We start from the raw sequence: 288,358 nt of genomic DNA on the forward strand, positions 1-288,358 counted from the left end.
TCATCAGCAGGTGCCTGAGAGGCTTGCCATACTCCTTCCTTCTCTTCTGGGAGGAGAGTGGAGCAAAGGATGATGGGAATATCATGCCAGGTTAAGTGGTAAGACTTGGTAAGATATTTGAATTCTTTTAGATAATTATCGGGGTCTGAAGAGAAGGAGTCAAGAGGCTTTTCGATTGGGGGTAGATAGGTGAAGGAGAATGAGACATGAACCCAAACAATGCCTTCTGCTCCAGCTGCTTCCCTTAAAGGGAGGAGTGGAGCAGGGGAAGGAGGGGGGACCTGCTGGGAAGTTCCCTGCTTTAAAGAGGGGATCTAGGGAGGTCGGGCTAGAGGCTAGGGCTGCGCCTCCAGAAAAGGCAGGGGCGGGGGGCTGGGAGCCGAGGGCGGCCTTTGCTTGAGAAGGAGGGAGGGAGGAGGGGGCATAAGGTGGAGGTTGTGGAACTGGATCCGGAGCGGCTGCAAGGGGATTGGGAGTGATAGGGGGTGGGCTGTGGTCAGAGGGGTCGAAGAAAGAAGAAAAGTCTGAACAGGGATCAGGAGACATCATATTAGGAGGATGTGGCCCAGAGTGGCCTATGAGTATTTGAGAAGTAGAGCAGGACTTGCAAGAGGAAGCACATTGATTGAAACCGTCCACCCTGGCCAGGCACCATAGTAACCATCTGCATGAGTTGTTTTACGACAGGAGGTCCTGGTAAGGAACACAGAACTAACAAGGCACCACCAACTGGAAGAGTTCGGGAAAGGTCAAAAGGAGACACCACAGGACCGACCACCTCCCAGAATCCTTCTCGCTGGCATCCATCTTGGCTGAACAAGGCGTGCACCCCCAGGAAGGACTCTGAGTCAGGATGATTGGCTAAGGACGACCCGGAAACTAATCCCATCACCATAAAACCCAAGACTGCAAGCCACTTGGCAGAGCAGTTCTCCTGGGTTTCCTTACCCTACTGCTCTCCACCCGGGTGCCCTTTCCCAATAAAATCTCTTGCTTTGTCAGCATGTGTGTCTCCTCAGACTCTTCATTTCTGAGTGTTAGACAAGAGCCCAGTTTCGGGCCCTGGAAGGGGTCCCCCTTCCTGCAACAGATTCACAGAGGAAGGGTTGAGAGAGCAGAGAGCAGAGAAAGCCTGGACATGCCACTGAACAGGAATGGTAGACAAGGGCGAGGGAAAGCGAGGACAGAGGTCTGAAAGACTTTCTCAGAGAGTAATAATAGTCTGCTTTGAAATGGGCGTCCCCTATTTCAAAGTCAGACAGGGCACAAGGCCGAGGGCCGTGGGGAGCCTCCTGCCAATGCTGGGACTTGGAAACCAGGCGAGAGAGAGCGGATCCGAGAGGATGGGATATCACTCGCCCTTGTAACTATGGATGAAATGTGGGCCAGTGTGTGGATGTCAGTCCAGGAAGACAAGTGGAGAGCTCTGTGTCAGCTTCTTGGCAAGGTCCAGAGGAAGGGACCACTGGAGGGGAGTCTCGTGATGAAGAGGAAAAGTTAAAATTTTACCGCCTCCTCCTTCTGCCTCCGTAACTCATCTTGCTCCTTGCAAAGTCTGGATCATGTAGGTCTCAGAAAGTGGGGACTCTCAATACTAGGAACTGGAGCTTATCTCACTCACCATTGTCCTGTTCTTTGCAATCGCCCATCCCCTGCAAACCCGCAAACCCGCTTAATCATGCCTGTCCATGTATAAAAACTCCGTAATCCCTTTGTTTGGGGCTCAGAGCTTGGAGTGTTAACTCCTCTGGGCCCGCAGGCGTAATAAACCTGAGTTCTCCAGCTCTCCAAGTGTGGTGCTTGGTTTCTGCAACAGTGAGAGGGGCCCACCCCGTTGCGGTGGATCTTCCCTCCTGGGTTTCAGGTCTCGGCACCTGAATGTAAGGCGAGCACAGAGAAAAGAGAATGAGCGAGCCGGGCATCCAGGCAAGAAAAGGAGATTTATTAGAGGGAAATGAGAGGGAGACTGGTCCTTTAGGTGAACCAGTGTCCCTTTCTGACGGGGTCTTTCTTATACTCCGCCAATGAAACACTCTCTGAAGGGATGGTTAATTTTTAGCCTGTAGTTGGGTCCTATGGTCATGTAGCCGGAGGACTGGAATCCGGTGGTCACACAATCTTGAGAAGTTAGGCGCCCATGGGAAAACAGAATCTCATTTGGGCAATTTGGTCAGTCTTAAGGGTCACTGTGATTTTATTCTTTGTTTGCAGGGTCAACGTCATGAGCCATTTCTACCATGAGCCCCCATGTAGGTCCGATCAGCTCGCAGGGGCACAATTTCCTCATTAGCGTTGTTTTGACATGACCGAGTGAGAGTCCATCACACACACGCAGAGCATCTTGCTGAAGCTTTGATCTGTCACTGAGGATTTTGTGTTTATGGGTGTTGCCTCTTGTAGGTGGTGCTGCAGTGCTCGTTCGGTGCATGTGTCTTTTGAATGATGGATTTCTTGGGATCTAAGACCAGATAGGGGAATGTTAGATCCTAGGCTTAGCCCCTCTCGATAGTTTATTTTCAGGCATTCAGAGACTGTCAGTTACCCTCCGTGTTGCCCGTCTATCTTCCCACCGATTGTGTAGGGGGTTCTTTTTACTCAAGGCTCTCTCCCACATTTATTATTTGTAGATTCGTGAGGATGCCCAACCTGAAGGGTGAGGTTTGATTTCTGGTTGTCATTTTTGATTGGCATTCCTGCAGTAATTAGGGATACAAAGCATTTGGACTGTGGTGGAGATTTGGGTTTTGTATTGCTTTGTTTATACCTTAAAGGGTGTGTGAAAATATTTCCCTTTACTGTTGGCTTCCTGAAAGCCCATTGTGCTTGGAATTTCTGCAAGGCCCACACCAGTAAATGCCCTGAGGGTAGCTGTCATTAACAACCCCCCAGGATATGTGAATGTTGGCTTAAAACTCAGCATTCAAAAAACAAGATCATGGAATCTGGTCCCACCACTTCCTGGTTAATAGATAGGGAAATAATGGAAACAGTGACAGACTTTATTTTCTTGGGCTCCAAAATCACTGTAGATGGTGACTACAGCCATGAAATTAAAAGACACTTGCTCCTTGGAAGAAAACCTATGATCAACCTAAAGTGAAGTTGCTTAGTCGTGTCTGACTCTTTGCAACCCCATGGACTGTAGCCTACCAGGCTTCTCTGCCCATGGGATTTTCCAGGCAAGAATACTGGAGTGGGTTGCCATTTCCTTCTCCAGGGGATCTTCCTTCCCCAGGATTGAACCCAGATCTCCCACGTTGCAGGCAGACACTACCCTCTGAGCCACCAGGGAAGCCCAGCGTACTAAAAAGCAGAGACACTGCTTTACTGACAAAGGCCTGTCTAGTCAAAGCTATGGTTTTTCCAGTAGTCATGTATGGATATGAGAGTTGGACCATAAAGAAGGCTGAGTCTCAAAGAATGTTCAGAATGTTCAAAACATTCTTTAGGAACATATTTTGATGTTTTTGAACTGTCGTGTTGAAGACCCTTGAGAGTCCCTTGGACTGCAAGGAGACCAAACTGTTAGGGGAAACGCTGACTGAAACCGCCCACCCTGGCCAGGCTCTCTAGCATGCATTCTCATGAGTTGTTTTACCACAGGAGGTCCTGGTAGGGAATACGGAACTAATAAGCGACCACCAACCGGAAGAGTTCGGGAAAGATCAAAAGGAGACACCGTGTGTCCATCCACATCTGCCAGGAGCCGGCATATTGCATATTGAGTGCATATTGCATATTGAGTGCAGCACTTTCCACAGCATCATCTGTCAGGATCTGGAATAGCTCAACTGGAATTCTATCACTGCCAGGAGCCAGCGTGAGGAGCTCCACTCATGACAAAGGTCATGAGGAAGGAGGCTCGGCATACGCAAAGGCGGGATCGAGCCTCAGGAGTCCCCGTGGAAATTCTCGAGCATTTACACCCAAAACCAGAGTCTGCCTACTTTCTGCTTTGTGCTTTCACCTACACCTCTGACTTTACGGGGGCTGTCCCCCACTACCTCTCTGAAAAAGAGTTAGCTTACAGCTCCAGTTAATAATTCCTGGATGTGACAGTGTTTCAACCTACAAACTCCTTTGGAAATCCTCTAGCCTGCCTGAATAGGTTTTTCTGGCCACATGAGATTGTTCAGAGCCTCCCAACTGTGAGAGGCAGGAGATGATCTAAACTGTCTAAACACAGATTCTTTTGAGTAGTTAAAAGATTGATTAGAAATTGTATTGGTGAAGGGATTTTCATCTTGTTGGGCCAATGTTTGCTGCTAAGTTTCCATATCCCTTACCTGCTGTGTCCCTGGCAGTGTATTGATTAATATAATTGGTGTAAGTAGTAGCTTTAATGTTTGTAACCTGGGACCCTTGAGTTAATTCTTTTTCTTGTTATAGCCCACCACACCTTTGCTCTGTAGGAATGCAACTTTATCTAATGCTTTTTGGAGGCTGGCGCCTGACTTTAGAATAATCACCTTTAGAGAAAAATAAGTTTCTTAAAATGTTAACAGGCCTCCGGGCCAGAAGATGATGCAAATCACCTAAGCTTTTGCATATGATAAGTGTGCAGGAAGAAAGCCTGGCTTACTGCATGACTCTACCCCTTCCCCCATTATCCTCTATGCATAACTTAAGGTATAAAAACTACTTTGGAAAATAAAGTGTGGGCCTTGTTCACTGAAACTTGGTCTCACCATGTCGTTCTTTCTCTTACCTTCCGCCTGAATTATTCAGCCTCTTTTCTCCACTGAATTTCCTCACTGAGCTATCCTTATTCTATTACTCTTTATATCCTTAATTAAAGTTTAATTAAGCAATTGTTTCCTGATCCTCGCCGACGCCGTCCCCGCTTCGAATTCCCTGGATCCACCGGGGCTGGACCCTGGCACACATCCCAGAATCCCTCTTGCTGGCATCCATATTGGCTGAGCGATGCGTGCACCCCCAGGAAGGACTCTGAGTCAGAATGATTGGCCCAAGACCACCCGGAAACTAATCCCATCACTATAAAACCCGAGACTGCGAGCCATGTGGCAGAGCAGTTTTCCTGGGTTCCCTTACCCTGGGGCACTCCACCTGGGTGCCCTTTCCCAATAAAGTCTCTTGTTTTGTCAGCACGTGTCTCTTCAGACAATTCTTTTCTGAGTGTCAGACAAAAGCCCTGGAGGAGGGCCCCCCCTTACTACAACAAAACCAGTTAATCCTAATGGAAAGTAGTCCTGAATATCCATTGGAAGGACTGATGCTGAAGCTGAAACTCCAATACTTTGGCCACCTGGTGTGAAGAGCTGACTCATCAGAAAAGACCCTGATGCTGGGAAAGATCGAAGGCAGGAGGAGAAGGGGATGACAAAGGAGAGATGGTTGGATGGCAACACTGACTCAATGGACATGAGTTTGAGCAAGCTCCGGGAGATGGTGAAGGACAGGGAAGCCTGGCGTGCTGCAGCCCGTGGGGTTGCAAAGAGTCCGCTGCGATTGAGCGACTGAATGAGGCCTTTTGAAGTAGAAGTGCCAGTAAGCACAGTTGATGCGGCTGTCATTACAGGACGTCTCCACAAGGAGGCAGCACTTTCCCCTGCCTGCCTCTCCTCAGACAACCAGAGAGCCTCAGGGAAAGTGGGCTTCCTGGGCTGCGGACTGGAGCGGAATGCGCCACGGCAAAATGCCTGCAGCCTTGTGTCTCACTTCTTCCCCCTAAAGCTTCACACACCCGACCCCCAGACTAATCCCAACAGGGGCCACAGCACCCAGCCGAAGGTCCGAGGGTGCTAGGAGGCTGCACTCTCAGGAAGCAGGCTTGAGCTGGCAACCACAGCCCCAAGAGACGCTCAGGCTAGGTGACTATTGCCTCCACGACCCTCCAGGCTTTGATCCCACTCGGAACTCTGGTCCCACCCGAGACAAGCTGACCGTCGTGATTTTCAAAGGGGCTCAGAAATAATAATAATAACTAAAAAGGGGCTCAATGGAGGGCACCATGCTAGGCTGTCTGGACCCCACCCCAGTCCAGCCTTGGGGCTCCTGCCTACTCAGGCTCCTGGGATGCCATAGAGGCCCAAATGAGGGAGGTTGGAAGGAGTAAAACTGGCATTGATTTTCTCCCCTTTCCTTTGACTTCATGCCGACGCTGTGTAGGAATGTAGTCGATCTGGCGCCCTGTGCTTGTCAGTGTAGAGCTGGCTGATTCAGGTATGACGTATCCATGGAGTATATCTAGGATTTTTTTTTTTTTTTTTTGGTTCTTTTGCCATAGAGTTTATTGCAGAAGGTCAAGCAACGTGCTGAGCATCTGGTCCTTGTGGTTATCTATCTCACATACAGTGTTCTGTGTATACGAGGAAGGAAGGAAGGAAATAGCCTATGTGGAGTATCTCAGAGATGCACATTTGTGTAGGTGAGAAAGAGATTCTGTATGCATGTGGAAGGGAGGAAGGAAGGAAGCTGATAATCCTAGTGGATTATTGTTACTGATACAGATTTCTGTGTCTATATTAGTTCCAACCTCCTAACTCATCCCAGGCCCTTCATTTTTTCTTGAACTCTTGGTTTGAATTTGAATTCTCAGTCTGTCTTCAGGTTGTAAATTCTTTCTTTTGTTTCAGTTTTTTTATTCTACCTAGAAGGGACATCTTGTGTTATATTGCCTTCCTTTGTCTGGCTGAATTCCTTTAGGGTATGATCCTTCTAGATCTATCCCTGTGGCTACCAGTGGCATAATTTCCTTACTTCAGTTTTGGTTTTTATGGCTAATAGTCCATCCTATATATGTAGCCCATCTTGTTTAAGTTGAATCTGCTGGTGAAGACTTTGTGAGTAATGCTGCAGTGCTAGCTGGGGTGCATGTGCCTTTCTGAACGATGGATTTCTCGGGACCTAGGAATGTCAGATCCTAGACTCAGGCTCTCTTGATGATGTATTTTCAGGCATCCAGAGACTGTCCACTCACTGGGTGTTGTTGCCTTCCCACCTACTGTGTAGGGGCGTTCCCTGTCCTCGGGCTCTCCTGCCTTTAGTGTTTGTAGCCGCCTGAGGATGCTCTGATGGGACTGATGGGACTTGATTTCTTGTTTTCAATTTGATTGATACTCCTGCAGTAATTAGGGATGCTGAGCTTCTTGTCCTGTGGTGGAGGTTTGGGTCTTTGTCTTTTCCCAGAACGGTGTGAGGAAAATTTACCTGTGGCAGTTGGCTTCCTGAAAGCCGGTTGCGTTTGGAATTTATTTCTGCAATTCCTGCCCCAGGACATGTCCTGAGGACAGCTGTCATAATCAGACCCCAACGCTTGAGAAATAGAGGTGCCAGTAAGCATCGAAGGTGCAGTTGTAGTTACAGAAAGTGTCCACAAGTCGGCAGCACTTTCCCCTGACCACCTCTAGTTCCTTAGGCCACCAGAGCCTCAGGGCAACTTGGCTTCCTGGGCTGTGAACTGGAGTGGAAGGTACCTGAGCAACAGCTTAGGGGGTTGTGTCTCACTTCTTCCCCCTAAAGCTTCACCTCTCCCCTCCAGACTCATTCCAGCCAGGGCCACAGCACCCTTCTGAGGGGCCTAAGAGGCTGCACTCCCAAGAAGGAAGCTTGAGCTGGGGACCCCAGCACCAGAGGTCCTGGGGGCTAGGGAACATTTCCAAGGTCCTGGAAGATAGCGGGTCGGGTCCCCATCCTTTGGGAGCACTAGGACTCTGGTCTCAGTCAGGAAACTGGACAGAAGAGGTTTAAGAGGGATCTCAATTAAGCGCTGGTTGCTCGGCTGTCTCGACCCCACCCCAAGCCAGTGATGGGACCCGAGCCTGCTCAGGCTGCAGGGATGGCACAGCAGCGCAAGTCAGGAAGGTTGGAGGGAATAAACGAGGCAACGCTTTATTTTCTTTCATTTCATGCCTGCTATGTCGGACTATATGGATTTTGCGGCTTTCTGTTTGGGGTCAGTGTGCAGCTGCCTGAGTCATTTATGACACATACACACAGCAGGTCTGCTCTATTTGCTTTCTTTTGCCGTAGAGGTTTTTTCAGAAGGTCAGCATAGTTCCTGTGCTGACCATCAGGTCCTTGTGGAGTATCTAGTAGAGACACAAGTTTCTGTATGTGTTATTCCCAACCTCCTAATTAATTCCTTGGCCTCTCCTTTTTTATTTTTATTTTTTTATATTCTTGTGTTTGAATTCTCAGAGTCAATTTTTGTGTTGTAACTTAGTTCCTATCTATCTCTTTTTAAATTTTGCCCAGAAGGGACATCATATGCTCTTGTCTTCCTCTGTCTGGCTGATTTCACTTAGTATGTGATGCTCCAGCGTCCATTTCTATGGCTACAAGTGGGTAGCCATACAACTTCATAATTTCAGGGTCAGTTTTTCATTGCTGGATGACAGTCCATTGTCTATAAGTACCAGGTCTTTTCTAAGCTTTAATCTAAATATATAAACAAATCTGATCTTGAAAGAAAAGACATGAAGATGTGTGCCCAACAGCCTGTTTGCATCTACACCTGTATGAATATTAAAAATATATAAACAAATCTAAGCTTTAATCTCTCAGTGGACATTTTGCTGGGTCTCTGTCTTGGCTCTTGGAAGTAGTGCTGAAGTGAATGTTGGGGTGCGTGTGACTTTTTGAATGGTGGTTTTCTCAGGATATAGACCGAGATGTGGGGATGTCAGATCCTAGGGTTAGCTCTGTTGATTTTTTTTTTTTTTTTTTTTGTCTGCCATGCAGAGACTGTCAGTTCCAGTGTCTGTTGGCAGCGTTCCTTCCGCTGACCGTGTGAGGGGTTCCCCATTCCTCCCCGCTCTCTCCCACATATACCGTTGGTAGACTTGTGAGAATGGCCATTCTGATGGGTAGGATTTCATTTCTTGGCGTTTTGATTAGCACTCCTTCTGCAATAATTAGGAATGCTGAGCATCTTGTGGGGGATAGGGTATTTTTTTTCTTTTAGGCATGTGTGGAAAACTTATGTTTGGATTAGCATCTTGCAAGTTGGGTGTGCTTGTAATTTATTTCTCTAATATTTACCCAGGACCTTTCTTGAGGCAAGCTGTCACTGACAGCACATCCCGTCCCCTTGTGAATTGGAGGCTCCAGTAAACTCCTTTGGTCAAGTTGTAGTTACAGAAAATGTCCACAGGGTGGCAGCACGTTTTGATGACCACCTCTGGTTCCTGGGGCAAACAGCGCATTAAGGAAAGTCAGCTTCCAGGGTTGTGAATTAGAGTAGAATGGACCTGAGCGAACATTTAAGGACTTGTGTCTCACTACTTATTCCCCCTGAAGTATCACACACCCATACACACACGGCTTCCAGACTAACCGCAACGGCAGCACCTTGTTGTCTGGGCTTCAGTGCCCAGGAGTCTGCACTCTCAGGAAGGAGGCTTGAGCTGGAAACCGCAACACCAGGAGCTGGTGGCGGTTAGGTGACTATTGCCCCCAAGGTCTTTGAGGACTTGATCCCACTCGGGTCTTTGGTCCCAACCAGAGCACAGCGGACTGTATAGGCTTAAAAGGGGCTCAACGAACAGCCTGCCAGGCAGCAGTCTGGCCTGGAGACCCAAGTCTGCACAGGCTCCAGGATGGATCGCGCCCCAAGTCAGGGCGGTCAGAGGGAATAAAGCAGGCATCACTTTTCTTCCTTTTCCTTAACATCGTGCCGATGTTATGTTGGAGAAGGCAATGGCAACCCACGCCAGTATGTTGGAGTGCAGTCGGTTTGCGGTGTTGAGCTTGTCCTCAGTGTACAGCCGCCAGATTTAGCTATAACATGTATAGCTAAATAGCGGTGTATCTCTATTGCATTTTTGAACTTTTTACCGTAGAAGGTTGAGGAGAGTGCCGAGCATCGGGTCCTTGTGAATTATATATCTCCAGATACACTTTTCTGTGTACATAAAAAGGGAAGTTAGGAGATCATTTTTGTGGATTATCTCTTAGAGATACAGATTTATGTCTTTAGAGATACAGAATGCTGTCTATATATGGAAGGTAGAAAGAAAGGAAGGGGATAATCTCTGTAGATTATCTGTTACAATACAAATTTCTTGTGTATGTAGGCACAGACATCCCACTCCATTCCTGGGCGTCACTTACGTCCCTCGGGAACGCTTCGTTTGACTCTCAGACTCTCTTTTTGGTTCTAAGTCTGTTGCCTTCTGTGGCTACTTTTATTTTGCCTGGAAGGTTCCTCGTATACCACGGTCTTCCTCTGCCTGACGGACTTCCCTTGGTGTTTGATCCTTCAAGGACCATCCCGTGGCTACTACTGTCAGAATTACCTAATTTCAGTGATGGTTTTTTAATGAGTGATAAATAGTCTACTGTATGTATGTACCACACCTTATTTCAGCTTTAATCCCTCGTTGGAGATTTTGCTGGTACTGTGTCTCGGCTATCGGAAGCAGTGCTAAAGCTTTGTTGGGGTGTCCGTGCCTTTTGATCAATGGTTTTCTCAGGATATGGGCCAAGGTGTGGAATGTCAGATCCTAGTTTTAATCTCTCTGAGAGTTTTTTTTTCCAGGCATTCAGAAAATGTCCATCACGCTGACTGTTGCCAGCATATATTCCCAGAGACAGTTTGCTGCTGCTGCTGCTAAGTCACTTCCCCATAGACGGCAGCCCACCAGGCTCCTCCGTCCCTGGGATTCTCCAGGCAAGAACACTGGAGTGGGTTGCCATTTCCTTCTCCAATGCAGGAAAGTGAAACGTGAAAGTGAAGTCGCTCAATCGTATCTGACTCTATAGCGACGCCATGGACTGCAGCCCACCAGGCTCCTCCATCCATGGGATTTTCCAGGCAAGAGTACTGGAGTGGGGTGCCATTCATTGCCTTCTCCGAGAGACAGTTTAGGGGGATTCTGTTTCCTCTAGGCTCTCTCCCACATTTATTGGTTGTAGATTGGTGACGATGACCACTGTGAATGGTGGGATTTGACTTTCCATTGTCCTTTTGAATGGCACTCCTCCAGCAATTAGGGATCCTTAGTATCTTGTCCCGGAGAAGGCAATGGCACCCCACTCCAGTACTCTTGCCTGGAAAATCCCATGGATGGAGAAGCCTGGTAGGCTGCAGTCCATGGGGTCGCTAAGAGTCAGACACGACTGAGTGACTTCACTTTCACTTTTCACTTTCCTGCATTGGAGAAGGAAATGGCAACCCACTCCAGTGTTCTTGCCTGGAGAATCCCAGGGACGGGGAGCCTGGTGGCTGCCGTCTATGGGGTCACACAGAGTCAGACACGACTGAAGTGACTTAGCAGCAGCAGCAGCAGTATCTTGTCCTGTTGTGGAGGTTTGATTTTGTTTTGGCTTTTTTTTTTTTTCCCCCAAAAGGTTGTCAGGAGAATTTGCCTTTGACAATTGGGTGACTTTAAGTCAGCTGTGTTTGGAACTTATTTCTCCATTACCGGCCCCAGGACATTTCCTGAGGCGCGTGTTGTTAATTTCTGTCATTAACAGAAATCCAGCCCTTGGGATTTGAGTTGCCAGAGAACACCAGAGAAAATGTTGTAGTTATAGAAAATGTCCACAAGGCGGCAGCACTATTCAAGTGTACCTTTGGTTCCTGGGGTAACCAAAACCTTGGGGAAAGTTAGCTTCTTGGGCAGTGAAATAGGGAGGAGTGCGCCTGAGCTAACCCGAAAGGGCTTGAGTTTCGGCAATCTTTCCGCCTAATGCATCACACAAACAGCCCGCCCTGGCTAATCTTTCCAGGACCACAGTACTCTGCTGAGGGTGCTTAGGAGCTAGTGCTAAGAGGCTGCACTCCCAGGAACGAGGCTTGAGCTGGGACCCCCAGCACCAGGAGAGGGCGAGGCTAGCTGAACCCTGCCTTCAAATCCCTTGAGGCCTTGATGCCACACGCGACTCTGGTCCCAGCCAGAACATAGGAGACAGTAGACCTTTAAACGGAGAAGGCAATGGCACCCCACTCCAGTACCCTTGCCTGGAAATCCCATGGACGGAGGAGCCTGGAAGGCTGCAGTCCATGGGGTCGCTGAGGGTCGGACACGACTGAGTGACTTCACTTTCACTTTTCACTTTCATGCATTGGAGAAGAAAATGGCAACTCACTCCAGTGTTCTTGCCTGGAGAATCCCAGGGACGGGGAGCCTGTTGGGCTGCTGTGTATGGGGTTGCACAGAGTCACACACAACTGAAGCGACTTAGCAGCAGCAGCAGCAACAAACCTTTAAAAGGATCAACCGAGAGCACCCTGCCAGGCTGTGTCAACCACCCCCAGTTCAGCAGTGGGACCCAAGCCTGTCCAGGCTTCAGGGACGTGATGGCATCCCAAGTCAGGGAGGGCGGAGATAAGAGAGTAGGCACCGCTCTTCTCTCCTTCTCTTACCATCCTGTCGATGCTGCGGTGCAGTGTACAGCCTCCTGACTCAGGCACACGTATTTATAGGCTGGGGTATCTCTCTCTCTCTCTCTTTTTTTTTTTTTTTGCCATAGAAGGATGAGAAGTGTGCTGAACACCAGGTCCTTCTGAATTATCTGTCTCAGTTATACTTTTCTGTGCATACATAGAAAAAGCTTAGGAGATAATTATTGTGGATTCTCTCTTAGAGTTACAGATTTCTGTGTATCTGTGCAAGAAAGGAAAGGTGGAGGAGAGAAAACAATATTCCTTGCGGATTATCTATTACAGATTCACAGTTCTTGTCTGTGAGGGTGAGGACTTCCTAACTCATTCAAGGCCATTCACATATTTTTTTCTGGAATCCTTTGTTTGTCTTTGAATTCTCCAGATTGTAATTTTTTGCCTTGTATGTCTATTTTCATTCTGCTGGGAAGGTACCTCCTATACCATAGTCTTCCTCTGCCTGCCTGACTTCCCTTTGCCTGTGGTCCTTCAAGGTCCGTCCTTGTGGCTAACAGTGTCTTAATTCCCTGATTTCACTAGCTGTTTTTTGTCCCACTAGCTGTTTTTAACGGGTGAGAAATAGTCTACTGTGTATACGTACCACACCTTGTTTCAGCTTTAACCTCTCGTTGGAGATTTTTCTGGTTGTGTGTCTTTGCTCTTCGAAGTGTAACCCAGAAGGGTTAATTTTGAATTTACACTGGATCTGCTTCTGTGACTGTAACCCTTTTTGTTACTGTAAACATACAAAATGGCCTGCAACCTGCGCCGGCCTGCACCTCCCACCTGTGGAGGACGACAGGAAGTGAAACTAACACCCTTCCCTGCCCGAGCTTGCCATTCTAGGGGACATTTGCAAGGACTGAACAGTCTTTTTTCTTTATTACCTCACCTCCCCGCCATCTCTGATCCATAAAAGGACCTGCCAAGCAGGCCCTGACAGGATGGTTATTTTGGGGTGCTAGCCTGCCTTCTTCTCAGTCAGCTGGCTCCCCCATTAAAGTCTCTTCCTTGCCTCAACACCTCATCTCTCAACGAATTCGTTGGCCTGTAGTGCGGCGATTGGAGCAAGCCTGGACTAGGTAAAAATTTGGCATCGCCTGCCAGAAGCTTTGCTACTTATGACTAGCCAGCCCCAATCACGGAATACTGGGGCAAAACCCTAGAAGCTGCTGGGACCATTTGTTGTCCTGAGGCTCTATTCCTTCAAGATTACCTGAAGCGGCGTCAGCTGCCCCCAGAGCTTGGCAGTTAAGACAAGGAATGGACAAACTTCTAGAGTCAGACTCTGTAAGGTAAGTCTACCCAATTCCAGAGCCAGTTCAGCCGGTTCGTTTGTTTTGGGTCCTTCTGTGTTAAGAGCCTGTGGGCTTGATTCTGGAAGGTAAGTTGCTCTGGTGTGCACACCAGGAACATTTTTTTCTTCTCAGTCTGGGCTTTTCCTTTTCAGGACAAGCCAATTTGGTTGGGGTACCCATTTGCATCTTCTCTGGTGGCTCAGAGGTTAAAGTGTCTGCCTCCAATACGGGAGACCCGGGTTTGATCCCTGGGTTGGGAAGATCCCCTGGAGGAGGAAATGGCAACCCACTCCAGTATTCTTGCCTGGAGAATCCCATGGATGGAGAAGCCTGGTAGGCTGCAGTCCATGGGGTTGCGAAGAGTCAGACACAACTAAGCAACTTCACTTCACTTTTTCACCCATTTGCAGAGAGGAGGTGTGGTTGGGCTCTACCCTGAACTGGTTCATTGGGAATGAGTTCTCATGGAGCCAGCCCACCCTGAGTTCAGTTCAGTTCAGCTGCTCATTTGTGTCCGACTCTTTGCAACCCCCTGGACTGCAGCACACCAGGCTTCCCTTTCCATCACCAACTTCTGGAGGTTCCTCAAATTTACGTACATCTAGTCAGTGATGGCCATCCAACCATCTCATCCTCTATCATCTCCTTCTTCTGCCTTCAACCTTTCCCACCATCAGGGTCTTTTCAAATGAGTCAGTTATTTGCATCAGGTGGCCAAAGTATTGGAGCTTCAGCTTCAGCATCAGTCCTTCCAATGAGTATTCAGGACTGATTTCCTTTAGGATTGACTGGTTGGATCTCCTTGCAGTCCAAAGGACTCTCAAGAGTCTTCTTCGACACCACACACAGTTCAAAAGCAGCAATTCTTCAGCACTCAGCTCTCTTTATGGTCCAACTCTCACATTCATACATGACCACTGGAAAAACCATAGCTTTGACGGGATGGGCCTTTGTCGGCAAAGTAACGTCTTTACTTTATAATATACTGTCTAGGTTGGTCATATACCTTTTCTTCCAGGAAGTAAGCGTCTTTTAATTTCATGGCTGCAGTTACCATCTGCAGTGATTTTGGAGCCCAAAAAAATAAAGTTTCTCACTGTTTCCATTGTTTCCCCATCTATTTGCCATGAAGTGATGGGACCAGAAGCTGTGATCTTCATTTTTTGAATGTTGAGTTTTAAGCCAACTTTTTCACTCTCCTCTTTCATTTTCTTGAAGAGGCTCTTCACTTCCTCTTTGCTTTCTGCCATAAGGGTGGTGTCATCTGCATATCTATGGTTATTGATATTTCTCCTGGCAATCTTGATTCCAGCTAATGCGTCATCTGGCCTGGTATTTTGCATGATGTACTCTGCATATAAGTTAAATAAGCAGGGTGACAATATACAACCTTAACGTACTCCTTTCCCAATTTGGAACCAGTCCATTTTTCCATGTCCAGTTATAACTGTTGCTTCTTGACCTGCATATATGTTCTCAGGAGTCAGGTAATGTGACATTTCAGACTCTTTTGTTGCCTATGAGAGCCACTCAATTTCTTCTAAGGGATTCTTGCCCACAGTAGTAGATATAATCATCTTGTGAATTAAATTCACCCATTCTGGACCCTTTTAGTTCATTGATTCCTAAAATATCAATGTTCACTCTGCCATCTCCTGTTTGACCACTTCCAGTTGTAGACTAAAAAAGATATGCAACTTGAAAGTTGCGAGTTAAGTTTTATTTGGGGCAAAATGAGGACTGCCGCCCAGGAGGCAGCATCGCAGATAGCTCTGAGAGACTGGGGCAAAGTTGCAGTGGGGGAAGGTCAACACATAAGATTTTGGTGGAGGGGGAGTTCAATACCATGGAGACCTCATTTTACAAAAGATTTCTTGTTAGTCATGAGGCTCTGAAGTCACCATGAAGGGATTTAGTGCTTCTCTAGATATGAGGAGATGCAAGGATGGAGAGCATAAAATCTGTTCCTAAAAACATCCAGCTATCTAAAGGCCTGTCCCGCCAGGTTCCCTGGAGCAGAGTGCCTCACTCCACCCTGAACTCCCTCCGGAGTTGCTGAAAGTCAACAGTTACAGCAGCATGGAGTTCAGTCTCCATAGAGGCAGATGGAAATGCCCCTGTTGTTCCGTCATCGGCAGTGCTCTTGGTAAGTGCCTATTTGTAGTTGCCGCAGTTTACCTAGACTCATGGACCTAACATTCCAGGTTCCTATGCAATATTGTTCTTTATATCATCGGACTTTACGTCACCACCAGACACATGGGCCTCACCAAATGGCCAGTACCCAAATCAAATTGATTACATCCTTTGTAGCCGAAGACAAAGAAACTGTACACAGTCAGGAAAAACAAGACGTGGAGCTGACTGTGACTCATCATCAGCGTCTCAGAAAAATTCAGGCTTAAACTAAAGAAAGTGGGGAAAACCACTAGGCCAGTCAGGTATAACTTAAATCAAATCCCCTACGAATATGCAGGAGGGCTACAAAATAGATTCAAGACCTTAGATCTCGTTAACAGTGTGCCCAAAGAACTATGGACGGAGGTCCATAATATTGTACAGGAGGCCGTGAACAAGGCCATCCAACAGAAAAAGAAAAGCAGGAAGGCAAAGTGGTCCTCTGAGGAGGCCTTACAAATAGCTAAAGATGGAAGAGAAGTGAAAAGCAAGGGAGAAAGGAAAAGGTATATCCAACTAAACACAGATTTCCAAAGACCAGCACAGAGAGACGAGAAGGCCTTTTTCAATGCATAGTGTATAAAACTAGAAGAAAACAGAAGTGGAAAGACCAGATATCTCTTCCGGAAAATTGGAGATATAAAAGGAATATTTTGCCCAAAGATGGGCACAATAAAGGACATAAATGTAGAGACCTAGTAGATGCAAAAGAGATCAAGAATAGATGGAAAGAATACACAGAGGAACTGTATAAAAAAGATCCAAATGAACCACATGGTGTGGTCCACCACACAGAGCCAGACATTCAGGAGAGTGAAGTCAAGCGGGCCTTAGGAAGCCCTGCTGCTATTAAAGCTAGTGCATGTACTGGAATTCTACTAGAACTGTGCAAAACCCAAAAGAAGGGTGCCATCAAGGTGTTATACTCAATATGTCAGCAAATCTGGAACACCCAGCAATGGCCATAGGACTGGAAAAGGTCAAATCCTCATCGCAATTCCCAAGAAGGGTAGTTCTAAAGAATGTGCTAACCATCAGATAATTGCACTCACCTCCCGTGCTAGTATGGTCATGCTTAAAATCTTACATGCCAGGCTTCAGCATTATGCGAACCAAGAACCAGAAATCCAAACTGGATTTAGAAAAAGAAGAGGAACCAGAGATCACATTGTCAACATTCACTGGATTATAGACCAAGCTAGGGAACTGAGAAAATCATTTACCTCTGGTTCATTGACTACACCAAAGCCTTTGACTGTGTAGACCATAATAAGCTGTGGAAAGTTCTTAAAGAGATGGGAATAGCAGACCATCTTACCTGTCTGCTGAGAAACGTGTATACAGGTCAAGAAGCAATAGTTAGATCCGTGTATGGAACAACTCACCGGTTCAAGATTGAGAAAGGCTGTCTGCCGTCACGCTGTTTGTTTAATCTATATGCTGAGCACATCGTGAGAAATGCTGGGCTGGATGAGCTACAAGCTGGAATCAAGACAGGCAGGAGATACATCAACAACCTCAGATATGTGGATGCACCACTCTAATGGCAGAAAGTGAAGAGGAAACTAAAGAGCCTCTTGATGAGGGTGAAGGAGACAGAAAGAACTGGCTTAAAACTAATTATTAAAAAAACTAAGATCATGGTGAAAACAATGGCCAGTTGAGGATGTGACTGGTGATGGAAGTAAAGTCCTATGCTATAAAGAGCAATATTGCATAGGAACCCGGAATGTTAGGTCCATGAATCAAGGTAAATTAGAAGTGGTCACACAGGAGATGGCAAGAGTGAACATCGACATTCTAGCAATCAGCGAACTAAAATGGACTGGAATGGGTGAATTTAACTCAGATGACCATTATATCCACTACTGTGAGCAAGAATCCCTTAGAAGGAATGGAATAGCCCTCATAGTCAACAAAAGAGTCCTAAATGCAGTACTTGGATGTAATCTCAAAAATGACAGAATCATTTCTGTTCGTTTTCAAGGCAAACCATTCAATATCACAGTAATCCAAGTCTATTCCCCAATCACGAATGCCAAAGAAGCTGAAGTTCAACAGTTCTATGATGACCTACAAGACATTCTAGAACTAACACCAAAAAATGATGCCCTTTTCATCATAGGGCATAAGAATGCAAAAGTAGGAAGTCAAGAAATACCTGGAGTAACAAGCAAGTTTCACCTTGCTGTACAAAATGAAGCAGGGAAAAGGCTAACAGAGTTTTTGCCTAGAGAACACACTGGTCATAGCAAACATCTTCTTCCAAAAACACAAGAGAAGACTCTACACATGGACATCACCAGATGATCAACACCGAAATCAGATTGGTTATATTCTTTGTAGCCAAAGGTGGAGAAGCTCTGTGCAGTCAGCATAAACAAGACTGGGAGCTTACTGTAGCTCAGATCATGAATTCCTTATTGCCAAATTCAGACTTAAATTGAAGAAAGTAGGGAAAACAACTAGACCATTCATTTATGACCTAAATCAAATCCCTTATGATTATACACTAGAAGTGACAAACAGATTCAAGGGATTAGATCTGATAGACAGAGTGCCTGAAGAACTATGGATAGAGGTTCGTGACATTGTACAGGAGGCACTGATCAAGACCATCCCCAAGAAAAAGAAATGCAAAAATGCAAAAGGGTTGTGTGAGAAGGTCTTACAAATAGTTGAGAAAAGAAGAGAAGCTAAAGGCAAAGGAGAAAAGTAAAGATATACCCATCTGAATGCAGAGTTCCAAAGAATAACAAGGAGAGATAAGAAAGTCTTCCTCAGTGATCAATGCAAAGAAATAGAGGAAAACAACAGAATGGGAAGGACTAGAGATTTCTTCAAGAAAATTAGAGATACCAAGGGGACATTTCATGCAGAGACGAGCACAATAAAGGACAAAAATCATATGAACCTAACAGAAGCAGAAGCAGAAGATATTAAGAAGAGGTGGCAAGATACACAGAACTATACGAAAAAGATTATAATGACCCAGATACCCATGATGGTGTGATCACCATCCGTCCATGGGATGTCACCTAGAGCCAGACATCCTGGAGTCTGAAGTCAAGTGGACCTTAGGAAGCATCACTACGAACAAAGCTAGTGGAGGTGATGGAATTCCAGTTAAGCTATTTGAAGTCCTAAAGATGATGCTGTTAAGATGCTGCATACAATCTGCCAGCAAATTTGGAAAACTCAGCAGTGGCCATGGGACTGGAAAAGGTCAGTTTTCATTCCAATCTCAAAGAAAGGCAATGTCAAAGAATGTTCCTAAAGGAAATCAGTCCTGAATATTCATTGGAAGGACTGGTGCTGAAGCTCAAACTCCAATACTTTGGCCACCTGATGCAAAGAACTGACTCACTGAAAATGACCCTGATGCTGGGAAAGATTGAAGGCAGGACAAGAAGGGGATGACAGAGGATGAAGTGGTTGGATGGCATCACTGACTCGACGGACACGAGTTTGAGCAGGCTCTGGGACTTGGTGATGGGCAGGGAGGCCTGGTATGCTGCAGTCCATGGGGTTGCAAAGAGTCGGACACGACTGAGTGACTGAACTAAACTGAAGTGAGCTAAGATCCTGGCCTCAGCTGCATTGCTGCTAAGTCACTTCAGTCGTGTCCGACTCTGTGCGACGCCATAGACAGCAGCCCACCAGGCTCCCCGTCCCTGGGATTCTCCAGGCAAGAATACTGGAGTGGGTTGCCATTTCCTTCTCCAGTGCATGAAAGTGAAAAGGGAAAGTGAAGTCACTCAGTTGTGTCCGACTCTTAGCAACCCCATGGACTGTAGCCCACCAGGCTCTTCCAACCATGGGATTTTCTAGGCAAGAGTACTGGAGTGGGGTGCCATAATTGGTGGCAAATAGAGGGTGATAAGGTGGAAGTAGTGACAGATTCCACTTCTTGTCTGTAAAATCACTGTGAATGGTGACTGCAGCCATGAAATCAAAAGACATTTACTTATTGGCAGGAAAGTTATGACAAACTTAGACAGTGTATAGGCAATGGCACCCCACTCCAGTACTCTTGCCTGGAAAATCCCATGGACGGAGGAGCCTGGTAGGCTGCAGTCCATGGGATCGCTGAGGGTCGGACATGACTGAGAGACTTCACTTTCACTTTTCACTTTTCACTTTCCTGCATTGGAGAAGGAAATGGCAACCCACTCCAGTGTTCTTGCCTAGAGAATCCCAGGGGCGGGGAGCCTGGTGGGCTGCCGTCTATGGGGTCGCACAGAGTCAGACACGACTGAAGTGACTTAGCAGCAGACAGCGTGTTGAAAAGCAGAGACATTCCTCTGTCAACAAATGTCCATATAGTCAAGGCTATGGTTTTCCCAGTGGTCATGTACGGTTGTGAGAGCTGAATCATAAAGAAGGCAGAGCACCCAAGAATTGATGCCTTCAAACTGTGGTGGTGGAGTAGACTCCTGAGAGTCCCTTGGACTGCAAGGAGATCCAACCAGTCCATCCTAAAGGAAAGCAGTCCTGAATGTACATTGGAAGGACTGATGCTGAAGCTGAAATGCCAGTCTTTTGGTCACCTGATGTGAAGAGCCAACTCTTTGGTATAGTCTCTGATGCGGGAAAGGTTGAAGGCAGGAGGAGAAGGGGATGACAGAGGATGAGATGGTTGGATGGCATCATCAACTTGATGGACATGAGTTTGAGCAAGCTCTGGGAGTTGATGGTGGACAGAGAAGCTGGGCATGCTGTGGACCATGAGGTCGAAGAGTCGGACACGACTGAGCGTCTGAATGGAACTGAACAACAGAAGGATTCGATATTTTTACCGAATCCACTTTATTGAAATATCACCACATTGTGAGCTTTTTGTTGGTTTTGGAGATGACTTGCTTGTGGGTATTTTGGTTTGCAAATATTTCTTTGCATTCTGGGTTGCCGTCATTCCTGAAGGTTTCCTTTTTTGGACACCTGCTTTGAAGCTGAAGTAGGTCGTGTTTCCCTGGTTTTGGTTTATTCCCCTTTGCTCTAGGAGATGGATTCCAAAAGACCTTGCAAGGAAGTCATCCAAACCCAGAAAGACCTTGTAGTTTATATTCTCACATGTTCTACCTATGTTTTCCTCAAGACTTTCATAGGATCCCTCCTGACCTTTAGATATTTATGATTTGAAGTTCATTTCGTGTATGGTGTTAGAGAGTACTCTTACCTCATTCTCATTTTCTTTGTTTTAATAAGCCTCCTACCATCCTTCATAGTGTCTCTTACCAGTGTCTATTGCCAGCATCAGGGGAGGAATATTCCCTACTCTCCACACCTTCTCCATCAGTTAGTGCTGGTCACGTTTCTGACAATGGCCATTCTGAGTGCTGGGAGGAGATTCCTTCCTATGGTTTTGATTTGCATTTCTCATATTTAGCAAAACTGACCTCTTCTCATGTGGTTCCTTTTCAAGGGTGAGTTCATGTTACCTCTCGATGCAGCTTCCTGTAACTCGCCCTGTTTTAAATTCTTTTCTGATGACCACCCCTAGGACGTTTGTTGAGATCAGCTGTTTTTGACTTCAGACCCTTTGGTCCTGAGAATACTCAATGCCCTTCTGCACAGCTTTTCAAGCTGTTGTTCCAGAAAATGGCCACAAGGCCAGAGCATTACACACATACACACACACACACACACTTCCCCTCACCCCACCCTGTCATTTCAGTGTGCTTTTATATTGGAATAGAAGTGATTTCTGATTTTACGTGTGTTTCAGTCCTACAGAAACGTGATACATTCATGGATGAACATTTATCTGTTCTCTTTCAAGTTCTTGTTCCCATCTAGGTGATTACAGTATGTTCAGTAAACTTCCACCTGGTAGGTCGTTTTGGATCATCTATTGCATACACATATGAGAGTCTATTCAAATTTCCTCCTTTACTTCACGGAAGATTGAGGGCTCCTGCAGAGGGCAAGAGTCACTCCAGGAACGTTGTGGGGGCACACTGCCTGCCTGCCACATCCTCCCAGGACCCTGAGCTCCCAAACAGTCCAGCCTGGGACTCAAACCTGCCCAGTCTCCAGAGATATGATTCCAGCCAAGATAACCATGGGATGAGGGGAATAGAGTCAGCATATGTTTCTATATTTATTGTGTTTATCCAGTTACTTGAACTTGAGTATATAGGTGAATTACAAGTCAGTGGGTGGGTTTTTTTGTTTGTTTGTTTAATTCATAGTCACCTGATTCACTCACGCATTGCTGCATTTCAGGGACTGGTCCTGCATAGATTATGACAGAAAGAGGAGTATCATTCCTAGCATTACCCAGTAGGTCCTTGGGGCTTATTTTCTAAATAGTAGTGTGCACATGTTAGACAAGTAGCTTATTTCTGTGTGCCCAACACCTTTCTTCTCTGCTAACAGTAAGAGAGATGATTTTTTTCTAAGTCTGGGAACTGTTTATCTTGGCTCAAAGAGCTCCTACGTATCCATTTTTAGATTCCACCTACGAGTGACCTCATATTCTATTTGTCGCTCCCTCTCTGTCTTACTTCACTTGCTGTGATCATCTCTACCTTCTTGCCTGTGCTTGGACACGGCACTGTTCCATTCTTCCTGACGGCTGGCTCGCGTCCCATTGAGTATACAGAACCCATTTTATTTATTCATCTCTCTGTCCTTGTCCACTTGGGTTGCGGCAGTGTCCTTCATATGGAAATTGGTCCGGCAAGGATGGCATGGGTACCCTTGTCTTCGAAAATGCTTCTTTTCCCTGACTGTTTCCCCAGGCACCTCCACGCTTCATTTTCTGAAGATCCTCCTTGTTGTGCTTTCTAGAGGATGAACCAATGGAAGTTTTTAGTAATCCCATCCAAACTAATTTCTTGATGGGAGTTGCTATTCCTAAGCTTTCCCCATTTTTATCTTGTGAACCTTCATTCTTGATTATTTCATGGGTTTGTAGCCATCCATCCACTTTTTCTTTTTCATTTGAGAGACATTACTCTGTATGCTTTGGGTTACAACAGAGTGATTCAATATTTTCATGGAATATATACCATTTAAGATATTGCAAAATCATGTCTATGCTTCTGTCTGCTGCATACAATATCCTATTGTTTTTCTTAAATTATACAGTGATTTTTATTTCTTAATTTTTACTTCAGTCTGGCAACACCCACAACCAAATCCCCACAGGAATCCGTTAGTTTCTGGATTTGTGAGTTTCTTTCTCTTTCACAGATAAGACCATTTGTGTCTTATTTTAGATGGAAATTAGATGTGATTTCTTATGGCCATTTTCTCTGAGTTTCTGACAACCTTGCCTTAGATGAGAGCATGTAAATAAATTCTCCTGAAAGGAGTATAATTTTCAGGAAGAGTATAACGTGAAAGGGACTTTTGTTCACCTTTTAGCCCGCCAGTTGCAGTCCTGAAATAGAAACTTTTCCCTATTTCAGCCAGGAACCTGAGGGGCATAGTTGCCAACCTGAAATGCAGGAGTAGGCACTCTTGCCTCTTGCTGGGCCACCAGGGACCCGGGGGGCGCCGCCTCCCCCAGGTCGGCAAGAGGAGACGCTATTCCACTGGTCCGTGTGGACCATAATGAAGTCCCTACTTATTCATTTTAAAGTGAAATTGCAAAGCTAACCTGTTAGATGCTCTAGTTTGCCAAATTTTTTATCATTAGAAATACTTTAAATACCAAGCATATACAGATTGTTCTACGTGACAGACAGACCCTAAGGTGAGCCCCAATGATTTCCCATCTCCCAGTATCCATCCTTTTGTGTGATTCCCTCTTCTTGAGTGAGGGCAGGACCTGTGACTTGCTTCTAACCAATAGAATATGGCAAAGGTGATGTGAAGTCAGTTCCTTGACTACGTTGTGTTATATGGAAAAGATGATGAGATGTCACACACACGATTATGTTGCGTTGTAAATGACTCTGTGTCAGCAAACTGGGGTGAAAGATTCTTCTTGGGTTTTTGAAGCGAGCAGCAGCATTAGAGAAGACTGCTGCAGGCTGATTATATGCATTCCTCCAGCTCAGCTGGTAAAGAATCCTCCTGCAATGCAGGAGACCTGGGTTCGATCCCTGGGTTGGGAAGATCCCAACCTGGAGAAGGGAACGCCTACCCACTCCAGTATTCTTGCCTGGAGAATTCCATGGACAGAGGAGCCTGACAGGCTTGAGACCATGGGGTCACAAAGAGTCAGACATGACTGAGGGACTTTCACTTTCAAAATTCATATGTGGAAATCCTAACCCCAAAGGGATGGTATTAGGAGGTGTGGCCTTTGGAGGTAATTAGGTCATAGTGGTGATGCCTTCATGAATGGTATTAATACCCTTATAGAAAAGGCCCCAGAGAGCTCTGGTGCCCTTTTTCTGCCATATGAGGACACGAATACAAACTGACAGTCTGCGACCAAACAGAGGGCTCTCACCAGAACCGGGCTATGCTGCTATCTGACCTCCAGCCTCCAGAACTGGGAGAAATAAGTTGCTGTTGTTTATAAGCCACATCCGCCTGCAAGAGGGTGGAGTAGAAGGATGTGTGCTCATCTTCCCCTGCGAGAACTCCAAATTACAACTCACTGCTGAATAACCATTGACAGCAGAAGATTGGATCCCATCAAAAAAAGATACCCCACTGCCAAGGGCAAAGGAGAAGCCCCAGCAAGACGGTAGGAGGGGCAAAATCACACCTAGAATCAAACCCCATTCCCGCCAGAGGCGCTCGGAGGGCTCAAACAAACCTTGTACACACCAGGAGACCCCACGAAAACTGAGCCAGACCTGCCTTTGAGTATCTCCTGTGGAGGTATGGGTCAGCAGTGGCCTGCCGCAGAGGAAGGGGCTCTGGGTGCAGCAAACCTGGGTGTGGCACAAGCCCTCTTGGAGGAGGCCACCATTGACCCCAACATCAGTCAGTTCAGTTCAGTTGCTCAGTCGTGTCCGACTCTTGGTGACCCCATGAATCGCAGCACACCAGGCCTCCCTGTCCATCACCAACTCCCGGAGTTTACTCAAACTCATGTCCATCGAGTCAGTGATGCCATCCAGCCATCTCATCCTCTGCCGTCCCCTTCTCCTCCTGCCCCCAATCCCTCCCAGCATCAGAGTCTTTTCCAATGAGTCAACTCTTCACATGAGGTGGCCAAAGTACTGGAGTTTCATCCTCAGCATCAGTCCTTCCAATGAACACCCAGGACTGATCTCCTTTAGAATGGATTGGTTGGATCACCTCGCAGTCCAAGGGACTCTCAAGAGTCTTCTCCAACACCACAGTTCAAAAGCATCAATTCTTTGGCACTCAGCTTTCTTCACAGAGCTCTGACAAAATGTGGTCCACTGGAGAAATGAATGGCAAACCACTTCAGTATTCTTGCCTTGAGCACCCCATGAACAGTATGAAAAGGCAAAAAGATAGGACACTGAAAGATGAACTCTCCAGGTAGGTAGGTGCCCAATATGCTACTGGAGATCAGAGAAGAGATAAGTCCAGAATGAATGAAGAGACAGAGCCAAAGAAAAATAACACCCAGTTGTGGATATTACTGGTGATGGAGGTAAAGTCCAATGCTGTAAAGAACAACATTGCATAGGAACCTGGAATGTTAGGTCCATGAATCAAGGTAAACTGGAAGTGGTCAAACAGGACATGGCAAGAGTGAACATCGACATTTTAGGAATCAGTGAACTAAAATGGACTGGAATGGGTGAATTTAACTCAGATGACCATTATATCCACTACTGTGAGCAAGAATCCCTTAGAAGGAATGGAATAGCCCTCATAGTCAACAAGAGTCTGAAATGCAGGACTTGGATGCAAACTCAAAAATGACAGAATGATCTCTGTTCGTTTCCAAGGCAAACCATTCAGTATCACAGTGATCCAAGTCTATGCCCCAACCAGTAAAGCTGAAGAAGTTGAAGACGAACAGTTCCATGAAGACCTACAACACCTTTTAGAACTAACACCAGAAAACGATGCCCTTTTCATCATAGGGGACTAGAATGCAAAAGTAGGAAGTCAAGAAATACCTGGAGTAACAGGAAAATGTGGCCTTGGAGTACAGAATGAAGCAGGGCAAAGGCTAACAGTTTTGCCAAGAGAACGCACTGGTCATAGCAAGCACCCTCTTCCAACAACACAAGAGAAGACTCTACATATGTACAACACCAGATGGTCAATACCAAAATCAGATTGATTATATTCCTTGTAGCCAAAGATGGAGAAACTCTATACAGTCAGCAAAAACAAGACTGGGAGCTGACTGTGGCTCAGATCATGAATTCCTTATTGCCAAATTCAGACTTGAATTGAAGAAAGTAGGGAAAACCACTAGACCATTCAGGTATGACCTAAACCAAATCCCTTATGATTTGATTATACATCCTTTATACAGTGGAAGTGACAAATAGATTCAAGGGATTAGTTCTGATAGACAGGGTGCCAAAAGAACTATGGACAGAGGTTTGTGATATTGTACAGGAGGCAGTGAGCAAGACCATCCCCAAGAAAAAGAAACGCACAAATGCAAAATGGTGTCTGAGGAGGCCCTGCAAATAGCTGAGAAAAGAAGAGAAGCAAAAAGCAAAGGAGAAAAGGAAAGACATACCCATTTGAATGCAGAGTTCCAAAGAATAGCAAGGAGTGATAAGAAAGCCTTCCTCACTGATGAATGCAAAGAAATAGAGGAAAACAACAGAATGGGAAAGACTAGAGATCTCTTCAAGAAAATTAGAGATACCAAGGGAACATTCATGCAAAGATAGGCACAATAAAGGACAGAAATGGTATGGACCTAACAGAAGAAGAAGATATTAAGAAGAGGTGGCAAGAATGCACAGAAGAACTATACAAAACAGATCTTCCTGTCCCAGATAACCACGATGGTGTGCTCACTCACCTAGAGCCAGACATCCTGGAATGTGAAGTCAAGTGGGCCTTAGAAAGCATTACTATGAACAAAGCTAGTGGAGGTGATGGAATTCCAGTTAAGCTATTTCATATCCTGAAAGATGATGCTGTGAGAGTGCTGCACTCAATTTGCCAGCAAATTTGGAAAACTCAGCAGTGGCCGCAGGACTGGAAAAGGTCAGTTTTCATTCCAATCCCAAGGAAAGGCAGTGCTAAAGAATGCTCATACTACTGTACAATTGCACTCATCTCATACACTAGCAAAGTAATGCTCAAAATTCTCCAAGCCAGGCTTCAATAGTACATTGCACTTCCAGATGTTCAAGATGGATTTAGAAAAGGCAGAGGAGCCAGAGATCACATTGCCAACATCCGTTGGATCATCAAAAAAGGAAGAGAGTTCCAGGAAAACATCTCCTGCTTTATTGACTATGCCAAAGCCTTTGACTGTGTGGATCACGACAATGTGTGGAAAATTCTTCAAGAGATGGGAATACCAGGCCACCTTACCTGCCTCCTGAGAAATCTGTATGCAGGTCAGGAAGCAACAGTTAGAACTGGACATGGAACAACAGACTGGTTCCAAATAGGAAAAGGAGTACGTCAAGGCTGTATATTGTCACCCTGCTTATTTAACTTCTATGCAGAGAACATAATGAGAAACGCTGGGCTGGAAGAAGCACAAGCTGGAATCAAGATTGCTGGGAGAAATATCAATAACCTCAGATACACAGATGACACCACCCTTATGGCAGAAAGCGAAGAGGAACTAAAGAGCCTCTTGATGAAAATGAAAGAGGAGAGTGAAAAAGTTGGCTTAAAGCTCAACATTCAGAAAACCAAAATCATGGCATCTGGTCCCATCACTTCATGGCAAATACATGAGGAAACAATGGAAACAATGAGAGACTTTATTTTGGGGGGCTCCAAAATCACTGCAGATCGTGACTGCAGCCATGAAATTAAAAGACACTTACTCCTTGGAAGAAAAGCTATGACCAACCTAGACAGCATATTAAAAAGCAGAGACATTACTCTGACAACAAAGGTCCATCTAGTCAAGGCTATGGTTTTTCCAGTGGTCATGTATGGATGTGAGAGTGGGACTGAGTGCTGAAGAATTGATGCTTTTCAACTGTGGTGTTGGAGAAGACTCTTGAGAGTCCCTTGGACTGCAAGGTGATCCAACCAGTCCATCCTAAAGGAGATCAGCCCTGGGTGTTCATTGGAAGGACTGATGTTGAAGCTGAAACTCCAATACTTTGGCTCTCTGATGTGGAGAACGGACTCATTAGAAAAGACCCTGAGAGTGGGAAAGATTGAAGGCGGGAAGAGAAGGGAACGACAGAAGATTAGATAGTTGGATGGCATCACCGACTCAATGGACATGAGTTTGAGTAAAATCTGGGAGTTGGTGATGGACAGAAAAGCCGGGCATGCTGCAGTCCATGAGGTCACAAAGAGTCGGACACATCTGAGCAACTGAACTGAATTGAACTGCTCAGCCTCCCAGTCTATAATGCCTTGTTATAGCAGCCCAAATGGACTCAGAAAAAAACCATGTAGCACTGTGAACTCATTTGGGAACATGGACACCTCTAGAATCTGATGGAGCCCTCCAGTTAATAGCCAGCAAAAAGTCAGGGTCATCAGTCACATAGCAACAAGGAAATGCCTTCAGCAGCCTTAATGCGCTTGGAAGTGAATTTTTCCTCAGTCGAGCCTCTAGATGAAAATGCCATCAGCCAGCACCTTGATGGGAGCCTGGTGAGAACCCGCACTGAAGACTAGCCAGGACCCCTGACCCTCAGAAACTGTGAGATAATAAAGATGTGTTGTTTAAAGCCACTGTGTCTGCAGAAATTTCTGGCGCAACAATAGAAACTGCTAATATATTTTTAATCTTAACACAAAAGTACTAATATTATTGATGTGATTGACTTTCTTTTTTACATAATACTAATTCTAATCTTCCTTTAGTCAAATGATATCTATAAAACAATTGTATCATCTAAGAAAATTGTGGTTCTTATTTTAATTTAGCTAATTGTGGTTGTATATTAAACAGAGAGATTTTTCTTTAACTGGGACTTGGGATTTGATTTTTTATGATTTGCTATAGAAATTTCTGGAGAAGGAAATAGCACTCTAGTATTCTTTCCTGCAACAGACTGGTTCCAAATAGGACAAGGAGTACATCAAGTCTGTATGTTGTCACCCTGCTTATTTAACTCATATGCAGAGTACATCATGAGAAACGCTGGGCTGGAAGAAGCACAAGCTGGAATCAAGATTGCCGGGAGAAATATCAATAACCTCAGATATGCAGATGACACCACCCTTATGGCAGAAAGTGAAGAGGAACTCAAAAGCCTCTTGATGAAAGGGGAGAGTGAAAAAGTTGGCTTAAAGCTCAACATTCAGAAAACTAAGATCATGGCATGTGGCCCCATCACTTCATGGGAAATAGATGGGGAAACAGTGGAAACAGTGTCAGACTTTATTTTTTTTGGCCTCCAAAATCACTGCAGATGGTGACTGCAGCCATGAAATTAAAAGATGCTTACTCCTTGGAAGGAAAGTTATGACCAACCTAGATAGCATATTCAAAAGCAGAGACATTACTTTGCCAACAAAGATCTGCTAGTCAAGGCTATGGTTTTTCCAGTGGTCATGTATGGATGTGAGAGTTGGACTGTGAAGAAGGCTGAGTGCCGAAGAATTGATGCTTTTGAACTGTGGTGTTGGAGAAGACTCTTGAGAGTCCCTTGGACTGCAAGGAGATCCAGCCAGTCCATTCTTAAGGAGATCAGCCCTGGGATTTCTTTGGAAGGAATGATGCTAAAGCTGAAACTCCAGTCCTTTGGCCACCTCATGTGAAGAGTTGACTCATTGGAAAAGACTCTGATGCTGGGAGGGATTGGGGGCAGGAGGAGAAGGGGATGACAGAGGATGAGATGGCTGGATGGCATCACAGACTCAATGGACGTGAGTCTGAGTGAACTCTGGGAGTTGGTGATGGACAGGGAGGCCTGGCGTGCTGCGATTCATGGGGTCGCAAAGAGTCGGACACGACTGAGCAAGTGAACTGAACTGAATTGATTCTTTCCTGGCAAATTCTACGGATAGAGGAGCCCAATGGGTTCATAGGGTCACACACACAAAGAATTGGACACAATTTAGTGACTAAACAACAAGTGAGACATTATGAGACACTTAATAGAGTTCTGTACCTTAAAAGGAATCATCCTGGGCTAGCACATCCCCTAGATTCAAATCCCACAGTGCCTATCCTTCCGTCTGACTTGAGTCGGCCGCTCTCCCCTGCCCTCCCCATAAGTCACAGTCCGTTACCTGTTCCCTGTTTAGATGTGTGTTTCTTTGGCCTTTAAAAGCTATTACAATGTCTTTCTACATGACTTAAAGATTGTTTTAATGACACTGCATATGATTCTTCCTACATATAACTTATTTCTATTAATCCTCTTTGAATTTGATGATTTTTTTTTCCTGTTTTTCAGGTCACAATTCATATAGATATTTAAGTGACATTTGTCTGGATCTTGCATATTACATACTATCAGTAGACACATTTGATTTAAAACAAACCCAACGTGAAAAGATGTAACAAAACAAACAGAAAAAAAGGAACCTGATGGAAGTGAATAAGAACAAAAGAAAACCAACCAATACATAATATCCTTGGGAAAATAATAGACGATTCTGCATCCATAAGACAAGGATAGTGTATTGTGAAAAACTAAATAGCAATGAATATTTGGAAATTTGAAAAATATGCAAGATGAAATAAAGCATTATGATAGGAGAGTTGTAAAGTCAAATCAAAGTTATTATCCAGCAAGCAGAACAAAAAGACAAAAAACAGAACGGAAAGTGACTGGTGATATAGACATAGAGCCTCAGTATAAGAGATCAGAAATCATAGAAAGAAAAAAAAAAGTGGAAGGCATTGAATTTCCCAAGGAAAGCTACAAGAAAATTTTCCATGCATAAAAGACACAGAGCCTCCAGACTGAAAGGGCCCTCTCATTGCTAGCTTGATGAATAGCAAAATATCCACGAGAGGGCACATCTCTGACATTTCAGAACATTTGACATAAAGAGGCAACCTTAAGAGCTTTCAGAGAGACGAAATAGGTTACATATAAAATAATGACAATCAGACTGCCCTAAGACTTCTCATCATTGCCGAACAGTAGATGGAGTAATGCCTTTAAAATTACCCAGCCAAACCATGCAACAAGCATGGGGATTGAATAAGACACTCTCCATACTTGGAGACTGCTGAAAGCTGTGCTTCAGCAAATGCACAGAACAAACAAACCCAGAGAAGGAAGATCGCTGGATTCAGGACAGGGAAACCCAACACAAGAGAAACAGCTTGACGGGGAAGAGAGTTCTCAGGATGACAGCTGTGCCGCGGGCTAAGAGCAACCTGTCCAGACAGCAGTAGAAAGTGGAGTGCTGTGAGAGGGAGGCCTCTGAGGAAAAGATGGAAATAAGTTATTAATATGCTCGAGCTCCAGGGGGAGGGAAAACCTACTGAGAGGATTTGACAGAGAGCAGATGGACCTCTTGGGAAAATATTTAAGATTGATGCAGAGAAAACGGGCTTTTAAAAATTATTAATTCCAGGAAAATTAAAAATTTGTACAAGATACAATTTATAACTAACTGGATCATCACTAGACTGTATTTCAATAGCCAAAAAAAATATGTTGACTACTGATTTAGCTAGAATTTTTTATGCTGGAGGAAACAGGAAGTTGGATGTGATAATACAAAAGGCTAAATTATCATTTACTTAATAGAAGATTAATAGTTTCAAATTGATAAAATCAAGAAATTATAGTATAAATATATAACTTAGAAATATGAAGATAAATGCCAGGTTTATAGGTGGGAGCAGAAAGCTAAATTTGTTCAAAATAGTTGCCTCCAGGGAGTAGGGGACACATATTTGCATTAAGACTTTTCAATATTATTTTGAGTGCCTACTATATGCCAGGCATATACCTCTTTCTCCTCACGATCGCAATTGCTAGTCAGTCCACTCTCAAAGAGCCATATGGCGATTTCTTTCATTGCCTCCCGCAGGACCCTGCTCCATCCATCACTGTTTTTTTCAATTTCCCATCGTCAGTCAGTCTCTCCCTCTCCACTGGCTTCTTTCCTTTTGCTTATAACTGTGGCCAAGAACTTCCAGCTTGGCAAACTGACCGGCCAACTTTGGCTTCATTCCCTGGACTCTGATCTTGTAACTTGGCACCGAATATCATTGGAATGATAGCCACTACTAATGAGCCCTCACTGGGCCCAGCTCCAGAACCTCCCACACATGGGTACTTGCAAGGCACCTAATGCCAGCCCTACCTGCAGCAATGGGCACTGAGAAGTCAAAAGTACAGTAACTGCAGACAAGGAAGAAAAGAAGAGTAAAGGCTGACAGTAAAAGCTGGCAGGGTCATTATTGACATTGGAAACAAAAGCTGGACAATGGTGAGAAAGATAAGTAATATGATAAATTTGACTTTAAACAAATTGAATTTGTAGCTTATAGAATTGGGTAGTAATCAGGGTAAAGTAGACAGTTAATCATGTCCCCAGATAGTGAAATATAATGGGGAAGGTGTTGGAATTAATATATACTAGATTCATATTCTGGCTCTGTGTGCGTGCTTAGTCACTCAGTTGTGTCCAAGTCTTTGCAACCCCATGAACTGTAGCCTGCCAGGCCCCTCTGTCCATAGGGATTCTCCAGGCAAGAATACTAGAGTGGGTTGCCATGCCCTCCTCCAGGGGATCTTCCCGACCCAGTGATTGAACCTGCATTGCCTGAATTGCAGGCAGATTCTTTACCGTCTGAACCAGGAGAGAAGCCTGAAGAATACTGGAATGTGTTGCCATGCCCTCCTCCAGAGGATCTTCCCAACCCAGGGATCGAATCTAGGTCTCCCTCATCGCAGGAGGATTTTTTACCAGCTGAGCCACCAGGGAAGCCCATTCTGGCTCTACCAACTACTTCTCTGAGGCTCAATTTTCTCATCTGCAAAATAGGGATTGTATCTTTATTAGAAAGCATGTATGACACATCTGAGGTGTCACCAGGGAATCAGGAAGTGATTCTTTGTGGCTGTAATGTGACATCTAGTTTGGAGATGTCAGGACTGCAGGTAATGCTCTGATTCTAACAGTGTAGAAGATCAAGGATAACGGGCTCCAGGTGTACTCAAGGGAGGGGACAACCAAAGGTAGAAAAAGATGGGACAATTTAGGAACTACTTGGGAAGTAGAACTATCAGGATGCTGTGATGGGGCTTGGGGGAGGGGGTTGTGGCAGATGAAGTCAGTGCTCCACCCGTAGACCCCTCTACCATTTTCGTGCTTTGTTTCCCTTCAAACAGCCAGCATCTGTGAGGAGAGCCAGATGTAGCTGGGATGTCATCTCCCCAGGGAGAACCCGAGGAAGTGACTCCTGGTGCCGAAGTATACCTCCTCCAGCTTCCTTGCTCCCGGTCCAAATTGCTCTCAGGTAGGCCAGTCTCCAGGCTCGTCCATGGAGTTGAGCCTATATTGTCCTCTAAGGGACTTTGTTTGATACCAGATACTTGCTTCTCCTCCTTCTCTGCCATGACTCTCTTCCTGCCTGACTTACTGTTTTTTTCCTAGCAGTACTTCCCGTGAATCTTCATCTCAGGGTCTGCTTCTGGGGAGTTCATCCTGAGACAGTGTGGTAGTCATTAATTGTGTTTGTTATTTTTTCTGCCCGCCGCCTTCTGGGCATGGGGTAGGGCTGTACTTCCTGGCCTTCTGTGGTGGCGCCAAGTCATCAGCTCTAGCAGACGATATTTGTTGCTTCTGGGCTGAGCATCAAATAAATCCCCAGGATGAAACCCTTCAGAGTTCTTTTTTTTCCAATGTGGTGACCAAGAATGTTCCAGACAGTGGCTTCTCTGTCAGCCTGGGACCTACAGGCAGTGTGACAGAGTGGAGCAGAGCCCCAGCTTGGTCTCAGAAGTCAGGGGGAGAAACGAACTTCCATTGTGTGAAGCCACTGAGAGTAGGAAGTTACTTGCTATTACAGCAATACAAGCTAGCATATCTTGACAGATGTGGAGAATGGGAAAAAGAGAAGAATCAAGGATGACTAAGATTTCTGCTGTGGCTGCTGGATGGATGGAGTTAACATTCTTTGGGGTCGAGAAGAGCAAGGAGGAAGAGCTGGATTTATTTGTTTGTTGTTTCAGGTGGGGAATTAAGTGCCGTTTTAGACATTTTTGAGTTGGAAATTCTTGTGGCAATCTAAACAGAAGTAGAGAAGACAGCTGGTTCTGAATCTCTGGAAAGTGATCTGAGCTGGAGACATATTTGAGATACAAGTAGTAATTTAAGAAAATAGGGAAAAAAAGAAAATAAGGATAGAAAATCAGGATTAAGGGGAAAATAGAATGCATAGGTGCTAATGACAAACATTAACATAGATGCTATGATTGAAATTTATTTAAAAATTTGTATTGAAGTATAATTGATTTTTAGTGTTGTGTTAGCAAGATGATTGGAGAAGGCAATGGAACCCCACTCCAGTACTCTTGCCTGGAAAATGCCATGGACGGAGAAGCCTGGTAGGCTACACTCCATGGGGTCTCGAAGAGTTGTACACGACTGAGCAACTTCACTTTCACTTTTCAATTTCATGCATTGGAGAAGGAAATGGCAACCCGCTCCATGTTCTTGCCTGAAGAATCCCAGGACGGGGGAGCCTGGTAGGCTGCCATCTGTGGGGTCACACAGAGTCGGACACGACTTAAGGGACTTAGCAGCAGCAGCAGGATGATATATAGCAAAATGATTCACTTATTCATATATATATTCTTTTTCATATTTTCCATTATGATTTATTTTATGCTATTGAGTATAGTTCCCTATGCTATACAGTAAGACCTTATTTTATATAGAGTAATTCGTATTTGCTAATCCCAAACTGTCCTTTTCATTATAGGGGACTGGAAGGCAAAAGTAGGAAGTCAAGAAACACCTGGAGTAACAGGCAAATTTGGCCTTGGAGTACGGAATGAAGCAGGGCAAAGGCTAATAGAGTTTTGCCAAGAGAACGCACTGATCATAACAAACTCTCTCTTCCTAAAACACGAAAGAAGACTCTACACATGGACATCACCAGATGGTCAAAATCAGATTGATTATATTCTTTGCAGCCAAAGATGGAGAAGCTCTATACGGTCAGTAAAAACAAGACTGGGAGCTGACTGTGGCTCAAATCATGAACTCCTTATTGCCAAATTCAGACTTAAATTGAAGAAAGTAGGGAAAACCACTAGACCATTCAGGTATGACCTAAATCAAATCCCTTATGATTATACAGTGAAAGTGAGAAATAGATTTAAGGGACTAGATCTGATAGAATGCCTGATGAACTATGGACTGAGGTTCATGACATTGTACAGGAGACAGGGATCAAGACCATCCCCATAGAAAAGAAATGCAAAAACGCAAAATGGCTGTCTGAAGAGGCCATACAAATAGCTGTGAAAAGAAGAGAAGTGAAAAGCAAAGGAGAAAAGGAAAGATATAAGCATCTGAATGCAGAGTTCCAAAGAATAGCAAGGAGAGATAAGAAAGCCTTCCTCAGTGATCAATGCAAAAAAAAAAAAAAAAAAAACAAACAGAGGAAAACAACAAAATGGGAAAGACTAGAGATCTCTTCAAGAAAATTAGAGATACCAAGGGAACATTTCATGCAAAGATGGGCTCAATAAAGGACAGAAATGGTATGGACCTAACAGAAGCAGAAGATCTTAAGAAGAGGTGGCAAGAATGCACAGAAGAACTGCACAAAACAGATCTTCATGACCCAGATAATCACGATGGTGTGATCACTGACCTAGAGCCAGACATCCTGGAATGTGAAGTCAAGTGGGCCTTAGAAAGCATCACTAGGAACAAAGCTAGTGGAGGTAATGGAATTCCAGTTGAGCTGTTTCAAATCCTGACAGATGATGCTGTAAAAGTGCTGCACTCAATATGCCAGCAAATTTGGAAAACTCAGCAGTGGCCATGGGACTGGAAAAGGTCAGTTTTCATTCCAATCCCAAAGAAAGGCAATGACAAAGAATGTTCAAACTACCACACAATTGCACTCATCTCACACGCTAGTAAAGAAATGCTCAAAATTCTCCAAGCCAGGCTTCAGCAATACATGAACCATGAACTTCCAGATGTTCAAGCTGGTTTTACAAAAGGCAGAGGAACCAGAGATCAAATTGCCAACATCCGCTGGATCATCGAAAAAGAAAGAGAGTTCCAGAAAAACATCTATTTCTGCTTTATTGACTATGCCAAAGCCTTTAACTGTGTGGATTACAATAAACTGTGGAAAATTCTGAAAGAGACGGGAATACTAGACCGCCTTACCTGCCTCTTGAGAAATCTGTATGCAGGTCAGGAAGCAACAGTTAGAACTGGACATGGAACAACACACTGGTTCCAAATAGGACAAGGAGTACATCAAGTCTGTATGTTGTCACCCTGCTTATTTAACTCATATGCAGAGTACATCATGAGAAACGCTGGGCTGGAAGAAGCACAAGCTGGAATCAAGATTGCCGGGAGAAATATCAATAACCTCAGATATGCAGATGACACCACCCTTATGGCAGAAAGTGAAGAGGAACTCAAAAGCCTCTTGATGAAAGGGGAGAGTGAAAAAGTTGGCTTAAAGCTCAACATTCAGAAAACTAAGATCATGGCATGTGGCCCCATCACTTCATGGGAAATAGATGGGGAAACAGTGGAAACAGTGTCAGACTTTATTTTTTTTGGCCTCCAAAATCACTGCAGATGGTGACTGCAGCCATGAAATTAAAAGACGCTTACTGCTTGGAAGGAAAGTTATGACCAACCTAGATAGCATATTGAAAAGCAGAGATATTACTTTGCCAACAAAGGTCCGTCTAGTCAAGGCTATGGTTTTTCCAGTGGTCATGTATGGATGTGAGAGTTGCACTGTGAAGAAAGCTGAGTGCTGAAGAATTGATGCTTTTGAACTGTGGTGTTGGAGAAGAGTCTTGAGAGTCCCTTGGACTGCAAGGAGATCCAACCAGTCCATCCTAAAGGAGATCAGCCCTGGGTGTTCATTGGAAGGACTGATGCTGAAGCTGAAACTCCAATACTTTGGCCACTTCATGCGAAGAGCTGACTCATTTGGAAAAGACTCTGATGCTGGGAGGGATTGGGGACAGGAGGAGAAGGGGATGACAGAGGATGAGATGGCTGGATGGCATCACCGACTCAATGGACATGAGTCTGAGTGAACTCCAGGAGTTGGTGATGGACAGGGAGGCCTGGCGTGCTGCAATTCATGGGGTCACAAAGAGTCGGACATGACTGAGCGACTGAACTGAACTGAACTGATGGTTTCCTTTGCTGTGCAAAACATGATCAAGTTTGATTATTTTGCTTCTTTAAACATTTTTATTTAATTTATTGATTTGGCTGCACCAGGTCTCATGCCTTAGCTGTGGCATGTGGGATCTTTGTTGCATCACGCAGGATCCTTTGAGGCAGCACGTGGACTCTGCAGCACTTCCGTAGTTCCAGCACTCGAACTCTCTGGTTGTAGCACATGGACTTTGGAGTGCACAAGCTCAGTAGTTGTAGTTCACAGGCTCAGTTGCTCCACAGCACGTGGAATCTTAGTTCCCCGACCAGGGATTGAACCTGAGTCCCCTGCATTGCAAGGCAGATTCTCAATCCCCCTGGACAGACCACCCGGGAAGTCCCCTGTTTTTATTTTTGTTTCTATTACCTTGGGAGCCTCACCTAAGAAAGCACTGCTGCAGTGTATATCAGAGAATGTTTTGACTATGTTCTCGTAGGAATTTTATGGTGCTATATCTTATATTTAAATCTTTAAGCCATACTGAATTTCTTTTTTGTGTATGGTTTGAGGGTGTATTCTAACTTCCTTAATTCACTTGCTGAAGGGACTGTCTTTTCTCCATTATATATTCTTGCCTCCTTTGTCAAAGATTAATTGACCATAGGTGTATGAGTTTATTTCTGCGTTTTTTATTCGTTCTGTTGAGTCATCTGGCTGTTTCTGTGCCAATACCACACTGTTTTGATGACCGTAACTTCATCGTATTGTCCAAAGTCTAGGAGAATTATGCCTCCAGCTTTGTTGTTTTTCGTCAGGATTACTGTGGGAATTCTGGGTCTTTCATGGTTGGATATAAATTTTAGGAATATTTGTTCTAGTTCTGTGAAAATATTGTGGGTAATTTGTTAGGGATCACATTCAAATCTGTAGATTGCTTAGGGTAGTATGGCCATTTTAATATATGACTGAAATTTAAATTGGGCATTAAGCTTCCTGGCCAGGGAAACCAAGGACACTTGTTCTGGTATATGACTCCCACTATCAGTTCCTTCAAGAAAATAAAAGTTCTGAATGTTCTCCTCCTTCTTCAAGCAGAATGCTGCTGCTGCTGCTAAGTCACTTCGGTCGTGTCCGACTCTGTGTGACCCCATAGATGGCAGCCCACCAGGCTCCCCCATCCCTGGGATTCTCCAAGCAAGAACACTGGGGTGGGTTGCCATTTCCTTCTCCAATGCATGAAAGTGAAAAGTGAAAGTGAAGTCGTGTCTGACTGTTAGTGACCCCATGGATTGCAGCCCACCAGGCTCCTCTGTCCATGGGATTTTCCAGGCAAGAGTACTGGAGTGGGGTGCCATTGCCTTCTCCATCAAGCAGAATAGCATCTAAATAATATGATCTTAGAGGACGAATTTCGTGGCTGTTGCCCCCACATACAAAACTTGTAAAACTATGGGTGATCTTCCCTGAATATCATTTCTTTGGGCTAGATTTCTGATACAAAGTGAAGAGCAGAAAATTCAATATATATTCTCTGAGGGACTCAGAGAACTCCAAACAGAAGAGAAGCCCAGGGGGATCTAGGCAAAGCAGGCTTTTCTCCAGGAAAAGCAGTTTTGGAATGTTCCCAGCATTTATTTTCACTATCTAAGTTGTCTTGCAAAGTTACATTTTGTGGCTTCTAGCCCATCTTGATCACGAGTTTGGACAGTGCTCCTCTGTATTTGCCAGCATCTCCACTGAATAGTGACTGCTACTGCTTTTGTAGCCATGAAACTTTCCCAACAAGTATTACAATGTCTTCAGTAGAGCAGAAGGGAATAATCAACCACAAAGGGGCCTGGAAGTGATTTTAATCATGAAGAATGACTCTGCAAGATGACTACAATACTTAGCTAATGTGATGTGCAGGTTTTTCTATCCGAGAACAGCCAAACAACTCAGTTCACTGAACAGACATGATCATTGGTAAAGAATTCATGTATTTGTTGGAGTCTAGTAAGTTTTACAAGAGTGAAAGAATAGTTCTGGCATATATGTAAAATATCAGCATTTGTGGGGGAAAGCAATCATAGGAAAGAAAATGGAAAAAAACACAAAAAGTAAACATTTTTAAAGTTAAATACCATTCAACAACCACTAATATATCCTCAGTAAGATTCCATGATAAAAGCCTTCTCTTATAGAGTTAACTACGTGAACTAAAGCATATTTTTGGTATTCATGATAGTGTCCAAAAGGAAAAGCCACCATCTTTTAAAACACAAAGGTGATAATTTAAATGTTCTCCTTATTCTCCCAATATAATGGGTTGCAGAGTGTTTTAGGGAAAACTTGAATTGTAAAAATACTCATAGAATGGGAAAAACAGAGAACAGGTATAAAAAGGCAGTTGGTAGGCACAGAAAGCACAAACTATAGAAGAAAAAATTAATAAATTTAGACATTAAAAATGTCTATTCATCAAAAGATGCTATAGCAATAATTAAAACTTCTTTTCATTGAAAGACACTGATAATAATAATAAATATTTACATAGTGCTTCCTAGGAGTGAGGCACTGTTCTAAATATGTTACATTTTTGCTTAATAATAGTTAAGATTTACTGAATAATAATAATGCATACTTGTTTAATAATATTGCCTTTGTTTAACAGATGAGGAAATTGAGGCACCAAAGATTTTTTAAGTGAAAAAACAAGCCATGCACCAGGCGTATATATCCAAGACACACACGCACAATTCCTGCAAAACAATAAACAGAATAAAATAACAGAACGGAAACATGGGCAAAGGGGATGAACAGAAGAGGAAACCCTAGTGGTCAATAAAATGTAAAAGATGTACAATCTCAGTAGGAATCAGAGAAATGCATAGTAGAACAGTGTATGAGACAGCATTCCCAGTGCATCCAACCTGCAGATAAGACTGAGTATGGTGAGACTGGCGTGCTGCGATTCACGGGGTTGCAAAGAGTCAGACACGACTGAACGACTGATCTGATCTGATGGTAAGAATGCAGAACTGGAACAGCATTACACTGGTGGCAGCAGAAGTTGGCACAACCACTTTGAAGAACAATTTGACATTATTTAGTAAAGTTGAGGGCTTTCCAGGTGGCTCAGTGGCGAAGAATCTGCCTGCCAATGCAGGAGACACAGGTTCCACCCCTCGGTGGGGAAGATCCCTTGGAGAAGGAAATGACAACCCACTCTGGTATTCTTGCCCAGGAAATCCCATGAACAGAGGAGCTTGGTGGGCTACCGTTCATGGGGCTGCAAAAGAGCCAGACACGACTTAGCAACTGAAGAGCATCAACAATAAAGTTGAACAAACTCGTCCCTTATGATTCAGTAATACCTCTCCTAAACACCATTCTCAAAAGTACAAGCTCCTGAGCATACGGAGACACGAGCGATAACGCCCATCGAGCAGTGTTTATAATGGTTAGTTACTGGAAGCTGTCTTAATTTTACTGATAGGAGACAAAGTGTAGTTGATTTGCGTGTTAGACTGACACACAGCCGTGAAGATTAATGACGAGCACCTACCAGCTTGTGTCTCTGTGAACCTTCTCCCCGACCCCTGCCTCTCCGCGCTGTTTCCTGGGTTTACTGGACACTTCTCTTCACACGGTCTTACTGTGAACAAGGCAAGAAAATGGACTTTCTGTTAATTGAGTTACAGTGAAGTAATATGGAGTTTCTCCATATTTTTCTCTCTCAGGTTACCCAACATTTTTTTAAATTGGAAAGTGTCTCAAATCCTTTAGTCACATATTTATTCACAGTTCTTGCTCTCCTTCCAGACAGCTAACCACATCCACATGTTGGCTTGTTTTATTCTGTGGCAGCCTTATTTCGAAATCACCAGGTAAGGGACATCTCACTGTGGCCTCCAGATAGAAATGACACTCTTACATGTGCTGAGTTTTGAAAGTTAATTAGAGTTTGCCTGGCAGAGTGTGGCAGGTAAGGGAGTTCCAGCTGGAAGAATAAAAATGTGTGAAAGTCCAGAGATGGGAAGCAGCTGGGTTGTTGAAGAACCTCTGGGCAATTTACAGAGCTCTCAGCATGACTGCAGTAGGGTCAAGGCCCAGCCCGCCCGAATAGAGGGGTGACAGATGAGAGGGGAAGGGCTTTGTGTTTGGGGAGGAGCTAGGAGCGCGTTAAACAGGCATGTTGGGACTTCCCTGGTGGTCCTGTGGTTGAGACTCTGTGCTTCCGGTCCCTTGGCCTAGGAAGTAAGATCCCATCTTCCACGTGGTGTGGCTCCCTCCCACCCCCAAAAAGATAAATAAAAATTAAGAAAAAAAAACAAGCATATCGTTTCTTCTCTGTACTTTCACCCCTCTGCTTTCACACTGCTTCCCCTAAGCTTTTTTCATTATAACCATAACAAATCATGTCAGCACCTTGATTTTGAAAAATAATTGCTGAAACGACCCCAGTTTTGAAGAAAGTGCTCAGAAGGAGCCCTCTTTCTTTTGCTCTCCACTGTATCTCCCTCTGAAAAGTGGCTGGAGATGGATGGAGGCAGTGGCCTGACTACATGGAGCTCGGGACAACATGCTAAAAGCTGGGACTTGACCTGGTCTGTGATGTGCCCAGTAAAAGGTTTTAGGAAAGGATTAATCCCCAAAAACCCTACATTTCTGAGAGCAAACACACACTCCAATACACACATAAACATATATGTGCATGAATAGATAGATACACTATTTAGAGGCGTTAGATAGATTCTCTACAAATGTATTAAGCATGTATGCAAATATATACACAATTGCTCCGTTTACTATATTCACACACATATAGTATGTTATACATATACATATATATATATATATATATACACACACATGTAAGTATGTGGGTGGCAAGAATACACAGAAGAAGTATACAAAAAAGGTCTTCATGACACAGATAATCATGATGGTGTGATTACTCACCTAGAGCTAGACATCCTGCTATGCGAAGTTATCCGGCCTTAGGAAGCATCACTATGAACAAAGCTAGTGTAGGTAATGGGATTCCAGCTGAGCTATTTCAAATCCTAAAAGATGATGCTGTGAAAGTGCTGCACTCAACCTGCCAGCAAATTTGGAAAACTCAGCAGTGGCCACAGGATTGGAAAAAGTCAGTTTTCATTCCAATCCTAAAGAAAGGCAATGCCAAAGAATGCTCAAACTATCACATAGCTGCACTCCTCTCACATGGTAGCAAAGTAATGTTCAAAATTCTCCAAGCCAGGCTTCAACAATACGTGAACCGTGAACTTCCAGATGTTCAAGTTGGATTTAAAAAAGGCCAAGGAAACAGAGATCAAATTGCCAACATCTATTGGATCATCGAAAAAGTGAGAGTTCCAGAAAAGCATCTACTTCTGCTTTATTGACTATGCCAAGCCTTTAACTGTGTGGATCACAACAGACTGGAAAATTCAAAAGACGGGAATACCAGACCACCTGACCTGCCTCCTGAGAGATCTGTATGCAGGTCAAGAAGCAACAGTTAGAACTGGATATGGAACAACAGACTGGTTCCAAATCGGGAAAGGAGTACGTCAAGGTACTATATTGTCACCCTGCTTATTTAACTTATATGCAGAGTACATTATGAGAAATGCTGGACTGGATGAAGCACAAGCTGAAATCAAGATTGCCAGGAGAAATATCAATAACTTCAGATATGCAGATGACACCACCCTTAGGGCAGAAAGCGAGGAACTAAAGAGCCTCTTGATGAAAGTGAAAGAGGAGAGTGAAAAAGTTGGCTTAAAACTAACATTCAGAAAACTAAGATCATGGCACCCTGTCCTATCACTTCATGGTAAATAGATGGGGAAACAATGGAAACAGTGAGAGACTTTATTTTGGGGGGCTCCAAAATCACTGCAGATGGTGACTGCAGCCATGAAATTAAAAGATGCTTGCTTGGGAGAAAAGCTATGACCAACCTAGACAGCATATTAAAAAGCAGAGGCATTACTTTGCTGACAAAGGTCCATCAGTATGGTTTTTCCAGTAGTCATGTATGGATGTTAGAGTTGGACTATAGAGAAAGCTGAGCACCAAAGAATTGATGCTTTTGAACTGTGGTGTTGGAGAAGACTCTTGAGAGTCTCTTGGACTGCAAGGAGATCCAACCAGTCAATCCTAAAGGAAATCAGTCCTGAATGTTCATTGGAAGGCCTGATGCTGAAGCTGAAACTCCGACTCCGACACCTGATATATGAAGAATGGACTCATTAGAAAAGACCCTGATGCTGGGAAAGATTGAAGGCGGAACGAGAAGGGGACGACAGAGGAAGAGATGGTTGGATGGCATCACTGACGTGATGGACATGAGTTTGAGTAAATTCCGGGAGTTAGCGACGGACAGGGAGGCCTGGCGTGCTGTGGTCTGTGGGGTCGCAAAGAGATGGACACGACTGAGCAACTGAACTGAACTGATACATGTATACAGTGGAATGTATATATACATATATATAAAGAATATAAAATTGTATGCGTATGTATATAATATGTGTATATGTATATCTATATTTTGTATTAAGGGAGAAACAAACAGCTGGAGAGAGAGAGGCAGAGACATGGAGAAACTGGATGGATACCTACTCACGATGCTAACAATGGCTACCTCTGAAGGCAGATTGGAGGGAGGACTTTCACTTCCTGTTTTTACCTTACTGAAGTATTTGAATTTGATGCAAGAGCATACATTGATTTTGTAGTACAGAAATCTCAAAAGCATAAAAATTTAGGGAATATTGTTTAGATATGGGAACTTCCTCAGTGGCTCATGGGTAAGAATCCGCCTGCAATGCAGGAGATGCAGGAGACCTGGGTTCAATGCCTGGGTCGGGAAGATCCCCCGGAGGAGGGCATGGCAACCCACTCCAGTATTCTTACCTGGAGAATCCCAGGGACAGAGGAGCCTGGCGGGCCACAGTCCATAGGTCTCAACAAGTCGGACACGACTGAAGCAACTTACCATGCATGCACGTGCATGCTAGGCTGATAGTGAACACTTCATAACGAATGCCCAGTGTTCTGTGGAAATAAGAGCTGTAGTGGTGGTGTGAGGAGGCGTAGGGGGTGGAGTGGGTGCAGGCTGGAGAACCGTCAGGAGGCGATTGCTGCAGATCCAGGAGAAAAGGAGGTGTGGAATATACGCACTCATTCACTGCTCACTCTTTGCCCCTGCTCCTCCCCAAATCAGGAATCCAGTTCTCACCCCAACCTCTTCACCTACTGAGATTCCGCTCATCCTTCAAGGATGAGTTCAAACCCTGGTTTCTTCATAAAACGTCCTCAATCCCAGTCTTGCTAGAGTCCCCTCTTGAGTGTTCCCATGGCACTTTGTTTCAAGTTTGGCATTTCTTTCTGCCTTGTTCTGTCACAAGTTATTCCTGTCTCTCAACCAGACAGTAAGACCTTTGAAGGTAAGAGCCATTTCTCTAATCGTTGAAAAAAAACATCTCATGGTTTTAGCACAGGGCTTTGCATGTCATGGATTCTCAATAAATTTTCTTTCAGTGAAAAACATTGAAAAGAACAATATTTTGAGACAGAAAGCATTTTATTTTATTTAAAATTTTTTTTTGGCCAAGCAGCTCAGCAAATGGGCTCTTAGTTCCCCAACCAGGGATGGAACCAGGCCACAGCAGCAAAAGTACCAAGTCCTGACCCCTGCACCACTGGGGAATTTAGAAACCATTCTAAAACTGTCATTTCCTTTTTCTCTTCTGTTGATATCCCTTATGATAAACCTACTTTTTCCTAATTTCTTTACATTTCAGTTTAAAAAAAAAGGATTTTGATAATCACATACCAAAAACTAAAATCTTATTTTTCTAAACAATACAATTTTTTCAATTAAAAAATTTCTTTTATTGAAGTCTAGTTGATTTACAATGTTGTGTTAATTTCTAGTGTACAGTAAATTGATTCAGTTATATTTATATGCTTTTTCATATTCTTTTCCATTATGGTTTATCAGGACATTGACTATATTAATTATTAATAGTTCCCTGTGCTATGGTGGGCTTCCCTGGTGGCTCAGATGGTAAAGAATCCGCCTGCAATGCAGGAGACCTGGGTTTGATCCTTGGGTTGGAACGATCCCCTGGAGAAAGGAATGGCTACCCACTCCAGTATTCCTGCCTGGAGAATCCCCATGGACAGAGGAGCCTGGGGGGCTATAGGCCATCGGGTCACAAAGAGTCAGACATGACTGAGTGACTCAGCACGCAGCACAGTGCTATACAGTAAGACCGACCTTGTTGTTTATCCATTCAATATATAAAAGCTTGCATCTGCTGATCCCAAACTCCCAATCCATCCCTCCCCACCCTCTCTTGGCAACCACAAGTTTCTGGTTCATAGGTAAGTTCATTATTAGCATAGTTTAGATTTTGCATGTAAGGATATCATATAGTATTTCTTTTCTCTTTCTGACTTACTTCACATACTGTGATAATCTCTAGGTCCATCTGTGTTGCTGTAAATGGTATAATTTCATTCTTTTTTACAGCTGAGTAGTATTCCATTGTATGTATGTACCACATATTCTTTATCCATTCATCCATCAATGAACAGTTATGTTTCTTCCATGTCTTGGCCACTGTGAGTAGTGCTACTCTGAATACAGGAGTGCATGTAACTTTTCAAATTATAGTTTTCTCTGGATACGTGTCCAGGCATGGAATTGCAGAATCACATTGGCAACTCTGGGCTTCCCTGGTGACTCAGATGGTAAAGAATACACCTACAATGTGGGAGACCTAGGTTCAATCCCTGGGTTGGGATGATCCCCTGGAGGAGGGTATGGGAACCCACTCCAGTATTCTGGCCAGGAGAATCCCCATGGACAGAGGAGGCTGGTGGGCTACAGTCCATGGGGTCCCAAAGAGTCAGACATGACTGAGCGACTGACTAAGCACAGCCCAGCAAAGGCAACTTTATGTTTAGTTTTTGAGGAACCTCCATACTGTTTTCCATAGTAGCCGCATTAATTTACACTCCCGCCAACGGTGCAGGAGGGTTCTCTTTTCCCTACACACTCTTCAGCGTGCAATTTGTAGACTTTTTAATGATGGCCATTTTGATCAGTGTAAGGTAGTACCTCATGGTAGTTTTGATTTGTATTTCTATAATAATTAATAATACTGAACATCTTTTCATGTGCCTCTAAACAATATAATTTGGTGTTCTGCATGTCAGTGCCTACCTCGTGAAATTTCAACCTTGGTGATTACCAGGGGAAATTTCAAAAAAATATAGTTCCCATGAACTATTTGAAGGTTACTTGGATCATAAAAGTAGATCTTAAAAGTTTTCATCACGAAAAATGAAACTGTGCAACTAAGTATGGTGAATGATGTTAACTAGACTTATTGTGGTGATCACTTCTTAATATATTGAATTCTTGTGTTGTAGACCTGAAACTAACATATTGTTATATGTCAATTATGCATCAATTTAAAAAAACAAAAAAGAACCCAAAAAACAAACAAACAAAAAAACCAGTTTTCAGAGCTACTTGCAGAGATTTCGTTTCAATTGTTCCAAGTTGGAGCATAGGCCCTTATTTTAAAAGCTCCTCTGGTGAACTTAGCATGTAGCCAGGATTGAAGTTTTGCAGAGCTAGTCCTTCCTGCAAGAGACTTCCTTTGAACTCCTTCACGAGAGAGATCAAAGACTTCACATGGATTCAGTTGAGATTGTGTTCTCTTGGCCATCTGGCTGACTTTCTGGGTCTTCCTCATTTCCACCAAGATTCTAATAATATTTAAACCCATCACTCCCATCCCTTTCTGCCCTTTCCTTACACACAGGTCAGGAGCTTTATTCTTATCTCAGTTTTCTCACATTTTAAAAAACTTTGGATATAAGTTTGACAAATTATAGTGCATTTGTCATTTTGCTTTTACCAGTTCACTGTAAATGTCTTTTTAATACTTCTTTCGACTTTATCACTCTTTTATTTTTCAAAAATATACTATTTATATAAAAACATAGTGGGGGAATTTCCTGACACTTTAGTGGTTAGGACTCCAAGCTCTCATTGCTGAGGGCCCAAGTTCAATCCCTGATCAGGGAACTAAGATCCCATATGCTGCATGGCCAAAAAAACCAAAAATACAGATATATGTGTATTTCATACATATAAGTACATACATACATGTGTGTATCCTTATATCTATTGTTAGGAACATTCTATTTTTTTTTCTGATTGTTCTAGGATCTTCCAAACATACAGAAGAATATATAGAAGAAGTAAATAGTCAATAAATAGAAGCATAAATCCAAATGGCCAATGAAAATATTCTCAATCTCATTATACTTAGGAAAATGCATAGTATATATATAATAATGACTGATTCACGTTGTTGTATGGCAGAAACCAAAACAACATTATAAAGCAGTTATCCTTCAATTAAAAAATAAAAATTAATGATCACACACACAGAAAAAGCCCAGAATTCACTGCTGAATTCTACAAGACATTTAATGAATTAACAAAAATCCTTCTCACACACTGTCAAAAAATAGGAGAGAATACAACTCATTCTGTGAGTTCAGTATTACTCTGATAACAAAGCCAGACAAAGACATCACAAGAAAAGAAAACTACAGACCAATATCACCTATTGATCATAAGTGCAAAAATCCTCTACAAATGTTGGAAAGTCAAGTCCAGCAGCACATAAAAAGGAATATACACCATGACCAAGTGGGATTTATCCCATAAATGTGAGAACTGGTTCAACATATGAAAGTCAATCAATGTAATACATGATATTAATAAAATAAAAGATCATCTCAACAGATAAAACAAAAAGTACATTTGACAAAATCCAACACCCTTTCATGATAAAAACACTCAACAAAATTGGAGGGAATTTCCTCAGCCTGATAAAGGGCACCCATGAAAAGCCTGCAGCTTATATCATATTTAACGGTAAAAGACTGAAAATATTCCCCATAAAATCAGGAATAAGATAGAAATATCTGGTGTCATTATTTCTCTTCAACATTGTACTGGAAGTTCTAGCCAGGGCAACTAGGTGAGAAAAAGAAAAAAGGGAAATCGAGGTAGGAAGGGAGAAGATAAAACTGTTTCTATTTGTAGATGACATGATCTTGCATATAGAAAACCCTAAAAAAAAAAAAAACCCAGAACAAAAAATGATTAGAGTTGATAAACAATTAACCAAAGTTGTAAGAGGAAATTCTCTGATGGTCCTCTGATTAGGACTCTGAGCTTCCATTGGGGGAGGAGGTTCCATCCTGGTTGGGGAACTCAGATTCAGCAAGCTACATAGGGAAAAAAAAAAAAAAACAACAACAGAAAAAGTTGCAGAATACAAGATCAGTATACCAAAATCAGCTTTATTTCTGTGTACTAGTAGTAAACAAGCTGAAAATTGAATTAAGAAAACAATTTCATATACAACAGCATATGAAAGAAAAAATAAATTTAAGGAAGTACAGGATTTGCACACTGAAAACTATAATAATGGTTTAAAAAAGGATTAAGAAGCAAAAAGATATTTTGTGTTTACATACTAAAGTACATAATATTAAGATGACAGTATTCCTCAAATGTAATCTGTATCAAGAATTCAATTTTTTTTTATAGAAATGGACAAACTGATTCTAAAGTTCATATGTATTTTGCACATGGGGTGGTTGGCAGACTCTGCTCAGAGGCTGAGATTGTCATTGCCCAATATTTATTTGTTTATTTGACATAGGTTTATTGCAGTAATTATAATAATTTCACAAGCCAACAGCATATAGGATAATGTCTCTTAATAAGTCAATAAAGAAATAATATACTCCAAACAAATGATAGATTAATGACACTATTGCTCCAGGCAAGGAAGGTAAAAGAAAATCCAAATGTAGTTCACAGTGTACCTTTATGCAAATTGGTTCTCAGGAGAGGCAGCTTAATCAACAGCAAGCTGACATGCAGCTGCCCGCAGAACAAAAGTGAAAAGTTCCCTGTTGCCAGAACTTATTGCCAGGGAACTGTGGCACAGGTGTTTGGGGCAAGATGATCTTCTTTGGGCCGCTGCGTGGCTTTTTGCCACTGTGGATAAAAGAGTTAGCTTTACCATGGCAGGAGCTGATGCCCTAAGATCTTCAGAGGGCTGTTTAGATCAGTAAAGGGTGGCCTCACCCATACCTAACCCTCTTGGCTAGTCCTCACCCTGGGTATTTATGGTCTAAATGTCCTCTCATCACAGTTGCTTTTTCATATGTTCTTATCAGCAACTCCAGACATGGATGATGACATCCTAACATACGATTTCACTTCAGTATCGAAACAACAACTTCACTGAGGCTTCCCTGGTAGTCCAGAGCTTCCAATGCAGGGGTACAGGTCCCACCCTTGGCTGGGGAACTAAGATCCCACATGCCCCATGGCATGACACACACACACACACACAAAAAAAAAACCCCCAAAAATAAAAAAATTCACTCTTAAAAAACAACTTCATTTTTGTCAGAAATAAGTGGATTTAAAATCGTATCAAGGGACTTCTCTGGTGGTCCAGTGGTTAAGAATCTGTCAGCCAATGCAGCCAGGATACATGAGTTCTGGTCAGGGAACTCAGATCCCACATGCCACGGAGCAGCTAAGCCACAGTTACTAAAGCCTGAGTGCTCTAGAGCCCAAGGTCTGCAACAAGAGAAGCCGCTACAGTGAGAATCCCCAGCACTGCAACTAGCGAGTAGGCTCCATTTGCCACACCTAGAGAAAGCCTGGGGCTTCCCTGATAGCTCGGCTGGTAAAGAATCTGCCTGCAATGCAGGAGACCTGGGCTTGATACCTGGGTTGGGAAGATCCCCTGGAGAAGGGATAGGCTACCCACTCCAGTATTCTTGGGTTTCCCTAGTGGCTCAGATTGAAAAGAATCTGCCTGTAATGTGAAAGACCTGGGTTAGATCCCTGGGTTGGGAAGATCCCCTGGAGGAGGGCATGGCTACCCACATAATGCTGAGCAAAAATGTCAAGACAAAAAAAGTTCATACTGCGTTATTCCATTTAAGTGGAGTTCAAAACACCTATGATGACAGGTGTCAAAATGGTGGTTACCTCTGGGGAGAGGTATGGTCTGGGACAGGGAATGGGGGAGCTTGGTGACACCCTGGAAATGTTCCCTATCTTGCTTTGGGTGGTAGCTATCTAGGTGTCCACATATTAAAAATTTATTAAACTGTGCAATTAATCTTAGACCCCTTATTCACTTGCCCAGAAAAGGGATGCCTTAGTTCAAGATTAAGTATCAGAAGTATATTAAAAATTTTTTTTTCCTTTTATTGAATGCCTACTTTGTGTCATTGCGCTGCCTCTTTTAACTTATTTCTCCATTTGGTTGTCCCAGGTCTTCACTGGTGTGGTGGGCTTTCTCTAGTAGCGGTGAGCGGGGCCTCTCCTCGCGGTGCACGGGTTTCTCACTGGGGTGGCTTCCCCAGCTGTGGAGCGTGGGCTCCAGGTGCATGAACTTCAGTAGCTGTGGCGCACTGGCTCAGTAGTTCTGGCGCTTGGGCTTTGTTGTGCCATAGTATGTGGAATCTTCCTGGACCAAGGATCGAATGTCCCCTGCATTGGCAGGCGGATTCTTATCACTGTACCACCGGGGAAGTCCAAAATCAGAAGTTTAAATCCCTTCACTTTGTCTCATCTGAGTTGCTCTGTCTGTAAATTGTCTCACTCTCTATAGAGTTTTAATAAAGGTGATGCGTGCGTGCATGCTATGCTGCTTCAGTCATGTCAGACTCTTTGCGATGCTATGGGCTGTAGCCTGCCAGGCTCCTCTGCCCATGGAATTCTCCAGGCAAGAATACTGCCGTGCCCTCCTCCAGGGATCTTCCCAACCCAAGGATCCAACCGGTTTCTCTTACATCTCCTGCACAGACTGGCAGGTGGATTCTTTACCACTAGCGCCACCTGGGAAGCCTCAATAAAGGTGCTACCTTTAAATATGGTGCGTATTTATTTATTTATTAAATTTTATTTTATTTTTAAACTTTAAAATATTGTATTAGTTTTGCCAAATATCGAAATGAATCCGCCACAGGTATACATGTGTTCCCCATCCTGAGCCCTCCTCCCTCCTCCCTCCCCATACCACGTATTTAAAATGCGGATTGTTTGGCCCCATTCTAGATGTCCTGGATTGGAATATTTAGAGAGAAGAGACTCAGGGTTGCGCATTTCTAACCTTGAAGCTGAAGCACACAAGGAGCCTGCACACTAAAGGCCTACTTCCAGCCCAGTCCCCACGCCTGCACGAATTAGTTCCACTGTAGCATTCTCAAACCAAGGCCAAACTGAAAAATTGAGGGGCATTGTGTATTGTTTCCGCCTTGACGTGGGGGAAGCAGAAGACTGTCCCTCTTCTAAGCCTTGGCAGGACAGGCCTTTCATTGCTGGATGTGCCTTTGTTTGGACTGAAAGTTCATCTCTTTTTGTTCCTTTCCAGTATAAAAGAAATCAAGTGTTTTGCCTCGTCTTTTTTTATTTTCCCCTAGTTATCCTAGTTGAGCTGGAGTCTTCAGAGTTTCATAGGTTTTTATTTGTTTTACTGCTTGATTTTTGGTTTTGAAGTTGGGCTAAAGGAGTCTTTGCTTTATGTTTTCTTGATTACAATATCTATTGCTTCCACATGCAAAATTTTACTTTGAAAGCATTTTTAGTTCCAGCATTATCTGCAGAACAGAATTTAGTTGTTAATCAGACCTCTCCTCTCTGTCTTCCTGAAAGCAGGAAATAAATCTTCCCTGTGAAAGGTGCCTTCTCTGTGCTGGGAGGTAGAAAGCCATCCTTATCAACAGAAGTAGAGAAATTTGGGGCTTGAGTTGTTGCTGTTGTTGTTCAGTCACTCAGTCATGTCCGACTCTTTGCGACTCCATGGACAGCACCAAGCCAGGCCTCCCTGTCCATCACTAACTCCTGGAGTTTGCTAAAACTCATGTCCATTGAGTCAGTGATGCCGTCCAATCATCTCATCCTCTGTTATCCCCTTCTCCTCCTGCCTTCAATCTTTCCCAGCATCAGGGTCTTTTCCAATGCTCTTCACATTGGGTGGCCAAAGTATTGGAGTTTCAGCTTCAGCATCAGTACTTCCAATGAATATTCAGGATTGATTTGCTTTAGGATTGACTGGTTTGATCTCCTTGATGTCCAAAGGATTATCAAGAGTCTTCTCTAGCACCACAGTTTGAAAGCATCAGTTCTTCAGTGCTCAGCCTTCTTAATGGTCCAACTCTCAGATCTGTACATGACTACTGGAAAAACCACAGCTTTCACTATTCAGACCTTATGACAGTCTTGCAAGGTACATAAAATTAGTTGAAAAGAGGGAAATTGCCCTCCCCATCCTTGACAACCCTGAGCTCCAGTTCCAAAATATCTCATTATTTCAGGTGTCCCCACTTGTATGTCTCACAGCATGGAAAGCTTAATATAGTTGAAAGGAAATTAATGATTTTACCTCCTCAATTCTCATTCCCTAAGTGATGCCTATTTTGGTAAGCAGAATCAGCATCTACCCTGGTTCAAGCCAGAAGCCTGGTGATCTTGCTTGTCTTCTCTATTACTTTGTACAGTTTGCCAAGTCCTGTTGCTTCCACTTCCCACCTTTGAGCTTTAGAAATTCATTTACAACTCTTCATCCTCATTATGACCTATAGACCAGACTGCCATCTCTCACTTGGATAAATTGATCAGTTCCATAGCTGGCTTCCAGCCTGCAGACTTATTTTCTTCCTTTTCCCAATTGCAGCCTGAGAAATTTGCTAACATGTGTCACTCTGAAACTTAAACTTTTTTTTAATGGTAAATTTTAATATGTGTTTGTTGTTATTTAGTTGCTAAGCCACATCCCACTCTTTTGGGACCCTGTGGACGATAGCCTGCCAGGCTCCTCTGTCCATGGGATTTCCCAGGCAAGAATACTGGAGTGGGTTGCCATTTTCTTCTCCAGGGGATCTTCCCCACCCAGGGGTCAAAACTGTGTCTCCTGCATTGCAAGCAGATTCTTTATCTGAGCCACAGGGAAGCCCTGAATCTTAAATTTTTTAAATGGCTCTCCCTTGCCTTTGGGAGGCAGTCCATACTGACTATAGATAACAAGGACTTCTTAGAGGAATAACTGGTCTTGCCTGTTTCTCTGGCCTCATTTCTTGACGACACCCTGCAGTCTTCTAAAAGTACGAGTTGTCTTCTCAGTTCTGCCAGAAAACCGCTGTTCTACAGGCACGTCCTCATTTCCTGTTGGCTCTGCCTGACCCGTGTCACTGTCACAGTACAGGGACTATACAGCACAGTACCTGGCTTAAGTGTATCTTTTTGAAAGATACATGTTGAGTTAATAAAATATAATAATGACTGAGAGGGTGTTAATGTGAATGTTATGGGAAACACACTGACTGAAACCACCCACACTGGCCATGCACCATAGTCACCACTTACGTGAATTATTTTAGAACAGGAGGTCCTGGTAAGGAACACAGAACTAACAAGCCACCACCAACCAGAAGAGTTCGGGAAAGGTCAAAAGGAGACGCCACGTGTCCTACCACCTCCCGGAATCCTTCTTGCTGGCATCCGTCTTGGCTGAGCAATGTGTGCACCGCCATGAAGGACCCTGAGTCAGAATGATCAGCCAGAGACAGCCCAGAAACGAATCCCATCACCATAAAAGCCAAGACCGTGAGCCACATGGCAGAGCAGGTCTCCTGGGTTCCCTCACCCTCCCGTTCTCTGCCTGGGTGCCCCTTCCCAATAAAGTCTGTTGCTTCATCAGCACACGTGTCTCCTTAGACCATTCATTTCTGAGTGTTAGACAAGAGCCCCCTTTAGGCCCTGGAAGGGGTCCCCGTTCCTGTGACATAGTATGTACTGACAGTGAAAGTCACTCAGCCGTGTCTGACTCTTTGCGACCCCATGGATAGTCCATGGAATTCTCTAGGCTAGAATACTGGAGTGGGTACCTGTTCCCTTCTCCAGGGAATCTTCCCAACCCAGGGATTGAACCCAGATCTCCCTTTCCCACATTGCGGGCAGATTCTTTACCAGCTGAGCCATCAGAGAAGCCCAAGAATACTGGAGTGGGTAGCAATCCCTTCTCCAGCTGATCTTCCCAACCCAGGAATTGAACCGGGGTCTCCTGCACTGCAGGTGGATTCTTTACCAGCTGAGCTACCAGGGAAGCCCAAACTAAACACGAAGGGTTTCAAACTCTCAATATTCTGATCCAAAGTCAGACGCCTTATCCATTAGGCCAACGTGGTTCTAGAAGCTTGGATATATACTAATTGAGAAATAGTACGATTAAGTTTATAGTCTAGTGTTTAAAGTCTAGTGTAATTCAGGACAATGGTCAAATTTCTGCTTGACCACTTTGGGTCAGTTTCTTCACCTCTTTAAATGTCAGTTTCCTCATCTCTGAAATAAGGATGTACTATCTGCCTCAAATAGATAGTGTGAGGATTAATCAAGAAAAATTAAGTAAAACATTTAGTATAATGCCTCTTGAGAAACCTATATGCAGGTCAGGAAGCCAACAGAACTGGACATGGAACAACAGACTGGTTCCAAATAGGAAAAGGAGTATGTCAAGGCTGTATGTTGTCATCCTGCTTATTTAACTTTTATGCAGAGTACATCATGAGAAACCCTGGGCTGGAAGAAGCACAAGCTGGAATCAAGATTGCTGGGAGAAATATCAATAACCTCAGGTATGCAGATGACACCACCTTTATGGCAGAAAGTGAAGAGGAACTAAAAAGCCTCTTGATGAAAGTGAAAGAAGAGAGTGAAAAAGTTGGCTTAAAGCTCAACATTCAGAAAACGAAGATCATGGCATCTGGTCCCATCACTTCATGGGAAATAGATGGGGAAACTGTCAGACTTTATATTTTTGGGCTCCAAAATCACTGCAGATGGTGATTGCAGCCATGAAATTAAAAGACACTTACTCCTTGGAAGGAAAGTTATGACCAACCTAGATAGCATATTCAAAAGCAGAGACATTACTTTGCCAATAAAGGTCCGTCTAGTCAAGGCTATGGTTTTTCCAGTGGTCATGTATGGATGTGAGAGTTGGACTGTGAAGAAAGCTGAGCGCCGAAGAATTGATGCTTTTGAACTGTGGTGTTGGAGAAGACTCTTGAGAGTTCCTTGGACTGCAGGGAGATCCAACCAGTCCATTCTGAAGGAGATCAGCCCTGGGATTTCTTTGGAAGGAATGATGCTAAAGCTGAAACTCTGGTACTTTGGCCAACCTCATGCGAAGAGTTGACTCATTGGAAAAGACTCTGATGCTGGGAGGGATTGGGGGCAGGAGGAGAAGGGGATGACAGAGGATGAGATGGCTGGATGACATCACTGACTCGATGGACGTGAGTCTGAGTGAACTCCAGGAGTTGGTGATGGACAGGGAGGCCTGGTGTGCTGCAATTCATGGGGTCACAAAGAGTTGGACATGACTGAGCGACTGAACTGAACTGAACTGATTGACTTCAATAAGATAGGCAAATTTTTTATATTCCTTTGATTAATAGCAGTCTACCTCTTTAGACATTCATGGTATTATTTCCACATTTTGGCTTTAAAAAATGCTTTAGTGACATCTTCATACACATAACTTTTTTCTCTTTTTTTCACTGTTTTGAAAATTTTACTTATATTGTTGTCATATAACTATTCAATAGCCATTTGGGGAAATACACACGGTAAAAAAACATTAAATTGTAGTTAATTTTTTCTTGTTTTTAAAAGGTTCCTTATGTATTAAGGGGAACATTCATACTTTCATCACTTTTGATACGTATCAACCAGTAGCTTTTTATGAAATACAGACTCCTTATTCTGGTTTTAGGATCCCTCTTGACATCTTGATTCTTCTACTTGCTTTTAATTAAAAAATGAAAAGCATAATTATAATTTTCCATATCTTCTTTATGTACTTGGCATGGCAACTACTTTGGCCAGTAACTTGTTTCCAGACTAAAAGGGCCATTTGTTATCCCTCCTCACAGCAACATTTGAGACTTACTGAGGTCATGTATGAAACGTGCAAAATCAAATGAACTAAATGATCAAGTATAAGGTATTTTTTTTTTAATGTTTATTTATTTTTGACCTTCACTTCAGCACGGAAACTTGTAGCTGCGGCATGTGGGCTCCTGTTCCCTGACCAGGGGTCAAACCTGGGACCTGTGGTGGGAACGGGGAGTTTCTGCCACTGGATCACCAGAGAAGTCCCAAGATACTCATTTCAGGGTCAGGGAGCAGTGTGTTTTCTTCATCAAATACCAGATAGGTAAATCACAGGGAGCGCTGATTTCTTCAGAATGCCGCTCTTTAGGACAGCAGCAAAATCAGAAAAGCATCTATCTAGTAAGTATCCATAGTAGAGAAGAGTGTTCTTTGTTCCTAGACACAGCAAGGAGATAGTGTTTAACTTTGAATTTCAGTGAGGACTGCGTTCGTTGTCGAGTAATGGAGAAGACTAGAGCAGTCTGGGGTTGCTGTGGTAGCTCTCTGTGTCATCATTACTCCCAGTTCCTATTTCTTGGCTCTGGCACGGTTCACACACGGGTTTCATTCTCTTGGTGACAAGATGGCTGCTCTCATCCGAGGGGTAAGTCCTTCCAAGCAGGAAGAATAAAAAGTACAAATGGCAAAAGGCAAAGGGATCACTCGGTGTGTCTTTTATCACTAAAATAAAACCTTTCTTGGAAGCCATACCAAGTAATCTTCTGTTACATTTCATTGGCCAAAATGATCATAAGCTGCAAGAGGAGTGAAGGAAAATAGCTTTGGCTGGACACATGACCACCCTGAACAAAATTAGAAATGACAGAGAAAAAGGGAAAATAGATATTAACTAGGCAACGTATTGTATGAATATAAATGTGTAATTTTTCTTTAGTGAAAGTGCTGAGTTAAAACTCAACATTCAAAAAACTAAGATCATGGCATCCAGTCCCATCACTTCATGGCAAATAGGTGGGGAAACAATGGAAACAGTGACAGACTTTATTTTCTTGGGCTTCAACCTCACTGCGGACAGTGAGTGCAGCCATGAATTTAAAAGACACTTGCTCCTTGGAAGAAAAGCTATGACAAACCTAGACAGTGTGTTAAAAATCAGAGACATTATTTTGCTTAAAAAGTTAGTCAATGTTACGGTTTTTCCAGTAGTCATGTACAGATGTGAGAGTTGGATCATAAAGAAGGCTGAGCAGTGAAGGATTGATGCTTTCGAACTGTGGTATTGGAGAAGACTCTTCAGATCCCTTGGACAGCAAGGAGTTAAACCTTGCTTTAGGATCCTAAAGGAAATCAACCTTGAATTTTCACGGGAAGGACTAGAGCTGAAGCTCCAATACTTTGGCCACCTGATGCGAAGAGCCAACTCATTGGAAAAGACCCTGATGCTGGGAAAGATTGAAGGCAGGAGAAGAAGGGGATGACAGAGCATGAGGTGGTTGGATGGGATCACTGACTCAATGGACATGAGTTTGAGCAAGCTCTGGGAGATGGTGAAGGACAGGGAAGCCTAGCATGTTGCTGTCCATGGGGTCGTAAGAGTAGGATACGACTCAGTGACTTAGCAACAACAATAGGAAAAATATCACATTTTCTTTCTCTTAAACTGAGCCTAAACTTACCAAATACTCTGTGCTTTAACTTATATATCATGTTAAACTGAACCAAAAGAACAAATGTAACTGGTCTTCTCAAAGTTGTTATTACTCTTGTTCTTCAAGTTCTTTTTTCCTCAATGCATAGTATCATTCAGGAATTTGAAATCTGCAGATAGTAGTAGTATTTGACAAAGAAAACCCCGACAAGATACTGTTTTTAATACTGAAAGCATTCCTGTGACATACTTTATATACCTGGGTAGGAAATAAAGCATTTTTCTAGGGTGAGTAGGAAAGATGACTAGATTACCTTTTCACTTTCCTTTTAACATGGCTGTCACTATTAGCTAACTGGTTAACTAGGTGGCTAGTATTTTAGATCTAGCCTGGGCTACCTTAGTCCTGAGAGCTTTTTCACTGTAGTTTTATGAATTTAAAACATACATATGTATATGTGTATATACATGGATATACACTGGACCCTACTTCTGTTGCAGGGAGGAAGCCAATTCTGACTCCATTGTGGAACTGTTTCTTTAACTTGCTTTCCGTTGTTTTTGTTATTATAATCATACAGAATGGTTTGTTCAGGGAATCCTGCCCCTCTGCCGGACTGTTAAAGTACCTGTGTTCAGAACCCTGTTCACCTGTGGATGGCAGGAGGGAAGAAATTAACATATCCCCTGCCTGAGGCTTGCCATTCTAGATGTTTGCAAGATTTATGGCCTTTTTCCTTTGCTTCCTCACCTCCCCTCATCTCTGATCTATAAAAGAACCTGGTATCCAGATACCATAAGATGGTTATTTTCAGGCGCTAGCCTACCTTCATCTTGGTCTCCCGGCTCCCTGATTAAAGTTTCTTCCTTTCCTCAATGCCTCCTCTCTCGGATTCATTGGCCTATCTAGCTGCAAGCAGAGCGAGCCTGGACTTGGTAACAATTCTGCCCATTAAGCCTAATGGAGGGTCAGAGATGGTGGTGAATCTTTTCTTCCATTCACTAAATAAATATATAAATCAAATGTATAACTGTTCTCTGGAATTTGGGGAAAAAAAAAAAAACACTTGGAGAGCAATTACCCTTAAAAGATGTGGAAAGTTGTTTTGTTTTGTTTGCTTTTCAAAAACTAACAGATTATATAATTTTGCTTAATATATATGTGAGGAAGTCTTACAAGTTTTCTTTTAACTAAGGATTTAATTTCCTCTTCATGTCCAGGAAAATACTACTGCATCTAAGAAATCTTTTAAAGATGAAGACACTGGCATTTGGTATGTTTTAGGGCTTCAAAAGCAAAATTCAATCATATGGCATAAGATTTTGTGTCCATGAAAGGTGGTATGAAACACTGATTAACGGAGTTTGCTCTGGAGCCGAACTGCCAGGATTATTAGCTATGTGACCCTGAGCAAATTACTTAGCTTCTTTGTGTGCCTCAATTTTCCTGTCGATGAACTGGGCATAACATTACTATGTCCCTCAAAGGGTGGTTATGAGAATTAAATGAGCTGATTTCTACAAAGAAGTTAGTAGAATGCCTTGCAGCTTGCTAACAATTACTAGCCATTAGTCATTATTAGCCACTAGCCATTATTTTAGCCATTAGGAAATTCTCTTTTCTAATACAATTTAAGGGCCCTTTTCTGGGTCATTTATATCGGCAATCTCTATGTCTGGAGGTGTTGCAAGTTTCTCTTACCATGGTTTTATTTCCCTTTTGACATATGCTAACAATGCAATGAGAACTCTGAACATATTTCTTTCTGCTTATAACTTAACAAAATAATAATTAAAGCAAGCATAAAGTGTTAGTTGCTTAGTCGTGTCCGACTCTTTGTGACCCCATAGATTGTAGCACACCAGGCTCCTCTGTGCATGTCCAAGGAATTTTCCTGGCAAGAAGACTGGAGTGGGTAAGCCGTTCCCTGCTCCAGAGGATCTTCCCAACCCAGGGACTGAACCCTGGTCTCCTGCATTGCGGGCTTCTGCTTTGCAGGCTTCCCTGGTGGCTCAGATGGTAAAGCGTCTGCCTGCAATGCAGGAGACCTGGGTTCGATCCCTGGGTCAGGAAGATCCCCCGGAGAAGGAAATGGCAACCCAAACCAGCATTCTTACTCATGGTCCGAGTAGCCTGATAGGTTACAGTCCATGGGGTCGCAAAGAGTCAGACTAAGAGATTTCACTTTCACTTTCACTCCTGCATTTCGGGCAGATTCCTTACCCTCAGAGTCAACCAGGGAAGCAAGCATATACAACAAGAAGAATCAAAGCTATAGAACTCTTACTCCTTTAAGACAAAAGCTTCAAAGCATATTTTAAAATATTTTGGTAGCGATTTATAGCATGTATTAATCTGATAGACTCATTTTTTTTCAGTTCTTTATCCACTTAGAGCCCATGGGTCTTCAGAATATGGGTAAAAACAGAAGCAAGGTATTGTGTATCTCAGCCAAAGAGGGAAGTAAATGATGATTTTTTATTTTTTTCAGTTAAAACACTCAGAGCTTTATCTTGTTGCAAGTGAAGAGAATAAAGCCAGAGTTTCCTTACTTGACACTCTTCATGAGGAGACAGCAGTTCTCCACCAGGGCTCACCAGGAAAGATCCTTGCCACAGAAAGAGAGCTGCTTGAATGAGCAACCACTGGAGTCTCTCTTTTAGGGGCTAGGTGAGTGTGACTTTGATTACTAAAGCATGGTCAGACACCTGAGAGATAGCTTCCCATGCATAAGTGGCCACCGACTACAATAACAGCTAAAATCCAACCACACTCATGCATTTCAAACATAAAAAGTTGCATTGGCTAGCTTTACTCTAAGGCCCAAGTCTTCAACACCTGTAGCCTGGTAGCCAAAAGGACATCTTGCCAAAGTGGCAATCCTTTGGAATTGCCCCGGGGACTCCGATTTACAAATAGCCTGAAATAACTTCATTCATTTCAGATTTGCTGTGAATAAAAGCCTGCTATTCAAAATTCCTGCTCAATTAAATCTTATTCAGTGTTAAGGGCCAGAAAAATGGTAAATACTTTATAACATTTAAGATTTCTGTTAATTAAATATTACAAATAGAACATTAGAGATGTGAAATTGATTTTTATGAGCAACTAGAAAAGTCTATTTGGTGAAAAACATGAGTTAAATATATCTCTATCAACAAGTGTTATTGACTTCGTTGACTGTTAGTAAATTCAAGAAAGGCTGGAACTGCGATTGCTTAATATTTCCGAGGAATTAAAGAAGCAATTTCAAACCTATTGGATGAGCTGAAAACAATGCCGCAGCTCTTGAATGGTGAGTTTATTTTCCAGAGATTACGGATTAACACAATACTATTCCTCAATTCATTTATTATGGCCTGCATTACTTTAAAGAAATCTATCTCTCTTTAAATACTTGAGAGCTTGTCTTCTTCAATGGGAGTGTAATTAGCAAAAGGGCCCGGGGCGCTAAGGCAGACGAAATATGCTGGGAGAGGAAGGGGAGGAGAGGAGGGTGGAGCCGCCGTTCGCCTGGGGATAGTTTGCGTGTGCTAGACTAAGAAAGAGGAAAGGTCAACGCGGGAATCTGGTGGTTCCTGGTAATCCCAAAATGGAAGTCTTGTCTTGTCCAGATTGGGTTTTTCCAGATTGGGAATGGGGCTCTCTACCTCCTTTCTGCTTCCATCCTCCAGCGTGGCAGAGGATTTAGGAGGGAGGTGGCGGGCGGGTGCCAGTGGTCCTCGCCCGCACTCTCTACATCCCGGCCGGAGGTCGGCTGGCCTCGCCCACCCTGGGTAAATTCCCGGAGGTCCCGCCCCTCGCTGGAGAACTCCCCGGGGAATGCAAACGGGCGTCTGCGAATGTTGACAGTCAAGGAATACGCACTTTCAGCGTCGAGGTCCCCGCGGCTTACCCGCACCTATTTTTATAGCTAAGCCAAGGTCACTCTTTAATACCGGGCCAGCGCCTGAGCTGCGGCGTCGCTCCCTGCCTAGCGACGGCAGCCTGGGCGGGGAGAGGGGCTGCGGGGGGCGGGGCGGGGTGGGGGCCGCGAGGCGTCCCCCGGCCGGCCGAGCTCACACCTGCCCGGCGCCGGCGAGACCCGTGAGCGGGGCCGGAGGCAGGGCGGCGTCCCCGGCGCCAAGGAGGGGCCGTGCGGCGCGGGCGGGCGGGGGGATTCGCGGTGGGCGCGGGCGCCGTGCGGCCGCAGAGGCTGGAGGCGCTGCGGCGCGAGTGCGTCACTCCGGCGGAGGGCACGGTGGGCTGCGGCCGGCCCGCCGACCAGGAGCCGGGTGTCCCGGACGGGGGGCAGGCGGCCGCACTCGCCCCGGCAGCCGCGAGCGGCGCGGCCCGGGCCCGGCCGGGGGTCGCCGGCGAGCCGCCGCCGGCTCCATTCATTCCCGCGGCTCCGCCTCCTTTCCCGGGCTCCTCCGGCGGCTCCGGCGGCGCGTCCGAGGTGAGTGCGCGGCCCGTCCTGGGCGGGGGTTCCCGGGCCCAGGCCGAAGCTGCCGGGTCCGGCCTCGCGCCCCGCCGGCCTGGCCCCGCACAGCCGCGGGCAGTGACGCGGGCACGAGCTGCGGGCCTCTCCGAGGGCTCGGGCGCGGCGCAGGCCCACGCCGGCCGCTCGGGCTCGGGGCGCTCGTCCAGCTGCGGGCGACTGGCCGGCTCCTCCGAGGGGCGTGCGGGGCGCCCCCAGGTGCGCCGGCCTCCGCGCCAGCGCCACCATTTTGTGTGAGGGAATGCCTCCTTCTTCCTGCGCCCGCCTCGGCCCGCTCCCCAGCTGCTGCCTGCCGAGCCCGCTCCCCTCTGCCTTTGCCACCTGGAGCCTTTCAGTCCGGGCCGGCGGCCTCGGCGTGGGGGAAGCGGACCTGGTGGCGGGTGGGGCGGAAGCGTTCCGGTTCCGCCACGCAGGTGGCCTCCAAGGATGCTCTGACCAGCTCCCTTACCTGTAACCACGTTTGGATTAGGTATTGTATAGATTCCCTTCTAAAATACAGGTCGTTGCAATTTTGTTCTAGTTCTTGGCTGCCCGTTGTGCAATTTTTCGAGGCCTGTGCCCTAGGAAATCTGGGTGAAGTTTTGGATTGTTTATGGCTCAGGGATCTGGGTTACATTTACTTCAGATGAAGTATCTCACTGGCTTTTCAGCTTCTGGAAGTTGGTCTGAGTGTCTTATGTGGAGTAGATTCTAAATTAACCACGACCCCTTCCTTTTTTGTGATTTCCTTTCAAAACCTCAAATAAAACATTCTCGTGTGAGGATTTTTGAGTGGGATAGGGACAGGTTGCTAAAAGACTACCCAAAGGAAAAGTTGTATTGTGATTCAAAACTGTTAACACATCCTGTCTTTTTCAAGGGTCTTGAGAATTTGGTAGTTCTTGTTTTTAATTTGTCTCCTCACAAATATACTCAAGTTCCTAGTAGGTTGTACCCTGGCCATTGGTATTTTATCACTGCATCACAGACAGGGATTAAAGCCTGGAATGGTGGCTGTTGCATAATACACACAGTTGGGCCCTGGAGGGAATTCACCAAAATGGATCTGGGTTTGACTTGCCTTGTGTGTCTGCTTGCATGTACAAAAGATGTACAGGTTATCTTTGCAAGCTGTGTTTTGGTTTTCTCCTACAAGAGGAACGATTTTGATTAGCTAATATGCACAAGGTTAAGTTTTTGGTATATGGACAAGACTTTAAGTTTTTGGTTTTTAAAAATCTTTGCTTGTCTCTTTTGTTTTGATTTGTGGGGTGGGGGGCAATGTGGGTGGGAGCCCAGGGAATGTGGTGGTGAGAGTCCATTTGTGATAAGACTTGCAGCACAAACAATGATAAAATATCTCTTTCACGGAAAGCTTGTATGCTGTCATAGTGGACTCCTCTGAATTTATGATGAGGATTGGTTTAGGGAACTTAACTTCTATGAGTAGCAACATTGCCTGCTCCTTGAGTGATTACAATCTAAGATGCTTTATCTGTGGATTTTAGATTCTAACAAGTTCCAGATTAGTCTGGTCTTTTAAGTAGTATTCAAATCATTACGAATTCCTTTAATAGCTATGTAATATACCTCAAACAAAAGATTTAACTTTGATTTGGAGAAAAAATATTTTATAATTAGATGTTTTTGAGAGTCATCTATTTAAACTTTTTAAACCCATCCACTCTAAACTTACTTCTGATTAGTTGAAGACTCTTCGACTTATTCTGTCTGAAAATAAATGATTCCGCATCATGTACCATCCCTAGCAGAAATGCAATGCCTCTCCCTGCTGACATGTTTTTTGGAGAATTAGGTGAAAGGGACCTTGGACCTTGAGAGATGAGTCTTGTTTTAGAGAACTTAAGGATTGCCTGTGCTCTGACTGGACCTGTTGTAGGTCCCTGAGGATTGACGTTGTTCCTGCCAGGAAGTTCAGCACAGAGTAAAAAGAGAAAAAAAGAGCATGATTTTAGTTACTAGCTTCTCCAATGAGATGTTAGTTTTAGGTTACACTAGAGGTAGCTTTCATTTATTCAACAAACACTGAGTATCCGATGCTGTGGGGTGCAAAAACAAACTCCACTCTTACGATGCTTATAGTCTAGCATTGTGGATTAAAATGTTACAAATTCCTTAATCTAAATGCCCAGAGATTTTTGCTAATATGTTTTGGGAACAAATCAATTTAGTAAATTGCCTTTTTTAAAACAGCCCAGATTGCATGTGGGGGGACCCCTGCATTTATGGATTCAGGAGAGGAGAAAGAGGGTTCAGTTGCTGAAAGAAACTGAGAAAGGAAGGAAACTAATAAACTTGAGAGTATTGTCCAAGGAAAGAGAAACTTTACAGTAGTCAATTGGGTCTGATCTGTCATAAGGACAAGAGGGGTAAAATGAAAATAATCCCTTGAATTTGGGAATTGAGAGGTTATTATTGGAGGAGTGATATCAGTATAGTGATAATGGAGAAGCCAATTTCAGTAAATAGCTATAGAGAAAAAGTCAATGAACTTGACTTTTTGTTGTACAATGATAAAGTAATAAACTGTATTGATAAGGAATTTAGTCTATAAAGTCTTTATACATATTAGTAATGCTTTCAAGTTTACATCAACCGGCCCTTCATATATCAGATGAACTTACTCTGATTCTTAACAGTAGTTATTATTCAGAGGCAGTATAATTCCACAATTTAAGCCAAATAGATACGTTTGAACCTTGCCTTGTAAGAGTAGTTATAATACAGCTTATCTCAAAATGTTAGCAGAATTAAATGTGATGACATTCCTAAAGGTGAGCTACTACGAGTATCGTCATCAGTGAAATTAGAATTTTTGTTGTTTAACTATCTAGGGACTGAACTGTGTTCAGTCTGAACACTGAACTGTGTTCCTCAACTTTTCCTCCTTTTTATTATCTTCTCCCCACAGTCATGCAGTATACAGTACTTTTTTGAGGTACATTTCAAAACAATGACTTTTTCTTTTTTAAAATTGTGATTTCTCTACTACTTGTCAGTCAGAGCTTTTGCTCTTCATGAGATAAAGTATAACCAAAATGAGTTGGTAGAGTTCAAATTAAAAACAAGAAAATCTTTTGGTTTTCATTAGTTTGTGTATTAATGTGGGGAAATGACTGTTGTTTTGAAAAATTGAATATAATTTATATAGTCCCCCATATAGCTCTTGTGGATCCCAGAATAAGAATCTACTCATTTTAGATCTGGATACTTCCCTTGAGGTCCAGTGGTTAAGACTCTGCACTTCCACTGCAGGGGGCATGGGTTTGATCCTTAGTCAGGGATCTACTATCCCACATGCTGTGTGGTAGGGCCAAAAAATAAAAGTAAAAAAAAAAACCACGTTTTTTATATCTGGTCCTATTTTCTATTAATTACATATGCATATGAGTGGCAAATCTAGCTATATTTAGCAAAAAGCAACCACATGTTCGAAGTATTGATATTTAGCTTTGTAATTTAATGCATATTTAAAAGTATTTGAAATTTGAAGACTGAGGAGATTTATTGATAAAATTTTCTAGACCATTAAAAAAGAAACCAAGGTGATTCTGAGTGAAGTGAAACTTCGGTGAATACTAACTTTTTACATCTAAGCAGCTTTTCAAAATGGCAACAACAACAAAAACCATAGTTCTATAAAATGATTCCCGTGATTTTACAGTTGGCATATACAAATAATCACTCAGCTGAATTCCGTGGACTCTTGGCTCTCCTTTCTAGAACTGGCTTAGATGAAAACGGATGTCCTTGTGCCTTGGGTGGAGAGATGTTACTCCAGTCACAACTGGAATGTGTCGGCAGTTACTGACGGTTCTCTCTGATGAGTTAATTAGTTGATCTGTGTTTTCATGAGGTGTGATACATTTGTGGATAGAATTTACTGTTGGAAATGCTCATTTCTCTTACTCTTTAGAGGTATGTTGACTAAGTTTTCATCTGCATATTGACACCTCAGATATTTGAAGGGAAGTTTCTTGCCTTCCTTCTAAGAGTTCTCCAACAGGACTTGCCCTCACTGATTTCTCCCCAATTCCTTTTCCTTATCTTCCATACTGTTGTTTCCAGATCCTTTGCCATCCTGATTGTATTTCAGTGTTCAGTTCAGTTGCTCAGTTGTGTCCGACTCTTTGTGACCCCATGAACCGCAGCATGCCAGGCCTCCCTGTCAATCACCAACTCCCGGAGTTTACCCAAACTCTTGTCCATCGAGTCGGTGATGCCATTTCAGTGTAGTTTTCTTAAAATGTGATCCTCAGGATGGAATAAAAGACTGAATGCTGTCTGACGCATGAAGAGGTCAGAGGTCCTTTTCCATTTCTGCATCTCCTAATTGTTGTTCAGTTGCTCAGTCGTGTCCAACTGTTTTTTACTCCATGGACTGCAGCATGCCAGGCTTTCCTGTCCTTTACCATCTCCTAGAGTTTACTCAAACACGTGTCCACTCAGTCAGTGATGCTATCTGACCTATCTAAAAGAAAGGGTTGATTTCCTTTAGGATTGACTGGTTTGATCTCCTTGCTGTCCCAGGGACTCTCAAGAGTCTTCTCCAGCACCACAGTTTGAAAGAGTCAGTTCTTCAGCGCTCAGCCTTCTTTATGGTCCAGCTCTCACATTGGTACACGACTTCTGGAAAAACCATAGCTTTGACTAGATGGACCTTTGTCAGCAAAGTGATGTCTCTGCTTTTTAATACGCTGGGTTTGTCATGACTTTTCTTCCAAGGAGCAAGTGTCTTTTAATTTCATGGCTGCAGTCACCACCCACAGTGATTTTGGAGCCCAAGAACATAAAGTCTGTCACTGTTTCCCCATCTATTTGCCACAAAGTGATGGGACCAGATCCCATGATTTTAGTTTTTTGAATGTTGAGTTTTAAGCCAGATTTTTCACTCTCCTCTTCCACTTTTATGAAGAGGCTCTTTAGTTTTTCTTTGCTTTCTGCTGTAAGGGTGGTATCATCTGCATATTTGAGGTTATTGATATTTCTCCTGGCAGTCTTGATTCCAGCTTGTGCTTCATCCAGTCCAACATTTCTCACGGTGTACTCTGCATAAAAGTTAAATAAGCGTGGTCCCAGTATATATCCTTGAGGTACACCTTTCCTAATTTTGAATGAAGCCCTATTGTGGGATCATTTTGCTTTAACTTAGGAAAAAAAAAAACTTGCTCATAATTCATATTGAATCTAGTACCAGCTGAATCTCTTATTTTGTCAGCTTTTAAGTTTCCCTTTCATTTTAAAATGGTTGGCTTTGTATTCATTGTGTAGTAAACATTTTAAAAATCTGCAGGTGGTTTTGTAGGGATTAGAACAAGTATCTAAAGTCTGAAGAGAGGATACTGCGAGATTCAAAAAAATCTAACACTTAATGAGTGACTGAACAATATGCTTGATACATGATATTTGTATGATCAGGTACATTATGGGTTATATTGACTTTTGTCTTGATCGAGGAGCCTGATTAAATGCCTCTGGAGAGAGATTGCCTAAGTTTAGAGACTGACTCTGCCACTTACCAGCTGTGTGAACTTGGGCAACTTAACGTTTTCACACCTGAGGCTCTTCATTGGAAGAACGTGTGTAAGAATAGTTACCCTCATAGAATCATTTTGAGGAATAGATTATTTATTATGTGTAGAATATTGAGCATAATGCCTCGTGCAAGGTAAACAAGCAATGAATGATAGTTCTTTCATCATCAGAAAACATTTTGAGGTAGAATAAATGATTATTCATTAGATGGTACCAACCTTTTGTAAATTAAGTGCTTGTTTCCCTGTTTTTTTCCTCTAAGTGGTCATGCATGACCTAAGGTATTAGTTAGAAAGGACATCAGAGATCATTTGACCCATCCCTACTTTTTTGGAAAAATTATGCTTCTCTGGAGTTCAGAGCCTGGTAGAATAGACGAAGAAAAGATAGAATAGGTAAATCACACTCTCCTGTGATAGGTATGTTAAAAGAAGTATGCATGAGGAACTTGCAAGAAACTCATATAAGTTTCTCAAGTTGTCTCCCTTCATTTTTACCTATTAATCTATCCTATACGCAGCTGCTGGGTAAATTGTCTTAAACCATAGCCTTGGGTGTCTCTCTTCTGCTCAGGATCTTTAAATTACCTCCTTCTGTGTGCAAAATAGAGTCCAGACTCTTTAATCTGGCATTCTTGGCCTGTCATTTCTATCCCCGATTTATTTTCCTAGTGTGCATGCCCCTGCTTTTTATACACCTTAACTCTCTTGATGAATCCAACTAGCTATTCTCAGCATGCTTTCTGGCTTCCGTTTAGCATTCCCATCCTAGAGGGTCTCCCCTTCTATCTGCCTGTTGAGAGACCATCTATTGCTCTTCCTCTAGCCGCAGAACTTCACATGGATTTCATCTGTGGCAGTTCTTTGTTCTAGCACCAGTGTGTGGTTTGTTTATGCAAACTTGTTCGGCCATTCGTCATTCATTTTTATAGTAATATGTATTGAAGACGGGTGGCTCGGTGGTAAAGAATCTATCTGCAAAGCAGGAGATGCAGGTTCAGTTCCTAGGTTGGGAAGACCCTTGGAGAAGGAAATGGCAACCAACTCCAGTATTTTTTGCCTGGGAAATCCTAAGGACTGAGGAGCCTGGCAGGCTACAGTCCTTAGGGTCGCGAAGAGTCAGACACAACTTAGCAATTAAACAACAAATATATTGAAGCCAGAGAGGAAGGCTACTACTATCTCTTTTTCCCCTGGGCCTGCTGCCAGTGAAATGTAAGAAAACAATTTCACTTGATCTGGGTAAGCATACACACCGGAGTTTGCAGGAAGATTGCAAGAGCAGGTGTATGAGGCTGTGGCTCGCAGTGCAGAGTGTTCTGAGAAGCCTGGGACGGAAAGGGGAATGTTGAGCCTGTAGTTGGGAGGCTGCTTTTTTTCAAGTTGCTGTGATACTCTGCAAGTAGCAGCAACCCTTGGTTACATTTCTTTGTTGTTTAGTGAAAGTGTTAGGAAATGGGGTGAGGTGGTGGTGATGGTGGTAGTGGTGATTGCGACTCAGAATATTTCACTAGTTGTAAGCCGAAATTAAGTACCAAGTTTTGTTTTTCTTTTGGGATTTCCTTTAAAAGGAAAATATCCATCTTCATGGTTCTAATGAGACATATCTCTGTGATGTTATATGGTAACGATATGTACAACAAATGCATAGTGTTTAGACTCCTGTTTTTTTAAAATTGCCTATGTCCTGGAGATTTACTGTGTCAAACTCGTATTTACTCTAAGCACTGTAAAATTGAATCTATTCCATGGTAAAGAAGACAGGTTTAAAAAAAAAAGATTGTCTAATGTTGAAATGAAGGACAAAACTTTATGGTGTATTCATTTAAATAGTTCTTATTTTGTCCCTCCTGAGGTTTGTAAACTACTCCTGTGAGATTATAAACAGTGTTTAATAATCTGGGTCATGACAGGCTGGGGTAGCTGACATGTTCTAGAGGCAAAGATATTCTTTTCTGCAGAACCACATGTGGTCGATCAGTGGAAGCTTCAGTTACAAGCACATGTCTGCTTCACATACAGCCTATTAATTTATTGTTGGGCTTTTGTATATGTACCTGAGAAATGTAAGTAGCTCACTGTGTCTTCCTCCAAGTGTATAGAGGAAGATGAGGATTTAGCATCCATTCCTGGGTGTGGTCGTTTAGTATTTGTGGTCTGACTCATTTTGCTTAGGAGTCCCATGTCAGCCCTATGAGCCTTGCTTGTCTTCCCAAGATAGAACCTTCCAAATCATTCTTCTCCCTTGGAGGTTGGATGCAGGCATATAACCTAAATTTTGTCAGAGTTGCATCCAAGAGAGCCTACACTACAGAGTGAGCGATTGAGGAAGGAGGCTCCATGTGGAATCTCCTTTCTTCCCCTGGTTCTTCCTCCTTCACCAGGAATATCTACTGTTAATAATGTGAGCTCTTCCAGATTATTATCTGTACAAACATATAAATATATATGAATATTTTACATCCAATAGGCTTTTAAAAAAATTTTGAGTTGAGCATTTTTATGTTTGTTTTTCTTGTTTTATGAATTGTCTGTTCATGCCACCTGCTTATTTATTTGCTTAGTTCAAAAACTTTTGTATTAAGGAAGCTAATTCTTATGGATCATATTCATTATATAAAGTTTGCCCCAGAGTTTTTTGATGTAAGATTTTTAATGTATATTCAAGGTTATTAGTTTTTACTTTGAACTTTATTCCTTCTTCAGAGGTCCTTTTCCTCTCTCTGTTCAACTAATTTGCTTATGGCCACACAGCTAGTCTGGTGGCTCAGACGGTAAAGAATCCCCCTGCAATGCAAAAGGCACGGGTTCGATCCCTGGGTTGGGAAGATCCTTTGGAGAAGGAAATGGCAACCCACTGCAGTGTTCTTGCCTGGAGAATTCCATGGATGGAGGAGCCTGGTGGCTACAGTGCTCGCAGTTGCGAAGAGCCGGACACAGACTGAGCCCGCACACACAGACACAGGGTGCCTTGAACAGGTGGGGCTGCTGTGTGTTTAGTTGCCTCATCTGACAAATGAGATGATTAAATCTCCCGCTTCATGGGTTGGGGATAAACGCTCTCTCAGGGACACATGTGAAGTGTTTCAAATAGAATCAGGTGCATAGTCCATGTTGGCTCAGTGATTATGACTTCAAAAGTTGATTTTTGTTCTCTAAATAAAAAAGGTAACAAATATGAACCACATTTGTAGGACTTCTCTGTAGCTCAGACAGTAAAGAATCTGCCTGCAACACAGGAGACCCGGGTTTGATCCTTGGGTCTGGAAGATCCCCTGGAGAAGGTAATGGCAACCCACTCCAGTGTTCTTCCCTGGAGAATCCCATGGACGGAGGAGCCTGGCGGGCTACAGTCCGTGGGGTCACAAAGAGTCGGATGCGACTGACACTATGCTACTACGAACCACATTTAACCTCCTGTCCCATTACCCATAGATTTATAGGCCTCTTTACCTACATGTAATCAAATCCTTTTCCCCTCTCAGAGGATAGAAAAGGATTTCTGAGCATTGATGAGCCCACCTAAGTGTTGATAACTGTAAGCACTCTGTTTAGTGGTTTCATTTTTGCCATCCTGAAAAACTCAGTTCTAAGAGTGGAGAAAGATTCATCTTGGATTTAGGGCCTTATGTAGGATAGGAGGGTAAAAGGATAAAAGGTGAGTAGAATAAAAGTTGAGCTGATGTAATACAGGACCTAGGTTAGTCAGAGAAGGATATGATGGTGGGGAGAAAAGAGACAAGGGGAGAATCATAATAAGGTCCAGAAACAGGCCTTTTGTGTAAAAGGTTGAGAGCATCACAGATTTTATGTTACTTGGATACCTAACCTATTTTCGGTCTTGGGGAAACAATCAGCAGAGGTAGGATCAAGGCTTGGACTGGTGGAGATAATTATTTTTTTTTCTAAGAACTCTTTCAGCTCTAAAATCTCCATAATTCTTTGGATCTTCTCCTCCTCCTAAAGCCCCCAATAATAGCCATACTCTTGAAGTAACCTAAGAACTCAGGTTAAAATTATGTATTTTTTCCTGCTTTAAGAATATATTTGATGGGAGGGAGTCTAAAAAGAGAGGGGATATATGTTAAAAAAAAAAAGACGCTGATATGCAGGAAAAAAAGAAAAGAAATAAGAGAGAACATTAAATAATCATACAAAAAGTTCCACGTACTTTCAAAGAGAATTCTTATTTTCAGGTATAGTTTTAATAATTCGGAAATTATAATGTATAGCCTCAGAGTGATAAAATATTATAGAATAAAAAATATATTTGATATCCAGTAATTAACCTTAAAAAGGAGGGGAAATCACAGTAATAACAATTTGATTTTTAGCTCTTTCTCATAGTTTCTTTCTTAAAGAACATTCATTCTTGCAAACTGGTACATAATATTTCAGGAAAAGGGGATGAAATTATTAAAAGATGGGTATAAAATAGCGGGTGGGCCTCTTATGTTCTTATGTAAGAGGTGTATTATGTTTTTATACTGGTCATTCAGGATTAATGAGCATGCCATTTACTTAATTTACAAATTAGTCTGGACACTTTCTACACTTAATTGTCCATTCTGTGTAAAGTTTTTGATGAGTTAGTTTGCTTAAGGGGACATTAAGCTTTCTCATTCATGTAGAATCTAGTTAGGCCTTTTGGTTCATCTCATGGGCAGAGCATAAAGTACTTGACACAATTTGATCTGACAGCTTTATAGTTATATAACATAGGACAGAAGCTTAAAAACAACAAAAAAAGAGAGAGAAGTCACTGATGTTTTTCATAGCAAGCTATATCTCTCCAAAACCTTACTAACCTTCTCTGTCTCTTTAAACCTAGGAGAACCAGCTTAAGACTAGTAATTTACACAGTCTTAAGTTAACTGCTATTTTTTAAAATAAACAATTACAAACATTTAGAGGTGAAAAGGTCCTTAGGATCATCCTGTCTAGTTGCATCACATTACCAATGAGAATACAGAAGGCTTAAGATGGTAAGTAACTTGCTTAGGGTCACGAAGCTGGCTAGTGGCAAAACTGACCTGAGCATCCTCACAGGATTCCAGTACAAGTACTCTTTCTGGTGTAATACGTGAATACAGTGTTTAATAACAAGGTGCAGTTGTGATATTTTACAGAAGTAAGTTTCCTATGACAGAGTATGATATTTGATTTTGCATATTGAGTAAAAAATAATTACATTGGAATGTCTATTTGCTTGTCTGGATTCATATTCTTCTAGCTCCACCAGTGGTGTGACATTGATCATGTCTTAATCTCTAAAGCTCCATTTCTTCATCTGTAGAATGGGGTTGATAGAAGTACCTCATTATATATTACATGCAGCATTCTCTTTAAAGTCTGGTATGTCATTTCTCAGTAAATGTTACCTGTTGCTATTACTGATTTATAATAATTTCTAGTTCTTTCATCGGAGAAGGCAATGGCACCCCACTCCAGCACTTTTGCCTGGAAAATCCCATGGACGGAGGAGCCTGGTGGGTTGCAGTCCATGGGGTCGCTAGGAGTCGGACACAACTGAGCGACTTCACTTTCACTTTTCACTTTCATGCATTGGAGAAGGAAATGGCAACCCACTCTAGTGTTCTTGCCTGGAGAATCCCAGGGACGGGGGAGCCTGGTGGGCTGCCGTCTATGGGGTCGCACAGAGTCGGACACGACTGAAACGACTTAGCAGCAGCAGTAGCAGTTCTTTCATCTTTTTAAAATACTGATCAGTGATTGTTTAGCCAATAAAGTTTAGCACTGAGAGTGACCAGTAATAAAAGTAATGGATTTAAGGACAGATTTGAAAACACAGAGATATTTTAGAAGGGGTTTATGTTTGGGCCTTGGGAATTGGGGAAATATTTTCTAATTTTTTTCATATTAAAAGCTATGATGCTATAGTTGTTTTTAAACTATATTCAAAAATAACAACTTTTAAGTTTGTTGGGAGATGCCCTGGAGGTGAAATGAGAGAGAAAATAGTGAAATGATTTCTTCTATAGTGAAGAAGAAATGCATTCATTTCAAACTAGCTTTGCTGCCACAAAAATGATCGATTTAAGGACATTTAGTCATGCTTCCCCCTGGAGAAGGAAATGGCAACCCACTTCAGTATTCTTGCCTGGAGAATGCCCATGGACAGAGGAGTGTGGAGGCTACAGTCCACGGGGTTGCAAAAGTCAGACACGACTTAGCAACTAAACCACCAGTCATGCTTCAATATCTCCAAAAAAGGTTTTAAAAAGAAATCCTTTCAATGTTAGTCACTCAGTTGTGCCTGACTGTGCAACCCCATGAACTGTAGCCTACCAGGCACATCCATCCATGGGATTTCCCAGCCAAGAATACTGGAGTGGGTTGCCATTTCCTTCTCCAGGGGATCTTCCCAGCCCAGGGATCGAACTTGGGTCTCCTGCATTACAGTCTTTACCATCTGAGCCACCAGGGAAATGAACAATATTAAAATCAAGTCAGATGCATCTGGAAATCGCCACATTTCTAGTGCTCCAACTTTAAAGGTTTTCACTATAAAATAATGAATCATAAATGTGACACACTCAGTGTTTCACTCGCTCTGGAGGATGGGTGTCAGGTCCATGCCTGGGTCTGAGATTTGCCACCCACTCTCTCTGTAACTTTGGGGAAATGATTAACATCTCCAAGGTGGTTTACTTTTCTATAAAATAAGAATATTAATTGGGTCCACCACATATCTTTGCCTCAAGGCTTGAATGAGAGTGCATGACATTCTTTTAGCACAGTTCTGACACATTCTGGCACTTAATAAAAGTTAGTTATTAAAAAAGAAAGGAAATCACATCTAACCAAATTTTTTCCCTCTGGTAATGCTCATTATGCAAATTTCAGAGTATTTACATGATTGAATTTCAGGAAAACAGAATTGTTTGATTTTGTGTTTATATAATCTTTAAAATTACAGTTAAACCCAGAAGAGATTATTTTTTGTATTATAAAACCTCAGTTTAAAAAGGTTTAAGAATAAAGGATAATAAATTTCTCTTTTTACAACTAGTCATGTTCTACTTGCCTTTGATCTGTAGCAGTGTCTTCTTAATGGTAAGCAAAAGTGTGCTGACATACTACTGGAGATTTTGGAGATATTTTAAATTGATATTCAGGTGAATATTTAAGTTATAGAAATTTGAATGCTGATTAGGAAAATGTATAATCTCATATATCAAGTTGAGGATTTCATAGGCTTTATAGTTTAGGATGAATAAATGTTTTTTAAAAGTAATCTTCAGAAGTCAACAGTGTGGTCCTTAGAAGGCCTGGTAGCTGGTCTAAACCCTTATCCTCAAAGTGTAGACCATGAGCATCAGCATTTGGGGAATGGTTAGAAGCATATAGGGATTCCTTGGTGGCTCAGACGGCAATGAATCTGCCTGCAATGCAGGAGATGCAGGTTTTATTCCTGGGCTGAGAAGATCCCCTGGAGGATGGCATGGCAACCCACTCCAGTAGTCTTGCCTGGAGAATCCCCAGGGACAGAGGAGCCTGTTGGGCTATGGTTCATGGGGTTGTAAAATTTGAAGAAAAAAAAAAAGTAATCTTCAAATATTAATTTATATTTTATCCTTTACATCATGGTTACTCTTAGCAAGTAAAAAATTTAAATATCTAATTCACACCTTGTTTTGGTAGTTAATATTTTAGAGAGTCTTTTGAGTTGGTTTAAGAGGAATACTTTCTTTAATTGACCTTGGCATGTGGGATCTTAGTTCCCCTGACCAGGGAACTAATCTGCACCCCCCTGTGGTTGTAGCATGGAGTCTTAGCCACCGGACCTCCAGGGGAAGTCCCAGGAATACTTTTATTCTTTCTTGAATTTAAGTACTTTTGAATGTTTTACTTGGTTACAAAGTTGGGATTTTGTCTACAGGAAAGCAAAAACAGTTACTGTACTAACATTCTTTTAACTAGTGTCCTCCTTATGCTTCTTTCACTTGCTCTTGACCATTTCATGTTTTTAGTTTTTGTAAGAAAAAAAATTTATTTGGTTACATCGAGTCTTAATTGCAGCATGTGGGGTCTAGTTCCCTGACCAGGAATTGAACCTGGGTCCCCTGCATTCAGAGTGTGGAGTCTTAACCATTGGATCACTAGGGAAGTCCCGTGTTGGTTAATGGTTTGACTACAGAACATACTGTGTATTTGCTTAGTTTGCTTTTTCATATTGACTTTGATAGAGATACAAAGATTTGCCAAACTAACAAATAAGCTTCCTTCAATGTAGAGCTACTGTTGTATTTTACGATCCCTTTCTAACTATAACATCTTCTTTAGATAAGCTCCTGATGGTTCTCTGTTTTTTTATTTTTTGGTTATCTCTTGAAATTCGGTTTTTATTTTCCTCCTTTTCACAAGTTGGCTGGAAGTCCTGTGGTATTGCTTTCATAAATAGTGTCACAAGTTTTTCTTTCTCCTTTTATTTAGACATTTACATTTACTAGCACATGGGTCGGAGAAGGCAATGGCACCCCACTCCAGTACTTTTGCCTGGAAAATCCCATGGACGGAGCCTGGTGGGCTGAAGTCCATGGGGTCGCTAGAGTCGGACACGACTGAGCAACTTCACTTTCACTTTTCACTTTCATGCATTGGAGAAGGAAATGGCAACCCACTCCAGTGTTCTTACCTGGAGAATCCCAGGGAAGTGGAAGCCTGGTGGGCTGCTGTCTATGGGGTCACACAGAGTCAGCCACCACTGAAGTGACTTAGCAGCAGCAGCAGCAGCAGCAGATGGGTTGAATTTAAGTGTTCTATTTCTAGGTTTTGATTTTTTAAAATTAAACATCAGCTTACTTAAAAAAATTATATATATTTACAAATTAAGGTCCCCGTCTTATGTACATCAGGTTTTAAAGTTCTTAGGACCAATATTTCAGATTATGGTTAAAAAAAAGAACTTCTTCTCATTAATATATCTTCAGAATTCATAAAAATATATTTAACTGTATGTATAACATATGTCTTTTTTGTGTTTATCTCATTTCTATTAGATATTAAGTTCTTTATCTAATGATACTTTTGTTGTATTAAAATAGATTTGAAGGTCACTTTAGAGAAAAGTAACTTATTTTTTCAGTGACTTTTCCCCTAAATTAAAAAAAAAAAAAATTGGGACTTCAGTGGCTGAGACTCTGAGTTCCCATGAGGGGGCCAGGGTTCAATCCCTGGCCAGGGAACTAGATCCCACATGCTGCAGCTAAGACCTAGCACAGCCACATAAAGAAATATTTTTTTAATGGGCAGAATTACTTTCTCATTTCAATATATTGTAAGACAGACCAGTGAAACAGTCCTACCTATTAAAAAGTCCTGGACTTCCCATTTATTGTTTCTTCTTACTGGTTATTATTATATATATGAGGGTTTGATTTCTCTATGTAATTTTATATCTTAGCATTTTACCTCATTTTCTTAATTGTTTGGAATACTTTTTCCATTGGGTTTTTTTTTTTTTTTGGTTTTTCAGTTAACTGTATTATTTGCAAACTGGGGTAGAGATAGTCTCCTTTTCCCCTAACCCAGGCACCTGTCCCCAGTTGTTACGCCTCTAATTGCTTTTTTCTTGAATTTCTTAGTTAACTAATTAACTGTTGGCTGTGCTGGGTCTTTGTCGCTTGCGTGAGCTTTCTCTAGCTGTGGCGAGCGGGGGGCTCCTCTAGTTGCCGTGCTCGGGACTCTCACTGCAGGGGCTTCTCTGGTTGTGGAGCTCGGGCTCTGCGGTGTGTGGATCTCGGTAGTTGTGGCCCGTGGGCTCTAGAGCTCAGGCTCAGTACTGCAGCATGTGGGCTTAGTCGTCCCATGGCCCGTGGAACCATCCTGGACCAGGGATTGAACCTCTGTTTCTGCATTGGCAGATGGATTCTTAACCACTAGGGAAGTCTTAATTTTCTCAACTAATTGCATTAGCAAGTACATATCATATTATTTAGTAGTTAAGTCCTTATTTTTCTTGACTTTAGTGAAAAATCTTTAGTGTCCCCCATCCCCTTTAGGTTGTTGGCTTCCTTTTTTTAACAGCTGTATTCATGAGAGATATAGTTTAGAAACTGTAAATTCTTAAAGAGATGAGAATACAAGACCATCTTACCTGCCTTCTGAGAAACCTGTATGCAGGTCAAGAAGCAACAGTTAGAACTAGACATGGAACAACGGACTGGTTCCACATTGGGAACGGAGTACATCAAGTCTGTATGTTGTCACCCTGCTTATTTAACTTCTGTGCAGAGTATGTCATGTGAAATGCCAGGCTGGATAAAGCACAAGCTGTAATCAAGATTGCTGGGAGAAACATCAATAATTTCAGATATGCAGATGACACCACCCTTATGGCAGAAAGTGAAGAGAAACTAAAGAACCTCTTGATGAAGATAACAGAGGAGAATGAAAAAGCTGGCTTAAAACTCAGCATTCAGAAAACTAAGATCATGTCATCTGGTCCCATTACTTCATGGCAATTAGATGTAGAAAAAATGGAAACAGTGACAGATTTTATTTTCTTGGGCTCCAAAATCACTGTGGATGGTGACTGCAGCCATGAAATTAAAAGACACTTGCTCCTTGGAAGAAAAGCCATGACAAACATAGACAGTGTATTAAAAAGTGGAGACATTGCTTTGACAAAGATCTGTAAAGTCAAAGCTATGGTTTTCCCAGTAGTAATGTGCAGATGTGAGAGTTGGACCATAAAGAAGGCTGAGCGCGGAAGACTTGATGCTTTTGAAGTGTTTTGGAGAAGACTCTTGAGAGTCCCTTGGACTGCAAGGAGATCAAACCAGTCAGTCCTAAAGGAGGTCAGCCCTGAATATTCAATGGAAGGACTGATGCTGAAGCTTCAATACTTTGGCCACCTGATGTGAAGAGCTGACACATTGGAAAAGACCCCGATGCTGGGAAAGATTGAGAGCAGGAGGAGAAGGGAGTGACAGAGGATGAGATGGTTGGATGACATTATCAACTTGATGGACATGAGTTTGAGCAAACTCAGAGAGATAGTGAAGGACAGGGAAGCCTGGTGTTCTGCAGTCTGTGGGGTCGCAAAGAAACAACCGAGTGACTGAACAACATTTACCTGTTACAGCTGTACTTCAGTGATTGTTTAAAAAGTAAATTTATAAGGTGGTTCAACCATCACCAAAACATATTTGTAAATGTTTCTGTGATTCTGAAAAGTTCCTGTGTCCTTTTACAGTGACTCTTACGTTGAGAGGTGTATGATGATTTATTTGTATGCATGTGTGTTTATATCCTATACCTTGTAAATATTTAGTTTTATCATTTAAGGAATTATTCATTTTTTACAATTGAAGTGGATTTACAGTATTAGTTTCAGATGTGTAAAACAGTGGTTCAGTGTTTTTATAGGTTATATTCCATTTATGATACAGTGGTAAAGAATATGCCTGCCAGTGCAGGAGATGTGAGAGACTCAGGTTCAGTCTCTGGGTCGGGCAGATCCTCTGAGGGCATGGCAATCCACTCTAGTGTTCTTGTGTGGAGAATCCCATAGACAGAGAAGCCTGGTGGGCTACAGTCCATGGGGTTAAAAAGTAGGACATGACTGAGTGTGTGCACGCATGCACATGCACACAGACACACACCCCATTTAAAGTTATAAAATAATCATACATTTCCCTGTATGGAACAGTATATCCTTGTAGCTTATTTTATACATGGGAGTTTGTACTTCTTAATTCCCTAACTCCGTCTTGTCCCTTTCTGTTTCTTCCCGCTGGTAAACACCAGCTTGTTCTCCGTATCTGTGAATTTGTTTTGTTATATTCATTTATTGTTTTATTTTTTAGATTCTGCATATAACGTGTAATATTTGTATTTCTCTGACTTAATTTAGTAAGCATATTACCTTCTAGGTCTATCCATGTTATTCTTTAAAAGAAAAAATTTCATTCTTTTTTTAATGACTGAGTAGTAGTCCATTTTTTACACACACACACACCCACCCCACATTATACACATTAAAAAAAAATCTGATCTTTTTAATCCATTCATCTGTTGATGGAAACTTAGGTTACTTCTGTACCTTAGCTATTATAAAGTGCTGCTATGAGCATTGGGAGGCATGTATCTTTTTGAGTTACTGTTTTTGTTTTCTTCAGGTGTGTACCCAGGTACTGGCTTGCAGGATCTTAGTTCCCCAACCAGAGACTGAACCCAGGCCCAGCACAGTGAACATGCTGTGTCCTAACCATTGGACCACCAGGAATTCCTTATTTTTAGCTTTTTAAGGATCCTCCATACTGTTTTCCACAGGGGCTATACCATTTTACATTCCCACCAGCAGTGTAGAAGGGTTCCCTTTTCTCCACACCTTCTCTCGCATTTGTTATTCATGTTCTTTCTGATGATGGCCATTCTTACAGATGTGAGATAATAAATTGTTGTGGTTTTGACTTGGATTTCTTTGATGATTAGCGATATTGAGCATGTTTTCATGTGCCTGTTGGTCATCTGTATATATGACTTCTTTGGAAAAATGCCTATTCAGATCTGCTTGTGTTTTAACTGGTTTGTTTTTTGACATTGAGTTGTATGAGCTGTTCATATATTTTGGGTATTAATTCCTTATTGGTCATATCATTTACAAATGCTTCCCCCTATTCAGTAGATTGTGTATTTTATTGACGATCTCCTTTGCTGTGCAAAAGCTTTTCAGTTTAATCAGGCGCCATGGGTTTATTTCTGCTTTTGTTTCCTTTGCACTTGTAGGCAGATCCGGAAGAGTATCGACGTGCTCGATGCCAAAGCGCACTCTACCTCTGTTTTCTTCTAGGACTGTTAGCGTTTCTGGTCTTAAGTTCAGGTCTTTAATCCATTTGGAGTGTATTTTTGTAAATGGTATGAAAAAACGTTTTAAATGGTGTAAGAAAAATGTTCTAATTTCATTCTTTTGCATGTAGTTGTCCAGTTTTTCCAGCACTGCTTATTGAAGAGACTGTCTTTTGTCCATTGTATATTCTTAGCTCCTTTGTCATAAATTAATTGACCAAAGGTGCATGGGCATTACTTCTTATTTCATTGGTTGGCTTTAATATGAGTGTTTAAGTTTTCTTTTTGACATACATTTAAATCAGCAGGCTCAAGTTGTAGTCTTTTTTGGCATAGTAAAAAAGAAGTCTCCTTACAATAAAATGCTGTGCTATTACAATAAAAAGTTTTCTCAGTACAGGAAGATAGCGTTTCTTTTTTTTTTGGAAAACAGTATTTCATACTCTGAAACATTTTGTCCCATGTTGTTTGTTAAAGAGGATGGCATTCCCTGTGGATATGTTGGATAATTGCAGTCATGAGGAACTCGAAAATTCTGCTGAAGATTACATGTCAGATCTGAGGTGTGGGGACCCTGAAAATCCAGAACGTTTTTCTCTTCTCAATATTACGGTAAGGCATCCTGCTGTGATTTTTATCAGTCTTTTCCACTGAGTTTATAATGAAGTTGGTATCCTTTTATTATCTTTTAAAGTGTTAACTAATCACCTTTGAAATTTTTATCAGAAGACTTTTCAGTAGAATGGATAAATATTGATTTGTTAGTACAGCAGCATGATCAAATGACTGGTTAGCCATATTTGAGCTAACCCAATTAAATCTACTTTAGATTTGGAAATTGTTTTACAAACATTTTTTATAAAAATCAGCAAAAAGAATTTAATTAAAAAATAAAAAAAAATGAGCAAAACATTACATTACACTTTTTTGTGTCACAAACCTTCCTTTTCCCAAAATATTAAAAATTTTGACTATATTTTGATAGATCGTTAAGACATAAAATTATTAGAATTCTGGTGTGAATTTGATGACAGGCAAATTGTCTAACCTCTTTAGGCCTCAGGTTTTTCTTTTGGCAAATGATGTTTATTTAATGAATTCTTAGCTTCTTCCAACATAAGTATTTTACAATTCTTTGAATGGCAATATTATGTGTAAATAGGGAATTAGCATTCCAGATTGTGAAGAATCTGACTGCAATGCAGGAGACCCGGGTTCGATCCCTGGGTTGGGAATATCCTCTGGAGAAGGGAATACCCCCTCCAGTATTCTTGCCTGGAGAATTCCATGGACACAGAAGCCTGGCAGTCTACAGTCCATGGGGTCATAAAGAGTCAGATATGACTGAGCAGTTTTCATTCATTGAAGGCAGAAAAGATTTAAAGTATTGTATATATCTCAGGGGAAAAATACCCCAGTGTCTTTTACTAGAAAATGAAATTTTTTCTCCCTCAAGTGATCTAAATAACAGATGATAAAATTTTTAAATCATTTTATAGAGCATATCATGCTTTTGTTTTTATTCAGATGCATAGCTAGAGCACAGTGATATTTATTGAAATACTTTCATTTTTCTCCCAAGTTAATAAAATTCCTGCAAAAGCAAAGTCTATCTCATTTGGTCTTTTTTTTTTTTTTTCTAGAGGCTAGAAATATCCTCTGTGAAAAGAAACTATGCAATTAGTGTTAATGTATGTTTAAACTATTGGTAGAAACATAGTGTTTTTGATATTTTCTTTACCAGCTCTTCACTAATGTTTAATCAATTGTCATTTCAGATTCCTATTAGCCTGTCAAATGTAGGCTTTGTACCTCTCTATGGTGGAGATCAGACCCAGAAAGTTCTTGCTCTTTTTGCACCTGAGGATTCACTCACAGGTCTCTATTTTGCTTAATCTTTATAAATTGAGGAATTCTTCCCCCCAAACAGTTAGAAATTTATTAAAAGATGGCTACATGAAGGGATTTGGGGGGGGAAAAAAAAACATTTGAAACTGTAAATTTAGGAAAATAATATTTCTCAGTTGGTTAGTGAGCGAAATACAGTAAGATAGTATAAATGGGGCTGCCACATTGTATTATAAAGTATGGGTATATTTAAGAGTATCCTTAATCTACAAAAGAGTAATATCGTGTACTTTAAGACTTCGATATTAACCATCATTTATTCTCTTTTAGCTGTGGCACTTTACCTTGCTGATCAGTGGTGGGCTATTGATGATATTGTGAAAACATCTGTCCCTTCTAGAGAGGGGCTTAAGCAGGTAACAAGACCCTGTCATTTTTAAAAGTGTTTCTTAAGAGACCATTTCACAATGTGTTTCCCATAAACCGGGATAGTTTTTGAAGTTACTGGGCTGTTCTCCATTTTAGCATACCTGGTGATATTATACCCTTTCATTGTTCCGCTGTTATGGTGAAACTGGCACTTAGATTGGGCTTCCTTGATTCTAATGTGAGGGTCTGAGTGTTGAGGGAGGAGGAATGAGAACCTGTGGTTTAATTGATCTGTAGTTAAGCACATCAACTTTAGGTTCTGATTTTTCCTTTTGGGTGGGAAACAGCTTATTCTCTCTGTGTGGTTGCTTAGGTTCTCTGTCTCTAGGAGAGACTGACCAGGAAACTTGCTTATGAGTAGGGCCATTTTGGGTGGTCCATTCAGTGTTCCAAACAGTGTAGTGGAGAGGAGGTCCTCAGTAGCACACTGTAAAACTTAGTCCTTTTTTCTGTCCCCGTCATCATTTTATTAGTTACTTAGAAGATGACATAGCTGGCATGCTTAGCATGCCACAGTGCTGGAAGAGAGAACTCATCTGTAAAGGCAGAATTAAGAAATAAAGAGAAGGATCTAACATGATGAAAATAAACTAGTGAAAAAGGTAAAATAACATCTATGGGTTCAAAAAATTAACTGTATATCATGAAGATCAAACTAAAACAGCAGCACATATGAAAAAGATTGGGCTTTAGTTAATTAGAAGTAAAATCAAGGAAAGAAAGAAAGCTAATAAAAACCTTAAGTTTATACAGAAAAGCCCCATTATCTTATCAATATCTTCAGTTTATATTTGTAGTAGCTGTATCCGCTGACATGGGATGTCACATCCGATGACATTAGGGATCTGAAGCTATTTCAAAGGATAAGACTGGAATGGCAGGAGTACCCAAAATCATATTAGATTAGTCTTTTTCTACATTCAGCTTTGATAGGAAATTTAGGAGAATATAATGGCTGTTTTCAAATATTTGTAGACTCTGTGGTCCAGAATATCAAGCAAAGTATAGTTTTTGGAAAAGAGATTTCAGCTCAGTGTGAGGAGGAATTTCATGCTGGTCAGAGCTGTTCAGGAAGGCATGGATTACCTTGTAAGCTGGTGAACATGGTCATTACATGTGCTGTTTGGTATTGGAAATCTCTTTGCAGGGAGGTTTTTGGTGGTAGTGTGTGTGTGCCTAATGCTTTTTTCTCTCTCTCCCCCTAATTAGACATTCTTGTTTTTCTTTAAGGAAAGTTGGGGCAGGCGTGTAGATTTCATGGCTAGACTCTTGTTTTTAGCAGTGACAGATATCTGTGGGGAAAACCCCACTGTTCAGTGTCAGGCAGTTGATGAGGGGGTCCCTGTGACTGTCGCCCTGCCTGTAGGAGGTGAGGTTCTGTTTCCATTCCGTGATTGACCCAAGTTTTGTTTTCATCAGGTTGTCCTGGTGCCACCGTCATTGCCCATCTGGTCTGGTGGAGGGGTGTGTGTGTATGTGTGTGAGGGGAGACAGGTATTCCTGAGAGTTGCATAACAAACACATGACTGTTTAATGACCATTTTACCTGGAAAGGATGAGACAGATGCGTTTCCCAAGAGCATAATTATGGCTTTCCTCATCAAATGAGATGATTGTTTTTAAAGTCTTCAGGGTAACACTAAGCTTTTGTCCCTTTTATTTTCTTTACTTTTTTTTTTTTTATTGTGTAGGCTGGAATGGGTGGAAAGAGTTGACGCACTAGAGATGTTGGGGGCTGCAGTTAGTTTGGGGAGACCTGGGATCTCAGCAGTTGGAAGCCAGAAGAGAACACTGACTGCTAAAGTGGAGATGCTGGGCATTGGTATATTGGAAACCTGCTTGCCTATTTTAGAATTTTGCTGCGAAGCATTACTTCATGCATAATTTGTATCCATAGAAATGGATTATTATTGGTGTGAATGACTTGGTCTCATCTTTGTGATAATAAAATGGTTTACAAGTCATTTTGAATGTATTCAAAATGCTTTGAATGTCAGTACGAGATACGGAAGCAGGGAGTGAGGTAAATTGCATCTCTCAGTTGATGTGCATTATAACCGTTGTGCCTGGTGTCTGACTCTCTTTGTAGGTGAGAACTCTTGGGGAGAGAGTGGTTCTGTATGTTCTGAATCGAATTATTTATAGAAAGCAGGAAATGGAGAGAAATGAGATCCCATTCCTGTGTCATAGCAGTACTGATTATGCTAAGATTCTGTGGAAGAAAGGAGAGGCCATTGGGTTTTATTCAGTTAAGCCTACAGGTGAGTCTTTAAAAGTTATTTAAATAAAATATTTATTATGTAAACTCACTTTCTGGACCCCACCTATATCAATGTCCCTTTTAAATTAGTATCTAAATTACAAATTGAGATGATTTTACTCAGTATTTCTTGTGAGTGCTTTGATTCTGTGCAAGTGAGGTTGTTAGGAAAGTCTTGAAAAAAAGATTAAACATTTGACAGGAATATTTCACCACGTATGTGAAGAAAGTTGTATATTGAGGCTCAAATTTGTCTTCTTTCCCTCTCATTTCCTTCCCTTTATTTAAAGTCCTTGTTCTAGTTCGATTCCTATTGCTGTCACTATTACCGACTTTTTTCACAGCCCCTTTCTACCTGTGGACCAGATGCATAGCCTTTCTCTTCTAGTTTTAGCTGATTCAGCCTGATAGATTAAAGGCAGCTTTGCAATTACCATGAAAAACAAAGTTCTTTAATATATTTAGAGAATCCAAGCAGCTTTGACATCATTAGTCAAGTTTGGATTTCTGATCCCAGGACCCAACTACACCCTATTCCTGAAAGACTAGAGCAGCTTCATCTTGCTCTATGTGTTCTGTTCATTTAGTTCCCTAGAGCTTCTGGAGCCAGAGAAATCAAACCTGCTTAGTCCATAACTCCACACCTGACAACCACCATGTAACAAAGGCAGCCTTGCTCTGCACCTAGGCCAAAAGACCTTTCACAGAGAACGCTCACATTATTTTTCTGTCTTTTTTATATTTCAGACTTGCCAAATTTAGCTCTTGTGATCAAATGCCCTCTAAAGATCTTAACAAATTCCCTGCTGACTTGAAGGATAGTTATGACTAATAATATCTTAATCATACAATTAATGGACATTTATGATGAGAATTAGTATACATAGTCAACGAAAGGGAGGTCACTTTTTCTCAAGAATAAATAAAACTGATCTATAGTTTTAAATGGTTTGGTGTAGTAAATAAGTCTCCGTTAGTATGCTATTTTATTTTTGTATAAATTTGAAGCAGAACCAGTAATTATGTAACTCCAGAAAGATACCATCATTTAGAGGCAGAAAAATGATGTTTTTAGTGGAAGCCTAGTGCTGCATTGCATGAAGACATCACTTTATTGGCTTAAAATGTTTTCATACATTTGGGGCTGGAGTATGGTTCAATTACTATATGCTTTATTTTATACAAGATAATTCCTATGGGAATTAGAGGCCTGTTGCTGCTCATACTGGCTACAGCAGGGTTTCCTACTTGAAACTAGCTTATAGACATTTGAAGTACGTAAGAGTGTGTGCTTTTTCATTTAGAGCACCTCTAGGTGAGATACGCACAGTTGGTACAGGGCACAGCACTCCCCGCTCAGTGTTTCTGGTCGGGACTGGATTCCAGGCATTGGTCCTTCTCTGTTGTGTGTTCTGGGCTCCTCCTCTGCTTTGGGTGTCCTCCTCTCCTTTGGAACCTGGCTTCTGTTTTCTATTTCTGGCATTTAGCTCAGGTTTATATGCTTCGGCTTCCAAGTGCTACTTGTCTGCCCCTCTTAGCACCTTCCATTCTTCCCTGCTAACTGCCTTACGGCCTGTTTATTTTCCGCTTTAAGCTCTGGCTCTGTCAGCCCGAGAACAATGGACTTAGATGTGCTTACGCTAGCCTTTGAACCTATAACCATCTAATTCAGTCTGGAAGTAGTTTTCTACAAAGGAAACCCAAATGATTTTTAAAAATTGCCCTGGACAAAAACTGAAACACTTTGTGATAGAACTCTCCTTAATGTATTGATATGTGTCAGAAAAAAACTGTAGCAGTAGCAAAAAGATAAAGTCTTTATTAAATACATTTGTCGTTGAATAAAAGTCTGTGATTATCACTTATTATTTATGATTTTTTAAATAAAATGCAAATCAGTATGTAGGGTTATTAGTAGGAACATAAAAATTATCTTGATATGTAAGAGGAGACTTTGTTTATGAGGTCAAATCTAATTATAGGAAATGAAGTTCAAGAAAATATGTAATTTTGGGGAGCCTGAAATAAAGAAATCATGAGGGATTTATAGTTTATCTTTTGGGTTAGGTAGATGTCAGATCAATAAATATAGGTTTTAATAGTAGATCACTGTATAATATCTGATACATAACCCTAAAGGGAGCTTGCAGAGTTGAGTAACATCACTGTAATAAGATTTTCTAGTCCGTCCTATGGTTATTAAGCATTTTTATCTATAAAAATAAAAGGAACAGAATTAATGCTTGTTGCGTTTTGGTAGTATGTATTATTTGTTCATGGACTCATAAACTGAAAAGAAAAAGGTAAGCTCTATATATTTCATTAAGAGAGATATTTTCAGTAAAATTTTATTTTTTGCTGAATAATTTTCCAAGTGTATAATATACTTGTGTTTTGATCTGTCATATACTAATATTAATTATAATGAAAACGCAGAATTACTTTTGAATTGGTACTTAGAACCTTATGGTCACAAGGAATTTTAAAAATTTATATTGAAAAAAATTTATATTTATATACAGATATGTATTTACACAGGAGAATTATTGGATAATCCATATATAACCCAAACATAAAAATATATTATATCAAGATAACAGTGTGTAGAATAAATATAATAGAGGGTGGGGAGGAACGATGTAAACTTTTTACTGTTAATAGTTAGTTCCGTAGTAAGGAACAGTTTGCTCAGTGTATGATGACAGTTATCAAATCAAATTGATAATAGTTTTTAGGGTCCATTTGACACATTTAGAAGAGTAGTGATATAGTTTTTTTCTTTAATCAATATTGTTTATTTGAGAAGGGGTGGGGCGACTTCCCTGGCAGTCCAGTGGTTAAGACTCCGCACTTTCACTACAGGGGACAGTGGGTTCAGTACCTGCTCAGGGAAGTAAGATCCCCCACATGCCCTAAGGCCAAAAACCAAAAAAGGAAACAGTAAATTTATATAGAGAATCCTGGCAGGCACCATGTTAATTAATAGATTATGGTTAACATTACCAAGAATAAAACACATCACTATTAGAGACCCCAGTGTCGTATATTGAGAAGGACATCACATCTTTTCTGTACTGTTTTTGCCCCAAATGCATAATCTCAATTTTATTATGAGAAAACATTAGATAAAGCCAAATTGGAGGTTATTTTACAAAGTAACTGATCAGTAACCTCCAAAAGTATCAAGATGATGAAAGACAAGGAAAGGTGGACAAAGTGTCAAAGACCAGAGTTTAGGAGACATGAAGCTAAATACCATATGGAATCTTGGATTGGATTCTGAAACAGAAAAAGGGTGTTAGTAGACAAACTGGTGGAAGTTGAATAAGGTCTGCAGTTTTACTGATAGTCTTTTATCAGTGTTGATGTCCTGGTTTTCATAATAGTATTCTGGCTATGTAAGATGTTAACATTAGGAGCATTTGGATGAAGGGTATGTGGGAACTCTGCATATTTTTGAAACTTTTTGCTAAGTCTGAAATTATATTTAAGATAAATAGTTGTTAAAAGTGAAGTTGCTCAGTTGTGTCTGACTCTTTGCGACCCCATGGACTGTAGTCTACCAGGCTCTTCTGTCCATGGGATTTTACAGGCAAGAGTACTGGAGTGGGTTGCCATTTCCTTCTCCAGAGGATCTTCCCAACCCAGGGATCAAACCTGGGTCTCCCACATTGTAGGCAGATTTACCATCTGAGCCACGAGGGAAGTCTTGCTCAAAATTATAGTCTTTATAATTGAAACTTATGATGGAAATTTTAGATGTTACCAAAGATGTGTGAATACATGTTATGTATTTCAAAATTATTTATGGTTACATGAACAAAAAAGTTTCCTTTGAGGAATTTGACTTGTCCAAGAGAAAAAAATATTCTAAAAATGCCAGTTTAAATAGTTCCCCTGGGAAAAGTCCCAACTCGTTGTCAGCAATCTCCATCATGTACATTAGTTAACTTCTTAATGTCTCCTTCTTCAGTTAAGTTCAGTCGCTCAGTCGTGTCCGACTCTTTGTGACCCCGTGAATTGCAGCACACCAGGCCTCCCTGTCCATCACCAACTCCTGGAGTTTATTCAAACTCATGTCCATCGAGTCAGTAATGCCATCCAGCCATCTCATCCTCTGTCGTCCCCTTCTCCTCCTGTCCCCAGTCTCTGCCAGCATCAGGGTCTTTTCCAATGAGTCAACTCTTCGCATGAGGTGGCCAGAGTATTGGAGTTTCAGGTTTAGCATCAGGCCTTCCAATGAACACCCAGGGCTGATCTCCTTCAGAATGGACTGGTTGGATCTCCTTGCAGTCCAAGGGACTCTCAAGAGTCTTCTCCAACACCACAGTTCAAAAGCATCGATTCTTCGGCGCTCAGCATCCTTCAGAGTCCAACTCTCACATCCATACATGACCACAGGAAAAACCATAGCCTTGACTAGACGGACCTTTGTTGGCAAAGTAATGTCTCTGCTTTTGAATATGCTATCTAGGTTGGTCATAACTTTCCTTCCAAGGAGTAAGTGTCTTTTAATTTCATGGCTGCAATCACCATCTGCAGTGATTTTGGAGCCCCCCAAAATAAATTCTGACACTGTTTCCACTGTTTCCCCATCTATTTCCCATGCAGTGATGGGACCAGATGCCTTGATCTTAGTTTTCTGAATGTTGAGCTTTAAGCCAACTTTTTCACTCTCCTCTTTCACTTTCATAGGGTCTTTAGTTCTTCTTCACTTTCTGCCCCAAGGGTGCTGTCGTCTGCCTATCTGAGGTTTTTGATATTTCTCCTGGCAATCTTGATTCCAGCTTGTGCTTCTCCCAGCCCAGCGTTTCTCATGATGTACTCTGCATATTCTTAACTATGAACAAATAGCTTAGTTTGGACAAGTCACTAATATGATGGAGATCAAAACAAAAACAGACTAAAACCAGTTTGGAAGAGACACATGATGCAAAAACGGAACAACTCTTAATAATTTTTGAATGTAAGAGTAGTTTTTACATTCATGGAATGAGAACAATATGTATTAAAAAATGCCCAAGACTTTCCTGCTGGTACGTAGATAACAATCTACCTGCCAGTGCAGGGGACATGGGTTCAATCTCTGGTCAGGGAACTAAGATCCCACATGCCTCATGGCCAAAAAAAGGGAAACATAGTAAATTTTCCTATGCAGAGCATCCTGGCAGACACCGTGTTAACTAAGAGATCACGGTCCAGAAAGCTCCCACATGCCTCGGAGTAACTAAGCCCGAGACCCCCAGCTACTAAGTCAGTGTGGTGCAGCTGCTGAAGCCCTGTGCGCCTGGAGTCTGTGCTCTGCAACAGGAGAAGCTGGCACAGTGAGAAGCCAGTGCACCGCAGCAGAGTAGCCTCCACTCCCCACAGCTGTTGCCTGTGCACAGCAACAAAGCCCCAGTGCACCCAGAAATAAATAGTTTACTTACTAAAAAAATATAAGAATGTCCATAGAGCACAACATAAGGAAGATAAAGTTGATGATGATTATAAAGGTGAGCAGTCACAGCAACAAAAACGGCACAAAAACTCCTAAATGAAGGAAAATATAAAAGAAAGAAAAGATAAAATTAGCAGAACAATCTGAAGAACAGATGTTTCAGAAGGAGAGAACAGAGGCACTGGAGGGGAGGGAATCACCAATCAAGTAGTTAAAGAAAACATCTCAGAATTATAGAACATGCATGTCTGAGTTAAAGAGGCCCTTTGAACAGCCATCACAGTGAATTAAAATAGGCCCATACTGGAGGTAGATTGTTGTGAAATTTCAGAATATCTTGGATAGAAAAAAGATTTTGTGAGTCTCTGCAGAGAGGGGGATTTATACATAGGATCAAGAATCAGAATGATGTAGATTTTTCAGTAGCAACACTGAATACTCTTAAGTGGAATAATGCCTTTAAGATATTGGGAGAAAGTGATTTTCATTGTAATTCTATACCCAGATTATAAATGAAGTATGAGAGAGAAGGAAATTTCTACATAGTTAATTAAAAAAATTTTTTTTAATCTCTCATGCATCGTCTTTCAGGAAGCTAGAATTTATGCTCTGTTAAAATAACGAAGGAAATCAAGAAAGAGATTAGGAAATGAAGGAGAGAAATACCCCAAATCACAGCTCTGATCATTCTGGGGCTTCTCTGTCCCAATTGGTAACCATTAGCTTATTTAAATGGAAATTAGTTAAGATGAAATAAAACTGAAAATTGTTTCTCAGTCATACTAGCCACAGTGTAAGTGTAAGTGTCCCGTAACTGCATGTGGCTACCACATTGAAGAGAAGAGATACAGGACATTTCCATCACTGCAGGAAGTTCTTTTGGACAGCACTTTTCTAGAGATTGACTAATCTAGGTTGTAGTAGGTCAGGAAACTCTGAGTCATCGATTCAAAAATATGGAATACCTGATGTGTTTGCACTTATCAAGATGAGTTTTATGAAGTTAAGGGAGACTTTCTTGAGGGATAAGTTAGAAGTAAACACTAATTAATGAGTGATAAACCACTGTTAAGGTGTATCAAAAAGCAATGCAGGATAGAAAAACAATTCTGATAGACCACATGGTTCAGTTATCAAAAATGTATGTGTGTGTGTGCATAATGTAATTGCTGAAGATTGGTCTAGCCAAAATTATATATTACTATATTGAGGTAGTAGGATAAGGCATGTATAGGATGTGTGGTTATGGTATAGTGGGAATTTTTGTTCAGTCCCAAAGTCGTGTCTGACTCTTGGCAACCCCATGGACTGCAGCATGTCAGGCTCCTTTGTCCTTCACTACCTCCTGGAGTTTGCTCAGATTCATGTCCATTGAGTTGATGATGCTGTCTAACCATCTCATTCTGTCACTGCTGTATTGGGAGTAGGGTGTGTGAATGTGTTAATATATAAAAGTTAATTCTCATCTTCTATACTGGGAAGTCAGTATCATGCCTAAAATGGAAAAATCAAGAAGTAGTAAGTTATTTAGAATAACTGGAAATACTATATTATATATATATGTAAAATATATACAATGTTATAATATATATTATACATGTATATAATAACTGAAAATAACTTTAAATACTGAAAAAGATGAAAGTGCTTGTTTTTGGGGGATGGATAGTGTGTTTGTGTGTGTGTGTTTTCCCCAACAAGTCTTAGAGGACTGTTGTGCCCTGACAGTGTATGTGTGAACTTTGATGGAGAGTTGAAAGTGAGCACTGTCAAAAGGACTATTCCCAGAGTCTGATCAGTGTCTACCACAAAACTAGGTGAAGTTCCTAAATCTCACAGGGCCTGTGACGATTAGGTCCACCTATTAAAAGGGCTATACTAACTAGAAAACGGCTCGGAAGAAAAATCTCATTTAGGCATGAAAAATAAAACCACTTGTTAATTCAGTGAAAGTTTTGTTAACTGTCCTATATCAAGAAAGATAAAAGATAGTAAATGTGTATAAATCAGTTGTCACATTTTAGTGTAGACAGGGGAAAAAATTTGAAGACAAGTGTTATTTTGGAAATACTTCTTATTTGGCTTCAACTGTCAATCTCCTTGATCCATTTTGAAGACTCATGTTTTGGAAAAACATAAGATCTAATCTACCTAATTATCTAATTGTTGATTATCTATCTAATCTATCTAATTGTTGATTATCAATCTAATCAACACCTTTAAAATCAGTTTGTTAACTTGCTTCCAAAGGGATTTATTTATGATCGATATCAGGAGATGTATTTTTGGTTTTTGAAATTTCCATTTGAAATAATATTTAGTGGAAGTGTTTTTTCCTCTCTTCATTTGCTATTAGCTTTTGTTACAACTTTCTAACTTCTTTTTACTCGGAGCTATAGCTATGATCTTACCTCCTTTTTTGGACAGGTCACCCACTTTCTGCTCACTAAAATTTAGATTTCTGGCCCTTCTGTTTCAAGATTTTTTGAGGAATAACAAAAATGTGATATAAAATAATAACTTTTGATAGTCTATATTGTCATTGTGCAATTGCTCAGTTGTGTCTGACTCTTGGCAACCCCATGGACTGCAGGCTTCCCTGTCCTTCAGCATCTCCCGGAGCTTGCTCAAATTCATGTCCATTGAGTCTTTGATGCCGTCCAACCATCTCATCCTCTGTTGTCCCCTTCTCCTCCTGCCCTCAATCTTAGCCAGCGTCAAGGTCTTTAACTGCATTGAAGCAAGGTGCCCGGCTGGCAAGCCCCGCTGCGATTCCTGCTGCTGTGGAAACAGAGGCATTTGGACCTTTAGCTGTGCCAGTGGCCCACTTAATACCATATGAGAGTTGTGATAAATCGCGAAATTACAGATTTTGTTTTAAGCCAGTACATTTGGGGATGGTTTGTGAGGCACCAGTAGGTAACTGAAGAATTGTGAATCAGAAAGCCATCCACTACCCAGAAAAAACCAGGTGGCATTGTTATTTAAAAACGAAACTTTTTAATGTTGAGCTTTCCTGATTCGGTTTATTGTAACAGCTCATGTTACCTTAACTGATTTATAAAGCATGAAGACTGTGATGAGAATACTTCTCTAGTAGTATATGATGAGGTCTCATGGAAAGATATCTAGTAGCATTATTTCTTTAGGATTCACTTTATGCTGTGTGTCTGTGGAAACAATCACACACTGATGGCTTCATAAGGTATTTAGCCAGGTTTTATGAAGGTGAGAAGAGAATGTCTAATCGGGAATTTTCCCGATTAGACAAAGTAGAAATGGTGATGCCATGAAAAGGGAGAGTCATTCAATTGTGACAGAACAGCTGTTCTTGAATTTGATGCCTAGATCCTGAATGATATTGTGAACATTTATTCATTTACTCAGAAGTTATTTGTATTTGCTATATTGATAGGGAAGGAGAAGAAGGGGAGGAGGGCGAATAGGAGAAAGTAAAAAGCAGAAATTGAGAGATAGAAATAAAATGTTTGCAAACTGTCCTCATGGAACGTACATTTAAGAGGAGAAGATAGCAATGGATAGACAAATAGATGATATGCTCTCAGGTACTATGAAGAAAAACTAGATTAAAAGAATAGTGTGTGTTGGGGGTGGGTACTATTTAAAATAGAGGTACTATTTCAATAGACTAGTCAGGGCAAGCATCTCTGAAGGTAGTGTGGGAACAATGAGGAAGGAACTTCTCTTGAAGTTTCAAGAGGAGGTTTTTAGAGGTCTGAATTTCACTCTGGGTGATAGGAATCTGGTGGAGGATTTTGAGCTTCGAAGTAACACAATCTGGTTAGCCTTCTATAAAAGTAGCTGTGTTGTGTGGAAAACCAGAAAGAGATGGCAGTGAAGAGTGAAGTTAGTTAAGAGGCGGTTGCAGAAAACTCTGGTGAGAGGTGAAGAAAGGGGTAGAAGTCTTCATAATTAAGATAAATTATGAAGTCATTGCTGCAGTATTTCTAATGGATTATGCGTAGGCTGTGAAGGAAAAGTCAAGGATGAGATCTCAGGTTTTGCTCTGAGCCCCTGATAGAATGATGATAAGATTTACTGAAAAATTAGAAAACAGGAGAAGGAGCAGGTTTGGGGAGTATATGAAAAATCTGATTATAAACAGTTTATTAGAATCACGTGTACAAATTTGTTGTTCCATTTACATTTTTAAGCTTTATTAAGGTTCATTTACTTACCATACGATTTACCCATTGTCGTTGTTCAGTTGCTCCGTCGGGCCTGACTCTTTGTGACCCCATGGCCTGTAGCACACCAGGCTTCCCTGCCCTTCACCATCTCCCGGAGCTTGCTCAAACTCGTATCCATTGAGTCGGTAATATCATCTGACAATCTTGTCCTCTGTCACCCCCTTCTTCTCCTGCCTTCAATCTTTCCCAGCATCAGGGTCTTTTCTAGTGGGTTGGCTCTTTGTATCAGGTGGCCAAGATATGGAGCTTCAGCGTCAGTTCTTCCAGTGAATATTCAGGGTTGATTGACTGGTTTGATCTCCTTGCAGTCCAGGAGACTCTCAGGAGTCTTCACCAACACCACAGTTTGAAAGCATCAATTCTTCGATGCTCAGTCTTCTTTATGGTCCAACTCTCACATCCATACATGACTGCTGGAAAAACCATAGCTTTGAATATGCAGACCTTTGTCTGCAAAGTAACGTCTCTGCTTTTTAATACTGTCTAGGTTTGTCATAGCTCTTCTTCACGGAGCAGGTGTCTTTTAATTTCATGGCTGTGGTCACTGTCTGCAGTGATTTTGGAGCCCAAGAAAATAAAATCTGTCACTGTTTCTGTTGTTTCCCCATCTATTTGCAGTGAAGTGATGGGACCCAATGCCATAATCTTAGTTTTTTGAATGTTGGGTTTTAAGCCAGCTTTTTCACTCTCCTCTTTCACCCTCATCAAGAGGCTCTTTAGTTCCACTTCACTTTCTCCCATAAGCTGGTGTCATCAGCATATCTGAGGTTACTGATATTTCTCCCAGCAATCTTGATTCCAGCTTGTGCTTTATACAGCCCAGCATTTCTCATGATGTACGCTGCATAGAAGTTAAATAAGCAGGGTGACAATATACAGCCTTGACGTACTCCTTTCTCAATTTGGAACCAGTCTGTTGTTCCATGTCTGATTCTAACTGTTGCTTCTTGACCTGCCTACAGGTTTCTCAGAAGGCCGGTAAGTTGGTCTGGTATTCCCATCTCTTTTTATCTGTCTTCTTGACTATAGCCAATCTGGTGGGTGTCAAGTGGTATGGCATTGTCATTTTGAGTCGCATTTACCAAATGGCTAAGGATGTTGAGCGTCTTTTCACATGAGTTTTGGCCATTATTGTGTCTTCTTTGGGCTATCTGTTCAAATCCTTTACCCATTTTTAAATTGAGTTGTCTTCTTCTTTTTTTTTTAACCCTTCTCACTTTATTGTGGTATAACTGACTTACAGAAAATTAACCATGTCGAAATTTTACTTTGTTACATTTTGACTTATGTATATAGCTGTGATACTACCACTACAGTCAAGGTAGTAAACAGATCTCTTATTCCCAAAAGTTTCTTTGTGCCTATTTGTAACCATCCTTCCTTCCTCAGTTTGTCCCCAAGGAAACACTCATCTGCTCTTTATTATTATATATTAGCCTGCTTTCTAGATTTTTATAAATTGGAATCATATAGTACATTTTTTTTTTTGTCTGGGTTCTTTCAGTATGATTATTTTGAGGTCCATCCTGTTATAATTCACATATCATCAAGTTTACCCTTAAGTGATTTTCAGTATGTTCACAGAGTCGTGCAACCATGAGTACTGCCTAATTCAAAAACATCTTCATCACCTCAAGAATTGCTGTACCCTTTAGCTGTCACTCCTCATTTCCTTTATCTTGGAATTCCTGGAAGCCACTAATCTCCTTTCTGTCTAGATTATTTATCTTAAAATATGTTTTTTAATCTTATTTTATTGTGGTAAGAACACTTAACAGAAGACCTACTGTCTTAACAGACTTTTAACTATAGATTACAGTATTGTTGACTGTAGGTGTCGTGTTGTATATAGCATGTCTCTAGAGCTTAGCTTTACTGAAACTTTAAGCCTGTTTTCCCTCACTGTGCCCTTGACACCCGTTGTTCTGCTCTCTGCTTCTAGGAATTTGACTGTTTTAAGATGTCTCATGTAATTGGAATCATGCAGTGTTTGTCCTGTGGCTGACTGACTTCGCTTAGCATAATGTCCTCAAGGTTCATCCATCTTGTTGTATAAGGCAGATGTACATTTTTTTGAAGCTGTTTGTATATATCCTGCACACACACGCCCCCCCCCACCCCCACCCCTTATTTTCTTTATCCATTCATTCATCAGTGGACCTTTAGGTTGTTACCACATCTAGGCTATTGGTAATAATGCTGCAGTGAACATTGAATTGCTAATCTCTTTGAGATACTGATTTCCATTATTTTGGATATATACCCAGGAGTGGGATTGCTGGATCTGTGATGGTTCTATTTTTAATACTTTGAGGAACCTCTGTGCTTTTTTTCGTAGTGGCTACACCATTTTTCATTCCCAATAACAGTACACAGGGGTTCCAGGTTCCCATACCCTTGTTAGCATTTGCTGTCTTTTGTTTTGCTGGTAGCAGTCCTGATGCGTATGAGGTGAAACCTCGTTTGGTTTGCTGTTACCCTGATCATTTGAGACATTGAACATGTTTTATATACCTGTTGGCCATTTGTATGTCTTTGGGAAATGTCTGTTAAATCCTTAACTTATTTTTAAGTTGGGTTTTATTTGTCTTTTTATTAGTGAGTTGTAAGCATTTTTCATATATTCTAGATAGAAGTCCCGTATGGAGTACATAGTTTGAAAGGATTTTCTCTCATTTGTGGATTGTCTTTGTGCGTTCTGGTTGATGTCCTTTGACGCACTAGTGTTTGTAAAGTCCAGTTATCTGTCCATGTGTCACTCTTGCTTTTGGTGGTGTAGCTAAGACGACTTTTCCTGACCTAAGGTGATGAAGATTTGCTGCTGTGTGTTATGCTAAGATTTTTATAGTTTTAACACTTAAAGTTATGTTTATGTTCCATTTGCAGTTAATTTTTGTATGTGGTCTAAAAAAGGGGAGTGGGACCCAATATCATTCTTTTGCATATGTGGATATCCAGTTGCCCTAGCCTCATTCATTTTAAAAAGACTGTTCTGTTTCCATAGAAATGCCTTGGGACTCCTGTCAAAAATCAGTTGACCAAAAATAAGAGGTTTTGTTTCTGGAACTTCTGTTCTGTTGATTGCTATTTATTCTTGTGCCAGTACCACACTGGCTTGATTACTGTAGCTTTGTAGCTTTTAAAATGGGAAGTCTTCCAACTTTGTTCTTCTTTGTTAAGATTATTTGGGTCATTTGTGTTTTTTTGCATTTCCATATGAGTTTTAGGATTACTTTGTCAATTTCTGCAAAAAATCCAGCTGGAATTTTGAACCTATAGGTCAGTTTGGGGTGTGTTGACATTCTAACAATGTTGTCTTCTGAATCATGAACAATGGGATGTCTTTCCAGTTATTTAACTGTTCTTTAATTCCTTTGGCTTTTTGAAAAATTAATTACTTAGTTTTGGCTGTGATGGGTCTTCACTGCATCCCAGGGGCTCTTTGTTGCTGTGCACGGGCTTTCTCTAGTTGGGGTGAGCGAGGGCTACTCTGTAGTCGTGGTGTGTGGGCTTCTCGTTGCAGTGACCGCTCGATGCAGAGCAGGGATTCTAGAGTGCGTGGGCTTCAGTAGTTGTGGCATATGGCCTTAGTTGCTCTGCAGCATGTGGGATGTTCCCTAACCAGGGATGGAACCTGTGTCCTCTGCATTGCCAGGCAAATTCTTAACCCCTGGACCACCAGGGAGGTCCCTAATTCCTAGTAAATGTTTGTAGTTTTCAGTTTTGTACTCTTGCCAAATTTATTCCTGAGTATTTTATTATTTGGTGACGCTCTTGTTAGTGGAATTGTTTTCTTAATTTCATTTAAAGATTGTTCATTGCTGCTGTCTAGAAATACAATTGAATTTTTTTTTTTTTTTGGCCACTCTGCAAGGCACCTGAGGGTCTAGATCCTAGTTCCCCAGCCAGGGATCAGACCCACGCCCCCTGTAGTGGATGCCCGCGGTGTTGACCACTGGACTGCCAGGAAAGGCCTCAATTGATTTTTGTTATGTTGATCTTATGTCCTATAATCTTGCTGACTTTAAAAACTATCAGTTTTAATACTTTTTTAGTGAATTTCTTAAGATGAAAATCTTAAGGTCTGTATACAAGAAGGTTTCCTTTCTTTCTAGGTGCTTTTCATTTCCTTTTCTTGTCTAATTGCCCAGCTAGAACCTACTTAAGATATTGAATAAAAGTGGTGAGAATTAACATTTTTATCTTGTTCTTGATCTTAGGGGAAAATATCTGGTCTTTCACCATTAAGTGTGATTTTTCTTAGCTGTGAGGTTTTTCATAGATCCCTTTATCAAATTGAACACCTTGAGTATTTTTATCATGAATATGCTGGATTTTGTCTAATGCTTTTTCTCTGTATTTGGAGATGACCATGTGTTCTTTGTTGTATTTACATTTATATGAGCTCTTCCATTCATCTTGGAGTAAGTTTCATGCATTACAGAAATAAAAGATTGTGATCATAAGCATTTGGATAAATGGTAGAAACCTTGAGAGTAGGGGAAATTACCCAGAGAGAGCATATAGAAAAAGATTGTGGCCAAAGGTGAAGCTCTGAGGAGTGTAAATATCCAAGCTGCTTCTTGTGCAGTGCTAAATTAAATTTCATTTCAACTAGTAGATTTTTAATGAAAAGTTCATCTAAGGTTGTAGTCCCCCCCCCACTAATTACTAAGTACTTGTGCTGTTGATGTGTCTGAAGAATCTCTGGTAACAGGAGGTTTTTCTACTCTTTATTTGATTTCTCTTATATCTGGGTAGAACCTGATAGAAATATAAAAATAAGAATTTAAGATATAGTCACAAGAAAGGAATTAGCATGGTTTTTTGAAATGAATATGTACATGGTGAGTAAGTAGAACTTTAGACTTTTTGAAAACTGTTAGTTCCATAAATTGACCTTGTTAACACTGTTAGATGCTAGACTCTCCCTTTTCTCTGTTTAAAGGAATGTTTATGTAAAAATAGAAAAAAATCAATTTGTGGGAAATTTACTTCATATATTTGGTATTCTGAGGCATGCACAACAGTAAAAGCAATAGATCTTCAGGCAGTATTACGAACTAGATAGGATTCTCTTCTCATGTTTGCTTTGTCCTTTGAATTAATGTTATTTTTAAAGTAATGTCTCTTGATTTCTTTATCACTTGTAGCAGTTACTATGAGAGAACCCTAATTTTAAGGCATTAAAAAAGCTAGTCATAGTAGCTTGTTGGTGAGGCTACCCGTTAGACTAGTAAAAATTTTATGTATTTATTTTGGATTTATTGAGTATAATTGATAAGTTGAAGTTGTGATTTGATACACATTGCAAAATATTCACCATAATCAGTATATTAATTGCCTAACATGGTTGCCATTTTCTTTCTTCCTTCTTTTCTTTTATATATATAATGTGTGTGTGTGTGTGTGTGTGTAATTTTATTTACTTTTGTCTGTGTTGCGCCTTTGTTGTACGCAGGGCTTCCTCCGGTTGCAGTGGGGTGCAGGCTTCTCATTGCGTGGCTTCCCTTGTTGCAGAGCACGGGCTCTAGGGTGCTCAGGGTTAAGTAGCTGTGGCTCCCTGGCTTTGGAGCACAAGCTCTATAGTTGTGGCACATGGGCTTAGCTGCTCCATGGCATGTGAGATCTTCCTGGACCAGGGGTCGAACCCCTGTCGCCTGCATTGGGTTTTACATATACATATTTACAACTGAGCCACCAAAGAAGCCCTCTTCCTTTCCTTTTTTGAGGTGCTAATGCTTAAGATCTACGTTTTTTTTTTTTTAATTTGATGTGCATACTCGGTTCTGTCCAGCTCTTTTCTACTCCAGGTACTGTAGTTTGCCAGGCTCCTCTGTCCGTGGAATTTTCTAGGCAAGACTACTGGAGTGGGTTGCTCTTTCCTCCTCTAGGAGATCTTCCCTACCCAGGGATCAAACCCGAGTCCCCTGTGGCTCCTGCATTGGCAGGTGGATTCTTCATAAAGCAATATTGTTAATTACAGCCACTCTGTAAGACATTTTGACCCTTATTAGTGTCCTAACTGAACATCAGTGGTTAAGAACTAAGTATATAACAATGTGTGTTACCTATTTTGAATTTAAATTAGTTGTCTTAGTGTGTGTGTGCTTAGTCGCTCAGTCGTGTCTGACTCTTTGTGACCCCATGGACTGTAGCCCACCAGGCTTCTCTGTCCATGGCGATTCTCCAGGCAAGAATCCTGGAGTGGGTTGTCATGCCCTCTTACAGAGATTATTGCAAAAAGTTACTGAAGTTCTCCAGTTTAATAATGAGTAATTCATTATATGGTTGAACTTAAAAAGCCTTGCTATATTGACCATCTCATCAAATGATACGATTGGTAAAAGTTAATTTGTGAAAGGTTTGTTGCCTGAAATTTTGTTTCTTTCTTGAACTACATCATTATAACTATCCAAAATCATGTGAATAATATAACTGAGAATAATAGATTTACTTGAAGTACTAAAAGAGTATAATACTGACCGATAGCTAACTTAGAAAGTGACTCCAGCATGATGTCCTCTACTTACAGACTGTCTTAAGATACATTATAAAAGCTTATACATCTGTTTGAAGGGTCAAAACCCAAATCAGAGTTCTCAAAAGACAAATCAGTGTAGCTCTGTAATATAATAAGGGGAGGCATATTTAGTTACTACTACAAACACTTCTATTAAACCTTAAATGTACAGGATATTTTAAAAAGTGTATTCACAGAGGAAAGATTGCTGACTTAGCCGTTTCTAAAAACCAATGTTTCCATTTAGTCCTAATCCATAGTCCTTAAAAATTTGGAGAACTAATTCACTTCTTTGCCGTCATTAAGTAGATAAAAATGAAACTGTACTCACTAGGGAAAAAGTAAAGGGAAAAGACGAATATTCACGTACTAAGGTTGGAATTGGATACTTCGTGTACTTATGCAATCACCAAATACTCTTTAAATTTGAAATTTTAATAGTTGATGAGCTTTAAAGTGGTACACGTCTATGGACAGAGATATATATTCAAGCATACAATTCATCAAACAGTAATGGTTAATTTGCATGAGATACTGTTGCCAGCTGTAAAATACATAGTTCTTCTCATCATCTCAGGTATACGTTATGATATGTAATAGCTGGAAAGCATTTTATATTGTAAAACTTATGCATTTATTTAACATTCGTGATATAAGAAAAAATAACCAATTTCAGACTTAACTCATGTTCTCTAAATATATATACCTACATGGTCTTTTAAATGTGAAAAATTGTTGGATTTCTGTTTTATGACTGCAGGAAGCACATGTGCCTCGTTTCTTACCCAAAGCTACCAACTGCCAGTTCTGGATACAATGTTTGTAAGAAAGAAATATCGAGGCAAAGACTTTGGGCTTCATATGCTGGAGGACTTTGTTGATTCCTTTACAGAAGATGCACTTGGCTTGCGGTATCCCCTGACCTCTCTCATGTACATAGGTAATTGGATTAAGTTTTTAGTTAAACTTGTCTCAGTGTCACTTCTGACTTGTTTCTGCACTTTATCTTAAATGTGTGTATGTCAGTATTAAGTAAATTACATTCTTGACTCTCTAGGGTCAATAGAGTCTATGTGCCCTTACCTCGCATAAATGGCCTTTTGAGGGTATGGTAGCTTTTTTTTAAGAAATTGAAATAGAATTCACATACCATTAAATCCACCCTCATAAAGTGTACAGTTCAGTGGTTTTATTATTTCACAGCTGTGCAACCATAACCACTATCTAATTTTAGAACATTCTCAACATCCCCAAGAGAAGCTGTGTACCAATTAGCAGTCACTCTGCCGTTCCTCCATTCCTTCGTCCCCTAGCAACCAACAACAATCTATTTTCTGTGTCTATGGATTTACGTATTCTGGACATTTCATATAAATGTAATTGTATGATATATTGTAAGCTGTTTGTGTCTAACTTCTTTCATTTTGCATAAATGTTTTCATGGTTCATCCATGTTGTAGTCTGACTCAGTGCTTCATTTTTTTTTTTTTTAATAGCTGAGAAATATTCTAGTGTGTGGATATGCCATCACCAGTTGATAGATTCTTGGATTGTTTCTACTTTTTAGATATTATGAATAATGCTCCTGTGAACATTTGTGCAATTTTTGAGTGAACATTGCTCTGGTGTATATATCTAGGTGTGGATGAAGTAGCTTGGTTATAACCTTGCCAAACTGCTCTGAAAGCAACTGCACCATTTTACATTCTTGTAAACATTGTATGAGGGTTGCTGTTTCTCTACATCCTCACCAATACTTATTATTATTTGTCCTTGTAAGTTTTGACCACACTGCAAGGCTTATGGGATCTTAGTTGCCTGATGGGATCGAACCCTTGCTCCTGGCAGTGAAAGCGCAGAGTCCTCACCACTGGACTGCTAGAAAATTCCATTATTTGTCTTTTTTACTGTAGCCCTCTCAGTGGATGTGGAGTGGCATCTCATTGTCTGGATGCACATTTGGTGTTGAACATCTTTTCATGTGCTTATTAGTCATATATGTATCATCTTTGGAAAAATGTATATTTAGACCCTTTAACCATTCTTTCTTTGGGTTATTTGTTATTTGTCTGTGGTAGGTTTTTTTGTTGGCTCTGCTGCAAGGCATGTGGGAACTCATTTCCCTGACCAGGGATCAGACCCTCACCCCTTGCTTTAGGAATGTAGAGTCTTAATCACTGGACCACCAGGGGAGTCCCTGTGGTAGCTTTTTAAATTAAAAAATTCAAATATACAAAAAAAAAGTAGGAGGTAACAAAATACTCATGTATCATCCAGCATGTAGCATCCATAGAAGTGGATTATTGCCAATGTAGTTGTACTCCTGTCCTATCCAATTAGCTTATTCTCTCCCTTCCTTGAAATAAGCACTGTAGGTACGGAGTTAGAGAAAGTGGGGTTCACAAAAAGAATGAGACCGGCACTGTACAGGAACAGGTCACCTTTAATGAGGCGAGAAGGGGCACCAGTCAGATTAGTGAGCTGCTGCACTAACCCAAGAAAAGAGCAAGTATATATAGGCATGTATGTGGAAATCTACTGTCTTAAGGGGGCCTGTTCTCTAAGGTTGTTCAGAGTAGTTCTCTCTTACACACGGCTGGGGCAAGGAATTCTGGAGATCGGCCAGAGGCTGGACCGGCTGGGAGCTGGGCAAATCAACCTTAATGTCCATTTTTTTCCTTCGGGTGAGAGAGTTCTTTGTTTTGCATAGAATGGTGGGGAGGACCGGGAGGGGAGTTTAACTCCAGGCTGTTTTGAGCCTTGTAACTTTCCTTCAAGCAGTATCCTTAATTTGGCATTTCTTTTCCCCATGCAGTTATTCAGTTATTCGACTTTATACACACACACACACACACACACACACACACACTCCGACAATGTCATGTTTTTTTTTAATTGTCCTTTTGGTGTGTGGCTTCGTTGGATTGTAGTTGCATCGGGTGGGCTCTTCAGCTGTGGCATGTGGGCTTAGTTGCCCCAAGGCATGTAGGCTCTTGGTTGTCCAGCCGTGGATCAAACCCGAATCCCCTGCATTGGAAGGCGTGTTCTTAACCACTGGACCACCAGGGAAGTCTCAGTGTCATATTGTTTTACATGTTTAAAGGCTTCAGGGAATTCCCTGGTAGGCCAGTGGTTAGGACTCTGTGCTTTGAGTGCCAAGGGTCTGAATGTAATCCTTGAAAAAAAAACAACAACTTTATATGAATAATATGTACTGTATGAATTCTGCAATTAGCTTTTTCTACTCATCTTTATAAGATTTATTGCTATGGATTCATGTACCTCAATTTATTCTTTTTCAACGCTGTTTCTAGTGTGTGTATATATTTTGTTGTTGTGTTTTAAATGCTGTTAGTGGATTTATATTTGTATAAAGCCTGTAGTACTGCTCTTTTCTTAATGAAGTAAGATTTGATACTGGAGTGATTTGTGTGAAAACTTTTATAGTATATAATTTACCACTGATTTTAATCTAGCATCAGATATTCACTGAAAAAATGTTTTTGTTCTAAGTTTCTTCTCCCTTTTAATATCAAAAATCCAGAAAACAAGAACCAAGCATTGCATGCTCATCTTGAATCACAGTTTCTCTTTAGGCCCATACGTGAGAATGGAATGAATGGTGTCTACCCTGGATAATCTGAAAATGGATTTTCCTCTTAAAGTCTTAATTATTGCTTTACTAAATTTGGGGAGGCATGCAAACACATCTACTGTAGGCAGAGTCTCTTATTACTTACCCTTTTTAAGGATTCTAATGATAAATAAATTGAATACTAAATGAACTACAGGTGCTTATGTATTATGTAAGGCATCCTCTACTATTTTAGTTATTTTAATTGAGACAAAGGACTCAGTGTGGCCTACTGGTTTTCTCCAGCTTTTTGCTTCCTGATAGGTGTGGGAGTAACTAAAGAACCTGAGAAGTATTGTCAAATATGCGGGGGAAAAGTGAGCAAATGGCATCCTGCTGTCCACATGTTCAGGGTCCAGATTAACAGATGTTAAGATTTTGCCATGTTTTCATTTAAGAGAATTAAACGAGATGGAGACTTGAACAAGATGTAGATACAGTTGATGTTCTCTTTGAACCCGGCCCTAATCCCATCCCTCTCTCACCTTTTTCTCCCCAGAGGTAATTGTGTTCCTCAAGTTGGTGTGTATCCTTCCTGCCCATGGTTTCACATCTAGAAACACTACAAAACATTATTTTGTGTGCTTTCTTATTTTAAAGATTTTTAAGTTTTTAAAAAAGTAATAATTTCAGACTTATTTTTTATGTATTCAAATTTACAGAATTACTTTAGATTTTCACACTTCCCAAAATACAGATATAAGTTAAAAAGCACAGAAGTTCTCTTCATTTGCCCTATTAAAGGTCTTGCCTGAAAACTGGGTTCACCTCTTGATGAGTTTTGAACCAAAAGACATAGCCAGGCCAAAGAGTAGGAGAACTTACCACTTGGATTAAGTGAGGGGAACACCAGGCATATTTCCCAGACCAGTGTCTCCTAAACAGTTTTTTGGTGATAAAATACACATTATACAGCGTTTTAACCATTCATTCCAATTGGTTGCTGGGATTTCTAGAAAAGTTTCAATGTGTGTTTCAGCTTGCAACCAGTACTTTGAAAAATATCCAGGAGACCATGAACTGCTTTGGGAAGTTGAAGGTGTTGGACACTGGTACCAGAGAATACCAATCACCAGAGCGTTACAAAGAGAAACACTTAAAATTACAGGTAAGACTGTTTTCAGTTTGGACACAAGTCTAGTGTAGAAGCATTGCCTAATGATGGGCTGATTTCAGTGTTGCCCATCTGGTGATGTCCATGTGTAGAGTCTTCTCTTGTGTTGTTGGAAGAGGGTGTTTGCTATGACCAGTGAGTTTTCTTGGCAAAACTCTATTAGCCTTTGCCCTGCTTCATTCTGTACCCCAAGGCCAAATTTGCCTGTTACTCCAGGTGTTTCTTGACTTCCTACTTTTGCCTTCCAGTCCCCTATGATGAAAAGGACATGTTTTTTGGGTGTTAGTTCTAAAAGGTCTTATAGGTCTTCATAGAACCGTTCAACTTAAGCTTCTTCAGTGTTACTGGTTGGGGCATAGACTTGGATCACTGTGATATTGAATGGTTTGTCTTGGAAACGAACAGAGATCATTCTGTCATTTTTGAGATTGCATCCAAGTACTGCATTTCCGACTCTTTTGTTGACCATGATGGCTACTCCATTTCTTCTAAGGGATTCCTGCCCACAGTAGTAGATATAATGATCATCTGAGTTAAATTCACCCATTCCAGTCCATTTCAGTTCGCTGATTCTTAGAATGTCGACATTCACTCTTGCCGTCTCCTGTTTGACCACTTCCAATTTGCCTTGATTCATGGACCTGACATTCCAGGTTCCTATACAGTATTGCTCTTTACAGCATCAGACCTTGCTTCTATCACCAGTCACATCCACAACTGGGTATTGTTTTTGCTTTGGCTCCATCCCTTCATTCTTGAGTTATTTCTCCACTGATCTCCTATAGCATATTGGGCACTTAACGAACTGGGGGAGTTCTCTTTCAGTATCCTATCATTTTGCCTTTTCATACTGTTCATATGGGGTTCTCAAGGCAAGAATACTGAAGTGTTTTGCCATTCCCTTCTCCAGTGGACCGCATTCTGTCAGACCTTTCCACCATGACCCGTCCGTCTTGGGTGGCCCCACACGGCGTGGCTTAGTTTCATTGAGTTAGACAAGGCTGTGGTCTGTGTGATCAGACTGGCTAGTTTTCTGTGATTATGGTTCAGAAAAATCAAGAGAGTTCCAGTAAAACATCTATTTCTGCTTTATTGACTATGCCAAAGCCTTTGACTGTGTGGATCACAATAAACTGTGGAAAATTCTTCAAGAGATGGGAATACCAGACCACCTGACCTGCCTCTTGAGAAACCTGTATGCAGATCAGGAAGCAACAGTTAGAACTGGACATGGAACAACAGACTGGTTCCAAATAGGAAAAGGAGTACGTCAAGGCTGTATATTGTCACCCTGCTTATTTAACTTCTATGCAGAGTACAACATGAGAAACGGTGGGCTGGGAGAAGCACAAGCTGGAATCAAGATTGCTGGGAGAAATATCAATAACCTCAGATATGCAGATGACACCACCCTTATGGCAGAAAGTGAAGAGGAACTAAAAAGCCTCTTGATGAAGGTGAAAGAGGAGAGTGAAAAAGTTGGCTTAAAGCTCAACATTCAGAAGACTAACATCAGGTCATCTGGTCCCATCACTTCATAGGAAATAGATGGGGAAACAGTGTCAGACTTTATTTTTGTGGGCTCCAGAATCACTACAGATGGTGATTGCAGCCATGAAATTAAAAGATGCTTACTCCTTGGAAGGAAAGTTATGACCAACCTAGATAGCATATTGAAAAGCAGAGACATTACTTTGCCAACAAAGGTCCGTCTAGTCAAGGCTATGGTTTTTCCAGTGGTCACGTATGGATGTGAGAGTTGGACTGTGAAGAAAGCTGAGTGCAGAAGACTCTTGAGAGTCCCTTGGATTGCAAGGAGGTCCAACCAGTCCGTCCTAAAGGAGACCACTTGGGTGTTCATTGGAAGGACTGATGCTGAGGCTGAAACTCCAATAGTTTGGCCACCTCATGCGAAGAGTTGACTTGTCGGAAAAGACCTTGATGCTGGGAGGGATTGAGGGCAGGAGGAGAAGGGGACGACAGAGGATGAGATGACATCCTGGATGAGATGGCATCACTGACTTGATGGACGTGAGTCTCAGTGAACTCCGGGAGTTGGTGATGGACAGGGAGGCCTGGTGTGCTGCGATTCATGGGGTCGCAAAGAGTCGGACACGACTGAGCAACTGAACTGAATGATGGTCTTATAGTCCAGAATAGTCCAATGTGTTGTAATGTGATCTCTCTAGTAATAGACCTTCTTTTCTAAAGTTGGAATTTGTGTTATATTTAAACATTTATGTCATTATTAGTAAGAAGACCTAGAGTAACCCAATAGAATATAGCTCAGTAGTCCAGTAGAAATTGGTGGGTGAGAAATGAACACAGGTTATTCAGCACAGAATAGGCATCAGGGGATCAAAGGTAGTACTCAGTCTTATGCATCTCTCTTTAAAGTCGCTAAATAACAGATAAACTATTTAAAACTCTTTTAAGGTTTCATTGTAAGATATTGGTGAAGGGATATCCCACATCTGAATATTAATACCCTTGTTTAGGGCTTTTGTAAAAATCTGTACAAAGAATGTGACAATTAAAACCAAATACTAACTGGGTTAAAATTTTAAAAATTCTTTTTCACACAGCAATTTCTCAAAATGAAGCTAAAAGATCTACATCTGGAGAATACAGTCTTGCCTCTGTTCCAGAATATGAAGCAAGAGCTGAAGACAGTCAGTCTAGTGAGATGCAGCTAACTGTAGGTACAATGTGTGTTTACCACAGGAAATACCAAGTGTGCTTTTTCTAATAAAGAAGTTCAGCTACTACTTAACTTTATAAATGTTATTGTTCATTCAGCAGACTTAGGTAACTTCTACTGTGTTACTTGGCCTTTTTGTTAATTGGTTTCTAAGGTTTAATTTTCTTTGAAAAATAATTTGGAATACATGAAGTAGTACAGAAGAAAATAAAAATCTATAATTCTGTTACCCTAGATCTAGCAACTAACATTTTTGTATATGTACTTAATGCATATTATGAAACATGTATGTGTGTATGTTTCATTTCTGTTTTTATTCTTTTATGCTTCTAGCTGGGCTTCCTTGTGAGCCACAAGGTGGCTTTATCAGCCACAAGCTGGTAAAGAATCCGCCTGCAATGTGGGAGAGCTGTGTTTGATCCCTGGGTTGGGAAGATCCCCTGGAGAAGGGAACAGCTACCACTCCAGTATTCTGGCCTGGAGTATTCCGTTGTGTGTATAGTCTATGGGGTCACAAAGAGTCGGACATGACTGAGCGACTTTCATTCACTTTCATACATGCTTCTAACCGCTTTTCTCCATTGACATAATATTGTAAGCATTTTCTGTGTCATTACTTTTTTTTTTTTTTTTAATTTATGGCTGTGCTGGTCTTCGTTGCTGGGTGGGCTGTTCTGCAGTTGCAGCGAGTGGGAGCTGCTCTTTGCTGCAGCGCGAGGGCTTCTTTTTGCGCTGGCTTCTCTGGTTGCAGAGCCGGGGCTCCAGGGCGCACAGGCTTCAGCGGTTGCAGCATGTGGGCTCGGTAGTTGTGGCTTCCGCGTTCTAGAGCACAGGGTCAGTAGTTGTGAAGCATGGGCTTAGTCGCTCTGTGGCATGTGGGATCTTCCTGGACCAGGAATCAAACCCATTTCTCCTCCGCTGGCAGGCAGATTCTTTACCACTGAGTCACCAGAGAACCCTGTCATTACTGTATTAAATCATTGTTGTTAGGTAGCACACTATTGGCGCCCCACTCCAGTACTCTTGCCTAGAAAATCCCATGGACGGAGGAGCCTGGTAGGTTGCAGTCCATGGGGTCGCTGAGGGTCGGACATGACTGAGCGACTTCACTTTCATGCATTGGAGAAGGAAATGGCAACCCACTCCAGTGTTCTTGCCTGGAGAATCCCAGGGACAGGGGAACCTGGTGGGCTGCCGATTGTGGGGTCGCACAGAGTCGGACACGACTGAAGCGACTTAGCAGCAGCAGCACACTATTCTATATAAATACTAGCATTTATTTCCTTAACATATTATACTTGTTTTTTATAAATGGCCCAACCATGAACACAGTTATACATGCATCTTTGTGCAAATGTAATTATTTCCTTGCACAGACAAATTTCTTGAAGTGAAATAGGTCAAATGTTGTGAAGTTATTTGGGGGAAGTTTGAGGCTATATGTGTTAAGTCACCGTGGAATGTAGTGCACTTTGCAAATACTAGGTAACCTGAAAGTAGAGGGCAGTTCCCTTTACTGAATTCCAGAGGACTTACCAGGTACTTCTCTGAAACCTACTTGATATTACTTAAAATACCGGTTCGTTGGTGGGATCCTAGAGGTTTATTTTTTACAGCATTTTGTTGTGGTAGCTTTTACATTATTATTACATTGGTTAGTCACTCACTCACGTCCGACTCTTGCAACCCCATATCTGTAGCCTGCCAGACTCCTCTGTCCATGGGATTCTCCAGGCAAGAATACTGGAGTGGGTTGCTATTCCTTTCTCCAGGGGATCTTCCTGACCCAAAGATCGAACCTGGGTCTTCCTGCATTGCAGGTGGATTCTTTACCAGCTGAGCCACCAGGGAAGGTTTTAATATAGTCATAATTATTTTGTATGTGGGTATCTGAATATATTTTTAGTGAGTGTTGAATATGTCTGTGTAAATGCACATGCATTTCAACGACCAGTGCTTTGGGGAATTATTTGTGCCTCTCTTCTTCTGTCTTAATTAGCATGAGTGATGACTATTTGAGAAAAAATTTTGAAAACATTTTTAAGGATAATATAAATAATACAATATATATAAGGAGTTCAGTTTTTTTTTCCTACCTTTGGAATTTCAGGCTTCAGAATAAGCCATTGTATTATGTTGCATTCCAAATTCCTCATTTATATTCAAATTACTTTATTATTGATCAGATATCATAAAATGAGGGAAAGTAGAAAAATCTATTTGTTTCATACATTTAGTGAGAGCAATGATTTACTTTAATATTAAGCCAAATAATTTGTGTCATTTTAATGAGAACATTAAAATTTCACTGTACTGTAAAGGTTGGCGATATAAATTAGATTTTCTTTCATTTTAGAAATTCTTCATATTACTGTAGTATTTTAATCAAGGAAAATATTTCTCATATTAAACTCTTTTTATTAGTAACCACATGGGGAAGTGATTTTGTTTATTTTAACTACATTATATTTTAGCTTTATTGAGGTATAATCAACAAAAATTATACATATTTAAGGTGTACACCTTCATGTTAAGGATGATAAATGCCCAAATTGCAGCATTGGTAATACCAAAGAGGGGGCAGTTTTGAGAGATTTTTCAGTGTCCTAATGGACAGGCTTGTGGTTGGTTGAACGAAGGACAAGAAGTCGTTACTGCCCCACAGGTCTTTGATTGGAATAGCATACTAAATTGTTATTGCCAATAACCAAGATAGAGAATAATACTGATTAAATATGAGAGTTTAGTTTGGGACAGATTGGATAGGAAATTGGGTTGGAGAATTCACTGGAGAGAGATTTCATTAGAAATAGAGCTTTGAAAATCAGGAAAGAAGTTGGGGAAATTAAGTTGCATATTTGGATTCATCAGCAAGGAGATGTTAAAGTAAAGGTGGTAGATACAGTTACCCAGGAGGATTTGGACTGAGAAGGGAGCTGCGGACAGAACACTTGGAAACCCCAGTGTGTATCAGTCTTGCATATTAGGGGGTTTCACAAGTGCTTAGGCTCATAATAAACTGAAGCTGTAAGATGGCCTTTTTGCTTCTTAAGTGAGTCTTCTTAACTGATGGATGATGAATACAAAAGGTGTTATTTGAAAAAGGTTTTCTTTGAAACTGAAGTAGATGCATAGGAAGGAAAAAGGGTCTAAAACTTTTGGTTTTGATATGTATCTCTGTTTTAGATTGATTCTCTAAAAGATGCCTTTGCAAGTACTTCTGAAGGTAAGAAATTCAGCTGGTCTATTAGTTGAAGTGTTTGAGAGTGTTAGAATTAAGTGTGTGTGTGTGTCCCTTAGTATAAAGACTTACACACCTCTAATATCTAGGTCGGGGTTCTGGTACCACTGATTCTGCTGTGTGAACAGATAAGCTATCGTACCTCTTTTTTTTCATTCCCTTACCTGTAAAATAGGGACCATAATGTCTGCCTTGTTTATTTCTCAAGATTATTGGAAGAGAATCTAAGTGAAAATGCACAAATACTTTGCAGAGCTCAAGGTAACACAGATATGTGAGGAATGAATACTGACTTTAAGATTATTTCATAATTTAAAATATGTCACTGACATGATTTCCTAGCCTGATGTGATAGGAAGTGTGAAATTGTGGTGATATAGTTAAACTGGCTTAGTTCTTGCATTTCTGTGTATAATTAATGGGTAATTCTTTGACTACACAGTCAATTAACTATGGGCTTGCTATTTTTTTTCAGGTCATGATAAAACACCTGTTTCCACTCGTACTCGAAGTAGCCATCTAAAGCGGCCAAAGATTGGAAAGCGGTTTCAGGATTCCGAGTTTAGTAGTTCTCAAGGGGAAGATGAAAAGACTCCTCAAACTTCTCCCACAGCTTCAGTGAACAAGTAAAGCATTGTTTATCTTACTGTCATTATTTTGTGTCCTCTTATTTTCATAGTATTTAGTTTTTAAGGTGGCATTTTTTATATTATTTGTGTAGTAAATGACCTTGGTGTAGAAGTTTGTTTTTGAGTTCTTCAACAAGATTATTGATTACACTTAAAAAGTGTCACATTGACAGTATTATAGGGAGAAGTTGCTAGTAAGAGAGTAGAATAAACTGATGTTTTAGTCTCTTGTGTGAAAATCCAGAAGAATCTTCTAGTGATTAAAGTATCTCAAATGAGCCGTTTATTGTCAGCTTTGAAATTGACAGTAGCTGTGGTTTTTAGTAATCCTGAAGTTTAGTCAATTTAAGAAACCCTCAATTTTACTTTATAATGGACTTATCTGGACTTATCTTACTAGATTATAGAAAATAACATAAATTAGTAATTGCCATAAATGAAATCATCAGCTCCTCCAGAAACTTAATAGTCTGCTGAATCAACAGAACCCTTGGATCAAAACCTTATTTTCCTATTTAAAGAAAGCAAGATTTTGAATATTATAGTTAAATTAAGCTTTTGCTCTGATAGTCTTACTAACTGTTCTTGAGTCAACCATTCATAGCTTTGCCATCTTGGCTATAAAATTATTCTCAGGTAAAGTATTCTGTAGCTATGCTAATTTAATTCTGTATATAATTTTAAATTTGGATAATTATGTAAATGTTTTATTTTAATGAAAAATCTGCCATTTTAAAGAAAAATTTATTTGTGAAAAGAGTAATAAGAGTTTAGATAATTATGTTTTTTTCCCACTGAGTAACATTTTGATATAATACCCTTTTTAGAAGGGAATGTAATAGCACTTTTTAAATTACACATCACAGAACTGTTGTGGAATTTTTCTTTAGCTTTTCATAAAATAGTAGCAATGAGACTAAATGCTTAATCTATGAAGAACAATATGTCATCTTTATCCTTGTCTGCTGCTACTGCTGCTGCTAAGTCGCTTCAGTCATGTCTGACTTTGTGCGACCCCATAGATGGCAGCCCACCAGGCTCCCCCGTCCTTGAGACTCTCCAGGCAAGAACACTGGAGTGGGTTACCATTTCCTTCACATGAAAGTGAAAAGTGAAAGTGGAGTCCCTCAGTCGTGTCCGACTCTTAGCGACCCCATGGACTGCAGCAGTAGTCTCTAATACACGTGTCTGTACCTGTGACACAGGTTGAGAGAGCTGCAAGGTGGATTGTAATATAATAATAGAAGTGAAAGTGCTGTGGATACAAAGGAGAGCGTGATTGACTCTAATGGAGGGGGTGGAGAAATTTGACATTTGGGCCAGGGCTTCAGGGATGAGTAGGAACTCAACAAGCATATTTGGGAAAGAAGAGTTTTCTAGCTCGAAGGTTCACACACTGTGGTCTACAGGCCATTCTGGCCCACCACCTCTCGTGAGTAAAACGTTCCTGCACCACATCCCTGTATGAGTTTACGTGCTTGCTGTGGTTGCTTTTGCTTTACAGTGGTGGAGTGAGTGAGTGTTCAGAGACCATGTGTCCCATGAAACCTAAAAGAAAAGTTTGCCGAACCTCGCTCTACACCAGGGCTGTTCAGAGAACTTCTGGCACGGTGGGCGTGTTCTGTGTCTCCCTGCCCAGCACGGCAGCCTCTACTCAGTGTGCGTGTCACTGAGCACTGAAGTGTGGCTAGAGCAACTGAGGAGCTGAGTGTTTTATTTCACTTAGTTTTAATTACCGTATTATAAATAATCGCAAGTGTCCTGTGGCTACCGTATTGTACCATGCAGTTCTAGACTGCAGGAATAATGTGAGCAAAGGCACCAAACTGGGAGGGGTGTTGGTAAGGAAAACTGATACATAGGTAAATGGTAGCATCGCAGTCAGTTCAGTTGCTCAGTCGTGTCCAACTCTTTGCGACCCCATCGACTGCAGCACACCGGGCTTCCCTGTCCATCACCAACTCCCGGTGCTCAAACTCATGTCCATTGAGTCAGTGATGCCATCCAACCATCTCATCCTCTGTCGTCACCTTCTCTTGCTGCCTTCAATCTTTCCCAGCACCAAGATCTTTTCCAGTGAGTCAGTCCTTTGCATCAGGTGGCCAGAGTATTCAAGTTTCAGGCTCAGCATCTAGTGAAAGGAAAAATATAAAGGTCTGGTCATGTTAGACTTTGAGAGGATGTGTGCTTTATTCTGCAATCCATAGGGGTATATCAGAATTTTCAGAGCTGGACTGTCACAGGTATAGATAGAAAGAAAGAAACATAGCTCTTTAAACCTTACTAAAGAATGTATGTACTGCTAGTCTCAACATGAGTTGGGAAGAAGTTATAGTGTCCAGAGAGAATAGGGCTTGAAGAAGGAAGATGAGAATGGGAATAGAAAGTTGTGGATTTGTTTGAAAGGCATTTCAGAAGTAGAACTAAGCCATATCATTTATTGCCCCAAATGGTATTTTTGAGAATGAAAGGGGTATTATATATAGGCGTACTCCAGAGATGTAGATTCAGTTCCACGGTACCACAATAAAGCAACCATCACAATAAGGCAGGTCACGACATTTTTTGAGTTTTCCAGTGCACATAAAAGTTATGTTTACACTGTACTATAGTATATGTCTTTAAGGAAAAAGTATATTCATTAATTTAAAAATACTTTATTGGTAAAAAAAAAAAAATGGTAACCATCGTCTGAGCCTTTAATGAGTCATAATCTTTTTGCTGGTGTAGAGTCTTGCCTCAGTGTTGATGGCTGCTGACTGACCAGGGAGGTGGTTGCTGAAGGTTGGGGTGACCTTGGCCCTTTCTTTAGTTAGACAGCCATGAACTTTGCCATGTAGATTGGCTGACTTCTTCCTTTCACTAATGATTTCTCTGGAACATGCAAGGCTGCTTGATAGCATTTTACCCACAGTAGAAATTCTTGCAAAATTGGAGTCCGTCCTCTCAAACCCTGATGCAGCTTCCTCAACTAAGTTTATGTCATAGTCTAAATCCTTTTTATTTCACCAATCTTCATGGCATCTTCACGAGTGGATTCCATCTCAAGATGGAATCACTTTCTTTGCTCATCTACATTAAGCAGCTCCTCATCCATTACAGTTTTAACCTGAGATTGCAGCAGTTCAATCATATTTTTAGGCTCTCCTTCTCCTTTTAGTTCTCTTGCTGTTTCTACCACATCTGCAGTGACTTCCACCACTGAAGTCTTGAACCTCTCACAGTCATCCATGATAGTTGGAATCAGCTTCTTCCAAACTCCTTGTAATGTTGATATTTTGACCTCTGCCCATGAATCATAAGTGTTCATAGTGGCATCTAGAATGGTGAATCCTTCCCAGAGGGTTTTCAGTTGACTTTGCCCAGATTAATAAGAGGAATCTGTATCTTTGACAGCTGTAGCCTTATGAACTGTAATTCTTAAGTAATAAGGCTTTAGAATTGAAGTGATTCCTTGATCTGTGGACTGCAGAATGGATGTTCTGTTAGCAGACATGAAAATAACATGAACCTCATTATGCATCTCCATCAGAGCTCTTGGGTGACCAGTTACATTGTCAATGAGCAGTCATATTTTAGAAGGAACTTTTTTCCCCCGGAGTAGTAGGTCTTAACAGTAGCCTTAAGATACTCAGTAAACGATGCTGTCAGCAGCTGTGCCGTCACCCAAGCTGTGCTGTTCCCTTTACAGAGGACAGGCAGAGGAGATAATCCTTAAGGGCCCTAGGGTTTTCAGAATGGTAAATGAGCATTGGTGTCAACTGCACGAGTGCCTAACAGGAGTCAGCCTGTCCTTGGAAACTTAAAGCCAGGTATTGACTATTCTCTTCTTGCTCTGAAAGTCTTAGATGACATGCTCTTTTTGTCTGCGTTGGAAAGTCTGTTGTTTACTGTAGCCAGTTTCGTTCGTTATCTTAGCTCTAGATCTTCTAGCTCACTTGATAGAGCTTCTGTATCAGCGCTGGTTGCTTTACCTGGCACTATCATGGAGATAACGTCTTTCCTTCAATCTCATGAACCAGCCTCTCTGCTAGCTTCATGCTTATTTTCTGCAGCATCCTTACCTCTCTCAGCCTTCGTGGAAATGAATAGATTTAGGGCCTTGTTCTGGATTAGGCGTTGGCTAAGGGAATGTTGAGATTGGTTTGATCTTCTGTCCAGACCACGATACCTTTTTCTCTAGATCAGCAATAAGGTTGTTTTGCTTTCTTATCATTGGCGTGTTCACTTGGAGTAGCACTGTTGATTTTTTTTTTCCCAAGAACTTTTGGTTTGCATTCACAGCTTGGCTATTTGGCACAAGAGACTTAGCTTTCTGCCTGTCTCAGCTTTCAATGTGCCTTTATAAATTTAGTCACTTCTGGCAAGGTTTTGATTTAAAGTAAGAAATATGTGACTCTTTCTTTCATTTGAACATTTAGAGCCATTTCAGGGTTATTAACTGGCCTAATTTCAATATTGTTGTGTCTTAAGGAATAGGGAGACCCAAAAAGAGGGAGAGAGATGGGTAATGGCCAGTCAGTAGTCAGAACACATGCAACATTTACCAGTTAGGTTTGCCATCTGAAGATTGCATATATGTATATGCATAACTGATGCACTTTTCTGTATAGCAGAAACTAACACAACATTGTCAGTCAGCTGTACTCCAATAAAATCATTAATTAATTAAAGTTTGCCATTTTGTATGAGTGTAACCTGTGGCACCTGATTGTCTTTAATAAAATAAGTGAAAATGTTTTTCCTTGGTTTCCTAGATTGGAGTCTACTGCACGCACCTCAGAGAGCTCAGAAGAATTCTTGGAAGAAGAACCCGAACAGAGTGTGATTGAATTTGAGGATGAAAGTAGTGATAAAGATGTTCAACCAGCACCAGAAACCCAGCCAGGCCTGGAAAAGCAAGAAGGTGAAAAGGTGAGTGATTCACTTTTTTTAAAATTAATTTTTATTGGAATATAGTTGCTTTACAATGTTGTGTTAGTTTGCTGTACAGTAAAGTGAATCAGCTATATGTATACATATATCCCCTCCTTTTTGGATTCCTGAGATTTATTTATTTAATAAAATGAATGGAGGTAACTTTTAACTTAGTCGTATATTGTTGGAAAAGCATAAAGACTCTTAGTAGAAATTGTAATGTTAAAAAGCACATATGTCTAAAGCAAAGTCAGGTAGTGAAGGATAAAGTTATAAGTATTTTATATTTCTAACTGAATTTATAAAGCTTGACATATTACAGAGATAAAGTAGAAGATGTTTAGATAGTAATGTCCTCTTAGTGTGTTTAAAATTTAAATCAATTTGTAGAATTAAACATAAACTTGAAGAAGTGACACAAATGATGTGACTGTTCAAAGCCTACCTTAGAAAACCAATTAGAGTGCCTTTAGGTCCAACAAGCCCTAAGTTCACCTGATTTTGGATATAAGGATAGAATTAGTTGTTTAGAAAAAATAATGTATTTTTACTTACAGTTGATTTACAAATTCCTAAAAAATAACTAAATTCTTTTTTTGCTTAATTACTAGAAAACAAGTAAGAAAATAACTTTTTGACTGAGTAAAAAAATCTCTTTCTCTGGCTTGATTTCTGCAGCTCCTCAATTATTTTTCTTTTTTCATCTTCTCTAGTTCCCGTCCTTCTCTTCTTTTTCTTTAATATCTTTAGTGTTTTACAGATTCCTTATTTTTTCTTTCAGACGTGCTTAAGTTTCTTTAAAAACATTTTACCTGTTTGTCAAGTCCAACCAGGAGCTAAGAAAGTGAAACTGCATTACTGATTTAAATTGGGGAAGTACATGTTTTAAAAACAAAATTTATCTGCTTCTAGATGATTATGGGAATGTATCTTTGTGTGGTTTTTTCCTTTATTAAAAACTTAAGATTACACTGTACATACTGCACGTGACCCGACTCTGCCCAGCAGTACCTGTGAGCGCCTCCTGTAGTGGCTCACCAGTGACGCTCTCACTGCGCTCCAGTGGCTGTCCTTGCTGAGGCTGTCCACTCTCTCTCCCTCTAGGCTTTCTGATCCCCTGGCTTTATAGCACTACTGGGTTCTGCTTTCTAGGTAACCTCTTTCTGGAGTTTGGTTTGGTTTCATGCATTTGGTTTTTGACTGTTCTGTTGCCTGTTGGTTTTTTTCCTTTTTCCCCTGTCTTTGTGGGCATTCTAGAAGACTCAGTTCTTGACCTTCTGCCCTTTTGTTCATTTTTTTTTTTTTTTTGAAATGCATCTAGTCTTTAGACAGAATGATTGTCTCTGTGGGGGTGACCAGTAACTCTAGACTTTGAATATTGATCCAGACTATGATCTCATAATATTACCTGCCTTCTGAGTATTTCTGTTTAGACAGATGTCTTTTATCATCTTAAATTTAATCTCTGTTCTTGCCTATCGCTTCTCTACTGAGAAGCATGCCTGGGAAGGAAGCACTATCAGATTTGTGGCAGGCTGAGTTTGGGTAAAGCTTCTTGCTGGGAAAAGAGAGGCCCCAACCTCAGTGAGCTCACTGTACAGTGTACTCACTCTGCTTTTCCTGTTTCCTATTTTTCATTCTATTCCCAAACCTAGAACTTGAAGGACATGAGTTTTTCTCTTTTGTTTCTCTCTTGTAGTTACTCACCAAAATTCAATTTTTTTTACAAAATCTTTTACTGTATCTTTCTCATTTTCATCTTTTTAACATTTCTTCTACCCTAGTTGGTCCTTTTGTGAGTTTTATTTTAATTACCTTCTGTGTGCAGTTTATTCTTTATACTCTGGCCAGATTAATTTTTCTTTTTTTTTTAATCTATGTGGTTTTTTAAATTAATTAATTAATTTGGCTGTACCAGGTCTTAGTTGTGGCATGTGGGACCTTTAGTTGAGGCATGTGGGATCTGATTCCCTGACCCCTGATCAAACCTGGGCTCCTGCATTGGGAGCACTGATTCTCAGCCACTGGACCACGAGGGAATTCCCCAGATTAATTTTTCTAAGTCTCTGATTTAAATATCCCTTAGGAAAATATTCATTATATGATATCAGGGATTCTATACAATCCAGCCAAGTCTATTTTTAAAAATTCGAGTGTATCAGTATTCTAATTTTTAAATGTAAAATGATTTCTAATTATTATAATGTCACTAGTATTAATTAGAAATATTAGACATTAATGGAAGTCTTGTAAATTGATTAAACATCAGAGGAAGAGTTTCAGAAATTGGAGACCTTGTGTTATCAAATCACTTTTCCATATTTTAATGTGATTTAAGGGGCAGGATTGTTTAGAGACAACCCTTTATTAACTGTACAGTGAGCTCACTGAGGTTGGAGACTCTCTTCTCCCAGCAAGAAGCTTTACCCAAACTCAGCCTGCCACAAATCTGATAGTGCTTCCTTCCCAGGCATGCTGAACTGTGACTTCCTCAGACCCCAAAGATTCCAACTACTGAACAGCTGATGTTCTGTAAAGAGCCAGCACCAAATTTAGATTTTCTCTGATAACTTTTTACCGAAAAGGTTCTTCCTGTGACTGCCCTGTAAGGAGGAAGAGGGAGAAGGAGGTAGGGTCTCTTCACTGCATCATTCTCCATGAACACAGAGGGAAATGGGCTGCTTAGGGGTTCTGTTCTCTTCCTGACTCTGCTGTTCCTTAACCTATGCCCAGTAATGTAGTAGACTGTATCTTGAGTCCTAGTGAATGATAGGGAGGTATTGAGAATGGACCCACGTTGCATGACAAGTAAGTTAATCTGTAATTTTGTCCTTCTTTTTTGCTCAATTGTGTAGGAATCTGCATTAGAGCCTATGAATGGTGAGATAATAGATGATACTCTTAAGACTTCACTCATAACAGAAGAGGAGGACTCTACTAGTGAAGTTTTAGATGAAGAATTAAAATTGCAGTCTTTTAATTCCAGTGAAGACTCTCCGAATCTTGCTCCACTGGTGGTAGACTCTTCACAACCCCTTGAGGGTGTTGCACAGGATAAGGTAATAGAAAAATAACCTAACTTTTTGTAGTTACAGTGTCCAGCCTTGGTGACTCAGCTGGGGCAGTGTAGGATATATATTTTCCTCTATTTTAGCGTGTACAGTCCTTTAGGAAAAATAAATTATACTACATTGGATATTTTGAGCAGATGCGATCAGTAATATAAATTCAAATCTTTGTAACTTCATTCATATCTGACTTATGGTAACAAAATGAGTTTTACTTTGTAAATTTAGGAAATGCTTGGAAAAATGGATAAAGCGTTATTTACCTAAATACTTGAAAAAGGAAATGGCAACCCACTCCAGTATCCTTGCCTGGAGAATTCCATGAACAGAGGAGCCTGGAGGGCTACAGCCCATGGGGTCATAGAGTCAGACACGACTGAGTAACTAACACACCTAAATACTATTCACCAGGTGGCGCTAGTGGTAAAGAACCACCTGCCAGTGCAGGAGACATGAGAGACCTGGGTGCCTCTTTCCCAGTCCCTGGGTCTGGAAGTTGCCCTAGAGACGGGAATGGCACCCCACTTTGGGTTCTTGCCTGGAGAATCCCATGGACAGAGGAGCCTGGTGGATCTACAGTACATAGGGTCACAAAGAGTCAGACACAACCGAAGTGACTTAGCAGGCATGCGTGCAAATATTTGAATTACCTATTGCTGGTCTATAACGGGTACAGTCATTTCATTTGTTTTAATTGGATTGATTAGTGGGGAAAAGTTGATATGATATTTTAAAGAAATATTTTTATTGAAATATAGTTGATGTACAGCATTGATTTCATGTGTACTACATAGTGATTTGATTTTGCATATAACATGATCACCTAAATGTAAAGTGTAAGTCTATTAACTATCTGTCCCCATACAAAATTATTACAGTATTATTGACATATTCCTTATGCTGTATATTCCATCCCTGTGGTTTAGTTTGTAACTGGAAGTTTGTACCTCTTAATCCCCTTTACCTGTTTCAGTCCCCTCACTCCCTACCCTCTGGCAACCGCCCATTTGCTGTCTTAATCTGAGTCTGTTTTCATTTTGTTTCGTTTTTTAGATTCCACATATAAATGAGATCATATGGGTTTTTTCTTTGACTTATTTCACTTGGCATAGTACCGTGTAGATCCATCCATGTTGTTGCAAATGACAAGATTTCATTCCTTTTTTATGGCTGAGTAATACTTGTGTGCGTATGTGACATCTGAAAGGACATTTAATTTCTAGTTTTGAATATTCAAGTCTAAAAAACTCTTATATAGCATTGTTTTATTGGTGTCTCATGTAATTACCTGAGTAGAATTTTCACTGCCTTCCTGCCTGCTAAGTCCATTCAGTTGTGTCCGACTCTTTGAAACCCTGTGGACCGTAGCCCATTGGGCTCCTCTGATCGTGGGATTCTCCAGGCAAGCATATTGGAGTGCGTTGCCAGCCCTCTTCCAGGAGATCTTCCTGACGCAGGGATCGAACCCGCATCTCTAACATCTCCTGCACAGGCTGGTGGGTTCTTTATGGCTAGCACCGCCTGGGAAACCCCATCCATCAGCTAATAGTCAAACCCAGTGGGGTAGCACAGTGTCAAGTTCCAGGATTCTTGGTTCTGGCTTCAGTAACATCAAGAAACTAAACACTTTTGAGTTGATTCATCGTTTTGAAGAATCTTGATGGAAAGTTTAAGAGCCTTAAATACTTTTTGAGGTAAAATCATTACTTTAATTGTATCTTTAAAGCAAGCACTTAATGAATCCAAATTATCATGTAATACAGTTTTTAAGAAATTGAGCTATATTCAGAGAATATGTGCACATGATTGACAAAAGTAGTGAGTCCTGAATTCTTTAAAATGTGGTTCAGGGTCGTTGCATATTAGTGCCTGAGAATAATTTTTGTAAGAACTTTATTACAAAAGTTGTTCACTGGATTTTTTGTTTTTAGACTTCACATGCAACTGACTCAGAAACGTTGCTAGATGAAGGTCCGTCTGATGACAAGGGGCACACCGAAGAGAAGCTGCCTCTAGTTTCAAGAAAGAAAGCACATTTTGGGAGTTCAGACAATGTGGCTACTATCCCAAATGAAGACCGGTCCGACAGCGCTTTTCCAAACTCTGTGATTGCTGAATTTTCTGAGGAATCGATCCCTGAAAATGTGTCACCCAACACTACTGCCTCATTGGAAGACCAGGGTGAGGAGGGGGTTGCCGAGCCCCAGGAATCATCTGCAGCTCTGCCTCAGAGCTCTCTGATAGAGGTTGAACTTGAAGATGTGCCGTTTTCACAGAATGCAGGACAGAAGAACCTGTCAGAGGAGCAGTCTGAAGCATCTTCTGAGCAACTGGATCAGTTGACACAATCAACAGAAAAGACTGTGGACAGCAGCTCCGAGGAGATAGAAGTGGAAGTGCCTGTGGTTGACAGGCGGAATTTGAGAAGAAAGGCCAAAGGGCATAAAGGACCCGCAAAGAAGAAAGCCAAGCTGACCTGAATGAGGAAGAAATGCAGATGATAAAACCTCTTCTTTGTAATAAAATTGTTTTTAAAATACGGCGATTAATAAATAGCATGGGGCACAGGACAAAAATTCCAAATTTTCAAGTTGAACTTATTTATGATGCTGCTTTTCCCTCCCCAGTAGATCCTAGGATTCACTATTCTTTTTAATTTTTCAGGCTATTTTTGTGTAAATACAATTTTTTTTTAATTTCTATTAACCATGTTTCAATTTGGGGAAACCAGATCATACTATATTTTCTTTAGCAGTTGGAGATATCTGACCATTATTATTTCAGAAAATAGAAATTTAAAAACTATGAAAGTAGTAGGGCTTCCATCAATTGTAAGGATCACAGACATCTTTTATACTAAGGGTTTTAATAGTAATCTTGGTGAAGGTTCTAGAAGTTTTATCTTAAATTTCAAAACTAATCACCATTTTTTAAAACTAGGCATGCTTAAACAAAAAGATCAGTAAATTAGGGTCAAAGTAACTTCAAATGAGAGCACAAATTCAGCAATTTATGGTCAGAGGTTTTCGAAGGTGGTATTTTTGACCTCTTAGTTCTTGATTGTAGGTGCAGTTTCTTCCTTTGACTTGTCTGTGGAGAAATACAAACATAATCTGTTTCCACTTCACTCTTGATAACATCTGATATTAACAGTACTGCTCCGGATTTAACTCTAGTGTGTAGGCACTAGCATAATTATTTAAAATTTCTTTTGAAGCTGGGGGTTGTATTTTTGTTCTCACCCAATTAACATGTATACTTCAGAAGTATGAGAACCCTTCCTAAAGGGTTCTCCTTAATCCTGACACTGCCTTTATTCTAGAATCTTGTTTATATTCCCCTCAGCTTTTGTCCACTTCCCTAACTGACGGAGTGACTCCTGTCCAAAGATCTCTCTGCCTGCCTACCAGCTTGTGCCCTTGGCTTCCATTTTTGGTAAGTTTAGAACTGCGCCCCAGTCGTAGGCCTAGATGGCAGGAGTGAGTGGCCCTGGGAGCCGTAGTTGCAAGAGTCTAGTCCCTGTGAGCTTGCTCACCCTTGATTTGTTCTGTGCAGAGAAGTTACAGGCTAGCCTGTGTGTACATTGTGTTGCCATAGCAAAGGCCTTTGCCTGGGAAAACCAAAAACAAAAAATTTAAAAACACACCCTCAGTTGTTTATTTTTGTATAGTAATTTATTTAAAAGTGAACAAAATGGTCATTCAAATCCAAAGAGAATCTTAAAACAGTCCTATTCTTTGAAAGTATTACGTGTGCTCAAATTTTCATTCAAGTTTGAGAATGCTTTGAGACCATTTAGATTGTTTTTAAAACTGCTTGGTCCTTACATGAAAAGTGTTATGGTTTTGTGTCATTATTTGAGGTGTCAAGTATTGATGTTGAAGGTTTATTCAGTCTATAGTCAGGTGATACTAAATTTTATTTTGGGCTGTTGGCATTTTAGGAAGATTTAAAGTTGAGGTAAAATCTTCAGTAGGCAAAATAGCAAACCCTCCTTATTCATGTAAAAATTTGAGTACTGTGTCCCCTCCATTTTCTTTAATATTATGGTCAGAGTTAGCCCAGATTATTCCATTCTAAATGAAAATTAAGCACTTTGGCCATTTGTTTTCTTAACAAATGCTAGTCAAGTGAAAGAATAAGTGACGAATGCTAGTGTACGTATTGAATGTTTATGCTATTTTATACATTTTGTGAGAAATTTTTGTTAATACCACAGTTAGGGAAATAGATTCAGTAAATTCTTAAACCTTTCCATTTTTAATTTCTTAAAACAGATTTAAAAACCTAACATTTACCTTTTTTTAACTTGGATTCTTCATTGTTCTTTAAAATAGTTTTCTTTAACAAGATGTAGTTTAAGACTGAGCTCACTGACATCTTTTGATGTATGAATATAGTTGCTGAGTTTACAGAAAAGAAATGGATATTCATATGTGATCACTAAGGACTCGCTGTATAAATTTATACTTAAACTTGTTTGGTTTATTCTTAAACCATAAGCGCATTTTAATCAAGTTTCAGAATTTTTGTTCACACAAGAAAAATTCTGTCACATATTATCTCTGACAGAAAATGGTATTTTGGAGTTTATAGATAGCAGAGGGAAAAAAGTTAAGTCACATGGAAAAAATCTAACTCACAGGGAGAAAACCTAACTTTCATGTTCAGTAACAATGAGTTCTATGCTCAGTGAGTAAGTGTAGAATTTATAACAAAATTTATCCTCAGTTAGGACTCTAAATAAAACTTAATCAGATTACTTGTAGTTTTTGCAAAAGGCATTAGAAAAACAGAATTACAGAGGACTGAAATCTGATTTCAACCAGGTAGTTGAGTGTCCAGTCACATTCTTAGAGTTCTTTGTGAACTGCTTTTTTCTGTTTAGAAGTCTTATGTGTGGAGAAGGGAGTTCACTGCAGTTTGTGTAAATACATATATATTTCCTTGTGTAATATAAAGCAGACAGTTATTAGCAACATTTTAGTCCTACTTTCAAGTTTATTGCTAGACATCACAGAAATATATTTAAGAATTTATTATAAAGTTCCTCTACAACTTTTGAGAGAGAGGGTCTATTATGATTTTTTTATAAAATCAAAAATAGCATGACAGAATGTCAATCTTCTACTACTTAAAATGTGTCTATATTCATGGTGTTTCCACTCAGTGCAGAGAATTATGGCAAGGATAAAAACTACTAGTGATTAATGGTTCACTTTTAACTGACCACCAGAACACCACCTAAAATGGTTTCAGTGACTTTAGAAAAATATTTTGAAGGTTTATGATTGCATCAAGTTGAGCGTTTATCTGGTACCTGAATATCTGCTCTTACATTCTGCTTTACCCTTAGGGATTACCTTCTAAGGTTTGGTCACACCAGCAAACTGAGACAGATCTTAATGTAAATAAAGAATTTATACTAACATGACTCATCTGTGTAACAGTATTTTAGACATTCTGCCTTGTTTGCCCACTAGTGGCGGTACTGTGTTTAAGGTGTTAACCCAGCCTTCCATGGGTGTGGCTAGTTAGTAATGTTTATGCTTCTCTTCACATACTTAGTATCAAGCTTTATTTGTACAAGATCGTTAACTTGCTTATTTTTGGTTGTGAAAAATAAGCAAACCTCAGCTCTGTATCCAGTGCTTACCTTTAGTCTATTTTGTTTCACCCTGCAAAACTTGTCATTCACTCATTCCCCATTTCTATTAGTGGCAAAATCATTTGTTAAAATCTGATTGTAAGGTAGGTTCCTCTTATGTTATCCTGAAGTAATTGTATCATACTGGATAGTCATTCCCAAGGAACTAGCCTTTCTTTTCCTAAGTGTTTGTGTGTTCCAGAACTTCTACCTACTGCTTATAGAACTTAGGAAAGATGTTACATTCTTTGGAATAGCAAGACTTACTCAAGTACTTATGTTTGTTTTCTTGGTAGTTTTTTTTTTTTTTCCCCAATTTTAACAGTAGTAATTAAACCTATATTTTGTGATTGTCTATGTTTTGAAATACCTTCCCTTTTCCCTAATTTCATTGGTGAAGATGTGTTTAGATACTGGATTTGTTTACACTGATTTTGTTAAAGCCACAATTAATCACAATGGTTGTACTTTCAAGACAGACTTTAAAAAAAATAAACAGAATTGAAAAAAATTAATGTGATTATAAATTAATACAATATATAAACACACTAAAGCTCAGTCACAAACATACTCAGATCACAGATGTGCTTTTGACTAAAACATGACCTTCTTAATATTATCTAAGTAACTGCAAATATATTTATTTCCTTTTAAGGGCATTAGTGCAGTCTTTTAAAAACTATTTTATCTGGAATTACTTAATTTTTACCATTCTAAAAATATAAATATGCTACCCTAAGAAACTCTAGTACTTTGGCCACCTCATGCGAAGAGTTGACTCATTGGAAAAGACTGATGCTGGGAGCGATTGGGGGCAGGAAGAAAAGGGGACGACAGAGGATGAGATGGCTGGATGGCATCACCGACTCGATGGACGTTGAGTTTGAGTGAACTCCAGGAGTTGGTGATGGACACCAACTCAGACACGACTGAGCGACTGAACTGAATTGAACTGACCCTAAGTTTAGAATATAGACAATGCTAAAAGTATAAACATTTTGGTTTATTTTTTTTATGCGTCTTGAGTAGAAAATATAGTTCCAAGTATACGGTATATGATGAATGAGAAGGGAAAAATGTTTAAGATACTAATTCTCTGACTTACTATCATTCTTTTGAACTTTATAGTGTAATGTGCCATCTCTCGTACACTTTTAAAGTATTTTCATTAAAATGTGTTAATGCTGCATGTCTTTGGATTAATAATCTACAGTGAGGAGAAGACCTAAGGTAAGGTCTTAGACATGACAAAGTTGCTTGGCCTATTCTTCACATTTAAATGTGCACTAACCTTGATGATAAAAGGTATTTTCAGCTATACTGGCTTTTCCTTTTTTTAAATGACAGGTCTGCACTGCATAGTACCACTCATTAATGCAAATACTGTTGAAGTAAGATATTTCTATAATATTTTTTAATCAATTGATTTTTATGAACATTTAAACGCTAAACAGATGCAAAAGACCAGTTTGTAAAACTAGATCATTTTAATGTTGGCTTTTTTCTTTTTTAAAACAGTAGAATAAATAGTTTTCTTTGACTGAAGACAACATGTAAGGTTGGTTGGTAGTATTCAGAAATATCAGAGTAACGGTTTCCCAATTGGTGTGTAATCTTCAGTAATTATAAGGAGTTATTTGCATGTAACTGCTGTCAAACCAGTAAGACTGCATTTATGCATCCATCATTTTCAGGATTATTGGTAACCTGGGCATATTTTCCTAAGAGAAACAAAACAGAACAGTGAGGGATGTTAGCTAATAAAAAAGAATACATACGATCTTTGCTTAAAATATTTACAATCATCACTTTTAAGAAAGAAAAAAAGTGAACAACTGTGGTATTACATGAGATTTTATAAAATGAAATCACTTAACATGCCTTTGTGGGTTGACCTGAGCACTGCTTTTCCACACAATTCTTACTGGAAAAAGTATCAAATATTATTAACTAAGTTTCAAATCAACTTAACAACCTATTTTGGTTTTGTATTCCAATACCAGCGGCAGCCCTGCAGGCTGCAGGTTACTGGCACCTGGTCTGTACCAGGAGCAAGGTAGGAAATAATGCACTTTTGCAAATCCATTAGAAAACCTGCAGGAGAAGTGAACCTTTTAGTGTTCAAAAAAATTTCTCTAAACCATAGAAAAAGTAAACTATCTTGGTTCTTTCCTTTGACCTAGCATTATACAGACACAAAAACCCAACTAAGATAACATAGAAAATAAAAGTATCTTACTTAAAATCACAGAAAAGATAATCCTAAATTAAACTTTAAAAACCTGAATCATTTGAATATTAAAAGAACAATGCATCATGACCAAGGAAGGTACATTCTAGAAATACATTATGGTTTATTACTAGGAAGACTATTAATACATCAGTTTAATTCCATAAATATTTCAGAGGGAAAAGTATGATCACCTTCACAGATGCCAAAAAAAGCATTTGTTAAAACTTCAATGTTAATTTTGGGTAAAAACTATTGAAAAAGAACTAAATAAAAATACCTTCTCAGCATAATACTGTGGCTAACCAGTAGCCAAAAAATGCTTAGTTTTATTAACTTACTTTAAATTCTAGTCAACATGAAGTATATGCCAATGACTCATGAAGATTGAATCAATAAGCTATACACTGTATTCTTCCCTTTCAAAGAACATTAAAGTTTAGAAATACCTGGGTACTGAAAGCAGAAAACTAAGAAAATGAAGAAAAAAAGAATTTAAAATTGTTACATATGACATTTTAATTTGTAATTGTCACTTAAGTAGTGTAGCTATATATTTGATGTATGCCTCCCTTCCCGTTTGTGGTTAGTTTATTTTCTTCCAGTATGTTTCAATTGTAACTTACCATCTTTTCTAATAATACCTTTTTAAACAAAAAGCAACCAAAAATATCTAGCAATGTAGTTTATGTAACCGAAACCAGTAAATTAAGAACATTCACATTTTCTAAGTATTATTCACATCAAGTTTAACTGCACTAAAATCTGCTGCATATTTCATGTCAACTTAAAAATGTCTATTTTAGGATTATAACACCAAGAACCCCATATTCAAATTGGACTTACCCCAGATGACTTTGCCTCCTTGTGTTACAAGGCCCAACTCGCTCACGTTCACCTCAATGACGGTTCCTTTGGTAATAACGCCCAAAGTTGTATATAGTGGGGATGAGGGATTCTTCTTTACACCAAGTATTGGCAAGCAAAAGGTGGCTTTCAGTTCAGGATGTGTTACATGAGCCTTCTTGAAACGTAATCCCTAGTAAGCCAAACACAAGTTAAAGATGTTAATGATGAATATTGATTCTTTTTGCTTATCTTTTCCAATTGTCTCCCCACCCCACTCCAAAAAGGATTGAATATTATCTCATCTTAAGGCATAAGAGAAAATATAATTAATTCTATAGACAACTTATCTGATAGTTACAGAAAAATATGTGAGGAAAAACTCAAACACATACTCCTAAAAAGTTTTCACCATGGAACAGCTGTCCAGCTGTGTATACTTCCTGAGGGCCTGAGACATGCCAGGCACTGTGCCAGAGCTCACAGACTGTGCATTTCAGCACGACAGCCTTAACAACTCCCGCTACTTAAAAAAGATAAAACAAGGACCAGCAGGTTAAATAACTTGTTCCCAGGCTAAATAGTGTGAGGATACCTCAGCCACCTTCCTTGGTGAAAAAGACTGTCAGCTCTCTGCATTGATGGTTAATACTGGTCAGCAGACAGCCCAGAGAAGACAGAGACCAGAGTCACCCAGAGCCGTAGACAATATGTAAATAAATGGGCATGGCTATGTTCCAATAGAACTTTATACAAGCCGGCTGTTAGGCAACATTTTATTTCATTGAAAATGATTTCAGGTTGAGAGCTAGAGTAATACTGCCAACTTTCCCCTCTGATTCTTTGTTTTTCTAAGCAGGCTGGTGTCTAGTTGGGAGATGAATTCGTTCTGTTTAAAGGCATTCTGCAAAAATATATTAGGGGAGGAGAGAAGGAGATTGAGTTTGGCCATTACTGCTGTCAATAGAAACTGAAGGCCCATTTTAATACTCTCTTTTGTCAATGACTACATATTAAGTAAATACTTTCAAAGGCACTGATACTTCTCTTACTAAACTGGAATTGACTCTTGAAAAAACAATCCTCCAATTTTCTAACTATTCTCAAAGACAAGTGTCAGGCATATAGTAGATCATTTGATGAATGAGTAAAATGACTGTGTGGTAATGAAGATTCTAATTTTTTTTTTTTTCCCACACCATGTAGCTTGTGGAATTTCAGTTCCCCAACCAGGAATCAAACCTGTGTCCCCTGCATTGCAAGCACTAAGTCTTAACCACTGGAACTTCAGGGAAGTCTCTGTCATGTTTACAAGTCCAGATTCACTGACAACCTTTGTAATGAGAATTCTTTTTCATTTCAAATCTCCTACGAAGCCAAAGATTCTTGACAGTAGTGGGAAAGTGCTAAACAATACCTATCATCAGCTTAAAAACATCTTTCAATATGTTTTTTTTGTTATACCAGTTTTAGGAATTTTAGGAAATTATCTGGTTTACCATAGGAACCGATCTTTAAGCCACTGCACTCTTAACAGGGTCTTACCATTGGCCTAATGAATCTTTCATATTTAGGTGGTTTTCGAGTAAAGCCATCTCCAACAAAACAGACTTTAGTAACCATCCTCTTCCAGGCTTTCTTCTTTCTCTTTCCTGTTCGAATAACTTTTAATACTTCTGTTTCTCCCTGGGCACGAACTTTAGGCAGAGGGACCTCCCATTTTCCCTAAAACAGATCACAATTAAAATTTATATTAGTAAAAGAGAATGAGAATAAAACGTCCAGTATTTTTTAGTTGTACAAAGTTGTAGATTCACTTTTTTTGCTTAAGCAACGGTATTTTTCTAGAGATCTACACTGTGTCCTCAAGAAGCCTAAAGTTAATTGGCAGTAGTTAAGTTTACTGCTAAATAGTTTATACTGTAAAACTGGAAGACTGTCTCCATCTCTTATCTCCCTATTTCTACCCTGAATGGATTTTTAGATAATATTATTAGTAAGACAAAATCATCACTCCATATTTTGTACCTCCTTAGAATGTAGATTCTGTCGGGGGCGGGGGAATGGAAGCAGCGCAAGGCAGCAGAAAGAATTCTGGGCCTATTTATGAAGGACAAACCCTATAGCATTTCATAAATAAGTGCCTGTGAAAACTGATTCACAAAACTCCTGGACTCCAGTCTCATCTGTAAAATGAAGAGAGGTTAAGTAGATAGTCTCTAAAATTTGGTGAAGTTCTACGGTTCCAATTTTGATACATACCAAAAAAAGCAGTAAGATTTTACAGATCAAATCTGGAGACTGTCAGTTCTTTAAATACAGATACTGCATATTCTGCTGCTACCTACATTTGTCACTCTATCCACAGGTGTTTAAAAATAGTATCTATGTCTTTCCCTCGGCTTTTAGCAAAATTTAGCCGAATCTGACACTAAAGCCAGAAGTTTTTTTTTTTCTTTTTAATTTCTGAATTTTTATCTGAGTCAAATCACTTAGGATGCTTTCCACTACTCTACTTTTTAACCAGTTTTGGCACTGCAAAGCAACAAAAACAAGAAGCAGTTGTATCCCTCTCTATAACACCACAACATTAGGAGCTGTCAAGTATAAGAAGCTGTTTTAAATAATTTCTTTTTTCTGCCCATGATGTGCGGGATCTTAGTTCCCTGACCAGGGACTGAACTTGTGCCCCTTGCAGGGGAAGTGCAGAGTCCTAACCACTGGATCGGCAGGGAATTACCTTAAATAATTTTTAAAAACTAAAGATGCATGACATTCTTAAAAAAAAAAATTAAATCCTGCTGAATGTTCTCATGGTAAGAAAACAAACCTTTTTTATTACTAAAACATTTTATATGAAAGACTTCAACATCTAAATAATGGTAACAGTTGGACTTTATTTTTCCATTTAACTGAAGAAACTAAGAACCTCAAATATGAATTTAAGTAATTCTCCTGAACAACAACAACAAAAATAAAGACCAGTTTTTTACTGCTTACCGCTTTCTCTTTTCGTTTCTGTTTAATCATATTGGAAAGTACTTTAGCTCGAGACTGTCCCTCACGGTCCAGTAGATATGCAGGTACTGCTCCTTGTGGAGTCTTTTCATCATTCTTCTGTTTGGTGTTTCTCTTTTCATGCATCTTAATACTACCAAGAATGAGAAAGACTCAAGATTATCAGTTTTAACAACTAATACTCAAAAGACATTTAACTTGGTACAACAAATAAATGGTACTTACGTCTTTTTCATTTGTATTTTCTCAGCATGGCGCTGTTTATGGTAGAGCTTAGCTTTCAGACCAATCATCTTTTTTGCCTTCTTTGAACGTTCATGAGCCTCTCGACCTTCCTTCTTTCTCTTTTTCTCATGGTAATCCAAACGATATCCATAGCGCTTACGGTGTAACTCAATATATTCATTTTGTGGCTATAACAATGCAAGAAGTGTTAAAAAAAAAACAAAACTGACAGAATTATTCTAAAATACTTTCTTGTGAGCAGCATATGAAGTATAGATCATTGTATATCATCCACTGCTCACTTGATTAAATAACTCTTGCACTATTAAGCCTAATCATGTGAGGTAAGTTAAATAAATTTTAATCCTGGATGATATGAGGTGTCAGGATTTACTTCTGTAATAAACTCAGTGAAAGTTCATTGAAGAGAACTGTCCAAAATCCACTGGACCACAAAAGAGACGATCTGATTCTAGAATCGCTCTTTCTGAACATCCATATCTGGGTTTTCAATATAATCATCATTCATACTTATTTAAAAAATTTAAAATTTATCCAGTTTTATTAAAGAATAATTTACACACATATAAAGATATGTACATGTAGGTTTAGAGTTGTAAGTTTTCACAAGCTATACAGCTCTGTAACCACAGTCAAAATAATATTTCCAACACCCCAGAAAGCTGTGTGTCGCTTTGAAGTAAATCATCTTTTTCCACCTCCAACCTGGCATCTGTTGTTCTAGTTTTGCCTTTCCCAGAATGAAAGTAAATGGAATCTGCAGAATGCAACCTTTGCATCCAGCTTCTTTCACTTAGCATAAGGCTTTTGAGATTCCCCTACATTGCTGCATGAATCCATACTTCAATTCGACAAGTAGTCATTTTATTTTTACCACCGTTTGTTTACTCATTTACCAGTTGACGAATATTTAGCTTGTTTCCAGTTTTCATTGAATAAACGTGTACCCAGACGTCTTTGTTCTGACATATGCCAAACTGTTTTCAAGGCGGCTGTACTATTTTTCGTTTCATTAGCAATGTATGGGGTCCTCTTTTGCTTCTTAAGCGCCTGTTTTATATGCCAGTTTTATTTATAAACGTACGGACCCAGTCTATTTGTATTTTAAGATTACAAAAATAAAACAATGGTGTGAGGCCAACTCCAACAACACGGAAAATAATTCTAAGTGTAACAATCAACAAGTTACTTTGTATTGTGTGGTGTTTTCAATTGCTATCACATAAACTTGGCAGCAGCCGTGAAAAGGGTATGTGGATTTGCCACCTCGCACAGAAACACAGATTAGGCACGTAGTAGAAAGACAAAAGATCTGGCAGTCAGATCTGGGCTGTACGTCCAGCTGCTTGGCCCTCAGCAGGGCATACCTTCAGTTTCCTCAGCTGAGATGAGGACTGATGTGGGATTAAAGACTAGTGTACAGTTATCACTAGGATCTGGAACTGATGGCCACACAACTTTAAGTGAAGTCAGGAATTCAGCAGAGTGAAACCTGTCTGACTCCAAAAGCCTGTGCTCAGGCAAATAATCCACTCCATCGACCAAAAGTGAGGTTATTTTGACTCCAGACTATGGATGTGAAAGTTGGACCATAAAGAAGGCTAAGCGCCGAAGAATTAATGCTTTTGAACTGTGGTGTTGGAGAAGACTCTTGAGAGTCTCTTGGACAACAAGGAGATCCAACCAGTCCATCCTAAAGGAGATCACTCCTGAATAATCATTGGAAGGACTGATGCTGAAGCTGAAACTCCAATACTTTGGCCACCTGATGCGAAAAACTGACTCATTAGAAAAGACCCTGATGCCGAGACAAACTGAAGGCAGGAGAAGAGAGCGACAGAGGACGAGACGGTTGGATGGCATCGCCGACTCAAGGGAAAGGAGTTTGACCAAGCTCCGGGAGTTGGTGAAGGACAGGAAAGCCTAGCGTGCTGCAGTCCACGGGGTCGCAAAGAGTCGGACACGACTGAGCAAGAGCGCACCCCACGGAGTCCACCCTCATTCCCTCAGCAGCACCTTACTTCCGCCTATCCTCCCTCACCGCCAGCCCAGGCGCCCATGGGACCCCAGGCCCCGCCACCTCCGACGCCCTAGGTCCCGAGCTCCCGAGGTGACCTCCTCACCATGGTGACGGCTGCCGAGCCGCCGGGTGCAGTCTCCGCGGCGCGAAGAAGCTCTCAATTTTCGGCTCTCAGAGACCAACGAGCCAACTCCGCACCACCCGCGACAGGAAAGGGTCTATTCTAACGACGTGCTCCAGAAAATCCGCGACGCAACCGTTCCGAGCTTCCTTTCTCCACTTTCAGCTAAGAGGGCGGAAGTTGCTAGCCGGCAGCCTTTGAGTGGGGCGCTGCCGGAAGTGGCGGAGTGCGGCGCCGACTGAGGCAAAGAGAAACAGATTTAGGTTCAGCTCACCGGTAGGGCGCCCTCGGAGACAGACCGTAAGGCCTTTGCATCCTTGGTTGCGGCCGGCACCTCGGCTCTCACCAGCCGGGCGGGAAAAAGACGGCCTCCAGATGCGACCGAGTGCCGGGTAGGTACCGGGCCGCGCCGTGCGGCTCCCTCGTGCCTTGGACCACGCAGTTCACTGGAGGCCTTCCAGGATGCTGTAGCCAGGCAGACACGAGGACCGCAATCTCCCGCCCCCTCACCTCGGTGTTCGCCCAGGTGTGGGCCTTTCTCTCCCTCTGGCGAGAGCGACTGGTCTTTGTTCCTGTCTCCGTGTGTAATGTGTGCACGACTGAGAAGGATGCGGAGGCATGAAAACTTACTGTAGAGGGAAAGTAAAATTACTGGGCCTCAATGGCACCCCACTCCAGTACTCTTGCCTGGAAAATCCCATGGACGGAGGAGCCTGGTGGGCTGCAGTCCATGGGGTCGCTAGAGTCGGACACGACTGAGCGACTTCACTTTCACTTCTCACTTTCATGCATTGGAGAAGGAAATGGCAACCCACTCCAGTGTTCTTGCCTGGAGAATCCTAGGGACGGGGGAGCCTAGTGGGCTACCGTCTATGGGGTCGCACAGAGTCGGACACGACTGAAGCGACTTAGCAGCAGCAACAGCAACGACTGTCAGAAAAGAAAGACAGCGTCCTGTCTAATTTTTGAAATTCGTGAGGCCTTTTGGTGCACAGGGCTGTGTGAATTTGCATTTCGTCGTTCTCTAGTGGTTCCGAAGAAAGTGCCCGTTTTACCTTGTAAAGCATGGTCGCTGAAGTTTCTTTAATTACGTCTGGAAAGTCATTCAGTTATTCGTCTCCCAAAGTCTCAGAGCATGGATTTGAGGCAGTTTTTTTAAGCCTTCATCTTCTAATGTGACTTATTTTCTTTAGAATCCGAACTCATTCTGATTAGCATTTGTATATTTTCAAGTGCAGTAAATTACGTAGACTTCGTGGGATACATTTACCCCTGGTATTGCCTTCCCCACCTGATTCAGGTCACTGTTATATTGAGGCCTTCCATGAGCTCCTTGGCCTTCCCTGGTAGTTCAGCTGGTAAAGAATCCGCCTGCAATGCAGGAGATCCCAGTTGTATTCCTGGGTCGGGAAAATCCCCTAGAGAAAGAGTAGTCTACACACTACGTTATTGTTGGGCTTCCCTGGTGGCTCAGTCGGTAAAAAATCCGCCTGCAATGCAGGAGACCTGGCTTCGATCCCTGGGTTGGGAAGATCCTCTAGAGGAGGGTATGGCAACCCGCTCCAGTATTCTTACCTGGAGAATCCCCATGGACAGAGGAGCCTGGCGGACTACAGTCCATGGAGTTGCAAAGAGTCAGACACCACTGAGCGACTAAGCACAGCACAGTGTAGGAGCTCCTTACTTACAGTTAGTGCTGCCTCAGTTCCCCTTTCCTGCTTAATTGTTTGCTGTAAGCACCTGTCACCATAGGAGATGCTGTGTGTTTTATTCCTTTTCTTATTTGTAGTCACTGATTAGGATATAGACAGCATGAAGCGGGGATTGCTTTTTTTTTGCTCACTACTTTTAACCCCATTACTTAGTAGACAGTGGTAGACAATAAATTCTTGTTAATTGAATTGAATTCTCATGTGGATCATGTGATGTGATAGATGAAAAGACAGGCTCAGAGATTTGAAGTTAGTCATTAAAGATCATAGAAGACTTGGAACTCAGGCAAGTCCTCTGACTAAAGTCCAGTTGGCTTTTTCTCACCACAAGTGAAAGGCCCACTTGACATTTCTAGTATAATTAAAAGTTTATTTTAAAAAGTATTTTAAAAAGTTTATTTTAAAAGACTTTATTGGCGTGTAATAACTGTGACATGAAGACAAATGTGTACTGTAGATGAACGTTCTTAGTGAATTCTTCAAAACCTGAATATACCCATATAAGCAGCACCCAAATCAAGAAATGACCTGCATATGAGAAGCCCTCCTCATGCCTTTTTCACTTCTAAGAGTACCTACAATCCTGACTTGAACAGAACGGATTAGTTTTGTCTATTTTAAATTGACATGATTGTCATCATACAGTATGAACTTTTGTGTGTTGGTTTCTTTTGCTTCCTGCCAGTTCATGGAAGTTTTTAATAGGTTTGTTTAAATTACGAACTCGTGGCTTTTTCTTTTTTTTTTTTTTTCTCAAAGCCATATGCCCTTTTCCCTTCTGAATCAGAAATAGAAAATATTTTAGAGGTTAAGCAGTAGTCACCTTTTGATTTATGTGAAAAAGAGGCAATGTTGTTGCTACATTGTTTATCATTTGTTTTTACTTTCACCTGGGATTGTGGGATAGAAATGACCTAAACTAATCAATGTTAACAAAAAGCTCTCTTTAAAAAATTTCTTTCTATCTAACTGGCAGTAGCCAAGAAGGGTATCATCACTACTTTGGTGCATATCCCAAAAGTATATACTAGATAGCCACTCTTTGCATTTTGGCTGTCAGAAGCTTGACAATGTATTCCCCTGATCTGTATGATACTTTGATAGTGTTTATTGGTATAGATAAGATTAGAAGAATAAGCCAGGAGGATGTGAGAGCTGCTTTGTAAATTGATTTGTTAAAGAGGAGAAACAGGTACGGTAGTAAAAGCCGTGCAAAAGATGTTATGAATGAAATGTTTGTTGTTTTGATATACAGGGTTGTTAAAGGTCACAATTTTCCTGAGGCTGGGGATCATGTGTTACCCATTGTCATGTTTCCAATAACCAGTTCCTGTGTTGCTTCACTAAATGTTAGAAGAACAAGGAATTGGAAGGTACTTTTCCAGTTGACCTTTAAGAGTATCTTTAATTACTGAGCATTTTTTTCTAGCAAGCTTTTTTTTTTTCCCAAGCTTTTTTCTTCAGTTAAGTTAAATGCTAGACGAATTTTAAAAGTTTAGATAAATAGCTCGTCTTAGAACTTGTGATGTAAATCCTGTGGTAAAAATGAGTGTTTAGATAGTTTGAGGTGCTCTATTCAATATAAAAAGAAAAAAAGCAAAAATGACAGTAGGGATTGACATTAATCAGTGATGAACATATTGACCTGATTCATAGTTGATACTTTTCTGAGAATATTGAATATGACACAAATCTGAATTGAAGTTTCTGATTCAGGAAAAATTACTAAGTATGGTAACAAATCCCATATGTAAACAGACTATTTTAACTTGATGCTTTAGAATCTCTTTTCCTATTAATACATTACTTCATCCTCAGGAACAACATCTTCATTTATGCTTGCATACTAATGTATTTTGTGATTGTATTTTAGTGTCCCATGATTCCTGTTTTTGTGTATTAAGCCTTATAGACATGATAGTCCACTGATTTTTTTTAGTTTAAATAGTCTATAAATTCTTTTGTTTATAGATTGTGTAACTTGTTGATCATGTAGAACGGATATTTAGCTTTTTCCCCTCGTTACTTTCCCTTTTCATAACATAAGGTGTCACACCTTTTAGTGAGTACTTATGTTACCAAAACAAGCTTGGGTCTACTTGCATGAGCACGATAAAGTCCATCTACTGACAGCAGGTTGTGAAGGAAAGTGCGGTGTTTACTGCAGGGTACCAAGCAAGGCTTCCCTGGTGGCTCAGATGGTAAAGAATTTGTCTGTAATGCAGGAGACTCAAGTTTGACCCCCTGGAGAAGGGAATGGCTACCCACTCCAGTATTCTTGCCTGGAGAGTTTCATGGACAGAGGTGCCTAGCATGCTACAGTCCATGGGGTCACAAAACGTCGGACACGACTGAGGACTAAGACACACGAGCAAGGAGCCTCGGTAGCTAGTGCTTAAAAGTCCTCAACTGTCCAAACGCTTTCAAGGAAAGGTTTTAAAGATACAGAGAGGGAGGGGGATTGTGGGTGTGTGATCGGCTCATGGATAGTTATTCCAATCATTTGGAGTCTACCTGCTTGTCCGCATCATATTGTTAACTTCCACCTGGTGGAGGTTTCAGTATCTGCAAAACAATTCAAAGAACATGGTTCAGAATGGGTGAACTTATTATTTTATCATTTTGCTGTTTTATTTCTGCAGTTTCTCACTTCTCTTATTAAATTAGTTTTTGGAACTTGGGGAAGACCTAGAGGATAAAGTTTTTCTACCGACAACAGGCAAGTGGAGGACATGGGAGGGGCCTCTGTTCTGGAAGGCCCCATAGGGCTTTGCTCAGTTACGTTTTTGTTTGTTTTTACTTTCTGGCCACTCCCCGGTTGTCCTGTGGGATCTTAGTTTCTGGTGAGGGATTGAGCCTGCACCCCCTGTATTGGAAGTGCGGAGTGTTAAAAAACACTGGATCGCCAAGGAAGGTGCCTCAGTTGTGCTTATGTGTTGTCTGAACCTGAGGAGGTCTGGACCTTGTATAAAGAATCATCTGATAGTACTAGTAGGAAACCATTTTCATTGAAAATCATTGAGCCAAGAGGAAGAAGAATTTCAGGGGCAGGCCCTAAATGACTTCGTAGGTCAAAAATATGTTTGAGGCATGGTGCTAGGCTGCTGATAGAAGATCCCTCCTTTGGGGTCGGTAGTGGAGATGACTCGTAAATACCGTGTTTGTCAAGCGTAAATATAAGTTCCAAGTATTATGAAAGCAGAGAGGAGGTGGTATGAAAACTTCGTAGGAGATTAGGAAAGGCTTCCAAGCTGAGGCTTAAAGGTTGAATAGAAATTTGCCAGGTGTGTGGCTTTGGGGATTTGAGGACTGCTTTCAGACAGCGGCACCATTACACGCAAAAGTGTGAAGGTGTCAGAGCATGGTGTTTCAGAGGAATTTTGGCTAGAGCTCCTGGAATAGAGTAGGAGTAGGAGAGTACAAGGCTGTGAAGGTAGTTAGGGGCAAATTTGTCATATTAAAAGACTTTACAGGTTTTTAAGTAGGAAATTGACAAGATGATAGATTCAAGCAGTATTTTCCACTTAAGTGATCTGAATACTACCTTTTTAAGTCTGACAACTGAATGTCACCTGAGCTATTAATTACTTAATATTTTTCCTTAAATTGACATTTTTACATAAATGATTTCATGAAAGCAATACTACAAAATCCCAGGTGGCCCAGCGGTAAAGAAAACACCTGCAGTGCAGGAGAACACAGGAGACTCAGGTTTGATCCCTGAGTCAGGAAGATCCCCTGGAGGAGGGTATGGCAGCCCATTGCCTGGAGAATCCCATGGACAGAGGAGCCTGGCGGGCTCAGTCCATAAGGTTGCAACAAAGAGCTGGACACAAAGGAGCACGTGTGCACGCACAAAATCATAGATTTTGTTGCTATTGTTTCTAACATTTGTTTAGTACATTTTTTTTCCCTCTGTAACCTAAAATAATAATCATGGGCATTTACTTTGGGAAACACAGTGGTGGAATAAGTTAAAAACTTTTGGTCTATAGGAACCTTTTGCTCTTAAAAATGAGTCAGAACTCAAGAACAGTTTTGTTTACATGGGTTATAATTGATACTCAGATATTAGAAATGAAAGCAAAACTTTAAAATCTCTTAATAATTCATTAAAATAATAAATCCGTTATATATTAATGTCATTAATATACTATAATGCAAATACCTGTTTTCAAAAACAAAAGTGATTTAGTTTGAAGGGTGTTTTATATTGTTTTATAATTTTACAAGTCTTAAATGTCTGGCTTAACAGGAAACAGCTTATATCTGCTTCTCTGTTTGTTATGTTACTATGATTGTGCTACTACTGTTAGTTATGTTACTATACACTGTGCTGCCACTACTGTGTATTGTGCTAAGCTGACTCTGTGCAACCATATGGACTGTCACCCGCCAGGCTCCTCTGTCCAAGAGATTCTCCAGGCAAGAATACTGAGTGGGTTGCCATACCCTCCTCCAGGGGATCTTCCCGATATATATGTATATGTAGATATATGTATGTGTGTATATATATATCCCGATAGATAGATATATATACACATTTTCCTTCTATATATATATATATATATATGTATGTATGTATTTTTAAATGTTTTTTGGTTGAAGTGTCTGAAGAAAATCTAGCAGAATACATATATGTGGTTGGGCAAAGGAGGAGTATTTTAATAAGTCTTTTCAGAAAATTGTGGATCAACTTATATACCAGGTTTTGACAGGTGATAGTTTCTTAAAGGTTGCAATGTGGGATCAAGCCATATTGGTGAGCTTCTGTATTGTGTTATGGTAGAATTCTGAAATTGTTCTATTTCAGAATAGATTAACATATGTTGTTTTGCAAATATTCTGAACTTTAGTATTGGAAATGAAGAGGGAATATATTTGGGAAATAAAATCAAAAGGACTGGCAGCTTCCTAACTAAGGGTAGTGAATGTTTCTGTCTTAAGAAACAGAAGGGAGAAGATTAGAAAGGATAACGAGTTTTAACGTGACTTCTTCCATAACAGGTACCCGATGGAGTTTAACCTTATCTGTTTGTTTGCTTGGTGCCCACCCCCCTTATCTCATATGCTTCTGTGCATTTTTCTCATTGCTTTGAGAGTGTACCTGATGCATGGTGAATATTTAGTATATGTTTTTTAAACTACAGATGCTAACTTTCCATGATCAGAGAAGAGGACTTGCTTCTATATATTTCTGGTTGAAAAATCAGAATATACAGATAAACCAAAAAATTATACTGTCAGTGAGAAATTACCAACTTAACATGTAGATGCTTACCTTTCTGTACTTAATTCTGTTTTTTTAAAACATAAAAATGCTTTTTTGCTTGGTGTATTTTTGTAATTTCAATATGTCTTTTTCTGCAGTATCTTCACATCTTTCTTGAAGAGTTAAAGGATGCTGAAAAAATAAGGGACTTGAGATCCATGTTTCTCATGTTTAGTTTGAGTTTTCATTTTCTGAATTATGCATTGACTTTTTGATAGCTAAAAGTATTGTTTGTACTTTTTAACAGTAGTACATTTTTACTTAATATACTGCATTTACGTTATGTATGTCTTATATGTAATACATAAGCTTAGTTTTGCAATTCTGTTATTTCTTTTTCAGAGAATAAGTTTAGAGGGCCAAGATGTCCAATTTAAGGATATTTGCAGTGAATCAGAAGAAAATATCCAGCTTGCACTACTTTAATGTAAGGTTTTTTTGTAAAGTTAAATGTACTTTGACAACTTCAGTTACTTGACTTCCCTGAAGGTCTAGTGTATTTCATATACTAGTTTAAAAATTTTTTATTTCTTATACTAGTATATCAGCAATTTCTTAATGGGGCGTATGGAAGAATCTGTAGCCAACAAGAAGCATGCCTTATCATTAGTCTATAAATTAATTTTGCTACTTTAAAATTACCTGTGCAGCATATTGAGACTATATTCCATTTTGAGGTCATTAGTGGCCCAAGGAGTTACACAGATTTTCTTCAGTGTTTCCATTTCTGATGCTTTCAGAATGTACACCTTTTGATAGATGATACTGTCTTACCCTGGTCATTATGAAGTAGAAATTTAATTAGTTGAGTCTCTTCTCTATTCTTAATCTATTTTCTTATAATGATAGTGTTTTGTTGCCAGCAACTTGGTAACTAAGTAGAAATAACACAGAAATCACAGGTATGCATTCCTTGACATCATGAAAGGCAGATTGTGACAGCCCAAAATCATTACATATACTAACTGCAACAATGCCAGATATATTGACAGCCATTAAATCTAGTGGTCTAGGGATAAATTGATGGAGAACATTCAACCTCTATGTGGGAACATTACAAGAAGATAACTTGGGAGCTTTTAAAAATGTTAGTTTTTTCCCCCTCCCTTCCCTGTTTCCTGAATGTATTTTAAAAGCTTTCTAGCTGTCAGAGTCACCTGGAGAGCTTGTTATTTTTTTTTTTTTTTGCTTTATTTAATTTTAATTGAAGGCTAATTGCTTTATAATATTGTGTGGTTTCTGTCGTATGTGAGTGTGAATCAGCCATAGGTATACGTATGTCCTCTCTCTCGCACCTCCCTCCCACCATCCCACCCCTCTAGGTTGTTACAGAGCCCACTTTGAATTCCCTGAGTCATACAGCAAATTCCCATTGGCTATCTGTTTTACGTATGGTAGTGTTTATGTTTCCATGTTATTTTCTCCATTTGTCCCACACTCCCCTTCCTACTCCCACACGTGTCCATGAGTCTGTTCTCTGTGTCTGCATCTCCATTGCTGCCCTGCGAATAGGTTCATCAGTACTGTCTTTCTAGATTCCGTATACATACATTAATATACAATATTTGTTTTTCTTTTTCTGACTTCACTTTGTATAATAGACTCTAGGTTCATCCACATCATTAGAACTGATTCAGATGTGTTCCTTTTATGACTGAGTGATATTCCATTGTATATATGTACCACAGCTTTTTTATCCATTCATCTGTTGATGGATATCTAGGTTGCTTCCATGTCCTAGTTATTGGGCTGACAAGCCTCAGAATGGAAGAAAATAATAGTAAATGAAACAACTGACAAAGGATTAGTTTCCAAAATATACAAGCAGCTCATACAACGTAATACCAGAAAAACAAACAACCCAGTCAGAAAGTGGTAAAAAAAAAAAAACCTAAACAGACATTTCTCCAAAGAAGACATACAGATGGCTAATAAACACATGAAAAGATGCTCAAGGTCACTCATTTTTAAAGAAATGCAAATCAAAACTACAATGAGATATCACCTCACACTGGCCAGAATGGCCATCATCAATAAGTCTACCAGCAAAAAATGCTGGAGAGAGTGTGGAGAAAAGGGAACCCTCTTGCAATGTTGGTGGGAATGTAATTAGATACAGCCACTGTGGAAGACAGTATGGAGATTCCTTAAAAAACTAGGAATAAAACTGCCATATGACCCAGCAATCTCAGTACTAGGCAAATACCCTGAGAAAACCAGAATTGAAAGAGATACCTGTACCCCAATGTTCATTGAAGCACTATTTACAATAGCTAGGACATGGAAGCAACCTAGATGTCTGTCTACAGATGAATGGCGGGCTTGTTAAGATGCATTATTTGACCTTACCTGTAGAGTTTGATTCTCTTGAGTGGAATGGGTCCCAAGAATTTATCTTTCAAGTAAGATCCCTGTGATGTTAATGCTGCAGATCTAGAAGAGCCATCATCTAAGGTCAGTTCAGTATTAACTTTAGCCTTATTTTTTTCTTGTATAATTTTGTGTTGTCACTTTTTAAAAGAGTTGGAGTTAATAAACTGGGACTACTATATGAAGATTCAAAGCATAGTCATGGTGTTAAAGCTACAGTAAAAAGTTATGCCAAAATAAAATTAACGTTTCTTTTTCTCCTCACCAGAATATGTGTTCCTCTAAAATAAGAGCAAGTCTAAAAAGATTAAAGCTACATGTGCTTCTTGGAAGAAATTACAGTTCCCTACCAGGTACAGATGTTAGATTCTTCTCATCTTTCTTAAACTGCTTGCTTTCTCCTTTTCTCTGTCTCTCTCTCTCATTTGCAAGCATCTCCCTTATTGGGAATCACCAACCATTTTTAAAACAGTGGCTCTCTCTTACTTCTTGGCTATTTCTTTGAGATTATTAGGAACTGAAGCATTCTGGTAGATGCTCAGAGGTAGTATCAGTCGACTTACACTTCTCGTGTGCTGTCCATCCTCATGAGCTGAGCAGAGGGAAGGGTGGGTGGCTTGAGTAGCTGGCTCAGAGGTGTAGCAGGTGGTTCAGCACACTGCATCTGCAGTGCCACGTGTGCGGATGCATCCAGCTGCAGGCTGTAATACTGTGGCATGCATGTATTGAAAAAAATCCTCAGATAAGTGGACCTACACACTTCAAACCTCTGTTGATCAAGGTTCACCTGTAACTTCATTCTGTAGCAGTTCTCACTACCATCTTTGTCATGTGAGAATACTGGAGCAAAAATACCAATTGGCTGTGTAACTTGTAAAGACATGTGAATTTAATGGCCTGCCTTATTGGTGAGTAAGGGGTTTCTGTGTTTTGTCCATGCAGATTTATCCATAGCAGTACAGATTATCATCCAGTCTTCAGACTGCCATCAGGTTTTCAAAATGTAATAGACGTCTTCATAATTTATTATAGAAGTTTGGGAGAACTGGTTTAAATACCAGAAAGGTGTAGATTGAATTTATAAATGTAACTGCATTGTTTCTTTAGTATTAATAGAGTAAATGGTAAGTGTGGAGTAAGTCATCATGACTTTTTTATTCCAGAAATACTATTTGGCCTTCCATAAATATTAGATTATTATAGCTTTCCTATTCAGTGATACCTCCTAGGCTGTCTTTAAAGGTATTATGTCCTTGGAATTGCTGAGGCATGGTAGGTTCCAAGTTGTACAAAAACCATTGTCAGATGATATGAGTATCACTTTTTGCTCATCAAGCCTCGACTGTGTCAGTTTATAGGAGTGTGTGGTGTTTTTTGTTTTTGGTTTTAAGTTATTTATTTGGCTGTGCTGGATCTTAGTCATGGCATGCGATCTCTTGGTTGTGGCATGTGAAATCCAGTTCCCTGACTAGGGGTTGAACCTGGGCCCCCTACACTAGGAGTGCAGAGTCCCAGCCACTGGACCACCAGCAAAGTCCTTGTGCATTTTTTGTTGTTGTTTGTTTGGTTCAAGATCAAGCTTTCTTAGAGAGTGCAAGAAAATAAATTTTAGGTAAATGAGTGTTACATTTAGTTTGAATTTTACTTTAATTGGTATTATACTATTTGCTTAAAATTCTTTTAATTTCTTTAATTTATAAATTAAGGACTTTTTCTTTAACAGTTCAATTTTAACACTCTTTCCATTAGGTTTAATAGGAAATGATATCAAGTCCCTTCATTCCATCATCAATCCTCCTATTGCTAAGTAAGTCTCATCATTGATACTGTCTTTTCCATAGGCTGCCATGAAATATTACAGGTGTCTCTCACAGGCTTAATTCAGCATTTAGTGAGTGCTCTAATTTTTATAACTTCCTGCCCTACCTAATTAACTATAAATAGATGTTGGTTTGTCTCTTAAAAAGCTGTTGTCTCAATTCAATGCTAGAAGTTTTTAATGTAGCAGCAGTACACTTTTCATAGAAATAAATATAAGATATTCACAGAATTGTAGTTAGCTCTTTAGCTGTTTTGTCAGAATACTGTGAGAGTGATACATTATCCATTTTTCTCATTTTTACACTTTTATATAAAATGTTGAAATACTAACCAGTTTTTAAAATTGCACTGCATAGATATTTTGGTTTTACAGTTTCAGTAATGTCCACCTTATAATACATGTCTTTTTTTTTCTTCCCTTTTAAACAGAATTCGTAATATTGGAATTATGGCTCATATTGATGCAGGAAAAACTACCACCACAGAAAGAATTTTATATTATTCTGGATACACAAGATCACTGGGAGGTTAGATTGGATTTCTCCTCTCTCTCCCCGCCCCCATTAGAAAAAACATCATTGGGTAATATTTTGATGAAGAAGTCAACCCAGAGATGTTGAGTATGGCATGGCGGCAGTACTATCTAAGCCACAGCATAAAGTTAAGGTGGTTACAGTACTCACCAAAGGGTCTTTGTAGCTTCAGGTAAACATTCGGACTCGTGTCTTGGGCTGCAGTTGGCACTGGTCTACTCAGAAGTCTTTGGGGTAGGAACATAGCTTACAAGCAGAGCAGCAGTGGGTGTTTCTCCCTGCAGAAGTTCTTACAGCAGTCTACAGAGCTCTGTGGAAACTGTCTTCTTTGGCTACCCAAAAGTGATAGCTTAGGTGTAAGGTAACAAGATTCACAGGAGCCACTCTAGCTTGGAAAGCTCATGCCTTGGAGGAGTATCTCTTGTTACAGCTCTGTGGGCCACCTTCCAGGTTTCTCACAAAGGACATGCCATACCCCACTCAGGGAAGCCTAGAGCTGCGTTTCTTCATCAGGTATTTATAATTCATTGTTAGTCCTTCCCAAGTCAGGTGTAGTTTACCAGTCAGAAATTATTTTTTCCATAAGTATGTTGCCTAGCAGTGCATTTGGCATACTTGTTTTCTGGGCTGTAGGAGAAAAGACCTGGAAAGTTAACCAGAGGTCAAATTCTCATGCAGAACAAGAAAGGATTTTGTTAATCTTTAACCCCCAGTAATAGTATTATTTACCTAAGTTTGAATTTACTTTTTTTATTATAATATGTCAAAAACTGCCATTCTTTTTTTTCTACCTTGCTCCTTATCTCTGGTGAAACAGTTTTTTTCTTTTTCTTTTTTCACACGGAGGGCATCATGTCCTTTTAACTTTTTTTTTTGGTTGCACTGAGTCTTCATTGCTGCTTGCAGGCTTTGTCTGGTTGCGGTGAGCAGGGGCTACTCTTTGTTGTGGTGCATAAGCTGCTCATGGAGGTGGCTTCTGTTGTGGAGCACAAGCTCTAGACTCATGGGCTTCAGTAGGTGCAGCACACGGGCTGCGTGGGCACTGCATCAGCTAAGTAGTTTTGGTGCATGGCCTTTAGTTGCCCGTTGCCTGTGGAATCTTCCTGAACCAGAGATTGAACCTGTGTTTCCTGCATAGGAAGGTAGATTCTTATGCACTGTACCACCAGAGGAGTCCACCAAAGTGATTTTGAAATGTGCTCCATTGAGAACAATTTCTCTAGGTCTTTGGAATTGGCTGAGACTTTTATAAAGGATAAAACCATTCAAGATGAGAATCTTCATGATGATAGGTTCCTATCATAATGATAAACACATGAATTTCTCATGGAATTTTTTGCCGTGTAAATGGGAAAATGGGGCTTCCAGGTGGCTCAGTGGTAAAAAATTCACCTGCCAATGCAGGAGACTCGGGCTTGATCCCTGGGTTGGGAAGATCCCCTGGAGAAGGAAATGGCAACCCACTCCAGTATTCTTGCCTGGAAAATCCATGGTCAGAGGAGCCTGGCCGACTACAGTCCATGGGATTGCAAAAGAGTCTTTTGCCCAACTTGCGAAAGAGTTAGCTGATTCACTTTGCTGTACAATAGAAACTAACAACGTTGGAAAGCAACTATATTCCAGTAAAAATTTAAAAAATATTGTAGAGAAGTAATAAGGTTGGAATTAAAATTTGGTTTGTCTGTGTTCTTTTATGGCATTACTCTGCCTCCTGTCAAGGGATCAGGTGTGAGGAACATCAGATAAAGATGGGATAATGAAAGTTAAACTAGGAAAAAAATGAAAGAAGTATATGATTCAGTAAAATTAAAATATGTAAAGAGTTTAATCTTCGTTATTACAGAAAAAAATATTTTTATGGAATAGTTCAGTCGCTCAGTCATGTCCGACTCTTTGTGACCCCATGAATTGCAGCACGCCAGGCCTCCCCGTCCATCACCAACTCCCAGAGTTCACTCAAACTCATGTCCATAGAGTTGGTGATGCCATCCAGCCATCTCATCCTCTGTCGTCCCCTTCTCCTCCTGCGCCCAATCCCTCCCAGCATCAGGGTCTTTTCCAATGAGTCAACTCTTCACATGAGGTGGCCAAAATATTGGAGTTTCACCTTTAGCATCAGTCCTTCCAATGAACACCCAGGACTGATCTCCTTTAGGATGGACTGGTTGGATCTCCTTGCAGTCCAAGGGACTCTCAAGAGTCTTCTCCAACACTGCAGTTCAAAAGCATCAATTCTTCGGCACTCAGCTTCCTTCACATTCCAACTCTCACATCCATACATGACCACTGGGAAAACCATAGCCTTGACTATACAGACCTTTATTGGCAAAGTAATGTCTCTGCTTTTGAATATGCTATCTAGGTTGGTCATAACTTTCCTTCCAAGGAATAAGCGTCTTTTAATTTCATGGCTGCAATCACCATCTGCAGTGATTTTGGAGCCCCCAAAAATAAAGTCTGACACTGTTTCCACTGTTTCCCCATCTATTTGCCATGAAGTGATGGGACCAGATGCCATGATCTTAGTTTTATGAATGTTGGGTTTTAAGCCAACTTTTTCACTCTCCTCTTTTACTTTCATCAAGAGGCTTTTTAGTTCCTCTTCATTTTCTGCCATAAGGGTGGTGTCATCTGCATATCTGAGGTTATTGATATTTCTCCCGGCAATATTGATTCCAGCTTGTGTTTCTTCCAGCCCAGCGTTTCTCATGATGTACTCTGCATAAAAGTTAAATAAGCAGGGTGACAATATACAGCCTTGACGAACTCCTTTTCCTATTTGGAACCAGTCTGTTGTTCCATGTCCAGTTCTAACTGTTGCTTCCTGACCTGCATACAAATTTCTCAAGAGGCAGGTCAGGTGGTCTGGTATTCCCATCTCTTGAAGAATTTTCCACAGTTTATTGTGATCCACACAGTCAAAGGCTTTGGCATAGTCAGTAAAGCAGAAATAGATGTTTTTCTGGAACTCTCCTGCTTTTTTGATGATCCAGCAGATGTTGGCAATTTGATCTCTGGTTCCTCTGTCTTTTCTAAAACCAGCTTGAACATCTGGAAGTTCGTGGTTCATGTATTGCTGAAGCCTGGCTTGGAGAATTTTGATCATTACTTTACTAGCGTATGAGATGAGTGCAATTGTGTGGTAGTTTGAGCATTCTTTGACATTGCCTTTCTTTGGGATTGGAATGAAAACTGACCTTTTCCAATCCTGTGGCCACTGCTGTATTTTCTCATCTGCTAAAAAAACTTTTTCTAGAATGATGCTTAATTTAGAAAAGGATTAAGGGAATTAAATATTAAATAATTTATTTTATGAACAGTTTTCCTTAGAGCATATTAAACTGTGTCAGGTAGAAATCAAAGGCCTATAAAATATACTTGCTTTTAAGCCTAACTATGTCATTTCTTTTCCTGGCTAGATGTTGATGATGGAGACACAGTGACAGATTTCATGGCTCAAGAGCGAGAACGAGGCATAACTATTCAGTCAGCTGCTGTCACATTTGATTGGAAGGGGTATAGAATCAATCTTATTGATACACCAGGTATAGTGCTGTTTCAGCAGTGCAGAGGTGCTACATTATTTTGAGATTTTTTTATTTGTGTGTGTGTTTAATCATGGTAAAAAACATGTAAAATTCACCATCTTAATAATTTTTAAGTGTACCATTCAGTAGAGTAAGATTGTTCACATTATTGTGAAATAGATCTCCAGAACTTTTTCATTTTTTTGAACTGAAACTCTGTACCTTTAAACAGCTTCTCTTTGTCCCTTTGACCTCTGGTAACCACCATTCTACTTTCTAGGTCTATAAGACTGACTACCTTAGATACTGCTTATAATAGAATTGTACACTATTTGTCCTTTTGTGACAGGCTTATTTCACTTAGCAAAACTTTTTAGGGTTCATCTGTATTGTAGCCTGTGACAGTACTTCCTTCCTTTTGAAGGGTATTCCATTGCCCATAAGGAAGACATTATGGGATACATACAAAATTTTGTGTATATACAGAAATATATGGTGAATATTTGAATACAAAAAACTGATGAATATTTGGGTTGCTTCCCCCTCTTGGTTATTGTGAATAGTGCCCCTCTGAACATGGAGGTGTAAATATCTCTTTGAAATTATCCTTTCAGTTCTTTTGTGTGTATACCCAAAAGTGGGATTGCTGGATCATGTGGCGGTGGTTGTGGTTGTGGTGTTACATTTCTCATCTTTTTCTTAGGTCATGTGGATTTTACCTTGGAGGTTGAGCGCTGCCTGAGAGTGTTAGATGGTGCAGTGGCCGTGTTTGATGCCTCTGCCGGTGTAGAGGTAAAAAATATTGCCAAAGTAAAGGTAGAAAGTATTATTTTTTTTAAAAAGTAGAATGCATCAGATTGATTTAACTATAACCCTTTATTTGGTAAGCTGAGATTGATATTATTATAGCCCTTTATTTCATAAGCCCAAATTGGTGGTATTATAACCCTTTCTTTGGTAAGCTCATATAAGTCCAATTATGATGAAAAGAATTTGGAATAATTTGGAATTTAATATTGAGATGTGATCTCATGTACTTCAGATAAAAGGAAAGTAAAATTTACTTTTCTGTAGGAAATAATGAAAGTTGGTTTTGAGAAGAGCTGGATTCTTTCTTTCAAGCTAACAAATTAGTCTGCCATAGCTTTATGGATTCTGGCAGAAGACATAAGATTCCTGAGTCAAGGATGAAAGGCCTTATTAGTCACCAAAATAGCAATATCCAGAGTATCAACATTTCCTTGTGCTGATTCGTCAAGCCCTAATTCCCTTAGGGTGACAAAAGAGAGGTCCGGTGACAGCTGCATGCAGTGGGACCCTGTGCTTAATGCAGGTATTTTATAATGGGCATTAGACATGCCTGCTCTGTGCTCTGAACGGATACATTATCTTCCAGGGTTGTAAGCCTACCTACCTTTTCTCTGGAAGGAGACACTAGCTGCTGTCTCTAAACTGTTCACTATACAAAATCTAAAAAGATAGTCTGGAACAAAGGCAGTCAGTGCCTCCCCTGATAAAACATGCAGAAATATGTGCAACACATGAAGGATTTTCTCCTAAAACTTAATGTAAATCTCTTTGAATAAATCCTGAAAATGATAGTAATAATCCTTAAATTATTGCTCCTGGGGTCTGTTATGTTTTCTTTAGCTGTTATTTTGTTTGTTTTGTAATCTCAAGATTGGCTTTACCTTGAATATAGAACCATATTAGTTCTTCTTATCTTAAGATTATTAAAAGTGGTATCTTAATTAAGGGATCAAAATCAGCGTACCCGAAAATGGGACAAATCGACACCATGGGCCTCCTGATGTGAGGCACTAAGAAGGGTATTGTTTTCTGGTAAAAATGTTTGGCTCATAGTGTGAGAAAACAGACTAACAAATCTAAATTGAAAGACGTTCTTCAAAACAGCGGGCCAAGGCTTTTCAGAAATTGAGAGGAAAAATATAAGGAAAAAACATAAGGAAAATGAATGATTGGGGTTGGGGGGAGCTGGGAAACTGTTCTAGATTATAGAATTCTAAAGAGACACGAAGACTAAATGTAACATATCCTTGTCAGTGGAATCCTGAATCGAAAAGGTTACAAAGGACGTCTTTGGGAAAATCAGAAATTTGAATATGAAGTACATATATTAAAGTATTGTATCAGGGGACTTCCCTGGTGGTCCAGTGGTTGAGACTCTGCCATTCCAATGCAGGGAGCATGGGTTCTATCCCTGGTGAAAACTAAGATCCCCCATGCCACAGGTGCAGCCAGAAAATTTTTTTAAATGTCAACTTAAATTTCTCTGAATGTGGTCTTTATAACTGATTATGTAGGAGAATGTCCTTATCCTTAGGAAATGCATGCTGAAGTATTTAGGATTGAAATGTCATGGCACCTGCAATGTGATCTCATGGCTCAGCTCCCATCCACTCACAGATACACACATGGTTTTAGTTTGGGTGCCAAGATGGGATTAGATGCAGAAGAGATTTATTGGGGGGAATAAAAAAGGAGAAAGAGAAGTGGCAGAGGGTGTTCAGACCACAGGACAGGCTTACACCTGTGAAGGAGAGGGGTAGGAAGGGGGATTCGGGAGGAAGAGTCTCAGGCTATAGCACAGTTACAAAAGAGTTTGACTATACCCTGGGGAGTCTTCAAGACAAAGTCACCTATTAGAGGAACCCATGTCTTGTGGGAATAGACCTACATTATTACTCTGCTGAACTCGGTCATTAGCTGGGAACCGCTAGGCCCCAAGAAGGGGGCCCTTGGAAGAACATGGTGTTGATCTAGAAGGCTAACAGTTGGGACCATCAGTTAATTGTGCTGTACATGGTAGTTTCATGTGGCACATTTTCACACCCACCACACACATAATGTGTACAGAGACATGTGTTTATATATAGAGAGAAAAAAGGCAAGTGTAACAAAATGTTAATATTTGGTAAATCTAGGTGAATGAAGAGTACATCGATATTTATTGTACTGTTCTTTCCCCTTTTTTATAGATTTGAAGTGTTTCAAATGAAAAGTTGGAGGGGAAATAAAACAGTTATTGTCTGTCCACCTGAGGACCCCTGACAGACAGTGATATTTGCTTGATATAAAGCCTGGCACTGAGGTCTGAGGTTGATTATACACTATTATTTGTATTTCTTTGAGTCACTTCATTTCCTAGTGGTTGCATCCTTCCTATCATTATAATTGTTTACAGGCATTTGACACTTAATCATTCAGATAGATTACATTATTTACAAGATTGAAATATGCTTAGTAGAAAGTTTCTGAATTTGTGATGCAGGAGGCTATTTGCTAAAATAGTAGATGAGCTTTTAGCTGGCAGGTGGAGTGATGAGAGTTTTATTTCTTAATATGTTTTGTTTCTTGGGAAATTTATAATGTATATTCCCCCCTCCAACTCACATAAAAATTAGTGGGGCCACCAGGTAACAATTCTTAGAGAAGACACAGGAAACAGAAAACAAAATGATTCATTGGACCTCATCAAAATTACATGTTTGAAACTTAAAAAGAAAAAAAACTGTGGCGGATTCATTTTGATATTTGGCAAAACTAATACAATTATGTAAAGTTTAAAAATAAAATAAAATTTAAAAAAAAAAAGAAAAGAAAAAAAAACAAAAGCAAGCCTTAGACTGTGAAAAAGATGTATAATGCTAGATAAAATACTGTAAGAATGCTAAACTTCCAGAGTGCAATAACATCTGATTATGTAGAGAGTATTATTGTCTTGAAAGTATGTACTGAAATTTTCACAGTAGATGTGTATGACCAAGGACTTGTATCTAGAAGAACTGCATGTCAGTAATAACCCAATAAAACCTAACAACCCAGTTAAAAAAAAAAAAAAAAGACAAAGGACTTGAATCAAGGATGCTTCACCAAAGAAGCAGGTGAATGGCCAATGAGCACATGAAAAGATGCTCAGTTTCATTGGTCATTAGGGAAATGCAGATTAAAATTACAATGACCATTTCATACCCACAAGAATAGCTAAAATTAAAAAGAATGATGGCAAATCTTGGTTGAGGATATGTAGTAATTGGAACTCTTACACGTTGTTGGTGGGACTGTAGAATACTGTACCCATAGTGGAAGACTATTTGGCAGTTTCTTGTAAAATTAAGTATACACTTGTCCTTATTGTTGTTCAGTCACCCAGTCGTGTCCAACTCTTTGTGATCCTGTGGACTGTTGTAGCATGCCAGGCTTCATACAGAGGAATTTAGCAGTAAAAATTAACCAGTATATGCAACAATGGGAATGAGTGTCAAAAACATTATATTGGGTGAAAGATGCTGTGCTATTTATATGAGGTTCAATAACAGGCAGAATGAATCTTGGGGCATAAAAGTCTCTAATGTTCTATGTGTTCTATCTCTTCATTGGGGTAGTAGTTACAGAAGTATACACATTTATCAAAATTCATTGAACTGTACTCTTAAAATCTGTATACAGTTGACCCTTAAACAGCATGGGTTTGAACTTCATGGGTCTGCTTACAAGTGGATTTTTTCCACTAAATAGGTGCTTCAAACTCCATAAGCCATTGTTGGTTGAATCTGCAGATGCAGAACTGCAGATAAGGAAGGCCAACTGTAAAGTTATAAGTGGACTTTTGACTTTGCAGAGATTTGCACCCTAATCCCTGTATTGTTCAGGGGATAGCTGTATTTTATTGTATGTTAAGTTTTACCTAATAAAACAAATGACAAACTGGTTTCTATTTTAACAATGTCAGCACATTAGCTTTTTAAAAGTCTAGACTCTACACTGCTGCTGCTAAGTCGCTTCAGTCGTGTCCAACTCTGTGCAACCCTATAGACGGCAGCCCACCAGGCTCCCCCGTCCCTGGGATTCTCCAGGCAAGAACACTGGAGTGGGTTGCCATTTCCTTCTCCAATGCAGGAAAGTAAAAAGTGCAAGTGAAGTCGCTCAGTCGTGTCCAACTCTTAGCGACCCCATGGACTACAGCCCACCAGGCTCCTCTGTCCCTGGGATTTTCCAGGCAAGAGTACTGGAGTGGGGTGCCATTGCCTTCTCCACTAGGCAAACTGTTTATATTTAACACGTACAGAAAGTAGAATTAAAAGAAGCCAAATAAAAAAGCATATGAGAATTGTGACTTAGAAATACAGGTGTTGGCTTCCTTTCCCCTCCTTAAATTTTCTTCAGTTTACATGAGTATTCAAACATTCACAGTAAAAATACTTGATTTTTGTCATAGTAGCATTTTATAGTACATTCCTGTTTATTCTTTTCACATTACAACTGTCTGAATTAATTAAGGCAAAAGTCCATATGGCACAGATCAGAAAACTGATGAGTTCAGTATTATATGATGTTACCAAGTGTGATTGTTACCAAGTAAGGTGAAGCCTAAGAAGCTCTTGTGATTCTTGGTTAAGTCCTCTTTCTGTGACTCCCAGTACTTCTCGGTTGTTCATTTCCTGTGTCTTGCACCCTGGTTCACCCAGAGTGTTCTCGATGGAAGCATAATCTTCGGTCATCCTAGATCATTTTCTTAGCTGTTTTAACCTGACAGCGTTACTGTGGGTCCAGAGGCATATGTGCAGTAGTGCTAGCTATGCTAGAGTAGGGCTCCGTTCCGTTACAGTGCAGGCTGAGGCTTGCTTATTTCATGTATAGTAACAGTTGTTTTGTCAAATATGTGTTTTTTTCCTTATCTTTGCTTTAGGCACAAACTCTTACAGTATGGAGGCAAGCTGATAAGCACAAGGTACCTCGAATCTGTTTTTTAAACAAGATGGACAAAATTGGAGCAAGGTATTTAAAATGTGTTTCTTTGGCTTATCAAAGTGAGAATATTTAATGCACTACAACTTTAATTTAGAAACAGATATTCCCTATAAAGTATCATCTATTTCATGGTATCCCAATTCAATCTATGGTATCTATTCCATGGTATCCCAATTCAATCCATGATACCTATTCCGTGGTATCCCAATTCAATCCCATTTAAAAAAAATTCAAAGCAGCTAATAGATAAAGTAACAATGTGGGATTAATAGAGAGCTGATAGATGATGAAGTGCTCTGATTCTAAGGTAGAGAGGCTTTATCCTATTTTTTAGGCTCCTGCAGAGTGATGTTTTCTGATTCCACTGGCTCTATTTAGAGTTGTATGGCTGAGTCCTTGTATTGCTGAATGGTGCTCCTGTCATTGCTAACGGTAGAGGGTAGAGAATTGTTTCCTATAGTTGCCTCAGTGAGTGATGTTCTTCCTTGTCCCCTGATTTTCTTTAGCTACTGGGTAAAATGCTCTCAATGAAAAGAAACTAGGAAGGAGAACATCGGTGTTTTGAGACCCGCATATAGGGCAAACCAGTTAGTGCTGAGATGTAGTGGTAATTCTGCAGACTTAGAGTCGTGATCCTAAATGGATACGTTATTCTGAGAACAGAACTCAGACAGTCAAGAATGTATGAAGGATTTGGAGAAAATGTGAAAGGGCAAGAATTAAGAATTCTGATGATTTTGGGGAAATGTGAAAGGGAGCAGTCCTGATCTGTGGTGCGAGAGTGACAGAAACCATAAACCGTGTCTCTTCTAATACCACACAGGTATGCTTTGTGTTTCTGTCACTCTGTATAGTAATTCTAAGGCTGCTGGTTTAAAGGACTTGCGTCTTGATGAGTAAAAGCACAGCAACCTTCAAAATGTGCTAGACTAAAGTTCTGACCATTTGCTGTTTGGAGTTCCTTGAGATTGATAGAAGTACTGCCTGTACTGACTGACAGAACCTGTAATGATGGGAGGGGGATGCCTGGATACTAGGTTGCTGCCCAAAGACATTGGGACCAGAATGATCTGCATGTGTGTATGAATCAGCCCTCATGCCAAAGATGGCATGTGTTTTATAGGTAGTCAGCCCTAGTGTTAGCACAGAAATGAACAGTATAGCATATGATATGAAGAATGCCTGAGATAAAAGCATAGAAAAATCAAGCTGGCTCTTGGAAGAAAGTGGGTAGTCATGTGTGATAACAAATGTATTGATACTTGTTAGAAGAAAGAATCTTTGACTTGTAATCATAAATCTTGCATTTGAATCTTAACTCCAATTTATTCTGTGTGACTTTGATGAATTCATTTAATCTTAACCTCAAACTTAGTTAAATGAAGCTCACAATAATAAAATGCCCTAAATACACGTGTGGCAGAATTATGATAGATTCTTAATCACTTTTATCTGAAAAGTGAAAGTGTTAGTCACTCAGTCATGTCCGACTATGTAATCCCATGGATTGTAGCCTGCCAGGCTCCTCTCTCCATGGAATTCTCCAGGCAAGAGTACTGGAGTGGGTTGCCATTCCCTTCTCCAGGGACTATTAATCTGAAATTAACATTAAAAGATTAGACAAGATGTCCTGTGGAAAAATGTTAAATGGTGAACATTAGGAGCAATTTAGGGTTATAATTTTAGAGAACATTCTTAAATCCTATTTTAAGAATCTTAACATTTTTAATTTTTTTACAGTTTTAACTATGCAGTTGAAAGCATCAGAGAGAAGTTGAAGGCAAAACCTTTGCTTTTACAGGTTGGTTGGTTAATATTTGGTTTAATTAATATGAACAGATCCTTCTTAGTTTCCTTATCAGTTTATTGTGGTATTATTATATACATTTTTGAAGCTATCTCAAATCCTTTTGGAAGAAGTTAGGATATAAGTAAAAATAGATTTCGATTATGATGATGATAAGAGACATTTGGGAGTGAGTGGGGGAAGTTTTATCACCAGTATAGTTTTAATTGAGTTCTAATGATCATTTAGTAAAATGTTTGTCTGTCTCTGACTTACAGTTACCAGTTGGTGAAGGCAAAGCTTTCAAAGGAGTGGTGGATGTAGTACGTACAGAAAAACTTCTTTGGAATCCCAATTCAGATGATGGGAAAGACTTTGAGAGAAAACCCCTCTTGGAAATGAGTGATCCTAAATTGCTGAAAGAAGCAACAGAAGCAAGGAATGCCTTAATTGAACAAGTAAATACTTTGAGTTTAAAATTGCTTAAATATTTAGAAACTTTAAAAAATGTTTACTGTGACATTTCATCTAAATTTACATATAGAATATATAAAGTATAATACTGTGAACACCAGTGTAATCACCACCCAGCTTAAGAAGTAGAATATTAGCAATATTCTTGTGTCTCTGTATGCTACTTCCTGTTCTCTCTCCCTTCTGCTAATCATCTACCCCCTCCCACCACCTTGATTGCAGTATTTATCTTTCATTTGCTTTACTTTATAGTTTACCATAGATATATACCTCATTTTCCATGTTTTTGAATTTTACTTAAATGAAATGGGGCTTCCCTTATGGCTCAGCTGGTATAGAATCCGCCTGCAATTCAGGAGACCTGGGTTTGATCCCTGGGTTGGGAAGATCTCCTGGAGAAGGTAAAGGCTACCCATGCCAGTATTCTAGCCTGGAGAATTCCATGGACTGTATAATCCATGGGGTCGCAAAGAATCAGACACAACTGAGTGACTTTTACGTAAATGAAATGATACTGTTTGTATTTTATTACATTTTTCAACATGTTGGAGATTCATTCATGAGTGATGTGTGGTTACGCTTCATTCCTTTTCAGTCTTCTATAGTGTTCCAGTGTAATATTATCCTACAGTTTATTGTCTGTTCTCCTGTAAATGGACTTGAGGTTGTTTCCTCTTTTTTTGTTGTTATGAGCAGTGTTTCTGTGAACATCTTGGTATGTATCTCTTTGTACACATTGCAAGAATTAGCTAAATATAGGAGTGGAATTGCTAGGTCAAAGAGTATCATCTTTTTTACATTAGCAGATGTCCTATATAGTATTTCCATTTTATAGGTGAGGAAAGCTTAGAGTGCTTTAATAAGTTGTCATATAGCTAATGAGCAGCAGAACGGGAATCTGAACCCAGACTGTCCTAGTTAGAGCTAGAGCTCTTACCTGTTTTGCTATACTCTCTAATTTGAGGTGGAGGGGGCATAAAAAGAACACAAGTGGAATCAATAATTAGATACATAACTGGTTCCCCTCTGAGGTGTTTTGACTTGTACCAAAGAGCTCTCAGGGTTTCCCTGGTGGCTCAGACGGTAAAGAATCCGCCTGCAATGCGGGAGACCTGGGTTTGAACCTTGCCTGGAGAATCCCCATGGAGAAGCCTGGCAGACTACAGTTCATGGAGTTGCAAAGAGTCAGACGCAACTGAGCGACTAAGCGCATGCATGCGTGCACACACATACCTCTACCTATCAGTACACACACACACACACTCACCCCTCTACCTATCAGTACACACACACACTCACCCCTCTACCTATCAGTACACACACACACACTCACCCCTCTGCCTATCAGTACACACATATACTCACCCCTCTACCTATCAGTACACACACACACACACACCGCTACCTATCAGTATACACACACACTCACCCCTCTACCTATCAGTACACACACATGCACACACCCTTCTACCTATCAGTACACACATACACCTCTACCTATCAGTACACACACACACACACGCACTCCTCTACCTATCAGTACACACACATAAACACACACACACACACACCCCTCTACCTATCAGCACACACACACACACACCCCTCTACCTATCAGTACACATACACACACACACACCCCTCTACCTATCAGTACACACACACACACACCCCTCTACCTATCAGTACACACACACACACACATTCCCCTCTACCTATCAGTACACACACACACATACACACCTCTACCTATCAGTACACACACATACACGCACCCCTCTACCTATCAGTACACACACACACACTCACCCCTCTACTTATCAGTACACACACACACTCACCCCTCTACCTATCAGTACACACACACACACACACACACCCCTCTACCTATCAGTAAACCTAAGAAGGATTTTGTAATATAGTTGAGGAGCCAAATTACACTTGCATGTATATCTCTCAGTGTTTCAGAACATGGTAGTATATAATGAAAATAAGGAAAATTTGAGATGACTATCAGTAGATAGTAATAAAGTATTCATTACAAGGAATACATAGATATGTATAGAATTAGAGAATAACAGCATATCACACCAGCTAGGATAGCTACGATCAAAAAAAAAGTTGGCAAGAATGGGGAGAAATTGTAACCCTTGTGCACTGTTTGGGGAATGAAAATGATACAACTACTATGGAAAACAGTATTGTGGTTCCTCAGAAAATTGAAAATAGAATTACCATATGTGTTAGCAGTTCCACTTCTGGATATATGTCCAAACAAATTGAAAGCAAGCTCTCGAGCTATTTGTACATCCTTCTTCTTGGCAGCATTTTTCACACAGCCAAAAAGTGGGAGCAATCCAAGTATTCTTCAGCAGATGAGTGGATAAAATGTACTATATATACAGTGCAATATTATTCAGCCTTAATAAGGAAATTCTGACATATGCTACAACATAGATGAACTTTGAGGCCATTATGCTAATTGAAATAAGCCAATCACAAAAAGACAAATACTGTAGAATATCACTTACATGAAGTATCTAGAGTCTTCAGCATTATAGAGACAGGAAGTAGAATGATAATTAACCAGGAGCTGGGGGAAAGGGAGAATGAGAAAGAGTTTGTTTCATGGATATAGAGTTTTGGTTTTGTGACATGAAAATGTTCTGGAGATTAGTTTTATGACCGTGTGGGAATATACTTAACACTATTCACTTAGAGATGGTTAAGATGGTAATTTTATGTTTGTTATATTTTACCACAGATAAAAAGTTTTAAATTAGAGAATAAGATTAGTGCAACTAGAATCAACTTCGTGTGTTCCAAAGGTGAACAGCAATGAAAAGAATATTATATACTTACATATGTTCTGGAAGCATAGTTTGAATTGGTTATTTAAATTTCACAGTAGCCTCATGGGATAAGTCCTAGTATTATCTCCATGGGTAACCAAGAGAAAGAGGTGACATAACTTTTTTCTTTTCTTTTTTTAAATTTGTGTTTGCCGGCACTGAGTCTTCACTGTTGCATGCAGGCTTTCTCTAGTTGGGTGAGCAGGGGGCCACTCTTGCAGTGCGGAGGCTTCTCATTGAAACTCTTTTGTTAATTTTATTATCAGCTGAATTCTCCTGTCACATAGGCAAATGATTAGGAAACAAATATGAATGAGGTTATTTATGTTTTTATTATTGAAATGATACTGTGACCCTCTCAACTTAAATTTATTCCCTCAGTGAAGAATTATAAACAAGATGTATTCTTTTATTTAGAAGATACGATGAACATTTAAAATATCAGAGGATTGTGGTATGTTATTTCCCCGACCAGGGATCAAACCTACGCCCCCTGAATTGTAATAACAGAGTTCTTACCACTGAACTGCCAGGGACGTCCCCTCCAGATCTTTTTTAAACAGCAGTCCATTGTATATATTGTCTTTGGCTATCAATCATCAATTTTCTCTTATTTCTCTTGAGTACTCTGAGTAGGTAGTACTGTATTGAGGTGCTTTATCAAAAGGCTCTGCTTCCCATGAGTTTAGAAAACTCATGAGCTCATATCTTCAGTTTTCAGTCTCTTTGCTTTGAAAGAAAATCTCTAAAAGATGTGATGAGTTCCTTCGCCTGGATAAGTTGGACTGTGTAACTATCTTGAAATATTTGGGTAATGGATGTTTATGGTGTATAGACCTATAGTTGTGATAATGAATGCAAGTTACAGAACTAAAGCCTTTCCTTACAGGTTGCAGATTTGGATGATGAATTTGCTGACTTAGTTTTAGGAGAATTTAGTGAGAATTTTGATTTGCTACCAGCCGAAAAGGTAAATTTTATTAATCATTTACTTCTGACCAAGTTTTACTATTTGGATGTGGTTTGATGACTATTGTAGATTTTTATTCAACTTTGGATATCATTAGAAAATGCCGACTTAAAAATTAGAACAGTGTTAAAAATTAGAGAACATTGTTCATTTTCTGTATCCTTTTCCTTTCACTGTGATCATTTCACTAGTAGTAGGGAAATCACAGATAGAAATTTGTTTTTTGTTTTTAATTTACTGATATTTCAGACTACTATAATGGTCATTTTTCTCAGAACATTTTTTCTGAGTCTGTTTTAATTGTTAGTGGAAACTTACTCTAGATCTTCCCAGGTTTTTTTTTTTTTTCTGGATTTCTTATGAAATACATCAAACCAGAGAGTTGTATTTGAATTATGACGGATTTATTCAAGGTATTTTTGTTTTTTTCTGCCAGGAACCTTCTCCCATGAACAGTGTTTAAGTGGTAATGTGTTTTAAGTTGACTTCAAGATGAGCCCAGCAAATTCGCTTGGTTATTTTTCATGGAAAGAGTTAACGAAAAACACAAGATCTGTAGATTAATTTTGAGCCATTAGAAGTTAGAGGTGTAAAAAATGTTTTTTCTTTTGCATGAAGTGCTATAAGTTTGAATTTTTTTCTTGTTTAGTATTTGAATGGTTAGATTTGATGTTTACTATACCATATAGTCACATAATATGATTTCTGTTTTCAAAGAGTTTACAATATAGAATGAAGTTGAGCCACCATTCCTCTTATCAATAGCTTGCAAACATATCTAAGCTTTTCTTGATTTTTGTGATCTTTTAAAAGTTGTTTCTAACTTTGGTACACCTCATTTTTGCCTTGGATTTTATTTAATGTGGATTTAATTCATTTGAAGAAACTGGAATTCATATTTCTAATTTCTAACAAGTTCTTCTAGTAGACTATCAAGGTTAAATCACAAGTAATTAACTCATTTTTTCAAGAAATATTTTTATTCAACTACTTTATTTTAGGCACTTTTCCAGTTTTTGGTGATTTAGTGATGTTTTATGGGATTTGCTATAATGCTTATATAGATTTTACATTCTAGTGGATTGGGGGACAGACAGTAAACTAATAAATATATATCTAATATACCAGATAGTGATTAGTGTTATTTACAGTGAAAAATAAAGAATAAGCTCATAAAGAATGATGGTAGTGTGGTGAGGAGTGATATTTTACATGGTTAGTTAGAGAAGTCATCTGATTCTGAGATATTTTGGTGGAGACCCACTACACATAAAACATTTATATCTCTGCTTTATAGCTACAAACTGCAATACACAGAGTAACACTGGCTCAGACAGCAGTGCCTGTGCTTTGTGGAAGTGCCCTGAAAAACAAAGGGGTCCAGCCCTTACTAGACGCTATTACTATGTACTTGCCTTCACCGGAAGAACGCAACTATGAATTTCTGTAAGTATAAAAGTACATAGATTAAAATCTTACAGGCTTGAAAAGATAGGTAGACAGATAGGTCTTAGTTTTCAAAAATGGTAGTTGAATCACAATTTTTGAATAACATTGATGAAGAATATTACTGTAAACAATATAATGTAGAGTCATTGTAATTTTTACTTGAAAGGGATGTTTGTCATCATCTCTTATAACCTGCTGTCTTGAAGAAGGCGCTAAGAATGTGTGACTTCTTTGCTGTGTAAAAGTATAAGTGTTGACCCTTCCATCTTAGTCTGAAAAAAAGAAGTAGTATACTGGGGGTGTTTGATAAATATGCTATAGATATATTTATATTTACTCTGGATTTCAAGATTTTCCATAAGCTCAAAATATTTTGTGACTGTAAGGAAAGGTCTGTTGTTTTACTGCTCTTGTGCCTAACAGCTTTGTCCTTGGTAATAAATCCTCTAAAATCTAAGTGAGCTTTGTGCATAATGGCAGACAGAGGTGGACTTTAATCCTGTTAACTGGAATCTGAGTCACTTTTCATCTCTCTCTGTTGGAAAGGCATTATAGCAATGTGATGATGAGCATGGACTGTGTACTACTTGAATTTAAATCTCAGGTCTTCCAAGTTGCTTAACCTCTCATCTGTAAAATGCAGAAAATGGAATTTATCTCATAGGATTGACAATAGAATAAATGAGCTAATATTTATAAAGCACATAGAACAGTTCCTAGTATATGATCAACTCTCTATATAAGGAGTTGTTAAATAAAATTTGGAGAGAACAGGAAAAAGATTAGAGAAGCTCAATAATAGAAGTGTCTAATCTCTTGAGTCATGGACTCCTTTGAAACTAATGAAAATATGGAGCATTTTCCTCAGAAAAATGTACCTATGCACAAAATTTGGCAATTTGAGACAAATTCAGACTTTCTGAAACCTCTCAGTGAACACCAGTTTAAGGACATCATTCTGTAAGTGTTGGTGTTGTAAACAAGTCCAAGTTTATAGTGTAGATTTATATGGCTATGCAGCTGAAGAAAAAGTGGGAGGAGAGAGTGAAAGCCGTAATTGAAAAGTACCTTCTTGTTTATCCTTTATGGGGTTTTAAGAAGTGGTGTGATATTCCTAGGTGTATTTTTTGAGGGGGGATGTCTCGGCAAGAATTATTTGCTAATAGAAGTAATATTTGGAAGAGAATCCATTTTTTGTTGTTGTTTTCCAGTTTTGAAGCATTAATGGTAAGATCTCCAATAAGTAATCTAGTCCAGTGGAGGAAGAGAGGTACAGAATACATTATTTAATTGTCCTGGGTTACTAAATCAGAAGATAAGAGTAATCTTTGGAGGACATTAAGTTTATGCAGTGATTCTGATCTTACCTATATAGATATATAGGAGGTGTATTTTAAAGGCTTTCTGGAATTTCTCCTTGATTTTTAGGCAGTGGTATAAGGGTGACTTATGTGCCCTGGCATTTAAAGTCCTCCATGACAAGCAGCGAGGCCCACTGGTTTTTATGCGCATATACTCAGGCATGCTAAAACCCCAAACGGCCATCCACAATATTAATGGAAACTGCACGTAAGTAGAAGCCTAGGTGATTTTCTAAAACTTCTTATTTCTAAACTCATGTCTTTGTACTTTTACTAACACGAATCATGGTTTTACAGGGAGAGGGTAAGTCGTCTGCTTCTGCCATTTGCTGACCAACATATAGAAATCCCTTTACTGACTGCTGGTAACATCGCTTTGACTGTTGGGCTTAAACATGTAAGTGACCATATGGTTTCTGTAGGAAATTACAGCTTAAATGTTTAATTAAAAGTACGTGTTTTGTCATAGCAAAAACCCATAAACAATCCAAAAGCTATCAGTAGTGGAATAAGGAATATTGTAGTACATTCATCAACATAGTCAAATCTCAAACATTTAATACAGAGAAAAATAAATTATGGAACGCTATAAACACTATGGATTATCTTCATATAAATTTCAAATCCAAGTAAAATAAATACATTATTTATGGATACATACTTATGTTTTAAGTTTGTATTAGATAGTGTTATTCTCATTAGGTTTTTTGCTATCTTGATAACTTCAGAAAATGTAACTTTATAACTGATTATGTAAAAAGTGAAGATATTTTTCCAATGAAGTCTTGTAAGGGCAAGAATTTTTGTCTCTTTTGCTCAAAGATAAATTTGATTTGCCAGATGAATTTTAAATGTATTTTTGTTGTATGTGTGTTTTATTGTTGTCCTCCTCTAGCAGTGTTTTATTGTTAGAATTTACTATAGCAGTGTTTTGGATAGAATTAGTCTGTACGTTGAATTAGCTTTACGAATGTACAGTTACAATAAGCTTAGTGAATTTGTCTCTTTTAGGTTTTGATGAAGAGAAAGTGCTACATTGAATTTGTCTTTGGTTTTCATGGTTTTGGTGGAAGCTGAGTGCTTGCCTGTTGTGTTCATGCGTCTTGTTTGCTTGCAGACTGCTACCGGGGACACTATTGTCTCATCCAGGTCCAGCGCATTAGCTGCATCTCGTCGAGCCAAAAGGGAGGGAGAAAAGAAGCAGAAAGAAAACAATGAAGCAGAGAGGCTTTTATTGGCTGGCGTGGAGATTCCAGAACCTGTTTTCTTCTGTACCATAGAACCTCCATCAATGGCTAAGCAGCCAGGTACAAATAATCTTGGTGCATCAATTAACTAGTGCTCTGACAATTTAGATAAAATAGTTAACATTTTACTTCAAAAAGTTTTTCATGTCATTTTATGTCATTGAGTTCAGCATTTCAGTTCAGTCGCCCAGTCGTGTCCAGCTGTTTGCGACCCCATGGACTGTAGCGCATCAGCCTTCCCTGTTCATCACTAGCTCCCGGAGTTTGCCCAAACTCATGTTCATTGAATTGTGATACCATCCAACCATCTCATCCTTTCTTGTCCCCTTCTCCTCCTGCTTTCCATCTTTCCCAGCATCAGGGTCTTTTCCAGTGAGTCAGTTCTTCACATCAGGTGGCCAAAGTATTGGAGTTTTAGCTTCAGCATCAGTCCTTCCAATGGATATTCAGGACTGATGTCCTTTAGGATTGACTAGTTTATCTCCTTGCCGCACATGGGACTCTCAAGTGTCCTCTCCAACACCACAGTTTAAAAGCATCAATTCTTTGGTGCTCAGCTTTCTCTATAGTACAACTCTCACATCCATACGTGACTACTGGAAAAACCATAGCTTTGGCAAGACGGACCTTTGTTGGCAAAGTAATGTCTCTGTTTTTTAATATGCTGTCTAGGTTGGTCATAGATTTTCTTCCAAGGAGCAAGTGTCTTCTAATTTCATGGCTGCGGTCACCATCTGCAGTGATTTTGGAGCCCAAGAAAATAAAGTCTCTCACTGTTTCCATTGTTTCCTCATCTATTTGCCATGAAGTGATGGGACCAGATGCCATGATCTTAGTTTTCTGAATGTTGAAATTAAAGTTGGCCCTTCCTGTACTTGGTTCCTCCATATCTGACTCCGTATATAAGAAGACCTGCATCAGTTCAGTTCAGTTCAGTCTCTCAGTCGTGTCCAACTCTTCGTGAACCCATGAATCTCAGCATGCCAGGCCTCCCTGTCCATCACCAACTCCTGGAGTTCACCCAGACCCACGTCCATCGAGTCAGTGATGCCATCCAGCCATCTCATCCTCTGTTGTCCCCTTCTCCTCCTGCCCCCAATACCTCCCAGCATCAGAGTCTTTTCCAATGAGTCAACTCTTCGCATGAGGTGGCCAGATTATTGGAGTTTCAGCTTCAGCATCATTCCCTCCAAAGAAATCCCAGGGCTGATCTCCTTCAGAATGGACTGGTTGGATCTCCTTGCAGTCCAAGGGACTCTCAAGAGTCTTCTCCAACACCACAGTTCAAAAGCATCAATTCTTTGGTGCTCAGCCTTCTTCACAGTCCAACTCTCACATCCATACATGACCACTGGAAAAAGCATAGCCTTGACTAGACGGACCTTTGTTGGCAAAGTAATGTCTCTGCTTTTTAATACACTGTCTAGGTTGGTCATAACTTTCCTTCCAAGGAGTAAGTGTCTTTTAATTTCATGGCTGCAGTCACCAACTGCAGTGATTTTGGAGCCCCAAAAAATAAAGTCTGACACTGTTTCTACTGTTTCCCCATCTATTTCCCATGAAGTGATGGGACCGGATGCCGTGATCTTAGTTTTCTGAATGTTGAGCTTTAAGCCAACTTTTTCACTCTCCACTTTCACTTTCATCAAGAGGCTTTTTAGTTCCTCTTCACTTTCTGCCATAAGGGTGGTGTCATCTGCATATCTGAGGTTATTGATATTTCTCCCCGCAATCTTGATTCCAGCTTGTGTTTCTTCCAGTCCAGCGTTTCTCATGATGTACTCTGCATAGAAGTTAAATAAGCAGGGTGACAATATACAGCCTTGATGTACTCCTTTTCCTATTTGGAACCAGTCTGTTGTTCCATGTCCAGTTCTAACTGTTGCTTCCTGACGTGCATAGAGGTTTCTCAAGAGGCAGGTCAGGTGGTCTGGTATTCCCATCTATTTCAGACCTGCATCGAATCCATGTTATTCAAGGGTCAGCTGTATTCTTCTTTGGTGTGATCATTCATGGTAGAGTGGGCACATTAGTATCTCTAGTCATGATATAATTTAGCTTCCTTTGTATTTGTTTCTGAAGGCTTTTTTGTTAGCTTCTAAATCTTTGCAGAATATAATCAGATGATGTTACTGTCCCATGTAAAACCTTTCAGTGGCTTCCCAGTGCAAATCCAGACTTCACCATGGCCTTCAAACCTTTCATGATGTGATTGATCTCTGTCACACATCTCCTCATCTGATGCTGCTCTTTTGTCTACCATTATCCAGCTACATTGGCCTTCTTGTTTCTTCAGTAGAAACCATTCCTTGCACAGCCATTTCCTCTATCTGGAATTCTTTTTCTCTGGGTTTTTACTTACAACATCATTCTTTTTGGTTTATGTCTTTATCTAAATCATCCTGGACAGGTCTTTCCAGGTCACTCAATCTCAAGTAACCTCCCATCACTGTCTTGTCAGTTTTTTAAATTCTCTACAAAACATTTCTGGCTGTGTGAAATAACTGTTACTGTAGTACCTTATCTTAAAAAATAAGATGTAAAGGTAACAGTTACTGTTTGTCCTCTAGATTTGGATCATGCATTGAAATGCCTTCAGCGTGAAGATCCCAGTTTGAAAGTGAAGCTAGATCCTGATTCTGGACAAGTATGCATATTATTAATTCCCCAAATCTTTCAATAATAATGTTTATTTGTGTGCAAGACAGTGTTTAAGTGCATTTGTCTAAAACATTGATTTGTCCATGTACCTGAAAGAAAAGGCCTTCTACTTTGGCTCTCTCATAATATAAATTTCTGATTATTATTTTTACTCTCAAGCTAAATTCTCCTTAATTCCTCAGCATGATTATACCTTACTTATATAAACTACTCTCCAAAATTTTTATGTTCCAGAACACAGCCTTTTGTGAAATTTTGAAATAAATCTTTCAACTGCAAGACAACACTTTGAGCCTCTTATGCCAAAACGTACAGAAACAGTTTTCTAAAGGGAGGATGCAAAGGTAGTTTTAATGATGGTAACACACGTGAAATGGGTGAGCAGTGACAGACTGCGGCCAACAGCATGGGAAGAGACAGAGTCTAAAGTAGGTACAGGACTGCACTGTGTACTATGGTATAGTAGAAGAACACATGTTCGTTCTACATCTTCTTTTTAGGGAGGCAGAGTAGAGTTTATATAAAATATCGAGAAAAAGTTCCTTTAAAAGATTATAAATGTGTCTGTAAAAAGGATAAACTCATTTTAGTTAATCTGAAACATGTGGAGTACTTTTTTTTCCTAAATGCCAACTAAATGATGTAGCAGCTTAGTTTAATTGATTCTGAAGGCTGTAAAAGCAATTGCAATAGAAACTTTTTATTTAAAAACCACCAATACAAAATTTTTTTTAAATGGCAAATAACACGCAAGTGGACAAAGTAAAGAATTAAAGTCTCCCTTTCAATCTTTCCATCCTGTTCTACACAGATAATCAGTGAATAGCCTTTCACACTTTTCCGAACATCCATTTTTCTGCCATGCTATGTTACAAAGCATAGTATATATATACATATTTCTAAATATATATGTACAGATATATAGCTAGTCATTGTATTTGTATTATTCAACAACTTGCTTCTTTCCAAATAATTTACTTTTTTAACTTTATATTAAAGTATCACAGTCATACACCAAATAGTCTTTTATTGTTTCTTACAGTTTTTTTTACACTGAAAGGAAACAAATCAGAAATAGCCAAGGAAGAGACACATAGGGCAAAGTCTGGGAGAGTTCTAAATGCAAAGCTTTCTTCATCCTCTTGACTCTGTGGAGTACTGCCAGGCTGGGAAGCTCACCTAAGCCTTCGATGTTCAGAGATTCTGTTGGAACATAATCACATACTGCCTATGTGGCTGACATTTAATCTCTCGTGCCTCCTGTAGGTTTGGGCTACTACCTTCACTCTCTAGGTTGTGAATGGGTATGGCTATTCCAAAACCTGTTTCATAAGTCACATTGTTAGACTGGTGGACAGAGGCGCCAGACAAGCAAAGACACTTCTATCAGGGAGCATTTTGGCCTACAGAGAACTTTCCAGTAGCTAAAGGCAAAGGCCAGATCTCTTTTCAGGTTAAAGTTAATGCTTCACTATACAGATGGTATATGAATAAAATGGGGCAAATAGGATTACTTGCACATACTCTCCCATACAAAAAGACCTTCAGGAATAACTATTTTTGTGTTATTTTGTTTTTGGGTTTTTTTTTTAATGTTTTAATGCAAATTTGGCTGTTCTAACAAGGACCCAAAATGACATTGGTTCAAAAAAGAGAAAAGTCAGTTTCTGTCACTTAAAGGTTCAAGCTACTCTAGTAGTTTTGTTTTTTGTTTTTTTTCATTCTTTGTTTATTCCATGAGTAGTCACATGTTGTTGTTATAATCTGAATTTTGTTAAATTTAATATGGGCTGCTTTTATTTATTTATTTTAATTAAAAAAATTTATTTATCTATTTTTTAGAGGCTACTTACTGTACAGTATTGTATTGGTTTTGTCATACATTGACATGAATCCGCCACAGGTGTACATGTATTCCCCATCCTGAAACCTCCCCGCCCCCAACCTTCCTCCCCATCCCATCCCTCTGGGTCATCCCAGTGCACTAGCCCTAAGCACCCTGTATCATGCATCGAACCTGGACTGGCAATCCGTTTCACATATAATATACATGTTTCAGTGCCCTTCTTCCAAACCATCTCACCCTCACCCTCTCCCACAGAGTCCAAAAGACTGTTCTATACATCTGTGTCTCTTTTGCTGTCTCACATACAGGGTTATTGTTACCATCTTTCTAAATTCCATATATATGCGTTAGTATACTGTATTGGTGTTTTTCTTTCTGGCTTCACTCTGTATAATAGGCTCCAGTTTCATCCACCTCATTAGAACTGATTCAAATGTATTCTTTTTAATGGCTGAGTAATACTCCATTGTGTATATGTACCACAGCTTTCTTATCCATTCATCTGCTGATGGACATCTAGGTTGCTTCCATGTCCTGGCTATTATAAACAGTGCTGTGATGAACATTGGGGTACACGTGTCTCTTTCCCTTCTGATTTCCTCAGTGTGTATGCCAGCAGTGGGATTGCTGGCTTGTATTACTCTAGTAGTTTTGACTGCCCACAAAACTGTAAGGTTAAGGTGTCCAGGATGGTTGGCAAACAGCCATGTGATTGGGAGTGTTTGGGAGAGGGGTTATTTCCCTCATTCACAAGATGTTGCCCTCATTCACGTTTCAAGATAGTTATCCACATCTTCATTAAGAGAATGGTTTTATTTATCCTTAAAGATATAACCTAGAAGTTGACAACGTCATTAATACTTACATTCCGTTGGCTAGCACTTAGCTTTGTGGTTGGGAAGCATGGTTCTGGTTAGAATGCCACTTAGCCAGCTAATAACCCAACCATCACAGAGTCAGAGACTGGCTGCACTGGCTCCTAGTTGTGGCACGTGGGATCTTCATTGCGGCACGAGCACTGACTAGTCACCCGACCAGTGATCAAACCCAGGCCCCCTCCATTGGAATGTGGAATCGTAGTCACTGGACCACTCCTTGTGATTCACTTTTAATTGATTGATTTTTACAGTCAGAGAAGTTAAAAACAGTGTTTTGATGTAGGAGTCAAAAAAAAATGTTGTTTATACAGGAGAAATTTTGTTTATAAGTAATGGGAAATAAAATATATTGATATCATACCTTTATTTAGTGTTTTGTGATAAACAATTTTTCCTTGACCTTTGTTTTGTTTTCTTCCTCTTTTACCCAGACTGTCCTTTGTGGCATGGGGGAGTTACATATTGAAATCATTCATGACCGAATCAAGAGGGAATATGGACTAGAAACCTATCTCGGGCCCCTCCAGGTGGCATACCGAGAGGCCATCCTAAATTCGATTCGTGCCACAGGTAAATGCAACATTTAGAATTTGCTGGTCCTGTTGCTTTCTTTCTCTCCAGGATCTGTTTGCTGCATCTCTTAGTTTAGTTGCATAAAGCAGGGTTTATATTTACTAGTGTCTTCCATCAGTGAGGACAGGTTTTATGTGTGTTTTCTTGTTTTTTTAGAATTTGTTTGTTTTAGGCACGGCCCTATTTCTTGCCACTCATTTATTACATATACTGGCTGAGCCACTCGTCAAACAGGTACACTGTGGGATTAACCATTGAAGTAGACAGCTCATCCTGGTCCTCAATACCAGAATGAGTATAAGAATTTGAAATTGGTGTGCTATTTTTTACTCCATAAAATAGTGGAAATGGGGAGTGGGGAAGGTAGACTTAGAAGGCAGTCAAATGGTACCAACTTCCAGTTATAAGATAAACAAGTACTAGGGTTTGCTGTACACCATGATAAAGATAATTAATACTGCTGTACCTTATAAGTGAAAGTTAAGAGAGTGTATCCTAAGAGTTCTCATCACAAAGGAAAAAATCTTTTTCTATTTCTTTAATGTTGTATCTATATGAGATGGTAGATGTTCACCAAACTAATTGTGGTAATTATTTCATGATCTATGTAAGTTAAAGCCTTGTGTTATACACCTTAAACTCCTACAGTGCTGTATGTCAATTATATCTCAGCAAAATTACAGATAATTTTAAAATTTTAAAAAGAAAAAAAGTAGAGTGGAAAATAATTTTCACTAATAAACATGGTAATCTTGTGCTGATGGTATTCTTGGGAAACTGAAGTTTTTATATTTCTGTGCCAAAATGTAAGAATTCATGCTTTTTCTACATACGATCTTTTCAGTTTGCTTCCCTTAAGTAAAAAAACATGACAGCTATTCCCATCCCCACAATAAGAAAACTTGGACAGGTTTGTGAAAAAAATATAGAAAAGAGATGTTTAGCGTAACTAAGAACTTTTAAGCACTTCAGTGGTTTGTAAATAGGCCACGTGATTACTTTTCTTTGAAACTTGAAAAATTAAACAGGATATAGGGGCATGATGACAAATGACATGATGATTTCTCTTTCTGGACTTTATATCTGGAAAAACAAGATGCTTGAAAATATAAATAACCTCTTTCCAATTAATGTCTGAAGTGGTTAGAATATGATGGAAACTTCCAGAGGTTAAAGAAAGGAAGGTGGAACAGGAATCTTGGAAAATAACTCAGTACCTAAGCCACTAGCTATTCTGGAGAAATCTGTGGTCATATTTAACCTACTGCTTGAGAGCCACATTCTCATGGAAGCAATATGGAAAGTCTTCTCCATAAAAGAAGGTGACAAGGAAACTTATCTGACTGGCTTTTGGCAAAGGGGAAGAATTTCTGAGAATTTGTAACCATAGGCATTTTCAGCCTACGTTCATAGAACCAGTATAATCTATAAAACTCCAAACCATAAGAACTTGGTGTGAAGTCCTCTTGGTTGGTGATAGACCAAGGAGCCTTGAGAAAGCAAACATAGGGCTTATTAGGTAAATGTACCCTCAATCCAGGCCTCAAAGATCCCACAAAGTAAAATGAACTCACAATATATTTTTTAAAGTTTTAAAATCATAAAACCTTGAGAAAAGGCACAATGGGCAGAAAAAAGCAGTAGAAACAATAAACCTCACAGGCAGACCAACAAGGGCTTCTGATACCAGAATTACCATGTACAGAGTATATAAAATATTATTTTTGAAGAAATAAAGGGGATTAAAAAGTATTAGTAAGAAATACGAAACTTTCAAAAATAAATAAGCAATGGACTGTTATCTGAGAAAGAAAGGAAATGTTCAAAAAATGATGGGATTATGTCATAAGGACATAGGAACCAACCTCAAGAGGCTACACTGGCTAAATCTGGGTTAATTTGACCTCCAGAATAGCTAAAAACAATAATTAAGCCATTGACAAAAAGCTAGAATTCATGAGGCCATACCGATAATAGATCAACAAGAAGATACTGTTTTTCCTTATACTGAAATGCCAAGTGCTGACTGTTAGATGTTGAGGAGGGTTGGAATAGAAAATCGTCATTTTGCACATACTTAATATTGTGTACATTGTTGAATAACATGTTTGCATAGTCTTCAAGTGTCTCCCTCTAAATTGCTTATTAGTTACAAAGTGAAAAGCTAATAACCAGATGCTGTTGACTGAACATTCAGACCACCGGTGATCACATGCTGTTGAGGCACAGGTTACATTTGTGTACATCTAGAAAATTATCAAAATGTACAGGCATTAAAGAAGACCGAAGTTCAGTGGGAAACCATACTATTCATGAGACTCCCCTGGTGGTCCAGGGGCTGAGATTGTGCTCCTGATGCCTGGGGCCAGGGCTCTGATCTCTGGGCGGGGAACTATTAATAGATCCCACGTAGCACAGGTGAGAGTTCACATGCCACAACTAACGATTGTGCATGCCACAACTAAGACCTGGTGCAGCCAGGTACATGTTTTGAAAAAGAGAATGAAAGAAAAGTATAGATAAGATCCGTACTATTCATAGATAAGAGGACTGAATAGCATGAGGGTACCAGTTCTACCCAAAGAAGTGTATCAGGCTTTAATACTTACTATAAAAGCAGTCATTATGATACTGACCAACTAATCAAGCTAGGAACAGACAAATATACCAGGGGAACAAACCAGAGAGCTTAGAAACACACATCTATATGAAAATGTACCTTTCACTGAGTGATATTGAAGCTCAGTGGGAAAGGGTGGACTGAATTTCAATAAATGGGCCTGGAAAAACTATTCACACGGGAAAAGATTTAGATTCCTCCCACATACTGTATCTAAACCTCAATTCTAGTTGAATTTAAAAGCCTAAATAAGAGGAGAGAGTTGGAAAGTCTCCCTTTGAAGACAGAGAATAAAGAGAATAAATGTTAATGTATGCAAAAGAGGAAAGAAAGAAAACCCCAACGCTTTATGAGAGTTTTTAAACTTTCAAATTTTTGGAAGACAGTATAGGAGAACTTTAAGCAGGTAAGGCTGAAACTGTGAACTAAAAGATTAGTAAATTTTATGTTATTGAAATTAAGACTGTATTAGAATATAGTGAAAGCAAAAAGATACACTGAGAAAAGATATTTGCCTCATATAAGACTGGCAGATTAGAATCCAAAAATCACTAAAAACATGGCAACCAGCCAAGTAAAAAAGTGAACAAAAAAAGTTGAACAGACATTTCACAAAAGAGGCTGAAGGCCCATGAACATATTAAAAGATTCTCAGTGATTAGGGTCATGCGAGTTAAAAGACAAGATGCCCTTTTACACCAACAAGATTGGCAAGAAAACAGTTTGGCAACTTTGTTATGAAGTTGGCTATGTGTAGACCTTAGTTCTCAGCAGTTCCTCTAGTAGGTATCAGTAGGTATCAGTCCTGGGTGTTCATTGGAAGGACTGATGTTGAAGCTGAAACTCCAATCCTTTGGCCACCTCATGCGAAGAGCTGACTCATTTGCAAATACCCTGATGCTGGGAAAGATTGAGGGCGGGAGGAGAAGGGGACGACGGAGGATGAGATGGATGGATGGCATCACTGACTAAATGGACATGAGTTTGGGTGAACTCCGGGAGTTGGTGATGGACAGGGAGGCTTGGCGTGCTGCGGTTTATGGGGTCGCAGAGTCGGACACGGCTGAGCAACTGAACTGAACAGGTGGTTTCTTGACTGCTTCTCCCTTGATTAGCAACAGTTCCAAATCTGCCCTGTGGAACTCAGGGAAGGTCATAGAGACTGGAGTCTTGCCTACAAGAAATGGGGGACAAAAGGGCCTCCATGCCAGAGAGCCACACAGGGCCCCACTCAGTTTCACTGACTGCTGTTGCTTGTTGACAAATGAGGGATACCATTTTCATTTTAACAAATAGATCAGTAGTTTTGGAGGAAAGGAATCATAAACATTAAATAAAGAATATATTGCAGGAACAGTATGAAATTCAGCTGTTTGTTGTCAAGGTTAAAAACCTTTTAATTTTCATTAGATAGTCCTTTGTACTCAGTAAGTGTTTTAAGTAAAAATTTTGTGCTTAATAGAATTTGGGTCACAAATGTTTAAATGTATGATCTGCATGTCAGAACTTGTGTGTTCATCTGCCTTAACACACCCTAACACTGAAGCAATATTAATAGATGATTCAGAGCAGGTGTTTAATGTTGATAAACACAGAATCTACACTTTCTTGATAGAACTATTTACTCTGACATTTTTATACTGTGCTTAGTGTCTTTATTGGTATTCTCTTCCACTTTATCTTCCATGAGATCTTGAACTTGTTGACTGTAATTAACTTGTTGGACTTGTTGATTTTGCCAGTTATGGCACCTTGACACCTTTCCAGAACAAATCTCTGAGGTACTGTATTCGATTTGTTTACAGATACCTTAGATAGAACTTTAGGAGACAAACGGCATCTTGTGACTGTAGAACTGGAAGCAAAACCTGTGGAAACATCATCTCTTCTGCCCGTTATCGAGTATGCAGCAAGCGTTGCCGGAGACCTCTCGCAGGCCTCCCGAGAGGCCTTTGAAAATGGCGTTCACAGTGCATGCCTCCAAGGTGAGGCAGTCAGATCAGTAAGATGAGGGTCACTTTCAGCCCCTTCTAATAACAGAAATTATTCATTCTTCTTTTCTAACTTTGGGGGTGTTTTCTCCCTATTTCTGCCCACCATGCATATGTCATACCTTGTAGTCCCACAGTATTGCATATTCTGTTCTGGTTTTTTCAGTCTTTTGTTCACTTTGCTTTTCAGTTTTGGAGGTTTCTACTGATATATCTTCTAACTCAGCCTTTCCTCAGCCGTGTCCCATCTGAGCACGTCAGTGGTCTTCTTCCTTTCTGTTACAGTGTTTTTGATCTGAGGCATTTCTTTTTGTTGTTTCTTAGGACTTCTGTCTCTCTGCCATCATGACCATCTGTTCTTAGTGCCCTTTACTTTGTCTGTTACAGCCCTATAAATCAGTTTATATTTTCAGTCTGATTATTCAGCATTCCTGCTATGTCTGGTTCGGATGCTTGCTCTCTGTATTCAGATTGTGCTCTTTGCCCTTCAGCATTTTTCTTGATAGCCAGATATGATGCACTGGGTAAAAGGGACTGCTCTAAACTGGCCTTTAGTACTGTGGTGGTGAGGTGAGGGGGAGGGGGAGTGTCTGTACCCCTGAGATTGGGCCTTAGCCGGTGCCCTTGACCTTTGAGCTGCACAGCTGTTTCTCAGTCCTTTCATCCCCCATAGGTGGGACAGGATGGCTGGAGTAGACTGGAATTGGATGCTTCCCTCCAGTCATCTAGGCTCTGATACCCCTTCAGGTTTGGCTCTGATACACTAGTTTCCTCTAAGGGCTGACCTTGTTAAGAATAGAATGCCTTGGAGTATTTCAGAAAGAATTCCTCCCCACTACCACCCTCATGTATCTCTGATATTTACTGTGAGAACCTGCTTGAGATCACAAAATTGTGCCCCTCCCCACCCCCAAGACTGGGTCCTCCTGGAGTTTTTAACTGTGACTGGGCCACATTGAGCCTCAAACAGTTTAGCAATTACAGTTCAGTGCAACTCCCTGCATTGACCTCTCTCTCCAGTCTTAGGGACGGTGGTTTGCCCTTTGTCCTCCCCTTTCCACTCAATCCAATAAGAGTTGTTGCATTTTATTTATTATTTAGAACAGTGTGATGACTTCAAAGCTCCTTACTTGCTGAACACTGGAAGTTCTCTGCCTCTTTGCACATTTCACTTACCCCTCACTGAGTACAATACAGTCCTAATATAGTTTTCCCCCTTACCTAGGACCATTGCTTGGATCCCCAGTTCAAGATGTAGCAGTTACTTTACATTCTTTGGTAATTCATCCTGGTACCTCCACAACTATGATTTCTGCTTGTGTCTCAAGATGCCTACAAAAGGTATGGAAGTGTCCTAATCCTTTTTGCCATAATTGTGATTGGGGTTTTTATTTCATTAGTCTGCCCTCTAAGGGATAAGAATAAGAGGCTTATGGAAGCTTCCTGATTGGAGAAGCTGCTGTAATAGTGCTTCCTGTTAAAGTGCTGCACTCAATATGCCAGCAAATCTGGAAAACTCAGCAGTGGCCACAGGTCTGGAAAAGGTCAGTTTTCATTCCAGTCCCAAAGAAAGGCTGCTGCTGCTGCTAAGTCGCTTCAGTCATGTCCGACTCTGTGTGACCCCATAGACGGCAGCCCACCAGGCTCCCCCGTCCCTGGGATTCTCCAGGCAAGAACACTGGAGTGGGTTGCCATTTCCTTCTCCAATGCATAGAAGTGAAAGTGAAGTCGCTCAGTCGTGTCCGACTCTTAGCGACCCCATGGACTGCAGCCCACCAGGCACCTCCATCCATGGGATTTTCCAGGCAAGGGTACTGGAGTGGGGTGCCATAAGGCAATACCAAAGAATGTTCAAACTACCACACAATTGCACTCATTTCACACGCTAGCAAAGTTATGCTCAAAATTCTCCCAGCAAGGCTTCAATAGTATGTGAACTGAGAACTTCCAGATGTTCATGCTGGATGTAGAAAAGGCAGAGGAACCAGAAGTCAAATTGCCAACATCTGCTGGATCATCAGAAAAGCAAGAGAGTCCAGAAAAACATCTGCTTTATTGACTACACCAAAGCCTTTGACTGTGTGGATCACAGCAAACTATGGAAAATTCTTAAAGAGTTGGGAATACCAGACCACCTTACCTGCCTCCTGAGAAATCTATATTCAGATCAACAGTTAGAACTGGACATGGAACAACAGACTGGTTCCAAAATGGGAAAGGAGTATGTCAAGGCTGTATATTGTCACCCTGCTTATTTAACTTATATGCAAGAGTACATCATACAAAATGCCAGGCTGGATAATGCACAAGCTGGAATCAAGATTGCTGGGAGAAACATCAACAACCTCAGATACGCAGATGACACCAAGCTTATGGCAGAAAGTGAAGAGGAACTAAAGAGCCTCTAGATGAAAGTGAAAGAGTGAAAAAGTTGGTTTAAAACTCAACATTCAAAAAACTAAGATCATGGCATCCGGTCCCATCACTTCATAGCAAATAGATGGGGAAACGATGGAAGCAGTGAGAGACTTTATTTTCTTGGGCCCTAAAATTCCTGCAGATGGTGACTGTAGCTGTAAAATTTAAAAACGATTGATCTTTAGAAGAAAAGCTATGTCCAACCTAGACAGCATATTAAAAAGCAGAGACCTTGCTTTGCCAACAAATGTCCGTCTAGTCAAAGCTATGCTTTTTCCAGTAGTCATGTATAGATGTGAGAGTTGGACTCTAAAGAAACTTGAGGGCCGAAGAATTGATGTTTTTGAACTGTGGTGTTGGAGAAGACTCTTGAGAGTCCCTTGGACTGCAAGGAGATCCAACCAGTCCATCCTAAAGGAAGTCAGTCCTGAATATCCATTGGAAGGACTGATGCTGAAGCTGAAACTCCAATACTTTGACCACCTGATGTGAAGAACTGACTCATTGGAAAAGACCCTGATGCTGGGAAAGATTGAAGGCCAGGAGGAGAAGGGGATGACAGAGGATGAGATGGTTGGATGGCATCACTGACTCAATGAACATGAGTTTGAGCAAACTCCGGGAGTTGGTGATGGACAGGGGCGCCTGGCATGCTGCAGTCCATGGAGTCACAAAGAGTTGGACACGACTGAGGGACCGAACTGAACTGAATCCTCTTTGCTTTAAGGTACTCTCCGGACAGCCATGCACCACTAATCTGCAGACAGCTGTGCTCCCATTGCCTGACCTGTGTCCTTGCATTCTGAACCCTATAATCATGAGTTTCTAATTGTGGAGAATCTGATTTCTTAATCACTGGAATTTTATTCAAAATAGGATCTAGGATATTGGTATTTGACACAGATAGTTACTAAACATCCTCTGATTCTGCCAAAGAGGCAAGTTGTTCTGGTGGCATCTCTCCTTTCCCTGCCTTCCCAGGTGGCACTGGTGTAAAGACCCTGCCTGTCAATGAAGGAGACGTAAGAGATGCAGGTTCGATCCCTGGGTAGGAAGATACCTTGGAGGGGAGAAGGAAATGGCAATTCATTCTAGTGTTCCTGCCTGGGAAATCCCATGGACAAAGGAGCCTGGTGGGCTACAGTCCATAGGGTTGCAATGAGTTGGACATGACTGAAGCGACTGAGCATGCATGCTGCTTTTCCTATACCAGATACACAGCCATAGAGGCAATCTTGGTAGCTTTGAGTAAAAGACACTTCTGGGGTCAGCTCTGCCCAAAATGGACTATAGTCTAAAGGACACTGAAGGTCTAATATTGGTTCCAGTATTGAAGTTCATGTTTATTCTACTAAGATTAATCAAGGATCACCAAAATCAGATAAGTCTTGTTGAATTACAGATCAGATAAGTGAATTTCTTTCTCAGAGCATTAAACAGTCTCCTCTTCTCCTTGTGGTTGCCTGGGGATATGCCCTTGAGCTAGTGGAGGTGATGGAATTCCAGTTGAGCTATTTCAAACCCTAAAAGATGATGCTGTGAAAGTGCTGCACTCAATATGCCAGCAAATTTGGAAAACTCAGCAGTGGCCACAGGACTGGAAAAGGTCAGTTTTCATTTTAATGCTAAAGAATGTTCAGACTACCACACAGAAATAATGCTCAAAATTCTCCAAGCCAGGCTTCAACAGTACGTGAACTGAGAACTTCCAGATGTTCAAGCTGGATGTAGAAAAGGCAGAGGAACCAGAGATGAAATTGCCAACATCCGTTGGATCATCGAAAAAGCAAGAGAGTTACAGAAAAACATCTCCTGCTTTATTGACTCTACACCAAAGCCTTTGACTGTGTGGATCACAACAAACTGAAAAATTCTTAAAGAGTTGGGAATACCAGACCACCTTACCTGCCTCCTAAGAATTCCATATCTGGGTCAAGAAGCAACAGTTAGAACTGGACATGGAACAACAGACTGGTTCCAAATTGGGAAAGGAGTACATCAAGGCTGTATGTTGTCACTCTGCTTATCTAACTTCTATGCAGAGTACATCATGCAAAATGCCGGGCTGGATGAAAGCTGGAATCAAGATTGCTGAGAGAAATACGAATAACCTCAGATATGTAGTTGACAGCACCCTTACGGCAGAAAGAGAAGAGGAACTAAAGAGGCTGTTGATGAAAGTGAAAGTGGAGAGTGAAAAAGCTGTCTTAAAACTCAGTATTCAAAAACTAAGATCATGGCATCTGGTCCATCACTTCATGGCAAATAGATGGGGAAACAATGGAAACAGTAAGAGACTTTATTTTGGGGGGCTCCAAAATCATTGCAGATGGTGACTGCAGCCATGAAATTAAAAGACACATTTATTCCTTGGAAGAAAAGCTATGACCAACCTAGACAGCATATTTAAAAGCAGAGAAATTACTTTGCTGACAAAGGTCCATCTAGTCAAAGCTATGGTTTTTCCAGTAGTTATGTATGGATGTGAGAGTTGGACTCTAAAGAAACCTGAGCGCCGAAGAATTGATGTTTTTGAACTGTGGTCTTGGAGAAGACTCTTGAGAGTCTCTTGGACTGCAAGGAGATCCAACCAGTCCATTCTAAAGCAAATTAGTTCTGAATATTCATTGGAAGAACTGGTGCTGAAGCTCCAATACTTTGGCCACCGGATGTAAAGGGCTGACTCATTAGAAAAGACCCTGATGCTGGGAAAGATTGAAGGCAGGAGGAGAAGGGGACGACAGAGGATGTGAAGGTTGGATGGCATCACTGACTAGGTGGACATGAGTTTGAGCAAGCTCCAGGAGTTGGTGATGGACAGGGAAGCGTGGTGTTCTGCAGTCCATGGGGTCACCCGCCAGGACCTTCGTGTGTTGAATGCTGATTCCGTGCATTATTCTCAGTGTGGGAATACTCTAGTTTTGTAGGTGACTGATGTGCATTAAAACACTTGCTTCTATGACCATTTTCTAATATTTTGGACTGTGTTTGAGACCTGGTTTTCTAGTCTTATTTGAATCCATAATTACAAAGTTAATTTAAATATCCTAGGTCCCTGACTTAGGAAGGCTGAACTTTTAACGACTTTTTAATGTGAGTTTAAATTCATACTTCTTAAGAGTTTTCATTTTAAAAAACACCCACCTACATTTTCAAAAATAATTATTTAAATATTGTTTTCTGGAGCATATAGTTAGAAATAGTGCCTATAAAGTGGTCATGATGAAATTGTTGAAAACATTTACCTTCTAATAATTCTTAGAGTTCCACCTGACTTTTGTTTTAGTATTGAAATAACTGTAACCTGAAAGATGATACAGTGCTTCTAAGTTAACCTCAAGCCCCAGTATTTTGGCCAGAATCTAATACCCCTTGGTTAACCTTCCATTAAGACCATAGTAGAGAATAAGAATTAACTTTATGAGGCCTCCACTTAATCTTTAGTTTTAATTCATTACTTCAAATACTGCTGATGGAAGTACTCTTACCCTTGTGAAACTTCATCTGGTGTGGACACTCCTTGCCTCTGCTGATGAGAAGTTAATGATGCTTCATATAGTTACTGATCCATCTATGTTGTGGTCATGTTGCACTGGGAACTGAAGGAATACAGTAAGATGCATATGTTTTCTTGACCTAAACGAGCTTATGATTTAGAAGGAAATTAAATATAGCCAGTCAAAATATTAGATAGAATGGTATAAGATTCACAAAAGCTGAGAAGTGGGGAATTGGAGAATGGTTCTTGGTGTCAACTGCTAATTGGCACCTGCCAAGAGCATTGCCAACCACTGAACAAGGGCATTCACCATCGGCCTCTACAGAGACTGAACCCCATGCTGCTGCAGCTATTGACCTTCAACACCCGCTGAGGGAGTTCAGGGTGGAGTGGGGCACTCTTTGCTCCAGGAATCTGGTGGGACAGGTCTTTAGATAGTTGGATGTTTTTAGCAACTGATTTCATGATTCCAGTCCTTGCATCTCGTATTACCTAGAAAAGCACTAAATCCCTTTCTGAGGACCTCAGAGACTCCTGGAGAGCAGAAAACACTTTGTAAATGAGTGCTTAATTGTATTGAATTCCCCCTTCACCAAAATCTTATATATTGACCTTCCCCCACTGCCTCTTTGGAGCAGTCTCTCAGAGCTATCTGAGGTGCTGTCTCCCAGGCTGTAGTCTTCATTTTGCCTCAGATGAAACTTAACTTGCATCTTTTTGGTCGACATTGGAAAGAAGTTAATGTTGCTGAAGTTCAGCCTCTGTTCACGGGTGCTGAATAGAAACGTGGAGACAAGAGTTTTCGGTGAAACAGGAAAGAGTAGCTTTAGTTGCTTTGCCAGGCAAAGGGAGCCATGGTGAGCCAGTGACCTCAAGACTGTGACCCACTATAGTGTTTCAGGAGCAGGCTGTTTCAACCAGTCTACGGTCTATGTTCCTGAGGTTGGCAGTTTTCATTGGGAGGGGGGTTTGCTTCTGGTAAAAACAATTTAGGAGTGTGTGTCGGGCCTTTATATCTTTAAGGGAACTGTGAGTTTGGTAATTCTGCTTTGTGACAGAATTATAGTCTAAATTGTTCCCAGTTGCCTAGCCCAACAACTGTCCTTGTTTCTACATCTTCACATTTTCTAATCATTAACTCTTGAGTCGGCATTTCACTTCAAAAGACAAGCACACGGGGGTTTTTACAGTTTCCTTAATTGTTGACCTGTGATGTTTTGGAGGCTATGGGTACAGTGGCAGCATTCTAGATGTGGAAAGATTAAAGAAGGCAGGGGGTGATGAAATTAGGGTTGGAAAAGTAAAATAGAGTCCGACTGTAGGGAAACCTGTAAGAAACTACACTGAGGAATTTGAGATTTGAGAAGTGTGGTAAATGATTTAAACATTTTGAAGAGAGCAGCATAATCATTAGAATATAGGAGGGACTGGAGTATGGAGAGCCCCAGACAGGGAATAGACTAGATCTGGGCTAGAGTATCAGCAGTAGGAATAGAAATCTTACAGCTTATGTTGGGGAAAAAGGAAATCAAAGATGCATGAAGACTAGTGACACCATCAACAGAAAGAGGAAAGAGCAGGCAAGTGTTTGGAAAAGAAAATAATGAGATCAGTTTGGGCCATATCGGGTTGCTGCAAGATACTCGGACATCATCCCAGAGCAGGCCAGTGGATTTTAAGGAGCACCCAAAGACTGTGACTCGAGTGCAGCTTAGATGAAGTTTTGATGCTCTGTAACTAGACAGTTGTTCCCACGGAAAAGACTGTGAAAAGAGGACTAAGGATAGACCCACGAGCACAATTCCTCCTTTTCGGTCACACAGAACTCTGTCCTTTCCTCAGTTACAGCATTATTCCTCTTAATTTTTAGTCTTTCCCCATTGCATTATGTTATTCAGAAAGCTACACTGTGGAGTGGCACGAAGCTTTGGGTAAGAATTGCAAAAACACATAGGATCTATTTAGTTGTTTGCTGTTGACTGTCATTATGTTTTAGTAATGTTTTCATTCAAGGATTATTAGATACTTTGTCGCTGATTGAGTCCTTTCAGTTGATAGCGATTTTCAAGGCTTAATCAGCTGCAAAGAACTGAAATTATGCTTTTACTATATATATGTGTGCTATAGTTTTCTGAAATTTCTACGATAAAGAGAATATACTGAAGTTTTTACCAGTCTGCCCATTTTTCATGATCATGAAGGTAGCAGGGAGAGGGGAAGGCGGAGGTGCTGAACTGTGGGGAACAGAAGCGTCCGAGGCGCAGAGCATTACTGGACAATAGACGCCATGGTAGCGTCCGGTCCTGAGTGAGTGGGGGCCGGTGAGCAGAGAGGATGATCAGCCAGAGCCAGATAAAGGAGAGGCCACATTCCAGAGCCCTTCTTTTTGGTCTGGTATCCACTGCTAAATCCACGATTATTGCATCCCACCTGACAACCAAACGGCTTAGAATATATAGGAAATTGTTTTAACTCTGGTAGGCCGGAGGAGTAGGTTACCTTTTAAAGCAAACCCATCAGTGGTTACAGTGCTTGCAAATGCCCTCTGAATCCATGTACCAGTTTGGCTGATGGAATGATGCTTACAGACAATCTGACTAGGACCCCAAGATGTCTTTGTTCCTCTGCTGCTTCCCCAGTTTTTGTCCACTTCCTATTTGCCTGATGCTGTTTTAGCTTTTTTCAGTTTCTGTATGCGTTTGTTCTTCTTGGCCTTTGAAATCTGAAATTCTGAACAGAATTCTGTTTGTTTTACACTGAGAATATGTTCTATTTATTGTGTTTTTAGCTCCTTTATTTCCCTCCTTGATTGCCCCGACTTGTAGCATGCACTGTAACTATAGGTTTCAAACATAAAAGAGGAGATACATGAAGGAAATATGTCTTTGAGAGGGGAAAACCATTTTCTTTCCCTGTGTCTCCGGGCACATGTTCACAGGTACTCTACATGATCAGACTTTACCAAGCACCCTCCTGCAACACATACATGAGGTCTCAGGCGCACTGTCGGCATGCACAGACGAGCGAACGTTGACCTTCTGGACTTCTTATAGAGTGTTAAGGCAGGCTTCTGTCTTTTTGCTGGAGGCTCTGTGCTTAAGAGTATGGACAGTATTTAAGGTTTTATGAATCTTCCCTTCGTAACAGAAGTCTGACCTGCAGTCTAAGGAAGAGGAGTTAACATCCTTTAATTTTTTTAGGCTCTGAAGAAAGCTGATAAGCAAATTTTGGAGCCCCTGATGAATCTTGAGGTGACAGTGAACAGAGAGTACCTCAGCCCTGTCCTAGCAGACCTGGCACAGAGAAGAGGGAACATTCAGGAAATCCAGTCTCGCCAAGACAACAAAGTTGTTATTGGATATGTTCCCTTAGCAGAAATCATGGTAGGTACTCTGTGACTAAATCTACATATTTTACATAAATTGCTTGAGAAATCCCAGGGATTCTATCCGCACGGGTGTGGATGTGTGGGGGAGGGCTTTCCAGTCCTCCACAAAGTTTGAGCTGTGCTCTACCAAAATGTGTCATCAGCCTCAATGACCGTTTTCCCATGCTGAGCACTTATCTACTTCTGCTATTGCTGGCTCAGCCAGTTCTTCCTGTCATTCTTTTTCCCACCAGCCTCTCCTGCTCTAGGACAGGCGTCTAAGTGCCAGCAGTCTTTACCAAACGCTGGGACTGGGGAATATTTTTGAAGCATACCCCCGCTCCTGGTTTTCTGTCCTCCACGGTACTTACCAGATTTTTCCTGATAATGGTCAAAAGATGTACAGGGAGAGATCTGAGGCTTAACTTTGCAGAGCTAACTAACTTAAATTATTTTGTTTAGGGTTATTCAACTGTGCTTCGAACATTAACATCAGGCTCAGCTACTTTTGCCTTAGAGCTGTCTAATTATCAAGCTATGAATCCTCAAGACCAAAGTACGCTGCTCAGCCAGAGACATGGCCTGTCCTAAGTCCTTGGAGGGAAACTCAGGAGCACCTACCTACTTCGTTTTCAGTAAGAACAATTTAAAAGAGAACTTGAACAGGCGGTGGCACAGGTGGCCGCTCAGTCTACTTTAGAGCATGAGAAATGTGCTCTGATGTTGACGGTTAATGTACCTGAGCTGTATTGTGTATCTAGTAAGTTATTACTGTTGGTAGTTAAGATTCAGTCTTTTGGAATACACTGAGTGATAGATATCACAAGGTTTTTGGTTGGTTGATTTTACGCTTGTCTCACAAGATGTCAGTCTTCTAATGTATAATAAGATGGAGGTTCAATAAAAAGATATTTTATTCAAAAACATGATTTTTAAAATCAGGTTGATTGTAGTATGGATGACTGTGGGCTCTTTTCCCATATCTTTCTTCTGTTTCAGCTCGTTTTTACATTCTGCCCTCATGCTCACAATATCCAGTAAAGAGAGGTTGTGCAGCTATTCCTCGTCTGTAGGACAAGTATAAACAAAAGATGTTTTAGATTGATATAATTCATGTCTGTCTTAAGAAACTTAGTAGCTCAAGTCAGAATCACTAAACCATACCACAGATTACTAAAGAGAGATTCATAATTAATGGAGAAACAGTTGCCAATTTTTCCTGATGAGATCACTACCTGTTAGGTATATACATTTCTGTTTATAGCAAAAAAAAAAAAAAAAATCCCAATAAGCTAGCTAACACTGCTACTGCTGCTGCTAAGTCGCTTCAGTCGTGTCTGACTCTGTGCGACCCCATAGACAGCAGCCCACTAGGCACCTCTGTCCCTGGGATTCTCCAGGCAAGAATACTGGAGGGGGTTGCCATTTCCTTCTCCAAGCTAACACTAAAGAAGGTAAAAAATCACCCTGTACTTCAGTCCTAGCCTGACAAATAAATGTGTCTTACCTGACCATTCTGCAGCGGTGTCTTGTTAGCCTCCTGTAGGCATCATCTAGGTCTGTGACTTCCTGGGGACTCCAGAGTCTCTCACCAACAGCACTCGCCCGAGGCCTAAAATTTAAACCACACATCCCCCAAGGCAGTTTACATTCATGTTTTCTTCAAGAAGCAAACCACACACTTGGGCAAGTTTGTAGTGCTTTCCCGCTTGGGTGGAGAAGAGAAACTGAGGCCCCTTAGTCCACATGTTCTCCCTGAGGTTCCATACCATAATCTTGGAGTAAGGTTAGTTGCATCCACATACTCTCCCCATATGCAGGCTTCTCCACCAATGACGAGCTGTTTCTGTTCCGGAGTACCTAGATTACAGTCAGTGGTGTGAGTGAGGTGGTTGCAACCTGAGGCTCACACACAGAGGCGGCGCTGGCTTCTGGTGTTAGCCTGGGGCAAGGCTTCTCCCTGGGAGTCAGGAGGACCTTGGGAGACGTTCACAGCTGTGGCACAAAAAATGGTGGCAAACTTTATTGCCGCAACTGATCCCGTGGTTCACAGAGTATTTGTTAGTGTGTGTCGACTAATGTAGCAGGCCAATAGTAAAGAGACCATTTTATTTTGGTTTTCCGCAAACTTCTTTGGACACCAGAAGCACTTCCCCTGGTTGCCTGTGAACAGTGTGCCAAGGAATGCAAGCTGGACTATGCTCGTGACCACCACTCCTGCCTTCAGTACCTATCTTTTGGTATCAAAGAGACTAGGTATCTACAGTAATTACGACTTCTTGGTTCTCAGAAAATGCTTTTGGAGAAACAGTTCCTGACAGACCTACAGTTTTGAAACTTTTTAAACACCAGAACACTTTTCCTCAAAGGAAATTGTATATTAAAGCCTAGTGTACAAAACTGTGTACACTGGACAAAGCAGAACTGTTATATGGGGTTTGAGAGCCTAGAGCCCCACCACTCAGACATGCCCACCCCCAAGGATGCCTCCTCCTCAGAACCCGGAAGCCACCGAACAGGACGCGATCCCTACTTAGGTGTCTTACATCGCAGAGGAAGTTAGGAGGAGAGACAAGGCTCCTGCAGTCAGGCCTCTTTGAATGCATAGTGACAAGTCTTATCAGTGTAAGGGAATCTTAGTTTAGAAGTTCTTTGATTTAGGAAAGAATACGGTTTTTTCACAAAGTTTAAAATGCTACTGAGTTCAGTCTGTTGGATTATACACAAGGAAAATCAAGGATCAAACATAAAAGGGAGGATAGTAGGTGGTACCTAGGTAAAGATTCCCTGGAGGGCGGGGAGGGTTTGTAAAACCTAACAAGTCAAGTAATGGTGGCTGCTTCACTTACCTGCAAAGTTAAGAGGCTTCACAGAGTAGTACTGTCTCCAGTCTTGCCCATAATTGATTACGTCTAAGTACCAAGGAGCAGAAATGATCACAGGGAAGCCAGCTGCTGTAATGTTCTCTAGTTCCTTATAGAAGTCGCCCATTTTCCACACTTGAACTACTGTGCCTGGTAGAAGCTATTACAGTTACAAGTGAAATATGTATTATTAGGTCTCTCAGCTACAGCAGATGAAATTAAAAGTCTAAGGCATTGTAGCTAATAACTCTTTAAGATCCTTGACAAAGCAATGTTTTCTTCTTTCCCCTTTCCTTTTTGAGGTGATATCTAATGCTATTTGTAATAAGGACTTAGACATTTCATCCAACCTTAGTTTGATGAAATGTCTAAAAAGTTTAGTATTTAACTTTTTAACTTTTGTCTATATACAATACCACATGCTGCTGCTGCTAAGTCGCTTCGGTCGTGTCCAACTCTGTGCGACCCCATAGACGGCAGCTCACCAGGCTCCCCCGTCCCTGGGATTCTCCAGGCAAGAACACTGGAGTGGGCTGCCATTTCCCTCTCCAACGCATGAAAGTGAAAAGTGAAAGTGAAGGCGCTCAGTCGTGTCCGACTCTTAGCGACCCCATGGATTGCACCCTACCAGGCTCCTCCGTCCATGGGATTTTCCAGGCAAGAGTACTGGAGTGGGGTGCCATTGCCTTCTAGGTAATGAATTAAAGCTTTCGTCCCATTTCTACCACACTATATTACTTACTTTGGAACTTACAGGATGCCACTAACACTTCTGGAAAGATAATACAAGTAGCTGGATTTTCAAATTTTCAGTTGCCCCATAGGAAAATAAAGAATTCTGATTATGTCAGAGAGAAATGCCTTAAAATAAAAAGTGTACTTGACAGTGATGCTTAAAATGAAGGTTACCTTAACAGCAATAAAGACTCATTCTATCTGTTTGTTTTGCCCTTCTGAAAAAAGGAACATTTTTCAAAGTACTTCAATTTGTTACTAAGAACGAGATGGAGAGGGAGGAGGGAAGATGGGAGAGATGAGAAGGAGGCGGCACTGAAGAATGAAGTAAATGGAAGAAATCAAATAAATACCATCATCATTGGTGTCGGTGTGTGGCTGTTGCCTCACAGCAGCTTAAATGGAAAAGTAAGCTAACTTCCCCCAACATTACACGGAAAGCTTAGGGTTCCTTCCATCCAAGGTGTTAAAGAGTATTCAGTTCAGTCGCTCAGTCGTGTCCGACTCTTTGTGACCCCATGAATCGCAGCACGCCAGGCCTCCCTGTCCATCACCAACTCCCGGAGTTCAGAACCACATGCAGTATTAGTAACCTCTCACCTTGCCTTCATCATCATAAACCTCTTGCCAGACTATGGATCTCTTCTTCATGGTTGAAATCATATCCAAAACCCTACCATTGAAAAAAATTACAAAGTTATTTCAGATCACCAACTTAGCAGTGTGTGTAAAGAATGCACACTTTATACCAAAGTCTGCAACACTGAGAGATGCCTTTCAGTATGTGCGTGTGAAGCCGCTTCAGTGTCCCACTGTCTGCGACCCCATGGACTGTAGCCCACCAGGTCCTGTGTCTGTGGGATTCTCCAGGCAAGAATACTGGAGTGGGTTGCCATTCCCTCCAGGGGATCTTCCCAACTTAGAAATCGACCCCATGTCTCTTGTGTCTCCTGCATTGGCAGGCAGGTTCTTTACCACTAGCGCCACCTGGGGAGCCTTTCAGTACAGCACAACTTTATAGCAGAACAAGCTAAAGTTGGGTGGTGACCCTGTGGTTCCTTCTTTCTAGCATATGACTCAGAACCTGACACAACAGAAGGGTTCAACAGTCGTTTGCAGAATGAATCTGCTAAGCGTGCTCCCAAGATAGGAAGATGAGGCAGTTCATAAGGAAGTGTACAAACAGCAATCTTGGTTAATCTCTTTGAGTACCTTAGAATAAAGGAAACGAAACTATCCTGTGATGGCACCTAATAACTTCCAGCCGTGCTGACAATCAATTCACAAGTTATCTCCTGACATTCAGACAATGCTGGCTGTTAAATGCAGGATGAAAAAAAAAAAAAAAAAAACAAAATCAAGAAAAAAGAAAATCGGACTGCATCATGCGAAAAGCCAAATAGGAAAAGGCTAGAATCTGGGCCTGCTCATGCAGGGGTTGGCAAACTACCCTGCAGAGTGTGTGTGTGTGGCTCATGAGCTGAGAATGGTGTTTATATTTGTAAAGTGAAAGCTGCTCAGTCATGTCCGACTCTTTGCAACACCATGGACTATACAGTCCATGGAATTTTCCAGGCCAGAATGTTAGAGTGGGTAGGCTTTCCCTTCTCCAGGGGATCTTCCCAACCTAGGGATCAAACCCAGGTCTCTGGCATTGCTGGTGGATTCTTTACCAGCTGGCCCCAAGGGAAGACCCTTTTTACATTGGTCAAGTGAACTGAAGTCGCTCAGTCATATCCAACTCTTTGCAACCCCATGGTAAAGCACTTTTTCAAAAATATTAAAAAAGTATACAGCCATATGCAGGCTTGCTCAGTCATGGCTAACTCTTTGCAACCCCATGGACTGTAGCCCACTATGCTCCTCTGTCCATGGGATATTCTAGGTAAGAATACTCGAATAGGTTATCATTTCCTCTTCCAGGGGATCTTCCCGACTCAGGGATCAAACCCACATCTCATGCACTGCAGGCAGATTCTTTACTGCTGAGCCATCGGAGAAGCCCATGAAACCACATGTGCCCCGTGAAGTCGCCAGTAATTACTGTCTGGCTCTTTACAAAATAAGTCTACTACTTTTTACCATAGGGCAGCACCGTCTAGTAGATCTTTATCTTCAGGAATGGAAATGTTCTTTATATGCACTTTCCAACATGGTAGCACTAGTCTCATGTAGCTGTTGGCTCCTGAACACGTGAAATGTGGCTAATGTGACTGAGGAACTGAATTTTTAATTTTCTTCAAGTATAATTTAATACAAACAGCCACATGCGGCTGTGGCTGCCACACCAGACAGCACAGGTATAGAGTAAAAGCAATGCTGGAGTTGACAAAATGAATTCCAGGAGCTAGACGGTGAAGCCTTCGCAGGGTAGCCTGGGTTTTCAGCTGAGTTCACAGAGCAGATAACTGCTACCACCCTACGTCTCAACAGTCACTGCAAAGGGATTGGAGTCACCATGTTATTGATTTAAAGAGAATAATGGGTATTGCACCCTCCTTTATGATTTTTCATCTGTACTTTGTGTAACAAAGATTATAACATGTACACTTTGAAAAGGAATGGAGAGAAAATGAGAAAATAAAATAGTACTAAATAAGAGTTTCAGTTCAATCACTCAGTCGTGTCTGACTCTTTGCGACCCCAGGGACTGCAGCACACCAGGCTTCCCTGTCCATCACTAACTCCCAGAGTACTCAAACTCATGTCCATTGAGCCGGTGATGCCATCCAACCATCTCACCCTCTGTCGCCCCCTTCTCCTCCTGCCCTCAATCTTTCCCAGCATCAGGGTCTTTTCCAATGAGTCAGTTCTTCACATTAGGTGGCCAAAGTACTGGAGTTTCAGCTTTAGCATCAGTCCTTCCAGTGAATATTCAGGACTGATCTCCTTTAGGATGGACCGTTTGGATCTCCAAAATAAGAGCTTAAACTTTTACAAAAGGCACTGATGAAATAAAAATGAGTAGGCTTTCAATAACTTACATCTGCATATAGAAAGATTGTAGTTTCTTAAAATTTTTGCCAAAGCCTTTGTTCATCATGAAATTCAGGACTGCTGGATTGGACTCCCTTAAACAAAAACAGTGATTAAAATTTCATTAAAAGTTCAATATGCCCAATCGTTTTAAATCAACAGACATCCCCAACATCATTTATACAGATGGAAATGTATTACAGTTTGTAAAGAGCAAAATAAGCCCATTATGCCTAAATTAAGCCTAAAATAAGCCTAATTATGCCTAAAAAATAAGTCTAAAATTTAATTTTGAGTTATCTTAGCTTTCCACTGCAAATAATTTTTTTAGAAGCTGATATTGTGTAAAAATGGCTTTCCCTAAGCTCCCATGTCTTTCTTCCATCTAAGTCTATTTGCACAGAAGACTTTCACTAGAAAAATCTCTCCCACTTAATCATTATCCTCTTCACTAAAGCTATTCTTGTTCTCTATTTAGTTTTTTTTTAATTCCCATTTTCTTCTGCATCTTAATTCTCCTTCCTACAGGCTTCTGTCAATAGCATCAGTATGTGAACTCTGTAAACAATTCACCGTCTTAGGAGTTGTGGTCCAAGGTTAACACCTCTCAGAGATGTTCCCCCAAGTCTTCCCTTTTCCCAGGGACACCTCTACACCAACTTCAAAGATAAAAGGTTTTAGAAAAGTGGAGGAGGGGGGCAGTTAACAGATTTTCATACCAACAATTAAAATTTACTTCATCTCCTCCCAGATGAATGAATTCATCTGGAAACACAGTACTAATTTCTTTGAAAAGTTTAGACAGGAAGCTGTAAGTTGAATTCAATATAGGGTTTATAGGTCCAAAAGTCCCAGATGGCTCTCTCGCATGATAACATGGAGTCAGGAGGTCTTTCTGGCCTAGAAGGAAACATGGAGAATCTTTTCTGAAGTAGTAGTTCAGTCACAAAGACAAGGCTTTGCACATGATTATACTACTTTATTTTGTTGAAGACAGTTAAGAGATTTTATACAGAAAAAGATAAGCGTGTTTACTCAGAGTTTCTTTGGTAATTTCTTCAGATAAGAAAAGGGAGAACTAATTCCTGAATACTGCCCCTGTGTTGCTTTGCTTCCATTTCCATCAGCCTCTCTGAGATTTTATCCATTTCAGATACTATCTCAAATATTCAGCTCCCAAATGTTCAGCTTGCCCCAATCTTTTTTCTCAAGTTTCAATCCATATTTCAAATTCCCTGCTGAACACAATTAGCTTCCCTTCAAATATAATCCAACAGGGCTTCCTTGTGGGTCAGAGGTAGAGAATCTGCCTGCCAATGCAGGAGACACAGGTTCGATCCCTGGTCTGGGAAGATCTCATATGCGGAGCGACTAAGCCCATGCACCGCAACTTCCGAGCCCACCTGCCACAACCAGCGAGTAGCCCCCGCTCGCTGCAACTAGAGAAAAGCCTGCGCGGCACCAAGACCCAGCATGGCCCAACATAAATAAAATAAAAGATACAATCTAACAGAAACTAAAGTCTCTCCCCCAGACTCCTTCTGTAGCTTCCCAGTTTTCACATTCTGGTAAGCCAGTCACCATCCCACCAAGGCTCTCGTCCCTCTCCTGCTGGAGTCAGTCAGTCCCCGAGTTTTAGAGATAGGAAGTCTGAGAATGAGATGTTCTATAACTTGGCCAGGGTCACTCAGTTTATAAATGCGAGAAAATGAAAAGTGAAAGTGACAGTCACTCATTCATGTCCGACTCTTCGCGACCCATGGACTGTAGACTGCCAGCTCCTCTGTTCACAGAATTCTCCGGGCAAGAATACTGCAGTGGGTTGCCATGCCCTTTTCCAAGTATCTTCACCTCCCAGGGATAAAACCTGGGTCTCCTGCATTGTAGGCAGATTCTTTACCATCTGAGCCACCAGGGAAGCCCGTAACTGCCAGAAGCAGGACTCAAATCCCAGGCAGTCTAGCTCCAAGAGCAGTTCTTAAGCACCCAGCAGTGAAGAATCCACTGGCAATGCAGAAGACCCAGGTTTGATTCCTGGGTTGGAAAGATCCCCTGGCGACCCTTGTCCAGTACTACCCACTGGAGACAGGCTACCCACTCCAGTATTCATGGGCTTTCCTGGTGGCTCAGAAGGTGAAGAATTCGCCTACAATGCTGGAGACATGGGTTCAATCTGGGGTTGGGAAGATCCGCTGGAGAAGGGCATGGCAACTCTCATGCACTGTCCTCCAGCTAAATGCCTGTCCTTCTACCAGAAACAAAAATATATTCTTTGATCTCTCAAGGACATTTTAGGTGTTACTTCAGTCATGTAACTCTTTAACTCACTTTTCACATTCTACTTGTAATCATTTTTTGTTTTATCTCGTGTTTATACTTTAGGCAATGCCTAGATACAGTGACCTGCTCACAATCGACATATAATAGTTATTGAATTACAACCATCAATAGTGCTACCTTTGTGCAAATCACAAGAACGAAATAAGCAAGCACCAAGTCATGAGATGCAGGAGCACACGTGTTCACTTTTAGCAACTCATAAAACACCTTACCTTTTCCCCAAGACTCCGTATGTCCAGGGCTATCAAATTCTGGCAGGACGCGAATCCCTCGTAATCGGGCATATTCAATTACTGTACGGACATCGTTTGGTGTATACACATGAGACAAAGAATAGCTTCCCTGCAAAAGTCACATTTATTAAAACTAAAATGTATGAGCTGTTTTATGGTTCTGTTTGCACTTTGGTATCTGCCAGCAGACTTTTCAGGTATCATGAAGTATTAAAGTCTCATGTGATGTTGGATGACTCATTTAAATTATCTGTTTACTGTATCTTATCAGTAAGCTCCCAGCACACTTTCGGTTAATTCCAGATTTACTGACAGAACTAAATGTCTACCATCACGCTATTTCAACTTCATGTGACTGACTGTATGACAAAACAGAAACAAAATGTTCTACTCCAAAGTGAAAATTCTGAATATAATGCCTTTGTCAGTTTTAGAATCAAAATTCACACAATATTATAAAACATAGCTGTTGGCATTCAAGATCACTTTAATTACTGCCAGCAGTAAAAATTGAGATGCCGATTTTTTTCTTTTTAATTAAAGATTACCTTTGGTCCTGTTTTATGTTCTTGAAAAATTAGAACTCAGTATCAGTGGTAAATAAAGGTTGATTAAAAGTGTTACTATGGCACATCTCTCAAGGTATAAATATATAAATATAAATAAATGCTCAACTCCTTAAAAAATAGTCTTGCCTTCCCCAATCCCAACATCAAATCTGAATCAAGACCTAAGTTTATAGTAAATACAGGGGACAGAAGAACATATTGACACTGGAAAGGCAATCAACAAAACCCAGACTGTGGAAAACTACAGGACAAACTGAGCTTCGTTTCCTCAATGAAAATAATAAAGGAAAAATAAAAAGACATGGGCAGGGATGGGCACCCATAGATCTAAAGAGAACAGAAATATTAACTGACCACAATGTATGGAGTTTATTTGTATCCCACTGCAAATAAAACAATTTTTTTAAAATAAAAAGGCACTTGGGCATACATGAATAATGATTGGCTATCTGGATTATTGCTAATTTTTTAAGCTGTGATAATGAGTTATTTTTAAACAGGCCTTTTTACCAATAAGAGATGATGTCTGCGATTACCTTCAAAATAATGGTGGTGGGGATATAGGTGCTATAGGATTGGCCATTACTTGATTATTGAAGCTGAGCAATGAGGAAGTGGGAATTCATTAAATTCTACTTCTCTTTATGTTTGAAGCTTTCCATGTTAAAAGCAAATAACAGGAGTGCTGCTAGGATTTCAATCCAAACCACATCAAAACTTTAAGGAAAGCTTTGGAATTGTGACCAGAGGACTAATTCAGGGTCTTGGCTCTGCCCCTTCATATCTACAACTTTGCATGAGACATGCAGCTTCTCTTGCTGTCAGTGACTAGCTCTGTAGTACAGGGGATTCAGTGAGACAGTAGTAAGGCTTGCTCCCTGCTTCACTGGTGTAGAATTCAGTCAATTTGAACACTTCTAACACTACCATTCAGAGAAGGCAACGGCACCCCACTCCAGTACTCCTGCCTGGAAAATCCCATGGACGGAGGAGCCTGGTAGGCTGCAGTCCATGGGGTCGCTAGGAGTCAGACACAACTGAGCGACTTCACTTTCACTTTTCACTTTCATGCATTGGAGAAGGAAATGGCAACCCACTCCAGTGTTCTTGCCTGGAGGATCCCAGGGACGGGGGAGCCTGATGGGCTGCCGTCTATGGGGTCGCACAGAGTTGAAGCGACTTAGCAGCAGCAGCGGCAGCAGCAACAGTACCATTATTTTCTATGAAGGAGCCATTATCTCTTAAGATTCCCTACTTAATACAGTTTTTTAGAGAGAAAAGAAGTTGTCATTTACAGAATTCAGAACAATTCTGTTTAAAACACTTATAGTTGGGCTACTTGATAAATATAATTAATTATCTTTATGTTAATCACAAAAGCTTAAGGTCTCCTACATCCATTAAGGTTTTAAATTTGTATTTCTATAGCCCCATAAATGTTTACATTTATGATAACAATTATAAAAGCAGACCAATTTTGTGGACCTAAAATGCTCAGCAATAGCATATTAAAAATTTAAAACCATGAATATCTAACTTTTACACAAGAAACATTTAAGCTGCAAACTTCTAAGGAAACCATACCAAAATTTTTTATATACCAACAACAATAACATGAATTACTCACTTTATTGCTTAATTCAGGAAAACTGATACTCTGATAAGGGAAAGACTGGTCATCCACTATGTGCCAGTGGAGAACATTAAACTTATTAAAAGCCATGGCATCCTGCAAGCAAACAGGTTGAAAATTTATACACCTTAAAACCACAATGAGCTTATCAACTCATACCTGTCAGAATGGCTGTCATCAAAAAGAACACAACAAATGTTGGTGGGAATGTGGAGAAAAGGGAGCCCTCATGAACTTTTGGTAAGGTTTGGAGGTTTGGACATTTCTCAAAAGACTAAAAATAAAACTTAGCGTATGACCCAGCAATTCCACCTCTTGGTATACATACCCAAAAAACTAAAAAAACTAATCTGAAAAGATACATGCACCCCAGTGTTCACAGCCGCATTATTTACAATTGCCAAGATACAGAAGCAACCTGCGTGTTCATTAACAGGTGAATGGATAAAGATGTATGCATATACAGTGGGACTCTACTCTGCAATAAAAAAGAATGAAATTTTGCTATCTACGAGATGGATGGACTTGGAGGACATGATACCAAGTAAAGTAAGTCATACAGAGAAAGATAAGAACTGACAGCACTTACATGTGGAATCTAAAACATACAACAAACTAGTGACTATAATAAAAAAGCAGCAGACTCAGAAAGAACAAACCCAGTGGGGAGAGGAAAGGAAAAACAATTACACACCACCGATATACATTTCCATTTGTTAATACTTATCTATATCCAGGATTGTTTCCAATGTGTCTGTTTCCTTTTAAAATTTCCTTTTCAACAAGAGAAGGATGTGAAGTATAAATTTCTTTTCACTTTTCAAAAAGCCTATACACAATGCATATCATAAATTAAAACTTTAACTTTGCCCTACTGGAAGAGAGCCAGCTCATGAATTCCCAGTAGCTCTTGGCTACCACTACTGTGGTGTTTGGGAATAGAGCAGAGGAAAAATGGGATTTACAATTCCCACAATTCTGAGATTTTAGTGCCAACTCTTTCTTACAAATGAAAGAAATTCAGTACACACACAACACAAATCCAATTAACATTCTCAGAAATTTGGGGGTCACTGACACTGATTTTATATACACTCTGGAGGAATAAACAATATAATATGTATGTAAATATAAAAGATGATATGAAGAAAATGGAAAATAGGTGGAGAGACTCCCTATCAGAGAATCAGAACATATAGCCTCCCTGCTCAAGATGTGGCAAGAAGGTGGAGCAGGAAGACCCTCTTACTCACCTCCTGCCATAAACACAGCAAAATTACAACTAGTAAGAGCAATTATTGATGAGAAAGACCTGAAAACTAGCAGAAAAAAATTCTTCAGAACTCAAGATACAAAGATGGAAACACAAGGAGACATGTAGGCGGGTCAAGACCCACAGTCCTGGGTAGATGACCCACAAATGGGAAGCTATCACAGTTGCAGAGGTTCTCCCCAAAGGGGTGAGGAATCCGAGCCCATAGCAGGCTGTGCACACCAGGGGGTCCAACACTGAGACAGGGAGCCCCCCAAAACATCTAGCACTGAAGGCCAGCAGGACTTGAATATGGGAGAGCTGAAGGGCTACAAGAGACAGATTGTGCTTTTCAAATTTCACAGACTCTTAGTCCCAAGGCAGAGGCAGTAATTTTTAAGACGCCTGGGTCAGAACCACTTGCTGATGCTAGCCTCCCAGAGAGGCAGGAGACTACTGGGAATGCCCTTGGGAACAAGAGCACCAGAGGGAGCCATCTGGGGAGCTTGCTGACACTGGGATGTCAAGCGCTGTTTTGGAGTCCTCATTCTAGACTGTCAGCACCACAGACTTAACTGCCCATCAACAGGCCAGCGCCAGTCCCAGAAGCCAGTCCCACAGGCAGCTGCCCCAGGGCCCAGCTCTGCCCACCCAGGGAGCAGCAGCCCCCACAGGAGGCAGGGCCTGTTATATAGGAACCTTACGGTAACTACAAACCAAAAACCTATTAATAGGCACACACACAAAGAAAGGAATCCAAACATAACACTAAAGATAGCCATCACATGGCAAGGGAAGAGAGCGAAAGAAGGTAAAAGGAACAAAAAGGAACCATGGAAACAACCCAGAACAATTAACAAAATGACAGTACGTATCTATCCATCAATGGCAACTTTAAATGTAAATAGACTAAGTTCTCCAATCAGAACAGAGTGGACTCAGCCGTAAAAAAATGAAATCTTGCCATTGTGACAACATGGGTAACTCTAGAGGATATTATGTTAAATACATCAGAGATACGTCAGAGAAAGACAAATACCAAGGATCTCTATCTGTGAAACCTAAAAAGCAAAATGAAACAAAAACAGACTGAAATACAGAGAATGGTTGCCAGGAGGGTAAGGGGGTGGGTGAAGATAGGTGAAGAGGATTATGAGGAACGAACCTTCAGCTACGCAATACATAAGCCCTGGGAATGTAATAATACTGTAATAACTATATGGGGATAGATGGATACCAGACTTATCCTGGTGGTCATTTCATAATGTATGCTAATGTCAAACCATGATTTGGTATACCTGGAACTAATAGAATATTGTATGTCAACTACATTTCAATAGAAAAAGAATCATATGTTAATTCATTCTTCAAGTCTAAAATGAAATAAATGGGACATAAAAATGTGTCAGTCTTTGGTAAATGAGATTATGGAATCACTGTTTTATGTATATCTATGTTCAAATATTTTTTACGCTAAGCCTGTATTTCTTCCATTAAAAATTACAATTATGTCTTTTGAAGAAAAAAATCAAGGTTTTAATGGAAATGTAAAATTAACTTTTTTATAACATGCTATGTTCATAAATGATTCAGTGAAGGTACAGGGAAACTTCCTGATCCTCATAAACTGACAGTGATGGGAGGGATGAACCAAAAAAAGTCAGTAAGAGAAGAGTTACGTCAACTTTGCTTCCCAGCTCCCGCCACCTGAGGTTCCATATTTCTTTGGAACATTTTCTTAGTTACAAAGCTGCTCTCAGATTCCTTTCTAGACCACCTACAAAACAGTAAGTGGAGGTCACAAAATTAAAGGTCAGTAACTGGAGATACTGGAGAAGGAAATTGCAACCCACTCCAGTATTCCTGCCTGGGAAATCCCATGGACAGAGGAGCCTGGTAGGCTATAGTCCACGGGGTCAAGAGTCGGACGGAGTAACTCAATAGCAACAGCAGTAGCAGCTAGAGGTAAGGTATTCCTCGTGAAAAGTCTCGACCCATGATTTGACAATTGAGGTTTACACAGAGGGCCAATAGGCAGCATTAAAACTGAGTGTTTTCCTTACCAATGCTACTGAATACTGGGTTAGCCTCTCTCCCACCTCAATGAAAACAAGAGGGTGATTCCCTAGGGGAGCCTCCACTTCTCTGCAGAGGAAATACATTTCTCAGGGAAGGGAGGGAAGAAGTCCACTGCTTATCCTTAGTACACGGAAATACATTAGTATATGGAGAATGAATCCCTTGTTCCAACCAGACAGGAGCATAGCGACCATCATAAAGCAACAACATACAGGAACACTTCTTCAGAACAGACAGTGGGTTAAAATAATTACCTACCAGAGTTTTCAAAATAGTCTTAACGGGCAGAAAGTGTCTAGATGTATCAATTAAGATTCCTCTATGAGGAAACCTGGGAGAATCCACAATGTTGGATTCATTGGCAGTGAACTAAAAGACAAAAGAAAACTTTCATTTATTTTCAGAATTTTCTCCAGTTCAATGATGATTACATGTGTCTATGCAAGTATGAGATGAGATTAATTTAAAACCAAACAAAGTGTAAAAATTACATTTACCATCTAAGAAACACACTTGAGGAGAAGAAACATTCAAGAAGCAATAAATAGCTAAAAAGTTTACATTTTTCCTATAGAATGTTTTATTAAGTCTACCCAATAATGTTAGTAACATACAATAATCATACTTACAGTCCCGTAAGAATCTTGATAAATCAACTGGCTAAAGGTCTCTAAACCTGAGGAAAATAAAATTTATAATTTATTGCATTAATTTATAAAGGAGACAATAAAAGATATATTATCCAAACACAGAACCATAACCAGAAAAGGCAAATAAAATTAAGTATTTTGCTTACTTAATTATGCTATACTCTGTAACATTCTCTAAAATCAAAGCTCAATTAAAAAAAAGTCCCCATTGCTATTAAAAAAAAAATGCTTTACTTTATTGTACCCATACCCGTGTTTGTGTTTGAATGATAAACACAAAAAATAGTGATTTAAGAAAATAAAATTATAGGTCCTTAATAAATTTATATTGGAGAAGGAAATGGCATTATAAGAAAGAGTTTTTATAGTAAATTATTGTAGGCACTGTAGAACATACTGAGAGCGTCAATTCCGAGGCAGGGCGATAAGAAGTCCCGGGGCCCCTGAGGAGCGAGGGCTCTGGGGTTCTCAAGGAGGAGGAAAGGACCAACTTTTTTTTTCTCTACATTCCTTAGTCTTAGTCACATAAAAAGTTTTTTTCTTTAAGCCTGGAACTAATGATTACACAAGAAATAACTCAGTTTAAACTACTTCCTGAAAACTTTCTGACTAATCCTGGTCTGGTAGGATCTTTCTATTGTTAAGTTCTAATCCAGTTATCCTAAAATGTAAATTGTGGGAGTGGGTCTGGTAAAATTTTTACAACCTAGAGACATTCTTTTGATTTATTGTAATAATTAATTTAAAAAGTATATAACTCCCTTGCTAACTGCAGGGAGGGGGGCACTCTCCATGCCCCTTCTGATGTCTGTGTCAGAAGCTTTCTCTGTCCCATTTTCACTTTAATAAAAACTCTGCTACACAAAAGCTCTTGAGTGATCAAGCATGGTCCCTGGTCCCAAAATTAAATCTTTGGAGATCAGGAATCCAACACCCTTTACCATAAGCTATCAGTACCTAATCTTAACAGAGGGCTAAGAGGCTCAGAAAACACCATGAAACCATAAAGGCCCAACTTAAACACTGTTTTATTTATACCTGCAGAGACTTTTTTATTCATGTGCACTGTTCCCTATCAGTTCAGTTCGGTCGCTCAGTCGTGTCCGGCTCTTTGCGACCCCATGAACTGCAGCACGCCAGGCCTCCCTGTCCATCACCAACTCCCGGAGTCCACACAAACCCGTGTCCATTGAGTCAGTGATGCCACCCAACTATCTCATCCTCTGTCGTCCCCTTCTCCTCCTGCCCTCAATCTTTCCCAGCATCAGGGTCTTTTCCAATGAGTCAACTCTTTGCATCAGGTGGCCAAAGTATTAGAGTTTCAGCTTTAGCATCAGTCCTTCCAGTGAACACCCAGGACTGATCTCCTTTAGGATGGACTGGTTGGATCTCCTTGCAGTCCAAGGGACTCTCAAGAGTCTTCTCCAACACCACAGTTCAAAAGCATCAATTCTTCAGCACTCAGCTTTCTTTATAGTCCAACTCTCACATCCATACATGACCACTGGAAAAACCATAGCCTTGACTAGACGGACCTTTGCCGGCAAAGTAATGTCTCTGCTTTTTAATATGCTGTCTAGGTTGGTCATAACTTTCCCTCCAAGGAGTAAGCGTCTTTTAATTTCATGGCTACACTCACCATCTGCAGTGATTCTGGAGCCCAGAAAAATAAAGTCAGCCTATATTACAGGCCAATTCCTCTATCTAGCCTTGACTTTACCAAAATTCATGATTCTACCTGACAACTGTATTGCCAAGGAAAATTTTAACCTAAGAATACAGTATACCTCACTTTATTGTAATTGAGTCCCTTGCATTTCACAGATACTGTGTTTTCTACAAGTCAAAAGTTTGTGGCAACCCTGTTATTGTTAGATGATGATCAGTATTTTTCACCAATAAAGCATTTTTTAAATGGAGGAGGAAACACAACCAACTCCAGTATTCTTGCCTGGGAAATCCCATGGACAGAGGGGGCTGGTGGGCTACAGTCCATGGGGTCACAGAGAGTTGGGCATGACTTACTGACTAAACAATGACAACAATTTTTAAATTAAGGTATGTACCTATCTTTAAGACGTAATGCTAGTGCACTACTGTTGCACTATACTGCTGAAAACTTTTATATGCACTGGGAAACCAAAATATTTCTGTGACTCCCTTTACTGAGATAGTCACTTTACTGCAGTGCTCTAGAACCAAACCCACAGTATCTCCACAGCTTCCCTGTAGTACAAACTCAAGTAACAGAGAAGGTGTGACAACATACTACAAAAACACAGAAGATCGTAAGAGACTACTATGACCAATTATATGCCAACAAATTTGACAACTTAGAAGAAATGAATAAACTCCTAGAGGGAAAACCTACCAAGACTGAATTACGAAGAAACAGAATCTGAGACTGATTATGTAAGGAGATGGTAACAATAATAAAACATCTCCAACAAACAAAGGCCAGGACTGGAAGGTTCACTAGTGAACTCTACTAAACAATAAAAAAGAATTAATTATTAGGATATGACACCAAAAGCAAAAGAAATAAAAGCAAAAATAAATGGGACAACACCAAAGTAAAAAGCTTCTGGACATCAAAGGAAATCATCAACAAAATGAAAAGACAGTCTACCAAAGGGGAGAAGATACTTGCAAATTATGTATCTATTAAGGGGTTAATATATAAAGAACTCAAGCAACTCAATAGCAAAAAACAAACAGTCCAATTAAAAAATGGGTAGAACATTGTGAACAAGTATTTTTTTCAAGGAAGACACATAAATAGCCAACAGGTAAATGAGAAGGTGCTCAGCATCACGAACCATCAGGGAAAGGCAAACCAAAACCACAGGACCTACCCCCTCACACCTGTTAGAATGGCCATGGTCAAAAGCACGAGAAATGACAAGTGCTGGCGAGGACATGCAGTAAAGCATCCCTTATGTACTGTTCATGGGAATATAAACTGGTGAAGACACTATATAGCTACCACATGATCCAGCAATTCCACCTCTGGGTATTTATCCAAAGAAAACAAAACACTAAGTCCCTCCACCCCAAACATATGTACCTCTGTGTTCACTGCAGCATTAACTACAATAGCCAAGATACGGAAACAACCTATCCGTCAAGGGATGAATGGATAAAGATGCGGTGCGCATATGTATACAATGGAATACTGTTCAGCCACAGAAAGAAGGAAATCTTGCTGTTTGCGACAACATGGATGGAACCTAAGGCCGTTATGCTAAATGAAATAAGACAGAGAAAGACAAACACTACATGATCTCAATTAGATGTGGAATCTGAAAAATCAAAAACCAAGCTCATAAGTATAAAAATAGATTGGGAGTTACTAGAGGCAGGGGTAGGGGGTGGGCAAAATGGGTGAGGGGTCTAAAGTACAATCTTTCGTGTGTTCATAGGTTCTAGGACGTGAGGCCCAGCATAGGACTGTGATTAATAAATACTGTGCTACCTATTTGCAAGTTGCTAAAAAGAGTAAATCTCAGAAGTTCTCATCCTAAGAAAAGCAATTCTTTTCTAACTATGTGTGGTGACGGGTGGAAACTAAACTTACTGTGGTGATCATTTGCATTATATACAAATATCAAATCATTATGTTGTAAAACTGAAACTAATATAATTTTATGTCAATTATATCTCAAGAAAATTAGGGAAGAATAAAAAGTTCAAAGCTGCTTTGGCTATGTCTTCTTCCTACCCCCAAATACAGAATAACTTTGGAATTTTCTGTTACGTGGCAGCACCCTCAAATATCATTTATGGCACATTTGTTATTTTCACAGTCTGACAGGAAGTAGAAAATAAGGACTTCCTGGACTGGATTCACAAAACGCTCTCAAAAGTTGTTATGTGGATCAGGACAGAGATCAATAAAGCTGATTTCCCTAACTGGCCCCAGACTAGACAGGCAGACCAAAGTGGTAACAGTTTAACATCACATCCCATTATATGTAAATAATCTAGATGATAATATATGTAGTTACATTTGCAGTAAGTAAATGTCCCAATGCCTGAACTTTGAAGTTCAGACTGAAAGTCACAGGAAAAGCTTTTAAGGTTCTTCTCTGCTCACTGCCTCCAATCACTCTAGAGTATATTTTTATCTTTTCACAGCATTCTTGCAAACTTTGTTACATTCAGGGAAGGGTTCTCTTCTTTTCTAGGTCATCATAGTGTGTGTGGTTGCTCTGTTCCTGAACTTTTCTTGAGACTCCCAGGATCAAATCATTCCTGGCCAAGAAACAGAAGAAGAATCGTTTGATTCCCCAGTGGATTCAGATGAAAATGGATAATGAGATCAAGTACAACTCCACTCCTGAAAGGAGACACTGGAGAAGAACCAGCTGAGTCGATAAGGACTCTCACATGCCATGGCACATGCATTTATGCTGCGCTGAGGTCATGAGCATCTTAGCACAGCAAGCAGAAAACATCACCACACATGGAGAGTTGGACATGTTTTATTGGGAACATGATTTTCCTCTTCGTTTTTCTGCTTCTGCACTAGTAGACTGGTACAGAAAAAAATGTGAGTATACTGTTGTTTGAATTAATAAATCAAATGCAGAAAGGACATGCTTGCTACTGAAGGTGACAAGAGGGGACGCATGATAAAACAAAATCTAACTGGTGCACATCAAGGCCATTTTAACTATTTATTTTAACAATAAATATTACAGTTCAAGAACATCAAGGAATTGCAGCATTATGAATGCAATAACCTTCAAACATTTTTAAAAGGTCAAATGATCTTTCATTAAGTGGTATATATAAATGATCTTAGTGGTATATACAGTACTGAATGGAAATTGTTTTGGAAATACCCAACAAATCTATAAAGGGCCCAAGGAAGCAAAGTTTTCTACTAATATGCTTGATTTCCCAAAGTGGCAACTGAAACTATTTCCTTACTAGAAAATAACAATGAAACTACATAGAACTTACCTCGTAATACTCCCCAAACCCTGTTGGCAGTGAGCGTGGCCACTGGTCCTTTCACCAGTAAAGTATCTGTATTGGAAAAAAGAAAAAAATGTCTCTTGTTGGTGACAGATGGTAACATTTTACATTATATACAAATATCAAATCATTATGCTGTAAACCTGAAACTAATATAATGTTATGTCAATTATACCTCAAAAACCCAGTAAAGAATAAAAAACCCTCTGCTTCCTCATCACCTGCACGGCCACCAGCACTCAGGGTGGCGCGTGACAGCTGGTGACACCTAGGGAAAACAGGTCTATCCACAGCGAGTCATCGGGTGACAGTCTTCTGACGAGGTAGCCTTTCCATCAGAACAGAGTCCTGAGTTCGGCTTATGTGTAAAAATGGACAGAAATACTGACTCACCACGTTGTGAAAGGGGAGTGAACACAGTGTCGTAAGGTAATTATACTCCAAAAACAAGCAAGCTCACAGAAGGACAGAGAAGACTCTTGGTTACCAGAGGCGGGTGGTAACTGGACAAAGGCAGGCAAAAGGTACTCACTTCTGGTTATAAGATAAATGAGTACCAGGGACGTAATGCACAACATGATGAACAGTTAGCACGGCTGTGTGCTATACACGAAAGCTGTCCAGAGAGTAAATCGTAAGAGTTCTCATCAAGAAAAAATGTTTTTCTGTCTTTAATTTTGTATGTACATGAGATGACGGTCACTAATTTCCTGAGACGATCATTTCACGACGTATGTGAGTCGGATCACTGCACTGCACACCTGGACCTGCACGGTGCTGGGTGTCAGTTGTGCCTCAGTGAAACTGGAAGGAAGAATGTTTTGCTTTTTCCTTCAATGATACACAGTACATTTCCCAAAACATATCATTGTATTTCTGGATCATTCTTTTCTCCTGAGCTCCAAACCTGTTTCTCCAACTGCCTTCTGTATGTCCTCACTTAGAAGTCCCGTGAAAAGTGAAAGTTGCTCAGTCCTGTCCGACTCTTTGCGACTCCATGGAATTCTCCAGGCCAGAATACTGGAGTGCGCAGCCTTTTCTGTCTCCAGGGGATCTTTCGAACCCAGGTCTCCCATATTTCTAGGGGATTCTTTACCACCTAAGCCACATGGGAATCCCAAGAATATTGAAGTGGATAGCCTACCCCCCTTCTCCAGGGGATCTTCCCAACCCAGGAATCGAACCAGGGTCTCCTGCACTGCAGGCGAATTCTTAACCAGCTGAGCTACCAGGGAAGCCCCAGAAATCCCATAGGTTCTTCCTTAAGCTCCAGAAGCCCCAGACTGAACTCTTCCCTCTTCTCACTCGCTGGGCTCTGGACTCATCCTCTCCTCACTCCAGCCAGCCGAGTAGCTCAAGTCAGGAACCTGGGTGTCGTCTCCATGATTCCTCATTCTCCCTTACTGGAGAGTTCTCTCCCACTACCCCTCTACAGAGCAGGGTCTTACTTAAGCTAAAAATTTAAGTCAAAAGGGCAAACTCCTTAGTGCCCATAATTCCTTGATGAAGCCTCTGGTATCAGTCTTGCACTCTGTAAGACCAGAGATTTCTCTACTCCAGCCCTTCTCTCCCTGTGCCCCAACTTGCCCCGTACCTAATACCCCTAACATTGTCCTGAATCTTCCTTACCACTCACTTGCTGGGATCTTGCTTGTCGTAATCTGCCTTCTAACGCAGGGGACAGGAGTTCAATCTTTGGTTGGGGAGCTAAGGTCCCACATGCCGAGGTGCAACTGAGCGCACGCACTGCAACTAGAGGCTGTCCCAACAGTCATTTCAGTGTTGAGAGAGCTTTCTCGTGGGCTCATCCACAGAAAAAGTAAGGCACCAGAAGGCACAGAGAGGTGGAAAGCTAAAGGGATGAGACCAGGAAGACTCTGCAACAGCAGACACTCAAGGGCTGCAGGGTCATGGTCTAACATGGTGTCTCTGCTTCATCCTCACCCTGCACCACCATCACCCAGGCTGCTGCCTAACAGTTGGCTACACATAGGGAAAACAGCTCTATCAACAGCCAACAATCCGGTGACAATCTTCTGACAAGGAAGCCTTTCCATCAGACGAACAGTTGAGAGTTAGCTAAAGGCCAGGCTAAGAACGGTATTGCTGTTATGACCACAGTCGAATCACGATTCCTCCCCGCTATTAAATCCTTAGTTTAAGCTCCCTAAATAGAACTCACCATTTCACTGGTCACGGTTTAAAAGCCAGTTTTTGCCACATTCCACTTCTGAGATCTCCTGGAATCAGTCAGCACAAAGACTTGTCTAAACCATTAACAGGTGGCATATACCTGATGCCAATTATTCCCAACAGCTGAGGACTGGCTGATACTTAAAAGGATTCTGATTCAACCCAATGCAAAGCCCCACAGATAAAGCCATAAGGAGGAGACTGTGTTTCCTGAATATACGGACAAATAAGCTATAGAATTTTTATTTCAAAGCCGAATTCTTAGTCTTAACACTGATAGGCTCCCTGAGGTGGAACAAAGGCATCTCTCTTTCAGTTATCCCTTTCTATACTTTTTGCACCACACTGCTGTTTTGAAGGGTTTACATGCAAATAACAGCAATGGGTTCCTCTTTTTAATAAAATGTTATAGGTAAGACTGAAATCCCCCGTGAGATGCCCACTGAACTGCCCCTTCTTGCCTTAGAGGAAACAGCAGGGCCTTTCCTGGGCGCTGCTATGTCCACGCGACAAGGAACAGAATGCTGCTTTACGTGCACCTTCCTGCACATGCTGCTATATAAACGGGACCCTCCTGCACACAGTGTGATGTGTCTTCCCTTGCCCAGCTCAGCAGTTTATCTTGGCAAGTCCTCCGTGTCGTTCTGTCTCCACTTCTTCTTTAAGTACTGTGTTTATTGGCGTGTGCTGCACTGGGTCGTCACTGCTGCGCGTGGGCTTTCTCTAGCTGCGGCGGGCGGGGACTCCTCTCGAGTGGCAGTGCACGGGGGTCTCGCTGTGGTCGTCTCTCTTGTGCAGAGCACAGGCTCTCAGGCACACAGGCTTCAGTCGCCTGGCACATGGGCGCAGTAGTTGTGGCTGTGGGGTTTAGCTGCTCCTCAGCATATGGGATCTTCCCAGATCAGGGGGCGAAACGCACGTCCTCTCTATTGGCACACAGATTCTTAAACACTGGACCACTAGAGAAGCCCTGTAACTCCACTTGTTCATTCTCAATTGTTGAAGAGTATTCTCTAGTGTCAACTGACAAGATATATGCAGCCATTCTTCTAGTGGAGAACACTTCGTTTTGCTTATAAACATTCACTGTGGCAGACAAACCACAGAGAGCATTCTTGATGTATGTAATGACTTCTCTATGGTAGAAATCAGTCTACATCTGGTTCTGAGGAGATGCCTGTTTTTATTTTACTTGATGCTGCTGTTAACACTCGTCAGTTTCTCCAAGATTTCCTCATACCCTTTGGACAATGGTTGGTATCTTGTTATTTCCATTTGTGTGTTACTTCTATCATCAACAACTACTTTAAAACTAGTTTATCCTTTAACCAGAATATTTCATGGGTAGCTTATCTCCAGAAGTCTCCCTTTCAGAAAAATGCGGTTTGCAAAGCTGAATGCAAGACAGACTGTAACTCCCCAGCCTCGACACATTCCATTGTTTGGATTTTACAATATGTCATTGTACTGCCAGTCAGCAAAGATTCCTTGCTAATTTGCTGATCATTCCTCAATTCAGATTGCAAAATCTAATTCATAACGTGTCTAACTGCTAACTGTCAACTCACATGACTAATGTGGCAAACCGTCCTGATTCTAAGAACAGCCACAGAATGGAAGAGAAATGAAGTTCTTTTGCAAAAAGATGTTATCAAGGCATCAAGAAATCGCATCTCTAATCTAACCAAAAGGATGAAGAGATGGACTTTAACTGTCTGTGAAGCAGTCTGAGAACAAAGGGGTTACTCTTTTCTCTAAGATGTGCATTTTCCTTTCTATTTTGACACCTGACTCAACAGCCTGCTCTTTCTGCACTCATCTTAAATTACCCATTGCTCTTCTTTGATTCCTTGATACAATTCAATGTAATTTCCAGTTGGTACATGCTATGATAAAGGTCTGCCCATCTGCTTATTCTTTCTAGAACAAGTTAGGAAAAGCCTTGGATAAGAATATTTTACACAAACAAAAAATTATGTAGCTAAATATTGATTATATTTTCAATCAATATAAATGAAGATGGAATAGAAATATAATACAACATAAATATAAATGAAAGTGAAAAACTTCATCCCTCTCAGTTCTGCATTATCTATGTGTCAACTTAGTTATGAACAGAAATCATGCCAGGACTTCTCTAGAGGTCCAATGCTTAGGATTCTGTGCCTCTACTGCAAGGGGCACAGGTTCAGTTCTTGGTCAGGGAACTAAGATCCCACATACTGTGCCCAAAAAAGAGAGAGAGAGAAAGATCATGCCTATAAGCACAAGCTTGATTTTTAAAAAAACGATCTAGATGTCCAAAATTAAGGGATAAGCCAAGTAAGATCTGGCATATCCATACAATTGGTTGAACATTATTCAGCCACTAAAAATGCTGTCATTGAAAAACATTTAGTGAAATTCATGTTTGTAGGCAAAAAAGAGGCTTCCCAGGTCGTGGTAGTGGTAAAGAACCTGCATGTCCATGCAGGAGACATGAGAGATATGGGCTCAATCCCTGGGTCATGAAGATTCTCTGGAGAAAGGAATGGCAAACCACTCCTGTGTTCTTGCCTGGGAAATCCCATGGACAGAGGAGCCTGGCAGAGTACAGTCCACGGGGTCTCAAAGAGTTAGACACGACTGAAGCAACTTAGCATAGCACATGCAAAAGAGAAAAACAGAAAACCACATGTACAGAATTAGACCCCCCTTTCATGCCATTCTTTATCTTATGCTTTTATTTATATCTATGTAAAATATTCAAATACATTACTCTGCAAAAAAAATATATTAAGTAACAGAGGTTAACTCTTGAGTGCTGGGATTATGAATAATTTAATTCCTCCTCTTCACTTACTGTACTTAAAGATTTCTGCAATGATTACGTTTTAGTTTTGCCATCAGACTTTTAACAGTAATTATTTAGTTATTTATTATTGCCAGTGTGCAGCATGTGGGACTTTGGTTCCCCATCCAACGATCAAACCTGTGCTCCCTGCAGTGGAAGTGCAGAGTCTTAACCACTGGACCACCAGTGAAGTTCCCTCATGGTTATTTTTTAAATAATAATTATAAACTCGCTGGTTAAGAGCTCACAATAGTTCATGGAGTAGAGTCAGCTTCTGGCCCTGGAGTCTGTAACAAGCAGCTTTGTGTACAGTCCATTCCTATGACACAGGTACTCACAAGACTCATCTGAAGTGATGCTGGGGAAACTGTCACACTCTGGGTCCATGATGACAGAGACTTCAAGTTTCTGTAACTCCATTTCACTTGGAATTTTATTATGGCCATGATGCCACTTGTAGAAACCAAAAATATAGTCATAATATCTGTGTGAGAGAGAAATTCAAACAAATTATTAAGCCATTGCTCATTCGCTAAGTCAGGTCTGACTGTGACTCCTTGGAGTACAGCACACCAGGCTTCCCTGTCTTTCAGTATGTCCCAGAGTTTGCTCGAACTCTTTTCCATTGAGTCAGTGATGCCATCCAGCTATCTCATCCTCTGTCCTCCCCTTCTCTTCCTGCCCTAATGTTCCCCAGCATCAGGGTCTTTTCCAGAGTCAGCTCTTCACATCAGGTGGCCCAAGAATTAGAACTTCAGCACCAGTCCTTCCAATTAATGTCCAGGGTTGATTTCCTTTAGGATCAACTGGTTTGATCTCCCTGCAGTTCAAGGGACTCTCCAGAGTCTTCTCCAGCACCACAATCTGAAAGCATCAATTTTTCAGTGCTTAGATCTCTTTATGGTCCAACTCTCACATCCACACGGGACTACTGGAAAAACTATAGTTTTGATTATATGGACCTTTGTCAACAAAGTGATGTCTGTGCTTTTTAATACACTCTCTAGGTTTATCATAGCTTTCCTTCCAAGAAGCAAGGGTCTTTTAATTTTCTGGCTGCAGTCACTGTCTGCAATGATTTTGGAGCCCAAGAAAATGAAAACTTTCACTGTTTCCATTGTTTCCTTCTTTGCCATGAAGTGATGTGACTGGATGCCATGATCTTAGCTTTTTGAATGTTGAGTTTTAAGCCAGCTTTCTCCCTGTCTTCTTTCACCCTCATCAAGAGACTCTACTGCTTTTCACTTTCTGCCATACTAGAGTGGGATCCGGTATAGTTGATAAGCATTGTAGCCATTTTTATTGAAAACAAAAGCAGAAAGGGGTGACAGAGGATGAGATGATTAGATAGCATCAGGGACTCAACGGGCATCCATTTGCGCAAACTCTGGGAGATAATGAAGGACAGAGGGGCCTGATGTGCCACAGTCCATAGGGTCACAAAGCATCTCACATGACAAGCCAAGTTTTAAATACATACGTGGTAGGAGGTGATGTCGTTGACTCCTCACACCCCTGCTACCTGGTATGAGTCCAGCTAGAAGCTCCCACCTCAAGCTGCACGTCAGCATCACCTGGGAACATTTTGCAAACAGGTACTGATGTCCAGCGGCTTCCCTGGTGGCTCACCTGGCAAAAGACTCTGCCAACAATGTGGGGCCTGGGTTCCATCCCTGGGTAGGGAAGACCCCCTGGAGAAGGGAAAGGCTACCCACTCCACTATTCTGGCCTGGAGAATTCCATGGATTGTATAGTCCACGGGGTCACAAAGAGTCGGACACAACCTAGCGACTTGGACTTTCACTGATGTCCAGATCTTCAGAATCAGAGTCTCTGAGAGTGTGATTTTAAAAGTTGCCTGGGCCACGACCCCAAGTGACTCTTATGAGGTCCCCATTATAAAAGTACTCAAACGAATAATCCTGGGTGTGCAAGCCCATTCTGACGAGTGATGGGGCAGAGATGGGAGAAGGGTGAGCATTCCTCTCTGAGGTGAGCACCAAGAAGAAAACTTTCTCTGTATGTGGTAACAACACAGGTAGCAGCCACACCAAAGAAAGCACGTCAGAGATGACAAGAATAGATTTCCTAATGATACTGTTGAGCCATGTAGCCAACTAGCCCTGAAATCCTGCCTGCTTTTGGACTTCCCAATGTGTGAGATTCTTTACTGTCTGAGCCACCAACGACTGAATGGTTCAAGATTGAGAAAGGAGTAGACAGGGCTGTCTGCTGTCACCCTGTTTGTTTAAACTGTACGCTGAGCACATCATGAGAAATGCTGGACTGGATGAGTTATCAGCTGGAATCAAGATAGGCGGGAGAACCTTAGACATAGGGATGACGCCACTCTAATGGTAGAAAGTGAAGAAAAACTAAAGAGCCTCCTGATAAGGGTGAAGGAGGGGAGAGAAAGAGCTGGCTTAAAACTAAACATTAAACAAACTAAGATCATGGCATCTGGCCCCATTAGGTGGGGGTTTAGATGCTAAGTCATGTCTGACTCTTGCAACCCCATGGACTGTGGCCTGCCAGGTTCCTCTGTCCACGGGACTCTCGAGGCAAGCATACTGAAGTAGGTTACCATTTCCTTCTCCAGAGGATATTCCCACACCAGGGATCGAATCCGGGTCTCCAGGTTTGCAGGCAGATTCTTTACCGAATTAGCTACTGGCCCCATTACTTCATGGAAAACAGAGGGGGAAAAGGTGGAAGTTAGTGACAGATTTCTGCTTCTTGGGCTCTAAAAGCACTATGGATGGTGACTGTAGCCATGAGATCGGAAGATATTTGCTTCTTGGCAGGAAAGCTATGAAAACTAGACAGCATGCTGAAAAGTAGAGACATTACTTTGTGGACAAAGGTCTGTATAGTCAAGGCTGTGGTCTTCCCAGTGGTCACATATGGTTGTGAGAGTTGGACTGTAAAGAAGGCAGAGCACCTAAATATTGATGCCTTCAAACCGCAGTGCTGAAGAAGACTCCTGAGAGTCCCTTAGACAGCAAGGAGATCAAACCAGCCAATCCGAAGGGAGATCAACCCTGACTATTCACTGGAAGGACTGAAGCTGAAGCTCTACTATTTTGGTCATCTGATGTGGACAGCTGACTCATTGGAAAAGTCCCTGATGCTGGGAAAGATTGAGGGCAGAAGAAGAGGGTATCATATGATGAGATGGCAGGATGGAGTCACCGATACAAGGAAATGAACTTGGGCAAACTTCAGAAGATGGTGAGGGACAGAGGTCTGGTGTGCTGCCTCCATGGGGTCGCAGAGAGTTGGACACGACTGGGCAACCGAACAACAACAACATGTGAGATAACAGGTTTTCTTTTCTGCTCAAGCAGACTGAGTCGGGGCTCCTGTTACCTTCCAACCAAAGTATCCCAGCTAATAACACCAAAGAATCCTTACTAGGGCCTGGGAAATTTACATTCTGCTGGTACCCAACTATCAGAGGAAGAGGGTAGGAAATAAACATTTGAAGGTACTAGAAGATAAAAGATCACATAGTCTTCAAAGCCTAAGATATGCAACAGATTCTGAGAAGCCAGAAGGCTGCATAAGCTACTTATATATAAGACTGTCCAGTGTTTTTTCCAGGGAAGTAAGGAGAGATGGGAAAGTTCTGATGAACTTGGAAGTATATGGAAGTTAACCAGTGACTTCCATATAGCCAGTTAACTACAGTGAAACAGATAAAGGTGCTGAGGAAAATCATTAGCTTAGGAAAATCTTTTTATAATTTAAAAATACATTATTTATTTACTTGGCAGGGCTGAGCCTTAGTTCTGGCATGTGGGATCTAGTTCCCCTACTGAGGACTGAACCTGGGCTCCTGCATTGGCAATGTCCAGGAAGTCTAGTAAGCCCCTGAACCACCAGGGAAATCCCTATCGAAAAATCCTGACAGATTCAAAAGAAAATAAAGATCACGAAACTATTAGCTAACAATGCATCCTAGGGCTTCCCAGGTGGCGCTAGTGGTAAAGAACCCAGCTGCCAATGCATGAGACACAGAGACGGTGGTTCCATCCCTGGGTTGGGAAGATACCCTGGAGCAGGAAATGACAACCCGCTCCAGTATTCTTGCCTAGAAAATTCTATGGGCAGAGGCGCCTGGAGGGCTACAGCCCATGGGGCCACGAGTCAGACACAACTGAATACATAGTAATCTTATATATGCTGCTGCTGCTGCTGCTAAGTCGCTTCAGTCGTATCCAACTCTGTACGACCCTATAGACGACAGCCCACCAGGCTCCCCCATCCCTGGGATTCTCCAGGCAAGAACACTGGAGTGGGTTGCCATTTCCTTCTCCAATGCATGAAAGTGAAAAGTGAAAGTGAAGTCGTTCAGTCGTGTCTGACTCTTAGCAACCCCATGGACTGCAGCCCACCAGGCTCCTCCGTCCATAGGATTTTCCAGGCAAGAGTACTGGAGTGGGGTGCCATTGCCTTCTCCGAATCTTATGTATACATTACCACAATTAAAAAAAAAATTTTTAAGGGAAATTAAAGCTGTCAGCAGCTTTAAGATTTGAGTCAGATGCTGGCTGTCCGAAATAAGGAAAAGCTTGGCTCTGGATATTAAAACTCTAACAGAAAACCCAAAAGGATCTGATGGTGGTATCCGAGGTGTGTATGAACACTCAATAAGTCCATCGTCTCAAACTCTTTGCGACCCCATGGATTGTAGCCTGCCTGGCTTCTCTGTCCACGGAATTTTCCAGGCAAGGATACTTGAGTGGGTAGCCACTCCTTACGGTCTCCTGCATTGCAGGCAGATTCCTTACCATATGAGCCACCAGGGAAGCCCATTTTAGCTTGTCGGGATCTGAAACTAAAGTTTCAGTTAACCAAGGAGGGAAAAAGGGAAAAAGAAAAAGAAAAAACTGGCATGCGATCTTGTTCTAAAAGCTAAGGAAGTAGCCATGTACCAGACAGACAGAACTCTGCCTGCAAAATGCATACTGTTTCAAAGCAGGGGTTGATACAAGTGGGAGACAGGCGCCATGAGGATCTGAACACACTGGGGCCTCGGTTTTACCTGTTCTCCATGGCCTACACATTCTAGAACACCCCATCATCTCTAAACCTTTTCAACACCATCATGCCTTTTCTCTGAAGCAGTAAAGGCCCCTCCTCGCTTCCTAGAACACTCTCCTGAACGCTTTCAAGTCTCAGCCATAAGGGCTAATGTTTTATAGCCTGCTTCCTAACATGCAGGGTATAATTAATAGCTGCTTGCCACACAGGGCACAAATTAGTTACGCAAAGTCCTCAGATAACTCCCTGCACTTCCTTAGGATGCCAAGCCTTGTTTTTCAAACCATCTCACAGCTTATTCAAGTTCTGCTTATCTAACCATGGTTGCCTTACATCATCCACGCTTTCTTGCCATACTCATACCATTCAGCTTATCACTGTGTCCTTGTTTTACTAGCAGTATGGCACAGAAGGAAAATCCAGTTTTACGAACTGAGTCCCAGGGCAAATGAGGTGTGTTTATTTTTAAAAGATTCCCAAGTCAAGATCTTCCATTAAATGGCCTTCAGGTACCTTTTCCTTCTCAATATCCCAAGGCTGGTAATCAACCACCTTGATGCTACTTCTTCACCCAGACTCTAGCCATTCTGACCTGATGGCAGATTCAACACCAAAGGCTCCCTTAGAGTATACATCCAAAATGAGGGTAACATGGTCCCTCTTCTTATCTAGTGGTTCCCAACTGAAGGAGAAGAAACCATCTCTGCCATCGACTTTGTAAGTCTCTGCGGCCTAAGCCTAAGTCCGAGGCCTAGCTGGGGTCAGCAGGTGCTAATCTGACTAGTCCTGCATTTACCTCCCAGCTGCGTGGTGTCCTGCAAGCACAATTAAGCTCTAACGACCTCAGGGAACAAGGACCAAAATCTGAGGGAGGGAAGGACCTGTACAGTGGGCACCAAACCACACTCCTTCAGGGCACCTTTACGACAGTCCTGCCCTTTAGGACAGGTCAAAGACTGAAGCTTCTTGAGACATCTCCCCAAGGGCAGTCGCCTTGCACACGATGTAGTTAGCAAAGCTAGCGCTGTGGCACAACACCACAAATCAACTCCTACTGTTGCTCAGTCAGTAAGTCGTGTCCCACCCTTTGTGACTCCAGGGACTGTAGCCCGCCAGGCTCCTCTGTCCATGGGGCTTTTCCAGGCAAGAATGCTGGAGTGGTTGCCATCTCCTCCTCCAGGGGATCTTCCCCACCCAGGTAGGGATGGAACCCATGTCTCTTGTGTCTCCTGCATTGGCAGGCAGATTCTTTCCAGCTGAACCACCAGAGAAGCCCCACCCCACACCCCCCAATCAACTTGACATCAATTTTAAAAAGAAAAAGCTAGCACTGTGGGCTGCCTCCGGAGAGGGCAATGGCACCCCACTCCAATACTCTTGCCTGGAAAATCCCATGGATGGAGGAGCCTGGAAGGCTGCAGGCCATGGGGTCGCTGAGGGTCGGACGCGACTGAGCGACTTCACTTTCACTTTTCACTTTCATGCATTGGAGAGGGAAATGGCAACCCACTCCAGTGTTCTTGCCTGGAGAATCCCTGGGACGGGGGAGCCTGATGGGCTGCCATCTATGGGGTCGCACAGAGTCGGACACGACTGAAGCGACTTAGCAAGGTGGGTTGCCTCCCTACTACACAATTCACCCTGTGGCCAATGAGGTTACAGACCTGAGGCTGGAGGGCTGAGAGGTGCTAAGGATCTAAACAGGAAGCTGGGAGAGCAAGCACATAAGTGTTTCTGGCAAACAAAAGGAGAAGCAGGTACTGCAGCGCAGTGACATACCAAAGTAGTTAGGAGAAACTATCCAGCACTTTGCATGGAACAGGGATTTTGGAAGGGAAGGGGAGTTTGGGGCAATGCTTCAACCTAAGGACTTTCTGCCACCTGAACTGTTACCAGATTGGGGGAGGAGAGATTGCCTATCAACGACAAGCCACTTCGGGAAACCCCTAGTCCCCAAACTTTAAGAACCCATCTTTCTCTTAGAATTCCGTCCAGATAAACTGCCTTTAACCCTCCATCCACTCCATTCTCCGAGGCGAACATGGCCACAAACTCTGAGCACCCTACTCCTTCCGCTCAATATCCTGCACCCAAAACAGGGTTCCAGAGCACCCAGGAAGTCCCTTAGGAGGCGGGGGTGGGGGGAGATGACGGAGGTCAGGGGAAGAGCTTGGGTTTCAGTCCCTGCTGGTTCAAGCGGGCTCTGCTCTCTTCTAGACCCGTGACTTTGGTCTGGTCACTGGCCGGTTCACCTGTCAAATAGGGGCAAGAGCGTCGGCGAGGCTGGATGGCTGTGCAGGTGGTAAGAGGCTCTCAGGCTCGCCTCCTCTCGGCCCCCGCGCCTGCGCTGCGTCCCAGGGTGGTCCGTCCCTCCCCGTCCCGGGGTCTCCAGGTTCCCTCCCTGGCCGCCCGTCGGGAGCGCTCACCGCCGAAACGCTTCCTGCAGGACTGCGCAGGAGGGGCCAGCCTTGGAAGTGGGGCTGTGCCCGAAGAAGAAGTTTCCGGGCGAGAGGTAAAACAAGCGCGGGGTCGTCTTCAGAGAGACAGGGAGGGGCCAAAGATTCAGGTCTCCCGAAGCAGAAACGCGCGGGTTCCGCGCCGCCAGCGCCGCCAGCAGCGCCAGCAGCCCGGGTAGTCTCAGCCTCGCCAGCCCGCGCTGCTCCATGGCTGCTCGGCTGCTCAGCTGCTCTCCACCGGGGGCCGCTCCGTAAGCACCAGCCGCCGCCTTGGCTCCGGACTTCCCGTCCGGATCCGGGGGCGGGTACGTGCAGCGAGAGAGCCCGAAAGTCACCTGACTGTGCTTCGCCCGGGCTCCGCCTCCAGGCGGGTGGGCCGTCCTCGGGATCACCGCCCCGCCTCGGCTCCGCCTCCACAGGGCTGGGGCGGCCACCCGGACCACCGCCCGGACGCAGCAGACGACTGCGCCCAGCCCAACCCGGGTTTCCCTACACCCAGACTTCCTGTTGGCAGAACGGACGCCACGGATCGCCCAACTTCCTCCAGTCCCTAACACCAGATAGTTGCCCCTAAGTCTGGATTTCTCTAAAAACGGCAGTTCGACTTTAAATATTAAAGCCTGCCTTCAGAACTCCTTAGGACAGAGTTTTGAACACTTGGGAGGTTAAAGATTAGGCAGGAGATACTGCTGCTAAGTCGCTTCAGTCGTGTCCGACCCTGTGCAACCCCATAGATGGCAGCCCACCAGGCTCCCCCGTCCCTGGGATTCTCCAGGCAACACTGGAGTGGGTTGCCATTTCCTTCTCCAATGCATGAAAGTGAAAAGTGAAAGTGAAGTCGCTCAGTCGTGTCCGACTCTTCGCGACCCCATGGACTGCAGCCTACCAGGCTCCTCCGCCCATGGGACTTTCCAGGCATGAGTACTGGAGTGGGGTGCCATTGCCTCTGCCTCCATAAGAAAATGGGCGATATTCAATCTTCCCACTTAGACATGATCTCTGACTTTGTAAAGTCGGCTATGCTTATCGTCCAAGTCTCATAGCCTACTTGAGACGGCCTTTCTTATTTCTTCTTAGGCATGTTGCTAGCTATTTCATTGCTTTGCTGCTGGTGTTAATAGAATCGCTCCCTCCCCTAGCTCCCCCTTTCTCCACAGAAATGATGCAAGAATGAGGTAGACGTTTAGGTCTTGGCCTGGAAATATCTTTCCATCTGCTGCTTATACCACTGACCTCACCCCACCTCAAGCAATGTGGAAACACAGCTGCCAAAGTCTTCCTTGTAAAAGGTAAACTGGGGGATGCCACTTCCTTATACATACCAGTGGCTTGTTTCCCATTGTCTTTAGCATAAAATACAAGTTCCTTACCATGACCTCCATGGTGTGCCAGAATTTGCATCGCTCTACCTGACTTCCACCTTCCGTTACCTTGTCCCAGTGCCCTGCCCTTCTGTTACCTGAACCCACTGAGCTTTCTGTTCCCTCACAGCCTGACCTAAAGGTGTCAGGAAAGCAGAGAAGGGAATAAGAACAGACACAACTTACTCCTGCCCTAGACTGAGCATATTCCCATCTATCAATTGCCAAAGAGGTTCTCCTTAACCAAACATTAGTCAGGCTCTCTTAAACTCTCTTCTTGACTAGCATAGCCCAGTTCTAGCAAGGATCCTGAGAAGTTAATGGATTAAGAATCCCCCACCACCACCCTTGATATGGGATCACCCTGGGATCTTGCAGTAAGAATTCTATTAGGTTGGTTTGGCAAGAATCTCCCTTACTCTTGATGTCTCCTCTTCATAATTCTCCATCCACGGGCCACGGCTGCCCTCTGCTCATTGGCTATAAAACCCCAGCTGTCTTTCTTGTTTTCAGAGTTGAGCCTGACATCTCGACCCTGTTGTGATTGTCTTAGCACCTCCTTCAATAGTCCTGAATACACTTGTCTGAATAATTAAAAAAAAATTATTCACACAGTATTTTTGGATCAATCATCCCTGAGGAGTGAGGGGCAAGAGGACATAAGGCAATTTATTTCTAGCTCAGGCTTTTTTTTTTTTTTTTTGGCCTCAACATGTGGTATGCGTGAACTTAATTCCCTGACCAGGGATCAAATCCTAACCCCCTGCACTGGAAGTTTAGAGTCTTAATCACTGACCACCAGAGAAATCCCTCTAGCTCAAGTTTATGGATAGATAATTTATCAGTCTATTTCTGCTTTATTGACTGTGCCAAAGCCTTTGACTGTGTGGATCACAATAAACTGTGGAAAATTCTAAACTAGATGGGAATACCAGACCACCTGACCTGCCTCTTGAGAAACCTGTATGCAGGTCAGGAAGCAACAGTTAGAACTGGACATGGAACAACAGACTTGTTCGAAATAGGAAAAGGAGTACGTCAAGGCTGTATATTGTCACCCTGCTTATTTAACTTCTCTGCAGAGTACATCATGAGAAACACTGGGCTGGAAGAAGCACAAGCTGGAATCAAGATTGCTGGGAGAAATATCAATAACCTTAGATATGCAGATAACACCACCCTTATGGCAGAAAGTGAAGAAGAACTAAAGAGCCTCTTGATGAAAGTGAAAGAGGAGAGTGAAAAAGTTGGCTTAAAGCTCAACATTCAGAAAACGAAGATCATGGCATCCGGTCCCGTCACTTCATGGGAAATAGATGGGGAAACAGTGGAAACAGTGTCTGACTTTATTTTTTGGGGCTCCGAAATCACTGCAGATGGTGACTGCAGCCATGAAATTAAAAGACACTTATTCCTTAGAAGGAAAGTTATGACCAACCTAGACAGCATATTCAAAACCAGAGACATTACTTTGCCAACAAAGGTCTGTCTAGTCAAGGATATGGTTTTTCCATTAGTCGTGTATGGATGTGAGAGTTGAACTATAAAGAAAGCTGAGCACCGAAGAATTGATGCTTTTGAACTGTGGTTTTGAAGACTCTTAAGAGTCCCTTGGACTGCAAGGAGATCCAACCAGTCCATCCTAAAGGAGATCAGTCCTGAGTGATCATTGGAAGGACTGATGTTGAAGCTGAAACTCCAATACTTTGGCCACCTCATGCGAAGAGCTGACTCATTTGAAAAGACCCTGATGCTGGGAAAGATTGAAGGCAGGAGAAGGAGACCACAGAGGATGAGATGGTTGGATGACATCACCGACTCAATGGACATGAGTTTGAGTAAACTCCAGGAGTTGGTGATGGACAGGGAAGCCTGGGGTGCTGCAATTCATGGGGTCACAAAGAGTTGGACACTACTGAGCAATTGAACTGAACTGAATTTATCAGTCCCTGGTAAAGTTCCTGATAAAATCCTTGGGCTTTCCTGGTGGCTCAGCTGGTGAAAAATCTGCCTGCAATGCGGGAGACCTGGGTTCAATCCCTGGGTTGGGAAGATCCCCTGAAGAAAGAAAAGCCTACCCACTGCAGTATTCTAGCCTGGAGAATTCCATAGTCCAGGGAGTCACAATAAGTTGGACATGACTGAGCAACTTTCACTTTCAAGGCTTAGTTTCAGGGAAGAGAATCCACTCCCCTTAGTGTTAACAGAAAGGAATTAAATACAGGATATCAAGTGGCTCACAGAAACTTGAGAGAGCTGAAGAATGTGACTCCTGGCTGAAATTCCCAGAATTGTGACTAGGATCCCAACTGCTTACTGGAGAAGCCTCTACTAGGGATGCTAGTTCTAGAATCTACACCAGGGAAAGAGATACCTCATGCATGGTCTCTGTCCCCGCCTAACTCTCTTCTGAATAACACTCTGAAGTAACCATTATATCTAATAACAGAAACTAAAAGCTATGGAATCTCTGTAGCGTGGCAGTCTGGGAAATGTAGTTTCCAGCCTCTGTAATATAGGAAGACATAGTAGAAGGCATTTGAAACAGATGGATGCTGAGTGACCCAGTTCCAGGCACCAAGACTTTCTGAGCACTAGCTGTCCTGAACTCCTTGTGTGGTGCCCTGCAATAAACACTATATTCATTGACAGAGGAAAGTGGATGTGGAGTGTTGAAGGAGAGCTGAGATTCCCACCAGGTGGCACTGTTTAATAGATAAGGGAATGAGAGAAGCTAATCTCTGCTGCTAGCCTGGTGGGCTGCCGTCTATGGGGTCGCACGGAGTTGGACACGACTGAAGTGACTTAGCAGCAATCTTCGAAAAACTGGGAGAAACCTTTTCCAGCTGCCAAACCAAATTGAACTCCAAATCCTCTCGCCCTTCTGGGAGAGCCCAGTTCAGTATTACTATGGCAAATGGAACTCAACCTGTTTTCATGATTGCAATGTTTTCATAATTTCAGAATATACAAATATTTCAGGCTTGTTTATGGGTATGTTGTGAGTGCAGAGAAAGGTAGTCAGAGGGAAGATCCAGGTCTAATATCAGGGGCTGTCTCCCAAACACAGGCTCTTTACCTTTCCTCAGGAATTAGGCTGCTTTACCCACATGTCTGCCCAGGTCCTAGGCTGTCCACTCATCTCAATTAATTGTCACATTCTGTGAGGTTGCTGAACTTCATCACTCAGCATCCACCTGTTTCAAATGCCTTCTACTATGTCTTCCTATATTACAGAGGCTGGAAACTACATTTCCCAGACTGCCACGCTACAGAGATTCCAGAGCTTTTAGTTTCTGTCATTAGATATAATGGTTATTTCAGAGTGTTATTCAGAAGAGAGTTAGGCGGGGACAGAGACCATGCATGAGGTATCCCTTTCCCTGGTGTAGATTCTAGAACTAGCATCCCTAGTAGAGGCTTCTCCAGTAAGCAGTTGGGATCCTAGTCACAATTCTGGGAATTTCAGCCAAGAGTCACGTTCTTCAGCTCTCTCAAGTTTCTGTGAGCCACTTGATATCCTGTATTTAATTCCTTTCTGTTAACACTAAGGGGAGTGGATTCTCTTCCCTGAAACTAAGCCTTGAAAGTGAAAGTTGCTCAGTGACTTATTGTGACTCCCTGGACTATGGAATTCTCCAGGCTAGAATACTGCAGTGGGCAGCCTTTTCCTTCTCCAGAGGATCTTCCCAACCCAGGGATTGAACCCAGGTCTCCCGCATTGCAGGTAGATGTGTCATCAGCTGAGCCACCAGGGAAGCCCAAGGATTTTACCAGGGACTGATAAATTATCTATCCATAAACTTGAGCTAGAGGGACTTCTCTGGTGGACAGTGATTTAGACTCTAAACTTCCAGTGCAGCGGGTTAGGATTTAAGTTCACACATACCACATGTTGAGGCCAAAAAAAAAGCCTTAGCTAGAAATAAATTGCCTATTGTCGCCTTGCCCCTCACTCCTCAGGGATGATTGATCCAAAAATACTGTGTGAATAAGTTATTTTTTAAAAAAAATTATTCAGACATTCAGGACTATTGAAGGAGGTGCCAAGGCAATCACAATAGGGGAGAGAAGTCAGGCTCAACTCTGAAGACAAGAAAGACAGCTGGGGTTTTATAGCCAATGAGCAGAGGGCAGCCGTGGTCTGTGGACAGAGAATTGTGAAGAGGAGACATCAAGAGTAAGGGAGATTCTTGCCAAACCAACCTAATAGAATTCTTGCTACAGGATCCCAGGGTGATCCCATATCAAGGGTGGTGGTGGGGGATTCTTAATTCATTAACTTCTCAGGATCCTTGCTAGAACTGGGCTATGCTAGTCAAGAAGAGGGTTTAAGAGAGCCTGACTAAAGTTTGGTTAAGGAGAACCTCTTTGCCAGTTGATAGATGGAAACATAAGCTGGAAACAAGGTTGCCGGGAGAAATATCAATAACCTGATTTATGCAGATGACACCATCCTTACGCAGAAAGTGAAGAAGAACTAAAGAGCCTCTTGATGAAAGTGAAAGAGGAGAGTGCAAAAGTTGGCTTAAAGCCCAACATTTAGAAAACTAAGATCATGGCATCCGGTCCCATCACTTCATGGCAGATAGATGGGGAAACAGTGTTAGATTTTATTTTTCTGGGCTCCAAAATCACTGCAGATGGTGACTGCAGCCATGAAATTAAAAGACGCTTACTCCCTGGAAGGAAAGTTATGACCAACCTAGACAGCATATTCAAAACCAGAGACATTACTTTGCCAACAAAGGTCCGTCTAGTCAAGGCTATGTTTTTCCAGTGGTCACGTATGGATGTGAGAGTTGGACCATGAATAAAGCTGAGCGCCGAAGAATTGATGCTTTTGAACTGTGGTGTTGGAGAAGACTCTTGAGAGTCCCTTGGACTGCAAGGAGATCCAACCAGTCCATCCTAAAGGAGATCAGTCCTGTGTGTTCATTGGAAGGACTGATGTTGAAGCTGAAACTCCAATCCTTTGGCTACCTGATATGGAGAGCTGACTCATTTGAAAAGACCCTGATGCTGGTAAAGATTGAGGGCAGGAGGAGAAAGGGACGACAGAGGATGAGATGTTTGGATGGCATCACCGACTCGATGGACATGGGTTTGGGTGGACTCCGGGAGTTGGTGATGCACAGGGAGGCCTAGCGTGCTGCAATTTATGGGGTCGCAAAGAGTCGGACACGACTGAGCGACTGAACTGAACTGAACTGAGCCACCCTGGTTATTTGGTGTTAGGGGCGGGAGGAAGTTGGGCGTCCGTTCTGCAGTTTCACTGAGGCGAGCTGCTGCAAGAACCCCAGCGCTACCAGTGGGAAGTTTGGGCAGGGAAGAAACCCGGGTTGGGCTGTGGGCGGACGGCTGCTGCGGCCGGGCGCTGGTCCGCAAGGCTGCCCAAGCCCTCTGGAGGCGGAGCACAGTCAGCTGACTCTCGGACTCGCTCGCTCTCCGGCGGGATCAGGAGCCGAGGCGGCGGCCGGTGCTTACGGGGTGGCCGGGTAGAGAGCAGCTGAGCATCCATGGAGCAACGCGGGCTGGGGAGGCTGAGGCTACCCGGGCTGCTGGCGCTGCTGGCGGGGCTGGTAGTGCAGGCGGCGCTGGGGACGCGAAGGACGCAGACCCCGCGCCTCTCTGCTTCGCGGGACCTGAATCTTTGGCCCCTGCCTCTCTCTGTGATGACGACCCCGCGCTTGCTTTATCTCTCACCCAGAAACGACTTCTTCGGGCACAGCCCCACTTCCAAGGCTGGCCCCTCCTGCGCAGTCCTGCAGGAAGCGTTTCGGCGGTGAGCGCTCCCGACGGGCGGCTAGGGAGGGGACCCGGACACACCGGGACGGGGAGGGACGGACCACCCTGGGACGCAGCGGAGGCGCGGGGGCCGAGAGGAGGAGCATCTGAGAGCCTCTTACCACCTGCACAGCCATCCAGCCTCGCCGACGCTCTTGCCCCTATTTGACAGGTGAACCGGCCAGTGACCAGACCAAAGTCACGGGTCTAGAAGAGAGCAGAGCCCGCTTGAACCAGCAGGGACTGAAACCCAAGCTCTTCCCCTGACCTCCCGTTCCCTGCCCTCACCCCCGCCTCCTAAGGGACTTCCTGGGTGCTCTGGAACCCTGTTTTGGGTGCAGGATATTGAGCGGAAGGAGTAGGGTGCTCAGAGTTTGTGGCCATGTTCGCCTCGGAGAATGGAGTGGATGGAGGGTTAAAGGCAGTTTATCTGGAGGGAATTCTAAGAGAAAGATGGGTTCTTAAAGTTTGGGGACTAGGGGTTTCCCGAAGTGGCTTGTCGTTGATAGGCAATCTCTCCTCCCCCAATCTGGTAACAGTTCAGGTGGCAGAAAGTCCTAAGGTTGAAGCATTGCCCCAAACTCCCCTTCCCTTCCAAAATCCCTGTTCCATGCAAAGTGCTGGATAGTTTCTCCTAACTACTTTGGTATGTCACTGCGCTGCAGTACCTGCTTCTCCTTTTGTTTGCCAGAAACACTTATGTGCTTGCTCTCCCAGCTTCCTGTTTAGATCCTTAGCACCTCTCAGCCCTCCAGCCTCAGGTCTGTAACCTCATTGGCCACAGGGTGAATTGTGTAGTAGGGAGGCAGCCCACAGTGCTAGCTTTTCTTTTTTTTTATAAAATTGATGTCAAGTTGATTGGGGGGTGTGGGGTGGGGCTTCTCTGGTGGTTCAGCTGGAAAGAATCTGCCTGCCAATGCAGGAGACACAAGAGACATGGGTTCCATCCCTACCTGGGTGGGGAAGATCCCCTGGAGGAGGAGATGGCAACCACTCCAGCATTCTTGCCTGGAAAAGCCCCATGGACTGAGGAGCCTGGTGGGCTACAGTCCCTGGGGTCACAAAGGGTGGGACACGACTTACTGACTGAGCAACAGTAGGAGTTGATTTGTGGTGTTGTGCCACAGCGCTAGCTTTGCTAACTACACCGTGTGCAAGGCGACTGCCCTTGGGGAGATGTCTCAAGAAGCCTCAGTCTTCGACCTGTCCTAAAGGACAGGACTGTCGTAAAGGTGCCCTGAAGGAGTGTGGTTTGGTGCCCACTGTACACGTCCTTCCCTCCCTCAGATTTTGGTCCTTGTTCCCTGAGGTCGTTAGAGCTTAATTGTGCTTGCAGGACACCACGCAGCTGGGAGGTAAATGCAGGACTAGTCAAATTAGCACCTGCTGACCCCAGCTAGGCCTTGGACTTAGGCTTAGGCCGCAGAGACTTACGAAGTCGATGGCAGAGATGGTTTCTTCTCCTTCAGTTGGGAACCACTAAATAAGAAGAGGGACCATGTTACCCTCATTTTGGATGCATACTCTAGGGAGCCTTTGGTGTTGAATTTGCCATCAGGTCAGAATGGCTAGAGTCTGGGTGAAGAAGTAGCATCAAGGTGGTTGATTACCAGCCTTGGGATATTGAGAAGGAAAAAGTACCTGAAGGCCATTTAATGGAAGATCTTGACTTGGGAATCTTTTAAAAATAAACACATCTCATTTGCCCTGGGACTCAGTTCGTAAAACTGGATTTTCCTTCTGTGCTAGTAAAACAAGGACACAGTGATAAGCTGAATGGTATGAGTATGGCAAGAAAGCGTGGATGATGTAAGGCAACCATGGTTAGATAAGCCGAACTTGAATAAGCTGTGAGATGGTTTGAAAAACAAGGCTTGGCATCCTAAGGAAGTGCAGGGAGTTATCTGAGGACTTTGCGTAACTAATTTGTGCCCTGTGTGGCAAGCAGCTATTAATTATACCCTGCATGTTAGGAAGCAGGCTATAAAACATTAGCCCTTATGGCTGAGACTTGAAAGCATTCAGGAGAGTGTTCTAGGAAGCAAGGAGGGGCCTTTATTGTTTCAGAGAAAAGGCATGATGGTGTTGAAAAGGTTTAGAGATGATGGGGTGTTCTAGAATGTGTAGGCCATGGAGAACAGGTAAAACCGAAGCCCCAGTGTGTTCAGATCCTCATGGCTCCTGTCTCCTGAAGAACCCACTTGTATCAACCCCTGCTTTGAAACAGTATGCATTTTGCAGGCAGAGTTCTGTCTGTCTGGTACGTGGCTGCTTCCTTAGCTTTTAGAACAAGATCACATGCCAGTTTTTTCTTTTTCTTCTTGCCTTTTTCTCTCCTTGGTTAACTGAAATTTTAGTTTCAGATCCCGACAAGCTAAAATGGGCTTCCCTGGTGGCTCATATGGTAAGGAATCTGCCTGCAATGCAGGAGAGCCATGTTCAATCCCTGGGTCAGGAATATCCCCTGGTGAAAGGAGTGGCTACCCTCTCAAGTATCTTGCCTGGAGAATTCCACGGACAGAGGAGCCAGGCAGGCTACAGTCCATGGGGTGGCAAAGAGGTGGAGACGACGGAGCTACTGACTGTTCACATGCACCTTGGATACTATTGAGTCCGATCCCTTAGAGTTTTCTATTCAGTTCAGTCGCTCAGTTGTGTCCCACTCTTTATGACCCCATGGACTGCAGCATGCCAGGCCTCCCTGTCCATCAGAAACTCCCAGGGTTTACTTAAACTCATGTCCATTGAATATATGATGCCATCCAACCATCTCATCCTCTGTCGTCCCCTTTTCCTCTCGCCTTCAATCTTTCCCAGCATCAGGGTCTTTTCAAATGAGTCAGTTCTTTGCATCAGGTGGCCAAAGTATTGAAGTTTCAGCTTCAGCATCAGTCCTTCCAATGAATATTCAGGACAGATTTCCTTTAGGATGGACTGGTTGGATCTCCTTGCAGTCCGAGGGACTCTCAAGAGTCTTCTCTAACACCTCAGTTCGAAAGTATCAATTCTTCTGCACACAGCTTTCTTTATAGTCCAACTCTCACATCCATACATGACTACTGGGAAAACCATTGTATTAACTAGAGTTTTCTGTTAGAGTTCTAATATCTAGGGCCAAGATTTCTTTATTTGGGACAAGCCAGCACCTGACTCAAAGCTGCCAACAGCTTTAATTTCCTTTAAAAAATTTTTTTTAATTATGGTAGTATATACACAAGATTGCTATGTGCTCAGTTGTGTCTGACTTGTTGTCACCCCATGGACTGTAGCCCTTAAGCCGCCTCTACCCATATAATTTTCTAAGCAAGAATACTGGAGTGGGTTGTCATTTCCTGCTCCAGGGGATCTTCCCAACCCAGGGATGGAACCACCATCTCTGTGTCTCCTGCATTGGCAACTGGGTTCTTTACCACTAGCGCGACCTGGGAAGCCCTCAGTTCAGTTCAGTTCAGTTCAGTCACTGAGTCGTGTCCGACTCTTTGCAACCCCATGAATCACAGCACACCAGGCCTCCCTGTCCATCACCAACTCCCGGAGTTTACTCAAACTCATGTCCATTGAGTCGGTGATGTCATCCAGCCATGTCACCCTCTGTCATCCCCTTCTCCTCCTGCCCCCAGTCCCTCACAGCATCAGAGTCTTTTCCAATGAGTCAACTCTTCGCATGAGGTGGCCAAAGTACTGGAGTTTCAGCTTTAGCATCAGTCCTTCCAATGAACACCAGGACTGATCTCCTTTAGACTGGACTGGTTGGATCTCCTTGCAGTCCAAGGGACTCTCAAGAGTCTTCTCCAACACCACAGCACAAAAGCATCAATTCTTCAGCGCTCAGCTTTCTTCACAGTCCAACTCTCAAATCCATACATGACCACTGGAAAAACCATAGCCTTGACTAGATGGACCTTTGTTGGCAAAGTAATGTCTCTGCTTTTGAATGTGCTGTCTAGGTTGGTCATAACTTTTCTTCTAAAGAGTAAGCGTCTTTTAATTTCATTGCTGCAATCACCATCTGCAGTGATTTTGGAGCCCAGAAAAATAAAGTTAGCCACTGTTTCCACTGTTTCCCCATCTATTTCCCATGAAGTGATGGGACCAGATGCCATAATCTTAGGATGGCTGTATTAACCATTTTTAGCTATACAGTTTAGTGATCTTCATTTCCTTTTGAATCTGTCAGGATTTTTTGATTGAGACTTCCTTGGTGGTCCAGGGGCTTAGACTTCCTGGACGTTGCCAATGCAGGGGCCCAGGTTCAGTCCTCAGTAGGGGAACTAGATCCCACAGGCCAGAACTAATGCTCAGCCCTGCTAAGTAAATAAATAATGTATTTTTAAATTATAAAAAGATTTTCCTCAGCACCTTTACCTGTCTCACTGTGGTTAACTGGTTATATGGAAGTCACTGGTTATCTTCCATATACTTCCAAGTTCATCAGAACTTTCTCATCTCTCCTTGCTGCTGCTAAGTCACTTCAGCCGTGTCCGACTCTGTGCGACCCCATAGACGGCAGCCCACCAGGCTCCCCTGTCCCTGGGGTTCTCCAGGCAGGAACTCTGGAGTGGGTTGCCATTTCCTTCTCCAGTGCATGAAAGTGAAAAGTGAAAGTGAAGTCGCTCAGTCATGTCCGACTCTCAGCGACCCCATGGACTGCAGCCTACCAGGCTCTTCCATCCATGGGATTTTCCAGGCAAGAGTTCTGGAGTGGGGTGCCATTGCCTTCTCCGAGTCAGGTACCAGCAGAATGTAAAATTTCCAGGCCCTAGTGAGGATTCTTTGGTTGGAAGATATTTGGGATAGTTAGGATACTTTGGTTAGAAGGTGACAGGAGCCCCTACTCAGTCTGGCTTGAGCAAAAAGAAAACCTGCTATCTCACATGTTGTCGTTCAGTTGCCCAGTTGTGTCTAACTCTCCGTGACCTCATGGAGGCAGCAGGCCAGACCTCTGTCCCTCACCATCTTCTGAAGTTTGCCCAAGTTCATATCTGTTGCCTTGGTGATTCCATCCTGCCATCTCATCCTATGACATCCTCTTCTTCTGCCCTCAATCTTTCCCAGCATCAGTGACTTTTCCAATGAGTCAGCTGTTCACATCAGATGACCAAAATAGTGGAGCTTCAGCTTCAGCATCAGTCCTTCCAGTGAATAGTCAGGGTTGGTCTCCCCTTAGGATTGGCTGGTTTGATCTCCTTGCTATCCAAGGGACTCTCAGAAGTCTTCAGCACCACAGTTTGAAGGCATCAATTCTTTGGTGCTCTGCCTTCTTTACAGTCCAACTCTCACAACCATACGTGACCACTGGGAAGACCACAGCCTTGACTATACAGACCTTTCTACAGAGTAATGTCTGTGCTTTCCAACATACTTGTCTAGGTTTGTCATAGCTTTCCTGCCAAGAAACAAATATCTTCCAATTTCATGGCTACAGTCACCATCCACAGTGATTTTAGAACCCAAGAAGATGAAATCTGTCACTGACTTCAACTTTTTCCCCCTCTATTTTCCATGAAGTAATGGGGCCAGTAGCTCATTTGATAAAGAATCTGCCTGCAAAGCAGGAGACCCTGGTTCAATTCCTGGGTCGGGAAGATTCTCTGGAGAAGGAAATGGCAACCCACTCCAATATTCTTGCCTGGAGCCTTGCAGGCTCCTCTGTCCATGGGGTCGTAAGAGTCAGACTCGACTTAGTGTCTCAACCACCACCTAATGGGGCCAGATGGCATGATCTTAGTGTTTTTAATGTTTAGTTTTAAGCCAGCTCTTTCTCTCCCCTCCTTCACCCTCATCAGGAGGCTTTCTAGTTCCTCTTCTCTCTCTGCCCTTAGAGTGGCATCATCCATGTATCTGAGCTTCTCCCGCCTATCTTGATTTCAGCTTGTAACTCATCCAGCCTGGCATTTCTCATGGTGTGCTCAGCATACAGCAGACAGCCCTGTCAGCATAGAGATTAAGCAAACAGGGTGACAGCAGACAGCCCTGTCTCCTCCTTTCTCAAACTTGAACTATTCAGTTGTTGGTGGCTCAGATGGTAAAGTATCTCACACATTGAGAAGTCCAAAAGCAGGCAGGATTTCAGGGCTAGTTGGATACGTGGCTCAACAGTATCGTTAGGAAATCTGTATTCTCGTCATCTCTGACCTGCTTTCTTTGGTGTGGCTGATACTTGTGTAGCTGTCACATACAGAGAAAGTTTTCTTCTTGGTGCTCACCTCTGAGAGGAAGCTTCCTCCTCCCCTCCTCCCCGCCCTCCCCCATCACTAGTCAGAATGAGCTTGCACACCCAGCTTCACACACCTCGTGAAAGACAGGGCAGCCTGGTGTGTAGTCATATAGTCAGACCCAACATAGCGAATGAACAACAATGGTTTAAAAACTTGTTTGAATATCTCTCTCATACAGATATTATGACTATATTTTTGGTTTCTACAAGTGGCCTCTTGGCTCTGATAATATTCCAAGGGAAATGGAGTTACAGAAACTTGAAGTCTCAGTCATCATGGACCCAGAGTGTGACAGTTTCCCCAGCATCACTTCGGATGAGTCTTGTGAGTACCTGTGTCATGGGGATGGACTGTACACAAAGCTGCTTGTTACAGACTCCAGGGCCAGAAGCTGACTCTACTCCATGAACTATTGTGAGCTCGTAACCAGCGAGTTTATAATTATTATTTAAAAAATAACTATGAGGGAACTTCACTGGTGGTCCAGTGGTTAAGACTCTGCACTTCCACTGCAGGGAGCACAGGTTTGATCGTTGGATGGGGAACCAAAGTCCCACATGCTGCACACTGGCAATAATAAATAACTAAATAATTACTGTTAAAAGTCTGATGGCAAAACTAAAACATAATCATTGCAGAAATCTTTAAGTACAGTAAGTGAAGAGGAGGAATTAAATTATTCATAATCCTGGCACTCAGAGTTAACCTTTGTTACTTAGATTTTTTTTTTTGCAGAGTAATACATTTGAATGTTTTATATACATATAAATAAAAGCATAAGATAAAGAATGGCATGAAAAAGGGGTCTAGTTCTGTACATGTGGTTTTTCTGTTTTTCTCTTTTGCATGTGCTATGCTAAGTTGCTTCAGTCGTGTCTGACTCTTTGAGACCCCAGGGACTGTACTCTGCCAGACTCCTCTGTCCATGGGATTTCCCAGGCAAGAACACAGGAGTGGTTTGCCATTCCTTTTCCAGAGGATCGTCATAACCAAGGGACTGAACCCGCATTTCTCATGTCTCCTGCATTGGCATGCGAGTTCTTCACAACCAGCACAACCTGGGAAGCCTCTTTTTTGCGTACGAGCATGAATTTCAACAAATATTTTTCAATGACAGCATTTTTAGTGGCTGAATAATGTTCAACCAACTGTATGGATGTGCCAAATCTTACTTGGCTTATCCCTTAATTTAAGACATCTAGATAGTTTATTTTGAAATTTAGCCTGCGTTTATAGGCATGATCTTTCTTTCCTTCTTTTTTTTGGGCACAGTATGTGTGATCTTAGTTCCCTGACCATGCATTGAACCTGTGCCCCTTGCAGTGGAAACACAAAGTCTTAACCACTGGACCTCCAGAGAAGTCCTGACATGATTTCGGTTTATAATTAAGTTGACACATAGATAATGCAGAACTGAGAGGGATGAAGTTTTCCACTTTTCATTTATGTTTATGTTGTATTATATTTCTATTCCACCTTCATTTATATTGATTGAAAACATAATCAACATTAAGCTATGTGATTTTTTGTTTGCATAAAATATTATTCTCCAAGGCTTTTCCTAACTTGTTCTAGAAAGAATAAACAGATGGGCAGACCTTTTTCATAGCATGTACCAACTGGAAATTACGTGGAATTGTATCAAGGAATCAAAGAGGAGCAATGGGTGATTTAAGATGAGTGCAGAAAGAGCAGGCTGGTGAGTCAGGTGTCAAAATAGAAAGGAAAATGCACATCTTAGAGAAAAGAGTAACCCCTTTGTTCTCAGATTGCCTCATAGACAGTTAAAGTCCATCTCTTCATCCTTTTGGTTAGATTAGAGATGAGATTTCTTGATGCCTTGATACATCTTTTTGCAAAAGAACTTCATTTCTCTTCCATTCTGTGGCTGTTCTTAGAAGAGAAACAGGACGGTTTGCCCACATTAGTCATGTGAGTTGACAGCACTCAGACACTTTATGAATTAGATTTTGCAATCTGAATTGAGAAATGATCAGTAAATTAGCAAGGAATCTTTGCCGACTGGCAGTACAATGACATATTGTAAAATCCAAACAATGGAATGTGTCGAGGCTGGGGAGTTACAGTCTGTCTTGCATTCAGCTTTGCAAACCCCATTTTTCTGAAAGAGAGACTTCTGAGGATAAGCTACCCATGAAATATTCTGGTTAAAGGATAAACTAGTTTTAAAGTAGTTGATGATGATGATAGAAGTAACACACAAATGGAAATAACAAGATATCAACCATTGTCCAAAGGGTATGAGGAAATCTTGGAGAAACTGACGAGTGTCAACAGCAGCATCAAGTAAAATAAAAACAGGCATCTCCTCAGAACCAGATGTAGACTGATTTCTACCATAGAGAAGTCATTACATACATTAAGAATGCTCTCTGTGGTTTGTCTGCCACAGTGAATGTTTATAAGCAAAACGAAGTGTTCTTCACTAGAAGAATGGCTGCATATATCTTGTCAGTTGACACTAGAGAATACTCTTCAACAATTGAGAATGAACGAGTGGAGTTACAGGGCTTCTCTAGTGGTCCAGTGTTTAAGAATCTGCGTGCCAATAGAGAGGATGCGCGTTTCACCCCCTGATCTGGGAAGATCCCATATGCTGAGGAGCAGCTAAACCCCACAGCCACAACTACTGCGCCCATGTGCCAGGCGACTGAAGCCTGCGTGCCTGAGAGCCTGTGCTCTGCACAAGAGAGACGACCACAGCGAGACCCCCGTGCACTGCCACTCGAGAGGAGTCCCCGCCCGCCGCAGCTAGAGAAAGCCCACGCGCAGCAGTGACGACCCAGTGCAGCACACGCCAATACACACAGTACTTAAAGAAGAAGTGGAGACAGAACGACACGGAGGACTTGCCAAGATACACTGCTGAGCTGGGCAAGGGAAGACGCATCACACTGTGTGCAGGAGGGTCCCGTTTATATAGCAGCATGTACAGGAAGGTGCACGTAAAGCAGCATTCCGTTCCTTGTCGCGTGGACATAGCAGCGCCCAGGAAAGGCCCTGCTGTTTCCTCTAAGGCAAGAAGGGGCAGTTCAGTGGGCATCTCACGGGGGATTTCAGTCTTACCTATAACATTTTATTAAAAAGAGGAACCCATTGCTGTTATTTGCATGTAAACCCTTCAAAACAACAGTGTGGTGCAAAAAGTATAGAAAGGGATAACTGAAAGAGAGATGCCTTCGTTCCACCTCAGGGAGCCTATCAGTGTTAAGACTAAGAATTCGGCTTTGAAATAAAAATTCTATAGCTTATTTGTCCGTATATTCAGGAAACACAGTCTCCTCCTTATGGCTTTATGTGTGTGGTTTTGCATTGGGTTGAATCAGAATCCTTTTAAGTATCAGCCAGTCCTCAGCTGTTGGGAATAATTGGCATCAGGTGTATGCCACCTGTTAATGGTTTAGACAAGTCTTTGTGCTGACTGATTCCAGGAGATCTCAGAAGTGGAATGTGGCAAAAACTGGCTTTTAAACCGTGACCAGTGAAATGGTGAGTTCTATTTAGGGAGCTTAACCTAAGGATTTAATAGCGGGGGAGGAATCGTGATTCGACTGTGGTCATAACAGCAATACTGTTCTTAGCCTGGCCTTTAGCTAACTCTCAACTGTTCATCTGATGGAAAGGCTTCCTTGTCAGAAGAATGTCACCGGATTGTTGGCTGTTGATAGAGCTGTTTTCCCTATGTGTAGCCAACTGTTAGGCAGCAGCCTGGGTGATAGTGGTGCAGGGTGATGATGAAGCAGAGACACCATGTTAAATCATGACCCTGCAGCCCTTGAGTGTCTGCTGTTGCAGAGTCTTCCCGGTCTCATCCCTTTAGCTTTCCACCTCTCTGTGCCTTCTGGTGCCTTACTTTTTCTGTGGATGAGCCCACGAGAAAGCTCTCTCAACACTGAAATGACTGTTGGGACAGCCTCTAGTTGCAGTGCGTGCGCTCAGTTGCACCTCGGCATGTGGGACCTTAGCTCCCCAACCAAAGATTGAACTCCTGTCCCCTGCGTTGGAAGGCAGATTCTGGACGACAAGCAAGATCCCAGCAAGTGAGTGGTAAGGAAGATTCAGGACAATGTTAGGGGTATTAGGTACGGGGCAAGTTGGGGCACAGGGAGAGAAGGGCTGGAGTAGAGAAATCTCTGGTCTTACAGAGTGCAAGACTGATACCAGAGGCTTCATCAAAGAATTATGGGCACTGAGGAGTTTTCCCTTTTGACTTAAATTCTTAGCTTAAGTAAGACCCTGCTCTATAGAGGGGTAGCGGGAGAGAACTCTCCAGTAAGGGAGAATGAGGTATCATGGAGATGACACCCAGGTTCCTGACTTGAGCTACTCGGCTGGCTGGAGTGAGGAGAGGATGAGTCCAGAGCCCAGCAAGTGAGAAGAGGGAAGAGTTCAATCTGGGGCTTGTGGAGTTTAAGGAAGAACCTCCGAGATTTCTGGGGCTTCCCTGGTAGCTTAGCTGGTAAAGAATTCGCCTGCAGTGCAGGAGACCCTGGTTTGATTCCTGGTTTGTGAAGATCCCCTGGAGAAGGGGGTCGCAAAGAGTCGGACAGGACTGAGCAACTTTCACTTTTCACGGGACTTCTAAGTGAGGATATACAGAAGGCAGTTGGAGAAACAGGTTTGGAGCTCAGGAGAAAAGAAAGATCCAGAAATACAATGATATGTTTTGGGAAATGTACTGTGTATCATTGAAGGAAAAAGCAAACATTCTTCCTTCCAGTTTCACTGAGGCACAACTGACACCCAGCACCGTGCAGGTCCAGGTGTGCAGTGCAGTGATCTGACTCACATACGTCGTGAAATGATCGTCTCAGGAAATTAGTGACCGTCATCTCATGTACATACAAAATTAAAGACAGAAAAACATTTTTTCTTGATTAGAACTCTTACGATTTACTCTCTGGACAGCTTTCGTGTATAGCACACAGCCGTGCTAACTGTTCATCATGTTGTGCATTACGTCCCTGGTACTCATTTATCTTATAACCAGAAGTGAGTACCTTTTGCCTGCCTTTGTCCAGTTACCACCCGCCTCTGGTAACCAAGAGTCTTCTCTGTCCTTCTGTGAGCTTGCTTGTTTTTGGAGTATAATTACCTTACGACACTGTGTTCACTCCCCTTTCACAACGTGGTGAGTCAGTATTTCTGTCCATTTTTACACATAAGCCGAACTCAGGACTCTGTTCTGATGGAAAGGCTACCTCGTCAGAAGACTGTCACCCGATGACTCGCTGTGGATAGACCTGTTTTCCCTAGGTGTCACCAGCTGTCACGCGCCACCCTGAGTGCTGGTGGCCGTGCAGGTGATGAGGAAGCAGAGGGTTTTTATTCTTTCCTGGGTTTTTGAGGTATAATTGACATAACATTATATTAGTTTCAGGTTTACAGCATAATGATTTGATATTTGTATATAATGTAAAATGTTACCATCTGTCACCAACAAGAGACATTTTTTTCTTTTTTCCAATACAGATACTTTACTGGTGAAAGGACCAGTGGCCACGCTCACTGCCAACAGGGTTTGGGGAGTATTACGAGGTAAGTTCTATGTAGTTTCATTGTTATTTTCTAGTAAGGAAATAGTTTCAGTTGCCACTTTGGGAAATCAAGCATATTAGTAGAAAACTTTGCTTCCTTGGGCCCTTTATAGATTTGTTGGGTATTTCCAAAACAATTTCCATTCAGTACTGTATATACCACTAAGATCATTTATATATACCACTTAATGAAAGATCATTTGACCTTTTAAAAATGTTTGAAGGTTATTGCATTCATAATGCTGCAATTCCTTGATGTTCTTGAACTGTAATATTTATTGTTAAAATAAATAGTTAAAATGGCCTTGATGTGCACCAGTTAGATTTTGTTTTATCATGCGTCCCCTCTTGTCACCTTCAGTAGCAAGCATGTCCTTTCTGCATTTGATTTATTAATTCAAACAACAGTATACTCACATTTTTTTCTGTACCAGTCTACTAGTGCAGAAGCAGAAAAACGAAGAGGAAAATCATGTTCCCAATAAAACATGTCCAACTCTCCATGTGTGGTGATGTTTTCTGCTTGCTGTGCTAAGATGCTCATGACCTCAGCGCAGCATAAATGCATGTGCCATGGCATGTGAGAGTCCTTATCGACTCAGCTGGTTCTTCTCCAGTGTCTCCTTTCAGGAGTGGAGTTGTACTTGATCTCATTATCCATTTTCATCTGAATCCACTGGGGAATCAAACGATTCTTCTTCTGTTTCTTGGCCAGGAATGATTTGATCCTGGGAGTCTCAAGAAAAGTTCAGGAACAGAGGCAACCACACACACTATGATGACCTAGAAAAGAAGAGAACCCTTCCCCCATTTTAAATTCCCGTGAATTTAGAAATGTAACAAAGTTTGCAGGAATGCTGTGAAAAGATAAAAATATAATCTAGAGTGATTGGAGGCAGTGAGCCGAGAAGAACCGTAAAGGCTTTTCCTGTGACTTTCAGTCTGAACTTCAAAGTTCAGGCATTGGGACATTTATTTTTGCTGTTGGAAAGCTGCTTTGACCTCTTCTTTTAAGAGGATAAGATTTTATTTTACTGGCTTCCAAATTAGTATGGCTTTGAAAAAGGAGAAGAATAATTTTCTTTAATGTGAGCTAGCCAGCCAAAGTTATAGTAATTAAAAGGAGAGAAGGCTTTGAATTTGACTCAGGTTGAGTGTTATTTAGAATAAAATAATGATTGTTAATGCTATGTTTTATAGTCATAATAATAATGGTATGATTGTGATCTTATTCAAAATAATGACATGAAAATAGCTACAGATACTTACCCCAAATGTAACTTCAGATATTATCATCTAGATTATTTGCATATAATAGGATGTGATGTTAAACTTTTACCAGTCTGGTCTGCCTGTCTTGTCTGGGGCCTGTTAGGAACGTCACCTTTATTGATGTCTGCCCTGATCCACATAAGAACTTTTGAGAGCGTTTTGTGAATCCAGTCCAGGAAGTCCTTATTTTCCGCTTACTGTCAGACTTTGAAAATAACAAATGTGCCATAAATGGTATTTGAGGGTGCTGCCACTTAACAGAAAATTCCAAAGTTATTCTGTATTTGGGAGTAGGAAGGAGGCATAACTGAAGCAACTTTTGAACTTTTCATTCTTCCCTAATTTTCTTGAGGTATAATTGACATAAAATTATATTAGTTTCAGTTTTACAACATAATGATTTGATATTTGTATATAATGCAAATGATCACCACAGTAAGTTTAGTTTCCACCCGTCACCACACATAGTTAGAAAAGAATTGCTTTTCTTATGATGAGAATTTCTGAGATTTACTCTTTTTAGCAACTTGCAAATAGGTAGCACAGTATTTATTAATCACAGTCCTATGCTGGGCCTCACGTCCTAGAACCTATGAATACACGAAAGATTGTACTTTAGACCCCTCACCCGTTTTGCCCACCCCCTACCCCTGCCTCTAGTAACTACCAATCTATTTTTATACTTATGAGCTTGGTTTTTGATTTTTCAGATTCCACATCTAATTGAGATCATGTAGTGTTTGTCTTTCTCTGTCTTATTTCATTTAGCATAACGGCCTTAGGTTCCATCCATGTTGTCGCAAACAGCAAGATTTCCTTCTTTCTGTGGCTGAACAGTATTCCATTGTATACATATGCACACCGCATCTTTATCCATTCATCCCTTGACGGATAGGTTGTTTCCGTATCTTGGCTATTGTAGTTAAGGCTGCAGTGAACACGGAGGTACATATGTTTGGGGTGGAGGGACTTAGTGTTTTGTTTTCTTTGGATAAATACCCAGAGGTGGAATTGCTGGATCATGTGGTAGCTATATAGTGGCTTCACCAGTTTATGTTCCCATGAACAGTACATAAGGGATCCTTTTACTGCATATCCTCGCCAACACTTGTTATTTCTTGTGCTTTTGACCATGGCCATTCTAACAGGTGTGAGGTGATATGTCCCTGTGGTGTTGATTTGCCTTTCCCTGATGGTTAATAGTTAAAGTTATGACCAACCTGGACAGCATATCAAAAAGCAGAGACATTATTTTGTCAACAAAGGTCTGTGTAGTCAAAGCTTTTGTTTTTCCAGTAGACATGTATGGATGTGAGAGTTTGACTATAAAGAAAGCTGAGCGCTGAAGAATTGATGTTTTTGAACTGTGGTGTTGGAGAAGACTCTTGAGAGTCCCTTGGACAGCAAGGAGATCCAACCAGTCCATCCTAAAGGAGATCAGTCCTGAATATTCACTGGAAGGACTGACGCTGAAGCTGGAACTCCAATACTTTGGCCACCTGATGTGAAGAACTGACTCATTTGAAAAGACCCTAATGCTGGGAATGGTTGAAAGCGGGAGGAGAAGGGGATGACAGAGGGTGAGATGGTTGGATGGCATCACTGACTCAATGGACATGAGTTTGAGTAAGCTCCAGGAATTGGGGATGGACAGGGAAGCCTGGCGTGCTGTAGTATATGAGGTCTCCAAGAGTCGGACATGACTGAGCGACTGAACTGAACTGAACTGAACTGATGCTTAATAATGTTGAGAAACTTGTCATGTACATGTTGGCTATTTTTGTGTCTTCCTTGAAAAATATGCCTGTTCACAGTCTTCTACCCATTTTTTAATTGGACTGTTTTTTGCTATTGAGTTGTATGAGTTCTTTGTATATTAACCCCTTAATAGATACATAATTTGCAAGTATCTTCTCCCCTTTGGTAGATTGCCTTTCGTTGATGATTTCTTTTGATGTGCAGAAGCTGTTACTTTGGTGTCGTCCCATTTGTTTATTTTTGCTTTTATTTCTTTTGCTATTGGTGACATATCCAAAAAATTAATTCTTTTTTAAATGTTTAGTAGAATTCACTAGTGAAGCCTTCTGATCCTGGCCTTTTGTTTGTTGGAGATGTTTTATTATTGTTACCATCTCCTTACTAGTAATCAGTCTCAGATTCTGTTTCTTCATAATTCAGTCTTGGTAGGTTTTCCCTCTAGGAGTTTATTCATTTCTTCTAAGTTGTCAAATTTGTTGGCGTATAATTGATCATAGTAGTCTCTTACGATCTTCTGTGTTTTTGTAGTATGTTGTCACATCTTCTCTTTTATTTGAGTTTGTACTACAGGGAAGCCGTGGAGATATTGTGGGTTTGGGTCTAGACCACTGCAGTAAAGTGACTATCTCAGTAAAGGGAGTCACAGAAATATTTTGGTTTCCCAGTGCATGTAAAAGTTATGCTTACAGTATACTGTAGTTTTTCAATAGTACAGCGCAATAGCATTATGTCTTAAAAATAGGTACATACCTTAATTTAAAAATGTTGCATTGTTTAGTCATTAAGTTGTGTTCGACTCTTTGTGACCCCTTGGACTGTAGCCCACCAGGCCCCTCTGTCCATGGGATTTCCCCAGCAAGAATAATGGAGTGGGTTGCCGTTTCCTCCCCCATTTTAAAAATACTTAATTGGTAACAAATACTGATCATCATCTGACAATGCAAGGTTGCTTCAAACCTTTGATTTGTAAAAAAAAAAAAAAAGCAGTTACCTGTGAAGTGCAAGAAACTGAAGTATCCCTGTCTTCTTAGGTTAAAATTTTCCTTGGCAATATAGTTATCAGCTAGAACCATGAATTTTGGTAAAGTCAAGGCTGGATAGAGGACTTGGCCTATAATGTAGGGAATAGTCCACATGCATAAAAAAGTCTCTGCTGTTATAAATAGAACACTGTAAGTTGGGCCTTTATAGTTTCATGGTGTTTTCTGGGCCTCTTTGCCCTCTGTTAAGTTTGCTGCTGCTGCTGCTAAGTCGCTTCAGTCGTGTCCGACTCTGTGTGACCCCATAGACGGCAGCCCACCAGGCCCCGCCGTCCCTGGGATTCTCCAGGCAAGAACACTGGAGTGGGTTGCCATTTCCTCCTCCAATTCGTGAAAGTGAAAAGTGAAAGTGAAGTCGCTCAGTCGTGTCCGACTCTGAGCGACCCCATGGACTGCAGCCTTCCAGGCTCCTCCGTCCATGAGATTTTCCAGGCAAGAGCACTGGAGTGGGGTGCCACTGCCCTCTCCTCTGTTAAGTTTAGGTACCTTCTAAAGTGCCTATGGCAGCCCACTCCAGTGTTCTTGCCTGGAGAATCCCAGGGACGGGGAGCCTGGTGGGCTGCCGTCTATGGGGTCGCACAGAGTCGGACACGACTGAAGCAACTTAGCAGTAGCAAAGTGCCTATAATATTATATTATAAAAATTCTTTCTTATAATGCTATAAATGTATTAAGGAACTGGAATTTTGTTTTCTTAAAACACTATTTTTTTGTGTTTATCATTAAAACAGAAACAATGGTATGGGCACAATTAAGTAAAACATTTTTATCTGATAGCATCAGGGATTTTTTTAAATTGAGCCTTGATTTTAGAGAGCATGTTACAGAGTATAACATATTTAATTTTATTTGCCTTTCCTGGCTATGGTTCTATGCTTGGATAATATATCTTTTATTGTCTCCTTTATAAATTAACACAATAAATTATAAATTTTATTTTCCTCAGGTTTAGAGACCTTTAGCCAGTTGATTTACCAAAATTCATATGGGACTGTAAGTATGATTATTGTATGTTACTAACATTATTGGATGGACATAATAAAACATTCTATAGGAAAAATGTAAACTATTTAGCTATTTATTGCTTCTTGAATGTTTCTCCTCAAGTGTGTTTCTTAGATGGTAAATGTAATTTTTACACTTTGTTTGGTTTTAAATTAATCTCATCTCATACTTGCAGAGACACATGTAATCATCATTGAACTGGAGAAAATTCTGAAAATAAATGAAAGTTTTCTTTTGTCTTTTAGTTCACTGCCAATGAATCCAACATTGTGGATTCTCCCAGGTTTCCTCATAGAGGAATCTTAATTGATACATCTAGACACTTTCTGCCCGTTAAGACTATTTTGAAAACTCTGGTAGGTAATTATTTTAACCCACTGTCTGTTCTGAAGAAGTGTTCTTGTATGTTGTTGCTTTATGTTGGTCGCTATGCTCTTGTGCTGGTTGGAACAAGGGATTCATTTTCCATATACTAATGTATTTCCGTGTACTAAGGATAAGCAGTGGACTTCTTCCCTCCCTTCCCTGAGAAATGTATTTCCTCTGCAGAGAAGTGGAGGCTCCCCTAGGGAATCACCCTCTTGTTTTCATTGAGGTGGGAGAGAGGCTAACCCAGTATTCAGTAGCATTGGTAAGGAAAACACTCAGTTTTAATGCTGCCTATTGGCCCTCTGTGTAAACCTCAATTGTCAAATCATGGGTCGAGACTTTTCACGAGGAATACCTTACCTCTAGTTGCTGCTGCTGTTGCTGTTGAGTTACTCCGTCCAACTCTTGACCCCGTGGACTATAGCCTACCAGGCTCCTCTGTCCATGGGATTTCCCAGGCAGGAATACTGGAGTGGGTTGCAATTTCCTTCTCCAGTATCTCCAGTTACTGACCTTTAATTTTGTGACCTCCATTTACTGTTTTTTCAGTTGCCCAGAAAGGAATCTGAGAGCAGCTTTGTAACTAAGAAAATGTTCCAAAGAAATATGGAACCTCAGGTGGCGGGAGCTGGGAAGCAAAGTTGACGTAACTCTTCTCTTACTGACTTTTTTTGGTTCATCCCTCCCATCACTGTCAGTTTATGAGGATCAGGAAGTTTCCCTGTACCTTCACTGAATCATTTATGAACATAGCATGTTATAAAAAAGTTAATTTTACATTTCCATTAAAACCTTGATTTTTTCTTCAAAAGACTTAATTGTAAATTTTAATGGAAGAAATACAGGCTTAGCGTAAAAAAAAAAGTTTGAACATAGATATACATAAAATAGTGATTCCATAATCTCATTTACCAAAGACTGACATAAATTTTTATGTCCCATTTATTTCATTTTAGACTTGAAGAATGAATTAACATATGATTCTTTTTCTATTGAAATGTAGTTGACATACAATATTCTATTAGTTTCAGGTATACCAAATCATGGTTTGACATTAGCATACATTATGAAATGACCACCAGGATAAGTCTGGTATCCATCTATCCCCATATAGTTATTCCTTTTTGTTCCTTTTACCTTCTTTCGCTCTCTTCCCTTGCCATGTGATGGCTATCTTTAGTGTTATGTTTGGATTCCTTTCTTTGTGTGTGTGCCTATTAATAGGTTTTTGGTTTGTAGTTACCGTAAGGTTCCTATATAACAGGCCCTGCCTCCTGTGGGGGCTGCTGCTCCCTGGGTGGGCAGAGCTGGGCCCTGGGGCAGCTGCCTGTGGGACTGGCTTCTGGGACTGGCGCTGGCCTGTTGATGGGCAGTTAAGTCTGTGGTGCTGACAGTCTAGAGTGAGGACTCCAAAACAGCGCTTGACATCCCAGTGTCAGCAAGCTCCCCAGATGGCTCCCTCTGGTGCTCTTGTTCCCAAGGGGATTCCCAGTAGTCTCCTGCCTCTCTGGGAGGCTAGCATCAGCAAGTGGTTCTGACCCAGGCGTCTTAAAAATTACTGCCCCTGCCTTGGGACTAAGAGTCTGTGAAATTTGAAACGCACAATCTGTCTCTTGTAGCCCTTCAGCTCTCCCGTATTCAAGTCCTGCTGGCCTTCAGTGCTAGATGTTTTGGGGGGCTCCCTGTCTCAGTGTTGGACCCCCCGGTGTGCAGAGCCTGATATGGGCTTGGATTCCTCACCCCTTTGGGGAGAAGCTCTGCAACTGTGATAACCTCCCATTTGTGGGTCATCTACCCAGGACTGTGGGTCTTGACCCACCTACTTATCTCCTTGTGTTTCCATCTTTGTATCTTGAGTTCTGAAGACATCTTTTCTGCTAGGTTTCAGGTCCTTCTCATCAATAATTGCTCTTACTAGTTGTAATTTTGCTGTGTTTATGGCAGGAGGTGAGTAAGAGGGTCTTCCTGCTCCACCTTCTTGCCACATCTCGAGCAGGGAGGCTATATGTTCTGATTCTCTGATAGGGAAAGTCTCTCCACCTATTTTCCATTTTCTTCATATCATCTTTTATATTTATATACATATTATATTGTTTATTCCTCCAGAGTGTATATAAAATCAGTGTCAGTGACCCCCAAATTTCTGAGAATGTTAATTGGATTTGTGTTGTGTGTGTACTGAATTTCTTTCATTTGTAAGAAAGAGTTGGCACTAAAATCTCAGAATTGTGGGAATTGTAAATCCCATTTTTCCTCTGCTCTATTCCCAAACACCACAGTAGTGGTAGCCAAGAGCTACAGGGAATTCATGGGCTGGCTCTCTTCCAGTAGGGCAAAGTTAAAGTTTTAATTTATGATATGCATTGTGTATAGGCTTTTTGAAAAGTGAAAAGAAATTTATACTTCACATCCTTCTCTTGTTGAAAAGGAAATTTTAAAAGGAAACAGACACATTGGAAACAATCCTGGATATAGATAAGTATTAACAAATGGAAATGTATATCGGTGGTGTGTAATTGTTTTTCCTTTCCTCTCCCCACTGGTTTGTTCTTGCTGAGTCTGCTGCTTTTTTATTATAGTCACTAGTTTGTTGTATGTTTTAGATTCCACATGTAAGTGCTGTCAGTTCTTATCTTTCTCTGTATGACTTCCTTTACTTGGTATCATGTCCTCCAAGTCCATCCATCTCGTAGATAGCAAAATTTCATTCTTTTTTATTGCAGAGTAGAGTCCCACTGTATATGCATACATCTTTATCCATTCACCTGTTAATGAACACGTAGGTTGCTTCTGTATCTTGGCAATTGTAAATAATGCGGCTGTGAACACTGGGGTGCATGTATCTTTTCAGATTAGTTTTTTTAGTTTTTTGGGTATGTATACCAAGAGGTGGAATTGCTGGGTCCTATGGTAAGTTTTATTTTTAGTCTTTTTTGAAATCTCCAAACTGTTGGCTGTACCAATGTACATTCCCACCAAGAGTTCAAGAGGGCTCCCTTTTCTCCACATTCCCACCAACATTTGTTGTGTTCTTTTTGATGACAGCCATTCTGACAGGTATGAGTTGATAAGCTCATTGTGGTTTTAAGGTGTATAAATTTTCAACCTGTTTGCTTGCAGGATGCCATGGCTTTTAATAAGTTTAATGTTCTCCACTGGCACATAGTGGATGACCAGTCTTTCCCTTATCAGAGCATCAGTTTTCCTGAATTAAGCAATAAAGTGAGTAATTCATGTTATTGTTGTTGGTGTAGAAAAGTTTTTGGTATGGTTTCCTTAGAAGTTGGTAGCTTAAATGTTTCTTATTATGGATATAATTTAAGTGTAAAAGTTAGATATTCGTGGTTTAAAATTTTTAATACGCTATTGCTGAGCATGTTAGGTCCACAAAACTGGTCTGCTTTTGTAATTGTTATCATAAATGTAAACATTTATGGGGCTATTAAAATACAAATTTAAAAGCTTAATGGATGTAGGAGACCTGAAACATTTGTAATTAACATAAAATTAAATAATTATATTTATCAAGTAGCCCAACTGTACAAGTGTTTTAAACAGAATTGATCTGAATTCTGTAAATGATAACTTCTTTTCTCTCTAAAAAACTGTATAAAGTAGGGAATCTTAAGAGATAATGGCTTCTTCGTAGAGATAATGACTCCTTCGTAGAAAATAATGATAGTGTTACAAGTGTTCAAATTGACTGAATTATAGACCAGTGAAGCAGGGAGCAAGCCTTACTACTGTCTCACTGAATCCCCTGTACTACAGAGCTAGTCACTGACAGCAAGAGAAGCTGCATGTCTCACGCAAAGTTGTAGATATGAAGGGGCAGAGCCAAGACCCTGAATTAGTCCTCTGGTCACAATTCCAAAGCTTTCCTTAAATTTTGATGTAGTTTGGATCGAAATCCTAGCAGCACTCCTGTTGTTGTTTGCTTTTAATATGGAAAGCTTCAAACATATACAGAAGTAGAATTTAATGAATTCCCACTACCTCATTGCTCAGCTTCAATAATCAAGTAATGGTCAATCCGACAGCACCTATATCCCCACCACCATTATTTTGAAGGTAATCTCAGACATCATCTCTTATTGGTAAAAAGGCCTGTTTAAAAATAACTCATATCACAGCTAAAAAATTAGCAATAATCCAGATAGCCAATCATTATTCATGTATGCCAAAGTGCCTTTTCTTAAAAAAATTTTTTTATTTGCAGTGAGATGAAAATAAACTCCATACACTGTGGTCAGTTAACATATCTGTTCTATGAGTGCCCATCCCTGACAATGTCTTTTTATTTTTCTTTTATTATTTTCATTGAGGAAATGAAGCTCAGTTTGTCCTGTAGTTTTCCACAATATGGGTTTTGTTGATTACCCATCCAGTGTAAATATGTTCTTCTGTACCCTGTATTTACTATAAACTTGGATCAGGTCTTGATTCAATACAGATTTCTTGTTGGGATTGGGGAAGACAAGACTACTTTTTAAGGAGTTGAGCATTTATTTATATTTATATATTTATACCTTGTGAGATATGCCATAGTAACACTTTTAATGGACCTTTATTTTCCACTGGTACTGAGTTCTAATTTTTCAAGAACATAAAACAGGACCAAAGGTAATCTTTAATAAAAAAAAAAATCAGGGCATCTCAAGGGGAATTTTTACTGCTGGCAGTAGTTAAAGTGATCTTGAACGCCAATAGCTATGTTTTGTAATAATGTGTGAATTATGATTCTAAAGCTGACAAGGGCAATATATTCAGAATTTTCACTTTGGAGTAGAACCTTTTATTTCTGTTTTGTCATATGGTCACATGAGATTGAAACAGCGTGATGGTCAGTTCAGTTCAGTCGCTCAGTCGTGTCCTACTCTTTGTGACCCCATGAATCTCAGCACACCGGGCCTCCTTGTCCATCACCAATTCCCGGAGTTCACCCAGACCCACGTCCATCGAGTCAGTGATGCCATCCAGCCATCTCATCCTCTGTCGTCCCCTTCTCCTCCTGCCCCCAATCCCTCCCAGCATCAGAGTCTTTTCCAATGAGTCAACTCTTCACATGAGGTGGCCAAAGTACTGGAGTTTCAGCTTTAGCATCATTCCTTCCAAAGAAATCCCAAGGCTGATCTCCTTCAGAATGGACTGGTTGGATCTCCTTGCAGTCCAAGGGACTCTCAAGAGTCTTCTCCAACACCACAGTTCAAAAGCATCAATTCTTTGGCGCTCAGCCTTCTTCACAGTCCAACTCTCACATCCATACATGACCACTGGAAAAACCATAGCCTTGACTAGATGGACCTTTGTTGGCAAAGTAATGTCTCTGCTTTTGAATATAGTATCTAGGTTGGTCATAACTTTCCCTCCAAGGAGTAAGCGTCTTTTAATTTCATGGCTGCAGTCACCATCTGCAGTGATTTTGGAGCCCCAAAAATAAAGTCTGACACTGTTTCCACTGTCTCCCCATCTATTTCCCATGAAGTGATGGGACCAGATGCCATGATCTTCGTTTTCTGAATGTTGAGCTTTAAGCCAACTTTTTCACTCTCCACTTTCACTTTCATCAAGAGGCTTTTTAGTTCCTCTTCACTTTCTGCCATAAGGGTGGTGTCATCTGCATATCTGAGGTTATTGATATTTCTCCCAGCAATCTTGATTCCAGCTTGTGTTTCTTCCAGCCCAGCGTTTTTCATGATGTACTCTGCATATAAGTTAAATAAGCAGGATGACAATATACAGCCTTGATGTACTCCTTTACCTATTTGGAACCAGTCTGTTGTTCCATGTCCAGTTCTAACTGTTGCTTCCTGACCTACATACAGATTTCTCAAGAGGCAGGTCAGGTGGTCTGGTATTCCCATCTCGTTTAGAATTTTCCACAGTTTATTGTGATCCACACAGTCAAAGGCTTTGGCATAGTCAATAAGGCAGAAATAGATGTTTTTCTGGAACTCTCTTGCTTTTTCCATGATCCAGCAGATGTTGGCAATTTGATCTCTGGTTCCTCTGCCTTTTCTAAAACCAGCTTGAACATCTGGAAGTTCACGGTTCACGTATTGCTGAAGCCTGGCTTGGAGAATTTTGAGCATTACTTTAATAGCCTGAGAGATGAGTGCAATTGTGCAGTAGTTTCAGCATTCTTTGGCATTGCCTTTCTTTGAGATTGGAATGAAAACTGACCTTTTCCAGTCCCGTGGCCACTGCTGAGTTTTCCAAATTTGCTGGCATATTGAGTGCAGCACTTTCACAGCATCATCTTTCGGGATTTGAAATAGCTCAACTGGAATTCCATCACCTCCACTAGCTTTGTTTGTAGTGATGCTTCCTAAGGCCCACTTGACTTCACATTCCAGGATGTCTGGCTCTAGGTGAGTGATCACACCATCATGATTATCTTGGTCGTGAAGATCTTTTTTGTACAGTTCTTCTGTGTATTCTTGCCACCTCTTCTTAATATCTTCTGCTTCTGTTAGGTCCATATCATTTCTGTCCTTTATCGAGCCTATCTTTGCATGAAATGTTCCCTTGGTATCTCTAATTTTCTTGAAGAGATCTCTAGTCTTTCCCATTCTGGTGTTTTCCTCTATTTCTTTGCATTGATCACTGAAGTAGGCTTTCTTATCTCTTCTTGCTATTCTTTGGAACTCTGCATTCAGATGCTTATATCTTTCCTTTTCTCCTTTGCTTTTCGCTTCTCTTCTTTTCACAGCTATTTGTAAGGCCACCTCAGACAGCCATTTTGCTGTTTTGCATTTCTTTTCCATGGGGATGGTCTTGATCCCTGTCTCCTGTACAATGTCACGAACCTCTGTCTATAGTTCATCAGGCACTCTATCTATCAGATCTAGGCCCTTAAATCTATTTCTCACTTCCACTGTATAATCATAAGGGATTTGATTTAGGTCATACCTGAATGGTCTAGTGGTTTTCCCTACTTTCTTCAATTTAAGTCTGAATTTGGGAATAAGGAATTCATGATCTGAGCCACAGTCAGCTCCTGGTCTTGTTTTTGTTGACTGTATAGAGCTTCTCCATCTTTGGCTGCAAAGAATATGATCATTCTGATTTCGGTGTTGACCATCTGGTGATGTCCAAGTGTAAAGTCTTCTCTTGCGTTGTTGGAAAAGGGTGTTTCCTGTGACCAGTGCATTTTCTTGGCAAAACTCTATTAGTCTTGCCCTGCTTCATTCCATATCCCAAGGCCAAATTTGCCTGTTATTCCAGGTGTTTCTTGACTTCCTACTTTTGCATTCCAGTCCCCTATAATGAAAAGGACATCTTTTTTGGGTGTTAATTCTAAAAGGTCTTGTAGGTCTTCATAGAACCATTCAACTTCAGCTTCTTCAGCATTACAGGTTGGGGCATAGACTTGGATTACTGTGATATTGAATGGTTTGCCTTGGAAACGAACAGAGATCATTCTGTTGTTTTTGAGATCTCATCCAAGTACTGCATTTTGGACTCTTTTGTTGACCATGATGGCCACTCCATTTCTTCTGAGGGATTCCTGCCCGCAGTAGTAGATATAATGGTCATCTGAGTTAAATTCACCCATTCCAGTCCATTTTAGTTTGCTGTTTCCTAGAATGTCGACGTTCACTCTTGCCATCTCCTGTTTGACCACTTCCAATTTGCCTTGATTCATGGACCTAACATTCCAGGTTCCTATGCAATATTGCTCTTCACAGCATCGGACCTTGCTTCCATCACCAGTCACATCCACAATTGGGTATTGTTTTTGCTTTGGCTCCATCCCTTCATTCTTTCTGGAGTTATTTCTCCATTGATCTCCAGTAGCATATTGGGCCCCTACTGACCTGGGGAGTTCCTCTTTCAGTATCCTATCATTTTGCCTTTTCATACTGTTCATGGGGTTCTCAAGGCAAGAATACTGAAGTGGTTTGCCATTCCCTTCTCCAGTGGACCACATTCTGTCAGACCTCTCCACCATGACTGGACCGTCTTGGGTGGTCCCACAGGTATGGCTTAGTTTCATTGAGTTAGACAAGGCTGTGGTCCTAGTGTGATTAGATTGACTAGTTTTCTGTGACTATGGTTTCAATGTGTCTGCCCTCTGATGCCGTCTTGCAACACCTACAGTCTTAACTTGGGTTTCTCTTACCCTGGATGTGGGGTATCTCTTCACAGCTGCTCCAGCAAAGCGCAGCCGCTGCTCCTTACCTTGGATGAGGGCTATCTCCTCACTGCCGCCCCTCCTGACCTTGAACGTGGAATAGCTCCTGTAGGCCCTCCTGCGTCCACACAGCCACCACTCCTTGGACGTGGGGTTGCTCCTCTCAGTTGCCGCCCCGGCCTCAGGCGGGGGGTAGCTCCTCTCGGCTGCTCCTGCGCTGTCGCAGCCTGGCACTCTCGGCCACCGCCCCTGACCTCGGACACAGGGTAGTTCCTTTCGGCTGCAGCCCCTGACCTTGGACGTGGGTAACTCCTCATGGCTCCCACCCCTCGGGCATGGGGTCCTCCCAGCTTCTGCCCCTGACCTCGGACGTAGGGTAGCTCCTCTCGGCCGTGCTCTGTGCGCTGCGTGATGGTAGACATTGCTAAAACAAGGTGCTGGTTCTGTCAATAGATAGTTCTGTCAGTAAATCTGGAGTTAACCCAAAGTATGCTGAGAGTTTACTGATAAGATACAGTAAACAGATAATTTAAATGAGCCATCCAACATCAAATAAGACTTTAATACTTTGTAATACTTGAAAAGTCTGCTGGCAGATACCAAAATACAAACAGAACCATAAACAGCTCATACATTTTAATTTTAATAAATGTGACTTTCGCAGGGAAGCTATTTTTTGTCTCATGTGTATACACCAAACGATGTCCGTACAGTGATTGAATATGCCCGATTACGAGGGATTCGCATCCTGCCAGAATTTGATAGCCCTGGACATACGGCATCTTGGGGAAAAGGTAAGGAGTGTGTTTTATGAGTTGCTAAAAGTGAACACGTGTACTCCTGCATCTCATGACTTGGTGTTTGCTCATTTCGTTCTTGTGATTTGCACAAAGGTAGCACTATTGATGGTTGTAATTCAATAACTACTATATGTCTATTGTGAGCAGGTCACTGTATCTAGGCATTGCCTAAAGTATAAACACAAGGGATAAAAGAAAACAAGAAATGATTACAACAAGTAGAATGTGAAAAGTAAGTTAAACAGTTACATGAGTGAAGTAACACCTAAAATGTTCTTGAGAGATCAAAGAATATATTCTTGTTTCCGGTAGAAGGACAGGCATTTAGCTGGAGGACAGCACAGGAGAGAGCAGTATGTGCTGTGCTGTGCTTAGCCTCTCAGTCGTGTCCCACTCTTTGTGACCCCATGGACTGTAGCCCCCAGGCTCCTCTGCCCATGGGGATTCTCCAGGCAAGAATACTGGAGTGGGTTGCCATGCTGTTCTCCAGGGGATCTTCCCAACGCCTGGATGAACCCATGTCTCCCGTATTGCAGGTGAATTCTTTACCATCTGAGCAACCAGGAAAGCCCATGAATACTGGCGTGGGTAGCCTGTCCCTTCTCCAGGGGATCTTTCCCACCCAGGAATCGAACTGGGGTCTCCTGCATTGCAGGCAGATTCTTTACTACTGAGTGCTTAAGAACTGCTTCTGGAGCTAGACTGCCTGGGATTTGAGTCCTATTTCTGACACTTATGGGCTTCCCTGGTGGCTCAGATGGTAAAGAATCTGCCTGCAATGCAGGAGACCCAGGTTTTATCCCTGGGAGGTGAAGATCCCTTGGAGAAGAGCATGGCAACCCACTCCAGTATTCTTGCGTGGAGAATTCCATGGACAGAGGAGTCAGGCAGGCTATAGTCCATGGGTCACCAAGAGTCAGACATAGCTGAGTGAATATTACTTTCACTTTTCACTTTCTGGCATTTATAAACTGAGTGACCCTGGGCAAGTTATAGAACATCTCATTCTCAGACTTCCCATCTCTAAAATGGTGTATTAATAATAGCCATCATGTCATGTTTTTTGAAGATTAAAAAATGAATATAAAGCACATAGCACTGCACCTAGCATTTATGATTGTTCAATAAAAGTTATTAGAATAGACCTGGAGAATAGTGGGAAATGAGTCTGCAAAAGTAGCATGGTAGGCCTTGGGTGAGGAGTTTGCGCTTCATCAGGACACATGGAGGCCAGTGAAAGCTGCAGAGTAGAAGAGGGACATGGAGAGAGCCTCAGTGTAGGGAGCCCTACGTGAAAGTGACAGATTGGAAGTGAAGGTCTGAGAGCAGAATGCTGATAACAGGGATGGCAAAGAATGTATGGAACTGAGAGACATTCTGGAAATACAATCCATAGAACTTGGCAACTGACTGACTCCAGCAAGAGAGGGACGAGAGACTTGGTGGGATGGTGACTGGCTTACCAGAATGTGAAAACTAGGAAGCTACAGAGGGAGTTTGGGGGAGAGAATTTAGTTTCTGTTAGATTGTATTTTTTATTTTATTTATCTTGGGCCATGCTGGGTCTTGGTGCCACACAGGCTTTTCTCTAGTTGCAGTGAGCGGGGACTACTCACTGGTTGTGGCAGGTGGGCTCGGAAGTTGCGGTGCATGGGCTTAGTTTCTCCGCATGTGGGATCTTCCCAGACCAGGGATCGAACCTGTGTCTCCTGCATTGGCAGGCAGATTCTCTACCTCTGACCCACAAGGAAGCCCTGTTGGATTATATTTGAAGGGAAGCTAATTGTGTCCAGCAGGGAATTTGAAATACGGTTTGAAACTTGAGGAAAAGGATTGGGGCAAGCTGAAGATTTGGGAGCCTTTAATATTTGAGATGGGGCTTCCCTTGTAGCTCAGTTGGTAAAGAATATGCCTACAGTGAAGGAGACCGAGGTTCGATTCCCGGGTCGGGAAGGTCCCCTGGATAAGGAAATGGCAACTGGCTCCAGTATTCTTGCCTGGAGAATCCCATGGACAGAGGAGCCTGGCGGGCTACAGTCCATGGGTTGCAACAGTCGGACACAACTTAGTGACTAAACCACCAGCCACCAGTATTTGAGATAGTATCTGAAACGGGTAAAATCTCAGAGAGGCTGATGGAAACGGAAGCATGGTGGCACAGGGGCAGTATTCAGGAATCAGTTCTCCCTTTTCTTTTCTGAAGAAATTACCAAAGTAACTCTGAGTAAACATGCTTATCTTTTTCTGTATAACATATATCTTCAACAAAATAAAGTAGTATAATCATGTGCAAAGCCTTGTCTTTGTGACTGAACTACTACTTCAGAAAAGATTCTCCGTGTTTCCTTCTAGGCCAGGAAGACCTCCTGACTCCATGTTATCATGCGAGAGAGCCATCTGGGACTTTTGGACCTATAAACCCTATATTGAATTCAACTTACAGCTTCCTGTCTAAACTTTTCAAAGAAATTAGTACTGTGTTTCCAGATGAATTCATTCATCTGGGAGGAGATGAAGTAAATTTTAATTGTTGGTATGAAAATCTGTTAACTGCCCCCCTCCTCCACTTTTCTAAAACCTTTTATCTTTGAAGTTGGTGTAGAGGTGTCCCTGGGAAAAGGGAAGACTTGGGGGAACATCTCTGTGAGGTGTTAACCTGGGACCGCAGCTCCTAAGACGGTGAATTGTTTACAGAGTTCACATACTGATGCTATTGACAGAAGCCTGTAGGAAGGAGAATTAAGATGCAGAAGAAAATGGGAATTAAAAAAGAAACTAAATAGAGAACAAGAATAGCTTTAGTGAAGAGGATAATGATTAAGTGGGAGAGATTTTTCTAGTGAAAGTCTTCTGTGCAAATAGACTTAGATGGAAGAAAGACATGGGAGCTTAGGGAAAGCCATTTTTACAGGATATCAGCTTCTAAAAAAATTAATTGCAGTGGAAAGTTAACATAACTCATAATTAAATTTTAGACTTATTTTAGGCATAATTAGGCTTATTTTACTCTTTACAAACTTTAATAGATTTCCATCTGTATAAATGATGTTGGAGCTATATGTTGCTTTAAAAAGATTGGGCATATTGAACTTTTAATGAAATTTTTATCGCTGTTTTTGTTTAAGGAAGTCCAATCCAGCAGTCCTGCGTTTCATGAGGAACAAACGCTTTGGCAAAATTGAGAAACTACAATCTTTCTATATGCAGATGTAAGTTATTAAAAGCCTACTTGTTTTTATTTCATCAGTGCCTTTTGTAAAAGTTTAAGCTCTTATTTAGTACTACTTTATTTTCTCACTTTCTCTCTGTTCCTTTTCAAAGTGTACATGTTATAATCTTTGTTACACAAAGTACAGATGAAAAATCATAAAGGAGGGTGCAATACCCATTATTCTCTTTAAATCAATAACATGGTAACTCCAATCCTTTTGCAGTGACTGTTGAGACATAGGGTGGTAGCAGTTATCTGCTCTGTGAACTCAGCTGAAAACCCAGGCTACCCTGCGAAGGCTTCACCGTCTAGCTCCTGGAATTCATTTTGTCAACTCCAGCATTGCTTTTACTCTATACCTGTGCTGTCTGATGTGGCAGCCACAGCCGCATGTGGCTGTTTGTATTAAATTATACTTGAAGAAAATTAAAAATTCAGTTCCTCAGTCACATTAGCCACATTTCACGTGTTCAGGAGCCAACAGCTACATGAGACTAGTGCTACCATGTTGGAAAGTGCATATAAAGAACATTTCCATCCCTGAAGATAAAGATCTACTAGACAGTGCTGCCCTATGGTAAAAAGTAGTAGACTTATTTTGTAAAGAGCCAGACAGTAATTACTGGCGACTTCACGGGGCACATGTGGTTTCATGGGCTTCCCCCATGGCTCAGCAGTGAAGAATCTGCCTGCACTGCATGAGATGTGGGTTCGATTCCTGGGTTGGGAAGATCCCCTGGAAGAGGAAATGATAACCTACTCGAGTATTCTTGCCTAGAAAATCCCATGGACAGAGGAGCATGGCGGGCTACAGTCCATGGGGTCACAAAGAGTTGGACACGACTGAGCATGCATGCATATGGTTACATACTTTTTAAATATTTTTAAGCACTGCTTTACCTATGTAAAAAGGCACTTCCTTTGTGGTTCAGCTGGTATAGAATCCGCCTGCAATGCGGGAGACCTGGGTTCAATCCCTGGTTGGGAATATCCCCTGGAGAAGGGAAAGGCTCCCCGCTTCAAATTTCTGGCCTGGAGAATTCCATGGACTGTATAGTCCATGGGGTCGCAGACCGTGGGACACTGAAGCGGCTTCACACGCACATACTGAAAGGCATCTCTCAGTGTTGCAGTCTTTGGTATAAAATGTGCATTCTTTACACACACATTGCTAAGTTTGTGATCTGAAATAACTTTGTAATTTTTTTCAATGGTAGGGTTTTGGATATGATTTCAGCCATGAAGAAGAGATCCGTAGTCTGGCAAGAGGTTTATGATGATGAAGGCGAGGTGAGAGGTTACTAATACTGCGTGTGGTTCTGATAATATGAGACTTAATACTCTAACACCTTGGATGGAAGGAACCCTAAGCTTTCCCTGTAATGTTGGGGGAAGTTAGCTTACCTTTCCATTTAAGCTGCTGTTAGGCAAGAGCCACACACCGACACCAATGATGATGGTATTTATTTATTTCTTCCATTTACTTCATTCTTCAGTGCCGCCTCCTTCTCATCTCTCCCATCTTCCCTCCTCCCTCTCCATCTCATTCTTAGTAACAAATTGAAGTACTTTGAAAAATGTTCCTTTTTTTCAGAAGGGCAAAACAAACAGATAAGAATGAGTCTTTATTGCTGTTAAGGTAACCTTCGTTTTGTTTTAAGTATCACTGTCAAGTATACTTTTTACTTTAAATGGCATTTCTCTCTGACATAATCAGAATTCTTTATTTTCCTTTGGGGCAACTGAAAATTTGAAAGTCCAGCTACTTGTATTATCTTTCCAGAAGTGTTAGTGGCATCCTGTAAGTTCCAAAGTAAGTAAAATAGTGTGGTAGAAATGGGACTAAAGCCTTAATTTATTACACCTACATGGTATTGTATATAGACAAAAGGTAAAAAATTAAAAGGTTTGATGAAATGTCTACGCCCCTGTTATTACAAATAGCATTAGATATTACCTCAAAGAGGAAAGGGGAAAGAAGAAAACATTGCTTTATTCAAGGATCTTGAAAAGTTATTAGCTACAATGCCTTAGACTTTTAATTTCATCTCCTGTAGCTGCGAGACCTAATACATATTTCATATGTAACTTTAATAGCTTACACCAGGCACAGTAGTTCAAGTGTGGAAAAAGCAGAACTTTCCTATGAAACTAAGTCAAGTTACAGCAGCTGGCTTCCCTGTGATCCTTTCTGCTCCTTGGTACTTAGATTTGATCAGTTATGGAGAAGACTGGAGACAGTACTACTCTGTGAAGCCTCTTAACTTTGCGGGTAAGTGAAGCAACCACCATTGCTTGACGTGTTAGGTTTTACAAACCCTCCCCTCCCTCCAGGGAATCTTTACCTAGGTACCACCTACTATCCTTCCTTTTATGTTTGATCCTTGATTTTCCTTGTGTATAATCCAACAGACTGAACTCAGTATCATTTTAAACTTTGTGAAAGAAACTGTTTGCGACCCCATGGACTGTAGCCCACCAGGCTCCTCCATCCATGGGATTCTCCAGGCAAGAATACTGGAGTGGGTTGCCATTTCCTTCTCCAGGGGATCTTCCCACCCCAGGGATCAAACCCAGGTCTCCTACATTGCAGGCAGACACTTTAACCTCTGAGCCATTTGGTAAGCTTCGAAAGAAATTGTATTCTTTCCTAAATGAAAGAACTTCTAAAGTAAGATTCCCTTACACTGATAAGACTTGTTACTATGCATTCAAAGAGGCCTGACTGCAGGAGCCTTGTCTCTCCTCTGAGTTTCCTCTGCGATGTGACACCTAAGTAGGGATCGCGTCCTGTTCGGTGGCTTCCGGGTTCTAAGGAGGAGGCATCCTTGGGGGTGGGCATGTCTGAGTGGTGGGGCTCTAGGCTCTCAAACCCCATATAACAGTTCTGCTTTGTCCAGTGTACACAGTTTTGTACACTAGGCTTTAATATACAATTTCCTTTGAGGAAAAGTGTTCTGGTGTTTAAAAAGTTTCAAAACTGTAGGTCTGTGAGGAACTGTTTCTCCAAAAGCATTTTCTGAGAACCAAGAAGTCGTAATTACTGTAGATACCTAGTCTCTTTGATACCAAAAGATAGGTACTGAAGGCAGGAGTGGTGGTCACGAGCATAGTCCAGCTTGCATTCCTTGGCACACTGTTCACAGGCAACCAGGGGAAGTGCTGGTGTCCAAAGAAGTTTGCGGAAAACCAAAATAAAATGGTCTCTTTACTATTGGCCTGCTACATTAGTCGACACACACTAACAAATACTCTGTGAACCACGGGATCAGTTGCGGCAATAAAGTTTGCCACCATTTTTTGTGCCACAGCTGTGAACGTCTCCCAAGGTCCTCCTGACTCCCAGGGAGAAGCCTTGCCCCAGGCTAACACCAGAAGCCAGCGCCGCCTCTGTGTGTGAGCCTCAGGTTGCAACCACCTCACTCACACCACTGACTGTAATCTAGGTACTCCGGAACAGAAACAGCTCGTCATTGGTGGAGAAGCCTGCATATGGGGAGAGTATGTGGATGCAACTAACCTTACTCCAAGATTATGGTATGGAACCTCAGGGAGAACATGTGGACTAAGGGGCCTCAGTTTCTCTTCTCCACCCAAGCGGGAAAGCACTACAAACTTGCCCAAGTGTGTGGTTTGCTTCTTGAAGAAAACATGAATGTAAACTGCCTTGGGGGATGTGTGGTTTAAATTTTAGGCCTCGGGCGAGTGCTGTTGGTGAGAGACTCTGGAGTCACCAAGAAGTCACAGACCTAGAGGATGCCTACAGGAGGCTAACAAGACACCGCTGCAGAATGGTCGGGTAAGACACATTTATTTGTCAGGCTAGGACACTGTGAAGTACAGGGTGATTTTTTACCTTCTTTAGTGTTAGCTTGGAGAAGGAAATGGCAACCCCCTCCAGTATTCTTGCCTGGAGAATCCCAGGGACGGAGGTGCCTAGTGGGCTGCCATCTACGCGGTCGCACAGAGTCAGACACGACTGAAGCGACTTAGCAGCAGCAGCAGCAGTGTTAGCTAGCTTATTGGGATTTTTTTTTTTTTTTTTTGCTATAAACAGAAATGTATATACCTAACAAGTAGTGATCTCATCAGGAAAAATTGGCAACTGTTTCTCCATTAACTATGAATCTCTCTTTAGTAATCTGTGGTATGGTTTAGTGATTCTGACTTGAGCTACTAAGTTTCTTAAGACAGACATGAATTATATCAATCTAAAACATCTTTTGTTTATACTTGTCCTACAGACGAGGAATAGCTGCACAACCTCTCTTTACTGGATATTGTGAGCATGAGGGCGGAATGTAAAGACCAGCTGAAACAGAAGAAAGATATGGGAAAAGAGCCCACAGTCATCCATACTACAATCAACCTGATTTTAAAAATCATGTTTTTGAATAAAATATCTTTTTATTGAACCTCCATAGAAGACTGACATCTTTCTTGTGAGACAAGCGTAAAATCAACCAACCAAAAACCTTGTGATATCTATCACTCAGTGTATTCCAAAAGACTGAATCTTAACTACCAACAGTAATAATTTACTAGATACACAAAACAGCTCAGGTACATTAGCCGTCAACATCAGAGCACGATTCTCATGCTCTAAAGTAGGATGAGCAGCCACCTGTGCCACCGCCTGTTCAAGTTCTCTTTTAAATTGTTCTTACTGAAAACGAAGTAGGTAGGTGCTCCTGAGTTTCCCTCCAAGGACTTAGGACAGGCCATGTCTCTGGCTGAGCAGCGTACTTTGGTCTTGAGGATTCATGGCTTGATAATTAGACAGCTAAGGCAAAAGTAGCTGAGACTGATGTTAATGTTCGAAGCACAGTTGAATAACCCTAATCAAAATAATTTAAGTTAGTTAGCTCTGCAAAGTTAAGCCTCAAATCTCTCCCTGCACATCTTTTGACCATTATCAGGAAAAATTTGGTAAGTACCGTGGAGGACAGAAAACCAGGAGCGGGGGTATGCTTCAGAAGCATTCCCCAGTCCCAGCGTTTGGTAAAGACTCTGCTGGCACTTAGACGCCTGTCCTAGAGCAGGAGAGGCTGGTGGGGAAAAGAATGACAGGAAGAACTGGCTGAGCCAGCAATAGCAGAAGTAGATAAGTGCTCAGCATGGGAAAACGGTCATTGAGGCTGATGACACATTTTGGTAGAGCACAGCTCAAACTTTGTGGAGGACTGGAAAGCCCTCCCCCACACATCCACACCCGTGCGGATAGAATCCCTCGGATTTCTCAAGCAATTTATGTAAAATATGTAGATTTAGTCACAGAGTACCTACCATGATTTCTGCTAAGGGAACATATCCAATAACAACTTTGTTGTCTTGGCGAGACTGGATATCCTGAATGTTCCCTCTTCTCTGTGCCAGGTCTGCTAGGACAGGGCTGAGGTACTCTCTGCTCACTGTCACCTCAAGATTCATCAGGGGCTCCAAAATTTGCTTATCAGCTTTCTTCAGAGCCTAAAAAAATTAAAGGATGTTAACTCCTCTTCCTTAGACTGCAGGTCAGACTTCTGTTACGAAGGGAAGATTCATAAAACCTTAAATACTGTCCATACTCTTAAGCACAGAGCCTCCAGCAAAAAGACAGAAGCCTGCCTTAACACTCTATAAGAAGTCCAGAAGGTCAACGTTCGCTCGTCCGTGCATGCCGACAGTGCGCCTGAGACCTCATGTATGTGTTGCAGGAGGGTGCTTGGTAAAGTCTGATCATGTAGAGTACCTGTGAACGTGTGCCCGGAGACACAGGGAAAGAAAACAGTTTTCCCCTCTCAAAGACATATTTCCTTCCTATATCTCCTCTTTTGTGTTTGAAACCTATAGTTACAGTGCATGCTACAAGTCGGGGCAATCAAGGAGGGAAATAAAGGAGCTAAAAACACAATAAATAGAACATATTCTCAGTGTAAAACAAACAGAATTCTGTTCAGAATTTCAGATTTCAAAGGCCAAGAAGAACAAACGCATACAGAAACTGAAAAAAGCTAAAACAGCATCAGGCAAATAGGAAGTGGACAAAAACTGGGGAAGCAGCAGAGGAACAAAGACATCTTGGGGTCCTAGTCAGATTGTCTGTAAGCATCATTCCATCAGCCAAACTGGTACGTGGATTCAGAGGGCATTTGCAAGCACTGTAGCTACTGATGGGTTTGCTTTAAAAGGTAACCTACTCCTCCGGCCTACCAGAGTTAAAACAATTTCCTATATATTCTAAGCCGTTTGGTTGTCAGGTTGGATGCAATAATCATGGATTTAGCAGTGGAAACCAGACCAAAGAGAAGGGCTCTGGAATGTGGCCTCTCCTTTATCTGGCTCTGGCTGATCATCCTCTCTCTGCTCACCGGCCCCCACTCACTCAGGACTGGATGCTACCATGGCGTCTATTGTCCAGTAATGCTCTGCGCCTCAGACGCTTCTGTTCCCCACAGTTCAGCACCTCCGCCTTCCCCTCTCCCTGATACCTTCACGATCATGAAAAATGGGCAGACTCGTAAAAACTTCAGTATATTCTCTTTATCGTAGAAATTTCAGAAAACCATTGCACGCACATATATAGTAAAAGCATAATTTCAGTTCTTTGCAGCTGATTAAGCCTTGAAAATCACTATCAACTGAAATGACTCAACTAGAGAAAAAGTAATAATCCTTGAATGAAAACATTACTAAAAAATAATGACAGTCCCTACAAATGACTAAATAGATCCTAAGTATTTCTGCAATTCTTACCCAAAGCTTTGTGCCATTCAACATGATATCTTTTTGAATAACATTACGGAGTGGGGAAAGACTAAAAATTAAGAGGAATAATGCTGTATCTAAGGAAAAGTCAGAGTTCTGTGTGACTGAACAAGAGGTGTTGTGCTCATGGGTCTGTCCTTAGTCCTCTTTTCACAGGCTTTTCCGTGGGAACAACTGCCTAGTTACAGAGCGTCAAAGCTTCCTCAAAGCTGCACTCAAGTCACAGTCTTTGGGTGCTCCTTGTAATCCACTGGCCTGCTCTGGGATGATGTCTGAGTACCTTGAAGCAACCTAATATGGCCCAAACTGATCTCATTATTTTCTTTTCCAAACACTTGCCTGCTCTTCCCTCTTTCTGTTGATGGTGTCACTAGTCTTCATGCATCTTTGATTTCCTTTTTCCCCAACATAAGCTGTAAGATTTCTATTCCTACTGCTGATACTCTAGCCCAGATCTAGTCTATTCCCTGTCTGAGGCTCTCCATACTCCAGTCCCTCCTATATTCTAATGATTATGCTGCTCTCTTCAAAATGTTTAAATCATTTACCACACTTCTCAAATCTCAAATTCCTCAGTGTAGTTTCTTACAGGTTTCCCTACAGTTGGACTATATTTTACTTTTCCAAGCCTAATTTCAACACCTCCTGCTTTCTTTAATCTTTCCACATCTAGAATGCTGCCACTGTACCCATAGCCTCCAAAACATCACAGGTCAACAATTAAGGAAACTGTAAAAGCCCCCGTGTGCTTGTCTTTTGAAGTGAAATGCTGACTCAAGAGTTAATGATTGGGAAATGTGAAGATGTAGAAACAAGGATAGTTGTTGGGCTAGGCAACTGGGAACAATTTAGACTATAATTCTGTCACAAAACAGAATTACCAAACTCACAGTTCCCTTAAAGATATAAAGGCCCGACACACACTCCTAAATTGTTTTTACCAGAAGCAAACCCCCCTCCCAATGAAAACTGCCAACCTCAGGAACATAGACCGTAGACTGGTTGAAACAGCCTGCTCCTGAAACACTATAGTGGGTCACAGTCTTGAGGTCACTGGCTCACCATGGCCCTCTTTGCCTGGAAAAGCAACTAAAGCTACTCTTTCCTGTTTCACCAAAAACTCTTGTCTCCACGTTTCTATTCAGCACCTGTGAACAGAGGCTGAATTTCAGCAATATTTAACTTCTTTCAAAGTCAAAAAGAGGAGTCGCAAAGAGTCAGATGTGACTAAAGAACTGAACAACCACTGGGTAAGTTTTAGGTATGTAACAGTGGAACCATCACCACCATCAAGATAATGAAACATATCATATCCATCAGCCCTGAATGTTTCTTCCTGACCTTATGTAATCCCTTCCCTGACCCCTGCCCTCTCTAACCTCACCCCACTCCCTCCTTTCCACTTATCCAAACAAATTGCTCATCTGCTTTTGTCATCAAAGATTAGTTTACATTATCTAAAAATTTTTTAGAAATCATTCAGTATGTTTTCTTCTTTAAGGTTCTTTTTTTACTCGGCATAATTATTTTAAGATTCATACATGTTGTAGTATTGTTACCAAACCAAACTTGGGTTCACTTGCCCTGGCACAGTAAAACCATCCTAGTGACACACGGGATTGTGGTGAGGGAAAATACAGTGTTTATTGCCAGGCACCACACAAGGAGTTCAGACAGCTAATACTCAGGAAGCCTGAGTGCCCTGAAGGGTTTCAGCAAAGCAGTTTTAAAGGCAGGGTGAGGGAGGTCGCAGGATACATGACCAGCTTGTGCACAACTTGGTTGACAAGCTGTGAGCTTGGTGAGCTCACAGCGCAGTGTCACGGGTTAGCATTATCAGTCCTCAGGCTCCAGTAGGCCTGGGTATTATGTGCTCATGGTCGTTAAGTAGTTAGCTTCTCCCATTTGGTGGGGTGTTCATACCTGTAAAACCACTCAGGTATCATATACTCTGATCTAGGTACTTCAGAGGGGCACTTCAGCAGAGCACGCGGGGGCTCTGTCCCAGGGCCCAAAGGGCTCTGCTCCATTTCAGTATTTCTATGTGCACTCTGCTCACAGCAGTAGCCTCCTGGGGGCTCAGAGAAGCTATCATTTCCCCTTTTTTATTTACTTAATTTTTATTTTTGGCTGTGTCATTTTTTAATATTTATTTACTTATTTACTTTTTATTTTGGCTGTCAGGTCTTAGTTGCATCACGTGCGATCTTTGTTGCCCCGAGTGGGCTTAGTTGCCCCATGGCATCTGGGATCTTCATTTGCCAACCAGGAATTGAACCCGAGTTCTCTGCATTGGAAGGCAGATCACTGGACCATTAGGGAAGTTCCGCTATCATTTTAAAAGCCTTTATTTAACCAGTTGCTTTACACATAGTATCTCAAATCCTTATAATAGCCTTGTAGTGTGTTGTTCAGTCACTAAGTTGTGTCCAAATCTTTGGGACCCCATGGACTGCAGCACGCCAGGCTTCCCTGTCTTTCACTATCTCCTGGAGTTTTCTCAAACTCATGTCCATTGAGTCAGTGATGCCATCCAACCATCTCATCCTCTGTCGCCCCCTTCTCCTCATACCCTCAATCTTTCCCAGCATCAGGGTTTTTTCCAGTGAGTTGACTCTTCACTTCAGGTGGTTAAAGTACTGGAGCTTCAGCTTCAACATCAGTCCTTCCAATGAATATTCAGGGTTGATTTCTGGTAGGATTGACTCGTTTGATATCCTTGCAGTCAAACAGACTCTCAAGAGTCTTCTCCAGCTTCACAGTTTGAAAGCGTCAATTCATGGTCCAACTCTCACATCCATACATGACTATCAGGAAAACCATAGCTTTGATTAGACGGACCTTATGACAGTCTTGCAAGGTATAGAAAATTGATTGAAATGAGCAGGACCCTGTGGTACCCTCCAGGGGACAAATGTTTTCCCTGCCCTCTATTTCTTGTTTGTGGGAAATAGACATCAAGGAGGCTGAAAGACCTTTCCTGGGTGCTAAAGGGCAGATTCAATAACTAACCTAGGAAGTAAGGGGATCAAGGGGTCTGTCCTGGTGACTCAGTGGTAAAGAATCCACCTGTAATTCAAAAGACTTGGGTTTTATCCCTGGGTCTGGAAAATCCTCTGAAGAAGGAAATGGCAACCCATTCCAGTGTTCTTGCCTGGGAAATCCCATGGACAGAGGAGCCTGGTGGGCTATAGTTCATGGAGTGGCAAAAGGGTCAGACACAACTTAGCAACTAATTAACAACAACAAAGGGAATGAGGATACAAAGGAGGTGCAATCAAGAAACAGTAGCGCAGTGATGTGTCAGGGCCCTCGTGCCACCTCAAGGAATATGCATCACACTGTCTTTAAGTTTTTCTGCAGGAACTAAGGCCCCCACCCAGATGGAAGATGGTAATGTCAGTCTGAGCATAAGACTCCTGTTTCCTCACCAACAACTAATCAGAAGAAAGTCTGCACACAGTGGAGGATAATGAAGACTCTGGACCTCCCCCCGCCTTCCCCTCGAATGTTTAACTTCCTTTTCTCTGTTTAAAAACTTTCATTGTCAAGTAGGTTTTTGGAAAGGAGTCTGCCTTCTTCCCAGGATGCTGGCCAACTGAATAAAGCGTTTCCTTTCCAACCAACACTTGTCTCTTGAGTACTGACTTTGAAGCAGTGGAATCTGAGTTCAATAACATGGTCTTATGTTACAGATGAGCAAAGTGAGGCTCAGAAAAACACTGCTAGGAAGTTTGAGAACCAGGATCTGATTCTACGTGGACTAACTACACATTCTCTTCTTCCCATGGGCCAGGCTGCCCCTCTGAAATCATCTTAATTTGTAAAGAATTTGGCTTCCACTATTGAAGCCTGAATCTGGAAAAACTGCTTCCCACCTACCCTCCCCAAATGTTAGGAGCCGTGTTAGGCATTACTGACAAAATGGAGGCACGGCCCCAACCCCCTCTCCTCATCCCGCAGACATGGTCCTGGGATGAAGGAGTTAGGTCTTGTGATTCTGACTTGTTCTTTCCTTTCTTCGGTTGAGTTGGCTGGAAAGAATGTTAAGGTGCTTATTGTTCTTGAGAGAAGCATGAGAAAGCACAAAGCCTTCTGCAGTTGTGCCCAGAAAATAATCTATAAAGTAACCACTGACATTTGTTCAAGGATCTTTACAAAGAATGTTCCAGGATGAGCACATAGGCCGCAGCTTGAGGCCATGGGAAGGATTGTTATCTGAGACCTGTTTGTGAGGGGAATGTTTATGGCAAAGGAAGTTTGCTGAGCTTAGGGTTTAGGAATAATTAAGAATAGCTAGAAGCCTTTTTAGGAGATAGTGAGCTTAGGATACTAGGGGCAAGCAGGATTTAGAAAGATAAGAAATAAACTGAGGGATGTGGTATGCAGCCCAGACATAAGCATGAGTTACAATGTAACTCTGGTTGAAGGGCAACAGTGATTTATGGAGACAAAGTCTGGGTAAGGGGGAGCTGAAAATGTAAAACCTCTGATCTAATACTTTTGTCAAAGTATAAAAGAAGACCTGACGCTTGAAATAAACATGCAGTCCCACACCTTGAGTCAGAGGCTGCATCATTCTCCGCTGACACTGCTCATCTCTTCAGGCTGATTCTCTGGCTGCTGGAGCTGGATTCCGGCACCCAAACTCCAATCAAGAAGAAAGATGAAAAAATTATAAGAAAATGGAATTTTTCTGTAATTAGCGAAAAGCAGAGTTCAAGATCAAAGGACAAATGTGCAAAGAAAAACACACACAAAAACAAGCTAGCTGTTGAAGCACACTGCTACAATTCTTAGGAGGTCCCCCCTTTAAAACACACCCCTTCACCTGTTTCCTGTCTGCATCAGGTAACCCTGCCTGGGCTGGGTCCAGCCTCCATGGATCACAATCAAGGCATGTCATGGCTAAATTTCACAGAGCCAGGCTCCATTCCTTTGTGGAGCAGGACAGGTTGTCTATTCTCTGAGAGCCTTGGTCTCGTACAGACCCACTCCTTATAGACTGTGGATGTCATCAGTTCAGTTCAGTCACTCAGTCATGTCCAACTCTTTCCGACCCCTTGGACTGCAGCACCCTAGAGTTCCCTGTCCATCACCAACTCACAAAGCTCGCTTAAACTTATGTCACTGAGTTGGTGATACCATCTCATTTTCTGTCTTTCCCTTCTCTTCCCACCTTCAGTCTTTCCAAGCATCAGGGTCTTTTCAAATGAGTCAGTTCTTCTCATCAGGTGGCCAAAGTATTGGAGTTTCAGCTTCAGCATCAGTCCCTCCAATAAATATTCAGGACTGATTTCCTTTAGGATGGACTGGTTGGATCTCCTTGCTGTCCAAGGGACTCTCAAGAGTCTTCTCCAACACCACAGTTCAAAAGCAACAATTCTTCGGCGCTCAGCTTTCTTCACAGTCCAACTCTCACATCCATACATGACTACTGGAAAAACCATAGCCTTGACTGCTGCTGCTGCTGCTAAGTTGCTTCAGTCGTGTCTGACTCTGTGCAACCCCATAGACGGCAGCCCACCAGATTTCCCATCCCTGGGATGCTCCAGGCAAGAACACTGGAGTGGGTTGCCATTTCCTTCTCCAATGCATGAAAGTGAAAAGGGAAAGTGAAGTCGCTCAGTTGTGTCTGACTCCAGCGATCCCATGGACTGCAGCCTACCAGGCTCCTCCATCCATGGGATTTTCCAGGCAAAAGTACTGGAGTGGGGTGCCATTGCCTTCTCCAATAGCCTTGACTAGACAGACCTCTGTTGGCAAAGTAATGTCTCTGCTTTTTAGTATGCTGTCTAGGTTGGTCATAGCTTTTCTTCTAAGGAGCAAGTGTCTTTTGATTTCATGGCTGCAGTTACCATCTGCAGTGATTTTGGAGCCCCCCAAAATTAAGCCCATCACTGTTTATGTTGTTTCCCCATCTATTTGCCATGAAGTGATGAGACCAGATGCCATGATCTTAGTTTTCTGAGTGTTGAGTTTTAGCCAACTTTTTCACTCTCCTTTTTCACTTTCATCAAGAGGTTCTTTAGTTCTTCGCTTTCTGCCATAAGTGGGGTATCATTTGCATATATGAGGTTATTGATATTTCTCCTGGCAATCTTGATTCTGGCTTGTGCTTCATCCAGCTTGGCATTTTGCATGATGTACTCTGCATAGAAGTTAAATAAGCAGAGTGACAACATACAGCCTTGATGTACTCCTTTCCTGATTTGGAACCAGTCTGTTGTTCCATGTCCAGTTCTAACTGTTGCTTCTTGACCTGCATACAGATTTTTCAGAAAGGAGGTAAGGTGGTCTGGTATTCCCATCTGTTGAAGAATTTTCCAGTTTGTTGTGATCCACACTGTCAAGGGCTTTGGCATAGTCAATAAAGCAGAAGTAGATGTTTGTCTGGAACTCTATTGCTTTTTCAATGATCCAATGGATGTTGGAAATTTGATCTCTGGTTCCTCTGCCTTTTCTAAATCCAGCTTGAATATCTGGAAGTTCACAGTTCATGCACTGTTGAAGCCTGGCTTGGAGAATTTTGAGCATTACTTCTCTACCCTGTGAGATGAGTGCAACTGTGCGTTAGTTTGAGCATTCTTTGACATTGCCCTTCTTTGGGATTGGAATGAAAACTGACCTTTTCCAGTTCTGTGGCCACTGCTGAGTTTTCCAAATTTGTTGGCATATTGAGTGCAGCACTCTCACAGCATCATCTTTTAGGATTTGAAATAGCTCAACTGGAATTCCATCACCTCCACTAGCTTTGTTTGTACTGATGCTTTCTAAGGCCCACTTGACTTCACATTCCAGGGTGTCTAGCTCTAGGTGAGTGATCACACCATCTTGATTATCTGGGTCATGAAGCTCTTTTTTGTACAGTTTTTCTGTGTATTCTTGCCACCTCTTCTTAATATCTTCTCCTTCTGTTAGGTCTACACCATTTCTGTTCTTTATTGTGCCCATCTTTGCATGAAAATTTCCCTTGGTATCTCTAATTTTCTTGGAGAGATCTCTAGTCTTTCCCATTCTATTGTTTTCCTCTATTTCTTTGCATTGATCACTGAGGAAGGCTTTCTTATCTCTCCTTGCTATTCTTTGGAACTCTGCATTCAGATGTTTATATCTTTAATTTTCTCCTTTGCTTTTCACTTCTCTTCTTTTCACAGCTATTTGTAAGGCCTCCTCAGATAACTGTTTTGCCTTTTTGCATTTCTTTTTCTTGGGGATGGTCTTGATCACTGCCTCTGGTACAATGTCATGAACCTCTGTCCAACCTGAGATGATTTAATGTTACACGCTGTAAACAGTGTGATGCGCACGGGGCTGGTTAGCCTTTGAGGAACCCCTAATCAAGAATCCACACTTCAGGGATGATTAGTAAGCCTCTGAAGCATCCTAATCAAGAAGATACACTCCAGAATTGCGGATTAGAATTATTGTTTTTGAAAGAGCGGGTTGGTTAACTAGTAGAAGTAATGAGTAGAATGATTCCCGTTGAAAAGCAGAATTGAAATCTGTGACTAATTAGAAAGTGGCTTCCTAGGTGGCTCAGTGGTAAAGAATCTACCTGCCGATGCAAGAGATGTGGGTTTGATCCCTGGGTCGGGAAGATCGCCTGGAGAAGGAAATGGCAACCCACTCCCGTACTCTTGCCAAGAAAACCCCATGAACAGAGGGAGCCTGGTGGGCTACAGTCCATGGGGTCACAAAGAGTCATACACGACTTAGTGACTAAATAGCAGCAGGAGAAAGACTATAATGGGCCCTACAAGCAAATATGAGGATCTGGTCTGCCCAGCCCATGCCTTTGGAGCAGCACTTGCCCTTCAGACATTCGCTTGACCCTGTGCTCCTTCTCATCCCTCTGGCCTGTTTCCTGACCCAACCAGTAAGTTGGCTAATTCTGCTTTAAAAATTACTGTTCCTCCTTAGAATGAACCTCTCAAGCAAAGAGCTAGTTGGAATGCCTAAAGATTGTGAGGGACTTTTCCCCCACTCACAAGTCACCACTGTATGATCATTTTTATACCTGCTTGTTAATAAACACTGACACACTTAGCAGAAATTGGTCTCAGATTTCATTTCATCACAATAAACAAGCTGGTAGCAAATTTGTCAAGGAGAGGATGTACAGTCTCCACTCTCTCTAATGCCAGAGGTAACCAGCTTTTACAAGAATAACAAAAACAACAACAAGTAAATTGCCCGAGGCTGACTTGCTGGTGAATCCATTGGCTTAGGACAGTTTACAGCACTACCCTTTTAACCTGAAAATACACCTCCACAAGGCCCTGGGATCTCCCACTTCTGTGTATGAAGCAAAGACGGACATGCTGACTTCAGAGTTGCGAAGCTGAAAGATGCCACCCGTCCCTTCTGCCCTCCAAATCCCGACTTTGATCTACAGGTGGAGAGAATTTACCACAGTGAGGTGCCTTCTAATTAGCTGCAAAGACTGTGGCTGCCAGGACTGCTTCACTAATGTCCTGAGGCTACTGCTCTGCAGGTTCCCTGGTTGTGTGCAGGGAAGTGAGGCTCTGAGTGTGGAGTTGGGGGAGCAGGGGTGGGGGGTGAGGGGGTTGGCCTGTGGCAGGGACACCTGGTTGGGGAAAGGGCGGGAGGAGCAACACCTGCTCCTGCGTAACGATCCTGTTGTCTTTATGAGGACAAGACTTCCAACTGGTCCAAGTGAGCATTTTGTTGCTGGTAGACAATGAGAACCAGGCCTCCAATCACAGCCAACCAGTCACAGCCAACTTAACCCACTATTATGGAAATTGCTCCAATTAAGTGCATCATATTTGCATGTGAAATGACAACTAAGTGCTTGCCTCAGAGGCAATTTTTGCAAATGAAGCTGGTGTTAACAAAATAGGGTAGTTTGTCCTTTGTTGGGATTATTCGTGACCCAGTGAGATGGCAGCCCTCCTCAAGCCTTGCCTTGTGGCCTGTCATAAATTACTTGTCCCTCAAATGCTTCCTATGGCTTGCAGATGAGCCCCTTGAAATAAATGGGCTTCAATCACCAGTTTGAACAATTGTCCTGTCTCCAAGTAATAAAACATCTGGAAAATTGGGCTAAATGGATAAAACAGTTCTCTGTAATAAGTATCTGGCATCCTTACAACTCTTATAATGTTGTTTTTTTTTTTTTTAATGACCAGATGTGGTACTTTTGTGTTACGAAGAACAGAGGCATGTTTCGTCGTGTTTTTATTGCATTGAAATGCAACATATATTTTCATAGCTCCCTGGAGAATTGCTCTCCCATTGATTAGGGATTGTTGATGTGTTGGTTTACAAACTTGAAAAGTAAGTGAACCGCTCAGAAAATTGCAGACATAATTTAAACCGTCAATAAACTGGACACTCACAAGGCACCAGCTTAAGAGAAAGAATTCAGTCCATAAATTTACCTTCACTCCTAGTGGATATGTTCCATCAAATCTTTGATCTTGCTGTCGTTTATATTCTTATCTGTCTTCTGGAATATGTACAGCTGTATGAAAAAATGGTTTCATCAAACTTGCTGTTCACTTCTTTCCAACTTCTCATTAAGAAAGCTTAGCTGCTAACCCACCTGTGTAGTCTCCATTTTATAGACCTTTGTGGGGTTCCAACAAGATGCTTTTAACATCTGTGTGTGTATGGGGAACGGAAACAAAGATATTTAGAACACTGTCCACTGGGCTACTATTCTAAAAATCTCCTTGAACACCACACCACCAAAGACACACACACACACACACATTTATTTTAAAAAGTTTGGAAAACACAGAAAAATACAAGAAGACATTTTGCTGTACCCCTGAAACACAACATTGTAAACCAATTATACCTCAATTTAAAAAGTAAATGTTTAAAAAAGTATAGAAGAAAACTGAAAAATCATCTGTAGCCGTATCCAGTTATTACTAGAGTGTATATAGGTAGCATTTTTCATTTGATAAGATTAGAATGATATTCCATATACTTTTTTGTCACTTCAAATACCACACATGTTTTGTTCTTTTAAAATAGGAAACTTGATGGAAAGGCTATTTTTATTGAACTAGTTTACTGGCGGACATTTGGAGTTTTTAGGAACGTTCACAGCTGTAAACAGTCTGTGATATTGAAGTTGCCGAGGGCAAGGAGGGAGGGAGAGGGATGGCTGGGAGTTTGGGGTTGGTAGACGCAACCAACCATTATTTTTAGAATGGATAAACAAGATCGTAGTGCACAGGAACTATAGCCAATCTCCTTAGAGACACTATAATGGAGAATAATATAAAAAAAGAATATATATGTGTAAAGCTGAGTCACTTTGCCCTACAGCAGAGATTGCCACGACACTGTAAACCAACAATACCGCAATGAAAAAGAACAGTCTAGGAGAAATATCTTTCTATAAAAATCTTTTCATAGATCTCTGATTATTTCCTAGAAGTAGAATGGCTAGAAGGGCTTCCCTGGTGGCTCAGACAGTAATGAATTTGCCTGCAATGCGGAAGACCTGGGTTTGATCCCTGGGTTGGGAAGATCCCTTGGAGGAGGGCATGGCAACCCACTCCAGTATTCTTGCCTGGAGAATTCCAGGGACAGAGGAACCTGGCGAGCTGAAGAATTGGATACAGTTGAGCAACACACACACACACACACACACACACACACACCTGTTTAAGTTGCCATTGTTCCTCTAGGCTGCCCACCAGGCTCCTCTGTCCATGGGATTTCCCAGGCAAGAATACTGAGTGGGTTGCCATGCCCTCCTCCAGGGGGTCTTCCCCACCCAGGGATCGAGCCCGTGTCCAGTGCCGCCCAGGGCTTCAGCTTACTCAGTGGTAGACCTGAAGAGTGTGGCTCAGCTGGTAAAGAATCCGCCTGCAATATGGGAGACCTGGGCTCAATCCCTGGGCTGGGAGGATCCCTGGAGAAGGGAAAGGCTACCCACCCCAGTATTCTGGCCTGGAGAACCCCATGGAGACAGGAGCCTGTTGGGCTAGACAGTTCAGGGACCCTACTTGCTGCAGCTAAGTGTGACAGTCCGTGGGGTTGCAAAGAGTCGGACACGACTGAGCGACTTTCACGCCTCAAACCTGAAGAGAAGCTATGAGCTTCAAGTGTGTGCTTTGAAATGTACTTATTTTGTTAATATTTGCAAATAGGGTTGAGGAATTGGGGGAAAAAAAAAGGCAGTAGTGGGAGGGGCAATTTCTTAAGTAGGCCTTAAAATACCCGATTTGGATTCCTGAAACATTTAATTGTGTAGCCTTGGGGAAATGGTTTAACTTCTGCTGGCTTTTTTTTCCGCTTGGAAATAAAATGAAGTTTGTTTCTGACCTAGGACCAAATCCTTCACAAAAGAGAAAATATAGCTAGTTAATAAATTTCTGGAAATATGTACCAACTTCGATGGTAATCAAAGACAAGATAGATTAATATAATAATGAAATAAGATTTTTTTACTGATAAAGAAATATTTTTTTTTAAATACCCACTAAGTGCTGTGAAAGTGTGGTTAAATGGACACTTTAGGAGTATACCTGGCTATAATCCTTTTGAGAAGCAATTTTTACAATCACGCACCTTGAGACTTCTTTCCTTTGGGACCAGTAGGTCCCATCTCTACTAATTTAGCCTAAAAGAAATTCACCTAAGATGTAGAAAAAAATGGTACATAAAGATGTTGTCAGAGAGTGAAAGATACCAGGAAAATCTCAATAGTAGGGACAATGATAATGTGGTAGATTTTATAATGACATAATTCATTTAGATTTTTGCTTAAATGACACGGGGTAATCCAAAACAAGTATATTTATGTTAGAGTATTTCACTATCAGAAATATATAAGTAAATTATAGCATGCAGTCATAAAAAATAATATTTAGTAAGAGTAACAATAAGAAAATATTCATGCTATAATGTTAGGTGAAAAAAAGCAGAAAATAAAATTGTCTAATCAATATTATATGCCTGTGGAGAAATACCATGAACGGCACAAAGACTAAAAGAAAAATTTATGGGGACATAATGTGCAGCATGATGACAATGGTTAATAATGCTGAATTGTATGTTTAAAAGTTGCTAAGAGAGCAGATCTTACAAGTTTTCATCACAAGGGAAAAAATCATAACAATTTATGGTGATGGAGGTTAACTAGGCTTAGTGTGTGACCGTTTCGCAATACATACAAGTATTGAATCATTATGTTATACACCTGAAACTAACAAAAAATTATTTCAAAAACGCTTAAAATTATAGAGGTTTTCTTTGGAATATGGTGAATGTTCCCCCTTTCTACTTTTCTATATTTTCCAAAATTTATACTTGGCTAAAAGTAAACCCACTTTTTAGATGAATATTTCTCCTGAATGAAAACATAATTATGAAAGGAAAAATATGTTAGGTAAGGTCTTATTGTACGTGGACACGAGGCTGAGGAATTCTGCTGAATTCAGATCTTGGAGCAAAGGTACCATGAAAACACATTTCATGAAGAAACTCTGCAGTATGTCAAATGACCTTTCCATCCACAATGTGAGCGATCGGCTTTCAACATTATGTATTGAATTTCCTTAAGTAGAACTTAGTTTTAAAAATATGTCAGTTTCCAAATACAATCACAACTAAAACAAAAAAGCCTGCTTAAACTAGGGAAGATGTGAGCCCCCAGCGGGTTCGTCCGTCAGGCCTGTGTTCCGTTTCTGGCTTTTCTTTCTCACCTCTCTGCCTCCCTGTTGATTTCCCCTTATTCTCATTCAGAGGATAACTCCTGGGGGTCAAGGACTGTAAACTACAATTTACGTTCCGCTTTCAGAACGCCCTGGGGATCTAATGAGCCTCAGTGCAAGTGCAATTGGCCTCTGCTCCAGCTCTGAGTTTGTCATGCTGGGAGGCAGAGAGGGGTTGATTGCTCTGTGACCCCCCAGTGATACCAACAGACAGAGCTTCCTGCCTCCCTGCGGCTCAGTCCACTGCGGTCTGACCTGAAGGGTGGAGGCCATGCCGAAAGGCATTTCTTAACCATCCTTTCCCCTCTGCTGCAGGGAGGCTGGGGGCGCCTTTTCAGGTGCCCATGTTCTTGCTTTCCCAAGCTGACCCCTTGTTCCAGGCAATGCCTTGTCTTTCTTACCCTTGCTGTAGCTGCATCTCTGGCCTTGTTCAGCTCTCAAAGTGGAGTGTGTGACACCCTGATGATCAGAGGTCTCTTTGATGGATTCCATGAGCTCCAAGACAATTTTTTTTTTGGCCAGAATTTCTCCTATGATCATCTAAACGGTGGTTTTACCAGTTATAAAGGCTTTGAGGATTGAAAGACATTTTCTTGGAATAAGACTTGAGTATTCTGAGGCTGCTGGGAGGAGGAGACAAAACTAAGGGTAGCTTGAGCAAACATGTTCTAGTTTTTCTTACCTACCAAGAAGTCCACAGGTGGGCAGCTGCCGGCTCAATTCTGCAGCTTAAGGCCCTTGGGGCTGGTGTTTCTATGACTCTCCTGCCTCATCCCTTGTGGCTGCTGCGACTTCAGGCATCATGTGCCGACGGGGAGGGAGGAGGAAGAGAAAAGGAGGTGGCCTCAGACATATTGGTTTAACCAAAAAGCAAAACATTTTCCAGAAACCTCCCAGCAGGCTACCTTTTATACTTCATTGGCACCAGCTGAGTCACACCACTACCCTCGCTAAAGAGGTAGGCTGGGCAACCAGCACTTGGAAGAGGATGAGGGTTACTATGTTTGGCTGAGATCAATTGCCAGTTATTGCTTAGGGCTGGGCACACGTGGAAATATCATCGGGGTTTGGGATGGCTATGGCGGGGGGTGCAGTGGGCTCAGCCAGGCTGAGGGTCTCTGCACCACACACGCCCCATCCTCTGGCTTCCTTCCCAAATGACCCTTGTGTTCTTGACAAAGGTCAGAGCCTCTCTTCTCTTTTGACTTCTTGCTCAGGTGAAGTGGCAACTGTTTCTCTGCCCTTGGACTCTGCACCTCTCTCCACTCTATCAGTCACAGACAGGCTGTCGAGGGTCATTCCTCTCTCGCCCTCTATCCTTAGGGTGGAAAAGAACATGATTTCTAAGGTAAGAGCCTTCTTTGACTTCTTTAGTGTGATACTAAAGTCCAGCCACTTATCAAGCTTTTAAGGTTTACATTTCATTTATTCTCAACAAAATGCAATCTTCCTGAGTTGAGGAAGAACATTCATGTTTAGCTGACAATAACGCAATGCTGCTGCTGCTAAGTCACTTCAGTCGTGTTCGACTCTGTGCGGCCCCATAGATGGCAGCCCACCAGGCTCCCCCGTCCCTGGGATTCTCCAGGCAAGAACACTGGAGTGAGGTGCCGTTGCCTTCTCCCAATGCAATGCTAGTTTCTGCTAAAACACTCATAGTGTTAGTTTTTGACTGATTGAAAAGAGAAAAGGAGAAAGAATTGAGCACAGTTTTCTTTTCTCCAGAACAGGGAGGATCTGCGGTTGTCCCCCAGCCCTAGGATCCCCTCCTCCTGCTTCCTCTCTGTGTTCACATCTACAAAATGCCTCTGAGTCTTTCTCTACCCTCCTTTTCCCTTTCAGCTTTCTTATCCTCAGCTGGTGGGGACCTCATACATCACCTTGTGATCTCTTTGAGTTCAGAAATGCCTGCGGCTCCCCCTTCAGCATTTCTGTATTTTTCCATCATCTCTTCCTATCTCGGCCCCTTCACCTGCTCTGTACTGGGGGTTGTGTGCTTTCCAGTGTGTTCTAAGATCAGTGTGTCCCTGGTCTTGACCATGGTCTGCTGGGCAGAGGGAAATCAGGCATTTCATGTTTTGTTCACAGATGATTGAATTGTGCTAAAAAAATTAATACTGTGCTGGAAAGTCATTGTGAAATTCTATATTTTTAGAGTATCATGGGACTTACAGATGCAAATAGTACATAAAGACCACACATGTTTCTCTCCTGTTTTAAAATTCCCTTTCCTCTATGAAAGCTTTGAAATATGATATAAAAAAAACACAAAAGTTACGGCTAAATGGAAAAAAGAGGATGCATGGTGTACTGAAGTGAAACGCCTTGGAGCAGAAGCATCAGCCTCCTTATGGCATGGAGATGGACCCAGAGTCAGCCAGACTGCGAGGCTTGGAGGCACAGTCCCCAAGGCTGCCCTCACTTTTGGCACCAGCTGCAGTCTGTGGGAAGAGGTTCCCCAAACCACCCTCAGTTCTGACAATTCCCTAGAAGAAAGGACTTATAGACACCCCTGAAAGCTATGATACTCACAGTATAGAATTTCACAGGAGAAGGATATAGATTAAAATTAGCTGAAGGAAGAAACATGTAAAGCAAAGTCTGGGGGTAGGAGCTGAGAGCAAAGTTTTTGTTTTGGGAACACGTTACAACATGCAACAAAACACAAAACATTACCCACCAGGGAAGTTCCTCTGAGCCTCGATGTTTGGAGGTTTTCTTGAGGCCCCATTCCGTAGGCACGGCTGATCCAAGCCTCCAGGTCTACTGATACCACATGACCCAAAGCTCCGGTCCTAAATCACAAGGTTGGTCTTTCTCGCCTGGCCAGCTCCCACCCTAATACTATGGGATGTGGCGGGCCCCTTCGAAGACCTGCTGTGTCCAGGCTCTGCCCTAGACTAAGACACTTCTACCAGACTGCCTCCCAGAAGCTGGGGCAAGGGCCAGACTTCTCTCTGGTCAAAAACCAAATTCTTTATTACCAAGATGCTTTGCTTCTTACTCATGACTTATCATAGGCTGCCTTCAGGAAAGTGCAAAGTGAGAGAGGCATCAGAGCCATCTTGGAGACAGTGATTTGTTAGTGGTGCTGGAGATCAAACACAGTTGCTTTGAGTCTGTTTTATTTCTCACCAGATATGTTCTAGTGATGCTGGGGGCCACTCAGACCAGAGCCCTCAGCTGCCACTTCCAGCGGCTTACAGACATCAGAGATGCTGAGAAGCTAGGGCTCCAGAGTCTGGTGTGTTTCAAGACACCAATGGCCTAGGGACTCACAGATGACATTTCTGGAAGCCAACGACTGGCTCCAACTAGGTCAGAGTCTGTGAACACCTGAACTGGAGATTTGGGGGCACAAAGGCTTAGGGGATTCAAAAGAGATCAAGCAGCTTGAGTTAGAAACTGGGCAGGAAACCTTGGGCCTTATAAACAGGGGTGGGAGGGGTGGTTTGGGGGTGGAGGGCGCCACACAACAGGGGCGGCACGGAGTTGGGAACTAAAGCAGCTGATGAGCAGAGAGAGCAGATTTGTTAGAAAGCCTGTGACTACACAGTCAGTGTCAGGTTTCAGAAGAAAAACATATTCTTCCTTAAGCGAAGGACTTATTAGCTTTCTCATAAGGTTCTGATGAATCTGTTCAGTTCAGTTGCTTAGTTGTGTCCAACTCTTTTGATGAATAGTTGCCATCTTTCCCTTTAACAATACTTACTGATCATTTACTATTTCCATTCTAGCTCAGATGGCAAAAAATATGCCTGCATTGTGGGAGACCCAGGTTCAATCCCTGGGTCGGAAAGATCCCCTGGAGGAGGGCATGGCAACCCACTCCAGTATTCTTGCCTGGAGAATTCCATGGACAGAAGAGCCTGGTGAGCTACAGTCCATGGGGTTGCAAAGAGTTGACACAACTGAGTGACTGATACACACATGCTGTTTCCAGGCAACATTCTAGGTGCTGAGGATTCAGCAGAGAGCAAAATAAAATAGCAAAGTCTCTCCCTTCATGGAGCTTGATTTTTAGTGGTGGATACAAATAATAAATAAATATATGCCCTGATGTGGTGACAAGTGTGCTGAAGAAAAATAAAGCAGGGTAAAGAGATGGAAAGAGAGGAGCTTGTTTTTGATCAGGAACCCAGGGACAGCCTCATTAATCAGGAGACATCTGAGCAGAGATACCTGGTTATGCTGATATCTATGGAAGATTGCTCTGGGCAAAACAGTAAGTACCAGGGTCCTGGGCTGTGGAGGGTGGCTGGAGTGGAGATGAAGCCAGATAAACCGGATCTTGTGGTTGTAAAAAGGAGATGGGAGCCACTGGAGGATGTAAACTGTAAGCTCATGCAACAGGGACAAAGAAGGTTCATATAACACACACACAGAGCCATCTCCATGCTCAGCCTTCTTCAGGTACAAGACTGATTTTGCTGTGAAAATCAGATTTGGATCCCTTAAAAACAAACTCTGATTCTTTTCATTGCCTCAAGTCATTTGCATTTAATCATAGTACAGTACCTAATTGTGTGAATTAGCATAAAGACTGATTGCTGACTAGTTCTAACTGGCTTTGCCACATAATAATGAATGGTGACTCTTACAGATGCTGAGAGATCAACAGTCAGATGTCGGAAACTCTCCAAAGTTAACAACAACAAAAGTTTCAGCGCTTTAAGAGTTAGTATTCCCATACTAATCTGTATATTGGTTAGAACATTCCTAGTATCCCCATACTTATCTGCATATTGGTTAGAACATTCTTAAAATAACACTGATGCTCTTATCACAGTCCTCATTAGCGCCTGACATAAGCAAGCACATCATTTTACGTTCTCGTGTTAATAGACACTCGGTACTGTTGAAATGGGAAAGGGTACCCTGAACCACTGCGTGTGATCTCCCAGTGTCTCACCACACCTGCACGCCCGCTGGAGGACTAGTCACCACCGCTGCTCCTGTGCTCGTGGAATCAAGGTCAGAGGGCTGGTGTCTGTCTCCTGGATATTCAGCTCCACCCAGCTTCAGCAGCTGCACAATTGCGCCCCCTGCCTCCCACTCCCCAAAGGGTCCCAGTAAAAGTCAGCAGGTACCGCATCCACAGGTTTCTGCTTCCTCGCTCTCTCTCCTTAGTCCAGACTTCTCTGTCCTTTGCATTGGACAGAGCTATCCCCCTGGCCCTGGCCCCTCTCATCTCTAGCTGACACCCTACACAGCAGTCAGGGTGCTCTCTCAAAAATACATGTTCCACGGTGTAGAAACAGTTTAACCTTTCGGTGTGGCTGCGGGTGCCTTGCAGGGACTCATCCCTCCATGCCTATACCTCCTCTCCATTTGCTGAATGTCTTTTTTTTTTTTAATTTTATTTTTAAACTTTACATAATTGTATTAGTTTTGCCAAATATCAAAATGAATCCATCACAGGTATACAAGTGCTCCCTATCCTGAACCCTCCTCCCTCCTCCCTCCCCATACCATCCCTCTGGGTCGTCCCAGTGCACTAGCCCCAAGCATCCAGTATCGTGCATTGAACCTGGACTGGCATCTCGTTTCATACATGATATTTTACATGTTTCAATGCCATTCTCCCAAATCTTCCCACCCTCTCCCTCTCCCACAGAGTCCATAAGACTGTTCCATACATCAGTGTCTCTTTTGCTGTCTATCTTTACACACGCAGCTCAGAAATCACCTCCTTCTGGAAGCCGTCCCTTACTTCCCCAGAAAGTCTGTTATTCTCCGTATATTCTATGCAATGTATTTATTTGAGTCCATCCCCTTAACGAAGGAATGAAAGCTAAACTCATGTCCAAGGAGCTGCAGCCCCAAGGATCAAAGAGCGGTTCCTATCACTCACGGAAATGTCCCTGTGTGATTCTGTGGTTACAGACAGCTTCTGTGATGCTGCCAAGCGAGGCCTCGCTGCGCAGGTGTGTCCTGCAGCTCAGCATCACAGACGTCACCTGGGAGTGGAACCTCTGGGACTTCCCTGGTGGTCCAGTGGTTGAGACTCCACCTGCCAATGCAGGGGATGCAGGCTCGAGTCCTGGTCAGGAAACTAAGATCTCACATGCCGTGGGGCAACTAAGCCCATTCTGTGCAACTACTGAGCCCATGTGCCCTATGATCTGTGTTCCATGACAAGAGAAGCCCACAAGCCATAACAAAAACCCAGGGCAGTCAAAATAAAATAATAATAATAATAAAACGAAAAGAGAAGCAGGATCTCTGCATCTACCCAGACCTTCTGAGTCAGAGTCTGCAGTTGAACAACATCCTCAAGTGATTTTTTACACACATTAAAGTCTGAAAAGTGCCTGTGCGAGGGTTCCATAGAAAGTACACTATAGAAAGGAAGAGTATAGAAAGGGCTATACCTGCTGATGCCTGGGGTGGATGCTTTAAGCTGGCCAGACTCCAAAGATGTGCTGGCTCCTCACACTGGGCACTAGTGTGAGCTGGCCACACCTGGCTCCCCAGGCACACGCCCAAGTGGGGCAAAAGGAGTGAAGGCCGCCTCAGCCGGAGAGAGCTGGGCAGGCTAGCCGTGTACCCCCAGAGCCACCCAGGCAGGCATCCACAGGACACGTGACATCTTTATCTTTTGTTGTGTAGGAAACGGAGATGCTTAGCGTGAGGTGGCCATATGGCTGATTTAGAAGCCTTAGACTAGAACCCCCCTGCTGGTCTCTGAGCTCTCTGGAGGTGTATCCTCAGACCCCCACAACCAGACACATGAAAGGGTCTCCATGAATGCTAATGGGTGGATTTTGGCTTAAGTCATGCACATGGTGCAGCTCATGCCTGTCAGGCCAGTGCAGCGCATAATCACCCTGATGTTTAACCGAAGTGAATCAACCGTGACAGAATTCTAGGAACTTTATCTGGCTTGAAAGGTATCACATTTAGTCAAAATTATCAACATTGACAACATCAACATCACCACAACCCCTACGGAAACCCCACTTGGTAAACTGTGAATGTGTGTCTGTTCACTCAGGCAAAGCTAGAGGGCCTACAGGTCCTGCTGGCAGAGGTGTGGCTCTGAGGTTGGACCGTGGCCTGTAAGTCTGGCCTTCAGCACCCGATAACGCAATGTCTTGAGGGCCCTCGTTTCTTATGCTTTGTCTGGTTTTAAAAGTGGAAGGTAAATATGGTCCCTGTGATTCCATTTTGGCCAGAGGTGGAAGTTACCTGCTTTACTCATACACACACAGCACTTTTGTGGTGTTTTAATACCCGTCAAATTATCTAGGAGGGGACGACTTGAAAACTGAGAGACAGCTCTTTGTTTTGTCTGGGACTTTAGCAAGAGTCGGTCATCATGTTTTTAAATCGTGTTGCTGATGTAATGCGAGTCATGGGACTTGAATGGGTAAGGTACGGCCCAGGTTCAGGCTGCATCTGGAGACCCATATACTCACCATGACTCCGTGTACGTGGGCAGCTGTCTGACTCCTTTTGATGTTATTTGGCGTAGTCCTGCTAGGGCACTTACATATTTAAGTGCATATGATTTTATTATAACTTTCCATTTGTTTCTCCTTGACACTAGAGTTAAGAAATGTTATTGAGTTTTTTGAAGTGAAACTTAATAGACTGTATTGTCTAAAAATTATGTTTCAGGAAGGCAAAGTAGATAGTAAAATGCATGCTTAGTCCCTTCAGTCGCGTCCAACTCTCCATGACCCCACGGACTGTGGCCCACCAGGCTCCTCTGTCCATGGGATTCTCCATGCAAGAACACTGCAGTGGGTTGCCATTTCCCTCACCAAATCTGACCTGAGACAAGCAGATAGTAAAAATAATTGACACCAAAAGAGACAGTGTCACTGGCACAGAGGTGGGTGGTTCCCTGAGAAGGCGTCTCCCCCTTGCTGCTGACGGGACGGGCCTGGGGCTGTGACGGGACCTCAGAGCACGCGAGCTGTGTGGTGAGTTTGGGTCGAAAGGGCCATAGACATAAACCGACCAGGGTTTCCGGTGTGATGAGGGCAGCAAATGACACAGGGTAACTGAGAGGGCCAGGGAAGTTGGGGTGACTCTGAGACCACCTAATAAAGAGGAGAAGGGGTGATGGTTGTTTGGCTTGTTGCCATGGACAGATGGTGGAGGAGACTAGACGGGCCTCTACTCTTGACCTTAAAAAGCACTTTGGAACTTGGACACAGCTCTAGGGGAAAAGTGGGAAGGTGAGTGGTGAGGGAGGGAATTTGGTCAATGACTCAAATTAAATTTTCACCAAAACACCTAGAAAAAGAAAATTTGGGACTTCCTTGATCATCCAGTGGTTAAGATTCTGTTCTTCCAATGCAAGGGGCAAGGGTTCAATCCCTGATTGGGGAACACACGGGTCAGGGCCCACGTGTGGTGCGGCACAGACTGGCTAAGAAAGCTGTGGTGCGTATCCACAATGGAATAGTACTCAGCTATTAAAAAGAATACAGTTGAATCAGTTCTGATGAGGTGGATGAATCTGGAGCCTATTATACAGAGTGAAGTAAGTCAGAAAGAAAAACACCAATACAGTATACTAACACATATATATGGAATTTAGAAAGATGGTAACGATGACCCTATATGCGAGACAGCAAAAGAGACACAGATGTATAGACCAGACTTTTGGACTCTGTATGAGAAGGTGAGGGTGGGATGATTTGAGAGAATAGCATTGAAACATGTATATTATCAGATGTGAAACAGATTGCCAGTCCAGGTTCGATGCATGAGACAGGGTGCCCAGGGCTGGTGCACTGGGATGACCCTGAGGGATGGGATGGGGAGGGAGGTGGGTGGGGGGTTCAGGATGGGGAACAGATGTACACCCATGGCTGATTCATGTCAATGTATGGCAAAAACTACCACAGTATTGTAAAGTAATTAGCCTCCAATTAAAAAAAATAAAGTTAGCTATTTGATCATTAAAAAAAAAAGAAAGTATTAAAAAAACAAAAAAAGAAAATTGCATTTCTTATACTTCTAAGCTTGTGTCCTAAGGTTCATAATTACTACCCAAGTATAAGGACCCCTTTCAATGTAAAGCTTTGAGCAGAATGTCCCCAAGCATGACAGCTGCTATGTTGTTTCCTACCATTGACTGAGAAAGGACACGAAGGTAAGAAGCCACTCTGTATTCAGGAGCTGCTTACTGGCTACCCAAGTGGATTCTCTGAGCAGGAGGCGCACAAACTAGGAAGAACTCAGCTTCTGAGTAAAAAGTAAAAGTCTGGGCTCTGATATTTGCCATTTGTTAACTTTGGGCTTTCTGGCAAATTAAATTACATTGGTTTCCCTGTCTCCTCATTAACAAAACAAGGATAATGATCGTATTTACCTCACAGGATGACTAAGAACATTCAAAACACTCTGTAAGTCATGATGTGAGTATAAATGGGCATGAATTATAATTTACAGATGATCTGTGTGTTTTGTATTACCTAACCTAGACAGCATATTAAAAAGCAGAGACATTACTTTGCCAACAAAGGTCCGTCTAGTCCAGACTATGGTTTTCCCAGTGGTCATGTATGGATGTGAGAGTTGGACTGTGAAGAAAGCTGAGCGCCGAAGAATTGATGCTTTTGAACTGTGGTATTGGAAAAGACTCTTGAGAGTCCCTTGGACTGCAAGGAGAGCCAACCAGTCCATCCTAAAGGAGATCAGTCCTGGGTGTTCATTGGAGGGACTGATGCTTAAGCTGAAACTCCATACTTTGGCCACCTGATGGGAAGAGTTGACTCATTGGAAAAGACCCTGATGCTGGGAGGGATTGGGGGCAGGAGGAGAAGGGGACAATAGAGGATGAGATGGTTGGATGGTATCACCGACTCAATGGACATGAGTTTGAGTGAACTCCGGGAGTTGGTGATGGACAGGGAGGCCTGGCATGCTGCAATTCATGGGGTTGCAAAGAGTCGGACAAGACTGAGCAACTGAACTGAACTGAACTGATGGACTTCAAAGTGAGCTTGAATTTAATTTCTGTGCAGGCTACTCACTCCATACTTAAGTACTAGACCCAACAAAATAAGTTAGGGTTAGACTTTTAAGGGAATTCCTCGTTTGTCTGACATAAAGGTAGTGTTACATAGAGCTGGTGAATAGATTTACCCACCAGACCACAGGCCAGGAGGATTTGTGCTGGCATGTCAGAATTAACAAGCATGACTTACTGTGAGGCTTTCCCACTGGGAGATATGCCCTGGTTTTCCATTACTTAAGTCTTATCATTTCTTACACTAAGGAGTACAGACCAATTAATCACCAAGGAGCAGAAATAAATTACCTCCCCTTTGGGTGACTGGCTCTTTGGGTGATTTAACACTTTTTTATCTTGAGAGGAAAAGCACAGTGATGTTGCTTAGTTTACAGTTGGAATGGTCCATACTTCCAAGGAGACTCAAGTTATTTGCAAAGGTCAATCCTAAAAGAAATCAACCCTGAATATCCATTGGAGAGTAGAAAAGCTGGCTTAAAACTCGACATTCAAAAACTAAGATTATGGCATCTGGTCCCATCACTTCATGGCAAATAGATGGGTAAACAGTGGAAACAGTGACAGACTTTATTTTCTTGGGCTCCAGAATCACTGCAGGTGGTGACTACAGTCATAAAATTAAAAGATGCTTGCTCCTTGAAAGGAAAGATATGACAAACCTAGTCAGTGTGTTAAATAGCAGAGACATTACTTTGCCGACAAAGGTCCATATGGTGAAAGCTGTAGTTTTTCCAGTAGTCATGTATGGATGTGAGAGTTGGACCATAAAGAAGTCTGAGCGCTGAAGAATTGATGTTTTTGAACTGTGGTGTTGGAGAAGACTCTTGAGAGTCCCTTGGACTGCAAGGAGATCCAACCAGTCAGTCCTAAAGGAAATTAACCCTGAACATTCATTGGAAGGACTGATGCTGAGGCTGAAGCTCCAATACTTTGGCCACCTGATGCAAAGAGCCAACTCATTGGAAAAGACCCTGATGCTGGGAAAGATTGAAGGCAGGAGGAGAAGGGGACAACAGAGGATGAGATGGTTGGATGGCATCATCAACTCAATGGACGTGAGTTTGCGCAAGCTCTAGGAGATGGTGAAGGGAAAGCTGGCATGCTGCATTCCACGGTGTTGCCAAGAGTCAGAGATGACTTAGTGACTAAACAATAGCAACAACAACAATTTATCATATATTGATGATGGTTCATCTTTGGAAATTTGGGGGAACTTCCTCCAATTCATTGGCTCTGAATGTGGTCCTGTTACTTAAGGCATCCAGTGAAACTCTGATTAAGCAAAATATTCTGGAAATGGGGTTTTCCAGATAACATCAGGTAAATCATCTGGGCTTAGTCCAAGTTGACATCTATGTTTAATGCTTTGTTAGACTTTCTTGGCTTAGCAAGTACAGAGCAATGAACATACTTTGGATATTTCTTTATGAATTATGAGATGGTTGGGAGTCATTCATTTGTTAAACAATTCACTTGTTCATTCTAAAAATATTAGTTGTTTTACTACTGTGCACTGGGTTAGGGACAGACACACAATGAGGAAAAGACAAAGGTTGTCTGGTGGAGGCTGAAAGGGCCCCTGTGCAGGCTGCAACACCACCACTTCACAGCTCCGTGATTCTGGGTTTATTCTCCTGGACTCAGTTTCTCATCAGGAAATTGTCCCAATAACTAGAATATCTGGACTTCCCAGGTGACTCAGCAGTAAAGAATCCACCTGCCAAGCAGGAGACGCCTGCCAATGCTGTATCCCTGGAGGAGGAAACGGCAACCCACTCCTGTATTCTTGCCTGGGAAATCCCATGGACTGAGGAGCCTGGCGTGCTACAGTCCATGGGATTGCAAAGAGTCGGACATGACTTAGCAACTGAACAGCAGCAGCAACTAGAATATCTAGTTTGCCAAGGACATTTGAGGATAATAAAGCACAAAACACTAGAAACTGCAGTTCTCTATGAATGGTCTTCTTATTTGACACCTGAGAATCTTGCATTGCTTTATGAAAATAATTTTAAATGGTCCAAACATTCTATCATTTAAAAAGAAGATGCCATTTCTATTTTGACTCTATATTGTATTAAAAATAGCATTTTTTTTAAAGAATAAACTATTGGTTCAATTCCTTCCTTTTACAAATTTTCTTGAGAAAACCAGGGCCTCAAGAGATGGACTGACTTGCTCAAGGAGCTTGTTGAAAAATAATCTGAGGTATATTAAAAAATTTAAGAGTTTATCTGAGCAGAAATTGAATTGAATTGAGCAGCATCCAAGCTAGCAGACAGAAGAAAGGAGCTCTAAGGAGCTGTACAGAATGGAAGATTCTTACAGGCAGAAGGAAGCAAGGACAAGCAAGTTATAGAGGGCCAAAAGCAGGTTGGTTATTGCAAAGTTACTTTTCTTTAGGGTATGACAGGGCTATCAGGCCGATGACCTAACTAATGCTAATCAGGCCATTCCTGATTGACTGGTTTAAGATTCCATCTGCAGGAAAGTTGGAACTATAATTAAGTCTCAGTTTGGAGATGTGAGGCTTAGCATAAGTGATTTCATTTGGGTCTGTTGTCTCGTTTCTAACAAACTCCAGGTCTGGGACTAGAGGTCAGGACACTCTTGCTCTCATCCAGTTCCCATTACTCATGGTTATGGGTCAGACCTGCAGAGCATCTGATGATACCGGCTGACAAAGAACAGTAGCTTGTTAAACTGATATTGGGCTGTAACTTCTCTCCACTCGCATCTGTCAAGGAAGAAGAATATAATTATTGTGCCTTCATCCATTTCCAAGAACTGCTGATTTTAATCTCAATATTTAAGCTTGTGTAGCCGGCAGAATTTTGGCCCCCAGGACCTCTGCCCTCTGTTGTAATGCTCATGGTTATATTGTATCGTGTAGCAAAAGACAACCTAGACAGCATATTAAAAAGCAGAGGCATTACTTTGCCAACAAAGGTCTGTCTAGTCCAGACTATGGTTTTCCTAGTAGTCATGTGTGGAGAGCTGTCCGTGAGAACGGGGTCTTTTGTCTGAAGGACACAGCTCTGGGAGCTGTTTCAGTCTTTGAGGGTTTGTTTACAAACATAGTTTTCTGTCTCGCCACCTCAGAGATTAGGCGCTTATTTATTACAGACACCTGGAGTTTTGTATAAACTTTTCACACACAGAAAAATGTTATCTGGTGTAAAAAATAATAACAGGGAGCCATTCCCATGCTCTCAAGATTTCTTGTGACTGTTTGTAAGATGTAGAGGCCAACCAAAAAAAAATGTCAACTGTCTTGTCTTTCTCACGCTTTTCTGTATAAATATGAAATGTTAAATAAAGTCGGTGTCAGACTGCGTCCCTTCGTAGAGACGTGTCTGAACCTCTCGACCCCATCTTTGTAGTCTCTTACTTTAGTTTCTTTCTTAGCCCCGCCGTACACGTTCTCGGGACCTGATCGACTTTGCCGGCTGGCACTGGCAGTCATGTATGGATGTGAGAGTTGGACTATAAAGAAAGCTGAGCGCCAAAGAACTGATGCTTTTGAATTGTGGTGTCGGAGAAGACTCTTGAGAGTCCCTTGGACTGCAAGGAGATCCAACCAGTCCATCCTAAAGGAAATCAGTCCTGAATATTTATTGGAAGGACTGATGCTGAGGCTCCAATACTTTGGCCACCTGATGCAAAGAACAGACTCATTGGAAAAGACCCTGATGCTGGGAAAGATTGAAGGCGGGAGGAGAAGGGGATGACAGAGGATGAGATGGTTGGATGGCATTACCAACTCAATGGACATGAA

At 41.5% G+C, this 288,358-nt stretch overlaps 5 protein-coding genes across 15 annotated transcripts; 3 read left to right on the plus strand and 2 right to left on the minus strand.

Moving 5' to 3' along the window:
- The first annotated feature begins 61,294 nt into the window (after positions 1–61,294).
- Positions 61,295–126,084, plus strand: FAM169A (family with sequence similarity 169 member A). Of its 7 annotated transcripts, none has more exons than XM_061393253.1 (13): positions 61,295–61,386; positions 81,113–81,247; positions 82,414–82,513; positions 82,814–82,899; positions 85,002–85,173; positions 102,107–102,286; positions 105,960–106,088; positions 108,680–108,792; positions 111,982–112,021; positions 112,512–112,662; positions 117,423–117,579; positions 120,438–120,641; positions 122,582–126,084. In XM_061393253.1, the coding sequence occupies exons 2-13, from the start codon at positions 81,116–81,118 to the stop codon at positions 123,128–123,130; spliced, it is 2,013 nt and encodes a 670-aa protein (XP_061249237.1). In that variant the 5' UTR covers positions 61,295–61,386; positions 81,113–81,115; the 3' UTR covers positions 123,131–126,084. The 7 variants fall into 7 exon arrangements, with proteins under 7 accessions (XP_061249237.1, XP_061249235.1, XP_061249236.1 ...); XM_061393251.1 differs by lacking the exon at positions 61,295–61,386 and adding an exon at positions 61,414–61,728; XM_061393252.1 differs by lacking the exon at positions 61,295–61,386 and adding an exon at positions 62,160–62,243.
- A 1,681-nt stretch (positions 126,085–127,765) lies between these two features.
- LOC133233450 (ribosome biogenesis protein NSA2 homolog) lies at positions 127,766–134,852 on the minus strand. The gene is made up of 6 exons (XM_061393259.1): positions 134,761–134,852; positions 132,617–132,804; positions 132,374–132,524; positions 130,919–131,098; positions 129,374–129,566; positions 127,766–128,018 (listed from the first exon to the last, which is right to left on the minus strand). The coding sequence occupies exons 1-6, from the start codon at positions 134,761–134,763 to the stop codon at positions 127,951–127,953; spliced, it is 783 nt and encodes a 260-aa protein (XP_061249243.1). The 5' UTR covers positions 134,764–134,852; the 3' UTR covers positions 127,766–127,950.
- A 227-nt stretch (positions 134,853–135,079) lies between these two features.
- Positions 135,080–205,796, plus strand: GFM2 (GTP dependent ribosome recycling factor mitochondrial 2). 4 transcript variants are annotated; one of them, XM_061393246.1, is made up of 21 exons: positions 135,080–135,170; positions 142,105–142,189; positions 144,401–144,485; positions 145,882–145,939; positions 146,383–146,480; positions 149,906–150,031; positions 150,717–150,805; positions 155,724–155,812; positions 157,526–157,586; positions 157,850–158,029; positions 161,787–161,867; positions 163,165–163,313; positions 164,745–164,885; positions 164,975–165,074; positions 165,795–165,984; positions 168,495–168,571; positions 171,741–171,879; positions 176,308–176,487; positions 177,719–177,834; positions 185,611–185,793; positions 186,240–186,703. In XM_061393246.1, exons 2-21 carry the CDS (start codon positions 142,127–142,129, stop codon positions 186,366–186,368), a joined length of 2,334 nt encoding a protein of 777 aa, XP_061249230.1. In that variant the 5' UTR covers positions 135,080–135,170; positions 142,105–142,126; the 3' UTR covers positions 186,369–186,703. The 4 variants fall into 4 exon arrangements, with proteins under 4 accessions (XP_061249230.1, XP_061249232.1, XP_061249233.1 ...); XM_061393247.1 differs by lacking the exon at positions 135,080–135,170 and adding an exon at positions 144,118–144,216 and having other exon boundaries at positions 142,104–142,189; XM_061393248.1 differs by lacking the exons at positions 185,611–185,793; positions 186,240–186,703 and adding an exon at positions 205,296–205,796.
- Positions 186,674–219,207, minus strand: LOC133233449 (beta-hexosaminidase subunit beta-like). The gene is made up of 14 exons (XM_061393258.1): positions 218,590–219,207; positions 211,456–211,601; positions 206,077–206,142; positions 201,088–201,134; positions 200,717–200,827; positions 197,122–197,223; positions 194,905–195,034; positions 193,072–193,252; positions 192,361–192,447; positions 189,977–190,049; positions 188,627–188,801; positions 187,547–187,637; positions 187,285–187,389; positions 186,674–186,844 (listed from the first exon to the last, which is right to left on the minus strand). Exons 1-14 carry the CDS (start codon positions 218,826–218,828, stop codon positions 186,784–186,786), a joined length of 1,614 nt encoding a protein of 537 aa, XP_061249242.1. The 5' UTR covers positions 218,829–219,207; the 3' UTR covers positions 186,674–186,783.
- A 6,215-nt stretch (positions 219,208–225,422) lies between these two features.
- LOC133233451 (beta-hexosaminidase subunit beta-like) lies at positions 225,423–259,550 on the plus strand. Of its 2 annotated transcripts, XM_061393260.1 has the most exons (14): positions 225,423–225,765; positions 232,164–232,309; positions 237,479–237,544; positions 242,560–242,606; positions 242,864–242,974; positions 246,108–246,209; positions 251,789–251,918; positions 254,277–254,457; positions 255,050–255,133; positions 256,353–256,425; positions 257,233–257,407; positions 258,582–258,672; positions 258,830–258,934; positions 259,380–259,550. In XM_061393260.1, the coding sequence occupies exons 1-14, from the start codon at positions 225,500–225,502 to the stop codon at positions 259,438–259,440; spliced, it is 1,638 nt and encodes a 545-aa protein (XP_061249244.1). In that variant the 5' UTR covers positions 225,423–225,499; the 3' UTR covers positions 259,441–259,550. The 2 variants fall into 2 exon arrangements, with proteins under 2 accessions (XP_061249244.1, XP_061249245.1); XM_061393261.1 differs by lacking the exons at positions 225,423–225,765; positions 232,164–232,309; positions 242,560–242,606 and having other exon boundaries at positions 237,500–237,544.
- Positions 259,551–288,358: the final 28,808 nt, after the last annotated feature.

Source organism: Bos javanicus, chromosome 20 (assembly GCF_032452875.1).
Source record: "Bos javanicus breed banteng chromosome 20, ARS-OSU_banteng_1.0, whole genome shotgun sequence".
In the NCBI taxonomy this organism is placed as follows: domain Eukaryota; kingdom Metazoa; phylum Chordata; class Mammalia; order Artiodactyla; family Bovidae; genus Bos; species Bos javanicus.

Excerpts from the sequence above, each read along its gene's own strand:
- FAM169A (XM_061393253.1), top strand. The coding sequence starts at position 81,116 with ATGGCATTCCCTGTGGATATGTTGGATAATTGCAGTCATGAGGAACTC. Across the intron at positions 82,900-85,001 it reads CTAGAGAGGGGCTTAAGCAG|GTGAGAACTCTTGGGGAGAG; the intron begins GTAACAAGACCC and ends CTCTCTTTGTAG. Across the intron at positions 85,174-102,106 it reads TTATTCAGTTAAGCCTACAG|GAAGCACATGTGCCTCGTTT; the intron begins GTGAGTCTTTAA and ends TTATGACTGCAG.
- LOC133233450 (XM_061393259.1), bottom strand. Across the intron at positions 129,567-130,918 it reads AAAGATTCATTAGGCCAATG|GGATTACGTTTCAAGAAGGC; the intron begins GTAAGACCCTGT and ends TTGGCTTACTAG. Across the intron at positions 128,019-129,373 it reads AGGAGGCAAAGTCATCTGGG|GAAAATATGCCCAGGTTACC; the intron begins GTAAGTCCAATT and ends TGTTTCTCTTAG.
- GFM2 (XM_061393246.1), top strand. The coding sequence starts at position 142,127 with ATGTCCAATTTAAGGATATTTGCAGTGAATCAGAAGAAAATATCCAGC. Across the intron at positions 145,940-146,382 it reads ATCAATCCTCCTATTGCTAA|AATTCGTAATATTGGAATTA; the intron begins GTAAGTCTCATC and ends CCTTTTAAACAG. Across the intron at positions 176,488-177,718 it reads TCACAGTGCATGCCTCCAAG|GACCATTGCTTGGATCCCCA; the intron begins GTGAGGCAGTCA and ends CCCCTTACCTAG.
- LOC133233449 (XM_061393258.1), bottom strand. The coding sequence starts at position 218,828 with ATGGAGCAGCGCGGGCTGGCGAGGCTGAGACTACCCGGGCTGCTGGCG. Across the intron at positions 190,050-192,360 it reads CAATCTTTCTATATGCAGAT|GGTTTTGGATATGATTTCAA; the intron begins GTAAGTTATTGA and ends TTTCAATGGTAG. Across the intron at positions 188,802-189,976 it reads TTTATGATGATGAAGGCAAG|CTTCTACCAGGCACAGTAGT; the intron begins GTGAGAGGTTAC and ends TAACTGTAATAG.
- LOC133233451 (XM_061393260.1), top strand. The coding sequence starts at position 225,500 with ATGGAGCAACGCGGGCTGGGGAGGCTGAGGCTACCCGGGCTGCTGGCG. Across the intron at positions 232,310-237,478 it reads CATCACTTCGGATGAGTCTT|ATACTTTACTGGTGAAAGGA; the intron begins GTGAGTACCTGT and ends TTTCCAATACAG. Across the intron at positions 242,607-242,863 it reads ACCAAAATTCATATGGGACT|TTCACTGCCAATGAATCCAA; the intron begins GTAAGTATGATT and ends TTTGTCTTTTAG.